At 35.1% G+C, this 234,065-nt stretch overlaps 4 protein-coding genes and 1 pseudogene across 9 annotated transcripts; 3 read left to right on the forward strand and 2 right to left on the reverse strand.

The window, feature by feature from the left end:
- Positions 1–1,854: 1,854 nt before the first annotated feature.
- On the forward strand, positions 1,855–45,970 carry LOC138333490 (kinase suppressor of Ras 1-like). 6 transcript variants are annotated; one of them, XM_069281905.1, is made up of 13 exons: positions 1,855–2,499; positions 6,281–6,365; positions 36,788–36,864; positions 37,366–37,430; positions 39,398–40,111; positions 40,656–40,701; positions 41,747–41,857; positions 42,209–42,376; positions 42,756–42,977; positions 43,170–43,304; positions 43,782–43,911; positions 44,119–44,199; positions 44,564–45,970. In XM_069281905.1, exons 3-13 carry the CDS (start codon positions 36,803–36,805, stop codon positions 44,627–44,629), a joined length of 1,800 nt encoding a protein of 599 aa, XP_069138006.1. In that variant the 5' UTR covers positions 1,855–2,499; positions 6,281–6,365; positions 36,788–36,802; the 3' UTR covers positions 44,630–45,970. The 6 variants fall into 6 exon arrangements, with proteins under 6 accessions (XP_069138006.1, XP_069138005.1, XP_069138003.1 ...); XM_069281904.1 differs by lacking the exon at positions 6,281–6,365; XM_069281902.1 differs by lacking the exons at positions 1,855–2,499; positions 6,281–6,365 and adding an exon at positions 6,371–6,438.
- Positions 45,971–49,230: 3,260 nt separating this feature from the next.
- Positions 49,231–54,035, forward strand: LOC138332777 (uncharacterized). The gene is made up of 2 exons (XM_069280742.1): positions 49,231–49,728; positions 52,693–54,035. Exons 1-2 carry the CDS (start codon positions 49,425–49,427, stop codon positions 53,088–53,090), a joined length of 702 nt encoding a protein of 233 aa, XP_069136843.1. The 5' UTR covers positions 49,231–49,424; the 3' UTR covers positions 53,091–54,035.
- Positions 54,036–55,833: 1,798 nt separating this feature from the next.
- On the reverse strand, positions 55,834–60,366 carry LOC138332624 (microfibril-associated glycoprotein 4-like). Its single transcript, XM_069280626.1, has 5 exons — positions 60,060–60,366; positions 59,138–59,259; positions 58,215–58,311; positions 57,731–57,901; positions 55,834–56,072 (listed from the first exon to the last, which is right to left on the reverse strand). Exons 1-5 carry the CDS (start codon positions 60,364–60,366, stop codon positions 55,834–55,836), a joined length of 936 nt encoding a protein of 311 aa, XP_069136727.1.
- An 8,584-nt stretch (positions 60,367–68,950) lies between these two features.
- On the reverse strand, positions 68,951–157,411 carry LOC138332625 (opioid-binding protein/cell adhesion molecule homolog). Its single transcript, XM_069280627.1, has 6 exons — positions 156,537–157,411; positions 82,751–82,884; positions 73,897–74,101; positions 73,317–73,469; positions 70,232–70,360; positions 68,951–69,279 (listed from the first exon to the last, which is right to left on the reverse strand). Exons 1-6 carry the CDS (start codon positions 156,583–156,585, stop codon positions 68,951–68,953), a joined length of 999 nt encoding a protein of 332 aa, XP_069136728.1. The 5' UTR covers positions 156,586–157,411.
- Positions 157,412–195,807: 38,396 nt separating this feature from the next.
- LOC138332626 (AP-3 complex subunit beta-1-like) lies at positions 195,808–229,257 on the forward strand (annotated as a pseudogene).
- Positions 229,258–234,065: the final 4,808 nt, after the last annotated feature.

A 234,065-nucleotide genomic window follows, 5' to 3' on the forward strand; every position in this document is an offset into this window, starting at 1 on the left:
CAGAACTTGTATAAATTTTGGCTCTGACCCCCCGGGGGCAGGAGGGGCGGGGCCCAATAGGGGTAATAGAGGTAAAACATATAAATCGCTACTTGTCCTAGAGTTCTGCATGGATTGTAACCAAATTTGGCCAGAAACATCCTTGGGGGAAGGGGAACAGAACTTGTATAAATTTTGGCTCTGACCCCCCGGGGGCAGGAGGGGCGGGGCCCAATAGGGGTAATAGAGGTAAATCCTATAAATTGCTACTTGTCCTAGAGTTCTGCATGTATTGTAACCAAATTTGGCCAGAAACATCCTTGGGGAAAGGGGAACAGAACTTGTATAAATTTTGGCTCAGACCCCCCGGGGGCAGGAGGGCGGGGGGGGGGGGGTGATAGAGGTAAATCCTATAAATCGCTACTTGTCCTAGAGTTCTGCATGGATTGTAACCAAATTTGGCCACAAACATCCTTGTGGGAAGGGGAACAGAACTTGTATAAATTTTGGCTCAGACCCCCCAGGGGCAGGAAGGGCGGGGCCCAATAAGGGAAATAGAGGTAAATCCTAAAAATTGCTACTTGTTCTAGAGTTCTGCATGGATTGTAACCAAATTTGGCCAAAAACATCCTTGGGGATAACAGAATTTGTATAAATTTTGGCTTTGACCCCCTGGAGCAGAAAGAGTGGGGCCCAATAGGGGAATTAGAAGTTAATTTCCAAATTCCTTCAGAAAAGAAACAATGAACTTATATTCAGAATATTACTTGGCATTACAAACCAGGTGAGCGATACAGGCCCTCTGGGCCTCTTGTTTCAAACCAAATTACTGAAGAGGAGCTATATTACATGTAGGTCTTTGCATGCTGCAGTGGTGAAGGGCTATCAAATTTATTAAATGAATGACCTGGACACTCAATGTCTTGGGAGTCACATACAATAAATCTTTCTACCTTTGCATTGAAAAGAGACTTAAAATTTAGCTGGTAGCATACTAGGTCAACATTCTTTTAGGTTTCATGAAATGCACGGCCAGGTTAAAGCTGAAAAAAGAAAAAAAAATAGTGGGAATCATCTATGAATTAATTTTCTGGTGTATTGAGAATAAAATTACCTCCTTGTGTATTGAAAATGAATATTTTTGTTCAACTAATAATTACTACATTCGTTTGCCTGGATAATATAGAGAACAACAAAGTTTGTTCAGCTGAATGGCCTTGACACACGGTCATTCAATGTCACGTGTAATTGTGGTCATACATTTTGAGGGATATACACTAACCAAGACGACTAGCTACTGTTGTATCGGAAAAGATACCACCTTCTGACTGACTTGAAAAGTCTGTCAGAAGGTGATATCTTTTCCGCTACAACGTGAAGGTCTTTGATGAACAATGATAAGGATTCACATTCAGTGTCGTAGGAGCTAATCTGCTTTGAATGACTACTAAGTAAATGGTCAAACTGGTTGGCCTGGTGATAGTTAGCTGCGATAACGTAGCTCTGTACGACGGACTAAGGACAGGCATGGTATATTATAATCGTCCTAGTAGATAGTTTAGGACACAACCGTAAAACTAACCAATGAAATGTCTAAGCTTACGTACGACACCAATATTAGAGTATGTGTAATAAGTAGGTGCTTAAGGTTGCTATAGTTTGACGACTTTTATCTTCATTTATGTATAATGTCGGCGATTACAAATTAATAACTCTGAAAATTTGTGAACTTTATGATAAAGCCTACTCATATATTTTCTATATATGGGTTATATAGCTATTATAGTGATTCATAATTACGTCACCTGCTCAAAATTGTTTTTGCGCTCTAAAATTTAACTATGCCAAATTAAGAACGTTTACTGTAGTTAATTGAGATTTACTGAGCGCTGGTTAATTTAATGAGATAATGGCTTTCTTATGGGAGGACGTAACAGAGTCTGGAATGGCTTATACTATAGGTTCTATGCATTATCGATGGAAGCGCTCTTCCCGGGCACGCTGAAACACCACCTTTGCAGACGACAGCTAGCTATAGGATGTATACAACAAATATTTGTCATCTTTGTCGCAAATGTCTCCCGACATGGATGGGTAATGGTTTCTGAAAACTGGAAAATGACAGCGTATTGATTTAAGCTGGAAGCTGTAACTGATAAGTATGGTGTATTTACGGCGATGACAACATTTTTGACAATGCCAATACGTTGTGTGGCATGGATTGACATTTTGACAACAAGCTATCGCTCGACTTCGTGCGAACTAATGAAATAAGGTAAAGCTCACGGAAGGACGTTTGATGATTTTGTCGATTTTGTCAAAGACAGCTCTCCACGTGAGCTCGGTTTGGCTGGTATTCAAAGCGGTAGACAGCACAAAGGATGTGTTAATCATTTTTGTCAGCTGCCATCCAGGATTTTAATCCAAAATTTTATAAATTCTTAGGATCTCTCGTAAAAGTCCTTGGTGAAACTTCCAACTTCATTGCTGGCGGCGACAAAGCGATTGATTAGACACAGGGTAAGTGCCGTACGGTAGGATTATTTCAATAGTCTTGTATCTAATTATATTTCTAGACATATTTAGAGTTACAGATTTTATTTTTATCGTCTTTTGCAGATTGAAAATCTTGAAATGAAAGAACTTCCATTTTGCTATATTTTGCCTATCTACTAGCTCCAGATACTAAAAATGAACTGCAATTTCTTGAAGTATTTTGTTTCATGCGAACTTAAATGTTCTCACTCGTGATAGTCTGAACCGTTTTTTTTAGTAAGGCAATTATGAATGATTTCTGTGTGACATTTATAATAACTATATAAAGATCATGTTTAATCATTTGTTACTTCCACATATGTACAAAGACATTCTTGTGCTTGGTATTCTTTTTATCATTATAACAGCGGTCTCAATATAAATTTGTTTCTTGTCAACTTTCTCTTTTCAAGGAGAATTAATACGTTTGGTAAATTGCGTTTCCAGTAAAGTTTGGTCGCAGTATGTTTCATTAAAGTGAACAGTCGGGCAAGGATGGCTAAAGTAGGTTAAAATGGTGTGAATGTATCCAGTATTATTTCTTATGAAATAGAAAAATAAAATCTCTCGTCAAAATCTGTCTGCGTACGCAGAAATTAATTTAAAGTATAGGAATCCTAAAACGTCCTCCCGGCTGACTATGTCCGTGGTTACATTTCCACGCAGCCTCGCTTTCAATGCTTTCAACTTTTCTTTATTTCAATGGTCAGAACTTGGAAACTAAGCCGAACTTGACCTTCGTATTAATATGTGAGAACTTTTGGAAGGCTAATGAAAGCATTTAGACTGGTTTTCTTTGCCCGACTATTCACTTTAAGGTAATACCGCAGCCTCCCAAAACAGAATTGCATTCACATCGCTCCATTCTGATTTATTATAGTTTCTTCCCATCATTGTTACTCCAGGGGCTACTATGGTAACTTCCTCGTTACTAAGGTTTACTTTCACGATCGAGGATTAGTTTCCTTACGTTAACTACGTCAGTGAAATAAAGGGACGTAACTCAATAACGCCCCATTAACAGCTAGGGTCATTTCAGAACGTGCCGGGTTTAGATGATGGAGAAAACCAAGAGTACCCGGAGAAAAACTACCAACAAGCGGTAAATATCTGGCAGTGCCCTTCATGTGATTCGAACTATCGACCCAGAGGTGGAGGGGTTTTAGAAATATATACCGGGACATCTTAACCACTTGGCCACCGCAGCCCCAGACATCGCTTAAAGATGCTCCACCGCCGACAGAGCATAAATGATATTCATCATTTTAACAATAATTGGTGTTAATGGTGTGTACATATATGTTTATTTAACACAAAAAATAATAATAATAATAAAAATATATATATTTGCCTTTGGTGCATACGCAATCAGTACATCATTCCATATAGAATATAGTGCCACGGAATTTTTTCGGGATGCTATTAATTATTTTTCATATTTATAACTTCAGGTAAAATTAGAAGTTAAAACTTTTCAACGGTGGTAATGGTGTTAAGTAAGTAACTTTTGTAACTGAAGAAAAATACTGAATCGTCTGCTCCGGTTTTTGATAGTGAAAAATACCATTTGTCTGCGGTGGAGCATCTTTAATATACATGTCGTAAGCTAATGTTATGCACACCGCTGTTCTGACTAGTTGAAAGACAATAGCAGCACATTTTAATCGCTGCTTCATCCTGCTTTGATGCTCCAGAGGTGACTAAAGTATCGGTCTTTGTTAGTTTAGAATTTCCTCGCAAGGAATCGTTAAGTCTGTACAAACCTCAGTGTTAAAACTAAATTCAGTAACTAAGGTTTCTTTCAAGTGGGATTTCTTTCTTGGTTTATTGCTTTCGCCATTAGGCACCTTGTTTTCAAAAATGCAACGTAATCGCCGATCATAAAACATGTGAGCATGGATTCATATGATTGGTATGGCCCCTAAAATTTCCCTAAAGGCTATTGCACCAATTTAATGTTTTCCTCTGTCCTAGTAACTGTCAACCGGAGCTACCGAGGGGAGATAAATGTATTATGTGTAATGCCCGATGTCGTTCAGGTTGAGTAACTGTAGGCCTTTATTATGCGGTTCGAAGTATCTTTTCGCGAACCTAAAACAAATCCTTATAAACATACACTTCTTCCTTTCATTTTGCTTTTCAAGGTCTGCTTTGTTTTTATTTATTTGTATTCTTCACTATATTTTAGTCGATAAGTTGTATGAGGTTGCAAGTACTAGTATATGCCATGTATAAGTGTCGAGTCAGATTTCATTGTAAATTTGAGTCCCCTGGTAAAGTTTTTGCTTGTCTCCAAAGTTATCTTTCTAATCTGTATTACATGACCACTGACAAGTGCCGGGTCCTGTTCATACATGCTCATGATGGTCATATTTGTGTAAACGCGATCTTCTGTTTTTAAGATATCCTTCTGTATTTCGAATTTTGAATTTCATATGGCACAGTAGTCAGATTCTGAGCGTAGGTCGGATGGTTTTTCCTAATATTTCGGTTTCTCCTTCCCATAAATATTATCCTGGCACTGTACTATCAACGCCTTTCTTGATAACCTCATATTTTACTTTGAGTTGAGTATTTGTCTCGGTAGAATTGTCTTTAGATTGTTTGTCTCCAATGTGATAAACTTCAGACTAAATTTATCCGAAGTTTCAGAACATGCACCAATAAACGTACGGTAACATATTACAGAACAGACCATTCTTTTCACTTGTTCTGTTTGTGCCTTTATTCCGTAATCATGCGAGCATCTAATGTATTCTAAATTGATGAGTTTTTCATTCGCTTACCTTTTTCCTTACAGATTTTAATACTCGATCTTTGTTATAGACGGATAAAAATCAGCTTAAATGTTCCCGTACAAGAATAAGTACTGTACGAGACATCTATTCCGTAATCCACTCACGTGCTTTGAACTTCTTTTTTCATAAACAGTTGTGTATTAAGGCTTCTCCACAGACGCTATACATTAACGTTATCGGAGCTTATAATCGGGTATACATTTCACACAAAAGTAACCCGCTTTCAAAAAGATACTGCATGCTTATTTTGTCCGAAACATTTATTTTCTAACTCAAGGCAAGTTTAGTGTTCTATACATTTCTTGTGTATTACTTTTAGTTATCTGACGGGTGTTTTTTCGGGCTAATAAATTACTCAAACTGGCATTGATCCGTCGTGAATTGTAAGAACAAGCTGACAGGAAAACAGTTTTGAAGTTCTTATGATCACGTATTATCCGAGTGCCGTTAGGTGAATACTACATATAGCTTTAGTTGTAATGTGTGTAAATATACAGAATAGCTATTTACCTTTTTAAAATTCTGGATAAATATCACAAATAAACGTTCCCCGTGGCTTGCGTCTTTCTTCACATCTAAGTACATACTTTATAGGACCTAGGGAGTATGGTCAGCTTAAGTCGTTCACTCAGAATTCAAGGCGTCCCATTCTTTTTTAATATATCTATAGATACTAAGGTAAATAAGCCCCTACTTTGAAAAAAACAAATGAAACGTGTCTTATGTGGCTTCTCATAGTCCGACATTTTCTAAAAAAAATAATCAATCGTCAAAGGCCTTGAAGACAAAAGAAGGAAAAAGACATATTATGAAAATATATAAAAAATATGGCGAAAATATGTTAACGATAACATTACATTTTACCCAGCTGTTTTTTTCACAACGATTATCAATCTGACATGCAATTGTCTCTTTTTTCATTTCAACGACAACGTATTATGTTATCCTTTATCAATTTGTACCACAAGGAATAGTCGGAAGCCATGATTCCCTAAGCTAACCAGACTTCGAGGTAAACAAGACCCAGCTGTGCTTCAAGAGCTTATCGCTGATGTAAGTTTCTCACGTATATACATATAGGTATTCATTGTTGTGATATCTCCCTGAGAACCGACAGCTAAATAAGGTAGGACACATACTTTTTGTTACATGTTTTAATATTTTTAGGCACATGTACTTTGGGGTCACCTGCTTTGCCACATATTTAAATTGCTTCTGCCGCTTTCTTGACCGTGGTTTTGTTACTATAGAAATCAGAGTTTGACTTTCGGTCTATAGCTGACAGGAATACTTCTACTTTCAAATGTCAAAGTCAAAGTGAACTGGACAGCCATATCTTTCATTTGGGAAAATAATATTATTTAAACTAAGGTTTTAATCTATTTTTGGTTATCACGATTGCTAGTTGTTAACCTAATTTCATAATATGTTCCGTTGACCACACTAATATTCTAGTAACCACAGTAGACCAGGGCTCAATAACGCACTAACGTTCTAGTAACCACAGTGGATCAGGACTCACTAACGTTCTAGTAACCACAGTGGACCAGGACTCACTAACGTTCTAGTAACCACAGTGGATCAGGACTCACTAACGTTCTAGTAACCACAGTGGATCAGGACTCACTAACGCACTAACGTTCTAGTAACCACAGTGGATCAGGACTCACTAACGTTCTAGTAACCACAGTGGATCAGGACTCACTAACGTTCTAGTAACCACAGTGGATCAGGACTCACTAACGTTCTAGTAACCACAGTGGATCAGGACTCACTAACGTTCTAGTAACTACAGTGGATCAGGACTCACTAACGTTCTAGTAACCACAGTGGATCAGGACTCACTAACGTTCTAGTAACCACAGTGGATCAGGGCTCACTAACGTTCTAGTAACCACAGTGGATCAGGACTCACTAACGTTCTAGTAACCACAGTGGATCAGGACTCACTAACGTTCTAGTAACCACAGTGGATCAGATCAGGGCTCACTAACGTTCTAGTAACCACAGTGGATCAGGACTCACTAACGTTCTAGTAACCACAGTGGATCAGGACTCACTAACGTTCTAGTAACCACAGTGGATCAGGACTCACTAACGTTCTAGTAACCACAGTGGATCAGGACTCACTAACGTTCTAGTAACCACAGTGGATCAGGGCTCACTAACGTTCTAGTAACCACAGTGGATCAGGACTCACTAACGTTCTAGTAACCACAGTGGATCATCACGTAGACCTCACTAACGTTCTAGTAACCACAGTGGATCAGGACTCACTAACGTTCTAGTAACCACAGTGGATCAGGGACTCACTAACGTTCTAGTAACCACAGTGGATCAGGGCTCACTAACGTTCTAGTAACCACAGTGGATCAGGACTCACTAACGTTCTAGTAACCACAGTGGATCAGGACTCACTAACGTTCTAGTAACCACAGTGGATCAGGACTCACTAACGTTCTAGTAACCACAGTGGATCAGGACTCACTAACGTTCTAGTAACCACAGTGGATCAGGACTCACTAACGTTCTAGTAACCACAGTGGATCAGGGCTCACTAACGATCTAGTAACAACAGTGGATCAGGACTCACTAACGTTCTAGTAACCACAGTGGATCAGGACTCACTAACGTTCTAGTAACCACAGTGGATCAGGACTCACTAACGTTCTAGTAACCACAGTGGATCAGGGCTCACTAACGTTCTAGTAACCACAGTGGATCAGGACTCACTAACGTTCTAGTAACCACAGTGGATCAGGACTCACTAACGTTCTAGTAACCACAGTGGATCAGGACTCACTAACGTTCTAGTAACCACAGTGGATCAGGGCTCACTAACGTTCTAGTAACCACAGTGGATCAGGACTCACTAACGTTCTAGTAACCACAGTGGATCAGGACTCACTAACGTTCTAGTAACCACAGTGGATCAGGACTCACTAACGTTCTAGTAACCACAGTGGATCAGGACTCACTAACGTTCTAGTAACCACAGTGGATCAGGACTCACTAACGTTCTAGTAACCACAGTGGATCAGGACTCACTAACGTTCTAGTAACCACAGTGGATCAGGACTCACTAACGTTCTAGTAACACAGTGGATCAGGACTCACTAACGTTCTAGTAACACAGTGGATCAGGACTCACTAACGTTCTAGTAACTACAGTGGATCAGGGCTCACTAACGTTCTAGTAACCACAGTGGATCAGGACTCACTAACGTTCTAGTAACCACAGTGGATCAGGACTCACTAACGTTCTAGTAACCACAGTGGATCAGGACTCACTAACGTTCTAGTAACCACAGTGGATCAGGACTCACTAACGTTCTAGTAACCACAGTGGATCAGGACTCACTAACGTTCTAGTAACCACAGTGGATCAGGACTCACTAACGTTCTAGTAACCACAGTGGATCAGGACTCACTAACGTTCTAGTAACCACAGTGGATCAGGACTCACTAACGTTCTAGTAACACAGTGGATCAGGGCTCACTAACGTTCTAGTAACCACAGTGGATCAGGACTCACTAACGTTCTAGTAACACAGTGGATCAGGGCTCACTAACGTTCTAGTAACCACAGTGGATCAGGACTCACTAACGTTCTAGTAACCACAGTAGATCAGGACTCACTAACGTTCTAGTAACCACAGTGGATCAGGACTCACTAACGTTCTAGTAACCACAGTGGATCAGGGCTCACTAACGTTCTAGTAACCACAGTGGATCAGGGCTCACTAACGTTCTAGTAACCACAGTGGATCAGGGCTCACTAACGTTCTAGTAACCACAGTGGATCAGGGCTCACTAACGTTCTAGTAACCACAGTGGATCAGGACTCACTAACGTTCTAGTAACCACAGTGGATCAGGACTCACTAACGTTCTAGTAACCACAGTGGATCAGGACTCACTAACGTTCTAGTAACCACAGTGGATCAGGACTCACTAACGTTCTAGTAACCACAGTGGATCAGGACTCACTAACGTTCTAGTAACCACAGTGGATCAGGACTCACTAACGTTCTAGTAACCACAGTGGATCAGGACTCACTAACGTTCTAGTAACCACAGTGGATCAGGACTCACTAACGTTCTAGTAACCACAGTGGATCAGGACTCACTAACGTTCTAGTAACCACAGTGGATCAGGACTCACTAACGTTCTAGTAACCACAGTGGATCAGGACTCACTATCAGGACTCACTAACGTTCTAGTAACCACAGTGGATCAGGACTCACTAACGTTCTAGTAACCACAGTGGATCAGGACTCACTAACGTTCTAGTAACCACAGTGGATCAGGGACTCACTAACGTCTAGTAACCACAGTGGATCAGGACTCACTAACGTTCTAGTAACCACAGTGGATCAGGGCTCACTAACGTTCTAGTAACCACAGTGGATCAGGGACTCACTAACGTTCTAGTAACCACAGTGGATCAGGGACTCACTAACGTTCTAGTAACCACAGTGGATCAGGCTCACTAACGTCTAGTAACCACAGTGGATCAGGACTCACTAACGTTCTAGTAACCACAGTGGATCAGGACTCACTAACGTTCTAGTAACCACAGTGGATCAGGACTCACTAACGATCTAGTAACCACAGTGGATCAGGACTCACTAACGTTCTAGTAACCACAGTGGATCGACTCACTAACGTTTAGTAACCACAGTGGATCAGGACTCACTAACGTTCTAGTAACCACAGTGGATCAGGACTCACTAACGTCTAGTACACAGTGGATCAGGACTCACTAACGTTCTAGTAACCACAGTGGATCAGGCACTCACTAACGTTCTAGTAACCACAGTGGATCAGGACTCACTAAACGTTCTAGTAACCACAGTGGATCAGGACTCACTAACGTTCTAGTAACCACAGTGGATCAGGACTCACTAACTCTAGTCTACGAGTAACCACAGTGGATCAGGGCTCACTAACGTTCTAGTAACTACAGTAGATCAGGGCTCACTAACGTTCTAGTAACCACAGTGGATCAGGACTCACTAACGTTCTAGTAACCACAGTGGATCAGGGCTCACTAACGTTCTAGTAACCACAGTGGATCAGGACTCACTAACGTTCTAGTAACCACAGTGGATCAGGACTCACTAACGTTCTAGTAACCACAGTGGATCAGGACTCACTAACGTTCTAGTAACCACAGTGGATCAGGACTCACTAACGTTCTAGTAACCACAGTGGATCAGGGCTCACTAACGTTCTAGTAACTAGTAACCACAGTGGATCAGGACTCACTAACGTTCTAGTAACCACAGTGGATCAGGGCTCACTAACGTTCTAGTAACCACAGTGGATCAGGGCTCACTAACGTTCTAGTAACCACAGTGGATCAGGACTCACTAACGTTCTAGTAACCACAGTGGATCAGGACTCACTAACGTTCTAGTAACCACAGTGGATCAGGGCTCACTAACGTTCTAGTAACCACAGTGGATCAGGACTCACTAACGTTCTAGTAACCACAGTGGATCAGGACTCACTAACGTTCTAGTAACCACAGTGGATCAGGACTCACTAACGTTCTAGTAACCACAGTGGATCAGGACTCACTAACGTTCTAGTAACCACAGTGGATCAGGACTCACTAACGTTCTAGTAACCACAGTGGATCAGGACTCACTAACGTTCTAGTAACCACAGTGGATCAGGACTCACTAACGTTCTAGTAACTACAGTAGATCGACTAACGATCTAGTAACCACAGTGGATCAGGACTCACTAACGTTCTAGTAACCACAGTGGATCAGGACTCACTAACGATCTAGTAACCACAGTGGATCAGGACTCACTAACGTTCTAGTAACCACAGTGTAGTCACTAACGTTCTAGTAACCACAGTGGATCAGGACTCACTAACGTTCTAGTAACCACAGTGGACACAGGATCAGGCTCACTAACGTTCTAGTAACACAGTGGATCAGGACTCACTAACGTTCTAGTAACCACAGTGGATCAGGACTCACTAACGTTCTAGTAACCTACAGTGGATCAGGACTCACTAACGTTCTAGTAACACAGTGGATCAGGCTCACTAACGTTCTAGTAACCACAGTGGATCAGGGACTCACTAACGTTCTAGTAACCACAGTGGATCAGGACTCACTAACGTTCTAGTAACCACAGTGGATCAGGACTCACTAACGTTCTAGTAACCACAGTGGATCAGGACTCACTAACGTTCTAGTAACTACAGTGGATCAGGGCTCACTAACGTTCTAGTAACCACAGTGGATCAGGACTCACTAACGTTCTAGTAACCACAGTGGATCAGGACTCACTAACGTTCTAGTAACCACAGTGGATCAGGACTCACTAACGTTCTAGTAACCACAGTGGATCAGGGCTCACTAACGATCCAGTAACCACAGTGGATCAGGACTCACTAACGTTATAGTAACCACAGTGGATCAGGAATCACTAACGATCTAGTAACTTAGTTTAAACATATTTTATTTGAACTAAGTCAAAAGGAATTAGGCACAAGTTATACAACTTGGAATTGCCCTCTCCCATACAAATATATATGATGTTACATAATAAAACATACACTAATAGCATTAATGATTATATATCAAATTGTATGTAAAAGAAAGAAAGAAAAGAGAAACAAACAAACATTAATAATTATTGATGGTCACATTTGGTTTTTTTTAGCCATACCAGCACCCACGTTTTATAACCACATTTTTTTAGCCATACCAGCACCCGCGTTTTATAACTACATGTAAAATTGTTTTAATATTTGACACTCATGACGTGACTAATTCCGTACAATTGAACATTAATTTTGTAAACAATCTAAAATAATATATAATAATAATAATTTTGCAATAAATATCTTACAAATACATTTTGGCATTAATGTTCTTTAAAAAATATATCATGGAACAAGTTTTGACAATGAAATACCAGCAATTAGCAATTATCAACCACTGAATGTTGTTAGATCAAACAAAACGATTAGTAATTTTTATATATTCTTGGATTGTCAGGCGTATGCTTTCATTATCTTTCGGACTGAGTGTATCAGAACCATTAAGTATCAACTTCAAATTAATATTCGTATTAGACACGGTGGTCTTTGAATTGGTCACATTAGAAAAAATAATGATGCGTTTTCTATAGGAAATAAACAACGACAAGATGGTGATAAAACTAAATTAACTTTGAATAAGTCAGCATTTAACGCACTGCAACCATGACGAAATCTTGTATGTATAATACATGTATCAAGTTTTCTATTACCAATTGACCGTCTTGCTACAGTTTTATTCCGTTTGATTCGGATTTTAAATTTCGAAACAGTTTCTGAAGATCTTACTGCCAAATCTAATGAATTCCAAAGTCTCACCGTACTGGGAAGAAACAATTTTTCAAAAAGCACTAGGCGACACCTAGGTGATACATAATCATGATTATTTCTTAAGTTATAAATGGTACTTTCGTTAATCCTTTCAGGTAAAATTGCATGTAAATAAGACGGAGCTATATTATTCTAGTAACTTCAGTAAATTACGCTAATTTGAACGCAAATCCCCTCCCGTTAACTATATAGTGGCATACTTCAGGTATGGTTTCCAAAATATCTCCACGGACTACCATAACGAGATATGCTTTCATTTTCTGAGAAGCTTTGCATACACATATTGTTTAGTACAAAGGGATAAATATGGCACCCATATTGTTTTCCTATTTAAATAGAGGTCATACAAATAAAGTCTCTTACAGACGATAAGAAAGTAGAGTGCAATTTCAAGTATTCTATCTGAATCGACCAAAACCATTATTTTGCGTGCTAGTATGTTTGCATGAAATTCTGAATCATGGGGATAATTAAAAGTCGAGCGAAACAATATCCTTTTGATATGTCTCGCAAGGCTTGCCATAGTGTTTCTAATTGATTTCTCGTAAAGATCTGGGGGAAACCAAGAGAAAACGGAGCAGTGTTTCATTTCCGCTGTTCTTCCCCAGGGACCAATCTTGGACCTTCTCGAACATGTGTGTCAATGTCTGTTCGAGGATTGCCCGGGTCAGCACACCAAATATAGGGCACACCAAGGACATTGGTCAGTCGAGTGAATTATGACCTTCCTTACGAAACCGGTTAGAGATGTTCCAACACAGAGCACAATTGGTGTTTACTCATCTAAATGTATGTCAAATTAACACATAAATGATATGAAAATAACTTGTTTTGCTTTTGTTAGATGCGCAATGAGTACTTCAGTCCATATAGGAAATAGCACCATGGGCTTTTTTTTCGGACGCAATTAATCAGTTTTAATATTTTTAAGTAGAAGTAAAATAAGAAGCTTTTCAATGGTGTTAATGGTGTAAAGTACAAGTAACAAGCTGACACTACACCGTTATCACCATTGAAAAGTTTGAGCTTCTTATTTTACTTGAAGAGAAAAATATTAAAAATAATTAAATGCATCCCGAAATAAACTTCATGTTACTATCTCTTATATGGAATTTGTTAAGTACTGTTTGCGCATGCTCCAAAAGCATAACAAATTCTTTTACATGTACTTTTGTGTTAATTAGACTCGTATATACACGATTATACAACAGTCTTTATTGAAATGATGAGGATCGTTTATGCTCTGTCAGCGATGGAGCATCTTTAAATGACGACCTGTTAGATACTTGTGATAACGCCATCGCTAAAGAAGTTAAAATGTGATCACAATGAAACTTACTCTAAAATACCTATCATGTGTTATAGCTTGTTACTTAGTAACCTGTTGCATGAAATCCCGTCTCCCGCCCATCACCGTCGTTGCTGCCCAACTAAAGTTTGCCCGCCAGTGATTGTAACTGTCGTTTAAATCAAGACAAAAAAATGCAAATGAAGACAAAAGTATTATTGCTGACCAAAGACGTCATAGTTAAGCCGTATTGGCTGGTTTGATTAAGGTCACTGATGACGTGGATTCCTTAATTAAATATTCTATGTGGTCAGTCAGGTTTTGGACGATTGTTTGACGTTCTTCTTAGCTGGAAGAGATAAAGAATAATGACAATATTAAGTTGTTCGTGAAATACTGCCTGGCCTCCTTAGACTTGAATTTCAGTGGGTTACTAAAAGATATGTCGAAGAACACAAATCTATGCGAATTTCTCGCACTTTTAAAACAAATAATAAAATTATATAAGAAGAATATGAATATGGATTAAAGCTCATGTCTAGAACGATATCTGCACCATTACCTTTTCCTTTTCTAATTAAAACTCATCATTTTCCCTAAGCCAGCAGACGTTGGTTTGGCGTTCTGAAAGCTAGGTTTGTATGATGGATGTACTATATCTAGCGTGTCAAACTCCACCCGATATACTGCAACACTGACCACATATATACAGCCAAACTATATCTAAATCTGATTGCAATTTTGAGTTGATGAAATTTTTAAATGTTTATCTACTTGACATTAGACCTTCGGCATTTTCCGTAAACGAGAATTTTCTCGTTGCCGAACGTTTTCCGATTGCTTTGACCTGCTGGTTTCCCGTAAACAGTTTCGCTTTAATGATATTTGAACCCAAGAAAATGTTAAAGAATTGTACAGTGGCTCGGATAGAACGTAACATTGTATGTTACCGCCGACTATACTGTAGAGCTATGGTAGAATTCACAGCTTATCCACAGTTACATAACTCAAGGTGACAATCAACAGTCTGTCAAAAGCAAGCGATTTCAGTTAATGTTTTACTAACAAAGTTTATATCCAGGAAATACTGGACTGGATATTTTCTGTATGTCATTTCGAAAAATAAAAAACACATCATTTTGATAAAATTGACACCATTTCCTGTTCCAGTTCCTCCGGGAAAACGAACATCCGCGTTCCGAAATTAGGTCATGGTCGTTTCTTTTCTAATCTTGGCCATGTGATCAATGGTCGAACCTCATTTGTATGCTTTGTTAAGTGCCATATCGTGTTGCTTTTTATTTTTGCTTCAGGAAAAAAGAAAATATTTAGCTGATGTCGGAGCCTTCTGTTTTAAGCTACAGGTTCCAAACGTGAAATTTATTTGTTTAATGTGTCCTAGCCATAAATATGCATTAAAAGTATTCATTAAGGTATCTAGTGACTGCTGTGGAACCTCGCCATTGTTAGTTATTAAATTGGTAGAAGCTCGGTGCTTTTTTTTCGGGAATTCTGATCCTTGTACTCGTCAATGACTATATACCTAGTTGTCAGAAAATGCGGTAAAGCCAGATTGCAACTAAAATGAAATAGATTGCAGTCATCACGTGGTGGTCACGTGCTATATAACTAGAGAGCACGTGTGTTTTCCGTTTATATTCCAGACACATCTTGACATCCTGTATTAGCGGGAAACGTAGCTCTCGACAGGTAGTCACTGTAGCAATATCCTCGCTCCAATATCCGGGATGTGAGTGGTCCTGTATCGATTAAATTTGAAGGAAGGGTTTCCTATCCCCTGAGTAAGTAAATTATGTAATTCCGCGTAAATGGATGACGGTATTGGTGACACTGATGTGAATATAAAGTTTTAATCGTAGATTAAAAAATAAACCACATAAGTTGACCTTTAAATTGAGAAGTTTGACTGGCTTCTTTATATATGTAATTTTACTATAAAGCATTCAAGGACGTTCTCTTGCACAGGGACCTGGCCCGAAAATTTTAAACAACAGTATACATATATATATATTATACTGTTGTTTAAAATTTTCGTGCCAGGTCCCTGTGTTCTCTTGTAGGATTGTTGGCCGCGGTGGCCGAGTGATTAAAATATCAGGACATATTACCACAAGACACCCCCCACCCCACCTCCCCACCACCCTCCACACCTCTGAGTCGTGAGTTTGAATCCCAGTTGCCAGGAACTGGGCGCTGTTCGGTGGTTTTTCCCTGGGTACTCCGGCTTTCCTCCATCAACAAACCTGGCACTTCCTTACATGACCCTGGCTGTTAATAGGACGTTAAACTAACAAAACCCAAAATCTTTTCTTGTAGGCGACATGCATTCTTGAGCGTACATGCGTTTGCACTGTCTACTGTCAATTATAGTGCTATCTCACTGAAACGCACAGCAAAATATACCAAGCACGCCACACCAATCAGTCACACTACAGTGTTTCATTAAAGTATATTAAAATATACTAAGCTGGAAACACAAACCAATCATGTTGCAGTATGTTAAAAAAGACACTGAGCTCGAAACCCAACAGTCAAATTATTGTGCTAGGTATTTTACTGAAGCACACAGCAAAATATATCGCACGGTCGTATACTTACATTTTGTAAGTTCTTAATTGTTTTGATATATGATGTTTACAAATACAAGCATATGCATATTGTACATATTTGACATTAACTGACGTGACAATGATTTAGATGAGATTTCCCCTTAGATCAATGCCATGAAATGTTTGGTTGATATTAATTTCCAGATTGATTCAATATAACAACACCATGGCCCTCAGGTAAAACCCCCAGAGAGGGTACAAAACACGGTAGTTCTAGTGTTAGTCTTTGTTTATTTTCATTTTTTATTTAATAACGCAAAGTGCTTGCAATACCATTCATAATATCATCATAACAATTATTTTTTCATACGCATATCTCTTCTTAATCTATAGCTATTGTCTAATACACATTGTGCGTAATAAGCTAAATAAAGGTTTATATCCCAAGGACAAACCTTTTAGATGATGATTCCTTCGGACAGACAGTGATCTCAGCCAGAATCTTCCCACGTACCTAGTATATCGATACATATCGTGATATTAGAGAAGGTTATCTTTGAATATTACAGATATAAATAGCAATGGTTATCAACTCTTATTTAAGAGGAATTACAGTGGTGTTAGGGATATGGTCTACCGTCGCCCCCTCTACCGCCCCCTCCCGCCCTCTTCCTTGTCATAACCCTCCCCGGGGAGAGAGAAACATTTCCTATTAAACGATTTGCATTAAAACAAATACACACGATCAATAGTATGGCCATCCGGTCATGCAGTGTATAGGTGAATGTTGCAGTACAGTTTACGTCTACAACTTCCCCCTCCCCTCTCCAGTTCTCATTAGGAGGGTCATGTCTCTATAGTTTTATGTCTATATAAAATACCCCAGTTCTCATTAGAAGGTTATTTCATGTCAAATAGGTACGCAAAACTCCTTAAATGAAATTATTGGAAGGCGACAACGTTTGTAATCTGTCATCCCACATTGTCTATGATTTGTCCAATACATAACCCGAGTATCCTCTGGCCCTAACACCGAATCAGTACACCTGATAGATGAGATGGACATTTGGTGCGGAAACAAGAAACAGCTAGAGCGATCTGTCAACCACAAATTGCTTGGTTTGGAATGATAGCATTTTCGCTGTATAGTTCCCCTGAGCAATCGAAACATCTCCGTTAATGCCGTCAAATCTATGTATTAAACAACATCCGGTTCATGGGTCCAGAAAGTCATTTTTAGACTTCAGTTTTAGAAACTGGACGGAACCCTATGGATATTTGCAGTTGCTTTTTTTTGGGGGGGGGGGGGGGGGGGGGGGGGTCTTTTTCGTCTTCTCGATATTATTGTTTTAGAGAAATGAGTGATACAATTGTGTGACTTTACGCTGATTGCTACTTGTTCCTGGGAGAATTAATATGATAGGAGTATTTCGTTGTGGAATACGTTGGTACAAGTCTATGAACGAGACAAAATAAGATAGGCGACCTAAATTAATTTTTGGCACAATAACTAATTCGGCCCAAAAATATCATTAATAATATAAACTCCATTATGTTATTAGCTCGCCTATTCGAAGAATAGGGGGAGCTTATGTTGTCACCCCGGCGTCGGCGTCGGCGTCAGCGTTGGCGTCCCATTTCACGTTAAAGTTTTTGAGCAAGTTTCTGTTTCGTCAATTGTTTAAGCATAAGTCATTATAAATGTTTATGATTTTATTTTCCTAATTTGTATGGATGCTGAACGTGATAATACAACCAATTCGGGGCCCTTTAGGGTTTTTTTTTTTTTTTTTTTTTGAGTCTGTTAATTTGTCATATTTCCATGTTAAAGTTTTTGAGCAAGTTTCTATTTTGTCTATTGTTTAAGCTTAAGTCATCATAAATGTTTATGATTTTATTTTCCTAATGTGTATGGATGCTGAACGTGATAATACAACCAATTTGGGGCCCTTTAGGGGTTTTTTGAGTCTTTTAATTTGTCATATTTCCATGTTAAAGTTTTTGAGCAAGTTTCTATTTTGTCTATTGTTTAAGCTTAAGTCATCATAAATGTTTATGATTTTATTTTCCTAATGTGTATGGATGCTGAACGTGATAATACAACCAATTTGGGGCCCTTTAGGGGTTTTTTGAGTCTGTTAATTTGTCATATTTCCATGTTTAATTAGTAAATACCTGAACATCAACTTCTTCTGAATAGGCGAGCTTTGCTGTTCTCCAACAGCTCTTGTTTGAATATGAAATTTACGTCAAAGTGCGGTAACTACGCATCATTTTATTTTGTATGAGTGGGGTTTCCTGTTCTGTAGTAATAGGAAATATTTTGTCAATATTAATGATTATAATTATGTTGTTATAAAAAAACTGCGTTACAAATGGTTTTTAAGAAAGGAAATTCATTTTCAAGAATTCCACCTCATAGCAATTACCTCCCCTGGAGCTTCTCATCATTCTCGATACTCCAGAGTTCTATCACAGACGTTATATCCACGACAGTGATAGTAACCCCTGGGCTATCGAAGATACAACTGATACTGGGTATGAGTTTGTCTCTAGACCTACTTCCTGTTCTGAACTTGGAACCATGGGAGATTTGGGGATAAAGGATTAAAAATGTCTGTATTCGAAATAACCAGCAGGTTGACCGAATTCTTCACGACCTTTCGTCTGACCTTTTTGTACTAATCGTATGATGTATTTATAAACGGGTTATGGTTCTTATGCCAATGTAATCCTTTCGATCAACGGATTGTCAAAGGAGGTCAAAGTTCATGAATACCCGTCAATCATTTCATATACAGTGTCGTACATTGACAGATTTTTAGATGAGGATGAAAGTTTAAATGTAGAGGGTATAAAAAGGCAGGTAAAGATTCGTTACTTTTACTTGGGATACTCATATTTCAGAAGATCACGAAGACCAATTGTGATTTTTGTTAAAAAATTGACGACAAGTATGCGTGCTCCTGTAAGTCATTGTACTCATGTGTTTACATATGGCAGTCCTTTAAGGTTGACATGGTCCGAAATATACCATACTAGCCCTTCCTCTCAGGATTTGAACCCACATAGGACAGTTACTCGGTATTGGCCATTGGTCGATGATGTTCTCCGGATACTACGATTTCCTCCATTTTCTAGCGTTTGGGGAGTTAAGCAAAGTAAACTCATTGAACCAGTTTTGGGTCATATGATTGAAGACAAAGTATTTTTTTAGTTTTAAAATAAACGTTTCAAAACATTACCACAGCCATGTAGCAGTTAAAAACGTGACGTGTGTTTTGGTACAATGCACTGAAGCATATAATCATTAATATTTATGCTGATGTGGAAACTATTGATTGTCCGTTGTTAAGTTAGCCGTTCGGTGTGGATCTGTGTACCATAGGCAGTAATTGTCTATTTGTAGAGTTAATCTAATCATTAATCGTCTGCCTAAATTCTTGCATTCATTATCTATTACAGTGATTTACTGAGGATGTGTACAGTAATATAGTGAAAGCCACACGACCATTTTCGGTATATAATATATTTACATTCTAAGTGTTTCTCCACTATTTTCGAATCAACCAACTGACGAAAACAAACATTCACCGAAATATGTTGAGTTACACGTACATAAAAAATTAAAATAGAAAATTAAAAGTTAATAATTGCTCATATCTATTAATCATTTCCCTGGAAAGTGTCTATGGACACTATGACTGTGCCATTGTGTTCAATCATGATGCCTGGTACATTCGAGTTGTGTCAATTTTATATGGATAGTCATGTAGGCATGGCTATGTCAACCATGAGATGAAGAGGTGGGCAGTGTTGTTCTGTTGCAGATCGATCTATAGAAATAGTCTAAAAAGTCGACAGCTGCCGGTCCTATGGAGTGGTGTACAGAGTCGGCAGTGATGTCGGTCCTAAACAGTGGAGTACAGAGACGGTGGTGAAGTCGGTCCTATACAGTGGAGTACAGAGTCGGCAGTGATGTCGGTCCTATGGAGTGGTGTACATAGTCTGCAGTGATGTCGGTCCTATGGAGTGGTGTACAGGGTCAGCAGTGATGTCGGTCCTAAACAGTGGAGTACAGAGACGGTGGTGATATCGGTTCTATACAGTGGAGTAGAGAGTCCGCAGTGATTTTGGTCCTATACGGCGGAGTAGAGAGCCGGTGGTGATGTCGGTCCTATACAGTGGAGTACAGAGTCGGTAGTGATTTTGGTCCTATACACTGTGGAGTATAGAGTCGGCGGTGATGTCGGTCCTATACAGTGGAGTACAGAGTCGGCAGTGATGTCGGTCCTATACAGTGGAGTACAGAGTCGGTGGTGATGTCGGTCCTATACAGTGGAGTACGAGTCGGCAGTGATGTCGGTCCTATACAGTGGAGTACGAGTCGGCAGTGATGTCGGTCCTATACAGTAAAGTACAGAGTCGGCAGTGATGTTGGTCCTATACAGTAAAGTACAGAGTCGGCAGTGATGTCGGTACTATACAGTGGAGTACAGAGTCGGCAGTGATGTCGGTCCTATACAGTAAAGTACAGAGTCGGCAGTGATGTCGGTACTATACAGTGGAGTACAGAGTCGGCAGTGATGTCGGTCCTATACAGTAAAGTACAGAGTCGGCAGTGATGTCGGTCCTATACAGTGGAGTACAGAGTCGGCAGTGATGTCGGTCCTATACAGTGGAGTACAGAGTCGGCAGTGATGTTGGTCCTATACAGTGGAGTACAGAGTCGGCAGTGATGTCGGTCCTATACAGTAAAGTACAGAGTCGGCAGTGATGTCGGTCCTATACAGTGGAGTACAGAGTCGGCAGTGATGTCGGTCCTATACAGTGGAGTACAGAGTCGGCAGTGATGTCGGTCCTATACAGTGGAGTACAGAGTCGGCAGTGATGTCGGTCCTATACAGTGGAGTACAGAGTCGGCAGTGATGTCGGTCCTATACAGTGGAGTACAGAGTCGGCAGTGATGTTGGTCCTATACAGTGGAGTACAGAGTCGGCAGTGATGTGGTCCTATACAGTGGAGTACAGAGTCGGCAGTGATGTCGGTCCTATACAGTGGAGTACAGAGTCGGCAGTGATGTCGGTCCTATACAGGGATTACGAGTCGGCAGTGTTCGGTCCTATACAGTGAGTACAGAGTCGGCAGTGATGTCGGTCCTATACAGTGGAGTGTACAGAGTCGGCAGTGATGTCGGTCCTATACAGTGGAGTACAGAGTCGGCAGTGATGTCGGTCCTATACAGTGGAGTACAGAGTCGGCAGTGATGTCGGTCCTATACAGTGGATACGAGTCGGCAGTGATGTCGGTCCTATACAGTGGAGTACAGAGTCGGCAGTGATGTCGGTCCTATACAGTGGAGTACAGAGTCGGCAGTGATGTCGGTCCTATACAGTGGAGTACAGAGTCGGCAGTGATGTCGGTCCTATACAGTGGAGTACAGAGTCGGCAGTGATGTCGGTCCTATACAGTGGAGTACAGAGTCGGCAGTGATGTCGGTCCTATACAGTGGAGTACAGAGTCGGCAGTGATGTCGGTCCTATACAGTGGAGTACAGAGTCGGCAGTGATGTCGGTCCTATACAGTGGAGTACAGAGTCGGCAGTGATGTCGGTCCTATACAGTGGAGTACAGAGTCGGCAGTGATGTCGGTCCTATACAGTGGAGTACAGAGTCGGCAGTGATGTCGGTCCTATACAGTGGAGTACAGAGTCGGCAGTGATGTCGGTCCTATACAGTGGAGTACAGAGTCGGCAGTGATTTCGGTCCTATACAGTGGAGTACAGAGTCGGCAGTGATGTCGGTCCTATACAGTGGAGTACAGAGTCGGCAGTGATGTCGGTCCTATACAGTGGAGTACAGAGTCGGCAGTGATGTTGGTCCTATACAGTGGAGTACAGAGTCGGCAGTGATGTCGGTCCTATACAGTGGAGTACAGAGTCGGCAGTGATGTCGGTCCTATACAGTGGAGTACAGAGTCGGCAGTGATGTCGGTCCTATACAGTGGAGTACAGAGTCGGCAGTGATGTCGGTCCTATACAGTGGAGTACAGAGTCGGCAGTGATGTCGGTCCTATACAGTGGAGTACAGAGTCGGCAGTGATGTCGGTCCTATACAGTGGAGTACAGAGTCGGCAGTGATGTCGGTCCTATACAGTGGAGTACAGAGTCGGCAGTGATGTCGGTCCTATACAGTGGAGTACAGAGTCGGCAGTGATGTCGGTCCTATACAGTGGAGTACAGAGTCGGCAGTGATGTCGGTCCTATACAGTGGAGTACAGAGAGTCGGCAGTGATGTCGGTCCTATACAGTGGAGTACAGAGTCGGCAGTGATGTCGGTCCTATACAGTGGAGTACAGAGTCGGCAGTGATGTCGGTCCTATACAGTGGAGTACAGAGTCGGCAGTGATGTCGGTCCTATACAGTGGAGTACAGAGTCGGCAGTGATGTCGGTCCTATACAGTGGAGTACAGAGTCGGCAGTGATGTCGGTCCTATACAGTGGAGTACAGAGTCGGCAGTGATGTCGGTCCTATACAGTGGAGTACAGAGTCGGCAATGATTGTCGGTCCTATACAGTGGAGTACAGAGTCGGCAGTGATGTCGGTCCTATACAGTGGAGTACAGAGTCGGCAGTGATGTCGGTCCTATACAGTGGAGTACAGAGTCGGCAGTGATGTCGGTCCTATACAGTGGAGTACAGAGTCGGCAGTGATGTCGGTCCTATACAGTGGAGTACAGAGTCGGCAGTGATGTCGGTCCTATACAGTGGAGTACAGAGTCGGCAGTGATGTCGGTCCTATACAGTGGATTACAGAGTCGGCAATGATGACGGTCCTATACAGTGGATTACAGAGTCGGCAGTGATGTCGGTCCTATACAGTGGAGTACAGAGTCGGCAGTGATGTCGGTCCTATACAGTGGAGTACAGAGTCGGCAGTGATGTCGGTCCTATACAGTGGAGTACAGAGTCGGCAGTGATGTCGGTCCTATACAGTGGAGTACAGAGTCGGCAGTGATGTCGGTCCTATACAGTGGTGTACAGAGTCGGCAGTGATGACGGTCCTATACAGTGGAGTACAGAGTCGGCAGTGATGTCGGTCCTATACAGTGGAGTACAGAGTCGGCAGTGATGTCGGTCCTATACAGTGGAGTACAGAGTCGGCAGTGATGTCGGTCCTATACAGTGGAGTACAGAGTCGGCAGTGATGTCGGTCCTATGGAGTGGTGTACAGAGTCGGCAGTGATGTCGGTCCTATACAGTGGAGTACAGAGTCGGCAGTGATTTCGGTCCTATACAGTGGAGTACAGAGTCGGCAGTGATGTCGGTCCTATACAGTGGTGTAGTAGTCGGCAGTGAGTCGGCCAGTGATACGGTCCTATACAGTGGAGTACGAGTCGGCAGTGATGTCGGTCCTATACAGTGGAGTACAGAGTCGGCATGATGTCGGTCCTTAAGGGTACCTAGTCGCAGTGATGTCGGTCCTAAGTGGTACAGAGTCGGCAGTGATGTCGGTCCTATACAGTGGAGTACAGAGTCGGCAGTGATGTCGGTCCTATACAGTGGAGTACAGAGTCGGCAGTGATGTCGGTCCTATACAGTGGAGTACAGAGTCGGCAGTGATGTCGGTCCTATACAGTGGAGTACAGAGTCGGCAGTGATGTCGGTCCTATACAGTGGAGTACAGAGTCGGCAGTGATGTCGGTCCTATACAGTGGAGTACAGAGTCGGCAGTGATGTCGGTCCTATACAGTGGAGTACAGAGTCGGCAGTGATGTCGGTCCTATACAGTGGAGTACAGAGTCGGCAGTGATGTCGGTCCTATACAGTGGAGTACAGAGTCGGCAGTGATGTCGGTCCTATACAGTGGAGTACAGAGTCGGCAGTGATGTCGGTCCTATACAGTGGAGTACAGAGTCGCAGTGATGTCGGTCCTATACAGTGGAGTACAGAGTCGGCAGTGATGTCGGTCCTATACAGTGGAGTACAGAGTCGGCAGTGATGTCGGTCCTATACAGTGGAGTACAGAGTCGGCATTGATGTCGGTCCTATACAGTGGAGTACAGAGTCGGCAATGATGTCGGTCCTATGGAGTGGTGTACAGAGTCGGCAGTGATGTCGGTCCTATACAGTGGAGTACAGAGTCGGCAGTGATGTCGGTCCTATACAGTGGTGTACAGAGTCGGCAGTGATGTCGGTCCTATACAGTAGTACAGAGTCGGCAGTGATGTCGGTCCTATTGGAGTGGTGTACAGACTCGGCAGTGATGTTGGTCCTATGGAGTGGTGTACAGAGTCGGCAGTGATGTCGGTCCTATGGAGTGGTGTACAGAGTCGGCAGTGATATCGGTCGTAGGGAGAGGTGTACAGAGTCGGCAGTGATGTTGGTCCTATGGAGTGGTGTACAGAGTCGGCGGTGATGTCGGTCCTTTGGAGTGGTGTACAGAGTCGGCAGTGATGTCGGTCCTATGGAGTGGTGTACAGAGTCGCAGAGTCGGCAGTGATGTCGGTCCTATGGAGTGGTGTACAGAGTCGGCAGTGATGTCGGTCCTATGGAGTGGTGTACAGAGTCGGCAGTGATGTTGGTCCTATAGTGTGGCAGTGATGTGTCCAGAGTCGGGAGTACGAGTCGTGATGTCGGTCCTTTGGAGTGGTGTTCAGAGTCGGCAGTGATGTCGGTCCTATGGAGTAAGTACAGAGTCGGCAGTGATGTTGGTCCTATACAGTGGAGTACAGAGTCGGCAGTGATGTCGGTCCTATACAGTGGAGTACAGAGTCGGCAGTGATGTCGGTCCTATACAGTGGAGTACAGAGTCGGCAGTGATGTCGGTCCTTTGGAGTGGTGTTCAGAGTCGGGAGTGATGTCGGTCCTATGGAGTGGTGTACAAAGTCTGCAGTGTTATCGGTCCTATGGAGTGGTGTGCAAAGTCGGTAGTGGTATCGGTCGTAGGGAGAGGTGTACAGAGTCGGCAATATGGTATCGGTCCTATGGAGTGATGGAAAGTGATGATGTCGGTCCTATGGAGTGGGCTGCAGGCTGAACAGCTGTTTGTGGATACAGCTAGAATGGTTGTATACAAAAGTTTATAGTTTGTTCGTCAGCCCTCACCAGAGGATCGAGGAATTATTAATTATACGGATATATTTAACTAGACATGATCCTATTAACTGTGTTATATAACATTAGAGGAATTTTCATATTTACTTACCCTGGGAAGCAATACATTGTTCCATGAACATTATCATCACAAGGTAGGTACACGTATCTAATACACATTCTGTTGGTGTTTTGTATAAGAGCTGTTTCAGCTATTTGTTTATAGCTATCTCGTTATAACCTAAGATATGACTCAGTAAGTTTTAAATGTTTAATTTCTTTTTATGTTAATATTATGATTGGTTTGAAATTGATATAATTTATCAGGCAGCTTTTTCAGGGAGAAGATAACAATTTCAAACTGCAGAGTTCGGTTTGGCGTCCTGATAACAGCTGGGATGGCATCTTCTGAATATACATTGTGATGTGTTTGTGAATGGCTGTAGTTTTGGGAGACTGCAGGTCTCATTTCCTTCTTAAAGTGAGACACTAAACAATAAACTGACAATGGGCGAACCAGTCGTCACCTTTCTACATGCTGAGCTTTAACTCAAAGCAGAAAATGTCACTAAATTATATACTATATAGTGTCTCGGCTAGGGGACAAACTGTCAAGGGAAAGCACTCAGTAAAGCGATGTCAAGGTCAAATGAGGCGGTGTCAAGGCCAAATGTAAGGCGGTGTCAATGACAAATGTGAGGCGGTGTCAAGGTCAAATGCGAGGCGTGTCAGGGCCAAACGTGAGGCGGTGTCCAGGCCAAACTGAGGCGGCGCCAAGGCCAAAATGATGCGGTGTCAAGGCCAAACTGAGGCTGTGTTAAGTCCAAAAGTGAAGTAATGTTAGGCCAAACTGACCTGGTTTCAAGGCCAAACACAACGCGGTGTCAAAGCCAAACTTTACCTGATGTAAACCTTACATCAGGTACAAAAGGCCTGTAGTGACCGATATTTACTATTTAACCAAATACATTTTAAAGGTTGTTTAGTGTGTAGTGTTACAAAGGGGGTTAGATCAATAGAAATTTAAAACGAAATTTACAGGGCCATCGTGGCCGATAATTAATATGCTTAAATCATTTTCAGGGAAATTATATGCCCAGACTTGTTACCTGAGGCCCTTTCGTAATTCAATTTCATGTGGGGCAGTTGCCAGGTGTTGACCAGTGGTCGGTGTTTTTCTTGGATATTCCAGCTTTCTACCATGTATCTTATAAATCTGACTGTTTATAGGACGTTGCAAAACAACACAACTCATTTAATTTTGCGAAAGAGTATGAAGGAGTATAATTTTAGAGTCATAATAATGTTATCCTTGAACTACATTTGAAATGCCCTGCCAGTAATGCAGTATGTGTTAGGCCTAACGGTCACAACCTACTCTCTTGGGTATCGTTTACTTCAAAATGTTCAACGCTTCAGCATCTGATAACATCTTTTAATTCAATTGGCATTGGCGTCATAAAAGTCATGCTGGAAAGTACAGTGCATGTGTGTGTGTGTGTGATTTGTTGTAAAGGCTACGTACACCAAAAATACGTACAAAGTGTCCTTGCAGTTTCCATATCATTATCATGTGTACACACGGTCAACAATGTCAACTTCGTCTGTATGTAAATTTTTACCGTGTCTGATGTATATAATATCCGGTTTGTCGAATGTAATATTTTCCGGAAAAACATCTAACCGGAAACTTTCTGTTGTTAGTATTGTTTTTAAAAAAAAATGTAAAAGCTACGTTTTAATTCATGGAGTTTTTCCGAATCCGAGTGAGGAAATCAGAACTTCCGAACGAGGGAATGGAAACAGAATCTTGAAACTTTAGACTCTTATAGGAAATATGACATGTTTATGCCTTATGCAATAATTCCATTTGTATACAATCAATAGGTGTCTTGCTGAACAAAACCATTTGACAAACGGGGTGTATGAAGCTAGAGAATTGCGCAGTGTGTGATGTTAAAAGTATGGACATTGATCATGTGACTGTGTGATGACAACAGATCTGGTGTCTGGTACCTCGGGGTACAGTTGTGTTAAGTTGGGTAAAACCCAACAGATAATGTCTGACCTCTCTGTACCACCAGATTACACGATTTGTCAGCTTGATGAACCTCGAGAGATGATGGCGGTCAAATGATAGACGAGATACCGACTATAATTCTCTCTTACTGTATAGTGTCTCGGTCAATTTCAGCAGCCCCAATGATTCCATGAACTGTCGCCCACATGAGTCGAGGTCAGCTGCTATTTACAGTTGATTTGTACCGTCAAATACAGCATTCGATCAGCCGATCATTATGTCCATTGTGTTAAGAGGGACAAATTAGTCAGCTAACGAATTCTGTCTCGGTATTGGAATACACCAATCTGAAGGCTGGTTAGTAATCATTGATAAGATAACAAAACCCATCATACATATGGAAACTTGTTATCTCGAAGTCAATGATGTCAGGAAAATTACGCCGATGAAGACAACTTGAGATCTTTGAACATTTGTCTTTGAAGATATCGACACCGTTATATTATGGTGATATATAGATACATATAATTTACATCAACGGATCGCAATTTAGACAGGAAATCAAAATGAAATACATAGTGTTTTAGTATTCAGATACTATCTCAGAAACACAAGTATGTCTTAAATAGATGAAACTTATAAAAGTTTCTCAACAAATCTACTCACGGATGGCTTTCGACACAGGTATTTAGCAATAATGCCCAACCAATGGTCTGTATGTATGGTGAATTGTAGTTTGTGGGGCAGTATCCCGGCACCGTTGTAGGATCGCCAATGCGACAGTGCGACATGACCGATATCGGTCACCATACATGTAGGTTTCAACTTGGTTGGTTAAACGCCCTATTACCAGCTACAAGTCCAATTTAGGGGACAGAAGAAAGTCGGAGTACTTGGAAAAAACCGACCAATATCAAATATCGGTTTGGTTTGGTCTAATTTATTTATTTTTGAGTGATTTACGGACAGCTTTCCGTGTATGTGGTGTCTTGTGTGTATTAAGTGTGAGGTGCGTAATTTTGGAGACTGTGGTATATTCGTGTTGTGTCTTCTTATATAGTGGAACTTTTGCCCAAATTATAGTACTAAATCACTGAAGCATGCCACCGAAGGTACCAGACAACACGCCCACCCGGTCACATTATACTGGTAACGGACAAACCAGTCGTCCCACTACAATGATAATGTTTGTTAGGAAGAAGAGAGTAAGATGAGATCCTAAATTTAGTCGCCTTTTACGGTCATGTAAAAGAGACGGCGGGTACAATTTTAACGCCCTACCTGCAGGGTTACAAAATTATATTGTACAGTTCCTGTTTCACTTTGGAGAAAATGCAAGACCAATTATGTAAACGTATTGCTTCATTGTCAAACTAATATATTCAAACGTCAATGAAAGTTACCTAAACCTTTAAGTGAACTGTTAACACTCCAGTCTAAGTTATGTTAAAACGCCGTCGGGAAAAATGGCAAGTAACGTATATTTGCGTTTCTATATAAAATTTAAATCTCGTCTTCTTTTGGAATCCAAAGTCTTCTGTGTATCAAGTTTCTGAATGCATTCACGATTATTCCAGCTAGTTGAATGAACACTAAAACCAATGTATGATCGAATTTTCTTCGTGAGACGTCTCCACTGGGTCGTCAAAGTAACAATGACGTCATTTCAGAGTTCACAATGTCGGTTAGGTACTCTCGTGAGATTTAAGACTTGATAAGATTCTCTCAAGCTAGTCTTTTTGTAGCCTACTGGGATGAATTTGGTGGATAGTGTTAGTTTTACAGTAGGGATTATCTTGCATAATGGCTTACACTTCCTCTTTTAATTCTGGAATTTGGTAGCTTAATTAAGTGTGGAATTTAGTCTGTATCACTGCTATCGTTACCAGTACTAAAATATTTGGGTCAGTATGTCACGAACAAAATACAAAGTTACTGAGTCTCCTGAGAGACTATCCTGTCTGTAGAAAGATAAAAAAATACATATACTATATATGGTGTCGTGACGTCAGCTCCAGTTTTCAGACGGTTGCCTAGTAACAACAAATTAAACCATTTTATATATGTGATCCTCCATTTTCATTGGGGTTTTTAAAACTTATTTCCTTTACGTATTTCCTTAGTTGATATTGCTTTTACAACTGAACTTAACCAAAGTGCCATGCATATACTTATATGGTACTCAGAAGGGTACATACTCTGTTCAGTAGAAACGTCATTCAGTTACTTTGTAACAAAAAAAGAATTCCATATTATATGTCAAGATTTGCAAACAAATGTTTTTTTTTCTAATACGGATGATATAAAACCACGAGAATGTGACAGATGCTGTATTTAATAGAGGGGTCATAAGGGTTTGTATTTTAATCAGATTTCACTGCTAGTTTCGTCCTCAACGACGATTATGACGATGATCATATGCTGATGTTAAATATGATGTTCATGATGTGGATCCTGATTATGAAGGTGATGAATAAAATGATAAGATTATTTTTCTCTTGTGATGTATTGGTCAGGTCGGTTTAGTAGAGGTAGATATAGCTATTTCATTATAACAGAGTATCCCTATACCACAGTCTCATTCGAAGGAACGGAACAAATCTGGGAATTCAAGACGAAGCTCGGGCGTTTGGTACATTGTAAATCGAGCTAAATGAACTAGTAAATCGCCTAAAAGACCCAAATTATTCATAACATGTTTACAAGCCATAATAGACATAAACAATAGAATAAATCAATAAACTTATCCGTGTTATATCTACATTTTAGTTCACGTAAACAATCTGCACCTCAGGATACAGTCATACAAATACATAACATAGACGGTACTAATGGTGGAATCGATTCTGGTAGTCAATATCTATGGCCATAAACCTCTATCATCCATCATCCTAGATCCGATAGATACAACCCTAATGCAATGTCAGGTCGATCGTATGGGGAAAATGTTCAGAATTAACTATACAACATTTACATAACAGGAAAAGAATCTCGCAAAACGTCTACGGCGAAAACGCTAAAACAGGTGATAATGTGGATCGTGAAGAGGTAAAATGTCGCATACATTTCCGTGAAGCGTTTAACCTTCCGTAAACATAAAAAAACGAGGGAAATCCACCTGCATAATGCTTTGCAGTAACAAGAAAACGTAAATTATAGATTTAAATTCGCACGTTTTCCCTCGTCATATTTGCGCTTTCTCTCCGTCGTGATTTCGTTTCCTCGCTTTAAAGTTTCGATTAAGTTCTTTAGGAATGACCACGTGATATAATTCTTTGTCCGAGCTAAAAGTCACCTATAACATCATAAAACACACAAACCCCAATTAAGGATAAGTTAATAGCCGGGGTCGTCATAAAATATCTTAAATAGCATGTCAGTCACTCTGCCGGATACGAGGCACGCGCTATTAACCGTCGTGGGAGAAAAAATGCCATTCATGGATAGATTTACGGATATGGGAACCTAAAGCTCCAGATATGGGAAACTAAAATTACAGATATGGGAAAATAAAGTTACAGATATGGGAACCTAAAGCTACAGATATGGGAAACTAAAGTTACAGATATGGGAAAATAAAGTTACAGAAATCGGAAACAAAACTGGAAAAAGTTACAGATATGGGAAACTAAAGCTACAGATATGGGAAACTAAAGTTACAGATATGGGAAACTAAAGCTACAGAAATCGGAAACTAAAATTACAGATATGGGAAACTAAAGCTACAGATATGATAAAATATAAAACGTCTAAAATGGTCTATAGACACTATGGTAGGCCAAAATATATAATAAACTTCAACAAGTTCTAAGATCCCTGTGACCCTTTCTACATTGTTTAAGAGAGTTATCCCCCGTCTACCACTGTTCTTACACTCTCCTCATTGTATATTATTTATCATAATTTACTATTCGATATAACTCCTGTCCGATCAATTACAAGTCAAATATCCTTGATAATGATAACATTAATTGGAATTAATGTTATGACAAGGAATCAGAGCGACTCCATCCATATCCTTATCTGTTAATGATAGAACAAATCAACATGTGTGACATGAAAATGGAAACTGGATAGGATACACGTCTAAATCACGGGGACTTGGCACGAATCTGTAAACCAACTATATACATTTATATGTATTATAATATAGTGGACAAAGAAGTAATTCCAACCGTGTGGACAAAAAAATGTCAAATTTTCGAGGCGATCTGCCCCTTTATCAAGACTCACAAAACGAACACGATTAATATGATATGAACAGTAATACGGGAAAATGAAAGTAGACAAATATTAAGCAGCACAATACATATATATACCCTTAAAATTCGTGCCAGGCTCCTGTGATCTAAATCGAGATCATGATACATACAAATGCAATGTATATATATATATATCCGTACAGGTTCAATATAACTTTATTAGGAATACATTAGGTACAAATTAAAGATGCTCTACCGCCGACAAATAGTATTTTTTCACTATCAAAAACAGGAGCAGACGATTTAGTATTTTCTTCAGTTACAAAAATGACTTACTTTACAGCATTACCACCATTGAAAAGTTTGAACTTTTAATTCTACGTCAAGTTAAAAATATACAAAATAATTAATTGCATCCCGAAAAAATTCCGACACACTATATCCTACACTGTATATGGAATGAAGTACTGATTGCGCATGCACCAAAGGCAAAATGAAAATATATCTATTATTTTTGTGTTAATTAGACATACATACATGCGATTGAAGACCAATTATTGTAAAATAATGAATATCATTCATGCTCTGTCGGCGGTGGAGCATCCTTAACAGTACGCATGACTACTCTAAATTATTTAAGTGCTAGTTTTGAGACGTGTCTCTTCAGTGGTAGCAGTGAACGGGTTTTAGGATAATGAAGTTGAAGTCAGATGTCCATTCAAACATCGACATCATTCAATTTGGTATTTGTTGTTCGATGTTTTTTTCTGTTTTTCCAATTAAGTTACAAAAAAACCCAATGCTTAGCAGGGCGAATTTGTTTCATGATTTGACTAGAGTGACTGTTTGATTTCCCTTTAGTGTATATCTTAAACAAATATATGTTCTATATTCCATTCGATTTGTCCTTGATATTTCATTTTGGGTTTTACTTTGATGCTTTTTCTCTCGACTAGTTTAGAAAGAATATACGACTGGAGGCTGGGCATGATTTTTGGAGTGGTGCGATGAAGGTCCGAGTTGATCTGTCTGTGCCCCAATACCAGACATGAATATTTAATTTGTTTAAAAAATGAGGGATAAAAAGAAACAAAAGAAAGAAAGAAGAAGTCGAATTCAGAGTTGCGATATAGGCATAAGGATTACATATGTAATATGTTTTACGTAATCTCATACCATTGAGGACGCCCCAGGTTTAGGGGTTGGGGAAAGCCGGAGTATCCCAAAAAAATAACCGTCCCATTCAGTTAAATTCATTTTTAAAATTCCCATGCGGGCTCTTGACCCAGAGATGTGTCTGGTATCTTAACCACTATATGTAATCTTTCTAACAGAAAAGTTCTAGGTGTTTGTAGGGAAGTATACGATCAGGTAGTATATCATTGTACAGCATTATGTGAATTAGCATTCATAAAGAAGGGGCGTTCTATTTATAGTTCAGTGTTATCTTATAACCTGCTGACGTAAACAAGGAAAATAGAAGCCGGTTTTACCTGTGTTAATACAGGTATAAATAATCCCTATTATTAGATAAAGCAGATACCACAGATATGCGATTGAGAACATTGTACATCGTCCAGGTAAAATGCATATTCCTTTATGTTTCTTCATTCCCTATTTGTTCATAAATGGTAGATTATGGGATGCCACTTATATGTATTTCTATCAGTTATAAAAACTACTGTCTCGACATTTTTAGATATCCATTGTATCTTTTTGTTGCTGGTTCAACTACTTATACATGTATGTACATTTGTATATGCAGTCATTGATATGAGTGTACATGTATATACAGTATAATCCATGTCATCAGCTGTTAGTCAGTTGATGAACAAGAGGAAAGAGTACCAGACTGTATATGTCTGGTGTCAAGGTCAGAGGATACTCGGATTATAATCTACAAAAATAGTGGTAAGTCACTAGCCGTTCATATAGCCTACCGGGGTTGGACATCCCCCACCCCCGAAGACTGACGTGGAAAGGTCAATGGGAACGTGTACCTGACCGATCGCGTGGGTTTTTGTCCAGACACTCCGGTTTCCTTCCAGTCTAAGACCCCTTGCGCGCACATCCGGGCCACCGAAAGTGATTTGTATAAGTTATATATCTTGCTTCACATTCGATGTAAAACCAATAAAGTTTATGTATTATCTAGGGTTGATATTCAGAATGTTTGAGTCTGTTGTCTATATCTGTGTGACTGTCAGATAAAACTACATGTAGCTGTGTTCCATAAATCTGCTTGTTATGGTATCAATGTCGAAGTTTGGCATTAGGGTCGGAGGAGAAACTTAAACTTGGAGAGGGTCAGAGGAAATTCGGATATCCACGGGTTAGAATGTCGAAGTTAACCCCTGTATACATTCTGCTTGAACACTATAATATATTCTTTCATACCTACGGGTGTAATACTGGCTGGTCTAGAGCAATACACTCATGTCGCCTGAGACTGTATACTAGCCTTGCATGGCTACCCATGCGATATTATAAAGCCTCGTGACGTCACGGCGTCAACAAAATCTCTATTTCCTCGGTAAAATTTTAACTTTTTTTTCCACAAATATGACTGGTTATACTATAAAAGATGCAAACAACGGAATTTGTGTTGATATTATCACGAAATTTTTCATATATGGAAAATTGACTTCCAGTCGTGGATTTCTTCTAATTTATTTCAAAATGACGGAATATTATAGCTGTTAAATTGTAATAAAACGTCGAGGTATGAAAGAAAAATACTCTTTCATAAGTGGATATGAAGGATAGGGATATTCTACCCTCGGGATCACAAAATGTTGCAAAACCCTCGGCAAGCCTCGGGTTTTACTACATTTTGTGACCCTCGGGTAGAATATCCCTATCCTTCATATCCACATATGAAAGAGTCTTATAATACTCGTCTGACTGTACATTGTGTGTCCATCTTATCATGTATATTTCTTCATATACCATTATGTCCTCATTTAACACATTTTCATGAATGAATCAATAAAACTCTTGAAATCCTGAAAACTCAAGGATGAGAGAGACAAGTCCTCGTGGCCTCGATAACATTATACAGACACCAAACTATGATGGCTCCATCTCCTAAAATCTTAACAGTTAGGCTACTGACTGCTAAACATACCTTAACCGAAGCGGTTTATATTTCTAAAAAATATAAATGCTGAATATCTCGGATAATTTTGCAGACTCGCAAAATGCCGAAATGAAACTAAATTGTGAACTTATAGATTTAAACATATGATTCGTACATTTTTTGGTGATTTAATATTTGGTCTTATGCTATAAATATAGATATTATGACGATAAATAAATTTATTTCGGAAATGTTGTGACCTGAAGAGTCCAGATTTGGTTATTTTCTTCATCGTTGACCCTCTCAACGTTTATCGTAGGAGTTGACGACAAAGGTAAAAAGCCCGTATGTACATCTTCGGGGAGGTCTTGAAGACATCTTTACATGCTTACTGTATCTCACACTCCCACCTTCCTTTTCTGTGGCTATTCTAGTCTTACTTTTGTGGTATAATACCTGTGAACAAACAAACATTTTCCGGAGAAATCACACCTATCTTGTTTTGTCGGTTCTTGTGTGGTAAATGAAACCTAAACTTTTAGAGTTCAACCACTGACATTTGGCTTTATACACCTCTGTGACAGAGTATTACACATCGTATATTTATAGAGCTTAAAGCCTGTGGTTCAACTAAGGTCTTCTGTTCACTAGGAAGTAAAATCCAGGTACAGATTTTTTTCCGGTGACATAATGGTGTACTATCATCGTGGCTTTATGTTTTTTCTAGTCATATTTGAACTAGTGGATACTATACAAAGTATAAATGAGAGGTCAACATCGTGTTCCTTTTACCAATTTACATAGTTTACATAATGTAGTACATGTAAACATGCCTAAATCGAATCCTTCTGATAACATCCCTTTATAGGTCATGTTCTGGTGACCTTTCGGGTTGTCCAATCTTCTGGTGACCTTTCGGGTTGTCCAATCTATAGAGTCCCTGAAATAAAAAAAAATACTTTCGTGTATATAGCTACATGAATTTAACGTCCTCTTAACAGCCAGTGTGAATTACAATCTAATGAATCTATAATCAAAATAAAGCTGAACGGTAGATGGATAGAGTGGTCCTATAGGCCAATTTGATTTTTCTTTCCGTTTATCGAACCGTAAAAGAGAATGTTGGAAAGATAGGAAAGTAATCTCGTATTGCTTTCCGATAGCCTCCGGCTCAAACGCAACCTCCCCAGCTTGCAACTGATCGACCTCAAAGAATCCTCCTCATCCGTCACGCTACGATCAGGGTTTTTTCCCCATTACCATAAAAATAATACTTTCATTTCTACCTGTCATTCTCCCGTCAAGCTAAAAAAAAATAAGTTATTAGATTTATCAAAGTTGTGGTAAGCAATACGAAAGCAGATAATACAGAATTCCATAGTTAATAAACAGTAGAATCCTTGGATAATTAGACAATGTACTTATTTAATGTGACTCCAAGTTATGGCTTATAATAAAATTGCAAGACAATATTTGTCAATAGAATGGTTGTTATGGAAAAAATGAAAAAGAATGAAAGAAAATTGTTTCATCGTTAAGGTCATACTTCTGCATATGTGCCTTTTAACATATATTCAGATAAAATATTAATCTATATTATTGAAATTATGTGATCTACGGGGATGGTTTATAATACATGTACATTTTCATATAATTGTTTTATTCGGATGCATTTTACTTTTACGGCATATAGAGTTTGAGACGGAAGTAAATAGATAAATATAAAAAGTACACGCATTAGAACAAACAATTAACATGTATTTACTGTTTTATTTCTTACTTCTAACAACACAATGACATGTATACTCTGTTTGTTTTTTCAGGATTAGTGATCCTCAATGAACTACTCCGAAAGTGAGACTGTCACCGACAACGTCGATTGTCCCGCGTGTAAGCGCAGGTAAGTACCACTAATTGGCACCTACAGGTAAGTACTCGTTATAGAGTAGACGGTTATATTAATAAGTTACAGGTAAGTACTCATTAAAGAAAGGTATATTAATGTATGGTTATAACAATTAATATAAAGATAAGAAGCTTTTACAGCAGAGATCAGTAGTCAAGTTTTCCTCATACGGTTACAAAAGTGTGACCAACCACATATAAAAGGCGATAAGTTTAGATCTGAGGACGCTAATTATTAAATCGCAGTTTTCTTTAGTAGCTTGACGACTGACGTTCGCTGAAGTGAAAATTAACTTGTATACATAAATACATAGCCTTATTACCTATACCACTTTGAAGGAGCATTGAAGATGTCGTGACAAACTTTAATACTTACGTAGATATGAGATGTGTTTTGTGGAAGAGGACATCATAGTGAAGGAGACAAAGGATTACAAAATGTCCGGACATGTTGATTAGTATTTAATATCATGATGGGCGTGTTTTTCATATTCAGGGACTCCAAACGATCGGACCATCGACCTTTACGACACCGGAACTCCCTAAAGGGAACCAGAGTTGGTGAGTATTCTCAGAATCACAGTAAATTTCGATTATATAAAAAAAATATGCGAAGTCTATGTACCAGTGTCAGTATAGCCAGTATAGATTTATATCTTTACCAAATGTTGAAATACAAGAAAAGAAAAGGCAAAGTTGTCACTGGTGATTTTCGCCTGGATTTCATGTATATCTTACAGTATAAAATTATTTGATATGGCAAGATTTTAGGAGATTTTTTTATGCACACCATACATTTGTACTTGAACCCATATTTTATGTACACATATATCTCTTTATCAATGTCTGAAACTCCATAATTCTGTTATTTCACACGGATGCGCAAATCATATCATCTTTATAAATTGGTAAAACGGGGCACAAAACAGATTTACTAAGAAACACAATGATTTGGTTTGGTTTATTAAGTCCTATTAACAGCCAGGGTCATTTAAGGACGGCCTCACATGTATGTTGTATCTTGTGTGTGTGTGGAGTGCGAGGTGCGTGTTTTGGGAGAATGCGGTATGTTGGTGTTGTGTTTTTTTTTAACTCTAGTGCTATATCATTGAAGCATGCCACTGGAGATACCAATCAACACACCCCATAAACATTCACATACATTGATTATACAAAAAAAGTGTGTGGATAAGACTTTGTAGTGATATTTCATATGTAGATATATGTATGTGAAACGTTTTTATATAGTGTTCTGAATTATTCTCAGACAATACATTAAACATTAGTTAACATTTGTTGTGTATATCTTCATCTAAGAGGGTATTTTGAATTGTTGAGTTGTTGCTGAACAACACAATGATGCCCTTGGCGTAAAAGGATACAAATATTCAAATGCGGACTTTTCCGTTTGGCGTAAAAGGATACAAATATTCAAATGCGGACTTTTCCGTTTCTCTAATAAAAACTTGATGCATGTCGACCAACACAATGACTTATCTAGTGCTACAATGCTATACTATCAGGAAATTGAGATTATGTTAAATTATCGGTAGTTATTTTATGTTTTGAAACTGAAACATTTCGTCATAGTGCGATGTTAAAGTTATATGTGCCGTAATTTTCATATTCACGAATCAAGAAGGGCTTTAGGTATGTTTTTCACCACTAAAAGTTGCCATCAATATGGGAATTACAATACTTACAAATGTATAGGTTTTGATTTTACAAATACAAATGTGTATAAATAAGAGCTAAAAATGGTTTTGGCAGTACTGCTAAAAAGCATTACATACGGTTGGACCACAAAGCCAAGTTTAGGTCTACATGTTCACTTCACTTTTACCATGTTATTAGTAATTTAAAGGTAAATTCTACAGGTATATTTTCATCTCAACATACATAAAGCATAAAAAGAATTTTATAGTGTATACATAATGTGTTGCAAATAATTTTTGTAAGGCATCATATATGTTTTTCGTCCATTTGAAGGATTTTCACAGCTTAATTCGTATAATGTGTTTCAATAGATTAGTGAAGACAAAATGGCATATGGACTTTTTAACACAGTTATGACACATACACCTTAAAGCTCAAATGTTGGGGGAATAAAACACTATCCTTATTAAACTTGATGCAGATGCTCCACGCCTATATCATTAATTTGCTGTGTGTTTATATCCGCGTCGATTGAGATAATCCGACATCTCATCACAAACATATCAAAAAAAAAAAAAAAAAAAAAAAAAAAACACAAGCATACAACGCATGCATTTTTTTTGTCATCCTGAAATAAGTCTAGCTGTTTAAAGGACTTAATTTTTAATAGACGAAACAAATATTACGATACTTTATCATTAAAAATGATTTTGTGTGCGGTTATCCGTATCGATTACGCTACATTGTACGCCGCCATGATGGAATTTATAGTTTCGCCGCTCTGGCTGATCTTTTGTAGCCTTATCTGTAAGTTTATTGATACCAAAATAATATGGCATACTCTATAAATTATATATGATTTTATTTGACAGTTGAGGAACATTGGACTAAAGTTCTACAAGCTAACGAGTGTGTGTACAGTCGGCAGTGTACCTGTCGCCATGCTGAGAGATGCAGATCTTTCAAACGAAGAGGTTCTCGGAGAAATGTTCAAAATGTCGACACAGCTGTTTCCTCGATATTCCAGAGATTTCGGATATGGTTGAATTCCAAATGGAAAGTACACGAAACATTTGATGGTCCTTTCCGGACGGGGTCTCTAAGGCGATCCAAGCGTTATATTAGTGACGCTACCACGGACTCAGGACTGTCCGAATATGATTCAGACTCGAGTGGTCCGCTCCAGAACAGAATTGGACTGTATCGATCTGGAGGGATTAGTACATATATATCCGATTCGGAGGATCCCAATTATGTTTATATCCGGAATAAATCGGATTTTTCCGATGATTTTAAAGATGTGAGCGAATCAAAATTAAACTGTACCACAAAACAGTCTTTGAATGTGCCTTCTTCAGCAACTTCCGGTAGCCCAAATCAGAATGAGAAAAACAAATTTAAACGCAAGCAGTTTCTCCAGGTGACGGAACCGGAAGACAAGCGGCTGCCATTGACAATCACAACTAGCTGTCCAGGTGGCAAGTCTCATAGCACATCGCGCCACACGGAATCTCAGAACGAGGTTCCGACTGCCGAGTTTTTCGGCACGTGGCCGATGTCACGAAAACGTCAACAGATGACCGAAGGTGAGTTTATTATCTAAAAAATAAATGAAACAATAATAATTGAATTTGACTATAGGTGGATATTTTGTACAATTCTTTGAAATGACATTGCTACTGGTGGATTTGTGAGTCCTCAATGTCATCATCATCTGTTTGTTGCGCCTTCGAGTGTCTGAATATACAGTACAAAATGCCTCAATTAATGTTGAAAATAAAAATAAAATATTGAGCAACTATCAGGAATTATAACAAAAATGTTATTACTAAACAACGAATTCTTCAACACGTCCCTAATATTGAAGTTTTTCTATTTTGGTCGTAAACAAAAAGTCGGGTGGGGGATGGCTTTTAATTCTTTTTTCTATTTTCAATTTTAATGTCACATTCATATGTCATACACAATCATAATTACAATAAAAACAAAGAGCTTTATCTATAAAGAGGGAACTCATTTCCTTCAGCTGTGTCTAACGAAGAAATTTAACTGCTATTGATATCCATTTTTAGAAGCCCGGATGTTACATTGTACCCAATTCTTAAGTGGACTATGTTCTTTTTTTTACAGAGGACCTTGATTCCGTGTTTGAAGATGACGGTCGTTTAGGAACAAGGTAAGGCAATTCTAGCTATGTAAGAGGACCGGGTTTGTTGAAGCATTTGTGGTGGAACCTCATAGAATCATTTAATCCATGGATTGTATTAGAGATACCCTGATCTTCTTCTATTCATATTAAACAATACAAACACCCATAGGTCAATGCTTTCTCTTTCAAATATTACAGTACATCTATTTCCATTGTAACATCGCACGGTCATTAACCGCTATGAAAGTCAAAACCTAGTCAATGACACCAGGTACAACGACCTTGATTCCGACTAGATTCTATTAAAGCGGTAAAATTAATATAATATTATTCTTAATAATCGATGAATGTCTACTTTGAAAAAATACATCCACTTCCTGCATAAATCAGATGCGACGAGAAAGGCAAATGATGACATAAAAAAAATCGACGAACTGCAGGAACTACTACGTTTCCGAAACAAATTAATAAAAGTTTTTCAATAATACTTATTGACGTCAATATTTTTGGTCTAAATGAAGTTGCAAAAAACGCAAGATTTCATGTGTAACTCTATGTTAACAATGACGGCTCCTTTCGCTGTTTGCCACATGGTGCGGTATAATTAGAGTGAGGCAGGGAACGACAGCGTTATGGAAATTAAAATTTATCTTTTTAAAATTGTCCAGGGAGTGATAATAAGCGTAATATAAACGGTAAGTTAATAACGTTTGTGACACCACACAATTATCAAACTAGTTTAGTAGTTACATTTCAAAACATTTTAATAAGATATTTGTAAATGACAATGCAAGGTGGAGGACTGCTTTATTTAATGTTACTCAATCATTTTTCCCAGCACAGGTTCCATGAGGATCCTCTTTAGTGGATTTGAAATTGTTTCATTTGATTTCCTGCTCGTTCCCATAGTTATCCAGTCTGTTATTGAAGGTGTTGAGTGATTTTGCTGTTACGACATGATCTGACAGGTTGTCCCATATTGTTGACATTCTGACGGAGGCTATGATCTCAAACGCTTGCTTGACAACTCTAATTTGGCAGTTACTTTAAATATTTCGTTTGCACATTGCAGGTTGTCCTGTTCGGAGAGTCTCCATGGCAACGCCGGTGAATTTCTAATTCCATATAAGGATTTAGAACACGAAGAGCTCCTCAAAGCTGGACGGTCGTGTTCTATATATAGGTAACTATCACAAAGGACTAAATGTATATCCATTATTACCTTGTTAATACTATTTATAATTAGTCGTGACTTACACTCATAGAATTTCGCATGAGTGATGGATAATTTAAGGTAAAATTGTCGTGTATCAAATAAACAATTAATTGTGTTGGCTAAGACATGTTCTGGTACTGTAGGTCGATTGTTGTACTCTAGGTCCTTTTTCTGTTTATTTCTAATACCACTATCCTTAAATGACATCGGCTATATCTATTAAACAAGTCCTAAATGCAATAACATTTTGTATTCGAGAAATATACAAGTGTAGCATTTTTTCTTTTCATTTTTGAGTGAATTTTATTTCTTTAACAGTGGACGTTGGCATGGAAATGTAAATATACATCATTTTGGCATGCTGAAGAAAGAAGAATCACGTGATTTCTGGAGCATGGTGACCAAGCTCCACAGAGTTCGACATGAAAATATTGCCCTTTTTATGGGTGCATGCGTGGATCCAAATCATTTTGCTGTAGTGCTAAGGTACGATACAACAAAGCAAAAATCAATTCGAGCAGCAAAAACTTGCAACTAGAAAAACACATGTAACCATCTAGACATACACGGGTCTTTACTGGATTTGAGGAGTAACTCTTAATAGATCAGAATGGCACATTGCATGATACACTATTAAATATACAGTCGGTATTTTGGACATATCGTTGTGTTTATAGACGTGGTTTTGGGATCACATATTTGCGTAGACGATCCCCGATTCCCTGTTATCACTAGATGGCCAACCAATGGACATGAAATGATTAGTAAATTCCTTAATATGTCAGAAGCAGAGTTTATAACAATACTTACACTTTCCATACCAACTGGAAATTTCTGTTATCGACCTTCGTTTTTGTGTTTACAGTGTTCAAGATGGAGTGTCGTTGTATGATCAAATACATAGGCGGAAAGAGAAAATAAATTTACAGAATAGGATACAGTGTCTCCGACAGGTGGCGCACGGGGTTGGATATCTTCACGCCAAAGGAATAGTGGTACGATGTTTGAGCACGCGCAACGTCTTCATGTGTCCTAAGGCACGTGTCAGTGTGATGGATTATGGGATAGCTGATAAAAATTCAGAAAGGTAAGATGATTATATTATCCCTCATTTTCACAAGGCAGATAGCTTTTGAAACCAGTTTGGTGAAATCCGAAAGGTGATATGTTCAATATTTCAGCTTAAAGAATGCATGAGTTTTTATCTCTTTTCAAATGGTTTCGAAACTTATTTGAATGGTTTTAAATACAAAACATGTCTTTGTTTCTGATTTTAAAGATCCCAGTACGCTTGCGTGCCACGTGGACAGTTGACCTACATTGCACCGGAAGTATTATCCAGTATGAGAGTGGTCCCTCCTCGACTTATAGCGACAGTTGACTATAGTGTTCATACAGATGTGTACGCTTTCGGGTAAGTCAATACATGATCAGTCGAATATGAAAGATATGCCATTAAATGCAGTGAGAATATAAATATTTCAAACCAGTATATCATTGGTAGGTTAATTTTTTTAAAAATCTATTTACATCTCAAATGAACACTAACAATGTACACCGTAGTCTAACGAAAGAAATTATATACATTTGTTGGCTTTGTTGCTATTCAATCTTTTTAAATGTAACATCTTAATCAAATTTGTTGAAATAAAGAGAAAAAAACCATATAGTCGTGCCAACTAACCGCATGGCATTGTTCCTGACATTAAGTCGACATGTAATAATACCCATGTCCAGTAAGGTGTTCAGTCCGGGGTCCAGCACTTGCGGATGTCATACATTCAGTTTAAGATCACAAACGTCTGTTAAATTGGCATCGACTTCACCAAAATGCAATGTAGTAAAAAGAAACATGTTGTACTATCCTAAACTCGACTCTTTTTGTTGACAGGACATTGATGTATGAGCTGATGACCGGACAGTACCCATATTACGGCTTACAACCGGAAACTATCATATGGAAAACATGTGCCAATCAGAAACAATCGCTGGCCAAGGTCAACGCTACTAGAGTTTTAACGGTAAGATCTAAGTCATATAAAATAAAAGTTCAAGGTCATATGCAAAGTATGGTACGCAATTTGTCGATTGGTTCGAAACTTTTCCGATATCAAAAGAATTTTTTTTCCAGTGGCAATCCTGACAAAACTAATAATACTTAGATAACAAAGATATTTGATTTTAATTCAAATCTTTGAATTTCACAATGGTTAATTTACGTATTTCAGCATTTAATCGATGTTAGTTGGTCACATGATCCCAAGAAGAGGCCGACGTTTGCTGAAATTAGCCGAGAACTTCATCGGAATGTAAGATTTTCCCTATTAGTTCAAATCTCAGTTTGTAATGAAACACTACTGTTAATAAAAACCATACAAATGAAATAACAATTGATCATTTTCTAGAATAAATTAACCAGATTGACTACCTTATTGTAATTTTTCTTTGAAGAAATATTGCCCTATGCTGCACAAATACACAACTGTAATCATATTAACGAACACACTAACGTCCGTCTCTATAGAAACGATGTAAATTCGAAGAGAAATTAAAAATTTCATTGATCTAGCTTTAACTGATAAGGTTTTTAAACATTAGGTGACACATAATTCATATTTCAATGTGAATATTTATCAAATTTATTTCATTGTTTACTTTTGGTTCTTTTTGCAGGTCTCCTTGCATAAACAGCACAGTATATCTCATCCAGAAAACTTGAACAGAGCGTCTTTGTTTTAAAGGTTCAAGTCAAACGCACAAAATATGACTACTGATTGTGCACTACGTGTGTACTTTATGAGTGGACGTCATCGATTTATGTGCATTGATATTGTGCCCGGATTTGTATAGTTATACGCTCCACGTATGTCCATTATGGTGTGTTTTTATGAACGAGACGACGTTCTCTCTGCCAGCATTATAAACAATTGTTTCAAAAAGATCTCTTACAAGTTGAATCCGATCTCGTGTTTATTACATTTATTTGTTTGTGATACTAGTTAAGCTCTTGTGATTTCGACACTTTTTCGATATTGTTACTTTTTTTTTCTTATTAACATTTTGTATTTATCCTTGTTGATCAATGTTAATAATTCTGGTCCTAAAATTATATTGGTAATGTGGGTTTTCTTGACTACAGATACCGGCTATATTTGGTAATCCCAAATGATGGAATATTTCAAAATAACTTTGTTATTCTTTACATATTTGCAAGAAAGATATTTAGGATGGCGTATTTTGAATTAAAAATCTAAAAGGAAGAACTGCTATGCTATAAAGTAAAATAATTTAAGTTTCTGAGTTTGTTACACCCTTTAGTGTTGACGACGCTAAAGACCTGGATCCAAGCGTGATAAATATATTTCTTTTCTATTTTTTTTTCTCGTGAATATATACTTATGAAACAGGCACGTGCCTTTTGAAACATTAAAAATCATAGATTATCGTTTGTTCCAGTTCAGAACGCAAATGTGACCATTTACATGGCTATTTCTTGAAGCGTATATGTAAGAAAAACTAAAATATTTAATATCATTTGAATCAATATTCCACTGTTGCAACCATTTGTAATTTAATGAAAATATTTAATATTTATTTATTTATACAGTACAACAGTTTCTGTTGTGGTCCCCTCTACGAATCCTCTCTTGGTCTTGTTTTGCGATATTTACGGTTATTTAAAAAATTTTGTCATATTTTCACAAGCTTAATTTTATTTAGGCATGTCGCATGTATTCAGGAGTAGGAGAAATAAACAATTTACGAAAATGATGTGTATAAACAAGGAAGGCCAATCAATGTGTGATGAAACAAGAACGAAACCCTAGTTACTTACACGTTAGTCAAGGTTGGAAACGAAAAACAAGGGAGATACATAATATATGTGTTCACGAGAGTATTGGTTCTAGTTACGGAACTAGAAATATTTTGTTAAGATAATGCATGGTGTATCGTGATAGGCAGTAGCCTACATTAGAGACTGTGATATTAGCATGGATTTTCTGATTTTGAAGGTTCACTTTGTTCACAATATTAAATGCAAAACAAACAAAAAAATGATTAAAGATGAACAGAATTCTGCGGCGTTTAGTAATGTTTTCTTTATTATTTTACTTGTATATTTCAGCAATAAACTGTTACCAGATTGGAAATACAGTTTATATGAAGCCCACCCGGAAGAAATATAAATAAATGGCGCCTGTTAGGGCGCCATGAATATTTATCTATATATATTCAGAAATATAAATATTGACGGGCGCCATTCTATTTATCTTTCTTCCAGATGGGCTTCATATCCACTGTATGTCCAATTATTATTTGGTAACAGTTTATTACTTATATTCATTACGATTATTGAAATTCAAAAGTATACGTGTACATTTTTTTTTATTTCCAAATACCAGTCCGCCAGAGGGAGAATATATATATAAATCTCAAACAGTATAAATGTCTTTTTCACAAATTATAGGCCTCTCGGTCATCTTCAGATTCCTAGAAATTCCACAGCTCTACAGCTAGTATATTGGAGAAATAGTTCTAATGTAGTCTTTGAAAAAGGATAATCCAAAAATGAAATTTTCTATATACTAATTTATAATAGTCGGGTGCGGAGCAGAGAAATGTCCAACTCTTCACTTCCAAACCTAGGCCTAAAGTGAATATACAAGTAACACAAAATGATAATATACAAAACATTCAGGAACAAACAAGAAGGATTAGCTAAAAGAAACACCGGTAAATACGTTAAAGTATTAGATCGCTATAAATAAACGGCAATAACATTTAAAACGAAGCTTTGTAATTTACTTCTAAACTTAGAATATTAAGTATGTTCAAGGAGATTAAAACAAATGATAATAATATCACAAATGTCCGAATGCGAACCTGTCATAAACCGCGTAACAGAAACACAAAAAAGCTAGGTGAAATCCATCTTGAACCTTTTGACATGATGCCGTAGCAGCAATATTCGTGTTCAAATGGTTGCAGATGGCACCTGTAAATCGTCAATCATTTCTAAGGAAGTTGTCAGACATTTTTCTTTTAGGGCAACTAGTTCCCGTTGTTGGTTAACTGGATGGCAATAACGCAAAAATGTCGGCCAACTTCAATAGAAACGATTGTTGTTTCAAGTATCAAGTGCCCTATTCAAATCGCCATTGTCCGTTGTCGTCCGTCGTGCATGGTATGTCCGTAAACAATTTACATTTTCGACTTCTTCTCCAAAACTGATGAAGCAATCTCAATGAAATTTTGTACAAACCTCCTTAGGTATAAGGCCAATCAAAATTGTGATTATATTGTCATATATAGTCAAATACTCTTCATAGATAGAAAAGTGCTTTTCGTAAAGTTGTGAATTATATGACTCTGAGGTGTCACGTTTGGGAGGGGGTTACGTTTACAATTAATTTTCCATGACCGACCCCAAGGAGCCTTAGGGGCGGGGCCAAAAGGGGTCAAATAGGCTAAAACGTCAAAAATCTTGTTCTGAAATTCTGGAAATTGTAGAATCAAATACTCTTCATACATGGAAAGGTCTTAAGGTCTTTTACAAAAATTGTGAATTTGATGACCCTGGGGTCTCACGTTTCCCCTTGGGGATGGGGTCAAGTTTATTTTTGTTAGGAAAACACATTGATGCTATTTGCTCAATTTTCATAGGAAGTGAGTCAAACTTGGTTAGAATTATTATCTAGAGATAACATGAAACATCATATCCATATTGGTCCTGGTCGACCTCCAGGGGCGGGACCAAAAGTAGTCAAAATGGCTAAAATTTCAAAAATTCTTCTGAATTCACAGATTTGATGGAACCAGATACTCTTCATAGATTGAAAGGTCATAAGGCCCTTTACAAAGATTGTGAATTTCATTGCCCTGTGATCTCAGATTTTCCCCTGGTCAAATTTACTCAGTTTACATAGAAAAAACACATTTATGAGCATTATTTGCTCAATTTTCATAGGAAATGAGTCAAACTCAAGGTTAGAATTATTAGCCTCAGATATGTCTTTTTTTCTTTTTTTTATTTTAGCACTCAGGACTAAGGTAATTCTCTATGCATATATGGTCCCAATGCGACTATGGTATATAGCGTATGTATATCTTTTATTTATCTTTAACAACAACAAGTCTCATTGGTTCTAAAAGGTAGCATCTGAGAAGGACAGAGATAGAGAGAAAGAGAGAAGCGAGATAGAGATGAGGGGAATGAGAGTAAAGAGCATCATAGAGAGAGAGGGGGGTGGAGAGAAAATACAGAAAGATAGAGAGAAATACAGAGAGAGAATGAGAGAAAATAAAGCGAGAGGGGGAAGGGGAGAAAAAAAAATTAGAATAAGAGAGGGTAAGAGGGAAAAGACAGCGAGAGAGAGAGAGAGAACAGAAGAAAAGAAAAAGAGAGAGGGGGAAGCAGGAAGTAGGAGTTAGAGGAAAGAGAGGAATTGGAGTCAAGCAAGACGGTCGTGGGCGCGTGGCAAATAGGACTACTGTAGATGAGTGTGAAAGGTTAGAGAAAAATAGAATAACCGATAAAGGGAGTGAGAGGAGAGATGAGAGTCAGGCTAGAGCAAGTGCGAAAGCGAAAATAAGCTATGTGAGAGTCATGAAGTCATCATCTTTCTTACAAGGATTCACATTACGCTAATATTCAATTATAATACAATCATTTATATATCGTTTGAGTGATTTTTTAAAATTGTTGTAACAGACTTTTCTTTTTCAATATTCTCCTGTGGGGACCAGAAGGGCGGGGTCAAACAGGGTCGAAATGACAAAAAAATTCAAAAAATCTTCTTCTGAATTGACAGGTTTGACGGAAGCAAATGCTCTTCATAGATTAATAAGTGAAATTTATAAAATCGCTGACTGACTTCAAGTATATAGTGTTTTTGTTTCATTCTGTATCCGAACTCAGGTGACCATTAAGGCCCATGGGCGTCTTGTCTGTCAATGTAACTAATTTCATCCCGATTTGATTCTTAACTGAAATCGTGGTTTAGTGTGTGTATGTCACAGGAAAAAAGAAAACGAATGACAATAATCTATTGCACTATGATCATTATCTAAAACATACAAAAAGGAAAAGAAAGACATAAACAGAAATATAATTTTGACGACAACAGAATTATATAACTTTCTGCGGATCTGACAGTTTTGAAATACGTTTTATTTATCTATCGCAGTTTATAGGCGGAATATACAGGAACCTGTATAGAGAACAAAGCCCCTATCGGACTCACTATCAACAGCTGTTACCGTTACATAGTTCCCACCCTTCTATCTAATCTTATCGCCGGTGTTCATTTTACGCACACTTTAATAGAACTCGACAATGACTAGAGTAGGAACAACATTTTAATAATGATTGCAACAAAAGTTTATTAATATTGAAAGTAACGGTATTAATTCAATTTAATTTTTTTATCGACCATTTCCGGAAATTGCTGATTAAATTGTAATTTCTGTTGACTTTTATCCATTTGCATGATGAAACAGTTGTAAATACAAATAATCAGACATCTTGGAATATATGGATAAACTTGTGGAATATCAATCTAGCAAGGAGGAATCCTCGGAGGGCCTTTGTGAGTCCGATGGCGTCGACAATCCCACCACTTCCGGTATATCAATAAACATTGAATGCCCAGGGGCGAATAACATGGATCTAACTTCCGTTAACGCACCTTCAGAAGTGTTGGAAATAAACTTGCGGAAAGACCATCCCAAAGCTGAAAGTAGTTCTGATACACTTCCGGAGGAAGGAGAAATCGTTACGAAACCAGTTTCTTCTGAGAAAACAACTGAGGCGCGGAAAGGAAAATTAAAACGCCGAGGTAAAGAAATTATATTTATTGTCAAAATTATGTCATGTGCTAATGTCTTTCAGACAATACACAAAATGTACAAAATGTAGTTAGAAAATATCTCTTGAAAACAAACGTGCAGGTGATTATGAGAAAAAGCACTTAAGAATAGAGCTCGACACGAGTTACCAAATTTAGGTAAATGTGAAACAGCATCATAATATCTTATAATAGTAAGGTAGATGAAAAAAACAATATTTAATGTTTCGTGTCTAACTTAGGATTTGAATATGGATTTTCAATAAGAAATCTTTAAATGGTATTAAAAATTAACTTCTACGAAACATCGATAAGAGGATGGAACACAACAAAAAAAAACTTGATTCGTTTTCCTTCTGTCATGAAAACACTAGATATAAAATGCCATAGGTTTTACTAACTATCTATATATACATACTATAATATTTTTTTTTTGTTCTCATACCAAATCTGGCTTTCTGATTGGCCAATATTTTTTTGCATACCACTATGAAAAAAAAATCCGAGAATGGCGCGAAACCCCGACGTTATCGTGACGTCACAATAGAGACATTGATGTTGCGTATTGATTCGGAAAAAAGAATCTCTTAAAAACCCACTATAATGTTACATTTCAACATACTTCATTTTATCAAATAGAGTATAAAATTAATTATAAGTATTGATATCACTATTTTTTTTTTAAATTTTATCGTGGTATGAAAAAAATTTTTTGCAAACAATTTTTTTTCATACCCCGATAAAATTAAAAAAATAGTGACATCAATGCTTAAATAAAAATAAATCAGCAGCAACTTAAAATAATAACTTAACTGATAAGGTACTGTACACACTACATGAACCAACTTCTTATCTTTCATGTCCGAATGTTTACGAGTCAGATGAGAAGCAAAAGCTTATTTCATAGAAGTGACGTAGATAACCTCTTATCTTTCATGTCTAAATAATTCAGTTCATGAAATGTTAATGACCTCCAGAACACGAAGTTGACTTTCATGGACATCATAGTGCCATTTTTAAGTAATACATCCAAACAAAAATTTATAAACAAAAATCCCCATGAGTCAAATAAATAGAATGAGTTAAAACAATGGCAGTTCTTACTTACATCATTTGTTATATTTATCTACAGTGTACTATATAGTATCGGTATTTTCAGGATTAACTTGAATATATGTTTTATTTTATGGCGATAAAACACAAAAAAATATGTACTCTAAATAAACCTCAAAGAGGTTTTAGTGTTATATATGTATAATCATAACATAGAAAATGTATTCAAATTTGATTAGTAACGTTTGAAAAATATTTTGAGATAAACTTCTAATTTCACAATCAATAATTATGTTGGATTGATATTTCATCCACTTTATCTTCATTTACTCCGGTTATAATGTGAATGCCTTCAAGTTTCAAACAAACAACCATCAAGTTTCAATGTCTACTCACCAATGCTCACAGGAACTAAAAAGAAGACTCGTTAAATCAAGTTTGAGATCATATGAATCACCGGTCACTGGAATTAAGGGAGAATTTGAGATCATATGAATCACCGGTCACTGGGATTTAGGGAGAATTTGAGATCATATGAATCACCGGTCACTGGAATTTAGGGAGAATTTGAGATCATATGAATCACCGGTCACTGGGATTTAGGGAGAATTTGAGATCATATGAACCACCGGTTGATTAAATTTAGGGAGAATTTGAGATCGTGGATTTGGAGATTGAAATATAACACGGGATGATTGATCTTAACCACGGTGTGATTAGAGATTGGATCATATGAACCACCTGTCTGAGAATTTTCATATGAACCCCTGTCGCTGAGATTTAGGGATAATTTGTGCGATAATTCCTGTTGATAAAACAATTTTATCAATGTCAATGGTCATTGAACGGCAACAGAGAGGTTACAAAATTATCTTATTATATAAAACAATAATTTAAATATAAGGTATTTTTTTTTGTTTGCTCTTGTAAAAATATGTTATGTATGATGATTGATATTTTTTTTCATGTAGAGTATACGTATGTTTTCATGTAGTGTGATACGTTTTAAGTGAACACGTAAAGGACTAATAAAATCTGTTACCTGTAAATGATCGCGATTAATAGAATCTTACATGGCCTGTCAGGTGGACAGGGATATCTCAACCCGTGTGAAAGATTTTGGCCGGTCAACCAGAGGCTTGCCGAGGATGTTGGTCAATATCTTTCACGACGGTTGAGATATCCCTGTCCACCTTACAGGCCCATGTTTGATTCTTTTTTCTCCCATACATTAACGAAAAATCGCGAAGAACGTCGCTGTCCGAAAAAAACGTCGTCGCGTGTATTGATGACGTCAGTGTCTAGCGCGTGTGAGCTGTCTTTTCCCTGGGTATCATGTAAGATTTTCCTGTCCGAGGTGCGAGAAAAATATGTTTATCCTACATAAAAGAAATAATTATTGTCCTACATGAAACGTTTTACCTTAGCGCGTGAAAGTCTGACATGAACAAAAGTAATTAAAGCCTTTTAATCCTACAAAGTATTTCTCGTCCTACATAACAAAAATATTTCCATGTGAACTCTGTACCACAGTACAGATTTTATTATTTGGAAATTAAAACAGTTGGCATACATACAGTTTAGGAATACTGGTTTGAAGTTGATTCATAACATTGATGACTTTTTGTAAGCATGTCGGTTTCCCATTCTCGCGCGAAACAGAAATAGAATGAAATTGTCCAGTAAAATTCTACTGATTCTCTATTTTCTTTGACAAGATATTAATGACCTAAATACCAACCAGCGGTTCATATAAATAATGTTACCTATATTAAACCGTAAAGGCCTTTTTATGCAAAAAAAAAAAAAAATAAATAAATAAAAATAAAAATAAAATAAAAAATAAAAAACTTGCCAACCTTTGATTGTAAAATCTTAAACATTTTTTTCTTCTTCTTCCAGGTCTTGCCGTGGTTGCATTTTCAGCATACATGCGCGCTTGCAAAGAACCACTAATTGATGACGTCATTTCCTTTGAAAAGGTCACCATGAATTACGGAAGAGGTTACAAACGACATTTTAGTACATTCGTGTGCCCTCGGTCGGGTACATACCTCATAACATGGCGGGTAGTTTTGATAGAAGTAAGAGAAGTAACTCTGAATCTAATGGTGAACGGCGAAGTGCGCAGACGAACCACGTTTGATTGTGTGGACAGTTCAGACAACAAGAGATGTGAACGAGAAGCAATAATCAAGCTTTCTATGAGAGACCGGGTCTGTTTAACACTGTATAATGGCGATAGGAGGATACTGAGGCCAACGAAATGTAAATTTGCTGGGATCAGACTGATGAGATGATATGTACGTGTGTCATCTATTAGGAAAGGATAATACTCCTAAATACATTGAACTTCTCCAGTCCTAAGTTCATCTTTCAGTTAAGTGTAGGTAACAATATTCCTATTGTTCATAGGTCGAACACTCGTGCTGAGTCCTATGCCCCAATAAGTTGATAAACGTTTCTTAAGCTATGGTCACGTTCCACTGCACTTGGAAGCACTTGCTACCTTTTAATCAATAAACAGAATAAAACATTTGACCAATCAGCGCCATCGCTTAATCGGCCACAAAAACATGTCAGCTTTGGTAAAAAGTAAGTGGGCAACATTTAAAGTAAGTTTCTAGAATGTACGGAGCATGACACCTCCGAAGGAGTTGGGGAAAGTACCACAAGCGTAAACTGTGTACCCACTAGAGGCGACACGATATTTAACGCGGACAGGGAAATGCCTACCTAGTTCAGTTTCCTTGTATATCCGAATTCATCAGCACATAACGTGATCAATATTTAGCCAATTTCATTCATAGGAACCCGTTGGAAAGATATATTATTTATCTATAAGGTAAAGTATGCGTGCGAAGATGATACATGTACTTTTAGTGCACGTGGGTGTCATTACCTTCCAAGTATGGGGCCGCGGTGGCCGAGTGGTTAAAATGTCTCGACATATTAGGTACTGACCGCTGGCCGGTGGTTTTTCTCCGGGTACTCCGGCTTTCCTCCACCAACAAACCTGGCACGTCCTTACATGACCCTGGCTGTTAATAGGACGTAAAACTAAACAAACCAAACCAAACCTTCCAAGTTTATCGCAAAGTGCATCTCCGTATATTTACTTTCATCATTTGTTTGTGACGTTACATAAAGTATTTATATGATGTAAACAATCACCTTTATCACTGTTATTAGATCTGATAATAAATTGAAGATTAATGATCATCATGACATTTTTTAATTAAATATAACTGTGATTTGCGTGACTGTGAGTTATTAATATGTATGTGTTCCGATGTCGGCGGGATATGCCTATATTTTGTGCCTATATTCATATTGACATGGGTCGATTTAATAATGAAATGCTTGGCCACATCTCATTGTCATATCTATAACAATACATGAACAGAACTGTTACCAAAAGGTGATCAAATTGAATACACTGAATAATGATGAAGTATACATCCACATACTGATTACCGTGATATGACGTGGCAGATATTATCTTCTATAAATGGGTAAAACATTCCTTATCACCTTATGGTAAGTGATTCCGCATAATACAACAAACGGCATATAAATATGTATTGAGATTCATGTTTCAATTGCTATGAATTAATAAGACAAAGATCCGCACCGACAAACAATATATACCATCAAATAACAATTAACCCGTGACCGACGTAAACACATGCACTCAAATAACATCTTTTTCACTACAAAACAATATACAAGCTAAGTTACGTACTTTTCTATTCCTATAGATTATTCATTGAGCACCATATATTTTATCTCATCGCGTTGTATTCATATCAAATGCTATCATTCTTCAATCAACACAACACAACAAATTGCACCTTAATAACATGGCGTTACTTTCAGACGGTTCACTACAGTATAAACCAACTTATTTTCGCGGTACGATTACATTTTTCGAGTGGGAAGAAACCACAAAGATTGATCTAAACGAAAATGTTTTGAGTACAGGTAAATAGAAAATCATTACTGTTTGAGGGAAATTAAATCGCCGTGAAAAAAGTTAATGTACAGTACCAAAAGATCGGACAATTCCGACAAAGTACATACATTATAGTCATTTTTGTCATCTTACTTATAAAAACCGAAAATGGTTTAAAAATCTACGTTTCCACTTATTAAACGATTATTATTATTTTTTCAATCTAAATCCGACTTTCTGATTGGCCGATTCTTCTTTTTTTCCACTCTATCGGAATTTGAAAAATAAATATTTGCAAACTGTGAATCCGCAAAGCTGATTATCCCAAAAGTTTGCTGATAATTTTTCACAAAACCCGATGAAATTTAAAAGAAATTGTGAGATCAATGCTTATCATGTTTTTTCCTACTGGTATGTATGCGTTATTAACAACATTTATATTGATGATGTGTATTTTTGATATATAGATACGGCATTTCACAAAAAAACTTGAACGCAAATTTAAATAGTTGGAGAATATGTATGTCAGTGGCAGTCCAATTCATGTATTCGTGGAAATATTGAAAATAGCAAAGACACGGTCGAAGTAAAAATGGTTTAAGTCCAGTATGTATTTTCTAGTTGTGACGAGGTTCAAGAATCTATAAAGGTTATTTAACGTAGCATACAGAAAACATTACAAACAAAACACTGTAGCTAATGCTATTCTTACTACAAAACATGGACATATACTATATCAACTTCGCTAGCCAAATATATTCAGTCTGATACTCCCCCAACCTGTAGTAACATTTCGAGAATACTTAAGACTTTGAAAAATGACATTCAACGGGCGTAGAAATCAATATTTTATAATAGATATTGTTTAAGAGTCTTGCAAAAGACAACAGATTGAATAGAACCAAACAAACTTTGTATAACAGTATAACTAATCCACATATTGGCTTTATAAATACCAGTTTTACTTACGTAATGAAACATAACAAGACCTTTCACAAGTATTACAATCCTGATAGACGCTACCCCCCGAATCTCGGGCAAATTTTAGTATAATTCCGAAGTATCTGAAGTTTTAAACATCCGAACATTTATCGGATCATCATCCAGGTTTTCCGAAGAGGAGCATTGGTCCTTCCAGTAGGGAAATACCACCAGAAGACAGCCTGGATATTGTCTCCATTGTCTGGCAGAAGCTGACCGTTCAGGTTGGTTCCGGTACATTGACGATACCACCAGGCGCCGGAGTGTGTCACGGCACAGTTGTAATGGTCATTACCACTGTCAAAGGTGGTGAAAGGTTGTCCATTACTGATGCCAAGTGCGTCACCTTAAAATGTTCAGATGATGTACTGTATTGTCCTCGATACTCCAGGAGTTCCGATCACTTACGATCTCCACACCCCTGGACTATCTCATAGTAAAACTATTCAACATTTTTGGCTGAAACGGAATTCTGGAGTATCTAAGGATGATACTGTATAACGCGGTGTCAAATATTTAACAGTACTGGAAAAGGTGGCGGGTTACTTTATTAAACTTATTCATCAGTATTTATTTTCTCAAATCAGCTTTGTGACATTTGCTACCATCATTCACCTGGTGTAATATGTAAAACCACGAATTTTGAAAACAATTCTGCCGGGTATAGATTTCAATCTCTTTCATGTCTCGTTTCAACATTAATCAAATAGTATTTTTATTGTCTAATTGTCTCTATTTGTAGCAGGTTGCCTTGTAGAGCATATGTCAAAAATTATATTTCTATTTTTTGTAGATTTTCATACACATCAACATTTTACTTAACTTGCTAGTGCAACAACAATTTTAGCTATATCAAATAATTTTTTGCTATTAATCTTCTTAGGTTCACTGTGATGACATTGATAAACATTTAAGTACGGAATTATAACCTATTGCTTTTTATTTTTTACATCTTAGTGAAGAAAAAGTGTTTTGATTTTCAGCAAAAATGCTCAAAATAACGTGACAAGAATCAAGCACACAGAAGCCCTATTCATATGATGGTTTTAGGCACAACATTTTTTTGAGTTGCAAAATTTAAGAAAAAATTTGTCATCGGAACTTTTTCTGTGAAGTGTTGAATCATCAGAATTGCAAAAACAAGGTATTTTTATCTTCAAAATTTGGGGAAGGGGGTAAGGGGTAATAAATTCAGCTATTCGGAGCAAACATCATGGGTTGACTGAATGGTTGAAATATTGCTTTTGTCTATTTTGCGAATATTCATATTATAGTTTTCAGACAACTTGTTTTAAAATTATTGCTTTAGTTTGTCATGCGTTTCCTCAAAACAGCGAAATTCCGGTAAAATAACAATTTACGCCAAATAGCTATCTTTTATTCATAATAGCTAAAAATCAAGCATACCATTTGATTACATTTTTAAGTTCTTTAAGTTATATGTGCCGAATCAAGAAGAGCTTATTTTTAATTTTGCAGAGACATATACATTAAATTATATATTAAAATGAATTTCGGCAGTACTACCAAAAAATCATTATATTTACGTCTATAATGCGGTGTAATGAATTGTATATGGTCAGATCAGGAAACCGAGGTGTGGTCTAGAATTTCATTTACAGTGTTAGCAGTAATTTTAAAGTTATTAAGCAGATATGCTTTCATTTAAACATATAAAGCATAAAAAGAAGGAATTTTTTTTAGTGCAACGATTCTGTTTTGTAACTAATGTTTATAAGGCATAATACAGTTTGTGTCTGTGCCTTTGAATGATTGTTACAGTTCAATTCACACCAAACATTATGGTTAATAATAGATAACTGAAAAATAAAGAGCATGATAATATTCGGACCTATTATGGTAAAATAAAATTTAAATGTATAGAACCGTGGTGATTCCTTGAAATAAGCGAAATTAAAACCATTATGAATTGAATATTAGCATCTATTAAGTAGTCTAGTTATATTTTTGTTTGTGTTTGTTTTAAATGAACAAAAGACTCACCGGTTATATTTTCGTCAAAGCTTGAAGGATGGAAACTGAGTTTGTACATCATTGTTTCGTTTTCTAACCGGAAGTTCCTATAATGGGTGTGTCCTCTTATCCCGTCCCAGGTCTCAAGGTCAATACGTAAAATGTTCAGTGACCGTGTTAGAAGGTGGATCAGGTTGTTACCTGCCTTACACAAATTCAGAAAGTCAGACAAGGAAGCGAATTCTGCTGCGTATCTCTTATCGACAGGTAATGATGAGTCAATTTCTGACATTTCTGAACTTATCGAAAATAGCCCTGTATGTCTAATTGATTTATGTTTGCCCATGCTAAACGAGTTATCGTCAGTAATCGTTCATTCCTTTTTACTAGAAAGCTGTTCCATATTGCAATGAACTTCAACTCGGATTTTACCACACGAAAGATATCAAAATCACTTGAAATAAATCATAAAATGGCAGTGCCTGTTTATTTTGACTTGAATAAGTGTACTTACCAAGCCAGAAATCCCCAGACAAGTCCCCAAATCCTGCACTATAGTCATTCCAGCCACGGTAGAAACTCAAATTTCCATTTGTCCGTCTTTGAATTACCTTTTAAGCATATTATCGCAAAAATACATATTAAATTAACGGTTGACATGTGTAAATCAAGATAACCGGGACTATTCTGCTTATATGAATGGAAACAAAAAATGGTTCTGATGACTATGGAGGCATTGAGGATACCGGTCGGAAAGTATGCGTGAAATGATAATAAGATGATGATGGTAATGATGACGATGATCCTGATGGTGATGATGGTGATGACGATAACAATAACGATGATGATGTTTACCTTAGTGGTTGTAATGATGATGATGGTGATGATGATGGTGATGGTGGTGGCGGTGGTGATGGTTGTGATGACGATGTTGGTAATGATGATGATGGTGATGATGATGGTGATGGTGGTGGCGGTGGTGATGGTTGTGATGACGATAACGATGATGATGACGATGATGATAATAATTGGCGTAGTGTTTGTAGTGATGATGATTTTGCTGTTGATGATGATGATGAAAATGATGATGATGATGAAGAAGAAGAAGAAGAAGAAGAAGAAGAAAATTATGATAGTGTTGATAATGAAGATAGAAAAGAGGAAGATGTATAAGGAGAAGAAGATGATGATGATGTTGATGGCGATAATGATGATGATGAAAATGAATTAGAAGAAGAAAATAATGATGATGATGATGATGATGTCATGATGATGATGATGATGATGTCAAGATGATAATGATCAAGATGATGATGATGATGATGATGATGATGATAATGTCGATGATGATGATGATGATGATGATGATGATGCTGCTGATGATGATGATGATGATGATTAGGAGGAGGAGGATTTTTTATTTGTGTGACAACTTACTGTCCACGGTCCGTCCTTAGTGTCCATATCACAGTACAAGTTTGTTATTGGTAGGTCAGGCATTTTTATCGAGTACACACCCGAGGGGAATATGGCTGGGACACTGGAACAATTGGGGAATCCTGTAGAAAGAACAATATACAGTACAATGAACTTATTCATAAATATCTATTGAACAGTGTACAGTATATATGAATTTATTTTTAAATATCTACTGAACAGTGTACAGTATATATTGAATTTGTATTTAAATATCTACTGAACAGTGTACAGTATAATGAATTTATTTTAAAATATCGATTGATCAGTGTACATTATAATGAAAATGTTTTTAAATATCGATTGATCAATGATTTGAGTGCATTAAAAATCTAATGGAGATATATCTAGAAACAACGTTAAAGATGCTCCACCGCTGACAAATGGTATTTTTTCACTATCAAAAACAGGAGAAGACAATTTAGTATTTTTCTTCAGTTACAAAAGTTACTTACTTTACACCCTTACCACCATTGAAAAGTTTGAGCTTTTAATTTTACTTAAAGTTAAAAAAAAAGGAAAATAATTAATTGCATCCCGAAAAAATTCCGTGGCACTATATCTTATATGGAATGAAGTAATGATTGTGCATGCACCACAGGCGAAATAAATTATTTTATGTTATTTTTGTGTTAATTAGGCATATATATACAAGATTAAACACCAATTATTGTTCAAATGATGAATGTCATTTATGCCCTGTCGGCGGGAGCATCTTTAAGATCGGTATGAACGCAGTTGTATACAGACATATTCAATGTAACACTACATATAGAATATTCAGGTCACCTAGAGTTTCACTTTACTGTATGTCTTAATTGTGAATTGTACTTTAACACAGTTTCTATATGTATCTTTATTAAACTTTGGTAAAACTACATACTCCTGACGTAGACTAGACCAGCTTGTAACTCAAATCCGTCCTCTTCCTGGGCACTAATGGAGAACGTCTCACACGACTGCTTGGTGTTGGAGTACGAAAAAGAGAGGCACATGTCTTCCTCGCAGTGCACGGCACATACTGATATACTTGGTACATCGGTAGTGGAGGTCAAGATAGCTCTATCCAGGTCGAACAGGTTTACACTTTTAACTTCGGTAAATGAGCTCCGTTTTGTCAGTATCACGGCTTCAGATGTTGAGAGAAACAATAGTATAAAATAAGACTTAATTTCCATCGCCCAGTGCATAGCTATTTAATCAAACTTTCTTGTTTTTGATTGTTTCCATGAACATAATGAATGAAGTTGTTGCTTCCAATAGTTTCTATACCCTTAGTTGGAGGCTTTGTCGCTGTCCTATGTCCTCACTGGTGTCTGGGAACACTAATTATTAGTAACAGAGTAAGTATAAAGAAGCAATCATTAATGGCGATATTTGATCAATAAATAGGCGTCAGATGTCAGGCAATAATTGTCACTGGGGGCGGAGTTTGATGTATTGCATATCAACACGTCAGTAAATTTCTTCAAGGATGTGATTTGAAACACAATTAGGGCGCATGTTTTGACAACTCGAAAACATTTTCAGTGACTAGTCCAGCTTCGCGCGAGAAGGAATATCTCTCGATAGAGCAGCGGGCCAGTAAGGCCGGTGTCTCTAGTTAGAGCTGGCTGGTGGCACACTGCTCTCGCCGTTCACCAATGCACACAGGGCAATGCTTATTCGAGATTAAGTCGTTTCCATGTATGCTCAGCATTTTATCTTATTTTGGTTTGTTTTTGTTCATACCAGTAATGTGAAAATTAATGTAACATCGATTGTCTATTCAATGAAGGTTTTTAATAACTATGTACCTTGTTCTTGTTGTATTTTTCATACGCCAAACATAAATTAGAGATGATCAAAGCTGTTTCATTGATAAAGAACTCATTCTGTTTGGGGGACACGTTCCTCACCTTCGTTTTCAAGGCTCGGTATTCTATTCCCGTAAGACGTGCCCTTTGTATTGATTGAAATTGAGGGATTAAAATTGTACTTTTTTTAATTTGAGGTTGTTGTGTTTAACTTTTTTTAATGTATTTTGTTTTTAATTTTTCTTTAATCCCCTATAGGCGTCTGAAACACGGACGCCATGGCATTTGTGGAAAAAATAAAGGAAATGGAACAAGACACATGTAGACAATACAACTGTAGGGATAAGAATGGAAATGCCATTATGTTTTTGCAATTAAATATAAAAAACTTTCATGCTATCGCTAGGACAATCCTTTTAATTTTCATAATATATTTGAGGGTTACGATTTACTCAGAACACAGACGTATAATGTATATATAATTTGTAGTTTTATAATATGATAATACCAATAAGGCATACCTTAAGGTCTTTGAAAGCTTTCGTTAACTACTTTCTTATCGAACACAACCTTTATGACATTTCTGTAATATCAATCCATTCTGACATCAGTCTTTATTGACAAATATGCCGTACAATGACCTTTCATACATACTATATATCACGTGCTATTTTTATTTCAGTACATACATTTTTCAGTGATTTCGCCCGTGTAGTATTTTTGTATATGCCACAAGTGCAATATTCTTTAATGAGATTCTTAGAAAAGAAACGTGCCTTGAATTTGTTCATTTCAAAAATGAAAACTTCTTCGACCCGTTTAATAAAATATCATTTGAAATGACCACTAATTCAAGATCCTGTAGACATGTATATTTAGCGATATTTTAAGAGATAATGCATAAATAACATAATAAGTGTTTTTATTCGCGGGGCCTATATTTGCGTTTTAGTGAATTTCTACGAAATTAAATAACAGCCATTAAAGTAAAACGAATAACAAGATAGATATCTGTAATGTATCTGTTAGAAATTAGCTATCCGTGAACATTTCTCCGCAAATTGATATCAACAAGAAAATTTCCGCGAGGAATTAATCAACGATACAATAAAATGACATCCATGTTAACATATCGTATTGAATTCCCAGGATATATTGTCTCACATGACAGAACTGTTGTCATGATTACGCTAAATGTTGATTATTTTTCCAATTTCTCAACCCATTAAGTTATAAGTTTAATTCAGCATCCCTGATTATTTTGATCTAAAGTTATATCTCTTATGATTTACATGTTGTCTCTTTCGTTAAGTTATCAGTTATGTCTCACTTAATATTTATAAAACGAAAGTAGATATGTATTTCTTTAGTAAAAATACAAAGGAAAGTCGGCCATATCACGGTATGTTTTATTGCAAAATGATTTTATATCATATAATAACATCAAGCATAGATAAATGTACATTTAAATATTTAGATTGGAAGTATCTAAACAACAATTCTGTTGACTCCGGGTAAGACACCACCAATGAAGCTACAGTACTAGTATTGTATCATCGTAGTGACAGCATGATACCATAACGTACTATTCCGGATCAACGTACTTTAGTAGCTAGGCTACCCCTATGGAATTACAGTATAATATAAATATAAAGTTACTATTGTCATCAGGTTATCAAATCTTGCGTACATTAATTTTTCATCTACATTTGTTTACCATAACGTTTTGTTTTACAAATCCTACATGGTATTGATATACATCAATGTCATACTTTTTTATTTGTATACTACAGAGTTACCTGCCTTTACGGGTAGGTATTGATTGTGACGTCATCTGTTTGCAAGCGTAACGGCAAAGTTTTCATTGAAAACGACTTAAGTTTTACAAGACTTAGGATAAGGAGTAAAAATGTAATTCGATATTTCAATGTTCATAATCTTCGCTATGTGGTATTATATATACAAAACAAGGAATAAATAACAATGATTATAATGAATAGTACACAGTGCATTAAATAAATCTCTTTAAACTTGTATAAAGGTTTTTTTTTACTTTACTAATGCTTGTTGTCTTTGAACTCCTGCTAAAAATAAATTTGTGTACAATTATAAGTGTATATGTATCCTCCTGTCTCTGTATTGTTCATATTCTATTTTTACTCTACTTTATTTCTGAGGAAAATAAATCAATTAAATATTAAATACTTGTATATCTATACGTAGTGAGTTTATTTCCTGGTTTTAAGTATGTCGAATATAATGGGACTCATTCACGTACCACGTGATACCCGATAACGTTTGTGCGGGACTATTGTTTCTATTGGTGATGGAATGACGTCAAATGACGTTATCCCGGTTGTCAAAGAAAACTTGATAATTACTCGGATATGAAAAGTAAACTACAACGTAAAGAGAGTTTATTTTATTAACGTTGAATCACATTTAATTATCAAACAATATGCCAACTGTCAACTGTTAGTGTTACGATAGCGAAAGTACACTGATCTTTAACATCAAAATGAAACATTCAATATCAACTATCAACATGTAAACACTTGTTAACACATTCAAGCAATAGAAAACGCTGATTGATAATGAAAACATTATGGATTATTAAAACCTACCTGTTTTGTCAATTTAAATGACAATTTGTAATACCAACCCAAAATATAAATTACTTGCATCTGTTCACGAAATTAATTATTTCACGTTTATTTTCTTTTTTATACACTCCATATGTGGAACTAAAAAAGTAAGCGGGAATTAGGTATTTGCATATTACTGAGTTATCTGTCCTTGCGTGTAGATATTAATTACAACATCATCCGTTTGCAGAGTAAGGTCATACTTTCAGAGAAAACGACGTGAATTTCGCTTACAAGATAATTACGGCATCTCTGTATATACAAAAATGGAATAGTTAACGAGGATAAATATGTATCACGTAGACAGAAATATATGTGCTATTATCAGTAGCCCTTAACTAGACTTAGGATAAGGTGAAAAAATGTAATTCGATATTTCAATGTTCATAATCTTCGACCAAATGGTTATGGTTCTCAGAGTTTCTCACACTTTGAATTGACTTCATTACTGCCGAGGGGAAATACGCATTAAGTTTGTTATCCTATTTTATACGAACGTGAGTAGTTGTCAATAATTTTACGATCGCTATCAAGATTTAAATGAAATTTTAGTGAGCCGAGCAGTTTTTAGTAGTTTCATTGCTGAATTCGTGAATTATTTATATATAGAATATACATATATCCGCTTTCTGTGGTTAAAATATTGGTTTTACTATGAAATAAATATTTCAAAATGCCACCAAAGACCAATGTTTTTCACACCTACACCATTATCACTACAGGATGTGCGTCTCACACAGACGCTTGTTTATCACACTGACCAAACTTAATACTAAATCTAGTCTGTACATATTGCACCTGCAATAATCAAGATTTAAGACCTTTTTTTCAATTTTTTCATTGTTAATTTCATTAAAGATTGAAAATGATCGACAGAAAGACTTACCGTATTTCCTTTGGTTAGAGATTTGCATCAACGATGCCTTTTGCTTATTTTTCGTTTATAAATCAAATCAAAGTAATAAAGTATATCAACAATGATAGAAGAGTGTTCATCTCGGACACAAATGTAGGCACCAGATCTACAATATTCACCATCACCAGAGCCAACTTTTCGCGGTCCAAGTTAGTGTCTTTTGTACTTCCAAGTATGAATTGACATAGTCTTTCTTCTGGTCAGTGGTCAAGACGTCTAATACGTTAACCCTAACAAGACATTTGTAAAGTGACAGACATATGATTTCAATATATTGTTATATTGTCAGATTGCTATACATAGTTTACATATTACATATCATCATACTTTTCTCATCAGAAACTAATGCCTACAAAAGAAACATAAACTCTATTACACAGTACCATGTAACCAGACTCGTTCTCTCTCCACACATTGGGTTCATTGACATTTCACACAACAAAACGAAAAGCCATCATATGATTTTATTTAATTATATGTTACATTATCTACAGTTTATATAAATTCACCTCTTAACCTCGAGACAGCAAACATGATTTATTTATAAAACAATTAACCTTCAATATCAAGCATGGCTATAGAATCAACTCTCATACATACTTACTATTAGGTATCATCGCCTGTAAAATCTAGTGATGTTTTCCATGTCTAAAATCACTTTTCCTGGTGCAGTTGAACAAAACTACGTCGATCAAGTGTTGCTTTTGCTTGTCAAAAATCAAATTCGGTCAAATCTGGCAGTATCTTCATGGTATTACAATTTGGTGACGGAGATCGAATCAGAAAATTGTGGACTTTTTTCTAAAAAATACATTTATAGAATATTTTGCCAAAGTTTATGACCGAGCTGCACAACAATGTACGAAGCAAAAGTAATACCTAATGCAAACCAAATGCGTTTTTCATCACATCGGTTCTCTCTAACTGCACACAAAACGTGATTTACAGATGTGAAACCTATAACTAGTTGAAACAAGGGACCGATACCTTAAGAATACGAAAACATGACATTATAAACACGGCAGAAAGTACTCTTTACATGAATGTCCAATCTACTACTATGACAAATGAATATTTAGATTTTATTGACAATAGCAAAGTACATTGGCGACATGATAAGTGCCTTTACAGAAAACTACAAATTATATACAATGCATGTCGTGATAGAAAAAGTCGATGGAACGCGAGTATACTCATGCTTTAGTTACAAGATACAGCACATAATTTTGATACGTTCACACACTGTCTTTCTTCTTACAAGTTGTGCAGATTATTTCAGATAAATAAATTAGTGTGCAAATGTTTTTTTTTTTAATTTTGGAACAGTTCATAGGATTGTTTTGAAATTTGCTTTTCTTATCGAAAACGTATTCTTCTTTCTCTCAAAACATCAAAACCATCGCCATAGGATTAAGTTTTCTGACATCGAAACACGAAAGTAAATCATGATTCAAACATATTATAGCAAACATAACAAGATATAGCATAATAACCATGCTGTATGTTAGAGTAATGGCACATACCATTTGTACATAAAACTCGTGACTTAAGGATTCACTTCCTCGACAGAGTATGACGGAATGATGATGATTAAAGGATAAATTCTGTCGCATGATTGAATCACAATAATTACAAGCGTTGGTAGCAGATTATTTAACAAATGTTTTGTTCGCTAGTCTTTGTAGTCATGTTTGTCAACCTTGCCAGTGTTTCCGCCATTCACACGTTGTAGTCAAGTCTTCGATCGTCTCCTTAAGCTATAATCTACATATCTCGAGTCTTTTTAACAAAAGCTTTGACACTCTGGTCTGACGTTGATAAACGTTGACTTTTTGGAAGAAGTCGCTTCGAGAGCTTTTATTACACACAATATCACATTTTCTGGTCTATATTGACACTTCAACTGAATAAATTACCTTGTAATTCAGTCAGGCTTAAAAATCCTCCAGACAAAGACCTCGTTCTGTAGAAACGAGCCCCTTCATTAGCACTGCGGAACAATTGAGAAAATAAACGGCAACATTCCTCTTTACCTTTCAGTTGATACAAATATTTGTTTTTATATGATCGTTATTGTTACAATCGTATTCACATTATCATAAGTATATATATGTAGTTAAATATTTACTTGATCTTGGTAATGTATTTTTTTCAGTTTGTGGAAACAACACAGCAAGGTTATTATTTTTTTCTAACACGGAGGCCAGGTTACGAACCAGATTGTTTTCAAATTGATTTATGTGTTATATACTAATATGACATAGTGATTCTTTTATTTTCTGTTCAAGTACCCAGTGTTTATCAGAACTTTTCCGATTGACCACTTTTCCTCATTTAAGCTCATTTTCCTTTTCAATACAATTATGTTCGTCTGCCTTAAGTTAACGGTGAAATGAAAAATGTAATCCCCGTATAAATTCTCCAGTATATTCTACATTTTCCCCACAAGGGTATTACTTTCACACAGTCGTATAATGTCATTTTTTTAAAATGTCGATCAGCTCATGAACTCATTTTCAAACTTTCTATCAAAGATCAATGAAAAGTTAGAACGAGATCATCCTCATTTCTGATTTCCTTGTATATTTGGTCTGTGTCGTACATATTATATAGCTGTTGTAAGCTTCATCACTACTTCTACCTCCTTTTGAGTCTTCAATAATATATTAAAGCACAATTCATTTGTTGTTATTTTCATTTTCTATATTATAGAAAATGAAAGCATTCGAGTTTCGTTCTTCGAGTAATGCTCGAAATGAAGTGTTAAATGGTTGTCTTAACAAAGCGACAACCAATGGCACAAAATGGCATAAAGGAAGATAACTCTCGATGATATCCTGTATTAAAGAGGTGTGGCCAATAGTCTGGTGCTCATCAGTACAATTGTCACTAGTAAGCACGTTATCCACTTGGCTACGGTATACCGTGGTGGCGTTCCGTTTGCTGTTGATATAGGCGCACCTAATAATATAAAAGTTGATTGTAAACAACAAACATGATATATTGATAATGAATATTTCCTACGCAAGAGGTCGATTTAAAATGCTCTGAATGACATCGATAAAGAAATGACGTATCATTAATTTTTGTCTTAACTGTGCCGGAGGAATCTTGTGTAATGATTTTTTATGTGCATTTATTTAATTCAATAACCAACACAAACTTGATGTCTATCATATCTAATAATACGCGTAGCTTAAGTTTTTTTTTCTGAAATATAATTACAATTGCCATGGGAACTTATTTTATATTATAGTAGCCATTGCATTGTGATTGTCATGGAAACTGCTTTATGTATTATAGTAGCTCTTCTGAAGACATCACAATGTAATTACCATGGAAACTCTTTATATATTACAGTAGCCTTACTTAAAAAATTACAATGTACAATACTTTGATTACCACGGAAACTCTTTATATATCATAGAAGCCTTATTGAAAACATTACAATGTAATTACCATGGAAACTCTTTATATATTACAGTAGCCTTACTTAAAAAATTACAATGTACAATACTTTGATTACCACGGAATCCTTTTACATATCATAGTAGCCTTACTGAAAACATTACAATTTGATTGCCATGGAAACTCTTAATATATTATAGTAGCCTTACTGAAAACATCACAATGTCATTACCACGGAAACTCTTTATATATCATAGTAGCCTTACTGAAAACATTACAATTTGATTGCCATGGAAACACTTTATATGTTATGGTAGCCTTACTGAAAACATTACAATGTAATTGCCATGGAAACTCTTAATATATTATAGTAGCCTTACTGAAAACATTACAATGTCATTACCACGGAAACTCTTTATATATCATAGTAGCCTTACTAAAACATTACAATGTGATTGCCATGGAAACTGCTTTATATATTATAGTAGCCTTACTGAAAACATTATTTCCACTGAGGAGCCTACCCCCGGGATCGACTGTATGAGGAGTTCGTGAAGGCGGGAAAATAGATCTCCGGGTAGTCGGGGTGGCGATCTCCCGGGGCCGGGACGGCGGATGGCGAGGGTACTCTGAAAAGTTTTCATAAAAAAATCAATATTGGTTTCAAAAGATTGTGTTCATGATGTTTGAAAAGATGCGCCGTTACAACTATATTAATAAATGGCAACTCTCATTGCAATGCGAAAATAATAAGCACATTTTAAGTGAATAAAAAAGAGTTTTCGGTCGTCATGAATGCATTTGTATGCTTTACCGAGCTCGGCTTATTCAGAGAAAAGAATGCTTGAACTTTGATTTAAAAAAGGAAATCTATTTTAATTCTGTGTCTGTGGCAAGTCTATATTTTTTTTGCACGTTGAAATCGCTGATTACATTTTGTACGTTATATGCAACATATTTATACTTGAATACAAAGTATTTAAGTTATATCAAATACTTTGTTTATAATTTACATCATTTTTCGAAAAAAAGTTGACGTTAACTTGCCATATAGTATCATTTGCTCCACATCCTCCCCGTACGCATTTGAAGCGTAACAGCTATAGATCCCATAGTCTTCCGGTTGTATGTTAATGATATGAAGGTTAAGGGTCACTGTATGAGGACCCTCGCTATAACCTTCCGTTCGGAACTTCCCAGACCTGTTCTTCAATTCTTTACCATTCCGAAGCCATACACTCGTTGTCATTGGCGACGCACTGATGATGCATTCAAGAATTGTTTCCTTTCCCAAAAACTGTCCGATCCGATTAACACGTAACATAACTTCCGGCGGAACTGCAAAAGAAGGGTATACTTGTAGGCCTAGTAATTGTTGACCATTTCTGGTTTATGATATATGAATATATCACATATTATATTGCATGCATATTATCAAAACTTGGTGTTATAGAATGATTTTACTTTAGATACTTCAACGTAGGAAAATGAAGTTGTCAGAAGTTTCTTATTCTGAAACATGCCATTGTTAAACAAGATACTGACATAAACAAAATAAATCAACTTAATATCAGCATTTTACTTTTAATGCATCAGCCTAATCGATGTAGTTACAATATAGTGTACAAAGATAACAAAGATCGCAATGAATAATCACATTAAATGTTACCAACTTAATCGGAGCTTTTCGAGACTGAACTATACCCATCATACGAAGAATGATGTCGAGATTGTGGAATCAACACACGTGGATGAAATTTTAGAAGTAGGTAAAAAGAGGTCCCAAATATATCCTACTTATCTATCAACCCCATCGACACTGACTGAAAAGCTTCATGTCCATGATGGAGGGAGAAACAAATGCCTTTCTTTGATTTTCTCTTTAAACGCAATTTCCTTCCATCGCATGCCTTTACATTATGAATTTCAGATTTACCGGCTCGATTGAGACAATATTAATTGCTACTTTAAAAATCTGGGAGTACATTTTCGTCTTGTCTCTAATGGAATTGAGTTCTCTAATGTTTTCCTAGCAGATAGTGACGTAATATTGAACGGGGTCGGAGATCTTACGGACCCGACGACAGGGAACAATTTACACCTGGCTACATTCAATTTGATTTATTTCAATTTACATGGTACTATGCACAGAAAACACATATTTACAATATGATACAAATTACAGATAGCACGACTTTTTCATTTCTATTAATAATGCAATTTATCACCAATTTGTTGCGATATTGACATTATCTTTCAGAATGCCGACATGACAAACAAGGGTACATACAGACGACCACGACGTTGATCTCCCGGGATACAGAGTGTCCTACTTCATTGAATGCCACGCACTCGAATGTACCGTCACAGAACCGAGACACGTTGTGTATGATGAGGATCTCACCAGGTTCAACAATAGCTGTAACAATACGGGGATATAGTAATAATAATACACTAAAGTGGACAATACGTAAATTCATTATAACTACATTATATAAAATAAATATCAACAAATATTGGCAGAAGCTAGTAAGTCATCCTCAACATTCCAGATGTTACTGTCGTAATATCATCTATCTTAATATGTCATGGTATAATTGCAGGACATTGGAGGAGCAAAAGCTGACCTATTCATACATAGACATCATTTGAAGATTTGCGGAACACGCAAGGATGAAGTTGTGTATAGCGTACAGTCGTAATTCAGGACTTACATAGAACATGGTGACTATGTTATAGCAACAGGGTTAGAGAGATATTTTCTAAATGTAAACTTATTGTCCTGAGCGTACATCAATTACTACATCCTATATGGGATAACGTTTAAGAGTATGACGACATATACAGTTTTCCAGAATAAATTGCCAAGTCAGATATTAGCAAATATAATCATTTTGTTAATATGCATCACCCTACCGGGGTTACTGTACCTGTCCTCATATGCATCCCCGAACTATGTCATAGTAAACTGAAGGGTCAGTGTGTGACAACAGAATGGAACAAAGGTACACTGTATGGTTCTCAAAAGAAGCGTATGTAGATCTGTGATTGGTCATTGCGTTTTTCTTTGCTGATATGCCAACAGCATTACTTTGTCATAACGACAGTGATAGTAACCCCTGGGGTATTGAGGATGGCTTACACGCAGATAATAGCTAATTTATTACGTAAAAATGAAAATATAAAAAATAAGATTTATATAAATCTAAGATTTTAATATAAAATGTAAGATTTATATTAATCCAAGATTTCAATATAAAATATAAATTAATATAACGCCAACATTTAAATATAAAAAATAATATTGATATAACTCCTATTTCTTAATGCAAATACATAAGGAATTATATAACTCCTATCTCCAAATCCAAAAATAAATAAGAGTTCCATAACTCATATTCTAAATATAAACAAAAAAGAAGAGTTATATAACTCTAAGATCTAAATGTAAAGATGAGTTTTGTAATGTTAAGCTCTAGAAATTACTACAATACAATGATGACGACCAAATCATACAAAAACGCCAGCAAAAGTGTTTAGTATTCCAGGTATACATTTTAAAAAGTTAGTTGGAAATAGAACAAGAAAGTAAACAAATATTACATAATTTTTGTGGGTAGCTTTCATGAAATGGTGAAGATGTGTACATATTTTCACAATAATTAAGCTATATCTATATACACAACACACATTTTCGATTATATAGATATATATATACATAGATATATAGGTGTTTGTAATGAATATAGTGTATTGAGTACATCTACAGAAAACTTCCTGTATTTGACGCAGTCAATATCAAAATTACAGCCAATCGCCAGAGTCACGTGAACGTGAAAATAGTATGAATAATGACAAAAGGAACCCAACGTTTTCTCCAATTAAGACAAAAATAATGTACATTCAATAAAAAAAAGATGAAAGGGAATATTTTGGTTACTTGTTAATGTAGCAGGCACCGAGAAAAATACTTATAACGCAGAAAACTGACAAAACAAAACTTTATGACCTATTTTAATACTGCATAAAAGTACAATAGAACCAGATGTGCCAAGATAGTTAGCTATGTACGCCTGTTAAAATTTCTTATGACTCAGCAGATGATGACATTTTTGAGGTAATTGTATCCCAATGTGTTACGCTCCAGACATAACGCACTAAAATGATTTCGCTTATTATAATTCATGTGTGCTGTTTTGTAGCAAGTGTTGATAATGCTCACACACTCACGATGTTTTTTTTTTTAGATTCACACGGAAAAACTGTAACGTGTGGCCACAAAAGTAGCTGAACAAGTGTAACCTACCATTGTCTATAATAATATATATAATATATATTTTTATGTTGTTTCTTGTCAATCAGAAATGATATTTATACTTTGTATCTTTTTTAAAAATCATTTTCAATGTTGTTTTTTTTATCAAATATTGTTTTATTATTGAATTTATAAGTACTTGTATGTTGTTGTCCATTGCACATATGTGTTTTAAAACGGTTATATTGTAAACTTGGCGAAGTCTAAATATGTAACCATGAATAAATAATATAACTTGTTTTATCACATAACTGACCCGGCTAGCCATGTCACAATTATCTTAAGACACATGTGTAATAACACGATTGTGACGTCAGAGGCAGTTTTGACGTCATAATCTATATATGACGTTGCATGATTGTCACAGTAGACGGAAACGTCACATCCGAGCCGGAATTCTACTTTTTATATAGAGAAGAAATTATTTTTTTAACTTAAATTTCTATTATTGAAAATTATGTTATAGAATCTTACACTCGTGACTATGTGATAAGAAATTTATCAAAATCGTTAAATAATCTGATATATCACTCACCTAAAGGCTCGTTGCTATATCAAATTGTTGAACTCGTTTGATGAATTCCATATCACATAGCCACTCATGTAAGATCCTCTATACCATTAGTATCAATAAACATCCAATATCACAAAGGACAACATGACTTTACTGCGTGCTTACCGGTCGGGAATAATTACCATCTAATTACGTCAACATGTTCTCATCTCGTAAAATGTCACACATCAATGTGCTCACTTTATCCACTTAGTATTCATAGAAAGCTTAATGGAGAAACCGGATGTTATGGAAGTGTCAAAACAATTACAATCATGGCTGTGATTAATTACCGTTTATATATCTCTCTGAAATTGATGAAAATTTTAATGATTCTAAGCCTGAAATGAGACTTTCAAATAAAGTAGTTGTAATTTTATAAGCCTTGAATAAACTAGCTCTTCGTTGGCGGTGTAATTGAAGTGCGTCGAATACAGGAAGTCTTCCATGAACCTGTTTGAGGCCTACCGCTGCCTTTAAAGAACTTCCGGTCAGGCGAACAACTACCTTTCTTCTCGGCCGAGTCGTAGTACTGAGTCTGTTTGTACCAAAGTATGGTTGGGGGAGGGACACCTGTAGCGTTACATATCAACTCAACCGTATCGCCCTCACTGACCGTCATATCTCGACTTGACCATTCATCTATTATCTTTGTAGGAACTGGAATGTAGAAGTTATAATCAGCAAAATATATTTTCCATTTAAGCAAATAAACATTGTATTGAATTCTAGGGTTGCAAAACACCATTTGTACGTCCTGCAAGGTCAACAATATTAGAAGAAACATTTCGGCCAGTAATCTTGAACAAGACAAAACTAAAATCCAACCACATTTTTAATTCCAATATTGCATTGTGAAACGATATAATACAGATTATATAGCTAACACTGTGTCAATACTTAAAAATGAAGGTAAACACAAACGGCAATTAAAGGTGTAAAGAAAATGAAGAAATAACTTGGTGACTAATAGTTCCACGGTCAGTTCTTTTTTACTAAACAGATTTATCGAGTTTCATGATCACTTTCAATTGAGTCAACTATGATTGTTATGTTGGAATCCATTTGATTCATTTTAACAACATACCTTGTACCTCGAGAAACACGTGCTTTTCCTGAACAGGCTCTGTATTTATACTGCACGTGTATTCACCTTTATCTTCGTAAGCTACATTCCTTATATGGAGATTCCATTCCCGTACATCTTCTCGTTCTACACTGATGCGTATGTCATCAATGATACGCTGTTCGAGTCTGGACAACACGGTTTTCTCGGGGTTCATCCATACCACCTGAAAAGGAGAATTAGTTTAAGTTATCATCAATTTCCAGGGAAAACACCCAGTATAGCGATGTTATTATCCTGATATTGTCTGACTGTTCTGTCTCTTTATACTCTACCGTTACCCGGACAGCTGAACAATGTGCTTGGCTGAAATGAATGTAATTGCATTCATTTAAGCGGGTTTTATTTTCGTTATCATAACGTTGAACCAAGTAATAACCACGAGCTAGATCAATTGGTCATTAAGTTTCTTTTTAGTCGCGATGGATTATTACGCGGAAATTTTAGTCCAACAAAACGGAAGCTTTACAGTACCACCGCCATGCAAAAGTGGTGTGTAGTGATTACTCGCTTTTTTAATCATAGTCTCTATTTAACATTATCTTTCTGCCATGTTTTCTGCAATAACATAATTATATGCAAACATTTACACAATATTTCATCACTAAATTCATTATTTAAATAAAATGTATGCACAACAGACATTTTGCTAGCTTGAAGAATGAGATTAATAAAATAAAAGAATTATGAAATGATGCATCACATAATATCGCATTATGCTTTTAAGTTTCATTTATTTAAAATATTTTATGGGATTGTACCTCATGTCAAAATCATTACAATCATTCATCCATTCCTATCTTTATCGTAACGCATCAGCAGAACATTTATAGGGATTAAGTGCCATCGCTGGCAGTCGTTTCCTTATATCGCACAAATGACCAATATATGAGATGTGATTGAGCGTGCATTTAGCAGTGCCTCTCCCCAAAAAACATTATATAATTGTCTCGGATACAGTCACGTGGTCTCTAGTCCAGCATTAATGGACGGCGATCGCTAACGCATTAACTAATAATAATAAGACAACGGCTCTCTCAGCTCGAACATATTAGTACCGGATCATCAAGCCATTTCTCCCGGTATCTATTGATGCAATAAGTTATTTTGACAGATACTACATCCGTGATTGGTTGAGGCTATTGGGGTCAGCCTGATCGACGGTACACAAACAAATGTCCATTTGAAAGCTTTTTAACAAGGTCTGCTGGTGTCGGAATACGACAGCTTAAATAGATCACCCATCGGAATACTTCGTAAACGTGCGGACCTGTCCGGCAAGCTAACAAAAACAATAAAAATGGCAACTTCTGTATGATAACAGGAAAGAAACCGTACCCTTTTGATTATTTTAAACAAAATACATTCTTTGCCTTATTGTCAAATAATTGTGAAACACGTTATGTCAAATACATGCGAAAGTAAAATTAAGTATTTTAAAGCAATTCTGGAAGAAGTTATGTTAACGTTTGTAAGTTAATCACTCATGGAGGCCTGGGAAACTTACAACTGGGAATTGGACTAAAACTATTGACGATTGGTCAAGGTTTCGTGTCTGCATGTAAATGCGCATTCGTTGCAAACATTTACAACTGTCATTTCGGCCGCCGCATCAGACTGCCAAGTGCATTATTTACGGCAATATTAAGCCGAATTAGAAATAGTTTATTGATGAAATTCTTTACTGTTGTGGTTGTAAATCGGCCGATAAGAGGAATTCGTTATTAATGAATTGCCAGTAATGGACGCAAGCGTTTTATCATTATAGACAGATACAATGTCCGTTGTTTTTCTCTCCAAGTTTATCCATCTCAACAGAGCGCCAGAGATAATGCCGTTTTGGTAAGTCTTGCGTCTATAATTAAATATAGTCAGCACAGAAAGTTCGGGTGTCTGTTTTAGTGGTGTTCGATTAGGCGTGCGGATACAGGTTGATTTCAGATATCATCAGATACTGATGTGCTCTGCGTTCCAGGTCCATTACAGTAGAGTGATAAAACAATATTCAAAACTTATAAAAGTCAAAACCAAATGTGGTACTATTCGAGCTGACGACCCGACAAAAAGTCTATGTAAATCACTTAAAATGATAAGTATTGCACTGAAATAATGTAAATAAAACCACAAAGCAATCGGAAGTTCCTTTCATATTCATTGAAATTGAACATGACATTAACCAGCCGTCGATTTGCATACAACCAGCAGAGAACGCTCAGTATATCGTGACACCTAGATCTTATGTCAGAAAGCACACCTTGGAAGCAGCGTATAGGTTCTGCATCCATACTATCGGCAGACTGCCATATCTCAAAGGCCTATATAGACCCATCAATAAATTAGTTATGTACCTTGAAAGGAGAAGTTTGATTCCAAGTCGTTACTTATCAAGAACAATATAAAAATCATTTTGTGTGTTTTATTTGCTAGATTTTTTTTTTCAATTTGTTAATGGCACATTTTTTCATATATATGAATACTGGTTTAAGCAGATAACCTCACGAATGTAGATTAAAATATGTCTATACTTCGAAATCAAATTACATCAACTGTTGGCTTTATCAACAGAAATAATATTCAATAGAAAATGTATGAGTTTGGCTTTTAATATTCCACTCATAAAACTTCTATATTGCCGTCAGTCGTGCAGTAGACCAAATGTTTCATTATGTTTTGTAACCATCGTACTTTATGTGCAACATCATAAAAATTACGATTTTTTCAGAATTTTTTTAAAATACCTCCTAACTCCACTTTCTTCTCCCGGGACATAGGTTTGTATATAGCGCTAAATAGGAAAGGAACGCTGAACCTTCCTAAGTACATTGTACGTGGTTATGTCTAAGGGGTTGAATCATAAATCCTTGTTTATATACTCGCTGTTTAGTGGTATTTTCGTATTATGTTTTCAGTTTTATTTCATAAATAAATAATAATAATAAAAAACCACTCACAAGCCAATGTTAATGCAGATTACACTTGCACTTCTAAGTTTTGTATTGACGGATGAAACGCGGTAAATCTTTCAGCGCGGGTTATCTTGAATTTCTTTTACATAGAAAATGCCTAAATTTGCTTCCCGCGGGCTATCCCCCGGTGAGGGCCTTGCGCAGGAAATTATGTATGCTGATACATCACCAATGTCATTGTTAAGTCCATTAATACTACATTGTAAAATAATAACAAAAAAACTTCATAAAATATACAATAAAGGAAACATATCTCAATATGATTATATAAGAATAATGTTTTAAACCATATGTACACCCAAATATTGATTTCTAGCCGTTCCAATATCTCTTTTGAATTCACAACATGACTTGTTGGAACCCATGTCTATTTTACAGATGTAAGGGTTATCTTCCTTCTTACAATATTCGGAGATTTGAGTCAATGTCAAACTGTTAGAATATTGGAAAAATTTATAAATAAAACAAAAAATAAAAAAATTATAATAATAAAAAAAGTACTGTGAAAAAAGAAGAAATTCTCCTTCATTCGGTTATTTGATTTACGAATGAACAGAATCTACCATGTAAATTATATCAGAATATGTGTTTGACAATGTATATGATGTAAGATGCTGAATAAGGCATCATACGAACATCATTTGATCCTTTTGACTATAACATCAATGTCAATAAAATTTGTTGAAATGAAATACGAACAGAGTAGGCACCTAGACATGTAAAATATTAGAAAAATAACACCAAGATGCAATGATGAAAAAATACAGTTTGAATATGTTTATACATAAAGTATTAAAACATTACGTTTGGTTTTTATAGGATGTTTTGAACTTCTTACACCAAGCTCTTACGATGATGATGCATCCGAACAGAATGCTAGTTGTAACGGGATAATATATTGTTTAAAGTAACATTTTTAGCTATTTCAGAAGCAGTATTTTCTATGAAAGCCTACCAAAGTTCGATAGTGTTAAGATGTCTTAATCCATGTTTATACGTATCTGGTGTGTATTTCAGAAGCCGTTTAAACCGGTTTTATTGCCTAAATTTCGTAAGCACCGGTAATTAAGGGAAAGTAATGGAGGTTTTAGTATTAATCTATATATAGGGTTTTCTTGTCACAATATGTGTGACCTGTGACATTTTTCACACAAAAATGGAAATATATGAGTACAGAGAATACGTTACTAAGTCATCGTATGCTCTTAAACTAAGATTGAAGTAAGCATTCGTTAAAGGTCGGTGACGAGAATCACTTAACGACTTCTTCATTCCTAGAAAAAATCGCTTCTTAGTTAGGACTAGTGTTTTAAACGTTATCTATTTACTGCCAAGTGGTAACATAACCAAAATGGTACTACTGATCGATGGCGAGTGCTGCTGAAATCTAGATTTGCATTGTTGATGTCGCTGTGACCTAATTTGCATGACGAGTGATCATGAGCTGTGACCTATATTTGCGTGACGTGTGAGTTGTGACCTATATTTGTATGATAAGCAGGTATTCCTTGTTTTTGTATTAGTTGTTAATGAGTATACGTATTGATAATAGTTGTTATTGCGCCGGCTTTGTTACTTTGCCCCAACATGTTCTCTAAAGAAAGGTTTTTTTTGCATAGTCTGAAGAAATTGAAGAGTATTATAGAAGAATGCCCCTCCGGGTTTTACCTATTACGTTATCTAAGCAAGATAATTGAGACTAATGATGATATATAAGCAAACGACAATCTAAATGGTGCATTGGATAAAGTAATTGGAACACCTTTTGTACAGTGTATATATACATATATATATTTGGCGCCGTGACAACTTCACAAAATAATTTGCAGGTAAATTAACGATGAATGAAAGTGTTACAACTCAGGAATTACTGAGAAATTACGTTGATTTATCCTGTGTTCTAATAACTCAACAGTGTTAATTTTGCTCCCATTTATACGATCGATCTGTGAAACAGACCTCCGAAAGCTGCAGTCGTCGACAGCTAAATCACATCGACAGTGTTATCATTGTCTACCAAACCCACAAATAAAGTCTAGTTAACATTGTCTACCTTGAATACCTAAAACATTAATAAAGTCTAGTTAACTTTGTCTACCTAAAGCATTAATAAAGTTTATTTAACATTGTCTACCTAGAGCATTAATAAAGTCTAGTTAACATTGTATACCTAACTCACTATAATAAAGTTTAGTTAACATTGTTTACCTAAAGCATTAATAAAGTTTATTTAACATTGTCTACCTAGAGCATTAATAAAGTCTAGTTAACATTGTATACCTAACTCACTATAATAAAGTTTAGTTAACATTGTCTACCTAAAACATTAATAAAGTCTCTAGTTGACATTGTCTACCTAAAACATAAATAAAGTCTAGTTAACATTGTATACCTAACATAAAGTCTCACTATAAATAAAGTTTAGTTAACATTGTATACCTAACTCACTAATAAAGTCTAGTTAACATTGTCTACCTTGAATACTAAAACATTAATAAAGTCTAGTTAACATTGTCTACCTAAAACATTAATAAAGTCTAGTTAACATTGTCTACCTAAAACATTAATAAAGTCTAGTTAACATTGTCTACCTAAAACATTAATAAAGTCTAGTTAACATTGTCTACCAATCACAGTAATAAAGTCTAGTTAACATTGTCTACCAATCACACTAATAAAGTCTAGTTAACATTGTCTACCAATCACACTAATAAAGTCTGGTTAACATTGTCTACCTAAAACATTAATAAAGTCTATTACTTACACACTATAATAACATCTTATTAACATTGTCTACCAAAAACATTAATTAAATCTTGTTAACATTGTCTACCTATCACACTAATAGAGTGTAGTTAATATTCTGTACCTAAAACATTCAAAAAGTCTAGTTAACATTGTCTACCAATCACACTAATAAAAGTCTAGTTAACATTGTCTACCTAAAACAATAATTATGTGTACATTTGTAGTTAACATTGTCTACTTAATACACTAATTAAGTCTAGTTAATATAGTTATATTAACAAGTTCAATTCGATTTCATACCCAGGGTTTTGCGCTGTTCTCGACGACATGCGGCGATTCGAAAATGCAGCGACATTAATAGGTTCAGCAGTTTTTGAGTTGCCAACGTTTATATGCATGCATCTTACTGTAGTTCTTCTTCACTATTTTAATTAACGTCCTGTGCACTTTACATGAGCTTTCAGAGATTTGATACTGGTTTTTGATGGGGGTTTCGGTCAGTATTCATTAACATCATGCGAATGTCGAAGTCGTAATAACAAACGTGCTGAATGCTAAAACCCCTTAACAATGGTATGCTGTATCGGGATAGCGCTATGAAAAGGAAAATATCTCACTAATACAATTATACACCACACGAACATACCACAGTCTCCCAAAACATAAAGCCGTTCACACACTACATACACGGATGCCGTCCTCAAATTATCCTGGTCGATAATATGACATTTAACAAAAACGATCTAAGTTATGGTCGTAATCAAAGTCTTGCGTATAATATCATGTATACTATCAATGTTAAAACCCAGTAAACGTGACATTATAATAAAACCAGTATCTAAATTGTCTAAAATATAGTTATAAGGACTATAGATATTAATATAGACAAACAGAAATAACCAAAATATATAAATACGCCATTACCTTCAGCAAAATCAAATGATCTAACATCGTCGATAAGTCTCATCTTCCAGTGAAATTTACGTGATATTTGAAAGTGATTTTTGAGACGTCACAAAAACTGGAAGGAGAGACTAATCGACGGTAAATCGTACTTTTTCCACGTCGATTTAGTATCGCAAAATCGAGTTATTGATAGTGAATGAACTCTTTATATATGCTTTAACTATTCGTGTCTTTTTATAAACATACTGAGAAAGCCTAAAACGCTATCAAACACTCGACATATGTTTGGGCGTCGCAGTGAACAGTTTTGTTGGTAGACTGCGAGAAATTGATTTTACTGTAAATTATCCAGTGTTTCCCAGAATCGTCCTGGGCATTACTTGTTTTTTTGGATGAAACATATCTCACTCTTAAATAACAATAGTATTGTCACATTTTGCATGAATGAATTCACTACTTAATGTTCATCTCCAAACATCAAAGAAAGGTCAAATGTCAAATTAATCGGCGTCGAAACAAGAAATCGACATCCATCGCACGGTGTCATTGAAACACGAACCTGTTTACGATTTATTTGCCAAAAATCGTTCCGCTCTGAAATTACTTACGTTAGTAATCCCAGTACTTGGCGTGTTATCGAATTAGACGCTGTAATGACATAGATGTAACATCAAAGCGAATTTTAAGGCTTATTTCACTAAGTGATTGATATAGGTATATGTTTCATGATTTGTGATAGGAATTAAAACGATGGAGAGCACCATATCTTATCCTTGTTAATGTATAAATATATTATTGCTGGAGTCTTTATGAAGGTGTTTTAAGCATCGGGTCACAACGAACAAATTATGTAGTTAAAGCAAACTCTCATTTTCACCTTCTGTAATATTTCTCTTTTAAATATATCATAATCCAGAGATGACAATTAAAACGAACATATTTCATTAAGCCGTGTAAATACGTGATATTAATATGTGATCTACTTCTTGGAATGAAACTATTATTGCATTAATGAAATTAAATAAAATAGAGAATAATGATGTCATCATCAATAAACATTACCTGATTCAGAAGTCAAGAAAAAATATAGCAGAAACCTAGATTCATTAAGAGGGATTTAATTTTGTACATCTGTGGTGTGTTTAACGATATTGGGTCATTGCAGCAGTAAGCTGTTTCCATTTCACATTTATGTTGCTATGTAATGGTACTACAATTTGATGATGTAACGTTAACGACACTGATGGGACATGCGACAAAGTATCGGTACATTTAACATTAGGTAAAGCATAGAAAGATTCGACCAAACTCGAGCCAGGATCTCCAAATGTCTAGTATCATCAATTATTCTTATATTAAGAAATTTCTTAAAATATGATTTATCAGCGTTACAAAAATTACGAAATACCCACTTTCATGAATATCTGTAGTATTTTCTAGGTAGAAATTAAAATAAAGGTTTTCCCTATTTTATAGTTATATGTGCCGTAACTGGGCGAAAATTTTGACATGCTACTTTTTTTTTGATAAATCATGGCTGTGGAATTCATTCAAATTGGTTCAGATGCCTTATAAACGTTAGTTACACAACACAGAAATTGTGTACTGTAAAATTGTTGGTTTTTATGCCTTATGTATGTTTAAAGGGAAACATACCTACACAAGTCACTTTACAATTACTAATGTAACTGTAAAAATGTGAAATGAACTTGTAGACCACAATCTGGCTTCACGGTATGACCGTATGTACTCATCTCACTTACTATATATAGGTAAATATAATGATTTTTGGCAGTACTGCCAAAAATAATTTTCAGTTCTTATTTGTACTTCTTGTATATTAAAACCTTTGCATTGAAAATACTGTATTTTTTTTAAAATGTAGGTAAATTTTGGTAATGATGACATATTAAAAGCTCTCCTTGATTCGTGAGCATGAAAAATACGGCACAAATAACTTGATGATACTGCTTTACTGAACTTCATTTGGAAAAATGACCCTGATCTAATTACTGTAAACCAAGTCAATTGCGGGAGAGATTTAATTTTGTGTATTTCGCGGGCGATAAATCGCGAAATTAAATTGCCGTTAAAATGTCGTTGAGCAAGAAAATGCGACACAAAGTAGCCGCGAAAATAAGTTGGCTTACAGTATGTTAAGTACATATAAAGACGAAATCAGGTGAAAGCTGTACCTTGTGAGCACCACGGTAGAAGACCTCACAAGGTAGTTTGACAGTCTTCCCGGCTGTCGTGGTAATGTTCACGGGGGAGGTGTCAAATACAGGATACAACGCCGTCTGTGTCGAGTGTTCAATGGCGGACAGAACTGTAAAATACAAAATAAGACATGGGATTAAATATATGGAAATGAGGAAAACTGTCAAAAACAATGTGTAAATAATCAAACACATACGATAACGGTACAGTTCCTACACTATAAGCGTATCTGAAAGATTACAATAACATTTTCATCTTTTATTTTTGTGTTAGTCATACATACAATTAGGTACGTTCCATCTTTCGTCGTATTTGTTCAAATTAATAGAAACACACACAATAAAATTCAGGCCGCCGAAAACAAGATTTTTTTTTTAAATATTTGGCGTTTAGATTATGAACATAATGGCCGTCGCCATGTGAACAATTAACACAAAACTATTCCAACTAACTTTAAATACACGTACATTGTAATGTAATTAATTAACATGTGATTAACTTTATGCATCAACGCTGAAATTACAAAGTAACAAATGCCAACCATGCTAGAAAAAATAAAATATGTATTTTTGTAAATATCTTGCAGCCGTTTTGTAAACGAATGTCGTGTATAAGATTTTCCAATTACATATTTTCGACCCTATTTATTACAAATATATATATATATATCAAACATTTGGTCGAATTCAATATAACTTATACAGAATTATATGTATATATATAATCAACAAGTTAAATTTAAAGTTAATGATTTTGTAAGACGATGTTTTATTCATATTAAATATTTATAAAAAGCATTCAGTGGTGATATTAATAGCAAACCATAACCATTTCGAACACACCAAGACATAGCCCAATGAGTCGAGTCAAGGTTCGGAATAGGTTTTAATCAGGTGGACGAGAGCTTTGCCTTGTGAATATACGTATCGGGCCAAGATACTAATATGTTTTATCACACGAGACGGCTGTTAAAACAAACTAATTGAACTCACTGCCTTAATTGAGATTGATAAGTGTTGGGACTGCTGCCTTTTTGGTGAAGTACATGTTAATACATACCGCCATTGATGTATTAGTACGAAGCTTGAGTTTACCCATTAACACACCCGAACACGACAAACACAATTTGCTGGGTATCAACAGAATGCTCGAATAACGCGTGACACCAACAAATAAAGACTTTGTTAGTATTTATATGGATTGGTAGAACAGCACTTTCAAAATAACTGTAAACAGCTTTGCAGAATACAGAACATCTACATGTACACCTTCATTGAAATCGACTAGTGTGGTACAGTACATAATCTAGGAATAGTAGATAAAGATCTTATCCTCGGTAACCTTATGGGGATAAATGTCAGAAAGAGTAACGGAAATAATAAAAACGCAAATTAAATATTTGAGGATTGTTTTTATTTCGATTAAAACTTAAAACGTAAACGCAGGATGATAATTGAATGTTTTACAACAACTGTGATAACTTGATAAATAAAAATTCTAAAAAATATCACATTTCCTGTTTTATTTTGTAACTGACTTTCCAACATTGAAAGAAATAAAAATATCTTATAACTAACATAATTTATCTAACGTTTAGAACCTTTCCAGCAGGCGTTCAGTTCATACAGTAAAAACCTCTTAACAAACTTGATAAAAGTTTATTGATTTAAATACAATTAATTCTTATTTTGAACGTTGAACCTGAACTTATGTACCCCTAGGTATTAGTACGTGAATATACTTTGTTTGTACGTATCAATTTTGTTGATTATAGACACGTGATGCAGGTTAGGCTAAATGCCTAGTAAATATTTAAAATCCAACATAACATCTGTAATTTTTTTGTCCCAGTTTCTTCAACATCTCTTAACTTAAAGGATTTCCTTAACTTTAACTGATCAAATGGAAAGCATAACGAAGTAAGGGAAAGCTCTAAGTTAACCTTTCCCTTAACTTTTGTAATGCTTTCCTATGGAGAATTTCAAGTTAATTAAGGCATTCCTTAAAATTAGGAAATGTTGAAACTGAATTCTGGTTGTATATTGAACACACTTATAGTTACGGTAGGAATGTAATGATGGATTAGATGAAATTTGTATATTCAAAAGTGGATTTTTTTATCTTGATAATAAACATGTGATCACCACATGAACATTTTATACATTATATACATATCTATGTCAGTCCCTGTAGAGTTTTCTAGAGGTAACGACAGTACTTATTACAGGATGTCATTAAGAGGGCATGGGATATTGTTCAATTGGTCACCGTAAAGAAGAATATTTCTCGGCGACAATATTTGCCACCGGACGTCAACTATATATTTTTTCAGCCCCATCAGAAATGTACATGTATGACCTTCGGGCACTGAGAAGAGTGTGTGCGTACGAAGAAAGCAGCATGATCCTACCACACACATGGATATTTCGTGACCAGTACATCCAAACTGTCAAGGATAAGCAAGCTGTCGCCACATTCTCTATTTGTATAGCCAATACGGAAAATAATGAACAAAGTGTAAAGAAAACAATTCGCCAATGAAGTCAATACGACTGTTTCCCTTTATATAATTGTTGGTATCGGTTTGAAGTTCACTAGAAACAGGTCATAGGACTGTGGATTGTCGCGTGTTCGTCTATAAGATGAGCTTCTTGATGCTCCAGTTTTGACAAAGGCTCAATCTTTTATTCAGGACAGAAGATTTTGCTTTTGTGAGATACAAATGAAACTTCTAATCAAATACGTAAAAAGAGATATATTTGTCTCTTAATTAGACAAGGAACGCAATAAAATCACATTCAATACTACTACATCACATAATGACAAAACTATGATTCATAACTATAACAACCTGACCATTGCTTTTCGTCTTTGAGAACATCCTCCTCGCTAATGGTCATATAAAAACAAAAACAATGAATAACGATTGTGTATTGACAACTCCAGTGTTTAGTATGGTTCAAGATTATTTGGAAAACCCAAAATAATATTTGGTGGGGTATTCACTCAAACAGAAACATGATGCAGAAAATACATGAAATCCAATGACAATAACAGAACGTCAATGTCAATCAATTTTTCAAAATATTTCCATTTATTTCAGGACATATTGAAACTAAACTATTACATTTTGCTGTTTCTTAAAGATGCTCCATTGCTGACAAATGGTATTTTTTTCACTATCAAAAACAGGAGCAGACGATTTAGTATTTTTCTTAAGTTTTAAAAGTTACTTACATAACACCATCACAAAGTTTGAGCTTCTAATTTTACTTCAAGTTAAAAATATGAATAATAAATTAATTGCATCCCGAAAAAAATCTATGGCACTATATCCTAAGCTATATAGAATGAAATACTGATAACGCATGCCCAAAATGAAAAATAAATTATTTTATATAATTTTTTGTGTTAATTAGACATACTTTGTTTAATTATTGTTCAAATGATGACACCGCAGTGTCCCAATACACACACCTCGCACAACATACACGCAACACACCGCATACTTGGGAGGCCGTCCTTACATGACCATAGCTGTTAATAGGACGTTAATTAAACAAACATACAATTTCAAATAATGAATATCATTCATGCTCTGTCGGCAGTGGAGCATATTTAAATCTTTATAAATCTCACATGAACAAACCAGCCATAGGTTAATACCAACATCCAAAACACTAGCTGTTTGTTGTCCCTAAACATCTGCACCGAGTCCCAGAAAGACAGATATAAAGATGAAGTTTTGATGTCCTAGTTTCAATTCCGGCCCTATCGCTTATAGACTCAAGGTCTATATAAATAGACGATAACATGACAGAATAATAAATTTGGTGTCCCTTACATCACTGTCGTGTCTACACAGGACAAACAGCTTTATGGTGACCCTGGTGTATCTTTCACTAGATACGTAAAATACCCCGAGCAACATCTTTTGTGACGTAATGCTGTACTTTGATATAACTGATATGTCTTTCTGTGATTTGTATAATATTGCCACTCAATAAGCCCGGACTGCTCACTACACAGTGTCACGTTGTTACGCGTGCCCACTACTAGTAACGGTCGGCCATAATGAAAACGAAATGAAATCATGAATGGGTTTATGAGACCACCTGCTAAACTTCTAATTAATTAACCAGTTCACTTTAATACAATCTCCGGACACACATCACTGGTTCATCTAGTGCAGAATTTAAATCCCCTTCTTCTCGGTCATAATGCTACCGTATTATCCCATTATAATATACCTTTATAACATCAATTCAAAATAGGTCTGTTGGTGTTTTTGTGAAAGCAGTACTATTGTGTAAATATTATTCTGCATTGTTTGCCACGTCACATGTGTATTTTGGATGGAATGGTGATTATGTTTATTGCTGCAATTCACCGTGTTAATATGGTTTGGATTAGTTTGCAGACAGGTATTTCTATTGAAGTCAGATATTGAATCCAGTCCTTGTTTCGTTGATTACATTATTTCGACAATGTAATAAAGGATCCGGAGTTTTATCATGTTAATTTGTAATCCGGAAATCAAACACTTCACTAGAACTATGGTTTCCGTCACCGAAGACACTGATTTAGAAATTATGAGTTTTGTAATCAGCCATGTTTGAAAATAAATTAATTGAAGAAATGAATAATTCAAATATGATAATTAATACAGAGTTCACTATTTTTTGACCTGGTCTACTTTGTTGTAATGTTCCAGTAACGAGAAGTTGAAGGTCAAGGAAACTTCAAAACGTTATAGAGAAATGGACTCAATGATACAACTTTGTGTCAAAAGTCAAAAATTGATATAGTGTCGGGAGTGAAATTAGGACGATGAAAGTCTTTAAGGGGTAATATAGGAAAGATATCAGTCTTTAATGATCAATAGGAAGAATAATATTTGAAATCTATTTACCTTTTACGATCTTGAGATGGGGTCAGCAGGGAAATTCTACAGTCTACATTTTAAAATAAGTCATTTCGGCGACCCATTAAACATTTTAATTGATTATACATAATATGTCGAAGCTTTGTTTATACTGTGTGTGGCAGCCGCATAGATTTAGCGTTCATTTATTTTGTTTTTTGGCTAATTTTTAAATTGATAACCACTTAGGTAATTTCATTTGAAAAAAATACATTTAATCTTATTTGCCAAAGTTGGGGCGGTGTCAAGGAAAGCAATTTATCCCATACTTGACAGGATTATCCCGCGGTTGCTAGGGAAAAGATAACTCTCTCTTTTACGAGGGTAGGGAAAAGACAGCTCACACGCGCTAGACAATGACGTCATCAATACATGCGGCAACCATTTTTACGCTCATCGACTTTCACATCAACTGAAATTTCATCATGTCTCGTTAAAGTATTGGAGAAAAAGAATCAAACATGGACCTATCAGCTGGACAGGGGTATATCAACCATCGTGGAAGATTTTGACCATCAACCCTCGGCAGCCAAAATCTTTCACTCGGGTTGAGATATTCCTACCCACCTGACAGGCCTATGTAAGATTCTATTAAGCAAAAATAGTAAGATAATAAAAACAATAATGCTAAATTCAGTCGCCTTCTCGATCATTTACAGCAGATACAATTCCAACGCTATAACTGCAGGACAGATGAAAATATAAGGTCCGAAAAGAAGTAGTATTGTGCGACTGTTCCAGGAAGCAATGGACTTTCCGTATGTTTTATTTTAATGGGAAATAATTGTTAGAAATTTAGACATTATATTTTATTTACCATACCCGATGTTTGGGAAATATGATGTTGCTATGATGCTTTTAGCATCTTTGATATTCTTTCACTTCTGGAAGCTAGTTTACAATGTAAAATGGTGCAGTACTATCAGTTTTTTTTAACAAACCGGCATGGAGAGAAATGTAAATATACATGTACATAAGGTGAACACTTATAGACATTTTTTAGATAAATCTTTCTTGTGAATATTACTGACAGAGACATATAACCATTGGTAAATTTTTGACAAATAGATCAACAATAAATCCTAGAAAGTCTACATAATTTTCATATTTCATCCACCATCCTGTTATATGTACACCATTAGCGACATTTGTGGAAATGAGAAAAACAGAAGACGTGCCCATTACAGCCGAAACACACATCTGTTATTAGCGACAAATGGATGGCGGCCATTACAGAGACAAAGCCGGCGACTTATACACATAGACAGATATTCACTGGGAACACAGATTTTCCACATCTGGTTTGCATATGAACGCTGACTGTAATCACCTTTAATGCCTACTTGGACCTTTTAGCGCCAAAGAGGGCGACGCATAAACCTTACTGGAGACGTTGGCACCAGGAAGGTGATACTGCGCATGCGTATTCGACAATATGTTACCGGCATTAGGAAAGGATACCTGGTTAGTGGGAAGCTGAGGACAAAGTGCTTACAGATAAATCTAATTATATTTATAGTCTTCCTTTATACGTAGATATTCATGTCGACTTGCAAAGTATGAATATAGCATTATAAAATATATATGGTTGTGATATCCAAACGTGACGCCAGTTGAATATAGTTAAATATTACAACTCCTAGATTCTGTGCAAAGCTTCATAGTATAGACTAGTATATGATATGAAAATGATGCTGAGGGAAATAAAAAACATTATGTTTAGCTTGACAAAATGACAATTGGAACAAGTTTATATGGAAGAAATGATAGGAGAAAGTAAAGAAGTTTAACTGTAAAATATAAATGAATATTTAAATCTGAAAAATGTAGCGACTCTGCTACAAATAAATATGTTTTGAATACTTAAAGAAAACCTTAAAGAGTTTTTAATCAATGAAAAAAAAATCCAGTTCAACTACAAATGAATATGTTTTGAATAAATAAAGGAAATCCTTCATTAATCTTTGATCCTAATGAAGAGGATTTCAGTGTATAAGAATTAACTGCACGTTAGAAGCAGTATTTCTTTTTATCACAACAAATTAACAGGTACATAGTTACATAACATTGCCACTAAAATGGAGACCATTTCAATTATTACCTGCTTGCTTGACATCATTGAAATACATTCTGTCCTCTTACATTTCCAGGAACATGACATATATATTCAAACAAGGACACACGAATATATGTTTTGATTAAAAGACCACTGTTTTAATTTACTTTATTACTTTCTTTGAACAGTGATAAAAGAACACATCAAGGTCGAAACATTCAAAACTACACATACCAGTTCTTCAGACAGAGTTTTACAACTGTGCAATGTATGTAAGCTTAATGAATGACACGCCTATTACAAAGAGATTCTATTAGAACTCTTTCGTATTGAAGTCATAAAAGCTGTCTAACAAAAAGCTAATGAAGAGCTACACATCATGCGGTTGTTGAGTTATGATTGCGCTGTTCTATGCCGACATGTTTTAACTTGTTTCGGGTATCGTTACATTAGAAGTATGTTTCAGAAAGTAAGAATAACGCCATATTTTATTTAAGAATTAAATTGAATGGAATTTTCTATGTTATGGAGATATAACGCAGAAATCGCAACCTGGTTTATGATTTGAGAACCGTCTGATGTTTGTGCTATATCTCCATAACATAAAAATATATTTAAATTAATCCTTATAATTCAATTTACTAAAAGTTAACCCCTTCAATATTCAAAATTCATTTTGGGACTCTTTTGTCTATGAAATCATTACGGCGTCATCTCAGCTAATCAGAAGCGACGTCACAAGCGACGACACCATTTTTTTTTCTTCATGGGCTGATAAAGTAAAAAATAAGCCAATTTGAATGAAAATCATTTGGCTTTAAAGGTACAAATATCTCACTGTAACATGATTGCTGCGGATACTGAGGAATTTCCAACAGATTATCTTGGTCCCAAATGCCTCGAACTGTCATCATATGATTTTGGTTGATAAAGTGCCCTCTAAAGCTCCTGCTTTTCGATTATTACTTTCCCTCTGGCCTTGGCTGTTTCATTTTTATATTCAAATGTACAAATTTTCAAACATAATAACATTTAAAATCACACATCCCAAACAGTCTTATGTTTTACCCCTATGAATGTAGCAGCGAGTTATTTTCAATCAGAATGTAATACAAAACACATCCGAGGCCTTGGGCGAACCTTTGAATACGTCTACATATTTTGGTACGTGAACTTTTTTCCCTCTTGTATTTGTCAATTCTGTACCAATTATATTTCCTACGGGACATATTGAGGAGGCGATCTACAGACTTATTAGCCACGGTTCCGTACTGACAGCCAGACAGCTGAGAAACGGAATCCAATCCTAGGCGGCGGCGCGAAGATCAGCCCGGGGGTGAATCCCGAACATATAAGGTCTCGCGAGCGCGCGACGTGATGTACGTTGCATTCCAGATTTTGCTATGTGGACCGTTAGGATTCTCATACATCTGTAAATCGACATCGCCGGCTGGAGTGGCTGACAATGTACAAATTCTAATACAATTGAGTGGAAAATGCCTATGTAACAGCTTCCATTGTTAACAGATGTGACAGTAACTGAGAGGATGATTTTGGATGAAACATTTTAGACAGGCAATGCTTACATGTTGTAATAGAGAAATGTGTAAACGTTTGTAAGGACAATTTCCAAAAGAATGATCAGCGATCACCTACATAATTATAGAAAATATAGAATTCCCATATTGTGTAGGTAAAATATGTGTCATAATATATAATCGTCAACAGTTTGCAGCTGTGACACATTAGGCTAGATAATCCAACATTTTATCATCCAATGCCTGATATATAATCCTTTTAGCTTTCCTGATCTTGTACAAGTACATTTTTATTGCCTCTCGGACACGTATTTTCTTAAACGAAAAATGTGATACTGTTATATTTTTTCACCAGATGTGTCAGAATAGCGTTTAAATCAATTTTAACTGAAGGCGTTCTACCCCATGTTCACTTTTATATTATGACATGTACAATTCTACTAAGCTTGAATTGGTGTGGTTATAAATTAGTCCGCTAAACCAGCCTATATTAGGCTTTTTAAATTTTTTTTTGCCTAATATATAGTCTGCTAGCGGTACCTCTTAAAAATGTGAAATCGTAGGCCAGATTTGGCCTACGGTACGTCAGCGGCATATTTCTAATATATCGTCCATGCAATGCCGGGAAAACGTACACATACCTATATATTGCCGTTTGCTCTACTAAATGTGTATACGGCGGCCATTACAAATGTGTGAAATAGAAGGGTCTCGGAAGTATTTCATTGTACACAGTTGTTTAATTTCATAAATGGGATGTAACATGGGGGCAAAGGAGTACATAAGATCCCAATATAAAGGTATGTGTACGTTTTCCCGGCATTGCATGGACGATATATTAGAAATATGCCGCTGACGAAGCGTAGGCCAAATCTGGCCTACGAATTCACATTTTTAAGAGGTACCGCGAGCTTACTATATATTAGGCAAAAAAAAAAATAAAAAAAAAATAAAAAAGCCTAATAATATAGGCAGGTTTAGCGGACTAGTTATGAATTTGTCCAGTTCCAGACACGCCTTTCCTCGGTATTCCATGGGTTAAATTTTCACTGATGTTAAATCTACACCTGGATAATCTCTTAGTAAACGTGAAGGCAGTTCAGGAGAAAAGAACTGACCAATCACAAGCCTGCAGAAAATTAATTTGAAGTCAAAAAGTACACACAACCTACCATTATTCTATTCTTTTCTAATACGGAACCTTTGGTTTTGCTATGACGTAAATCAGAAATGGATATTACTGTAGTGATAGTAACCTCTGGAAGGAGTCTAGAATAGATGGTTGGCTGTGTTGATATCGTCTACCAGATGTCTCGCACTGGCTAATACAATTGACGTTGATTGTTTGTTAGTTTGTTTGATTATTTTAACGTCCTATTAGTAGCAAGGGTCATGTAAGGACGGCCTCCAATGATGTTGATATCCAAATGGAAGGGGTGAAGGGTCACCATTAAAACGTTTCCCGTTTGATCTCAGTCCACGGGAGGGCTGCCTAAGTCAACGATAGGGGAGATTTGTATATAACATGATCAGAGTTTGACTGTGCTGTTACAAATTGTCTCGCTCCCCACCATAATATTCCTGTGACATCCAAATACTTTTCGGGATGACCTTGTGATCCTACCACCACCTACGCCGACCCATTCCACGACTGTTACGTCACAGGATGCTTGTGTCCATGAGTGCGTATGCACTTATGTTGAAATTTGATTTGAATTATTTATTGTATTATGGACAACGCGTTTTATAAGTAAGTTTGAAAACACTTACGTGAGTAAATGGTACCGCATACCGACAGGGCCAACGTTTCTAGTAATAGGCCGTCTGTTTTGAAGATATTTGTGTTTTGTCTTTAATGCGTTGTAGTTAGGAACATTCATTTACTATGGTCCAATGAGGTAGAAAAATAATTTCTACAAAAACCCGTGACAATCAGTATTATGTTTTAAAAAATCATTGAAACGGTCCATTTAAGTTTAATTGAGAATATGTTTATGGGGTTGCTGAAAATTGAGGTGAATTCTAATTGTCTTTTCGAATGCGCTGAAATCAAAGACTATCACAATATTCATTTACAGTTTTATTAGGAAATTATTTTAAATAAATAACTTAAATTTAAATATCTGAACCAGAACATGTATCTTAATAATGAAAATAAACACATTCTAATGATCTTCTGACTATGAGAAAGACTTCTTTTTTTTTTACATTGGATTACTCGATGTATTGTATTGTAAAGTGAGTTTTACAATCTGATTAAAACACATATCCTTATAACCACTCCGTTCAATAGAGGATCTGACAATATCCCATAAGGGGTCACGTCCAGATGACCTTTATACCGCGTGTACTTCAGAGCAAATGCAGTTTCAACACCTTACGACATCAATTGAAAACGTCTTTTCGCCCCAGTATACATATACAATTAGCTTTGTTGTGCACTTCGGGCGAGATGACTACATATACGAAAATAATTTCGACAGCTTTTTCAAACTATTTCGTCCCCAGTCAAGATTCTGGCAGTGCCAATTTGATTGGCCATTTCAAAAGGTCATCTTGACGTGACCCCTAATGGGATGTTCTCAGATCCTCTTATCAAACGTAGTGATACTAAGGATCTGTATTTTAATCAGATTGTGAGTTTTAAAACGTTACACATGAGTTCATTATTTGGTGTTTAATTGTCATTTTACGAGAACAATGATTACAATAATGTATATGTTGTGTATGTGACAAGTCATCTATGCATAGCCTATATAAAATCATTCATTAAACGTAACACAATATCCACAAAGCGGATTTAAAGTATACGATATGTCATCGCCATTTAGTCTAAAATTTTCATAAAAATAACAGGAAATTGTTTCCATTGCGATGAGCAAGATCATATCACAAACTTGGCTTGTTTGAAAAGGCCTATTATGTAACTTATTCATGTTTTATTTGTTTTATTTATGGTGATTTCTCATAACCTTTTTAAACGTTGATTGGTTGATTACATAAACGTCCTATTATCAGCCAGGGTAAGGACGGCCTCTCGTCAGCGTGTTATGTGCAGTATGTTCGATGTTCGTGTTTTGACTTTTTGGAATAGTGAACTTCTTCCCTTTTTATAGTGATATATCATTTAATACAGAACAAACACGCCTTACACGGTCATGTTACACTGACAACGAGACACTAGGAAGAAGAAAGCCATTTAGAAAAAAGATAAAACATAAGATCCTAAGTTTAGTCGCCTTTTACAATACCATGCAACAGGGGCAGCAATTACAATCATAATCCCTATCTAGTAGGTATTGTAAAACTTGTACAAAGGCGTTAGATATCAGACTTCGTTCTGTTGTTCCTTTAATACCCGATTCTAACATTGGATCCTCAAAAGCGAAGTCACTCTTCTTAATCAAGGAAGGTTTCAGGATATCATTATCAAACGCAAGGCCATCTTTACTGCATATGGATATGCTTAATTTATGTCGACACACAGATCGTACAAAAACAAACGAAATATGTGTGCTTGGCCTGAGGATCTGCTTGTGGTATGTAGTGTGCGGTGCGTGTTTTAGGACTGCGGTATATTCGTGTTGTATCTTCTTATATAGTGGAACTCTTACTCTGTGTCTATAGTTAGGCGTAAGAATTGTACCTGCTGTCCCTATTGCATGATCGTAAAAGGCGACCAAATTCAATTTAATTTCTTTTCTTCTTAACTACAAGTTTCTTCTTCCTAACGTCTCCCTTGACACCGCCTCACATTTGGCCTTTAGTTGAGTGCTTGCCCCTGTGAGGTAGGCTCTGGGATCTGTCCTCTGGCCGACACACACCAAAGTCTATAAAAGTGGTAGTTTCTGCTCCTGCTTAGCGTTAAGAATACTGGGAGTGGGACGACTGGTGTACCCGTTGTCAATATAATGTGACCGGGTGGGGTGTGTTGCTTTGTGTCTTCGACTGCATGCTTCAGCGATATAGCACTATAAAAAAGTTAGTTAGGAAGCAGAGAAAAAGTATGATCCTGATTTTAGTCACTTTTTACGATCAATAAGGGCAGTAGGTACAATTCTGACGCCCTACCTATCATATTGAATGTCAGTGACGGGGTGAATAAAAAAACCAAGGAAGTTTCAAAATCTGGATCGGGGACAAAATAAATGGCACCAGAGCCATCATTCTACTTACATTGCAAAAGCAACCCATTATCAATGATAGTCACACAGTATTTCAACATCCAATTCAATAGTGTTACCTGTTTTCAATGATTACTCAAATACGAGATTTCCAGGGCTGTGCATATGTCCTATGAATGGTTGCTATTTATGGTGAACCATTAGACGATTTTTACTGTAGGTCAGCGCCTTGTGTGGGTTTCTCGGCTTTATGTGGTAAATTATCGCCGTTAAACACTTATCGCGAGTGCTATGTAACGATATCTGTTGTAAAACACGTCTGTAGTGTGCTCAAAGCAATAACGTGTCGTCGGTAACAATGGCCTATTTATCAGATATACGACATCATCATCGATCCCCCCACAACATAAAGAGGTCGCTTGATTTCTACTGTCTGTTAAACCAACAAACTTGTGACGAGATCGACAATCAAAATCACGCAGCCCTTCTCCTTCACTGTATTGGAACGCTATATGAATCCTTCAAATGTTCCGGAATTTTTTTGTTGCTTTGCCAACTGGTGACAATTAGTCGTTTCCGAGAAACTGCGTCACAAAAACGCTTACTTGGTCGGTAATCAGATACTGAAGAGTGTTTGTTTGTGTACTACATCCGGCGTAACCTATCGACTGGAAAACAGGAATCTCTATCAAAATTGAATTAAGATCTAATGATGTTACTTGCTAAGCTTGACATGCCATTCATTTCAGTTCAAAACTATAGAAGTTTTTTTACGAAATACCAAACATGAACATAATCTAGGTACAACAAAGTATTTTTAATGTACTTATTTCCGGTTTCCTCCACCAACAAACCTGATACGTCCTTATATGACTGTTATTAGGACGTTAAACTAATAAAACATCAACTAAATCTTGTGAACTGTATTACACCAAAGGTATTCTCCTAAACTATTCATGTAAGAAGATGTCTGTATGTATTCATATATTGACCTAAGTCACTATTTTCACCAAAAAATGTAGACCAAATTCAAGAAATTCTTCAACTTAGCACGTGATCAAGACAAAATGTGAGGCAATAAAAAATCTGAAAATCTTATTTTCATTAGGAACGGTAGAAATTGTCACTGCAGACCATGTAATCAACTAATGAAGCGAGCCGTACAACTGTTTACAGAGCGGAGGACGGTAGCTTCGTACACCAGGCACGATGTTGTGTCTCATTGATTTTCAATCATAGTCACTAAAGCAGTTACACCCTATAACAAACATACAGGCACTTTCCTGTCAGATTGTAATCACAAATCAGAGGGATCACATGGCCACACGAGTGGAGGCTACAAATTTGACTCATCTGAAGTAAACCAATGTAATCCAATATTCACTGCCAAAATATACTCCAGCTATAGGACACTCCGATCAACTCGGTTTTAAATGCAAATCTTAAGTAGCAAGGAAACAGAAAAGTATAAAGTTTTGAACAGTTTAAAGGTTAAACAATCAAATTCACATTTATGTGAAGAAGTTGGCTATTCACACAACGCACACCTATTTGTTCTCCCAAGGTAAAGGACAAATATTACTCTATCTTGTGCCTTGCTTACCAAGGATTGTAGGGGCAGTTAGGAGAATTACGTACGATAAGTAACTCGACAGCTCAATGAATATGGGAGATAACATAAAAATTGTTGGGAAAATGAAACCGGTAAAAACAACCACAAACTAAGATCACAGAAAACGTTGAAGCGAATAGAATGGATTTAGAAATCTAGACAATAGTGTTTCCTGACCAAACTATATCCACATTGTGTGTATGAGCTATATCAGACGAATATAAGACCAGACTAGTCTCACACGTTTACAAATTGGCTTAGTTCTACGTGCGTCTGCTTCCAAACGGAAAACCCTTACACAGCATGGTCTTGTATGATCCCTACCAAGTCTTTCGAAATGTAGCCTGAAATTTTGGATCATATGTGACATTCTTTTACTTTAATTTTATATATATGTTGTGATTCTGTGACTTTTAATGGATTCCTTTAAAAGACAAATTAATAACGTTTATAAGTTTCTTTTAGAGAGGAAGACGTTTTGCTTGTATTTATCTTAGTATAGACAGTTTTGACAATGTGAAAACAAATAACTGTAGTAGATTTAAAACATTTTTGACATTTGATATCGTAAAATATCACACGATTCAACTTTAATATCAACTCGGTAAGACAAAAATTCAAGTACAACGTCAAAATCGATTACATTGTTGTAAATTACAAGTTAATAAAGACAAACTTCAAGTATAGAGACAATAAATAAAGACGAAATTTCAAAGGGTCAGCACACTCGGCTAAATCCAAGCATAGCGTCAGCATCAAATAACAAATCTAAGATCAACCGTCAACGCGAGAATACGAGAATTTGAGTTGATAAATGTCGATATCAACACAAAAAGTCAAAGGCTAAGCTCGGTATATTTATAGGACTTAATGTATGCCGAAAGCGAATAGCAAAATCTAAGCAAAGCGTCTAAAAGGTAAAAAACATGCCTATAATTCTGACTCGAGCTAACGTAAGATCACGAGTACTTTGATATTCTGTGACAGTTTGCACAATATTGACATCAAATTCAAATGCTATTTTGTCTGCGGTTTTGTCGAAACATCAATACTTACTAGACAGTTTAAACGACGTAGCGTATTTATTGATGTATCACGGTACGATTTTAAGTCGAATCCCTCTATATAGGTGACGGTTTTTGTAACCGTTACTATAGTAAAATAGGTCTTAGACGTATCAAAGTTTTTTTCTGTGTCATGCAATCTTCTCTTTTGTGAACGTAAAGAAAAATGTGTGTTTTGAGGTAAAACGATTTTATTACATTCATAATACTCAAAGACGAAAAACAAAAACAAACAAAAAACAAGATTAACATATGTATTTTCTGTTGGTTGATGCATGATGTAATATGTCCATTAACCAACAATCATGAGTGCAATCCAAGCGCGTGAGAAACATGAGCCATCATTATCGGATATAAAATGAAAATTCCCGTGAAAATTATACAAAAACAATTGGTGATATGATTTCAGAAGCATGCTAGATACGTTCATTAAACGAATGATAAAATTTCATAATTGTTCTTGATATTTTATGTTATTTTACTTTCGTATTTCAATTACTTTATAAAGGTATTGATATAAGTCAAAATCGCCAACAGAAATTCATATTTTTAATTACATAAAGATAATCACTGCCGACAGGGCATAGACAATATCAATTATTTGAACAATAAGTGATTTTAATCGTGTAAATCTAGAAAATAACACAAAAATACATATAAAATAATTCATTTTACTTTTGGTACGTGCGCAATCAGTACTTCCTTCCATATAGGAAAATTCTTATTATTATTTTATCTAAAAGTAACATTAGGAGCTCAATCTTTTCAGTGATGGTAATGCTGTAAAGCAAGTTTTGTAACTGATGAAAGATACTTTTGCTTCTGCCCCTTTTTATGATAGAGAAAATAACAATCGTCTGCAGTGGAGCATCTTTAACAATTAGAAACTACAGTATTAGTATGCATGTATTTTTTAAACGAATTGTTATCCAAATAGTGATCCATGTTCTGTAATAACAGATATTGCAGATGTAAAAAATGTTAACAGATAGATTGTCTCCCCTTTTTGTGTTTAACGAAAAAATGTTTATAAACGATTTTAAAACGCTTCATGCTGCTATAGTTCTTATAGAATTACAGACAAAAACTATCAAAGTTTTAAAAGCCAAAGGATTAAATCCCATAGTATCATCTCTGTTTATACTAGCTCTCGGTATCATGAACGACGAGAAACTGTGACCTTGGGTTCTCGCGGATGCCTCAACTCATTAGCCAGAGTGGCGCTCTTTGTTTCAATCGGTTCCTTAAGTCAATTAGGGCTCCGAAGATTGCGGCTGTGACGTGAACCCTACCCCCGGGGAAACACCTGTCTATCCCGATTACAGTAAATCTGGCGATAATCATAGAATTGAACTCTTAGCTTCCTAGCAACATCTAAATAACAGATACATCACATACGAGTTATAGGGTGATTTAGTACGCTAATTTGTACACAAATGGTTTTTATGTTTGATCGAACAATTTAATAAAAAACCCATATTTATCTTCATCACAATCTTATATATTTTACTTTACAGCAGGTCTTGGAGAATAACCCCCCTGTTGGCTTATTGGTTTAATACCTGGTTCTCCATAGCTTAAGGCAATTTGAGATCAACTTGATTTACTGTTTTCCCTTGGTACAAACTCTTACTTATATGAATGAGACATTTTCTATATAGGATACAATAGCTGCATTAGTATGTGATCACATGGGTAGAAAAATGCTGTAGTGAGTCAATGGGGACAACAAATAAATCTCATTCTGACGTTGTCACTAGTAATAGTAAAAGGAATAGGTATCGCGTCATGTATCGTGTACCAGAGGTACTTTCATAGACTGGAATCGGTGGTATGTATCTGATGGTTGTGGTCAAATCAACAGTTCTTGAATGATTTTCGGTGATATGGAAACACTAATATACAATAAAAGAACCAAATAATATTTAGACAAGATGTAAAGTGAAGTTAGCATGGACTAATTAAACTTAGACAGTCAAGTTTTGTTTACACAAAATCTACTCTATACCTTTCTTGACGTCGTAATTTGCTCCCAACAATTATAGCGAATGCAAAAATGGCCTTTACAATTTGTACGTGAGACAATTTCATTGATAAAAGATGCTAGATATTTGTCATGATCTATACATTGTCAATGTCCCTTGAAGATTGTGCGATGAAATCGAGATATGACTATTGATTTATCAAGTTATGATCTGACAAAATAAAACTAAAATAAAAATTGTATCTTAATGCAGTTTAGTCAGAGCTGCAGAGCTCCTTCTTCATCTACGAGGTTTTTAGCATTTCGTTTACAACGGACTTTCAACGTTTGTGATTTGCACATTTTTTATCATCACACGAAATCTGCTAGTTAACCGATGATCACTGTCCTAATGAAGCACAAAATACAATTTTGTAATCGGCAAATTATCCTCATATGGTTGGTAAAGTACAAAACAAATGGTTTCGGTAGCTTGCGAATGCGACCAAAGGGCATAATATCTGCACAGAATCATACAAACGTTTGTCTCTGATGAGATAGCTTAAATGCTTAAGCTAAAAGGAGAAATCGAACCAATTCCGAATGGGACTCTTTCCCTATCATTGGACATGGCACGATGTTCCAATGTGTGTGCTCCCAAAGACTATTGAACATAATTCATCGCGTGAACACCAGTTGTGATAAGATAGGACTGCATCCATGTTTATTTCTCTCCAGCGTCAAATCAACCCATTATAGCGTTTTAACGTAAGGTTTTTATTTTCCCAGTAATGAACGCTGTGGGGGTCTCAGCAGACAATTCCACACCAGCGTTTTCCTTCTATGTGATAGATGTATATGTTTCATTTTCGAGTTCCTGATGCCGTACTGTCACATATCCTTATCGCAAGCAGGTTTATTGAAATGAGTGCTGGTAGACTTCCTCATACATTCACTCTCAGCTGCTATTATGGAAGACTTAGCTAGAGGCTCAGGCCCATTTTCACGAAAAGATAAAAATCTCGCTACCATGGTTTGGTCCTTTCCCTGTATTTATGACACACAACGACACTCCTAACAATCGGGGGTTGTAACAAATTCTAAAAACAAATTGTTCATACCTTATACCGGAGCCAGAAATGCTTTGACATCTTGATTCTATTTGTAGCATGGCAATTGAAACATACGAAAACGGTAAATGACCTTGTCTAGAGAATTATTACATTTAACATATAAATGTTTTAAATAGTTGGTTGAAAAATGAACCAGCTGATCGAGATCCTATTTTTTACAGAAATCTGGAAATCCATACATTGAACGATCAGAAGCCAGGGAGTGACAGCCAGGTTGCTTGACGAATCAAGACATGCACACCTTCTAACTATAATGAATATCTCTGGCAAGTTCCGTGTTATAGCCTTCGGGAAAAGTTTCAGAAAATATTCGGAAAAAACAAAGAAGAAACAAAGAGAAGACGAAGTAGAAGAGAAAGTGGGGGGGGGGGGGGGGGGGACAACAGGAGTCGTTTGATAATTTTTTTATTAGTACTATCCTATATAGACCAATAGACCCACAAGATATTAATTATCGTAAGGCATTATCGATCAGCTATATAAGTCATCTTACTAAAACTGGCCAATGCTGTTTGGTACACTATACAGTTATTTCATCATTCTTGGACTTGTTGTGAACGTGACATCATACAGCTGGTGTATTTCGTCCTGGTAGAGAGCTCAGCAGTTATGCAAGATATATCATACAGTTGCGATGAAAGAAAATGTATCTAAAATAATTCACAAAGGAGAAATTTCACTCTCTTATGCACTAGCTCTCTAAATATCGCTTTCCAGTATCTATAGTTTATTGTCTATCTAAGATATTAAAAACTTTAAATAAAATTATTTCTAAAGTGTGAATTGTTGAAGGGTAAACATATTGACATCCATGCCTGGTTTCTGAAGCGGAAATGCCAGGGATCTCGTCATTTTTCCATATTGGACCATCTATACTCCATCAGATAAGGATTAACGTAAGGGATTGCTAGTTTCACTGTGGTGTTGATTCAAGTGTCTTGGTGCCATAGCCAAAGTATAATCGTTAGTGTGAATTTGGTCCTTTCTCGATTCTACTATAAAGTTGGGTAACGGTGTGTGTATGTACCTCAATAAATGTGACATCTATGCTTTGATTTTAGAAAAAAAAAACACATGGAGAAATCCACCTTCTTGCGTGAAACCGTTGTGATGCAATCGATCTGTATATAGTTACACTTCTTGAAATAAGAGGGATTATATCGAACGCACTGGAGATTCTTCCGGCGGAATAACAAGTGATTAGGCTTTTGGGAGTTAAACTGCGTGCAACAGGAACAAAAGAAATTACAAATTATGTGACTCTGTCCGTATCCAGATCTAGTCTAATGTACCAGAATGTCAATTTCTCAAAACATGGAGAGATAAAGACAAATACTTGCGAGAGATGATGCGTGCGAATTATAGCACCGCATTGTATCCCTCCGCAGAGAGTAATAACATCGCATTGTATGGACACGATAAAACGCATGTTCTTTCATCCATCAACTAAATCGTTATTAGCATCAGTATAAGTACCGATAGTATACCACATTAATATTTGATTGCGAAGATTTTGTGTAAAATGGACGTATTCTCTTTTGTTAAGATAATGTCTGTCTAGACTGAACAAATTTATAGCTTTGTTTAAATGATATTGATACATGTGAAACAAAAAAAAACGACCCGTAAGTTGAATTATTTATGTCAATTGTACAAAAAGTATAAAAAAAAACAATAATCTCTCCTTACAATGTCCAAAACTAAAGCGGGGTTTTTCGATATCCACTACCACAGAAAACGTCCGTTTAAAAAGCCAGATCAATGGCCGACTACTTTACGAGTCTGTGAAACATTCAAATTTAAGGATGATATTTGTATGATACCGGATATTAAACCAGTAAATGCTTATATATTGAGTTTAAAATTTCATAACGCAAGAAATTGAATTTCGACTTTTTCACCATACTGCCCTGAAAATGCATGAATTTGCAGCAAAAATAAACTAAATCGATAAATAAAAGTTAATATTTCAAAACGTTTTATTGCTTGACTCATTTATAGGCAAATATAGAATTTAAAGTTTAACATCCAGTAAACCGTTTAGACAATGTATATAACTTTTCTGTTTGATGAAATATTTTGGGAGTCTGTAGTATACTGTCCCTCGACTCAACATTTTGATCTATCAGTGTTACTTCCCTTCAGTTAAAATAAGGGCAATTACTCGACTTAAATATCACCTACATGTTATGTTTTAGCCACGGATCAGACTTCTTATCTAGGGATATCACTGATAACAAATGAACCGATTATATGCGACGATTTATCATAGTTCTATCACGAGGAGATGGGGTTTAACCTGTTGCAGAATGTTCAATCTGAGTTAAATGCGGATCCTCATTATCACCGAGAATAAGTGCATGTATTTTAAATAGACTGGATAATTCTTAGCAAAATAATAAATGTAAAGATAGAAAGGACAACTTTCCGGATAATCTTATTAATCGGATGTTACATGTTTACAGGTAAATGTTGCCCTGACTTCTTTAATTTAGGTACTTCACAAAAATCTCCAAACATGTATAAATTATCATTTTTTTATCTTTTTATCACAATATATCATAAAATTTAAAGTATTAATCTACTCTTTTTCCTCGAATATCTTGAATATTTCTTAAAGCAGTACAAATTGGATTCGAGATGAATACTATACTTCACTTACATATCAACAGTTAACGTAGAAAATGAATGTAAAGACAATTACAAACTCGAGAGACCTGACCATAATACCAGATATTACCATTCAATGTGGATGAATATATTCGAGATGGAACTATTTCCGGAGTGGATATGACAATTCATATGAAAAACGAGAGTTAGACCCAATAACGAGGGAACTTGTTAGCTTGAACGTCGTAGGAAAAACATTCACACATCGCATAGTATTCATCATGATTCTTAATTGTATAATTTTATAGTAAAACGCATTTAGAGCAAAGGACAAAAATGCAATGAACAACTTCACTTCGGCAAAAATAGAAATATTCTGTATATATTAAATAGGATTGCTATCATACAATGTAGTGCTTAACTACACATGGGTTAGAAGCTGTTAAGAAGCTGAAAGAATTGATGGTCGGTTTAGCAAATAATTAAGTCCCTTTTGGATACTCTTCGATGTGAAAATTACCAACAAGAGTGCGTTCGATACGAATTGCTTCATCAATAGATGAAAAGCTCTGGTATAGAGAGGAGCGTGTTTGGAAATTATATTATTAGGCCACAAATCATAATAAAAACGCCTACTGGGTAATTATTCATAAACCAAGTCAACATTTATTGTTGTATAATTTGGGTCTAATGTTATCTATTTTTTAAACACTTCCCTCAATGAAACGGGCTTCTTGATTTTAAATACGCTTTTTAAGAGATGGCATTCAGAGGTTCTCCAGTAAAAAAAATACTTGTTACTCCAGTCTCTGTTGTTGACATATACATTTTAATTTGGATTGGTTTGTATTTATAAAGGCCATACTTATATATAGATTCTCTAAGACTTACCTAAATGTACTGTAAGGTTGCAATGCTGTAGATATCAGTGGTCGAGGAGTTGGTCATATTCAATCTTGCACTGGTGCTTTTATATGTCAAAGGACATTTTTAAGACATCACATTTAAAGGCCCTCTACCTTTCCGGAGTAAGATTTAAAGATTTCTTGAAAACATATCGATGGCCTGAGATAAGGTAACAACACCAAACAAATGCAAGCTATCGTGCGTAATATGTAGTAATGTCGAGATCCATTTCACTATTTTGCCGTCTGGCGCAGATTATAATAGTCAACTACCACGTCGTATCTAGGACGACGACGGGAAACATAAAACGACCCGCGTTATAAAAATTAACATTTTATTTATTTATATAATTTGTTTTCAGAAGATGATGTTGAGTGTGGTATTAACGGTAAGATAATTACTTTGCGACGCTAACAATAATCGATCTCGTTTTACATTCCCATCTTAAAAAATAAAAACCGTTTCGGAAAGGTAGTGGGCCTTTAACGAACAAACGACATTAAAAATTTGCACTTTTAGAGTATGGCAATAATTTAATGACTTGTTGAAAGCTGAAGTCTGTGTGAGATTTTCGATTTTATATCAATAGAATCATATCTATAAAGATAGCATATCTTCTCACTGTATTTATAAATAATATATAAATATTTTTATCTTTGTTTTACTAAAGTCAGACTCTTTAGACTCTAAAGTGAAAATATATTTGTTTTGAATAATTGCGCGTGTTCTGAAAACTAAAAATATGATTCTTTAATGACAAATCTGGCTGAGGGCATCATATTTTGCAAGATATTTTTTACAATACCACTGGGCCCTGGCTACGTGGTCGAATTGAAGTACATTATACCTTCCAGAAATTTCCACTTTATTTTAATAAAGTTTCTTTTAAAGACAGATGTCCTTTATAGACAGGTGTCCTTTATACCAGGTTTGACTGTTAACAGTTATCAGACATACGCATTGAATGCAGAGCAACAACCGTTTAATTAAATGTCCAACTTCAGTTTTTTAATAAATAAATGATACAAATTAAGCATAAACTTCCTGTTCAGACTCGGGACTTTCTGTATCTAATATTATACATTTTAATCCATTATAACTGGGACTTGAGTAGGACTTTCAGTCTGTCAGCCTATGTTGGGTAACACTGGTTTTGGAGGCTAGATAATATTCATATTGCGTTCCTTTGAAATAGCGGGAACAATTATGACATTATAGCGCTTCCACAATGAATCATACTACTAATGAAACCATCAAGACTTATTCACACTCCTGTTTTTATACTTAGAAACCAATCGTCCCACTACCTGAATAGTCAAGTTGATAGAGATTAAGATTTTAGTAGCGTGACTTCTTGCGGTGTCTTTTCACGGCACACGGTGAAATGGTGATAGGGGAAGCAGTCTTTAAGATGGAGGTAAACATATCATCCTAAATAGAATCACCTTCTACGACCAGCAGGTTTAATGTTATATGCCTTAGAAGCTATATTCACCAACGATACTTTATGTACCATAATGGAAATCAAGAATATGACGATTCCGTAGTGTGATCTTTCGTTATCTATGATTAAATTTTCTCCGAGAAACTCAAATTTGATAGACGTGTTTTGCCATAATGGTTTTAACCTATTTGGAAACAGATTTTACAATATTTTATTATCTAGCCCAAATTAAATTCCAGGAAAAAGATTCCTAGTTTCGAATTTTCATATCCACGGGATTACCACTGTTATTAAGCGTCTTCCAATAGTCTCTGTTGCTTTGTATTCTTTATCAAAGCGCTCTCCCATTATCTGCCGCGATGTCTTCTAATACCTCCTTTGAAACCTTGATTTATTATTAGGAATTAATATCGTTTACAAAAACAATTTTCTCTGTTACATCGAGTTGGAAAACAAAACCAGTTGCAATTTACCGACATAGAACTATTGTTGAGGAAGAACATTAATTACATTCTATACCAGAAGAACGTCCATTGATCTTATGGTAGAAAGACATGACATTTTAAATGGATTTCAAATTGCAAAAGTATATTTGGAAATACGGGATTTACCAAACAACAACACAGGCCACCGACCTAACAATAAGCAATACTCGCAAACGAAATACAATAGGGAATATAAATAAGTACAGCCTCGAGTTGGTTGGTTGGTCGATTAGTCTCAACATCCAATTAACAGCTAGGGTCATTTAAGGAAGGCTGCACTATACTCGTGTTATGAAGCAACTAAAAACAGTTGCAATCGACTAAGACCAGAGACCAGATATAACAGAAAAAAATGGGGTTGTTTGTTTGATGATTGATTAAGCCCTATTGACAGGCAGGGTCTTGTAAGGACGGCCTCCCATATATTCGTGTTGTGTCTTCTTTTGCTACTGACGACACCAAGCAACACATCCCAAACGATCATATTATACTGACAACGGGCGAACCAGTCGTCTCATTTCCTTAATGCAGGGCACTTATAGACTATGGTTTGTCTCAGCAAGGGGAAAGAACCCAAAGCCTACCTCACAGGGGCGAGCGCTCGACAGTAGGACAAAAATGAAGCGGTTTCAAGAGAGGCGTTAGGAAGAATAAAGTCAGTTAGAAAGAAGAGAAAAGATAAGATCTTGAATTTAGTTGCTCTTACGATCATGCATTATGGACAGCAGGTACAATTCTAACGCCCTAGTTGCATGGCAAATACATTAGTTAAAATAATATACTATAATTTTGCATATTTTTTGTTTGTTTTTGTTTTCTCAAAATATGAAAAATAAATAATCGCAATGTAATAATTCTTATAATATGTAGAGGTTTTGCTTTTGTAGATAAGAGCTATTTTTGTTTTAAGAAATTGAATTCTGAAACAGAGCTGGTTATTAACGCATAGTGTATATATTATTGACCTAATTATAAAAGTTATAGCTCTGCTTTAAAGCGATGTCTATTACGCGTTAGTATATTGTCTTGTAGTGTTGTGGCTCCAGCATTTCCATTAACTTCCAAGAAAAGTATCAATTGAAAAGGCAAATACGGTGTCTAAATTGGAATTGTTCAAATAACTTCACACTCAACACAAAACGTTGATATGCTCTCTACTGTCAATTATTTACGTCCCGAGAAATATCTGCAACAGAGCTCATAAATGCAGCAGTTTGTGCGGCTTTTAATCATGGCCATGAAAGCCGGTTCCGCTTCGTTTCAATTTCTTACAAATTTTATTTCTCCCCAAAGAAAAATAAATTTCAACAATTCATTTTAAATGCTTCAAAGTTTCAATTTCAAACGGCTAAAGTAATGTGATGCTATCTCACCAGAAGATTGCCAACACTGTTTTTGGGTTTAGTTTATTAGCATCCGTTAATATGACTACAGCTTAGGCTTGTCAGGTCTCGACAAAACGAATTCATTACTCCTTAAGTAGATGTGCCTATTTTATAGGTCTCTAGCATTCACAACGAGAACACAGCTTAGAAGATACGCTATCAATATTAGTAACACAAATATGTTCTAATGAACGTCTAGGTTTTTCCCATACACTGTCTTATACCGCAATACACTCGTGCCGTCTGAGGCTGTATGACATATTGTGGTTCTTTGTAATGTTTGAAATCTTTTGAATTTTAAAGTGACGTCTCACTGAAAAAGACACTGATATAATTACCTAATACTGAGAAATAAACAGAGGTATAAACCATCCCTGTTATGGACGATGTTGTCTCGGCCAAAAGGCTGAATTCCTAGCATTAAACAGAGGGCGAATTATCAAAATAAGGCAAAAATGCAAGGAAGATAAAAATAAGGTAGGATCACAAATATATAGATCATGCATCGGGACAGCAGGTACATTCAAGTCTGAAGATAATTTTTGATAATTTCTGAGCACCTTACTGATAAGGTAAAATTCTTGTTTTTACCTTTAATGAGTCGTATACCTGGTTTTTCTGTAGTTTTTGCTCCTGCTTAGCGCTCAGCATACAGGGAGTGGAGTGCCTGATTCGCCCGTTGTCAGTATAATGTGACTGGGTGGGGTGTGTTGTTTGGTGTCTTCGGCGGCATGCTTCAGTGAAATAGCACTATAAAAAGGGCAACAGTTCCACTATACAAGAAGACACAACACGAAAATACCACAGTCTCCCAAAATACGCACTTCGCACTTCACACACGCTACACACTGCATACATGGGAGGCCGTCCTTACATGACCCTGGATGTAAATAGGACGTTAAAATAACCAACCAAACAAACCGCAACACATTACACACATGGACTGCCGTCCTTAAATGATCCCCACTGTTAATGGGACGTGAGACCTTATAAACCAAATCAAATCAACACAAAAAAAAAATGTTTTATGTTTTTACTACTCGTATATCTTAAATATAATTTAATGTTAAAAAGACGGAGATGGAAAAATGAACACAGACTTTTTACGTCACTGAACAAAACACGACCCACTCCTTCCTCTGATATTTAGACTACTAGAAAGTAATGGTATACTGTTAAAGCTACCCTACGCGCACTCGTGCCTCTGTTCATTATAAGGCTGTGGTCTATATGGGGGCAATGGGATGGCGTGCTTAGGGGTATTGTTTCAATAGACTTGATCACCATTTTAGATGTCTCGCGGATATTATCAGTTTAAAACTCTTTCTGTAACCCGGATTTACGTGCTGATATGGGTACATTTGATTTAACAGTATGACGTCACGCGAGGTCAATATACGGGGATTAGCCTACGGTTGTCATCAATTTGATGAGGATGAACAGCTCTCTTGGTGCTTGTGAATTCTTTGATTACAAATCAATCGACTTTAACAAGCCAGTGTATACATATTGCGAAAGTTGCAGTTCGCTTAGGTCATTCGGTACAGAGAGCAATATGTTAAAGTGACAGGAGAGAAATCGAGATGTCACCATGCTTAAATTGAGGAATAAAACGGCTACGTTAATGTGTTAAATGGACAAATCGTAAACAATCTTTAAATGTTCAAGTTTTATTATAAACGAATTTTCTAAATTTGACTATCGTTAATTATGTTTTAATCTGATTTGTGACTACTGTTTTTAGTTCTTATTTAGTAAAAAAAATAGTTTCTCTATCGGATTTTTTTAAATGAATGTGTTAAATATATTTAATGTTAAATATTTTCGTCTATCCATAGGACGCTTAAGAAATCAGTATAATGGCAGGTCACTGATCTGTTTTCTAACGTGTTGGTTTATTTCTGTCCCCTTGAATAACACTGTAGACATCTAATCCTTGAATGACACTCCACCAGTACGCATTTCTTATTCCCTGATAGTTCCTGTTTTACTGTTACACGTCCACGTACTTGTTGATATACTTCATTACCTCTCTTTGTGTGGATACCATCGGTCTCAGCAGTCAACTAAAGAGGATATACAAAAACAGTTAGACCGCTTAGCGCTCAGCATACAGGGAGTGGGACGACTGGTTCGCCCGTTGTCGTATACAGACTAAAATAATAAATGATTCAGTAATGAGCAAGTTTTGTAGGATTTTAATTTAAAAACAGTTAATAAATAATTGATAAAACATTAGTGAACAATTGTTGATGTTATTGAACATTTTGTGATTACATTAACATTTTGGATTTGATAAAAACTAACATGTATTATGATTAGGTATGACCATTATCTATACCCTCGTTTATAATTAACACGTGCGATTGTTTATCACGAGATATAATTCATTATTTTAGATATAAAGCATTATACGCATACACAATTCTAATTAACTCAACACTACATCACATTTCAAAATGACTATGTAATCACAAAACAACCCTTTTGAGAAATAATTTGACAACTCCCGGAAACTATTTCCATAGCAATTACCTGTCAGTTGTCAAGGCCATATTTTATTCCTAACCGCCCATCTGTTGGCTAAACGGCCTTTAATATTTCCAAATGCATCCGAAGTATTAAGGATAAATTGAGTTGTATTGCTTTGTAAAAAAAAAGGAAAGCAATTGCTGAGGATCAATGAAGAATTTTACACAGTAATAAAACCCCCGCTAATGAACATTATTGTTTTAAACGAGACATTGGCACTGGTCTCAACGAGGAGCGGTTGATCGTGGCTACGTTTGATAGGTTTGGAATTAACATACAAAAATTAGGTCTTATTCATTATCTGTCAGGAGCAACATCAAATCCGACAGTCTGCGTGTTTCTGTTCCCCACAAATGGCTCCCCTCGCTCTCCTCACGCGGGGAGCTCGTGCGGGTCCAATAATACATGAATAAATATACTTAGTTTTATACAGGCATTTGCTTCTCAAATACTCGCAATCTATTAGGAAAACATCGACTTGAAAATATGTGTATAGAAGGTAAGTAAAAATCAAGTGTTTTCACTTTTGTTTTGTCATATTTTGTTGTGGATTATAAGAATATCCGCTGGTTTTGTTTGGAATCCACGACTTTATCACAAGGAGACGTTGTCCATATTTGAATAAACAATGAGATGTAGTCCGCACATTGATTAACGAGTAGATGTAGTCCTCACATTAATTAACGAGTAGATGTAGTACGCACATTTATAAACAAGGTGATGTAGTCCGCACATTTATAAACAAGTAGATATAGTCCGCACATAATGTACAAAGAGTTGTAGTCCGCACATTAATTAACAAATAGATGTAGTCCGCACATTAATAAACAAGTAGATGTAGTACGCTCATTTATAAACAAGGTGATGTAGTCCGCAAACATTTATAAACAATGTGATGTAGTCCGCAAATGAATAAACAAGGTAATGTAGCCCGCACATTAATAAACAAGGAGGTGTAGTCCGAACAATGTCCAAACTATGAAACACGCGACAGGTTAGATCCCTTCGTTGTTCTTATCGTGGAGTGTCAAATATACTGACCGCAAGCCATTACAGATCTAATGCCAATGACTCAAAGATCTCTTAAAGGATTGTGTTGTAACCAAAAATAAATTTTGTTTATCTAGGGTGTTTTTTTCCTTCCGCAGACTTTGTCCATTGAACATGCTAAAACGTATCTGTGTGTTTGGATGGTAGATAATTGTGCATGAATAGCACCTTTCTGACACGATTGAAGATGGCAGCCATTTAATTTTTTCATCGCCTTTGATTGGGTTAAACTATATTGATAAGGGAAAATATGAGTAGGTAGTAGTTAAGTTATGATTACAACTCTGAGTCCCTTGTTACCATGGAAACTCGTCCCCAAAAGCGTATTAGATTTTTCTGTCGTCCTATGATTATTGTTAAAATACATTTTTATTGCATATAATAGTGTCATTCTTATGACTATAGGTTTCTCTTCATTTTCTGACTTTGTCATGCCCCTGTGAGTTGTGGTTTATGCGGATTGACAGATAACACGCCAAAGAGCCTGTGTACGTGTACATTGTATTACCATGTAAGCTGATCCATCTTCATTATATCAGTCAAACGAATTCGATCGGCGGATACACTGCAGCAGAAACGTTCACCGGGAATTAAAGTGTAATTTCAAAGTAAATGTTTTGACAATGAATATCAGATACACAATGATAGAAATATATATATATGTGTGTGATTATACACACAGTTATGGAAGTCAAGCAGATCCCATGTTGTTTCTACAAATGAAGAAACACACATTAGCATGTTTCTAACAATGCCACTATCAGATAATGACAGCAGAAATGATAGATAACGATATGAACTATCGGTTATATAAGCATGCTTGAAACCAGGAACAAATTTTGATTGTAGTTTTGACATTGATATATATGATTGTAACTGTGTTATTATCAAACTCCAATATCAATCTTGATATTAGCGTGATTGCCATGAATCATTTTATAAAAGGAAAAAAATGTGGTTACACCTTAACAACAAGGAATACGACGCGGTCGTAAAGACTTATTTTGTTTAGTAATCTGAGACAAACACTCAGAAAATTAACTTTGAAGTAAGAATCTAGTCTCAGTTGGAACAAGTTTAACTAGTCCTCGAGGCATCACGTCATAGAAAGAAATGGTAATTAGATCTTCAAACACACTTGTCTGAATCAGAGAAAACATCCCCTCCTGCCTTTGAATGCCTCTTCTAGGTCTTCAGTCCACATATAAGGACCTGAATATTACTATGACTGATGCTAACGTCAGTGTAATTAAAATAGCTAGGTACATCACTGATCAAATCCACATCTCTCTCCGCTAATTGTATTGTGGGCGACGATACAAACATCCGTTGTCAATTTCCACTGAGGATAATTACACCGTTCGATGATGTATTCGTTACGGCGAGTAATGAAATCGATTCGAGGCTAGGATTACGGCGGAGAAAAGTTTAAAATCTTTTCAAGCGAAAGAAATTTCACACCGTTCATCTGCTTTGTTGTTATATTACTGAAATATCAATCAAAACCTTCAAACATTTTTTTCATTGTTCACATATAGGAACAGTGAATGGGAATATGTTCATCGAGGAACAAAGAAAAATAATCAACACCGATTATGAAAAATATTCAAATTTGATATGATATTGATACAACCCAATCGTGATGATTGTTTCAATGACACTTTCGTCAGATTATTGACTTATTGAAATATCACGATCATAATGCTTTACTTGACAAATCTTGAGTTTTATCAAGTGTTAACCAACGCATGTGGTTAAAATTAATTCTGAACTTCAGATTATTACGCGGAAGACGTCTTATTATCAAATACTTTCTTAAAATGGAAATGATCTTCGACCGAAACCTATGACAGAAGACATGAAAAGAATATCAAGATGTGAAAGAACAGTGCCGGTAGAATTGATGCATGATAAAATCGACTGGTGAGATACTTGCACTATTTGAGTGTTCTTTGAAGATTGTTCGATCGATTAATCCTCGTCGATATGAGTTGTGTAGTAGGGAAGTGATATTAGGTGCACTCGGCCTTGACCTATTGTCATCCTCAATGAGCTTTTGTTATGAGAAACCAAGATCCCTTTGTAGTCGGGATTGATATTGGAACAACACAAACTATTTTGAATGCTTAATTTTGATTCTATAGAAGATGCAGTAATAATAGCAATATTACTAAAGTCCAATATGTAGAAATGTATAATAATAGCAATATAACTACGGTCCATTCTATAGAAATGTATAATAATAGAAATATTACTACGATCCATTTTATCGAAATGTATAATAGTAATAACAATATTACTAAGGTCCATTCAATAAAAGATGTATAATAATATATAAATATTACTACGGTCCATACTATAAAAGATGTAGTAATTAACTTACATTATATATAATAATAATAATAAAAATACTGTAAGAGATATCTTCATAATTCCAATTGTTCTGAAACCAGAACGATTTTTTAAGTGTTCCAGCAAAATTAATGTTGTGTAACTTACTTACTTTTGAAGAAAATCGTCTTTTTGTGTCCCTATTTCCCTGATGCAAATTTTCACTCGGAAGGTCTTTATCACTACGGTGTTTATTCACGTTGAAAACAAGCGTTCTGACGCCCTTCGCGGGTTAAGTTCATTTTACGAATTTAAAATCAACAAAAGGAGCGGAATAATATAAAAAAAACAATGCATTTTCAGCTCTAATATCGACATTAGTCGGGCACAAAACCCGATATCGGATAATAAGAATTTCCTGTAATAGTTGCAATAGGAAAATATTACGATGTCAGTAAATAAATGTTTAATTTCTTTCGTTTGATTCAATTTCTAAATTTGTTGACTTGATCACCAACATTCCAGTGACGTCACTTTTACATGTAGTAGGAGTGAATGAAACGGCAGTCAGTCCCGCCAAACAGTGACGTCACAATCACCGGAATGACGTCGCTTACATAATTCCCACGGTAGTAAAAAGGAGTAAACACTCATTCGGTTTAATGAATGCAACTTTTCTTGATCATCAAAGAAGCGTTTCGCTTTGAGCGAAATCGTGTAAATAACAGACAATTTGCTTTCGTTTTGAATACCATCTTCTGTATGTATAATGAAAAAGTTACAGGATAAACAGAATACCAGGTCACTATCTTACAATACAAGTTTTATTTTGGTGTCGACAGGGAAAACAGAGATGACTCTGCAAAACCTCCTCATCTCATCTCATCGCAAAAAACGATAGCAGCATCGATATTAATTATAGCAAAATAAAAATGTCCAACGTTGGAAATATTGCAAGTTCATTCATTATTTACATAAACCAGTAATTAGAATAATTATTTATTTCGTCTAGACTAAATAATTTGCGAATCCCATACACCGCCTGCAAGGAGACGACATTGGCCTATCGCTACCCACGATGCTCTCGATCGTGGTCTTATATTATGTAACTTTTCATGGGATATTAAATCTAGATATATCTGTTTTCGACAGTTAAATATCTATGAACATGTGTAAAACAAGCAATCTCAACTGCTATTCCGAGGCCGTAAAATGCAATCTTGATCACCTCAGCCAAAACACAGGGGCACGCAAATTATGACAGAAACGTTTACTAGTAATTTGATACGTATGTCATTTAAAAGTATTGGAGACCTTTTGATATGCACGTGTATATATCATGACGTTTCAAGTGGCTGCCCGTATTATTTTTTGTGAAAAATGAATTATATATATTATATATATGTTATAAAATTCGGTTAGCTTTTTTATTGTCATTATTGTTATATACACTGTATGTGATATTTAAACGAAAACACATATTTTACCTAAGAAGCCAATTATATATATAATGTAAGTATCGGTTAGCTTGTAATAGAAATATTACTAAGGTCCATGCTATAGAAGATGTAGTAATGATAGAAATATTACTAAGGTCCATTCTATAAAAGATGTAGTAATGATAGAAATATTACTAAGGTCCATTCTATAAAAGATGTAGTAATGATAGAAATATGACTAAGGTCCATTCTATAAAAGATGTAGTAATGATAGAAATATTACTAAGGTCCATTCTATAAAAGATGTAGTAATGATAGAAATATTACTAAGGTCCATTCTATAAAAGATGTAGTAATGATAGAAATATTACTAAGGTCCATTCTATAAAAGATGTAGTAATGATAGAAATATTACTAATGTCCATTCTATAAAAGATGTAGTAATGATAGAAATATTACTAAGGTCCATTCTATAAAAGATGTAGTAATGATAGAAATATTACTAAGGTCCATTATATAAAAGATGTTTAATGATAGAAATATTACTAAGGTCCACGCTATAGAAGATGTAGTAATGATAGCAATATTACTAAGGTTCATTATATAAAAGATGTAGTAATGATAGAAATATTACTAAGGTCCATTCTATAAAAGATGTAGTAATAATATAGAAATATGACTATGGTCCATTCTATAAAAGATGTTTTAATGATAGAAATATTACTAAGGTCCATTCTATAAAAGATGTTTTAATAATAGAAATATTACTAAGGTCCATTCTATAAAAGGATGTAGTAATGATAGAAATATTACTAAGGTCCATTCTATAAAAGATGTAGTAATGATAGAAATATTACTAAGGTCCATGCTATAAAAGATGTAGTAATGATAGAAATATTACTAAGGTCCATTCTATAAAAGATGTTTTAATGATAGAAATATTACCAAGGTTCATTATATAAAAGATGTAGTAATGATAGAAATATTACTAAGGTCCATTCTATAAAAGATGTAGTAATAATAGAAATATTACTAAGGTCCATTCTATAGAACTTTAAGTAATGATTGAAATATTACTAAGGTCCATTCTATAAAAGATGTAGTAATGATAGAAATATGACTATGGTCCATTCTATAAAAGATGTAGTAATGATAGAAATATTACTAATGTTCATTTTATAAAAGATGTAGTAATGATAGAAATATTACTAAGGTCCATTCTATAAAAGATGTAGTAATGATAGAAATATTACTAAGGTCCATTCTATAAAAGATGTAGTAATGATAGAAATATTACTAAGGTCCATTCTATAAAAGATGTTTTAATGCTAGAAATATGACTATGGTCCATTCTATAAAAGATGTAGTAATGATAGAAATATTACTAAGGTCCATTCTATAAAAGATGTAGTAATGATAGAAATATTACTAAGGTCCATTCTATAAAAGATGTAGTAATGATAGAAAAATGACTATGGTCCATTCTATAAAAGATGTAGTAATGATAGAAATATTACTAAGGTCCATTCTATAAAAGATGTAGTAATGATAGAAATATTACTAAGGTCCATTCTATAAAAGATGTAGTAATAATAGAAATATTACTAAGGTCCATTCTATAAAAGATGTAGTAATGATAGAAAATATTACTAAGGTCCATTCTATAAAAGATGTAGTAATGATAGAAATATTACTAAGGTCCATTCTATAAAAGATGTAGTAATGATAGAAATATTACTAAGGTCCATTCTATAAAAGATGTAGTAATGATAGAAATATTACTAAGGTCCATTCTATAAAAGATGTAGTAATGATAGAAATATTACTAAGGTCCATTCTATAAAAGATGTAGTAATGATAGAAATATTACTAAGGTCCATTTTATAAAATTATGTAGTAATGATAGAAATATTACTAAGGTTCATTCTATAAAAGATGTAGTAATATGATAGAAATATTACTAAAGTCCATTCTATAAAAGAGTTAAGAAATATTACTAAGGTCCATTCTATAAAAGATGTAGTAATGATAGAAATATTACTAAGGTCCATTCTATATGTAGTAAGATAGAATATCTAGTCCATCTATAAAAGATGTATAATGATAGAAATATTACTAAGGTCCATTCTATAAAAGATGTAGTAATGATAGAAATATTACTAAGGTCCATTCTATAAAAGATGTAGTAATGATAGAAATATTACTAAGGTCCATTCTATAAAAGATGTAGTAATGATAGAAATATTACTAAGGTCCATTCTATAAAATTATGTAGTAATGATAGAAATATTACTAAGGTCCATTCTATAAAAGATGTGTATATGAAGTAAGGTCCATTCTATAAAGATGTAGTATGTAAATATTACTAAGGTCCATTCTATAAAAGATGTAGTAATGATAGAAATATTACTAAGGTCCATTCTATAAAAGATGTAGTAATAATAGAAATATTACTAAGGTCCATTCTATAAAAGATGTAGTAATGATAGAAATATTACTAAGGTCCATTCTATAAAAGATGTAGTAATGATAGAAATATTACTAAGGTCCATTCTATAAAAGATGTAGTAATGATAGAAATATTACTAAGGTCCATTCTATAAAAGATGTAGTAATGATATAGAAATATTACTAAGGTCCATTCTATAAAAGATGTAGTAATGATAGAAATATTACTAAGGTCCATTCTATAAAAGATGTAGTAATTGATAGAAATATTACTAAGGTCCATTCTATAAAAGATGTAGTAATGATAGAAATATTACTAAGGTCCATTCTATAAAAGATGTAGTAATGATAGAAATATTACTAAGGTCCATTCTATAAAAGATGTAGTAATGATAGAAATATTACTAAGGTCCATTCTATAAAAGATGTAGTAATGATAGAAATATTACTAAGGTCCATTCTATAAAAGATGTAGTAATGATAGAAATATTACTAAGGTCCATTCTATAAAAGATGTAGTAATGATAGAAATATTACTAAGGTCCATTTTATAAAAGATGTTTTAATGATAGAAATATTACTAAGGTTCATTCTATAAAAGATGTAGTAATGATAGAAATATTACTAAGGTCCATTCTATAAAAGATGTAGTAATGATAGAAATATTACTAAGGTCCATTCTATAAAAGATGTAGTAATGATAGAAATATTACTAAGGTCCATTCTATAAAAGATGTTTTAATGATAGAAATATTACCAAGGTTCATTATATAAAAGATGTAGTAATGATAGAAATATTACTAAGGTCCATTCTATAAAAGATGTAGTAATGATAGAAATATTACTAAGGTCCATTCTATAAAAGATGTAGTAATGATAGAAATATTACTAAGGTCCATTCTATAAAAGATGTAGTAATGATAGAAATATTACTAAGGTCCATTCTATAAAAGATGTAGTAATGATAGAAATATTACTAAGGTCCATTCTATAAAAGATGTAGTAATGATAGAAATATTACTAAGGTCCATTCTATAAAAGATGTAGTAATGATAGAAATATTACTAAGGTCCATTCTATAAAAGATGTAGTAATGATAGAAATATTACTAAGGTCCATTCTATAAAAGATGTAGTAATGATAGAAATATTACTAATGGTCCATTCTATAAAAGATGTAGTAATGATAGAAATATTACTAAGGTCCATTCTATAAAAGATGTAGTAATGATAGAAATATGACTAAGGTCCATTCTATAAAAGATGTAGTAATGATAGAAATATTACTAATGTCCATTCTATAAAAGATGTAGTAATGATAGAAATATTACTAAGGTCCATTCTATAAAAGATGTAGTAATGATAGAAATATTACTAAGGTCCATTCTATAAAAGATGTAGTAATGATAGAAATATTACTAAGGTCCATTCTATAAAAGATGTAGTAATGATAGAAATATTACTAAGGTCCATTCTATAAAAGATGTAGTAATGATAGAAATATTACTAAGGTCCATTCTATAAAAGATGTAGTAATGATAGAAATATTACTAAGGTCCATTCTATAAAAGATGTAGTAATGATAGAAATATTACTAAGGTCCATTCTATAAAAGATGTAGTAATGATAGAAATATTACTAAGGTCCATTCTATAAAAGATGTAGTAATGATAGAAATATTACTAAGGTCCATTCTATAAAAGATGTAGTAATGATAGAAATATTACTAAGGTCCATTCTATAAAAGATGTAGTAATGATAGAAATATTACTAAGGTCCATTCTATAAAAGATGTAGTAATAATAGAAATATTACTAAGGTCCATTCTATAAAAGATTAAGTAATGATAGAAATATTACTAAGGTCCATTCTATAAAAGATGTAGTAATGATAGAAATATGACTATGGTCCATTCTATAAAAGATGTAGTAATGATAGAAATATTACTAAGGTCCATTCTATATAAAAGATGTAGTAATGATAGAAATATTACTAAGGTCCATTCTATAAAAGATGTAGTAATGATAGAAATATTACTAAGGTCCATTCTATAAAAGATGTTTTAATGATAGAAATATTACTAAGGTTCATTATATAAAAGATGTAGTAATGATAGAAATATTACTAAGGTCCATTCTATAAAAGATGTAGTAATGATAGAAATATTACTAAGGTCCATTCTATAAAAGATGTTTTAATAATAGAAATATTACTAAGGTTCATTATATAAAAGATGTAGTAATAATAGAAATATTACTAAGGTCCATTCTATAAAAGATGTAGTAATGATAGAAATATTACTAAGGTCCATTCTATAAAAGATGTAGTAATGATAGAAATATTACTAAGGTCCATTCTATAAAAGATGTAGTAATGATAGAAATATTACTAAGGTCCATTCTATAAAAGATGTAGTAATGATAGAAATATTACTAAGGTCCATTCTATAAAAGATGTAGTAATGATAGAAATATTACTAAGGTCCATTCTATAAAAGATGTAGTAATGATAGAAATATTACTAAGGTCCATTCTATAAAAGATGTAGTAATGATAGACTAATTATATTACTAAGGTCCATTCTATAAAAGATGTAGTAATGATAGAAATATTACTAAGGTCCATTCTATAAAAGATGTAGTAATGATAGAAATATTACTAAGGTCCATTCTATAAAAGATGTAGTAATGATAGAAATATTACTAAGGTCCATTCTATAAAAGATGTAGTAATGATAGAAATATTACTAAGGTCCATTCTATAAAAGATGTAGTAATGATAGAAATATTACTAAGGTCCATTCTATAAAAGATGTAGTAATGATAGAAATATTACTAAGGTCCATTCTATAAAAGATGTAGTAATGATAGAAATATTACTAAGGTCCATTCTATAAAAGATGTAGTAATGATAGAAATATTACTAAGGTCCATTCTATAAAAGATGTAGTAATGATAGAAATATTACTAAGGTCCATTCTATAAAAGATGTAGTAATGATAGAAATATTACTAAGGTCCATTCTATAAAAGATGTAGTAATGATAGAAATATTACTAAGGTCCATTCTATAAAAGATGTAGTAATGATAGAAATATTACTAAGGTCCATTCTATAAAAAGATGTAGTAATGATAGAAATATTACTAAGGTCCATTCTATAAAAGATGTAGTAATGATAGAAATATTACTAAGGTCCATCTATAAGATGTTAATGATAGAAATATTACTAAGTCCATTTATAAAGATGTAGTAATGATAGAAATATTACTAAGGTCCATTCTATAAAAGATGTAGTAATGATAATACTAAGGTCCATTCTATAAAAATGTAGTAATATAGAAATATTACTAAGGTCCATTCTATAAAAGATGTAGTAATGATAGAAATATTACTAAGGTCCATTCTATAAAAGATGTAGTAATGATAGAAATATTACTAAGGTCCATTCTATAAAAGATGTAGTAATGATAGAAATATTACTAAGGTCCATTCTATAAAAGATGTAGTAATGATAGAAATATTACTAAGGTCCATTCTATAAAAGATGTAGTAATGATAGAAATATTACTAAGGTCCATTCTATAAAAGATGTAGTAATGATAGAAATATTACTAAGGTCCATTCTATAAAAGATGTAGTAATGATAGAAATATTACTAAGGTCCATTCTATAAAAAAATGTAGTAATGAGTAAAATATGACTAAGGTCCATTCTATAAAAGATGTAGTAATGATAGAAATATTACTAAGGTCCATTCTATAAAAGATGTAGTAATGATAGAAATATTACTAAGGTCCATTCTATAAAAGATGTAGTAATGATAGAAATATTACTAAGGTCCATTCTATAAAAGATGTAGTAATGATAGAAATATTACTAAGGTCCATTCTATAAAATTATGTAGTAATGATAGAAATATTACTAAGGTTCATTCTATAAAAGATGTAGTAATGATAGAAATATTACTAATGGTCCATTCTATAAAAGATGTAGTAATGATAGAAATATTACTAAGGTCCATCCATTCTATAAAAGATGTAGTAATGATAGAAATATTACTAAGGTCCATTCTATAAAAGATGTAGTAATGATAGAAATATTACTAAGGTCCATTCTATAAAAGATGTAGTAATGATAGAAATATTACTAAGGTCCATTGGCCATGATGAATTAGACCGCAGCTGCCAATGATCATGCAATGATTCTGTATACAGTTGATTTTGTTCTAGTTGTTTTTAGCCTACGATTTTTCCCCGTTCTGTCTTTTTCATATTGCGCAGACGAATACTATTGGCTCATGATACCTGTACAGAAAATTACCCAACGGCAGAATGTTTTTGTGTTTTTAGACCTGTACATAAAATATCCCAAACGGCAGAATGTTTTTTGTGTGTTTTTAGACCTGTACATAAAATATCAACAAACGGCAGAATGTTTTTTGTGTGTTTTTAGACCTGTACATAAAATATCACCAAACGGCAGAATGATATTTGTTTTTTTTTTTCAGTAGTTGTAACAAACCTCGTGTATCACCGTGTTTTCACGGTTATCTAACTGCAGAGATAGTGTGGTATAATAGTTTCACTGTTGATATTCTTTAATATTTTAACACTTCAACGGTCGTTAAATTCATTAAGGCAAATGATGTGATCATTTTGTTTTGTAATCGACATAATTTCTTGAATCTATCAAGATTAGTAAACTATTGGTGATAGAGGCTGTACAAAGTATATGGGAACATATCACATCTAAAACAAAATATTCGAAAAACCCCGAAGGAATTTATCTAAACTATGCATGCCTACGTTTAGAACCCAGCAAGTTTGGTCAAATTAATTGGGCTTTAATGGATACTAATTAACTTTTCAGTAATTATAGTGCATTGGATATGCTGGTTTGTATTTTAAGGATTTTTTCCGATACACAAACCGCACTGCTTCCTAATCAGAGTTTCACTGTCAGTGACGGCCTTATCGCGACAACCCATTACGTCCCACTGTAGTCTCGCATGCTATAACTGATCTTGTCAAGCATAGGTAAATTTAAAGTGAACAGTCGGGCAAGGATGGCTAAAGTCGGTAAAAATGGTGTGAATGTATCCAGTATAATTTCTTATGAAATGGAAAAATAAAATCTCTCGTCAAATTCTAAAACGTCCTCCCGGCTCACTTTGTCCGTGGTTTCATTTCCACGCAGCCTCGCTTTCAATACTCTCAACATTTCTTTACTTTAATAGTCAGAACGGGGAACTAAGCATAACTTGGCCGTCGTATTAATATGTGAGAACTTTTGGAAGGCCAATGAACGCATTTAGACTGGTTTTCTTTGCCCGACTATTCACTTTAATGGTAGGTAAAATCTGGTAACTTACAAACAAAATAACAAATAAATCATCCGTCTATTTAATTACATACTTTAAATTTTTCTGTCGTTTTTCTTCTATGAATGGAAGCAAAGTTTACGGATTCAAGTAAAGTACAGCTTTTAGAATTATATATATATACAGGGCGTCCCAAGAACTTGTCCCGAGTGTAACGCTTTATCAAAAATGTTTTAATAGACGGAGGAATTTGATCTATATACCATCAGAAAAGTAACTGTCTGCTCAGGACAACGATATATTACAACCCGGGAAATATTTTTTTGTAAATATTTATATTGAAATTCGAGAGAAAGTCATATTTCGCTAATTTTTGCGATTTGTTCAGAAAATTGATTTTCAGTCAAAGGATGTACGCGAGGTGATCGCCCTTCTTTTCGATGGCATGCTTAATTCTACCCCTGAAATTCGTCACCAACTCAAAGTTCTGTAAATCTGCTTCCTGGAGATGGGCTGCATACCTGGGTGACCAATCTAATTAAAATTAGACTTGTAATTCCGCTCCCACTACGATACTCTAAGTTACGTTTCAATACAAGTATTGAAGCATAACGTAGAGTATCGTAGTTGGAGCGGAATTACAAGTCTAGTTTTAATTAGATTACCTGGGTGATATTTTCATAACATTTCACTCACTAAAGTAGGGAACATTTCACTCACTAAAGTAGAGGAGTATATACTTTCCCAATATTTCGTATAAAATTCAGGCAAAATTAATTATATGATTTTTTATGAAGCACAATAAATATATTCTGTATAACGAAAGAAAATAAAGAACTAGATAACGAACATAAAATTCATGGCATATTACGTTTTGAAGTTTTGGTATCCAATTTCTAATGCAAAAAAGTTATTCGAGTTCTTTCTAAAATGCTTTGATTCGGTCAAAAAAAGTGACCCAGTACTGCTACAGTTACAAGTCTACATAGTATTGTATGAACTTGTGCAGTAGCATACGACAATCAAACAGAAACTACTAAATATATATTAAAGGGTCTATAACAATTCATTTTTGTTGCCCTTTTCATTGGCGATGTTCTCTTGGCGGCAATAAAGCCCGTTTATCTGGTAGTTTATTGTATCATTGCTGGATTATCAAGTCAAGACTAGATCGCAAGAACGCTTTATTGGTCGTGACATCGCTGTGACGCTTTGCAGAAATAAGCTACCGATTTATAGCCCATAGGATTTCCGCTTTTGTCAGGCGCTCACACAAACTACGAGAAATCTTCGTCATAATTAAATCAGGATCGAGGACTTGATATAGCTTTTTGAAAAGTAGCATAAAATATTGACGGAAAAGAGGAGTTCGTGGATACCTCAACACCTCGGCGAAGACAAGCGCCTGCCCAACAGGGATTGCGTAACAAACAGGTGTCAAACGTCTTAACGACTTTGTATCACGGAGTCGACAAAAATGATGGCTGGTTGAATTAGCTGATACAATAAAATGGTTGAACCTGGTATGTCTGACTAACAAAGAACTTTTTATTTGTACATGACAGAGAGTATGGCGTTGGATGACTATTTGATTGATTTCCAGTTAAATTCTTTTGACTTAATTGCAGTGATTTTTACTTAATATTAACAATTATTTTTGAAACTGAAACCCAAGGTAAAGCACTTACAGTTAGCGTAGATTTCTTACAATCTTATTTAAATATAAACCACATGTCTTTGTTTTCTTTAAAAAGGTTAAGTTGTGTTTTTTCCCTAAAATATCCCACATATTATTTAATAGAATTAACAAAAGGTATCTCGCGCGCGCCATTTTCATGTGTTTTAATTTTGAACACATTCTTACATCATTTATCTTGACATAAAACGGAATCGAGTATTTGTGAGCTAGTGAGTGCATCAACTATGAGTTGTAAACTCAGATTATCATTTCCGATGATTTAAGAGATTGCCTTTTCAAACAAATCTGCACATTTATTGTGACGTGGATAGCATGACCTCATTTTATTTGGATGGCGTTTATTTTACTGTGCGCGTATTCTTTATTTTTCTGATGGAAACATTTTGAAACTGGTTGATTAAGACAAAAACCCAAACTGAAATATTTTGAAGAAATGTCATGTCATCCTGTAAGATGATAGTCACGTCGTATAATATGGTCTATTTTTCTATTGTATATGTTCACATGTGGAATGTTGCTATCATTTTTGTTCTGGATATTAGGTCAATTTCAATGATAATGAAAAGTATTTGATAACAGAAAACTAATTTATAGTTCCAGAGCCTAAAGTTATAATGAGGCTGCCATAATGTTCTAGATAAAACTATTGTATCAAAGACCGGAGGTTCAGATCAGTTGCTGCAAAACTGTAAATCTTGTAAGTAAATAAAGAATATATAATGATGAAGGGAAATATTTACCTCGTGCAAATCACTTTTGAAATAATTCATACGTATTAAGTACTTAAGTACGTATTCGTCGTCTCCATGTAGCGTATGTCTGCCAATTCAAAGGTAACACACAGAGGCTCAGCAAGCACACCTTATATAAAACACACAGCATAATAAGTGAAAGCATTAAATTCCTAAAGATAATAAGATGGTGAAAAATATACAGGGACTTGATTACAATTCTGAATTACATTGAATCCCAGTCGGTTCCATGTTTGTATTGCTTCCTTGTTTTCTTCACTGATGTATAGAATATTCCTTTACAAAAAACCGTGATTTTTTTAATATCCACTTTCTCAATAGCAGCATACCTAATTTCACTACATTATTCTCAGATGTCCAATGTGCCTTATCAATGCTACTATGATAATGTTTGTTTACCGGCTTCTAACGATAATGGTTACGGAACAAGTGTTGCTATTATAATACTTATCGCTATCGTTACCCATTTAACATTTCAATATGAGGTGAGATATGTTCGATATGCCACTTTAAATCATCCGTGACTCAACTTACTGGTCATTTAATATTGTAAATGCACCCGAATGTAGCTTTTTGTCCATAGGAAGACGACAACGAACCAGCAAAATGCTGAATGTTCAGGAGACATATTTATTTTAAGAACCCTTTTGTAATCAAATCTTCATATATGCCTTTATATCATTCATATTTGCTACATTTTTAAAGGGTTTGGCGAGATATTTATCATACATATAGTTTTGCAAGTTATACTTGACTGTCTAAAGAAGAAACTCATACTACATTCTTATATAATACTTTCTCAGATAATATTTGACAAATAAGAACCTCAGTTGAAGATGAAACCTAAACAGTAAGAAAAGGCTAAATATGGTTCAGGTGAAAAATAGTTTGATTGAATATAACAAATATAATGTCAACATTGCTTTAAAATACGAGAGCCTTGATGTGTTCAGATTGTTTTTACAAGATTGCTTTCTCCATAAAATCGATTTGCCCACAAAGGTTCAACAGGAACGATTAAATGGACACTTTAAGATTTTGAATAATTGAAGACATGCTGTTACACAACATAGCGCGGCCATTTTATTGTCCTTTGTGAACTGTACTTTTACACGACTAGTTTCAATAGATTCTAAAAACAACACTGTACTTTCTCTATATTAGGGGTCGGCTGATTTAACGCAGCGCAACATTTTGTGGTTTTAAAAAAATGGAAATAAAAAGACAGTATGCGCATGCGTATCCTCACATTGTATGGTGCATTATGGGTCGATTGCCGTGAACGTGTTTACAGATTGTTGATGTTTATAGCTTCAAACTCAGTGACGTGTTTAACCTTTTTATACTTAAATTGAAAAAAAAAACAATTCATATCGAAATCATCAAATGGATTTTGAAAAGGATGCTTTTACTCGGTGTTTAAACAGTTATAAAACAGCAGGAAAGTATGAATCTAGGTTTGGAAAAAACAGTTGAAATAAAAGGAAGATATCATTTTGAAATTCTGCTAATTTTGCAAAACATTTCCCCGATAGTTTTTTCCCTGTCTAAGCATGACAAGGCTATTTTTATGACTCGGTAACAACAAGGATCATATATCTACGTACACAACCGAAAGATCGCCATGTAGCGTAATACGTACATACAATATACTGATTGTTTATCGTGCTTAATCAAACAGCACACCTTCGGTGGATTCCTTTATACATTTTTTTAAGTTAGAATAGTAGAAGAACCATTTGATGGAACGTGAAATGTTCACAGTAGTACAGGTGAGCGAAAAATGCTTGCTAATTTCTGAAGTTGTAATTTGAGTAATTCTTGCGCGGTATCGACAATTACACCATGCTTATGTTTCCTGCACCGTCTGTGTGTGCAGTAAAAGTATCTCCAGAACACCGACAATTTCCATACACAAATGCTAATTAACGACTTCCCAGCGACATTTTATCTACATTTCCTCACACACGTCAGGAGGTGTGTGAGAGTTAACTCCTCTTTATTGCTAGACATTTCCGTTACGCAGAGGGACTCTGGTGACAACCGACAGACGGCGGAATGACTTCCGGATGTAGGCCTGATGTGGGAATTTTGGTTATGGCGATATAGATGGCAGTCGGTCAGTAAGAATTAACACCCATTCAACTCAGTTACAGCCAATTGTCTTCATAGAATGAGTCCACGTCTGTCCAGTGCATTATGTTTTACGCAAACGACCCTTGCACGCGGCCGGTTAAAATATGTGTCTGAAATCTTGGTGTTGAATTGGTACTCTGCATTCCTTCCAAGTCGCTGTGTGCTACTGACAGGGAAATTATAGGTATCAGTGTTGTTCGTCCTGCTACTGTCATTTCCTTGCCCCTGTCAACGACAGACACCATGCGGTCAGCTAACTCTGGTATATATTTGAATACAAGGTTGTGTTATGGTGATAGAGCAACATTTACGATGGAGATTTCGTAATAGATTGATATTTCAGGATTTTAGGAAATATAGTTAAAACAAACCAATGTGATATATCTCATTCTAAATCAATAAGAATATATTTAATCTAAAAATATGTATTGTGTATATACGTACATAAGAGCAGTTCAATTTCAGCACTTAACTGGAAGTGTCTTATATCGAGTATCAACCATAAAAGCATTGCAGCCAAATGTATTACAGGCTGCCACTGGGTAAACGCTTCAGATTATAGGGCTGAAAATATGTGTGTTTTTGTTACCTTGTATATTGGTATCAAGGGAATAACTGTTTAGTATTATAAAAATAATCATTTAGAATTGAAGTTTTAGAATTATTTCTATCAGAATATGCAATCAAAAAACATAACTGCTAAATGATTCAGCGATATATAGTTTTGTTCAGGTTTTCTATGATGTATTTATCTATTCATTATTTCATTCAGTTTTTTGCGCATTTGAATTATCAGAAAAGTGGAAAGTAACACTTATGCGGTTTGCTATTAGTTAGCACATGCCATCTTTCTTTTTTAATAATTTGATAGGTCTAAATGTCAACGTATCATCATGATAGGTCGCTGACACAACTGAACCGGTTTATCTTGTGTCATATATCTAAAAATATAAGGGTGGTATAATTGAACTACAACTTAATTCAACGTGTGTCATTTTTATGTGAAACTGGCAGCAACATAAATATCTAACCTACTAGCACTTGCTGTGGTCTAGCAGTAAGAATATATTTACAAAGAGAGATATCAGTGTAAAACGATGTTTATGACCAATGGCTAATTCAATAATACATATGTTTCCAATTTGAGATGTCATTCATTCAGTCACATCTCTCCTTTTAACAGATATCAGTGTCGATAACCTCTTCAATGAAATAGATTCCTGCAAACGACCATCCCTGCCAATCAAGTTACAGTTGGTTGTGATTCATATTCTGCACCACGCTCTTATTACCCAATTAGGAGAGACCGTCGTTGTCATTCCTTCAGATTTACGACGTTTCGGACCAGGGGATGCTGATTTCAAGAGCCGCTAGTTCCGTTTCATGGCAATTGCCTTTGTTTATTTCGACACATCCAGGTTTTTAAATAAAGACTGATTTAAAGAAAATTACGCTAACTCTGTAGAAAGGTTGAAGCAAGTCACCATATAAATATTTGTGCATGTGCTGTTTATAACAAATAAACAACTACACATTTTGGCGTGGTAACAGTTTGATTATAACAAGCATTATTTTCCAGAGTTAGGAATGATAGTTAAATGCAGAAACTTGTAGTGAGATAATATTGCGCTAAAAGCGCATTGTTTCTTCTTGGGTCAATATGCACAATCACTGGAAATTAATATTAGTCAATTTAAAGTACACTAAAACACCCTTAAAGATAAACTATGATGAGATATGAGCCCTTCTGAAAATATACCTGCTGGTCCCACTGCATGATCGCGAAAGGAAAGGCGACTAAATATGGGATCTTTTCTTTCCTTTTCAACTGACTTACTGCTTCCTAACGTCGCCCTGCGTCATGTTTGCATTGCGTTTGACGTTTACCCTGTGACGAAGGGTCTAGGTTCTACTCTCTTGTCGAGACAAAACATAGCTACATGTATGCTCGACATTACGAATTTGGACGACTGGTTTGTCTGTTGACAGTATGATGGGACCGTGTGGAGTGTGTTGTTTAGCGTTATGCTTCAGTGAGATAGAACCATGAAAAGGCAAGGGTCAAACTATTAAAATAATAAAGAACACGAGTATACTTCAGCCTCCTAAAACATACACACCCACACACAGTATTATGTGTCGCATTATATGTCTTTTCAATATTTAAAATAGTTTCGGGATAATCTTTCTGAGATTCATGAAGTGAGTACTTCAGTCTGTAGATATGCGCAACATCTCCCAATTTGCTTTCTTCCTGCTGGTAACTAGTAATTGTACGGGGGACAAGAATGCGATCACTGAAGTAACATCATTAGACCTTAAGCACGTCGCAGCTTAGGAGAGATTATTATTTCAAGAAACAAATATATCTTACTGAGCTTTGTCAAATTACCCCTGGTATAAAATAATATCAATTTTATTCTTTTATGTTGATTTCTCCTCAATGGATTTACAAAACATTGATGGTATTTTCTGACGCATATCAATAGCCAATATAAATAATTCAAATATGAATATGAAGTTAACATGTGAAGCGTTGTATGGAATTTTGGTTTAAAAAGGGTCGTGTTTTTCTTAAGCGTGAATCGCCCACAGACAGAGAATAAACATTTCTTTAAATAATGTGTCTGAGCTATCGTATGTCACTGTAGAAGGAGAGACGGGTATGAAGAAAGATTTGACAGTGTGCAGACTGTCGTGAAAGGAGAATCTGTTCTTAAAACAAGATTGAACTAGAATGCCACGTGGAAGGGTGAATGGTAGCTATTCTGTCAATTATCGTCCCCTCTATTACATTACTTGGACGAGAAGCTGAAGTTGTTCTTTCTTTCGCGTCACTTCCCGGCGGTAATGTGCCAGATTGTGTCTTCTGAATACCTTAAACAACATGAATGGCCTGAAATGATGAACAGAAAACGGATTATCCTGAAGGCTTCCGCTGTCATCAAACATTTGCACCTCGTAATACAGACAAGTGGAATTAATGTTCGGATTGATATCAAGAATGCCTTCATACATATCGACTTCTTATCTCCTTGTTAAGCAACGATACACCACTTTCTAAGCATTCAGGAGGAAGCCAAATGTATTAGGTATGTTGTTGTAAGAATAGCTATCGCCTTGTTCATCAAGGGAAAGTAATTTCCCAAAGAAAATCCGAGTCCTATTGACTTCCTTGGTCAATGTAGAACCATTGCTGTCCAACACAGTTTGTGGTTTTTTGACATTGCGTGTTGAATTTCACTGATTAAATTCAATTTAAACGTGACGAGAAGTTTACCGCGCCAACTCGCATGGCACGCGATTGGTAAAGATGGTGTATTGTTCGCTGATTGCCTTGGAAATCAGTGTCAAACTTCTCCTTTTATAGTAAGGAATGACTTCTAAATCACTAATGATAAATCTTGGTGCACATTTCTTGAAACGTAGCTTCGTACAAAACATATATAAATTCAACAATTAACTGCAATCAGTGTTCGAAAACCTGATTTTATACTTGGAACAGTTTATTGCAGTTTAAAGCTTTCTGTACTTTTGAACAAAGTGCAGAGACGCGGCTCGGCATCTGTTTAGAATGGCAATTGATCATAAAACCAGAGGAACCGGTCTCTATTCGAAGGGTTTCTATTTTAACTCGTGAGAAATGGATGGACTTCTACTAGGTATTATATAGGGTGTTCGGTCCAGACTGGTCCGTTGGGATAACTATATAGTCACTATACCGATGAACCACCATTATGCATCGCAAGTTATGATTATACTTTGTTATTTTGACCGCAATCAGTTTTCTAATACTAAAGATAACGAATCGGACTAGGTATTATTATATAGTCAAACTGGTTATTATTGTGTATCCTGTCAAAAAGTTCGGTTCGTTTCTGGATGGATTAACATATTGACATCAATCGTATAAAAATGAAAATGATTTTTTTTGTCGCAAATAAAAAGCATATTGACAATGTCATATGTTAATCCTATATGCCAAGAGAACAAGATAATAGAACCAGGTATTCCGCAGGAGAAAACGTAAATTTCATCGACGACACACAGTGAAATCTATGAAGCTGGTGCTTCACTTCTGGTCTGCATCACATTTTCTGTCAATTTCATGTAAGAAAAAGAGACCAACCAAAAGGTGATCATTTTCAAACATTCGTCTGCACTTTGGTTCATTCTTTGAATTTAGGTGACCACTGCAAGTCGCCTTCTACGTGTAAACAGCAAAGCACTTTATGACAATGCCCATTGTTCTAGATCTCCGCCACACATATTGTTTCGTTATTTAATTCTAGTTAATTTTGACACGACACGTCAACAGTCCGTAACTGCATCAAAAATGAAAATTTGTTTGAGTTTATGAATATATATGGACATGGAATGTGAAATAAAAATTATAATGTCACTGAAGTGAAATGAAAATCGACATTGAAAAATGCATAGGCAATAAATCTTAATAAAATGGTTTCCCTCAATAATTTTGAAACAAAACGTGTGAGAAAATATGAAAGAACCAATTATATAGACATTAACTTTAGTTCGCATTGCAGATTGGCATTTGATATTATTTTTATTTCTTTCAAACGTGATTTTGAATTATTAACTACATTTTGAAATGTGAACAAGTACAAATGATCCGTTCTACGGAGCATGTACAGCAGACGAGTTCTTATCGATGGTAAATAATTTGTACCCTGTCAAGCTTGCCCAGAATAAATATCAATCAACATTAATCAAATATCATTTTAACATCATTTCCTATTCTTGCGGGCCTCTCTCCTCCCCTAACTCCGAAATCGCTTTGCAACGTTAACACATAGAGCACCGATCAATCTATTCAAAAGCGACCGTCATTATTTCCGGAGATTTTTTTAACTGTATTGAGAAATGCATTGTCCGGAATTGTTGGAATTTGGCGTCAGGCTTCGCGGCATCCGTAAGTGTTTTTAGAGAACATGTACAACAACTCATTTATTATAAAAGTATGATTCAACTTGGACTTGGCGGAAGAATTGGTCCCTGTAGTCCCTCACCCTATTAACAATAAGTAGTTCCATATATCACTTCGCGGTAATTCTTTTAACATGAGAGAATACCAAGTACGAAACACAGGCGATAAATATGTATTTGACACCACTTCATCTGACCACTAGGTGGCGCCCTTGTACGGAATCCATAGCACCTAGATGAATTATAGACTACGTTTTCAGCTTTTCACTTATTTCACTTAAAGATAATAATTATTAAATTCAAATTAGCCGCAAAATTACTTATAACTTTTGAAAACGAAGATGATGAATTCCTGACTGAAATGAAAAGCATGATGTCGTAAGACAATACTGAGCTCACTCCTAATTAAACGCAGTCCGCTACAAACGACGCCGGAGCAATACTGTGTTAGGCAATAAAATACGTACGTGTTAATATATGAATTAAAAACTACTGTTCTGAGACATAAGCTCGGGCTGGTGAGCGATAATTGTCGAAGAATATTTTACCATCAAAGAAAGCGCATTTATATTTGACGGAGTCATATATCACCATGTACTAGTGACAACATGTCGCTAGAATTATACGGAAGCAATTAACATGTGTGACTTAAGATAAGTTTATTACTGTGAATGTAAAGTGTGTGTGGATGTCTGTACTTCGGAGTCTGCGGTATATTTGTGCTATGTCGCCTTACAATAGTGTAACTTTTTCCGAATTTATAGTGCTATCTCACTTAAGCATGTCGTCACACACGCCGAATATCACGACCTACCTGGTCACATTATTATGACAATATCGTTGCATCCCTTTATTCTGAGCGTCGAGCAGGAGTAGAAACTACCGCTGTAATAGACTACGGTATGTCTCGGCCAAGGGATAGAACCTAGAGCCTACATCACAGGGAACAAACATTTTTTCGCCATTCAAGCGTCTTGCTATATAAGACACTATTAAACAAGCACGAAACATTGTAACATTGACTGTCAATTAAACAATGGTCACTTTTGTATCTTTCTAAAACTCAAACGAGAAAACAATGATAAGGACGAACTTGCCATCATATGATATTAGTCTATTCCTCGAGCATTTAAAAATCCCCAAATCCAGATAAGTGGAAAATTTATATCACTTTTGTAAATGTTCGCGCGCGGATCATGACGAGCTCGGCAATGTGTGAAGTTTATCTAGACTCACGCGTCCAGATGTGTAAATCAGGGGCATTTAATTGGCTCTTATTGACGTTTGGCGCGACAAGAGCACTTTGCAAGCAAGACTGAGAGGAAGTTGGTCGGGCATAGAGCAGAAAGGCAATTAACAGGTGGCGATTGATTGCGGTGTGGCGTGTGTGGAATGCCCAGTGGTACATGGTATGGTCAGGACAAATTTATTTGAGGCGACCGGGTGTTGAGCAAGGGAGATGAATTCAGGGTATTTAACACTAAATCCTAATTATGAATTATTTTCCTTCAAGTCTATGTACTATAGACATAGCCGAATTACTTAGCACCATACCAAGCGGCGAATCAGAAAACGTCATTAAACTATATTCCAGATACTGCAGCTCATAGATACGATTTCTGCTAAAACATATACGACTATCTGTAATTAACTGCTGGTATGTCGACTTTATGTCATTCTTGAATCTCTTAATATTTAATTGTTAATATGTAGTTTATGAATCATTAACGCATGGTGCCGTGTAACCGTGCGCCTATACATCATTTAAAGAACAACAATAATGACAATGGTAAGAAAGTGTATTGTTGATATTATGAATATTTAATTAGCACTTATGATTTGAAGTCCAACGACGTTTTGTCCCTCCTCAGTTAAACATGTTATCGCCTGCTTTTCTAAATCCTTCATTATCCCAATGTTTGATAACTCTTCACTACACGTTACACACTGGTCACACCATAGACAGAGAGTAAGGGGGCAGCGCTGACCGATTGATTATGGAGTTTTTAAGTATTATAATTCTCCATCCATCTCTGGGTTGAGAGTAGGCAGTTACTTTCAAGGTGTTGATCGCTTCTCAGTATTTCAGTCCTGCTAACGCGCTTCATGGAATTTTGCTGTCGAGTTGGCATTTATATTGGCTATAAACGCCAACTGAAAGACGTTCAATGCTTAAATGACGTCACAATTGATACCTACCCGCATGCAAGGGAGCTAACTCTGTAATATGCAAGACGGAATTCCATAGCTTCACAGTATTAAACATGAAAGAGTTGCTGCGTTTTTATGTTGTCTAGTGCTGTGGGAAGATTTTGTATAACCTTAGCTGATAATGTATGTGTAGTTGTGGTATCTTTCCATGATTTAGGAAATCACATTTATCATAAAACGTCATTCGTTATTTTGACAAATTATCCTTCGATACGACAGCATTGGTGTCTTAAACCAAGCTGTTATGAGAAGCACTACAAGGTATTCATCTCGTACAACATCCAGGAGACACAACCGGAATGTGCCACAGTCTGCATAAAGGACACATGTACACACAGACAACAGAGAAGTCATGAAGTAAAAGAACAAGTGTATTGATGAATGTCGAGATGCCAAAAGGCGCCATTGTCACCAAACAAAATCTGAACTACTGTTGACTCACCGGACCGTTAGGTATATGAAGTTGATTCGAAACTAATGGAGTTATGTGCCTGTGAAAGGCGCATAAGGCCCTGTTTAATGTTTTATTCCTCACGTTCAACATAATTTTATTTCTACTTTCACTTTCATGTCTACTTCTGTCTTCACAGTTCAGGTATACCAAGGAGTGTGTGTACGATAACTACAAGTGGAGACCCTTCATACTTACCCACGTAAATAGCACCTTCTTAGTGGGATCGATGTTGTAAAATGAAAATTGATAGAGACCCTGAGCATACTCAAACTTGTATCAGATGGAATCGATATCAGTGGAGGGACATAGTTTACCTATCATTGCACGGAATGCACCGCGTTATTTTGACGAATGTATACCAACGTGTTCATCACATTGTACGTGTTTTACACAACATGCCTGTAAAACGAACTTAGCATGATTGTAAGGGAATAGTTTACTATCATCAATACCAAACTATTACAACAGCTTACGGTGGCAGTAAGGAAATTGATTGTAGTTCACAAATACAAGATTCTTTAAATACTCCATCTAGCTACAAATTTCCGTTTCCAAAAAATCAAAATTATAATAAAACAGTAAAAAATTGGTATGAATGGATCTCCTCTTGTGAGAGGTCACATTTGTTTATGTCGTGTTTTTTTTTTTTTTTTTTTTTTTTTTTTTGTAATAATGAAATATCTTTTAACCTGAAAACCCAAATGTTTTGGTTGTCCATTTTCAGTTGGCATCGCTTCCTTTGTAGAGTTGTCTAGTCTCTATACACGCGAATGTAAAGATAATATCAACAGAACATTGACCTTGGCGTTATACATTCCTTTGTGTGGGGATTACGTTCCCCTGTCTACGGAAGCATCATAAAGTCAACATAATTTTGATTAATAGAATTCAAATTCTCATTAGCACATTGATCTGATTATAATATAGATGTGGGTATTGTGGCACTAACCTTAAAAATTATCCCTAATTATCACCAACAAACATTTCTTATGACTGTATCACACCCCAATGTGTGTATACAGATAACATAATGGAAGAACGTTTAGAAATTAATTCACAATAAATCGGACAGTAATATCCGGTATTAACTACCTAAGCCTGTTGTAAGCGCCTGAAGTGCGGCCATGAATAGATTTTCGCGATGCATTGACAACACCCAAATATGAATCAAAATAATGCCATCGTCCCATTACCGGTAATTTTAAGAAATTTTAATTTAACAAAAATTTCTCCGGTTATTTTAATTGCGTTTGTTGTCGTACAAGTGTTTAAATGGAACAGAACAGCTAAACATACTTAAATAAAAGATTCGGTCAAAAATACGAAACTAACCAACCAATCAGTAAAATATTAGCGTTGTAATGATTGTATCTCGTCGTTTTGTATTGTTTTATAAACTCTAACGTTATCCATATTGACTGTGCTTAAAAGGCACTTAGATGTATGGAGATGTATTTAGCACCTAAGCCCTATCCCGAGCCTGAGTAATGACTTAGAATTAATGCCGTGGCCTTGACAACCGGCGCCATCTACGACCTGCCTTATATAGACAAATACGGTCCGACATGTAACACCTGTGGAGCCAGGAGATTGAAGTCTAGATACCGCCAAGGCTTGTATTAATATACCACATTTTTCTTGTAGATTTTGTAGTTTACTACTTGCATATAACATCAGACTAGTTACCTACTAAACGTTTTTACAACTTCACTTTGTTCTCTTCACGAACTTGAATGTACTAAATTCAAAATGAAAGTATTTAAAAACAAATCGCGTAATATTTCCAAAAGAAGGGTCTGTGGTGGCCATTACAGAAGTGTTATCTCTGTTCAAACATAAAATGAAATTAGCGGTCATTTATGTAAAAAAATTCAGACCAGTTCGGAGAATAGTGTGGGTTATGAGAAGGCATTGAATATGGATGAATTACAACTGCAAATCATAAAACATATTGAAGATATTCCTTGATGACTAACAGTTTCATTTCATCGAAGAGGAGATTTTCAGTGCTTTAGGTATTCAATTGAACTGCGCTTTATCGTGAATTTGTTTGAAGTTAACCCTCCTTTATATTCCTATAAAATATTATTAGTTATAATTATTCTGTAATAAAGAAAGCGCCTCACACTTCAATATTTTCTTGTTTTCTTCCATTATTATCATCCTTAAAGACATAAACCTGTTGAAGCAATGACTTAGTTTTTGGCAAGCACAGACACTGCCAGAACTTCAAAATGAAAACAAAATAAGCCTTTCGGGTTTACAACATCAGACCTTTCCAATAAAGCTGAGAACAATTTGTCATAATAAAAGCAGCCTTTTCCTGTGTATGTTAACAACATGTCTGTATGTATCTAGACTCTCTGCCTAGATTAGTAGCGACAGGTAAATGCTGAGGTTAATATCGATACCTTCTATCCGACCAGGGATTTATACTAATTGGTCAAAAGATAAACACTTATTTCACCGTCTACACCCAACTCTTTTATTTACGTAAACGTACATTTCTATACCCCAAATGTAGTAAAAAGTGACGGACTTACAAATATATGACCGATCCTTAAAACCCAACTATCACGTCCCGATCGTTCGCAATAAGGCTCGTCAGCTTTCGAATAAAGTAAAAAAAAACTAAAAATGTTTTGTGATAAAAATACTCTCCTTATGAAATTATAGGATACATCCCAAAGTGAAGAGTTTTGTTTTGTTATTATACAAATGTAATCAATGCAATGTGTAATGGGAGAGACTTCATTGAATTTAAAGGATTTAAAGTTGGAAGGGTTCGATACCGTAAGACCGACTCCTCACTACAATGTACGAGTCTCTACTATAGACTGTCAGTTTGGATATTTCATGCCAACTCCTTTGAGACAGTTTCCTGAAATATGCATCTCACTTTTTATGCTCAGCACACGTTTTTGATTTTCCGCATGACAAAATGGAGATTTAAATAAATGTAAATGAATTTACTACTCCTAACCTACAGAGTATATAGTGCTAACTCGAAAAATGGGCATCATGGAGTGCGCATGTATAAATTTGACTTTACCTTTTTCATATAAAGTATAGACTTTTAAAAAATTATGGATTCTGCAATTCATACAACAGTCGTTCTATCGTTTGATACATACTTTGACTTGCCTACTCCATCAAGTTTAGTCTCAAAACATTCATCATGGGAGCCGCAAAACTTTCACGCGGAGGCAGGTTATGACAAAGTAGATTTGACATTTCATGTAAATCCTGCTGTGTAGCAATTTAAACAACTGCTATAGACTATATATATCTATCGTGGAGCAAGGTTATGTCGGCTTTGTTTCCTGTCTTTGTCCTTCTTTATACATAATGTGTTTTGTTCCAGGGACAAGCAGATGTACGTTTGATTTTGCGATTCGTATACGGTGTTACCAAGACCCACGAATAAAAACCCAACGTGAGTGTCAACGAACTGAACTTTATATTATGTAAAAGGAAGCAAATCATTTCAGTATTGCTTGATGGTGAAGAACATATTCAGATGGTTTGCTGTTTTTATGTTAACCATGCTTGTATGGAGCAATTCCTCTAAGAATATATTCTATGGGGCGCGTTAGCGCCCCATATTGAATATATTCTTAGAGGAATTGCTCCATACAAGCATGGTTAACATAAAAATGAAATCCAATCCCTATATTTACACTCACACGACTTTTTATTTATATTTTATGCAATAAAATCGTCATTTAAAAGTGACGTAATTATTCAATAAAAGTCGGTCAAAAGTGGGAGGAGCTTACTCAATTGAACAGCGAATGATGACGCTTCACGTAAGGTAGAATTATTCATCCGCGACGACAAAAAAGTTCAATATTTTAGTGTAAAATAAACATGACAAACAAAGTAAATTTCAGATATAATTTTATTTAATCAGATCAGAACTTTAAATATATATTCAATTTTGCTAAAAGTTAATATATAGCGTAATACCATAAAGAATTTGTACACGGCCACATGTGTGAACTCGGTGACCGTTATTGTGCAGCGAGGCGAAGCTGATTCACGCTTACACACTTAAGTTTGCCGAAGTTGTCAAAACACAGATTTTCAAGTAGCTCAATGTGTTTGAGATGTCGTCTGACTTGACGATATTACATCCTTGGGAGCCATGTGATTATATAATCTACGCTTAGATCCATATCGCCATCGATAGATGAAACAAATTCACTTGTGTTCGATGGATACAATGTATTTGTGGTGACGCGGAACTGTCAACACGTGGATTAATAGCGGTGCATGTTTTATAATACACATGATTAAATACTCAAAGAACAAAGACAAGAGGATATGTTTATAACTGTCCTCTATCAGAGGGTCTCACACCCGTCCACCCCAAAGGCTCGATCGTAGGACGAACATAGGCACAGAGGTAATGTTTACATTTGACACCCATCATTTTTATCCCGGTCGGGATATTTTTCCGTTTCTTTATACAATTGTTAATTTAAAAATTGTTTGAATCATATATAAATATAAAACATGTATATATTGTTTACATTTTTCCAAAATTCTATGAAAAACAACAATATACACGTAATGTTGCGTCAAAATGTAAACAAAGCCATGTGTTTCTTTTTAAAAAAAGTAGTCCTTTTACGTTGCACAGAACATTTCCTTACGCAAGTTCAAAGTTCAATGTTACCATGCAGTTATGGTAAACAAAATCGGCTAGTATTAGCGTATAGTGACCAAGCCTAGCAAGTGTAAATATACATATTCAGATGGTTTGCTGTTTTAGACATGTTAATATTATTCTCCTCTGGGTTTGAAGTCCATGTTTAGCAGGTACTGAGCGCAACCGGGCATTGTCTCCGAGGGCTCCGTCTTTCTTATGCATCGTCCTTTAACCATCCTGGTTGTTAATAGGTCATTAAAACAAACAAAACAAATCTAATAGAAAAAAATCAAGCAGGTATCAAATATCAGTTACAAAAACGCTTTGGATGATAAACCTAGATAGCATAATCACCATATAGCGGTGATGTAAGACATGATTATCGGTCAACATCAGCTTCATAGAATTTGAATTGACGATACTCATCTGACAAAATCTTTCACTCAAGAATTTCAAATGACGCGTTCTTTCTGTTCCGACTATCTGAAAAAATACCTATGAACTATTGTTAGGGTAAGTTAGTAACTCGGTAACTCGGTGGTCGTTAGCTAGTGATATATCCCATGTTAAGCGCATTTTCGAAACTGCGCATGCCCAGACAGCTTATTTCTCGAGTATCTGATTTCTTCTGTTAATAGCAGTAAAGATGATATTACAAAACGCCTCTTGCACCTGAGTCCATAATGGCATTTGTCGTCGATAACTCACGGACGCCTTACGCCAACAACCGTTGATTTGTCCATAGTTTTTAAAATATTTATCTGAATGTCTATACTTATCTTTTAATATAAGTTTATTTTTTCTTGTAATTCAAATAATGTATGAATGCCTTTTAGGTCGGTGTGTTTGTTGGTTATTTCGATTAACGTCCCATCAACAGCCAGGGTTATTTAAGGACGGCCTCCCATGTATGCGATATGTGTTCTGTGTGTAACGTCCTATTAACAGCCAGGGTTATTTAAGGACGGCCTCCCCTGTATGTGATGTGTTGTGTGTGAAACGTCCTATTAACAGCCAGTGTCATTTAAGGACGGCCTCCCATGTATGTGATGTATTGTATGTGTAACGTCCTATTAACAGTCATGGTCATTTAAGGACGGCCTCCCATGCATGTGATGTGTTGTGTGTGTAATGTCCTAGTAACAGCCAGGGTCATTTACGGACGGCCTTCCGTGTATGTTAGGTGTTGTGTGTGTAACGTCTTATTAAAAGCCATGGTCATTTAAGGACGGCCTCCCCTGTATGTGATGTGTTGTGTATGTAATGTCCTATTAACAGCCATGATAATTTAAGGACGGCCTCCCATGTATGTGATGTATTGTGTGTGTAACGTCCTATTAACAGCCAGGGTCATTTAAGGACGGCCTCCCCCCTGTATGTGATGTGCTGTGTGTATAACGTCGTATTAACAGCCAGGGTCATTTAATGGCGGCCTCCCATGTATGTGATGTGTTGTGCGCGTAACGTCCTATAAACAGCCATGGTCATTTACGGACGGCCTCCCCCCTGTATGTGATGTGATGTGTGTATAACGTCGTATTAACATTCAGGGTCATTTAAGGACGGCCTCCCATGTATGTGATGTATTGTGAGAGTAACGTCCTATTAACAGCCAGGGTCATTTAAGGACGGCCTCCCCCCTGTATGTGATGTGCTGTGTGTATAACGTCGTATTAACATTCAGGGTCATTTAAGGACGGCCTCCCATGTATGTGATGTGTTGTGTGTGTAACGTCCTATAAACAGCTATGATAATTTAAGGACGGCCTTCCATGTATGGGATGTATTGTGTGAGTAACGTCATATTAACAGCCAGAGTCATTTAAGGGCGGCCTCCCATGTATGGGATGTGTTGTGTGAGTAACGTCCTATTTACAGCCAGGGTCATTTAAGGGCGGCCTCCCATGTATGGGATGTGTTGTGTGTGTAACGTCTTATTAACAGCCTTGATCATTTAAGGACGGCCTCGCATGTATGGGATGTGTTGTGTGCGTAACGTCCTATTAACAGCCTTGGTCATTTAAGGACGGTCTCCCATGTATGGGATGTGTTGTGTGCGTAACGCCCTTAAATAGCCAGGGTCATTTAGGAAGGCCTCCCATGTATGTGATGTTTGTGTGTGTAACGTCTAATTAACAGCCAGGGTCATTTAAGGACGGCCCCTTTATATGTGGTGTGTTGTGTGTGTAACGTCCTATTGACAGCCAGGGTCAGTTAAGGACGGCCTCCCATGTATGAGATGTGTTGTGTGTGAAACGTCTTATCAACAGCCAGGGTCATTTTAGGACGGCCTCCCATGTATGTGATGTGTTGTGTCTGTAACGTCCTATAAACAGCCAGGGTCATTTAATGATGGCCTCCCATGTATGTGGTGTATTTCATGTGTGAAGTGCTTGCTTGTTTTGGAAAACTGTAGTATGTGTGTGCCTCTTTAAAATTGGCAAACATTCCAGTGATAGAAAATACTGGATTGTTGGTCAATTTTATAATGATATCTCACTGTAACATGCCAATAGAGAACAGGCACACTACATTACACTGATAGCGGGTAAACCAGTCGTCCCACTCCCTTTATGCTGAACGCTAAGACGGGACAGAAAATACCATTAAAAACGGAAATTTAGAACAGATTGCTAGTTTTCTTCATCAATACTATTACGACACATTTCACACTCATAGTTTCGTGAAAAATCATATTTACAGAAAACATACTACCACTGAGAGATTTATATGAAACGTAGTGATGCATACTGCAATATTTCACCCTAACTAACATCATGGAAACATTCTAGCAATCCCTTTCAAGTCACCATTTTCCATACTTACATTCTTCCGCAATAAAGAGGATGTGGATACCGAGAGAAAACGGATATTCACTAAACCGTAACTGTTGAGCACATACGAAAATGCTAATAAATCTAGAAGATACGATCTCCTGTATGTGACCAAACCACCTCTTGGGTTCTGTAAAGGCCATTCGGTCCATTGTCGGGGCCAGACAAGGGCCCACATTGCCTATATTGTATAATCTTATCTCAAAGACCATTCTTCTGTTTACGGTCAGTGCATGTTTAATACACTGGTACGCCAAGTATTTCAAGCGTTGACCAGACCCAGACGTTTAGTATTTCTGATTGTCTGTGATATCCGGAAGCTTGTCACATATGAAAGGTGAGATGTGATGGCTTTGTTACCAAAGCAAACATAGTTACCATTTTCTCTATCGTTTTCTAGTTAAATCATCATGCACAAATCTATGCAAAGCTTGACTAATATTGATAGTTTCGATGCAAAGGTAAAATCGGACATAAGCAAATGTTAATAAAGCATGGGAAGCATTTGCAGTTATTTTTGGCATCCAATGTATTTTCATTTCAAAGTGCTGGCTTTAAAAGCGACAATGCGTTAGTTCCTGTCGTATTTCCGTGGTAAATGTCATGACACGACGATTAAGAACTCCAGGTTTGGATACTTATAGACCCAACGTCTAGAGCCACGCAAATAATGATACATACCAGCGGGAGGCCAAAGATCTTTCACCTTAATCGCTACCAAGACTACGGACATATTTGTCTCAAGTAACGTTATACTGGTCAGCTTGACCCTCACATCATTTCGTCAAACAAAAAAAAATCAAAATAGTCCTTGTCTGTCTTCCATGTCTGTATCAATGTGACGCTTACACATTGAATTTAAGCAATTCAAGAAATCGGTCTCTTGTGTATCCTCCATTTAGAATGGATAGAATAATTTTCACTTGAGTAAAAACAAAGTAAACGTCCGCTGTACCAAGTCTATCCCTATATACTTATTATGTGTATGGGATGACATATGTATCATATTGGATACCAGAATTCTGTTGTTCATTATGATGTATTATATTTACTTGTTATATAAGGGTCCTTTGAAGCGTTTTCGCCCCAGGAATCCAACAGTTCTACTGTAATCTGTATAGCTACTATAAACGAGTTCCACCTAACCCGTGTGGAAATTATGAATAATTTTTATTTCATTGATTTTTCAGCATAGACATAACATAGCAAGACATGCATGACTGATTGGATGTAAGTATACAGTATATTGGTATAAAAGGTAAACTAATAATTTGTGTACTCCAATAAGATGTGTACTGTATTGTGCTGTATATAAAGATGGGAAATAAAGACAAATATAAAAGAAAGATGCTAATAGAAGACATTTTCTCTGTACAAAGAAGGAGAAGTACTATTGTAAATTGACCAATAGTAGACATTGAATATCAAATACTTGTGTACAAAAGACACACGAAATGTTTACACATTGATATAAGATAATGAAATACCAATGAATTATAGAACTTAAAATAAGAATTACGCCAAAACAACTTCATTCCATGACCCAAAACAATGCAGGTGTGAACATGTAAGAACTATTTAGCGGTCCTTAAAAACAATTCAGAGTTAATGGTTTCATAAAAATAGACCTCGAAATAGTTCAAGCGCACGGTCACCTTCTGGCCAGAAAGTTATTAAATGAATGTTATATTTTTCAATCGATTTTTATATAGGAATAATAAGTATCTCAACAGTAATGGAGTTCAAACTCCATATAACACTTCATAAAGTAAGACAAAAAGTAAAATACAAAGTTAGCATCCTAGAACATGAGCTGTCGAGATCGACGGAATAAAAAACAGGTTCACCGATTTCGTTTTTCTTTACCATTTATCTACTGATATATCAAGGCAAAGACTATATTTTAAGTACTTTATTTTGGTGATACTTTTTATCAAATTCATCTCTTCCGGTTCATGTGTGGTTTGATGGTTTAGTGACGTTCGATTTGAACAACCATTAATCCTATATTTGAGCATTTAATTGATGTTTACGTACGAACTATGGTACACATTCGATGGTTTTATTACGGGAGGTATGGTTTTACTAGATACGTCGATATACCGGTCGACATATAACTGTAAAACTAACATATCACTGATATGAACTCGTTCGGAGACTTCATAGCAAGTTTGTGTTAATGAAAATGAAAAAAAGACTGCTACAGAGGGTAATGGTATATATTTATGTAAGATTGATACTTTAACCATTTCGTTTTCATTGACGTTTTTAATCAATATTTGGCGTACATTACATACTCACGAGCGAATATGTTGTGTTATTTAGTCGAACGCTCACACACGAAGGCCCCATCCATTTCAACCGGTTACATCAATCTATTGCATACAATACATTTATCACATTAATGCCTGTAACATGTAGACTTGTACAAAACATGCAGCTTCTAACGACTTTAATTTAGAATGAGTAGAAATTGTTGTGCCGGTATCGATTATAATTAAATATCGTATTAATTTGGTGTTAAGACAGACATTACGACTCAGGTATTTTGAGAGTTAATACAAATAAGAAAAAAATGTATTTTTTATATTTTGATTTCCATTTAAACTGACAAGGCTTTGTGTTGGTAAGTTTTATTTAGATACAGAGCACATTTTACTGTACTTACTGATAATGCTTTTCATCTGTAAACAAATATAATTTAGCAAAAATTAAATCCGATCCGTCGTCCTCTCGACGAATTCTCAACATAGATGAACGTTGTTATATACAGACGCGTTGGATTCCATTGTATTATATTTAGATTTGGTTAGGCTACAAACATCAATTATAACGTTAACTAGAATGAGTTGTTTTGTGCCCATCCTGATTATTTGTTGTATCGGTGATCGTAAGATAAAATTACATTTTATAAAAACACAACCTACTAATTCTTATAATATCTAAACAATATATATAAAAAACAGAGACTTTTCTTTGTTTCCTTGCAAAACCCACAATGCCAAAACATCTCATTTATTTGCGATATTAAAAAACAAAGCGTTTTATAAAATTCGTATACAGTAATAGGTTCCCATTAATGTAATGTTTTAAAATTGTAAAATTATATGATATAATAACGACTTCAAAGAAATATGAGAAGCTTCACCTTCCATTAAATATATTGGCGTTTTGTTTTTATCTTTTTAAGTTATAGTAGTAATAAACGTTATGAAAAGCCTTCGTTTCATTTATTCATTTCATCACATTTGTTTGTAAAAATATGTCATAAAAAGTATATTTTAAACATTTGAGGGATTGCTTTTGTTGCATATTTTTACATATTTTTTCAATCTATAATGATTAACATGTGACTCCTTTCGTACGGATGGGGCGTGTTGCTTTGTGTCTTCGGCGATCAGTGATATAGCACTATAAAAAGAGCTATAGTTCCACTATACAAGAAGACACAACACGAACATACCAGTCTCCCAATACACGCATGTCCTGCAAGTAGGGCGTTAGAATTGTACCTGCTGCCCCTATTGCATGATCGTAAAAGGCGACTAAATTGAGGATCTTATTTTTTCTTATCTTCCTAACTGACTTAATCCTTCCACATGCCTCCCTTGGCATCGCCTCATTTTTATCATTGAGTTGAACGTTCGCCCCTGTGAGGAAGGCTCTGGGTGCTGTCCCCTGGCCGAGACACACCAAAGTCTATATAAGTGTCAGTTTCTGCTCCTGCTTAGCGCTCACCATACAGGGAGTGGGACAACTGGTTCGCCCGCCGTTCTTACATCACCATGGCTGTTAATAGGACGTTAATTATAAGTACGCACCACAGTTATTTGTAGGAGCCTTAGGATATAGTAAGTTTAAAACTTTTCAGTCTGTTTTCTATTATTTCAATCTCGCATGTTATTGAATTTAAAGCCAATGGTATCCTGTGTGTTATATTAAAGTCAGAATCACTGCAGGATAAAAAACAAGCAAAGTCTAAAACGTAATCATAGATGAAGACAAGATAATTACCACAAAACAGGATATCCATTAAATGGATATTTTCAATTTGATAGACATTCGCTAGTATGCTGCACCGGCAAGGGGAGTGTGGCTTTAAAATCACGATATCTGCTCCGCGTTGTGACACAAATTATACAGAGAAGAGTTCTAATTCCGGTGATGGACTTCCTGTATGAGGGGGAGCGATGACAATAACGGGTTTGGGGTATTCATACAATCAACCCTATTGTTACCAATGGAAAAGACCTTCGTTCTCCATTCGACGTAAAGTCTCTTGTCGATCTACATTTTAATCTTATTAAATCTATATTTACAAAAAAACAAAGTTACATTAAACTAATTAAGTCATTAAAACTTAATGTGTTAATCAAAATGGGACTGTTATTGGCATTGTGGTTATATCGTTCATATCATCGTCCAACTTATGACAAAGATGTTCCTCCAGAATTCAGCTGTAAGATATAAATCAAATTACTTTGACATTCTCAGTTACAAAACTGTCAGGAGTAATGTGAAATGTTTAGGTCTGTAGCAAATGGGTCAGGAACCTCTGTGGTTATGTAATGTTGGTTACAACTGGCCCATTCAGCCCATAGATGTATCAAGAGACATCAGTAATAATAGTTACATTACAGATTGTTATGACATCATAATTAATCAACGACTTAGCGTGATCGCCTCGGTTGACGTAAACATCACATCCGAGCCGGATTTGTTTTCTTATATAGAAACAAAACAAAAAATATTTATGTTAACGTTAATAAACGTCATGTGATTAATAGAATATTACTTTCGTAACTATGTAATACAAAATATACCAAAGTTGTTTATGTTTTCTTTGATATTATGAAGGCTTGTTGCATATTGTATTGTTTATCTGATTAATTCCATTTCACAATGACACTCATGTAAGATTCTTATTTCTACAACTTAGCATGTTATTGTTTATGAAGTTTTTAAGTAAACCAAATGTGTTTAAACGAACAAAATCTAAATCAGATAACGACAGTTTCTTATTTCAAGATCTATAGTTCAATATATGGAATAACATGACTCTACCATAGGGATGATCAAGGATAACAAAATATCAGATAGAATACACTAGTGAATTCTGCCAGAAGTTTTGAAATTTTACATTATTTCTTCCCACAATTACGGTAATCCAAACTTCAGAACGCATATTTTTTGTTGTTTCTATATTTTACGGAAAACGAAAACAAATAGCTGAACATTATGGGTTTATTTTCCCAAAATACAATTAAATATTGTTACAAGTATCACCAGGGAAGAATCCTGTGTATGGTAAAAGCACGAAGTCCACATTTGTGTATACGTTAAAACGCTTAAATTCTAAACTAAAAATTAATGAAAGCATATTCAGAGAATTTTACATCATGACTTAATTTGGAAAGTATCTATTATTGGTTTGTCAGAAAAGTGTATGTTTTATAACTAATGAATAATCTGTTATTTTTGTATAAGAAAAATGCACAAATTAAAATTTATTTAATGAACATGTTTGGTTTGAATTTCATTTAGTCTCTTACTAAATGCTTTGATCACCTGTCAATGACACCAAAAGCAAATAGTGTTTGTCTATAAAGACTACTGTTACAACTAGAGAATACAACATATAATAAAACACACGTTTAGTAATGACAGCCAGGAAAAACAATCACGACCAACAAGATTATTTAATTGTTTGGTTTTCTTAGTGATGACCTATTTACGAAAGCAGTGTCTAATAATTGAATACAAATTAACATAGTCTTTGCGTGTGATCATTGGAACCAATGTTTTGATATAAGATATTGCTTCTCCTTTAATGTAAGCTAAAATAAATGCATCAACTACGAATAGGTATGTGAAAATGACTAATTTGAAACAAATCAGGAACTCCGTTAATCCACTTTTAAATGGAGTAACGCTACTTGCTTGTACAGAGAAATTAACACACCAAAATTATTATAAAAACCTGTTTGTGTATTTACTATCATCACCTTCCAGCAATCAAACATTAAATAAAGGTGTGAAATTAATATAACTGACACAACTTGAGAACTGACTGAGAACATACCAGGGTCAAGCCCATGGCGGGCTGGCGGAAATGTGGCGATAATAAATGAATGAGTAATTTGTAAATCGGATCCGTCTCTGGGGGAATTGTTGGAGGATATTGGTATTTCCTCTATTAGAACACTGAATTAACTTAGAATTCAACACCAAAACGAAAATTATTTTGTTAACAATTACTTGTTCGCCGAGGGCTTTCCGCAATCAATACAACCCTGGTATAGAGAGTATCATAGCAATGTATTGTTCTTAAAATAAAGTGAAATACAAGAAAGATCTTTGGCAGAACTTAAGAGAGTTATGTATTAAGAGAGTTAAAATTACATGTTAGTTGTATGATTCACATCTTCAAGGTGATGATCCCCCAAAGGGTATTCTGTTTCGGTAACGCTATGTTAGAGCATATTGATATTGTCATTCTTCATATCGAAATATAGATAAACAGGCCAGATAAAATGTAAATATTGTCGGTGATGATGACAAAATAGTTCGTTGTATTAACAATTGCGAGTATATGAGAGACAGATTAAATAATAAACACGTAATTCAAAATGAAATTATCAAAAGTCAATAAAAACGTTAATAAGGTTTCATTCGGATACAAATGCTTACCAATGTACTGTACGCGCACATGTTTTAGCGGTGTTCGCGCATGACAAAGCGCTAGGCATCTTGCCCAAAAATAGGAATACAATATTGTATAATCCGTATAATTAAAGTATTACAATATTTATAACGCATGTGTGAATTTCACACTGCCTAATGTGTTCAATATCAATTTTGTGGTAAGATAAGATTGTCCCAAAATACATATATTTACAGTAACCAGAAGGGAACCGAAACAAAAGAATAACCATTGAATAGACAGGGACATCTCTAGACGATTTTGTGAGACCACGGCGAAAATTTGATGTAAGTATAAAAAATGGATTTGAGAATAGTTTTTTCGGCTGCTGTGAAATACATTTGCCGGTGATACCAGAAAAAGAATCGATTCAAATCAGGGTGTTTGTTATGGACATGGCAGACGTTAACTTAGTTGTATGTGCGGGTGTTCGCACGTGTACATATATAACCATCAAAATTTCGGGTTAAAATGTATTTATAAAAAATGTACAAATTTAGCGACTTTTAGAGCATAGAGTTTAGACTCCACTGGTAAATAGATATAGATACCTGCACCACCAGTACACGTATAAAGTAATCACTGCATCTAGACCTAGAAACTTAAGATATTTAACAAACTACATGCTTGTCTCTTAAATAGAACTCTATCTGTAAGTCGGAATGTCAATTTTTACGATTTCCATTTTGCATGTTCTCGGTAAGATGAGTAAGTTTCTTATGTGACATATGATTCTAAATTAAGATGAAGAAAACGCTACGAAATATGATATCATAATGCGTCTAATTGCTTCATTGGTCATATGACGACATAACCATGAAGATAATGGTTAAGAAAGAGGACACCCTTGACGGTGCTATTAAAATAGGTTTAAAATGTTATTTGGGGATATTTAACATTGAGATGTTTTACACATGGATACATACAGATTGTGAGTAACAACGTGGATCGTCGTAAGGTTACCAACAATGAACTTTTGCTAATTCAGTTTTATCGAAATACAAGGCCTTTTATTCTAGCAAATGTTTGGTTCAGTATGGTTTAATGTGCTATTAACAGCCAAGTTTAGCAGATATAAACCACTAACTAGTGATCAGTACCTGGCATCTGTCCTATTTGGTGCTTGTGGTAAGATGTCGGAGTATTTTTCCAAAGATAAAAATATTTATTATTTGTTACCTCAAAAGTATCTAATTTTGGTTGTCCTTCTTCCCAATCATCTGGGGACCGCGGTGGCCGAGTGGTTAAGATGTCCCTAGATATTACCACAAGCCCTCCACCTCTGGATCATGAGTTCGAATCCCATTTGAGGCAGTTGCCAGGTACTGACTGCTGGACAGTGTTTTTTCTCCGGTTACTCAGGTTTTTCTTCACCATCAAACCTGGCAGTCCTTCCATAGCCTTGGCTGTTAATAGGACGTGAAACTAAACAAATCAAATATCCAGTCACCACTAATCTGGTATCAAACTACATGTATCTACTCACTACTAACCTGGCAATACTTTTTAAACCATTACTAATCTGGCTGCCCCACTAATTTGATTGGCCATTATCCAGTCACCGCTAATCTGGTCGGCCATTATCCAGTCACCACTAATCTGATTGTTCCACTTCCCGTCACAACTAATCTGGCTGCCCACTATCCAATCACCACTAACTGGTTGTTCCATTATCCAGTCACAAATAATCTGGCTGCACCACTATCCAGTCACCACTAAGCTAGTTGTTCCATTATCCACTCACACTAATCTGGCTGCCCCACTATTCATTACCACTAATCTGGTTGTTCCATTATCCAGTCACAACTAATCTGGCTGCCCCACTATCCAGTTACCACTAATCTGGTTGTCCCACTATCCAGTCACCACTAATCTGGTTGTTCCATTATCCAGTCACAACTAATCTGGCTGCCCAACTATCCAGTCACAACTAATCTGGTTGTTCTACTATCCAGTCACCACTAATCTGGTTGTGCTACTATCCAGTCACCACTTATCTGGTTGTGCTACTATCCAGTCACCACTAATCTGGTTGTCCCACTATCCAGTCACCACTAATCTGGTTGTCCCACTATCCAGTCACAACTAATCTGGTTGTCCCACTATCCAGTCACAACTAATATGGTTGTCCCACTATCCAGTCACAACTAATATGGTTGTGCTACTATCCAGTCACCACTAATCTGGTTGTGCTACTATCCATTTACCACTAATCTGGTTGTCCCACTATCCAGTCACCACTAATCTGGTTGTTCCATTATCCAGTCACAACTAATCTGGCTGCCAAACTATCCAGTTACCACTAATCTGGTTGTCCCACTATCCAGTCACCACTAATCTGGTTGTTCCATTATCCAGTCACAACTAATCTGGCTGCCCAACTATCCAGTCACAACTAATCTGGTTGTGCCACTATCCAGTTACCACTAATCTGGTTGTCCCACTATCCAGTCACCACTAATCTGGTTGTTCCATTATCCAGTCACAACTAATCTGGCTGCCCAACTATCCAGTCACAACTAATCTGGTTGTTCTACTATCCAGTCACCACTAATCTGGTTGTGCTACTATCCAGTCACCACTTATCTGGTTACTTCTACTATCCAGTCACCACTAATCTGGTTATCTACTATCGTCACCACTTTACTACCAGTCACCACTTATCTGTTGTTCTACTATCCAGTCACCACTTATCTGGTTGTGCTACTATCCAGTCACCACTTATCTGGTTGTGCTACTATCCAGTCACCACTTATCTGGTTGTGCTACTATCCAGTCACCACTAATCTGGTTGTGCCACTACCTAAGCAACACTAATCTAGTAAATTGACCTACTAACCAGTCACCACTAATCTTATTTTGCAATACTATTTTTCAGTCACTATTAATCTGGTTGTCCGACTATCCAGTAACCACTATTCTGGGAAATAGTCCGACTACCCAGTCACCACTTGTAATACTTCGAGTGAACAATTTAGTAGTTTTACCGCGAGTTAGGCACCACTAATCTGGGCGATCCATTATCCCGTCACCACAAATCATGTTGTACCACCATCAAACGCAAATAATGACATCACCCAACTCACTAGACACCAGTCTGACACACTGTTACCTGTGTTTGCACTACCACGCCTTTCTGTATGTTGTCCCCATCTTATATTGTTCTATATTTAAGTGGCCATTTAACCTTCGCTTATGCTACCAAGTCATAGTTCCTTATATTTTGCTCCATGTGTTAACAAATACCACTGTTAAGACTTCCATGATCAAATTTGATATATGTAATTATTTATATCAACGTAAATCTAAAATATTTTATTTCTGACTTAAAAATATCATGCTCTGTGACGAAACATTGTTAATGCAGAGGAAAATATTAAGTCTCAAAATGTCATTAAAAATTATAGAATTAATTTTATATTTGTAAATTCTTGACTGATCATTAATTCCAAAAATTTTATTCTCAAAGACCTTTCTTTTTTAATGTATAACAGTCTATTATAATTTATATTATCTTTAAAAAAGAACTTCAAATTTATTTGACTCATAGTATCAGCATATTTGGGACATATCAACTATTCATGCCATTATGCTTACTTTTAGTTCTAACATTTTTACATTTCAATGTCAACCAAACCTGCATTAATAGAGCGATATTCGGTCAAAGAAGTAGTAGGAGTACCTGCTTTATATATTCAAGTGGTCAAAATACCATGGCTATTTGGTCTAAACAGAATAAGCGTTCCGCTCATGTTCTTTTTATTTTATGCTTTTGTTTTGTTTATATCTCGCCCCTTGCCCCTTTTCTGAAATTTATATTTCTCCACATACTCTGCCAATATTCAAATACGTCATAAGGAATAAGAAATCACTACCTGTCAACCGCGAGACATACAGTTAACGTCAATGATTATAATTGATCAAGATACTACTGTTAAACTGCACAAGAACAGTGATTTATATGCCTCCAAAATACCAATAGGTCTACCCTATGCACGATCCTTGTATGTAACAACTGTTGGGAATTCACGAATTCGATACTGATTTAATTTTATAAATCTCAGTTTAGCACTAAAGTTTGAGTCAAAATAGATATAAATTACTTAATGTATAGCATTAATTGAGTGTATACGTAGGCTTTAACTAATAGATCATTTAATAGTTATAATTTTGAGGAGTATTGTTTTCTTTAAGTGGATAAACATCAGAACATTAATCAATAGATTCACAAATGTTTATATATTTCTATACTACAAAGTTTCTGCATACGTCGGTACAAAGTGTCGTTTTCTCAATAATTTCAATTTGATGTTAATTCTTATCTCTTAGCTGGAGCTTAGATTGTCATAGTATAACGAAGCAGTTCAAAAACTCAATTTAACACGAACGAATTATTCGATCGGAAGTTATGTCAAATCTTTAATATTATAGCATCATGTCAACTGTTAAATTTTATCACTGAATTTTGACGCTGACAAATTTAAAGATTATCACAATTGTTCGTGGATTATTAAGCACTTGACATCGCCACATTTCCACTTTTGTTTTGCATGTACGCAAATAAAATGAAATGCAATGGTGGTAATCAACTTTTCATTGTAAGTTACTACCTAGAAAAAATTGACTTAAAACCATAAAAGTATCAAACTGCTTGGAATTTGAACAAGGACATCATTATACGGGTTGAAATTGATGTTTTGATGGTATGTTTACCTGTACTAATGCGAACCAGCATGCCGTTTTGATTTTGAAATAGTTTCAAAAGTACGATGCACAAATATGCCACCATGCAGAGGAAAATATCATAATTTTCAGTTTTAAATGATAAAAATGACTGTGTAGTCATTGTTTAATGAATGGGTCTAATGTCAATTGTTGAAGCAATGAAATAAATTTGCGTTGTTTATGCAAGAAGCTGTAATATGATTAGTTAGATTTCTCGTAAATTAATGTCAAAATATCCAATTTTAACCAGCTATTAAAGGACATCAAAAAATGAAATATGGAGCCGCCTATATAATTTCACTACTGTAATGTGCAATAGATATAATTGCTTCCAATGTGTGTTTTAAACTTTGGCCTCGCCATTTTCGAATAAATCCTCTTGTGTATAAGAAACGTATACGTTCAAAAGCTTCCATATCTAACATTATAAATCTATTCATGCGTAACAATGTTGGCTATCAATCTAAATCCACTAGACTTTCCCTTGGATATTTCGAATATACATTTGAACGAATTCAATATACAACAGTTTTCAAATCAGGAAAATATCCCCGAGGACTGGTAGTCCACACAAATACGTAGCATTAATATAATTATACTTCATATGTGCTAAGTAATACTAGAGCACGTCGTAGAGGCTAGCTGGCAGTAATGTATATCTAAACATGTCGTAATGTGGTAATGTAAGTAATATAGTTTGTGATTGTGTTAAATTTGAAAGCTAATCTCCCTAGACTCCACTTGTTAGACATATACACGGTCCTTTATAAGTGTATCCAATCTTTTTTTTCCTGTACAGTAACTATACATTACAACATCTCATAAATAAAACGAATATAACTATGTTCAAACATGATTAATAACGTAGTTTTATCAAAGTATACCGAATACTGATGTTGATTTAAGCCAAATTTTGATCGTTGTATAATGCATGTTTCTATAGATAGTCTAACGATATTTTTTTAAACCAACAGCATATCCATATACAAGGTTATACAAGTTAGTTTTTCATGAAAATAATCCTTCGTTTTGATTTTCTCGATTACACTCCACTCCATTTTCACTTCACGAATAAAAAAAACCTTAAGACTTATTGTATTGTGAAAACCTGTAATGATGTGTTTTCTTTCAATATGATATATGTTGTGAATTTTACGCAATGTCTGTTTGTCTTTGTAGTTACTTTACTACACAGCAAATGTATCAACAATACTAGTATTTCATATATTCTCCAGACATTTCAAAATCACAAAAAACTTGTTTCCTTTCCATAAACCAATGAAAATAAGCAGGCATCGGTATGTGAATATTACATCGGACCAAGCAGATAGTTCTTAAGGTACTTCAGATAACTATAGATGTTGTAAAATTCTTAGATTATTTTATAAATTTTAAATTACAAATATTTGTTTTGGCAAATGTCAAATGGATCAGTGTTTTAGGAAAAGATCATTTTTTTGCTGTTGTTTGTTTTCTTCTCTTCGATACTGTTATTTACGAATAAAAGTAGGTCCCTTTACCCTTGGATAACATTGTCAATACCGATTATATGCTTTGCAGTTCAATCTACATTCGGATATGGTGATAATGTGAGCAGTGGAGTGCAAAATTAGAAAATATATAAAGCAAAGAAACATGTCTTAACTCCCGAAGAGATAATTATTTATCAACGAAATAAAACTCGATGTTTATATCAAGATTAAATAAGATTGTTTTTGTAAATAACATAACGACCGCTAATTTACATATTGTTTCAAAATGATTCTTTAGTTAAGGAGACTTTAAACAGGATGTTGATATTTCAGGTTTGGTAACTATGGTGTTAGATATACAGATATACGGAGGACTAAGTGAAAAATTAGATGGGAATAACAAAAATGATACCTGGTTATTTTGTGTTATATATTTCCAGAGAATAATTTAAATACGTATGTAGCATATATTTTGAGTCATTGGAAACAGTACAGCGTGCTTATTACCTTTGAAATGAAAAATGAAATTTCTATTACAATTCTAATAGGAAAATACATTAATTATAAACTAGCAATAATGTCATTATTATTAAAGTGCAGTGTATTCTATAGATTTTTTATAACGTTAAATGTGTATAAAACAAAAACAGAAATCTTGAATTTAGGTATTATTACGCGAAAACACACCTGTGTCTTTACCTCGGCCAGGTATGTCTATACTACGGAGTCACGTGCCCCATTGACTGGAACAAACAAAGGGGTAGACAGGTAAAACAATGCACTATTGTGTCTGGTATTGTAGAGACACCTACCTGTGAGAATGGCCTGAACACATACAGCAGCAAACTGTGGGTGTCCCATCTCTGTGATGATCACTGTAGTTACACAATCCTTTCACTGTTCCATTAAAACATTTCCTCTAGAAACGAGAACATAGATTCCTTGTCATCGACGAAGATGAAATTTAAGATGTTCTCCTTTTCGTTGGGACGACATGTCGATGACCTGTGGTAGGTGATGTAGCTGGTTGTTCGTTTGGTGTCTTAAAGAACCCGGCTTAGTGTCTAGGAGTGATGACAACTAAATCCTACATGTATCCTCTTCCTCCTGCTGCATTAATATGCTGTTGAGCCCTAAATGACAAGATTGTCCCACTCGTTAGCAACCAGCTATCAAAATATTATATCATTAAGACTTAATCGCTAGCAAGGCTTGCTAGGCCACCAAGCGCATCCAAGCATGAATCGGTGATGGGATTTAACCCAAGTTATTTCCAATCTGTTCTACGACACTTGACAGGTTAAGATGGCTTGCCCATGTAAACATTTCACACGTCTGTAACAAATAAGCACTTATTTCTGTCCGTGAAATACCATGCTAGTCAATCGACCACCTGTCATAACTAATTCTGCTTATTTCTTTAATAATAAAAAAATATTCAAGAATAGACTTTTGAACACTTCAAAGTTTTCGTAGGATAGAGATATCAGAAATACGTATCATCGACCGTTTGTGTAAGATATATCCATTTCAGCGATAATTACTCCACTTAGCTCACACTATAGGCCTTTCCATGAAACACAGCCTTTTGTAATGTCTTTATCATTACTGAGACAATTCGCGATATATCATTAAGCGTAATTGCTTATATTAAAAGTGTATTTTAATTCAACATTGTTAAGAGCACTCCAACTGTTACATTGAGATCAATGAAATAGATTGGATTGATAACTGGATGTATATATATATATATATCTACCGCGCACGTGCTTTCAGCTGAACAAGCGCTGCCACACTGGTTGTTTGTCGGCCCCGGTAGTACGGTAAACTCAGTGACGTCACTACAGGCAGAACCGTTTAAATAATACTACGATTAAAATCACATCCCAGAACACCATTGTCTGCTCGCATAGCAGGGATGATATATGGTCTATCTGCCGCAGCGCAATGATATACTTGTAACAACCGCATCACTTGTCATTAACACTTAATCACTTCAAAATGTATACATATTAATGCGCCAGAAAGGTTTCTCTGCAAATGTTTCTCTAGATCAAATGTAAGTCACAAGGCAAATATATGTTTTGACGCCTCTCAGCCGATCGGCAGGCTATGTAGCTGCTATTATACGGCGACGTGCCACACAATAAGCCTACTTCGTATCGGGCAAATTAACAGAACCCACACTTCTCAGCTAGACGATTAGGGGCATGTAATGTCCATTATTTTGAATAAAACCTATCTTGGACTTCTAACTATGACGATTTTTTACCAACTTTGGTAAGAAATAAGTTTCTTTTTTATTTACCTTTTTAGAAATTAATGTTTGCCATATATTACCTGAACAGATAACAATTTATACCAGATGAAACTAAACAAGTATCTCAACAAAAAGATGTATTCACGGGTAAATTTCGACAACCACCTGGTTGCTTTCCTCAGCCCTAACCTTGTTCATCTAGTGAAGAGTTACAGATAACAATTAATTTTAACAATACCAGGTATGTGGACGTCTATGCGAGTCCTACAAAAGCATCAGCGGAAATTTGTTTTGAACACTGGCTTGTTGTTATTAGTAATCTGCGACTACAAAGTCCTGTTCTGGGCATTTCCTATTTATACAAGTGGTTCATTTGTATTGCAATAAACTTCGTGCTAAACGATTTGGAGAGTTTATATCAATGAAATGTGGAATGATATTCTTAATATTATAAGCCCTATCACCGACAATTACATCGTAGTTCCATTTAAAAGAACATGATGTTTAACGAATCTATAAAATGCTCTTTTGATTCCAAAATATAACACATACTATTCTTCAAAGGCGTTGTTGTCGCCATGTTATAGAATCACAACTTTCTGTCACTGGCTATTTGTCAAGCAGCGCCAAATACAATTATGGTAGAATACATCAAAATTCTGCGCGCGTCGCTCTAATTGATAATCAAATTGTCCAGTATGATAGTCCCTCCTTTATTGATCACATCTGATCTCATATACTGCTATACTACACGTCTCAAAAAAGACACTTTTATGTTTTTTCTCTTCATCGCAGCTTGACGCAATTTAAAAAGATTTTTGGAGCAAGAAATGACGCGATTTGGTTTGTGACTACAAACAAGGCCATATTTTACAGACACGAATTCAAAGCTTTTAGGTCTGAAACATGTATATCTATTGGTTTTTGAATTGACAATGATTGTCTGTCAGAAAGCCATCAGGGTGCTAGTGGATTATAAACATTCTTACACCAACCAAAAATGTATTTATGGCATAGAAATATTACATTGAATCTAAAAGACATTTTCTCTGAAGGCTGTCAACCTCTCCGAGCAATAGTGGAGTCACATTCATGAATTAAATATTCATGCAATGTTTCATAACTGTGAAAACATAGCAGTCGTCGACAAGAGTACAAGGATATTTGTGCCATTTGTCCATCTCTCATAATTTTCTGTAATGATAATGCATATGTCAAGCATGGCCCTCATGTACTTAGGAAATAATAGTGCGGCAAAATGCTTTCGGCTAAATGTTCGTAATTTTGAAGATAAATTAGATGCCAAATAAAGCAAAATGGCAAGCGAAGGCCTTAGTGAAGTAAATACCGTTTGTAACCAAAAAAAAAAAAAAAAAAACCCGTGATTGAAATATGAAATACAGCCGAAATGGTATTTGTTTTGTTTTGATATAAGACGCTTTCCAACATACGTACTTAGCTGGTGTTGTGCGAGTTGCTTATTTTTTGAAAATAAAATGCTAAGATATGTTAATCATGATGTCATTAAAAAACACTTCGCATTGATTAACCTTCCCTAGTAGTAAATTGCAATACGATCTGCAATCCTAAGTTTTTCATTTGTTCAGAGTAAACAAAATAAACGTAAGCTTATATTCATTCATGTCCCTATTATAATACGCATGTATTTGCGTTTACCAAATCAATTGCTTGTTGAACTGAAACGGAATGTCGTTTGCATTACCTGTTTATTTACAAGTTATAAGTTATCATACGTTTTTTAATTGGCATAATGCTATTTTGCACAGAAAATTTAAAGTAATTCACTTGAAGTTCATTGTATTAGTAAGCATTTTTCATTCTTCACAGCTATTACAAGGATATTTTTTACGAATTCTAACAAATTGAATACCTAATAATTCCATTCTAATAAAGACCAAATCAATGACTTGTTTTTATCTTCAGATATTAAATACTCTTTCAAATACATTTAATATTCATCTACAGGTTCTTAACTGACGTTCATTAGCTGTTAATAGGTTATTTAGCCAATTGACTTACCAACAACAATTCCACCATTTAAAGCTAAAGAAGGTAAAATAGGATGTTAGAATTGTATGAACTGCCCCAAATGCTTGATTGTAAAAAAGCTTTAGATTCTTTTTGTTCTCCTGAAATAATTTCTTTTCTGTCTTGCGTTTCCTTAAACATTTGCCTTATATATGGCGTTATAGTTTTGCCTGTTGCTCCTATTGTGTCTCGTAAAAGGCGACTATATACAGGATCGTATATTTTCTCCCCAAAGACTAACTTTCTTCTTCTTAATGTATCCCTTGACACCACCTTAAGACCCGGAGGTGAACGCTTGGCCCTGCAAGGAAGGTTATGTGTTCTGTTCCCTGGTAAGAAATGAGCTTCTATTGCTACACCTATATAATACCATCCTCGATATCCCAGGAGTTACTTTCACTGACGTTATATCCACCCCTGGACTATCACATAGTAAAACTGGAGACAGTGCAAGCGATAAACACTAACTAATCACAGACCTGCAGAGACTTCATTTGAAGATTACAGAAAAAAGCGACATAGTTTCAAAACAACAAAGTCAACCATAGTGAATCGTTATACAATTCATTTAATGTTCATCAAAGGATCAAATTACCTGTGTCGACTCTTTAGCCTCAATTTTACTACGAGATAGTCCAGGGGTGGATATAACGTCAGTGATAGTAACCCCTTAATTGGTCGTTAAGAATGATATAAAACACCAATCCATTATATTATAGACGTATTTCAAGATATATTTTCATTATAAATCTATTACAGATTATAGATAGACTATATCATATATTATACTACAGTGAAATCGGGAGGGATCTTTATCGATAGAGCACGATCGTAAATTTGGAAATTTTGGAGTTGGGATTTGGGAAAAATTTCTACTAAAATGGGGTGGTTAAAATTTGGTGTGTTTAATTTTTGTGATTGCATATGCTTGCTGTTCCTATATACAAGTTTACACACATTTCATGGAATACAAAAACACAAACGGATGTTATTGTTTATATCTGTTTGACTGAACCTACACTGTACCTTCTACTGTATGCTTAGGCAATGTGATTGATAAACTAAACTAAGTGTTCACACTAGTAAATAATATCGAGTAGAGTAATCGGTTAATATTATACCCAAAGAAATACAAATATAAGTTTCTTTTTTTTATTCAAATACGAACAAGAATGTACTCCTATATTCACTTTTAATTTTCTACCCACCAAATAAGATAGAGATAGATTGCCTAGATGTAGAGTAAGGAAAAGGAAATTCAGCTTTTGCGTCCGACGTTTTTGGTGCTTTTATGTCAAATGCTAAATAAGCCAAAAATATGACCACATCTAAAGTGTCCCAATTTACGGTACTTGTATTCAGTACCACAATTAGTCTAACAATGTGGTCAATTACTACTTTAACTTGTACTCTAAACTATACTTAATCTTAAAGTTTTATCTAATTAAATTATAAAGACATTTCAGTTTAGATTTTATAACTTTGAAATGCCATCAAATGAGAAACCATTATTGATCGTGTTAGCTGAAGTGTTAAAAACAATTCTGTATTGTTTCCGATATCTGGGTTATCTGGTACAACTAAATTCGATTAGATAATTATATATCGTACACATGCTTTCCAGCGAAATACAACCTCCAATAAACAGGTTTAATGAGTTGATTAATCACGTTTTCAACATTTCCAGTGAATTTAATTAAAGAGATGCCTCTGCTCAAACGCCAAAAGCCGCTCTAATCGGTTTTGTTTGCAGATAAAAGATTACAAAACGTGAACATGCATTTATCTCCCTTGCTTTTCAAACAGTATAGTGAAACGAATTTAAATGCGGAAAAACTCAGATTAGCTAAACAGCGTACGAATTTTATATCAGAATATGATTTCTTAAATATTTTGCAGTATGAATAATTTTAATGAAGCTTTAAATTGTATATTCATGGTTAAATGTGAATGATGTAAATGTGAATGATGTATTGCAGATGCGTGTTGTTTACAATGCTGCGTGTAAATAAGGCTCCAAGTGTAGTATGACACGACCAAGATAACAAGATTGAACGGAGCATATCATTTATGTATTAGATATGGCGTTAAATAGGTTGTTTAGCTGTTTGTATCTTTTAGCTGAATATTGTGGGATTTTCCTGTGTAAGATATGTAAAGCAGGTAGTATGAAATTAATTTTGATCCAACAAGTTTCCTGAAAACAAACATTGATTTTCATCAAAAAATCTTTTTTGTTCTGTGTAAATATTATCCATTTCTCAGTTTTTTTCAATGCAGAAGAAACCTTTTTAATAAGTTTATTTTTTCTTTATGAACCACAGTGATAAAATACAAACGAATGGTCATTTTTTACATATTAACTTTTATAAGAATAAGATAATAAATCAAAGAATCTTTGAACTAGGTGTTGTTTAAAGGTGAATAAGGTGCAAAGACGTACCTACATTGAATGGATTTTTTTTCGAATAAGAATGTTTAAGAATAAGAATGGAGTTTTTGTAGAATCGCAAAGTCATTAGCTTGCTGTTAACACTACATTCAGCATCACCTTAACAATTTCGTTTATATGAATTAAATATCAATTTCATAACGCGGGTCGTTTTATATTTTCCGCCGCGCGTTAGGTGACTATCATTTCATTACACAGCGAAACTTCACTGTATATTAGCGTAGATTACAGAGGGAATTTGTATTGTAATTGCATCTTTGGTCATCGGTATACATTTTTCTACCTCATTATTGTTTTTAATAAACTTTTAATATATTTGTTTCGTAAACTCAATTGACTTTTAAAAGTTATTGATCAGCACTAATTACATAATTAATATGCAATTGATCTTTGTAAAACAAACCAAATATTATTTTCCATGAAGCGCATCAAACAATAGGTATGCTTCCTATCATATAGCTCGAAAACATCATTTTTGTTGGTTGGTTGTTGGGTTTGATGTCCTAGTAATGTAAAGACAGTTTCCTCTGTGTGCAATGTATTGCGAGTATGAATGTCTTATGTTTTGGGAGACTGTGGTATATTTGCGTTGTGTCTCCATGTGATATTTGAACTCTTTTAAGTGTTGTCTCACTGAAGTATGCTGTCATGGAAAATAATAGTCACATCCCACCTATAAGAGTACAACGGACAATTTCCCCACTGTCAGTATAAAATTGTCGAACGTCTTTAGTGAAGTTTTACAGTAGAATGAATAAAACTATGAAGAGAAAACCAGTTCCTAGCTATCACAAGCACACACAAACATCACCTGACTGCAGTTTACACTCACAAATCCCGCACGTGTTGTAAGGAAATAGCAAACCTTGGAATCAATGCATATTATTATTGACAGGTATGTCATGACGACAGCAGAGTATAGTAAACAAATAGAGTAGATAGGCTAATTTGGTATTTATAGAAACAGGCGGATGAAATGAAATCCCTTACGCACAGTTTGAAGTTGGTAAATTGTATGTTTGTTGACAGAGACATCAGCGATATTTATCATTTATAATCATAAATATGATCATAAATATGCTAATAATAACAGGTTACAGAGACATGTTGACGGTACATGTATCATCCATTGCAGTTTATGTGAAAAGTAATGCGTTGAGAGCTGTTTGTCAACGTTTTTTCAGAAGCTATTTCATTTTTTATGAGAATTTGTTTTTGTTATTGATTTTTTTTCTGATATTTTCCATAAAATGTTTGTTATATGTATGTTCTAATAGATAAATATTTCAATACTGAGAATCCATGAACTAGATAATATATCTTGAGACACTAGTTATATGATAATCCCAATAAGTGTTTTCATTCATTCGCATTTAGTCTATAAGCATCATTTTTTGTTTATGTGTCAAAGGTCCATTATTCTCCATCCAATTTACCTTACAACGACATTTGCATTCAGATGTGATAAACATGAACACATTTTTTTTCATGTAGTGTTTAATATGAATACGTTGCTGATAATCAAATGTTGAAATGTCAACGAATCTAAAAAATTAATCTAACAAGGAATAGTCATTCAGATCCGCCGCCAATGAGATATCAAAGCTGAAGTAAGTTTGATTGTGGAGACTTACCTGTATGAAAAAAAACAGGAAAAAAGGAAGTTGAGCTAAAGAAAGATGGAGTATAATTCAAGTAGAGCGAGGCTGCAATTGTTGAATCAGGTATACAGCCTTGACATTTATATTTAGACTATATACATACACAAATATGGGTGGAGTTTTGCAAAGTAACATTTACCATTTACCATGATATTTTCAGCAATGTTTCAATGGTAACGGAAAAAGTGCAAAAAATGAAACTTAAAAATAGCAAAAGGTACTACTAGACCATAAAAAGAATGTGTCTATGAAGTTTCGTGGAAATATCTCTGCTGGTTTTAGAGTTATGCTCCGGAAATGAACCTGCTACAAAAATATGATATTTTCAGCAATGTTTCTATGGTTACAGAAAAAAGCACAAAAAGTGAAAACCTAAAAATAGCAAAAGGCACTACTAGACCATAAGAACAATGTGTCTATGAAGTTTCATGGAAATATCTCTGTTGGTTTTAGAGTTGTGTTCCGGAAACGATTCTTACACAAAAATCTGCCAATTTCAGCAATGTTTCCATGGTTACAGGAAAAAGTTCAAAAAGTGAAAACCTTAAAATAGCAAAAGACACTACTAGACCATAAGACTAATGTGCCTATGGAGTTCCGTGCATATATCTCAACCGGTTTTCCAGTTATGCTGCGGAAACGAACCTGGTACAAAAATATGATATTTTCAGCAATGTTTCCATGGTTACGGAAAAAGTGCAAAAAATGAAAACCTATAAATAGCAAAAGGCACTACTAGACCATAAGAACAATGTGTCTATAAAGTTTCATGGAAATATCTCTGCTGGTTTTAGAGTTGTGTTCCGGAAACGATTCTTACACAAAAATCTGCCATTTTCAGCAATATTTCCATGGTTACAGAAAAAAGCGCAAAAAGTGAAAACCTTAAAATAGCAAAAGGCACTTCTAGACCATAAGACCAATGTGTCTATGAAGTTTCGTGGAAATATCTCTTCTGGTTTTAGAGTTATGCTCCGGAAACGAACCTGGTACAAAAATATGATATTTTCAGCAATGTTTCCATGGTTACGGGAAAAATGCAAAAAATGAAAACCTAAAAATAGCAAAAGGCACTACTAGACCATAAGACCAATGTGTGTATGAAGTTTCGTGGAAATATCTCTACTGGTTTTAGAGTTATGCTCCGGAAACCATTCGTACGGACGGACGGACGGAACCCATTTGTATAAAAATGCACGAGGGGCGCCCTAAAATAATGCCATCTAGCCTTTAATTCATGAAAATAGTTTTGGACAAAAAAAGCAAGTCACATTATTTTATTAACTCCCCTCGTATACTCATCTTTCAACGCTTTCTTTTCCAAAAATGTCACTTATTTTAGACCTCACATGTTGAAGTAGAAGGTGAAGCCCATCATGATAAACGTGACACAGACACGGCCTTTGATACTAGGAATTGCAGTGAAATCATGCAGCAAATATTTCTGGTTCAATACACCTTTTATTATTTAAAAATATCAATTTGTGCTTTAGGGAGTATAACGTAAAACTAAGCAAGAGAGGTGTGATCCGCCATGTACTTAATCTTATATAATAGTCAATACAAGATAATCTTATCAGTCTAGCATATTCATTGTCCTTCCCATAGCCGTTATTACATTGTGTCTAGCTAGTCCTAACCTCAAGCATACCGTCCAGGGAAACATAACCAAGATGGCATGGCGACATTTTTTAATTCTGTTGATCGATTTTTTTTCTTCTTCTTAGAATACCATGTCGTAGCTGTTGTGATATATATATACGGAGCTTTGAAATTTTCAGATGTCGTTAATATAGATGCCTGTACTGATGTCGTAGTCCGGCATGGGCAATGTGACTTGATTCTGGTTGGGGACAATACTTTTGATAGAAGATATCATCGATTCAACAAAAGACGAGAACTACTTTGGTGTTCTTGGTCTTCAACCAAACACGTGATTTTTTCCTCTTTTTTTTCTTCTTTTCTTTTTAGTCGATATTTACGTTCAATTTTAGTTGTATTGAGAATTATATCAGAATAATTGGTTCAAAGATTGAGCATAAATTGTTTCACCAATGATATTGACAGACATAAAGAACAATATTTAAGGATATTTGTGCATAGTTTTCTAAAATGAGATATAATTCCTTACATACTGTAACATATAAATGCTTTAAAACAGTACATATGACTTACAAGAAATCGCGTCATATTCAAGAATGAGAATATGTGAATAAATGTGCATGTGTCATACAATTGCTCAGCCCAACAAAGATCCAGCATCTAAGCGTACTAAATAACGTGTTTACATGAAGCGGTCAACAAGAAACCTGTATCACATGAATACCAATACCATCAAACCTGTAGATAAAGACCGCCAAAGGGACAAAGGAAAACAGCGGTATAGTTGGATGGTCTTTATATACAGGTTTAATTGTGTTGAAATTTATCTTTTTGAACCTTTAAAATTTGGAATTGATATAGAGATTACCGTGTATACAGATTTGATTGTACATTGATTTAAGGATTCCTAATGCAAAATACAGCGGATCTGACCTGATTAGAACTGACTTTTTACACACGTATTATCATCTGCCTGATTTGAAATTAAAAGTAAAATTCCCATGCTCACGCTTTCACTGTGTTTCCCCTGGTCATAGTCGTTTTTAGAAAATATGAAGTATTTTATGTATCCCCAGATGATTTCATCATCGCCAGTTTCAGTTGTGGAAAGAGGGAAGTTTCAGTAAATGAAAGGTCTTTTAAGTAGCATATTATAGATGTTAAATCAGCTTAAAAAAGTCCCTTACGTAGCACACAGAACAAACAGATTGTCTAGATAGCTTAAGTAATGTATACATGTATGACCTTGTACAACCGATGGGGAAGCCATAAAGTGGTCTGATCACTGTGCCGACACCTTTCCCAGCAGTTTATACCCAATGTGCTGTGTACCATATTATTTCCTTGATGTAATAACACAAAATTTACTTCCTCCTTCAATGGTTTTGCGAATTTTACGAAATATAAGATAATAACATTTTTAACAAAAAAAAATCACAATCACGTTTTGACATCAAGCTTTCACATTTGTGTGACATGAAATTAAAACCTTTGTGAGTACTTGCTGTAAATGTAAAACAAAAAATGTTTATAAACAATCTACTTAATTGTCATGTATGAAATAGCAGCTTATTGTTTCCAAAAACAACTGCACTTTTGGTTAAGGAAACTATGGGTAATGTGGAACTGGTTGTGTACAGACTGTGGATCGCGTCATAAATCCGCGCGTGGTTAATATCCCCGGGGGTAATGGTAGTCACACCCTGGGACAGTCCCGCTATGCATTATTAAATACATGCCATGAGTGAGCCCGTAGTCATTGACACCACAGGTGATAGATGTGTTCTGCTTACACGGTATTATGACTCGCTTAGCGGCCTACCAACGTAACGTTCATCCCATAATTACCATAATTAATTCTGGAATATCGGCAACGACCCGGGGATTTGGACTTTCCAGGTACCGTTTATGGTAACCGTACAGAGTAGGGTACTATGTAAGTACTATAAGAACATGGGTTTCTAGTTTTTCTCTTTCGTCCCTACGTCATTAAATGTATTGGCGTTTCCTGTTTCGACGCCATTAGCTGCTGGAAGTGTAAAATGCCGGTTCAATAAAACACCAATAAAACGACAGACACTAAAATTTGTCTGTCACAAACCTCAGTTAAGGCATTAAAAAGTTCCTACCTCTGTCTTCTGCGACGTACAATGTACACCACTATTTAATCCCTATCAACGCCACCGCCCGCCGCCATCGCCGTCGATGACGACGCCGCACTGGTTCAATTCGTCACTTCTAGGGACGATCCATCTTATTTGCTTCCGCTGTGGACTGCTGTCTTTGTTACTGTGGAGGCATCATATCTACCGACCGATTGCAGGGTTACATGATGTCTAAATCAGGTATCCTTTTCTGGTATCGATACAACGTAAACTTAAAAAACTACAATCTAGAGGATAGAGCATAAAGATAATGGGACAACTTAATTAAGAGACAAAGTGTGGTATCCTGTTCGTTGTCTTGATTCAGTATAAGTCAGTCATTGGGAACCCTGATATAACGATATACACTGTACCACAATAAAATACAATAATGCACTTACATAGATGAACATTTAACAATGCACACATATAATAACCTTGGAGCCGTTAAGAAAAGCAACACCCAATGTTTCCACGATCCAAAAAATAGCGTAATACCTTGGACCAACACATTCTATCCTAATTACATAAGATGGTGCTTTCGCATCTTGGTTCCTTAAACCCCTAAATATATTTATCAATGAGGATAAAAATCCCCTTGATATAGTGACTACATACATATATCGTAATATTGGTGATCTGTATTTATTGATTGTTAAATAAGAGCTAGTGATGAAATGTAGTTTTTTAATCAGATGTCGGTTTCAGGAGCAATAAACTCTGTAGCACACTTTAAATTTGACCACAAGTTTAATTTATCAACATAAAATATATAGACGAGGTAGCTGGGATATGGAACTTGTGGCCACTAAGCAGGAGTGCTACGGGACTCGTTACTGATGCAACCAATACCTGATTTTAACGATAGTTAACATCTATTAGTGAGTTATGTAGCCCCCTCCTCTCGTCACCCTTCTGTTATAAAACTACTCATCCTCACTGTTTAATGTTTTACACATTATAACGATGGTTAAAAAGCTGCCCTTTATTAAAGCTGTGTCGATATATTTGATATTATTGCTCAGCTATATACAGACATAACGAGTCACCGACACGAACTAATGATACCTTAATACGTCGCCCATCATACCGAATATCACGGTAGTTTTCAAACGATCACTGGATCTGAAATGTATCTCGTGTGTTATGTGTTACTAGTTAAACCAAAACAACGACGACGACGATGATGATGATGATGATGATGTCCTCATGCTTCGTATTCTTATCAGCATCATCATATCGACGACAGAAACGGAAGTTGTAATGACCATATGCTGAGATAATTAACTGTTATAAACTGAATAAATGAGCGACAAAAATATTTGCCATAATATGTGTTCTATATGCCTTAATATATAATTATAGACATCAATATTAGTTGACATTCAAATAAATCTATTTCAAATTAAAATGCTACGTTGGGAGGAAATTCAGTGGTAAGTATTACTTCATTATAAATAACCATATGAACGATGGAAAGGTGAAAGAGTGTAGGTATGATAGATATCAGACCAAGTTCCTTATACGGACGTTACTGTGGGTATACATTATATATGCGATACTGTCATAAATAGAATAAAGAGTCGAGTCACTTCACCATAGACTGTCGGTCCTCCTTAACCCCTCCCCCTGTAGACATCTTTATCATCGTCACGTGCCGACATAGTACCTATAGCTGGTACATGTATGACGGAGTCATTAGAACAATAAAACATTGAATAGGATGGAGGAAACAATTCGCCAGCTGTACCTTATTACAGAGGCAACTTAAACTACTCAGAAACGTATGTTATATTTTACAGACCGGGACATACATATCCCAAAATTAAATCATCACATTCCTAAACTACAATACAGTAATGTTGTATTGGATTAATTTTTCTGCCATGATAATGGTTATAATGAAAACATCGAATATTTTGATACCATGGCAGCGACATTTGATAAAATTCCTTCTTAAATCTATCCCCCGCTTTATTACATCATACAATTAAAATTGTTTTCAATGTTATAATTGTAAAGAATAAACACAATTATTTACCTTTCTTTTCTATATCCGATATTTAAAATAAAAATAGCTTAGGGAATAAAATTTATCTTCTTGATTTATGTTTTATTCTTATCTTTGAAGGCCTAATACCACCTGATATATAGCTTATAGTTACTCGATAGACTGAATCTGCGTCATCACCAACACCTACACGACACCATCACGTCTCCCCTAGGGTTCAGTTAGGATACAAAAAGAAATCCAGATTTATATTTGGCTAATTGACTAGATCAACGTCCTATTTATAGTCCTTAGTTATTTAAGGACGTCCTTTCTCGTATATGCAGTGTGTTGCTTGTGTGAAGTTCGTGCTTGTTTTGGGAGACTGCAGTATGTTCAGGTTGTGACTCTATGTAATAGTGGAACTCTTGTCCTTGACATAGTGCTGCCCCATTGAAACATGCTGCCAGAAAGCACGTCCGACCCGGTCACATTATCTGACAACGGGCAAACCAATCGTCTTACTCCATTTGCCGGGGCCCAGAAAATTCCTCATATGGTCGAGCGGTCAATTATGGCCAAATGTGTCAATGGTGAGTTAGGAAGGCAGAAAGTCAGTAAGAAAAGAAAAGATAAAATCTGAACTTTAGTCGCCATTTACAACCATGCAATAGGGACAGCAGGTAACAATTATCACCCTACCTGAACGGCAGGTGGGCTTTGTGGTTTATACTATCACAGACACTAGCATGACAATCAAGTTGAAGATAATGTTTTTGAACCAGAATAGACGTGAATGTGTAACTAAAGTGAGTCAGTTTAAATATGAGTCGGTATCAAAAGAGAACAAAAATCATATGACATATTGTTATATAAAACATCTTTTAAAGCTTTTATAATAACACATCACGACCAGAGAGGACGTTCACATTAATTACTACATAATAATAAGCCTAAGTACAAGTCTTAGGATAACCAAATACAAGATACACCAAAGAACCGTTTTGTACTAACAAGGAATACGCTTGTCTTTTTTCGACCGAGATCCGCTCACTTTATTACCTAACACGTTATTGCTATGAGGAACTTTCCCCCTTATCATATCGATTTTAATAATACTTTACAAAATGGCGTACTCTGTGGTTACATATTGGTCTTGACAAGGTATATGTGACATGTTACAAGTCAATAAAAGAGTTCCCAGACTTTCGTCATTAGCATTTTATCTTCCTGGTCGGAACGATATGGTGTTTATATAGAATAAGCAGTGTATGATGTCCGGGTATGCATTGCATATATAATTCCAAATATTTACAAAAGTTTTTTTATAACATGACATTTTATTTAAATATTGAATTAGAATTTCATGTAACCTTAATGACGTGTGTTTGTGGTCGATTTACGACACATCGATATTACTTTTGTTTGTTTGATTCAATTAATGTCCTATTCACAGCCAGGGTCATGTAAGGACGGACTCCCACGTATGTTGTGTGCTGTGTGTATGAAGTTCATGCATGGTGCGTGTTTTGGGAAACTGCAGTATATTCGTGGTGTGTCTTCTTGTATAGTAACACACACCACCCGGTCACATTATACAACGGGCGTTCCACTCCCGGTATGCTGAGCGCTAAACGGGAGCAGAAACCACAACTTTTAAAGAGGTTGGTGTGTCTTGGTCAGGGGACAGAACGCAGACTCTACCTCACAGGGACGATCACTCAACAAAAGGCCAAGAAAGGCAGTGTCAAGGTTAGGAAGAAGAAAGTTAATAGGTAGAAGAGATAAGAAAAGTCCTATATTTAGTAGTCTTTTACGGTCATGCAATAAATAGGGGCAACGGGTGCAATTGTATCGCCCTACCTGCCTGAAGGGCAGATTGATAATACTCAATAAGACAAGAGAATAGAAAAAACCAATAAATAAAACGTGTATTCAAACAAAACATACTTTTCAGGATGGTGGTATGGTATTGTTGTCAACGGAAACCTTCGACATGCGAATATATTCAAAATACCCTAGAGCATTTGGGACTGACATACCTTCCTTCTAAACTTGATGAAGAGTTATTTCTGTTTCAATCATATTATCTAGAATCTTTTGATACAATTTTAAGATCAGTTTTATGAATGCTGTTTTCGCCCTATTACTATCTGGGGGATGACAGGTGTACTATGTTCCTTTATATAGATTTAGTAAATGTATTATCATTTTAAACAAACAATGAGGATTCTAGAGACATACAAAATGTAGAACTGGCGTAAATGTACTCTTTCAATTCTCTACCCTTTATTAAAACTGAAATTTTATTTATGTACGCGTGAAAGCGCAATGGCATTCCAAGTATGAGCAATTGAAATTGTTTAATTGGAAAGCATTGAAATGCATAGAAAACCGACGTTCGTGTGAATTTAAACCACCCAGCTTATAATAAACAGGAGGGCCATTAGCGACGAAGTCATAAACTAAAATCAACAGCGACCATGTCAGTATGCCAGCTGAAGAACTTGTAAAAACGATTCCAAGATCAATAGCCTGCAATTAAATGTATAAGGAGGACGAAAAGGGAGAGAGGAAGGGAGAGAATTAATGTATTTTTCGGTCAAGTGATTAAGTGTGATAAATATGAACAAGTTTGTCTTTTTTAATGCCGTTCATTTTTCGATGTCATTAAGGCTGGAATTATTACAATTTAATGTTGCCGGTCTGTAAGTCAGCATTGCTTGTCTTGTAGAAGTATTGTGTAACAATATCGATAAAAGGTCCGGTTTAACCGCCAGTTTCGATTTTTGGAGAACACTTGGAATGATTTCGTATTCATCAAAGTAAATTTTTGTTCCTTGGCTCGTTTAATGAATAAAATGTCGTAATTCATGTGTGTGTTTAGCCCGAAACACATCTATATCAGTCTGTAAATACCCACTTGTGAACGCCTGGTACAAACACGATTTGTAAATGCTTCATTATGTGGTGTATTGTGAAAGCTTAAAATAGTCCCTGGTCACCTCATTGAGGTCTCATCAGCCGCCACACGTATACGCTTAACCATAGCTGTTAACAGGACGTTAATTAATCAAACAAACAAACAAACGCTTAATAAGGATATTTGGGTGTGGCAGATATTGCTTATAAAATTGTTGACAAAAACTAAAAGAATACGAAAATTTTGACTGAAAAGATAAACATACCTTTCTGGTAAAACATCGGTTACATTAGGGTTTGTATCAAACACCTCTCGCGTTCTATATCACATTTAAAATAGGGAAGTTTAGATGAGTAAGACCTGAAATGACTTTAAATGTTTTAACAAGTAACTTTAATACTAACATACATAGACAAAATGTCCTCATATAGATTTAGGTAAAGTGAGGTGAAATTCAAGTGAAAATTTTCAAGTCAAATTGACCTGAAAATAACAAAATAGATAAATTACTTCAGCTGAAATGTAATACTTTTTTCATGTCAATTGTACCTTAAGTTTTCTTAATAAAGGACTAAGTAACTTGAAATGGATTTTTTGATGTTATTGATATGTAACAAAAATCTGAGTGTACTCTAAAAAAACAGCGAAGCGGGTTTATGATGAAAATACATTCGTATTTTTGTGTTATATCGCCATTACATAAACAATTTATTCATGTTAATTATTATAAATCAATTTACTCTTCCGAATTCATTTCAGAACCCTTTTTCTTCTATGAAATCAGTAGTCCGTTATCTCAGCCAATCAGAAGCGACGTTACAAACGGCGATGGCATTTTTTTCCTTTATGGGCAAATAAAGTAATTTTTAAGCCAACGAAAATGCTTATATAAGAAATTAACATATGTTTTCAGGTGAAATGCAGGTCAAGCTCTTCTCAGGTAAAATTGGCATTGGGATATTTTGCCTATGTGTACGTCAGTAAAGACCACTGGTTTCAAATGAAAGCAAATAATTTTACACGGTGCGTTACGGCCCAGAAAATAGCGTATTTGTGTTTCTTGAAATGATAAACATTTGAGTGACACATCTGATTACGTTAACAAAAATTATTTTCACTTTTCTTCAAAACTGATGAAAAATCTTCCCACCGAAATGTTCATTTTTTCACTCTCAATATATGTCGTGTGGCAGGAAAACGAATTTGGAATTAAAAAAAAACACCATGCATCCTCTTTTTTTACTTTATAATAACAATCGAGCAAATGGAAGAGATGATATCACGGAAATGCTTCACTTTGAGGGAAAGAAGTCATGAAGGTAATTAGTACTCAAACGTCTCTTCAAAAATCTCTGCACAAATTTCAAACTAGAAGAATTGAATTACGGAGAAAATCGTCAGAAAAGTTCATTGAGCTCACGTTTTTGCCGGAAAAGAATGGCATTCTCTATCAAGTGTGTGTTGGAGTGATTTACAGACGGAATGTTCAAAGTAACAGATGCGTCCCGACACTGCATTCCAAGCTGGTGTCAAATCGACGTCCGGATTACTAATTAGTTGTGTGGTGGTTCCTTCAATGATGGGGTAATAAAGCAGGATAATGTTTGGCTATCTAATTAAGCTCCATTTTCAGTTCTGTCTTTACTATTAAAATACAAGTCGTTTGAGAAAAAATATCCTTCATATCAAATTGGCCAGAAAATACATTGTTGACATGTGACCTCACATTAAGACAGTGCAGGAAATGTGCTGTTTAAGATGTTGTTTTATAATCACTTCGATGATTAATGGATCATGGTCTGATCAGTAAATGTTATCTCCCTCTGCGATAAGTTTAGACAGAATTTTATATATCAGAGTTACCTGCTCTTTGTGACAGATATCGATTGTTACACCACGTGTTTCCTGACGTTATTTTGAATTTGCAAGAGAAAACGACGTAAAATGTTCACGCACACTAGAGTTGTTATCTCAAGACTTACTCATTAGAGCTAATAATCTATCACATCTATCACATATTAAGACAACATAAAAGTCAAATTGGTCGGTAACTGTTGATATATGGTAATTTATTATGTTGATTCGATTTCGACTCTTCGAATAATAGAATTGTATAATGTGCCTTGTGCCAGATTTGGCTGTCAATACTAAGCAAACCGTGTGATGGCCAAAACTCTGTTCAACTGACAGACCCATGTTTGATTTTATTCTAAATTTCATATGCTAATTAGAAATGGAGAATATTTCACTTTTGAAAAGAATTTTCATAGCACCGTCATCACAGAGGAGTCATTTGACACTGACACCGCATGTGTTGACGACGCCTATGATGTTGATGACAATGACTGTCGAGCACGAGCTTTCTTAATACAAAAGTCGGGGTTGAAAATAAATAAGCTTACGTCTCCAAAACACTTCGTTTTGATGTCTTTGCTAATTTTGTTCAATTGTTCCTTCGTATAAATAACGATTTTTGTTAAACTCAGTATGACATATTCTTTACTATTTTTTCGCTGATTGTAATCAGCCTTCTAAAATGAAAACGTTAGTATAAAACCTAGTACTTTAAACAACACCATTCATCTTGTGTCGGAGATCTTCGACGAGTGGCACATCTATTTCTTTATTCTTATATTACATTACATAAGATATGGCGATTGTCAGCAAAAATAGTTATTGTTTAATGAGAGTCGAGGAAACTTGGAACCATAGGGAGTAAGAAAAGACCTCTACGGATGTCCATTTTCTTTTGAATGAGAGTTTGCCACTGAAGAGGCACAGTCACAGAGCATTACATAATTATATATATGGTGTTAAATGGGGCAAATATGTCCACACCAATGACGTCAATGAAATAAGCACCGTACTTTAACACTGTATATTAACCACGCAGCATATGTTACAGACACTTGTCGTCAACGTTTTTCAATTGTATCCGGGTTCAATCCTAGTGGGGACACTTTGATTCCAAATCAACATATGCTGTTTGCACCTTTTGGTGCATATCTGTTAACGGTATGCAGAGATGTGTACATATCTAGGATATAAAATGGGGAAAGTTTTCTCACTCGAACAGATGGGATGGAGTAGGCATGAGACAGAACGCGACGTATCTAAACGGTTGTTCTGTTGTCGATAGTGTTTTATTCCCAACAATGGAAATTTTGTGTGATAACATGATATCAGAATGAAATTCCATTGATTTTTTTTGTTCATTACGCATGTGTTTTTCAATGTAATTTTTGTCCGTATCAAAGTCTATTCAAGAAAAGTGTTGTGGCTATTTATTATTTTCATTAATATCAAGATAACTGTCGACCAGAGAACTGTCGTATTTTCATAAGTAAAAACTTGTTAAGTATGGCCCAATATTTCGTAAGTATACAATGACGGTACGACCTATTACTTTAACCATTTTCAGGGCAATTCTTGTTGGGTTTTTTTCCAAAAAGGACTTTAATATCTAATTGAATCTAATCTTTTGAATGGTGACTTTTAGGCATTTCCTTGATACATGGGAAAGCCCTGCTTAATAAGACTCCAAAGGACACATTAAAACATTAGATTGTTTATTTGTCATGGCATTGAAGTCCAAATTTTATCTTTTATGTACGTTTTAGTTGAATCTGATAATTTCGTGATTTTTGGGCTTTGCTCAAAGCTTCAATAACCGCATTTGAACACGAAATATCGTCAACAAGATAACCAAAAAGTTCTTAAATCTTTTAAATCGAGTTTTATTTAACTTTACTTTCACCATAATTTCTTCGTGATGTAGATCTACTGCCTATATATCCTTACTGCTTTCATGTTTGAAAATAGAATTTTCTGTTTCCCCGGTACCAATCTTTTTTGAAACCAATAATAAAAAATGTGATTTTATTCTTTTCTCTTTCTCTCTCCGTGGCTTTCAGATCAAGATGGCGAACATGTTTTCAACTCATCATGACCTGTGTGTAATCCCTTTGAAAAGAAAAACATGCTAACTCAAATATTGATTATAACATCGTCTGGAAACCTAATTTCGGGAAATCAATCCACGTTCTCAAAAGAAGAAATGTTATAAGCCGTATCAATGTCACACTTATTCAAAGATTGAAACTTGACCTCCTAATAATCAATAATACGAAGTTTCTGATTGGCTGAAATTAAAAGAGCAGTGCTCTTCTGATAAACCAATGATATTCCCTTTGGGACATATTTGATAATTGAATAAGCCCTTAAAAGGACATCTCGTGTGATTCACGTGGTGATGACGTAGTCGAGTGTAATGAAATGCTTACATGTTAAAGAAGCGATAAAAATATCATAAAAGTAGAAACAAGAATCTCTGAACGTTTGCGATCAATGCTAGAGACTGAAGGTGTCGATCAGCGCGACTTTACACTTTGTCACGGACGGCATTCCTAATGTAAGATAGCGGATTTATCAAATATGCATTAAATCATCACCAAATCGCCATGGAAGTTTCCAATAGCTCAAACATACTGAATTACAGATAGAACGGTACAGAAGATGATATATTTCTCTTGATACATCACATCCGAGGGTCAATCCGGATCTCCAAACAATCACTAGTAATTATACAACAATAATTGTATATCAGTCAATGCATGATATTCCTATTCGAAAACAAATTTCCTATCTGGAGATACATGTACTGTGAACATTTGCTACTTTTGAGTTAACAATGTCATAGAATTAATTTTTCATGTGTACATATGGAAAGTGCTTACATCATTTGAATATATATATATTAAAAACAGTTATTGAAAAAACCATCAAGATAAATTTTTTTAATGAGATTGTGCATTTACCCAAAATATTCATGACATTCATGAAATAATTCATACATATTATTACATCAAATCAAGTGAGAATCCAAAATAACGTACTGTTAATATAATGGTATAATAATAATAATAGACTCTATTTAAACTTGATTACATGTTGAGCTAAGCAGCTCGTTTTTACACATGGTCAAGATAAATATAAAATATACAAAATATATAATGTGAAAATATCTTTATTCATTTAAAGATGCTCCACCGCTGACAAATGACATTTTTTCACTATCAAAAACACGAGCAGACGATTCAGTATTTTTCTTCAGTTACAAAAGTTACTTACTTTACACCATTACCACCATTGAAAAGTTTGAGCTTCTAATTTCACTTCAAGTTAAAGTTACAAAAAATAATTAATTGCATCCCGAAAAAATTCCGTGGCACTATATCCTATATGGAATTAAGTACTGATTGCTCACGCACCAAAGGCAAAACAAATTATTTTATACTATTGTTTGTGTTTATTAGACATATATATACACGATTAAACACCAAATATTGTTCAAGTGATTAATACCATTTATGCTCTGTTGGCGGTGGAGCATCTTTAAGATAAAATCCATCTACATGTCGAATAAAGTTATTCCATAAAAAATCCTTTGCAGCTTAATTAAAAAATAATTTAAGAGAGGTGCTATTTCTTTTGTGGTCTGGTAAAATCTTCCAAACATAAACTCCTTTATATTTAAAAGAACGTTTAAATGTATTTTATAAACATATTTATATTTTTATGTTTATATTTAAAAATTGAAAATATTTTGGACTAACTTCATAGAATAGCTTCTTTTAATTACCAAAAGGAATGACCCCATAACTTCTATTGCCAAACTAGTATTGTGGACTACTGTTAACCAACATATTTTCATGTATATATGTGATACATGTACCCAAGGACGTTTGTCTTAAGTAATTAATGTCGTGTTGTATAGATGTACCCAAGGACGTTTGTCGTAAGCAATAAATGTCGTGTTGTATAGATGTACCCAAGGACGTTTGTCGTAAGCAATAAATGTCGTGTTGTATAGATGTACCAAGGACGTTTGTCGTAAACAATAAATGTCGTGTTGTATAGATGTACCCAAGGACGTTTGTCGTAAGCAATAAATGTCGTGTTGTATAGATGTACCCAAGGACGTTTGTCGTAAACAATAAATGTCGTGTTGTATAGATGTACCCGAGGACGTTTTTCGTAAGCAATTAATGTCGTGTTGTATAGATGTGCCCAAGGACGTTTTTCGTAAGCAATTTATGTCGTGTTGTATAGATGTATCCATGGACGTTTGGGCAATAAATGTTATGTTTGACACATGTACTCAAGGACGTTTTTTGTGGAGAATTGAATATCGCGTTGAATACATGTACCCGAGGACGTTTTTCGTGGGCAATAAATGTCGTGTTTGACACATGTACCCAAGGACGTTTTTTGTGGAGAATTAATGTCGTGTTGTATACATGTACCCGAGGACGTTTTTCGTGGGAAATTAATGTCGCGTTTAATATATTTACCCAAGGACGCTTTTCGTGGGCAATAAATGTCGTGTTTGACACATGTACCTAAGGACGTTTTTGTCAAGAATTAATGTCGCGTTTAATACATGTACTCAAGGACGTTTCTTCGTGGAGAATTATCGTCACATTTAATTCATGTACCCAAGGACGTGATTCGTGGGGAGTTATTGTCGCGTTAATACGTGTACCCAAGGACATTTTTCGTGTGGATTCGATGTCGCATTTAATACATATACCCATGGACGTTTTTCGGGGGCAACTAATATCGCGTTTAATATATGTACCCAATGACGTTTTTCGTAGGCAATTAATGTCGCGTTAAATACATGTACCAATGGACGCTTTTCGTGGGCAATCAATGTCGCGTTTAATGCATGTATCCATGGACGGTTTTCGTGGGCAATTAATGTCGCGTTTAATACATGTACCCAAGGACGTTTTTGTGGGTAACTGATGTCTTGTTTAATACATGTAACCCAGGCATTTTTCGTGGAGAATTTATGTCGCGTTTTATAAATGTGCCCAAGGATTTTTTTGTGAGCAATTCATGTCGCGTTTAATAGATGTACCCAAGAACGTTTTTCGTGTAGAATAAATGTCGTGTTTAATAAATATACCCAAGGTTTTTTTTGTGGGTATTTAATCTCGCGTTTCATACATGTACTCAAAGTGTCGCGATCGAGACTTCTGTGGTTTCACTTTACTAGTATTTTAAAAATAGCTTCGTGTTGATGTATTTTCGATTTCTTATTGCCTGCGAAATTTAGTCGATTTACAGCATTTCACCTCCTATAAACCTCGACGAATTAGTATGAAAGATTTATTAAAACGTGTAAATATTACACTTAAATAATGTCATTACAAATGTATAGCGCGAAAAATTGTCACAACGCACGAAAGCTGATAGAACGAAAAAAGCATCCACGCGTAAAAATATTCAATTTGCAATCATTTTAGCCCAAAATAGTGTCGGATTAAATTTGCTTTCAATTTTCTTTAGAAATATGATACATGTTAACATAACATAATCCTGCTTGTTTTCGAGAACTTTATCGCTCAAAATTATTAATAGGTTTTGGTCGCCGAAAAATAGCATCAATACAAGAAAAAGATTTTAATTTATCACAACAATGTAATATTTACAGTCACAGATTTCATCGATCTAATCCGAGAATTAATGTCATCCGCCAGTCGATTCAACAGAATCCATATAACTACAGAAATGCTCAATTATTTTGTGCAACCTAATTTTTCAAAATTATGTCTACGGAACTATTGAAATTTAACGGTGTAGCTCTTGAGTGGTTATTAATACTTTATTTATTATGTGCACGTCTAATCAGATTGTACTGTTATCAAATAACGAATGATCTGAAAAACTAAATCGGAGATGAGATTTATGTTTCATTTCACAAACAGAGCATGAGTCTGAAATGAACTTTATTTGAAACCTGATAATCTCCATTATTCAAATTTGTATTCATGCTACACAAAATACAATGAAAGCCTCGGTGACGGAAGGGCTAAGATGTTCGATATTTATCACTAAATCTTCACCTTTATGCAAAAAATGAATATCTGCAATCGACGCGTAACCAAAAGACGATGGATTTTCTGCGGGCACTACGGTTTTCTCTTCAATTACATCATATGGTCTTTATAAAGAAATCATAGCGCAGACACTGATGGTACATAAAATTAAAAAGCTGGATCATATCAGAGGAAATAAAACAATGGCTGGCTGAATCTATCGAGCATTCTTTTGTTTGTTTGATTGATTAACGTCCTATCAACAGCCAGGGTCATGTAAGTACGGCCTCCCATGTATGCGTTGTGTAGTGTGTATGAAGTGCGCGATGCTTATACAAATGAATACTTATCAATTACATGTAATCATATAATATACCACCTCTCCCCAATTGTGCAGGCTAAGAATCAATTACATGCATTTTGTTCTAAGTGTTGTGGTGTACCTGGGAACCTTGACATGCTCTACATGTATATATACACATACCATGTAATTGCGTGGTTTTATATCCTTAACAAACTTTGCTAACATACATTTGCATAGTTACCTTATGCAGTAGTTTCCTCACAAAATATAACTAAATCTTGTTATGTACAATCATCATTAAATTTAAAACTAGAAATGGTATTTTGTGGCCAAAAAGAGGCATCCCACTCAACTCTTTAAAGTTGAAGGTTTGTTATTATCTTCTTGGCTCGCATCTCTAAAGATGCTGTTCATAAATGTGCACTGCTAAACATCCTAACAAGAACCTTCATTATTTTTTAATTATTTTTGCATGTTTGTAGATATATCTGTACCTGCTGTCTAATGTCAGTGTCGTAATAAATGGTTGTGAGGCTGTGGGTTCAGCGGTCGCCCTTGAGTATAGGTGTAATCAGTATTCATTTTAATCCAAATGTGTAACAAAATGATGCTAAAAGCCTTTGAATAACAAAATTAGTTTCCAAATGACATTTGAAAACCTATAGGACGACTGGTTTGCCGATATGTGTACTATCATCACTGTTTTTGTCAATATGAAAGTGGTCAAGGGTGTTTCTCGGTGTTCGTTGGTTAGTTGGTTGTTTTATTTACGCCATTGCCATTTCAGAACGACCTCCCTTGTATCCCGTTCGTATGTGTGAACGGCTTCATGTTTTAGGAGGCTGTGGTGTGTTCGTGTTTCATGGAAACTCTTGTCCATTTGATATTGCTATACTGCAGAATACCAGAGACACCGGATAGCACACTTCACCCGGTCACATTATACTGACAACGGGCAAAGCTTCCCGCTATCTTTAGAGGGATGTGCCAATGATGAAGCAATAGAAGGCTCGGAAGACATTTGGTATGTGTTTATGTGTGTTGCAACGATCGGCATGCAATGAAATATTTCAATGGAGACCCTTTGTGATCTGTACATCCGCCATGTTGCTATTATTAACGTTAAACAAAGTGTAAAAATGGTAAAAACGACATCGGGTGTCATTGAGTAGGCTACTCAATCATTGGTAATATTTACATGGTTGATAAAGATGTAGATTGTACATAAATTATACGTATGATCCACATTCGATACAGCTGGAACCAGCTCTTCAAATAAAGGATATACATTAAATGTTTTGATGTGTTGGTAGATCCGGCCTTCGGCTGCCACTTGCTGAAGGGTAAATTGCGCTCCATTGTGCTGTATAGTTAAGTATTTGTCTACTTTGTCCCGCATTACTGTTCGTATCCTATTATGTAATCGTGTTCGTTTTGTATGTCTTGATAAAGGGAGGGGCAGATCGCCTCGAAAATTTGACATTTTTTTGTCCACACGGTTGAAATTACTTCCTTGACCCGAACGTAAAGATAGGAAATACTGCGTTCTGCAAGGGGCTGTTTTCGATCCTTGTTTATTCGTGAACAATAATATGATACATAGTTGTATTTTGTTTGCATTTGGTTCAGTTAATTTATTTACGTCCTATTCAACGGGCATTGTCATTTAAGGACGGCCTCCCGTACATGTGATGTCTTACGTGTATGAAGTGATAGGTGACTGTTGTGTTTTCATGTATAGTGGAACTTTTGTCCTTTTTATAATGCTATATCACTGAAGTATGCCGCCCAAGACACCAAGCAACACACCCCACCCAGTCACACCATACCAATCGTCCCGCCCTCTTAATGTTGAGCGTTACGCAGGAGCAGAAACTAACACTTTTATAGACTATGGTGTGTCTTGGCCAGGCGACAGAACCAAGAGCCTACCTCACAATGGCAAACGCTCAACCGAAGGCAAAAAGTGAGGTGGTGTCAATGGACATATTTAAAAGAATAAAGGAAGTTAGGAAGAAGAGAAAAGATAAGATCCTAAATTAGTCGTCTTCTTCGATCATGCGATGATATAAGAGCAACAGGTAAAATGTCAACGCCCTACCTGTAAGTCATGTTTGTTGACTCTAACATATTAAAAAAATCGACAATGTCAAAATTTAACATTGTCGTCTATGGGAAATCATTTCGTTCTAATCTCTCTAAGGAAGAAGTACTGCTGACAGACAGACGGAAGGACAGACATACATGATAACACAGACGGACACGATGATCATCTTATCAATGTTAATAATTCCTGTCCTGTTTACATGCATCTCCATGTCCTCGCCAATAAATGCTTGGAAACTATTAAACGATGTGACCCTGGACCAGAAAATCACATAATATGTTTATAACCAGATTCGTATTAGCTCTGTGATAGATCCGTGTACGATTGACGAAGCAATAAGTTAATATGTAACCATGCTTAATGCGGATGTAATTTGGACGAATATTGGATTCTTAGCCGAGTAATATGTTTCATCAACTCGTCAGATGTTGAGAAATTATACAATAAGATATCCCACTGCATCTGCCTGATTTGAAAATCAAGGCTGTGTAATCGAAATATGACACGACTTCTCGGATATACAGCGTTCCTAAAGAGGGTCCAACCACGATATGCATCGGTGAAAGCTCATGAAACACAGGTTTATTATCAGTCTCAGAGAAACAAACACTAGATCTAAACTGGTCTCGGGAAATGAAGGCTATGTGTTGTTTGTAACTCGACAACATTGTGGCAAGCTCCTGATATTATGATGTATTGATACTTCCTGATAAATTAATAAGATAGCAATGTACTTTTAACGTCGTATATAAAAAACAAAACACGTAGTAAGTTGTCTAAATTGTTGTAACATGCACTGTACGAACTTTTTGGGGGTTTATCTTTTTTCTAGAAATTATTTTACTTCATATTGTCGTCTTAACATCGTCTCATCTTTCGACGTGTTGGGTTTGTTTCAATAAGGTAGAAGCAAACACGTATAGGCTGTTCACTTCACTGGGATAGTTCTATCTAGTAAAATTTCCGTTATCATAAGGCAACAAGCAGCTGTATAACGTAGTTTAATAGAAGTTCCCTCGATAACTTACGTAGATATTAACGTAGGTAACTGTTTCCGAAATATTAACTGAAATGGAGGAAATTAACTTTTAGGGGTCTGAAGTGGTGGGCGAATAATTGAGATGTGCCGAAATATTAACAGAAACCCTCCACCTCTTGGTCGGACAGTTGCCAGGTACTGATTGCTGGTAGGCGGTTTTTCTCCGAGTACTCTGGCTTCCTTCTTCTATCTAAAACCTGACTTGCTTATCCTAAAATGAACTTAGCTGTTGATATGACCTATTAGGAATAACTGAAAAATATTGGCTGCACTACACGGTCTGGTAAAAGAGAAACATAATCCCGATTAAAGTGGAACTCATTAACATGAAATCATTAAAACATAATGAATTTCTTGATCCATTGCATCTCATTTCAGCATCAAAGATTTAATCGACGAGCGGCTATTATAATAGTTTTATAAGAGCTTGATCAACGATATCATTTTCTCTCTAAACATTGTTTGTGCCCTAGCCAAGTTAAGGTTACCGAAGATGAAATTGATCTAGGTTACTAGTGATCTAGTACACGAACAATTTTATTCTCTCCTTTCCCATTGCCTGGATGACTAACAAAATAACGTAAAAAAATATTTTTCAATAACCTCTGGTTTTCAGAGGTTGAGGCAGAATATTCACTCCAGCACACTAACTCTTGCCCTAAAGAATCTTCCTCGTCCGTTACTAAAAATAGAATGAGGGGTTTAAATAGTTTGAACATGGAAACATATCAAACTAATGATACATTTTCTTTGTATCAAAAGACAATTTACTTAAAATAGGAACGTGATCACTATTTATCCACAGTTTAGTTAAATATGACATTATAATTGAGGATAATCTATGTATGATGCTATATAGCTATTTAAACCCAAATATGTTTTTTAATAAATCATACTAACCGTGTTCCAAATAACAGGCTCATACATAAGACTCTTAAAGATGTTCCAACATCGTACTGACGAATTAGTATTTTCCTTCAGTTACAAAAGTTACTTTCTTTACACCATTACCACATTGAAAAGTTTAAGCTTCTCTTTTTACTTCAATATAAAAATACTGAAAATAATTAATTGCATCTTGAAAAAAAAATCTGTGGTAATATGTCCTATATTGAATGAAGAACTGATTGAACATACATCAAAAGCAAAATGAATTATCATATGTTATTTTTTGTTTTAACTAGACATATATATATATACAAGATTTAACACCATTTATTGTTAAATTGGTGAGTATCGTTTTTGCTCTGTTGGCGGTGGAGCATCTTTAAACAATACACTGTATTTTTAGTAGCTTAGTCTTTTTTAAATTCTAGAATGCGCTTCTTAACAATTACGCTGACGATACCTCTTAAAAGTTTTGCAGGTAAGTAATTGTCCTATTCCATAATTGCATTAACGTTTACTAAAACAGTACTCCAAAATAGGTTGTGTTTACCATAAAATATTTCGGACATTTCTGGATGACATATAAGTTTGGTGCTCATTCTTTGTGCGGTTGTTTACAAAATGTTAACCATATATGAATGTAGTTTTGACCTTCTTTTATAAAAAGAATTATATTATAAAAAAAATCCATAACTCCGAATTTGTCATTTCTCTTTGAAATATGCTTATGTTCCACAAAGCCAGAAAATTAACTAAAAAGTGAGGTGTTAGCGTTGGCTATGAAATTAGAATATATATCCTTAATATCTTTCTCTACATGAACGAAGGCGTACTCAGCAAGCAATTACATCCTTGTAAATATCAATACTTGTACATTTCAATGAATATTTCTCGTTTCCAATTTACTAACTGGCCAGTATTGAAAATTACATCGCAATATACTTCTTATCCAAAGTATTGGTGATAACGATTATATATATAAAGTTTGTATCGCTTCCGTGCGTATGAGTGTATTGGAATTTTATCTTTCGGAAACGTTCAATTTCCAACAACTCATCGTGGAACATGGTCCCTAGCTCCTTATAAATGGGTTTATAGCAATGTATATCAAATTTGTACATCTCGACAAAATCACTTACACACTGTCCAAAATGCATATGAAACGCCATAATTATATTATCAGAATGGAACGGAGACCGAGACGTAAATTTCGGCCCTTAATAAGGCTGGTATTAGCTTTGATTCGCTCGGTCGATACCGGCACCGTGATCGATAATTGACTGGATTGCAACACTCCAGTTCTCAATATTTTCCGCGCCTGGCACGGCGGTGTGATAGCTAGTGTTCCAATGGACGGTACTCCTATGATATTAGCCACAAATCCACTCCAGGGCGTGTGGATTAGGACGGGAAAGCTTTTAATTGGTCTAAAATAGGACGCGTAATTTGTTCCATGTGATATGATTTTCCTGTCCGAACCTCTTCAGAGTGAAGTAGAAAGAGGAGAATTGTCATATCCTTACTCATTGTAGTGAAAAACCAACTAGATAAAATAGATCCTCGAACTGGCCCCTATGAATATTAGAAGATTGAGCCTGGACTATAAGATTGCCACTGGTTTGAATATAATTTCCCAAAGTAAAGATACTTTTGGCAGGTAATTATCTTTAGGTAACAATGATATAAATTTTGGAAAGCCAGGTTCAAAATATCAATAAAGATAATGAATAGGGAAAAAAGATTTCAAAATATATCAGTGAAATAAATGCAGTTTATTTCAGAATGGCTACCGTGCTGGTAGTTAGGGATAAGTGAACATTGAATCTTGACTTCAGTTATAGAACAGAATTTGATTATACAGTTTAAATACTGTGGTATACAGAACTAATTTAGTTGGATGGTCTCTAATGTCTTGTATTTGTAATGCAGACAAAGAAACAGAAGATGGGAGTTGTTGCTACCAGTCGTAAAAATACTCTTGTCATTGACATGTAGCTGGAACAGCCTTTCAGTCAACCATTTCACTGCAATACATTCTTAGACGAAGGAATGTTGAGGACAATATTATATCTCAATATATCGTTGTTATGGATTTGTCGACGCTGATGATGGTCATCTTGCTCAATCATAATGTTGCATACAGCAAGCTAAGACAAGTTAATTAACTTACTATTGAATGAAGAAATATGACATAATACGTAGGCATCCTTTCAAAGGGCGATCTTGCTGTAGGTCCTTTAGCGAACAACCAACTAAATAGTTTTATATAGACCTCAGTGTTGAAGTTTGTTAAAGTTTCGTAATGTATTATCAAAACAAAGAAAAATAAGTAAGCTATTGTGTTCTATAATTAAAGTCTAGGTTCTCATATAACACTAGATAGAAAAAAGTTTAGGTCCTTCTGCTCGAACTCCAACCAGGGTAGCTATATTGAAATCAGGCGTATTTTGCACTAAAATATCCTGAAACACTTGTGTTTTTACCTTTCCGTTATCAAAATTGATATTTTGAACCTAACTCTCAATCTGAATTTCCAAATTCATATCATGGTTAATTAGGAATAATTACCTGTCAGAAAACATTTTTACTTTTGAAATTCATAATTAGCCATCCAATCAGCGGCCATGTTAAAATTCTAGCCTGGGCTCAATCTTGTATCCACAGGGGCCATTTCGAAGGTCTTTTTTTCATTTAGATGGTTGTTCCCTATAGTCAAACGTCTTTTTGGTTGTGCTGGCTGAATACAAGCCTAACAATTAGCTCAGCGTGTTCAGAATGTTTGTAATGAAGGAAGATTGGTATGTATAGCTTCAAACTCTAACAACAAAACCAAAGTACTAGGAAATAATAGAACATCTAATTGATAATCAAAAGAAGTTCATAAGGAAACAAATACCCTAAGAGATAAGATATAAAAAGGGATGTAATTACTTCGTCCGTATAAGTCTACCAACTGAAAGATAAAGAATACTGCAGAATCGTCCGCACCAAAATTTACATAATACTTGACCTTCTTTTTCAATGTGGAATTTATTGATGTTCGATTTGGTTTGTTTTATTATTTTTACGTCATATTTACAGTCATGGTCATATATCCTGCATTTAAATCAAACGATATTTGCTTTGCTTATGAAAGAGTTGGCCATTGTAAGTACAATTCGTTGGTTAAGATATTATCCATTCCCGAGAGAACATATTTCAATGTTCTTCGTGGTTTGTAAAGTCCTTGAAAGGGGGACAGGTAGTAGATATCTTTCCTGTTCTTTCTTAACATTTTCGTCTTACAAACAGTACATCTGACACGTTTGGCTTCGATATTAAGCAACTGTGGGACTACATTATATATTTTCCCCAGACAACAGTCTACCTGGCCGATGTTCAGTATTCGGCTAGTGGGATAACTGGTTTACAGTAAAGCATAGGTGTTTAGCACGCTGGTAAGTCAAAGACCCACTATAGACTAATAAATAGATAAAGGTAAGGAACTCCTCGTTGATGCAAAATTGGGTAATTTAGTTCAAAGTGCTGTGAAAACAATCAAGACCAGATATCCCAAAATCTTCAGCCTTAATGAAAAGTTAAGATGTTAAACTTCAATATGTTAACAAGAAGTCATTCTGAACTTGTCTACTTTTTTCTCGAAACTTGAGTAAAGTAATATAGTAAGGAAGGTTCCATGCTCTGTACTCAGGTCGAGAACGTCATTCAAAACATCCAAATGATAGTGGGGTCGGAATCGGAATATGCTGTACGGTTCAGTAACATAGCTCTACATAAAATCCCACTCTTACTTCTCATACACAACCATAACACACAAACTGTTAATGGATGTAATACTGAATCGCCCGTTGTGAGTATAATGTGACCGGGTGCGGTGTGTTGCTTTGTGTCTTCGGCGGCATGCTTCAGTGATATAGCACTATAAAAGGGCAACAGTTCCACTATACAAGAAGAAACAACACGAACATACCGCAGTCTCTCAGGACACGTACCTCTCACTTCACACATGCTGCACACTGCATACATGGGAGGCCTTCCTTACATTACCCTGGCTGTTAAAAGGACGTTAAAATATTGATACAAACAAACAATACCAAACCAAATCAAGTCCCAATTTCGGAGCCACTTTCTGATCAGCTGTTTTCCGTTGAAAGGGCAAGATTCTTTTGTGGTGTATTTTGAATTATTTCTAATAAAATTAATGATAACTATGATCCAATCGTTGTTGTTGTTTTAAACCAACGACAGTGTGTCATATTTCTATCTGTCCTACCCACCACTGCCGCCAGTGACACGCCGGATGTCATTTTTACATTCCTTGGGCTGATTGATCTGTCTGACATGTCTGCCATGTTAACTTTGTTGGTCGGATCCATCAGTGGTCTCAGCTGTTCCTCTCGATTTTTTAAAACCACAAAATGCATACATACTCAGGGATCGCGTTACATAATTAAATAAAGCGGTGCCCATACACACCAGAACAAGACCGGAACTAGAACAGACATTCAAGTATGATCGAAAGGTATCGGTCAATTCTGTTTGACATTGAAATCCGCCTTTGTCAAGACCAGTCCAAGTTATCTTCTAATAGTCCCTTAATTCGAATTTGCACGACGAAGGAATTTTTGAAACTACAAAGAAAACGAAAAAAATGTTGTTAGGAGTTAAGTGAAAGCATAGGTAAGGGATATCAGTCCCAATTGCCCCAATCACCTTTTGAATAACCAGTCTTTCGGTTGGAATGTCTCAATAATAGTTTGTAATCGTGGCTAATGATAAAGATACAGCTGACATTTCTCTATTGGAAAAATTTAAAGTCCGCGAAATTACCAGGTAAAATTTGATTCTCCCACTTAACAGTCACTTCACATCTATAACCTTGTATGTAAGCTGTGCTATCATAGCTTGATTCCAACACTTTGTAATGTCCGCAGACAGAGAATTTCGTAATATTACTTCACGGTCGTTATATTAAAAGTTGTTTATAATTTCAGCAACATTAATGGCCAAGACGGTGTTTAAAGAATATCTAGAATGCCTAGTATTTACGTATGTTCCATATCAATATGTCTATAATGGCTGCCAGTCTGAATACTTAATGGGACATTGTTATTCTTCTTACATGTGACAACTTACAACAACATCACCAGTCTATGACCCCCATCACACGATTCTGATTCGGTTCCATCATGTTATGGATATGTGTCCAATCACCATGGCCAAGATCCAGCACCCACCAGCGACAAATTAGATGGTGAACATTTTGTCTATTTGGGTCAATGTCAGTTTTTTTGTCTCTTTTGAAGAATGCTTTTGCAAATCATTCATGTACAACTTGCAATTGATAGTGGTTGTGAAATACGTGCATGGATGTTTACTAATATGTAAATATATATCCACATGCATATGATTTCTTTTCCATAAAAATAAATTTATTTGATCACAAAAACTTTATAAACCTGTCCATTGTATACCGAATGATGCATTGTTTTATCCTATATTTATACATTCTTAAAAATAAAACGGTGCGGCTACATTAGTAAGTATAATACGATTAAATAAATATGATTTAGTTTCATATTGCAAAGAGGGCGTTATAATTGCCCCATTGTGTTATTTTAACATAAAAGAGACTACATTTGGATATTTTCTATTACTTACTTACGTCTCCATTGATACCGGCTCGCTTTTGTTCAGGGGTTGAGCGTCTGTGAGGAAAACTTGTGCTATATCCCCAGGAACGAGACTCCATAGTCTTCCTTTGCGCAACACGCATACACCGTCCTTATGACACTAGCCGAAATTGCACGTTAATCCATTTAAACAACCGACATAAATTTTGTCGAAAATAAGCATCATTGTTGAAATGTGCAACATATAATTTGAATATCAAAAACGATCATTTACACGAAAACATTTACTACATAGCACAAAATGTCAACGAATTCTACAATTATATGATGTTATCTTGTATCACATCATTCAATTTTGAAAATTTTCTCAATTTTATGAAATTTCTTATGATATATTTAAATAGCCAAGAGATTAAAAACATATTTCTTTATGAATTTACAATGCTTTCAGAAAATAGTAGATTTAGTTTGATGATTCTACCGGTATTTTGAAAATCAAGCATTAAAAACACCTGTCTGTGTTGACCTAGATGAATATTGCGTTTCCTTTTCAGTTATGGTAAATTATGGTAAATAGATCTTGTTTTCAATTTCTTTCCAATAAAGATATTAAATTTCATGACTGTTTAACTACATATTGTAAAGTGATGATTATAGAGAAACCACTATTTGGTTTGTACCAGTCAGTGTAATTTAAGGACGACATCCCATATGTGTAATATCTTGGTGTGAGAATGTTTGCATGTTTTTGGGGGGCTGTGTTATATTGGTGTTGTCTCCTTGCAATAGTGGATCTCAACATGGAATTCGAACTCGCAACCCAGAGGTAGGAGCTTGTAGTAATATGTTGAGACATCTTAACCACTCGTTCACCGCGGTCTCCAGTTGCAACGGAAATGTTAGAAGCAAGTGCGTTATGAAAAAGAGAAAAGATAATATCCTAAAGTTACGTCATGTAATAGGGACAACTTTTACAATCTTACGCTCTACCTACAGGGAAACTTCTCAGAGAACGATAGTTCATGTTCATGTACAGTGGACATATCAAAATTAAGTAAGAACTGTTTTCTAAGGTTGATTCTCAACATCAAAAAAAATCTAATATGACCAATTAGATAGCAAAAACATAATAGATATTAAAAAAACTGTTCAAGTCCATTTATTTGACTTTTCATAAGAATAGTTGTAAAGGAAAAATGTAAGTAATTCAATATCGACTTCAAAATTAGCATTTGGAAAATAATAGCGCCGTTCGTTATATGTTAACTTTTCGGAGGTGAATGTGTCATCAGAAAAGATATGAAACATGCATCCGCCGTCCTATTGACAAACTTTACATTAAAGAGGTTGAAATGTTTTTATTACCAAATTGTTGATGCTATTTGGACATTTTGGTAGTTCAATCAAGAACATCGTCTCTTTACACCTTTGGTACATCTCCATTATTTATGGACTTAATTCACTGTTTTAGAAATAAAATCCAGTTGGCAATTTGTTGTTGTCCCAGTGTGCTCGTAAAAGGCGCCTAGATTTGGAGTCTTATTTTTTTCTGCTGGTTATGCGTAAATCGCTCGCCCCGTTGAGTAAGGCGCTGGGGTATGTCCCCTGGCCGACCGCAACCATAGTCTTCGGACAAAATTAAGTGATGCTTTCTGTTCCTACTTAGTTCTAAGCATGCAAGGAGTGGGACGACTGGTTCGCCCGTTGTCAGTAGTTGTGACTGTGTGGTGTGATTGTTTCTGGCGACATGGTTCAGTGAGATAGCACTATAAAAAAGAGCAATCGCACAACACAATAAAACGTTAATCTGAAAAATCAGAAAATTGCATTGTTGGTTAGATGATTATAATTAATATTTTATTACTAGATAAAGTCGTTTTACGACTAGACATCGATCAGAGATGCGTTTGTTTTTCGAGGTTGCGATAAAAGGAAACTTAAATATTTAGTGTTATCTCACTAATTCCAGTTGACATCGGCTATATCATTCGTTCCACTCACGTTGAATGCTAAGTAGGAACAGAAATTAAAGGCTATGGTGATGTGTGTTTCGGCCAGGGGACAAAACCAAAAGCCTTCCTTACAGGCGTGAACGATCAATTCAAAGTCAAAAGTGAAGTGGTGTTAAGGGAGAAAAGTCAGTTTAAAAGTCCGTTAGGGCTACATGAAAAAAGCATAAGATTCCAAATTTAGTCGCCTTTTATGATCATGCAATAGGGAAAGCAGGTCTATTTCTGGCGCCCTACAATCAACACACAGTCAAGACACAGTTTATATTGGGTGGATACTTTATATGAAACGTTATAAAGCATATTATAAAAAACATTTTTTCAGAACAAATATCGCAAAATCTGATTGAAATGATGAAAATAATGGAGATATACATATGATACGTATACGCATTTGTCCATATAATTTTCATATCATAATTGTAGGCCTTATGAAATATTTTTCGGCTAAATCCAAAAAAAAAACAAAAACTGCTAAATGCATATTCACAAAAAATACCTATCTAGATGCTTCTAAAATAAAGCAATTGTATCTCCCGATTAAGATGTGAAATGCGAAATTGATTTTATAAATAAGCTGCATTGACGAAAGTAGACCGTTATTTTGTCAACCATCTTGTTCGCCATTTGGAATATTTTTACAAATTTCACCACGGATGTCGTGATGGCATCATCCAGTTCCTGATGAGGGATATGTTAAAGAACATTTTGTGTAAACATAATGTTTCACGGATGTCTGCAGCCAACAATAATCGAAGAAAGACAACTCGTGTTCCATAAAACACTACTCATCTCTCATTGATCGTGAAAACTGAAGAGACACATAATTGAGTACAAGTCGAATTAATAAAAAAAAACTTCATTGCCAAATACTTTGAGGTTAAGCGTCCATATGTTACAACTGAACTATTTTTGAAATTTAAGCATTTTCTAAAATCACATACATATTATATATGTGACGATTAGAGATCCAAAAGGGATCTTGGCGCCCACCGTTGATAGATCTTCATAACGGAGTTTTACATTTTTCCCAATCAAATTTTTGATAACATAGTGACCCTGCACATAAAATATGTAAATTTTGAAGAATTTTGTCAAAACTCAGCAATATTTTAGTCTACGTACATGTTCATCTAATTGAAATTGGAAATTTCTGCGTCATATGCAGTTCCACTGCCATACACATGTATATGAAACCACATTGAAAGTAGCTCAGCAGAAAACAGATGAACCAATCACTGGAGTGCAAATATTTCCTTTCAAGACTTCAGAAAAAGCGACGCCAAACATCAAAGCTACACAACCAACCACAGTGTTTTGATGTACACTAAACGACTAAATTACATGTTTTGTTATGTTGCCTAAAATATGCCTGGACTATGAGATAGTCCAGGGGTGTAGATATCGTAACTCGGATCAGAACCCCTGGAGTATCAAGGATGCAACCTGCTCTTTGTTAAAGTTGCTTAGGGATAATTAAGAATATTAGTTAAAACCTGCCAGACATAGTGATTGTTTAGACATGTCAATAACTTGTCCAGCTCTTTGAGTAAACGGTACAGGGTTAACTACTCCCACTTAATTGGTTGTTTGGCCAATGGAAATAGTTTTATGCTGTATGAATAAGAATGTTTTAGAAAATTATGTCATATTTCGGATCACAGTAGTGACCGTCTCACGTAAAATACTGTAGTTAATGTGGACAACGTATCGTTACCATAATGAATGATTAGTTCAACCCATACTGTACTTGAGAACTTTTGTGTGTAATGTACATGTATATTCTTGGACTTTTTTTCTGTTTTGTTTTGAAGAAGAGCATACATGATTTATTTTGATGCTTTGTTTTTGTTATTACAGTGCTTATTTTTACTGTTAAAACGATTAATAGCATGTGTCGAAATTTCTTGTTTTGTCCCCAAATTGATACGCAACAAGAAAAAATGTATAAAAGTAAGACAAATCAATATTTATGGATTTTTGTGATTTTACTATATAAAGGGTGTAGTTGCGCTTATTACACTGAGTTATACTGAATACAGTTATACATTTTACTGTAAAAATTGTATAAGTGTTTTTACAACAGTACCTGCGCTAATTCAGTACTCCCGTAAAACCATGTACATATATGCCTTATGTGATATTTCAATGATTCAAATTCAGTTTTCTGCGGCATTCACCTAAACCTAAAGTGTTCCAATATGGTGTATATGTCATAAGAACACTATCAATTATTTTTAATAATTGTAAAAAATTTCAATGTAAAAATACTACAAATATAATTATGGATCAATCAAGTTACAAGATACTAGAAGCTAGTAACAATTCTAGTAGAGATCAAGATGGAAAAATAACGCTATACAAAGAGCAATTTGCACTTGATTAAATAAAAAAATAATGTAAGGCAACTATATTTTTTTCTATTTCTGTTGAGTGTTTATATCTTATATTTCATTATTTAATAAGATTTTCTTTGGGAAGGCCTTACGCTTTGAGAAAAAAAACCCATTAAAGTACAAATAGTAATTGTCGCACGACTACATCTCTAGGATTAACACGTTTCAGACCAAGTTAAAAAACCCATTAAAGTACAAATAGCAATTGTCGCACGACTACATTTCTAGGATTAACACATTTCAGACCAAGTTATCAAAGTTATGTTTCAGAGAAAATAACAGAATTAGTTGCATAAAACGAAGCGTCATTATAAATAAATGATGTATCTTTGGTATCACCACTGAGAAATGAGGTAAACTTTATCAAAACAAATGTTTCAGTTATTTTCTCAATTTGGGTACAGTATCAATTTGGGTACAATGACGTTATATCGGTGTCGTCTCCTCATTGTCATTCGCCCTGTGACAGTAGGTACCGTTATGACCAAAAGAGAAATTGTATTGTTAATTTGATGTTAAATTATCAAATTATCAAATAAATTGAACTACTTAGATACAAATATTACATTAATAACTTCAAGTCGACCAGTTCTCAAAATGATGCATTAGCACGCTGAGCAGAGATTTGGATAGTATATGCCTACACATGCTTAAATCACAGTAGAGCAATAAATAGTAGCTTGAAACCTATAAAATATTGATAGTGTTGCGCATGCGCCGGTAAAATCTAGGCGGAAGTGACCAGTGGCAGCTGAGGAGGCAACATCCGCCTGAAAACAGACAGCCGGTGAAGAAGAAAACAAACAATAATGGCTGCTAACAGCAGCTTCCAACTGTCAGGCGGTTACAATGACAAACCGCCATCATCAACTGGAAGTGGTGATGCCGACCTGGCTAGTGATCCCGCCAGTAGTGGCTTTTTCAGTAACGACTTCAAGAGGTGTGTGATACATCATCTTCGACTTCGGTCGTTTCGGCCCATCGTCCCTTAACATTGTTTACTGAATTTATTTATAAAATTGAACATTCCTCTTATTGTGATGAAGCCTTTTATTTTGAAATATCTACCTTATGAAATACGTCCAATAACGTGATTGATATTTTATTTGGTATTTATTGGTAAAGTGTGTCCATTTTGAGGAAATTAAAATTTTGTCATATGATCTCATCTGCTTGGTTTATTGATACTCAGATAAGTTCAAGTTGTACTAAAATTACGGGTGATTGAAGTTCTTCTTCTTCGGTTTCCCGTCAATAGTGACGATTATAGGTGAGGTGATACGGCTCAGTGGCGTGCACGTGGGGGAGGGGTTATATAGAGTGCATTCTGACTTTGAACATGTGAATAGTACAACTATTTCTTGTTATGGAAAGTAAATATTGCTGTCAGAAGCTAAAGAATTTGTGATGGAAATCATAAAAATAAAAACATGTAAAAATTACTAAAAAGAATGGTTAGTTTTTATGATGTGAAACTGTATACATTTATTCTCACTATATAATATATTTATGTTAGGGAGATTACACATTCCTGTCGAGTGCCCCGACCAGGAATCGAACCCGGGTCTCCGGCGTGGAAATCTACGGCTCTACCGACTGAGCCAAAGAAGCATGCTCCGTCAGCTGAGTGACAGAGACCGTATTTAACACTATGTACAAGTCACACCGACCCGCTCCTTTTACACTACTCCCCCTGTTTTTCTTGAGATTTCCTAAATCTCAACCCGAGACTCTTTAACCACCTACCATGGGTTATTTAGTTGGGCGCCAATGTAGAAGAACAGGGAAAATACACATTCCTGTCGAGTGCCCCGACCAGGAATCGAACCCGGGTCTCCGGCGTGGAAATCTACGGCTCTACCGACTGAGCCAAAGAAGCATGCTCCGTCAGCTGAGTGACAGAGACCGTATTTAACACTATGTACAAGTCACACCGACCGCTCCCTTCTCACTATATAATATATTTATGTTAGGGAGATATTGTTTGTTTGATAATTTCATTGTAGAAAATGTGTGACCTAGAGTTCTGCTTAAAATCAGAGCATTAAGGCTATTCTATTGTGTGTTTTGGGTTGATATATCCATTTTTACATGTTCAGGTATAGTAAATGTGTTGCAATGATTTCATTTGACTTTATTGTCTGACATATATTTATGTCCTATAAGTTGAAATGACCATGCATATTCATATTTCATTTCTGTACTGTTTCAGACATGATGATCTCAAGACCATGTTGGATGGGAACAGAGATACACACAAACTAGAGGCCATGAAGAGGATCATTGGGGTATGTAATATGAAGTCAGACATTTTGTTAGCTCACTCAGGGTGAATGTATGAAAATTGATTACCGTATTTGACCGCAAATAAGACCCCCTCCAAGAGAAGAAATAAAGGTCAAAAGTGGTAGGGGGTCTTATTTGCAGACAATTAACCAGTGATTTTTCTCCTTATATAACCGAGGTCGGTAACAATCCTATTTTCAATGCCAAACCCACCTATATATTTTTCCCAAATACAATGAAAAATTCCCAAATCGAATTGCTGAGAAAAAAGCTGTCCTAGCTGATAAAAAATGTTTTGTTGATGCAATATTAATATACCTCTACTTTATTTACACTATATAAAAGATACTTTGTTAAATTTACTAGCTCCCTGCTTTTTCCAAAAATCTCTCTCAGCTGTGTGTTAGTCATCGAACTAGCACACCCTTGCACTCGGGTATTTCCGTTTAACCAATCAGATTTGAGGTGGTCGGGACTTGTTTCCAGTCACACCATCAGTTGCTAGGTGACGTAACAATTGGACAGAGCTAGTTTCCGATCACGCCATCTCCGTTGACGTACTCAGACGACGTTAGTATCGATCGGAAACTGTTACCGAACACGTCGTCATGTTTATCTTGTAAGTGAGAGGCTTGTGAAAAAATGTAATGGGGTCAGAGGTTATGGATTTTTAACACACTACAGTAAAACCTCTCTATTAAGACCACTTGAGGGTCTGAGTGAAAGTGGTCTTAATAGCGGGGTGGTCTTAATACCGAGGTGCATCGGATTGACTTCTAATCAGTAAGAACCGTAACTCTGTACATTATAATTAAAAATAGTATATATACTTGTACTGTACATGTATATACAATGTATATCTTATATGTATACAGTTACATAATAGACTTGTATATTTTTATTTAGTTGAATATTTTGTTTTTAATTAAATAATCTAATTAATAAATTCTAATTCACATAACATACACACATAGATTTCCGCCTTTCTCTTCAATATCGACTGCACTTGTGTTTTACCGATACCAATCTTGTTCGGCGAATTGACTACGGCCTTTGCTACAGTTATGTAAGGAGTTCAACTTTCTTATTCGTTTACGTGGTGTACCCTTCTTGATTTAAATTGCATATGAATTTAAAAGAGGTGGAAATATTACATACAAACGTTTGAAAGTTATCGTGTTTGTATGGAAATTTAATTTAAGTTTTGTCAAAACAAAAATACGGCGACATTCTTACCGGATTAATTTCACAATCATAACGAAACGCCTTAGATCCACGATGTTCATTTTACTCACCCGTGAAGATAGGGGTTTAAATACTGCTACTGTAAAATCATTAGAGCCCAGGTTAATGTTTTGATTAGTAAACTAAAGATCGATTACTACACGCGCTCTTTCAAGTGATCCGATAATTGGTCTAGTTTCACTTTCAAAGCGCCACCTAGCTACTAGGTCAACATGCATGACAAGGGCGACGACCCGTATCGGTAAACAAAAGATCGAAACCTCACGTAGACACGTGGTCATCTTGGCTAAATAATGGGGACCATCAAAAGCCCTATGGTCACAGTTATTATGCGTATGTATCGGGTAATTAATTGGATTATAATTGACCTCGATTCCGTCACTCCAATACCCCGCTTAGTAAACAACCGACCGTACAGGTAACGGTCTGTCACTTGACAAGCGATTGACGGACACGGAAGAATGGTCGTAATGAAGCGGGCAATTAGCGTTGGCTAGTGGTCAACATGACACAGGTGAATGGTCGTAATTATGGGGTCAATTACCGTTGATCAGTGGTCATTGGGACTGCCTGGACTGGTCGTAATACGGAATAGCGGGGTGGTCGTAATACTGAGACGACCAGTACAAAGATATAGAGGGGAAAATAACGGGACTGAAAAGAAGTGCCCGTAATAGCGGGGTGGTCTTAATTCTGAGGTGGTCGTAAGGCGAGGTTTCACTGTACGTACAGTTGTTATTTACATATTTCGGCTACCTGTAAGTGGTTAACGTCACAGAATTTCAACAATATTTATATACAAATTTAGTATGATGCCTAGTTTTATAAATGTTGAAATATCGAGAAATCATAGCGGAATCAAATTTTAACCTGCGATTTGAATAGAAGCAAAACAAAACGGACATAGAATCACAGTTATCATCTCAGAATAATTTGTATGTTTGAAGATAAGATTACGTAGATCGGTTACAATGTAAAATTATCTCAATCTCCAATGGCCATTGCCGTACGCGACAGGAATAGAGAGAACGTTAGCGTATGAAAGAAATATATTTTTAGTCTAATCATAGCTTTTGTATGTATCGGTATATTAAAACAGTTAAAGTATGGGATTGAGTGATATATCAAGTTTCCGGTTTCCCTTGAACTTGCTTATTTATTTATCATAAACAGAAGAATTTACATACATCATCTCGCCCAAATGAGCAAACAATCGTGATAAAACTTCAATGTGCTGACATGCAGTTTGTTGTAACACATGTGTAGGAGAATGGCGTCGGTTTGAAGCCATGCTTTCGCACTTTCACACTGGGTTGTGTTTGAGAATTTGATTGGTATTGTAATTGATGCGATGAAAGTTTGATATTTCAGAGGTTAATTTAAGTACTATCTGCATTAAAATATCGTAGCAAGGGCTTTTTGTATCCACAGTAAAATACAAAATATGCAGCTTGTCACTTTATACTAACTGCGTAAACAAACGTCATTGCGGCTGAAATGTAAAGCACTTTTTATGTTATTTATATTTCCAGATGGTTGCCAAGGGGAAAGATGCCTCAGAGTTATTCCCTGCTGTTGTGAAAAATGTTGTTTCTAAAAATCTTGAGGTGAGAATTTATTTCATTTGAACCAGAAGGAATCTGTAGGTCTAAAGATTCTATTTTTTATATAAAACTTTGAAATGCACAGTGTGCAACTAATTAAGGTTCTTTTTCACTGACCCATTTTTAAAAGTACCTATTTTTTACTTGAAGGTGAAGAAGCTGGTGTATGTCTACTTAACGAGGTACGCTGAGGAACAGCAGGACGTGGCTTTATTATCAATCAGTACATTCCAACGGGCACTAAAGGTATGTAGCTTTACAGTAGGAAAAGGGGTGTATTGTTCGTTGAAAGATCTAGGGCAAACTGTTACGAAGCAAATCAGGATTTGTGCTAAGCAATTTAAAAGTTGTGAAAGATATTGTGTAGAAGAGAAAGTTATTTCATTTAGGACTTAATTCCCAGATCAAACATAAAAATACATACCAACCATTCAGGTTTTCTCCTTGGGTTACCTCCCTTTATATTTTAACTCCCACTAAAAGGCCCTTTGTGCTCGTTTGTTTGAGCCATCTTGAGAAATGTGTAAAAGAACTTGTTTAATATTTTAATCACAAATTATATCTGTGTGTGTTTAGGATCCTAATCAGCTGATTCGAGCCAGTGCCCTGCGTGTGCTGTCCAGTATCCGAGTACCGATGATCTCGCCTATCATGATGTTGGCTATCAAAGAAGCGGTGGTGGACATGTCGCCCTACGTTCGTAAAACAGCAGCACATGCCATTCCTAAACTCTACAGGTATATTATAATTAAAAAAAGCAACAGAAGGGAGATTGAAAACAGCTTGTTATAGAAATTAACTGATGGAGGACGAACATAAGCTATTTTCCAATTATTAATATTGCAATTTTGATAATGAATAATTGATTTGAAAAAAAAATATAGATTTTCCAGTTTTTCCACTTTTGTTGACTTTGTGATTTTGACTTAGTGATAAATACTAATCTCTACAGTATATGTCAGAATTTACAACTGGTTCATATTTTCTTTGATATAGCCTTGATCCAGAGAATAAAGATCAACTAATAGAAGTTATAGAGAAACTGCTGGCTGATAAAACTACTGTGAGTAAACAATTGCAGATTTCAGTTACTTTTAATAAATTGAAAAAAAGAAGACTTTTTGTCACCCCGATTGTACTTCTCCTTGTATTGTTGTAATTGCTTATGATATCTAACCTTTGCAATCGCATCAAGCATTGTCAATGTCGGAAGCTAAATCCATGTTAATCAGTGATTTATGAGACTTGCCTAGATAAGTCCTGAGCTCATGATTTTCCTGTGGCGCTCACCAAAATTTTTATAACCACTATTTCTCTTAACCTGGACAGGGATATCTGCAATATTACAAGTGTGAGATTTTTCTATCTCACCCTAGGGTAAAGACAAGTACGAAATCTTTGCACATAGTCATGTAGGGTAAGAGAAAAAGAATCATTCACCCTCTTTGGGGTGTGACAGGGGATCTTAACCCTCAGGATAAGATTCTTAAGCTGTCAAACACTTGGCCTCGTGTTTGACTACTTAAGAATCTTACATACCCTTCGGGTTGAGATTCTATTAATCCCTTCTGTACTGGGCTTATCAAAATTGGTAAATTAGTGTTCTGGACTTTAAAAAAAATCCTACATAATTGTTGCTATTTGTTTGTTACAGTTGGTAGTTGGGAGTGCCATTCAGGGGTTCGAGGAAGTGTGTCCCGAGAGAATTGACCTCATACACAAAAACTTCCGTAAACTGTGTAATCTGTTAGTGGATGTGGAGGAGTGGGGACAGGTCGTGATCGTCAACATGCTTACCCGATACGTCAGGACCCAGTTTGTCTCTCCCAACCAAGGGGTAATGGGCATCTTTATTACTTAAACTTAATTTGATGCATATACTCATAACCTGTAACAAATTGTATCTACAGACACTGGATATTTACAGTTATGTTCTCTAATTATTTTTTCCCTTTGCTTCGGGATGAAAAATGACGTTTTTAAAGTGTTTTGTTCAATTCACTTATATTTCAATATGAATTCTTAATAAGATTGACCTGTAAAATAATCTACATTTCTTACTGGAGAAGCATACATTGTTTAATATAAAGTTGTTTGTTTTGTTTTAATAGGATGGTGTGGAAGAGGAGAAGGAATTTTATGAGGACTCCGAGAAAGAGGATGAAGAGGAAGAGAAGGAAAATGAAGGAGGATCGAAGGCTAAACCCTATGTGATGGACTCTGACCACCGACTACTGCTGAGACAGGCCAAACCTCTACTTAACAGCAGAAATGCTTCGGTATAGCAAATAAGTAGATCAAAATAAGCAGCTCATAATCCTAAGTTGTCTGCATTTTATTTCATTCTCTATAATATTAACTCTATCACATCATCACAAACAATTTTCTTATCAAATCATTATCTAGCCAGACAGGTGATGATCCAGTTTAACTCATTTTGTATGTATTTGACTACCTTATTTATTCCATTAGAAGCCCTAGGGGCGTGAGATTTTTCAAAGAGGGGGCTTCTAATATAACACGATCGTGTCAATTTCTGGCTAGAAATTTTAATTGGGTTATGACTGAGTTCTCCATATCACTTTCATTTTGCCAGAAAATGTTAAATAAAATCAAGCATAGTCATTTTAATTCCTTATACATCACTACCATGTAATCAACGTGTTAGAGGCCATGTCCATAACAGAGCTGCCATGATGTGATTGTTTTCATTCGAGATCGATGCAGTGCATCATGGGAGCACATGTTTGAAGAGAGTGTCGGAGTGCATTCATATAGCAGATGCAAGAAATACTTCATATAAAATGTTTTAATGCAGTTCATACTTGCATTTATAGTTGAAACATTATCAAGGTAGGTAACCACATTGATAACAATACAAGAAGAATTCTCATGACAAGTACTTTTTGGCCCAGTGAATACATGGCTTTGTCACCCAATACCCTAATTGCAGTAGGCATGTAAGTCAGCCCTTTGAAGTTTAATCATGATTGTAAGCTCATATTGCTAAAGACAAATGTGTTGTTAAGATTTTGAAAATGATTCTCTATTGATTTATTACCTTTACAGTGTGAAATTTGGAAGTTTTGATGGGAAGTTTGATGACTTACGTTTGGAAAATTGGACTTTTTTATGGGAAGTTTTGTGACTTAGGTTGAAAAAAACTAAGGAAATAGGTAGAGGCATTTATCATAGACGGGTCTTCTAATTGAATAAATACGGTATGTGTTTACAGGTTGTGGTGATATTACTTATTTTTTGTGTATCTTTTTACAGGTTGTGATGGTCCTAACCTATTTTGTTTGTATCTGTTTACAGGTTGTGATGGTGATACCTATTTTTGTGTGCATCTGTTTACAGGTTGTGTTGGTGTTACCAATTTTGTGTGTATCTGTTTGCAGGTTGTGATGTCAGTGGCCCAACTGTACCATCACTGTGCCCCTAAGGCTGAAGTAGGAGCCGTAGCTAAGGCCCTGATCAGGCTTCTCAGGAGCCACAAGTAAGTTGTGTAAGGATTTGATGTAACAGGTTTAGGGTTGATGAATTGTAACTTTAATATTTGGAGTTGTTTCAGAATTTGTACATTTCTAAGTGATTTTTTTTTTTTTTTTTTTTTAAATTGTTATCTTCTCTTGTCAATAGTATTATGGTAGTTGATGTTCCATTGCTCCCATAACATGAGAGTCAACTGGTCAGTCGTTTTTCATTTCCGAAGGGTTATATTTCTTTGATGCAGCTTCCGACGTCAGATGAAGGCGGAATGAAAAGTGCAATAACATCAATATTTCTTGCTCTAACAGTGGCCTCAAGTTATGGTTTTCCTAGATAAATGGGATAATTAATACCTAAACTGGTAAGTACACATCAATGTTATATTGATGTGTACTTACAGTTTAGGTAATAATTATCCCATTTATCTAGGAAAACCATAACTTGAGGCCATGAGGCCACATAAAATAGTATTTTAGCGGATTAGATATGATGAATTTAAATATGGTGGCTGGTTACTACAAAAAACAGAAGTGAGTTCAAGCGGGCAGAATGCAAGTAAAAGTAAAGGCAGATCAAGCGTTTTTGGGGACTTTGCAATTCATTTTTTCTATTTACCGGCCGGATCGCTTTCATCATGAAGTTTTGTCTGGATCATGAAAGTTTACGTTAGAAGATGTAAATATTTGTTTTAGATGAAATTTACGGCTGGTTTTGTCAAAATACTTGTTGATTTATGAAAAAGAGGTAGGTATTTGACATTGATGACGATTTAAATATGATTTAAAAGTTTTATATTGTCACAATCCAAACTTTAAAAATGTCAGCATCAGGTAAATGGCCTATTGGAAGTTAAAGGTTAGACACGACGTAATGTTCCAAAATGTCTTATCATGCTATACCTCTAACATTGTTGGAGTACTGTTCCATAGGACATTCTCGATTTAGTGACCATTTCTTTGAAAATAAATTTCTACACAAGCAATATTTCTTAATGTGAATAGAAATATTGCCTAGTATGTAGAAATTCGCATGAATGTTTTCTTCACTTGAAATTTATGTGAAAACTTTCACATGAAATTCACTTTTTTGCCCTGATTCACTTGAAATTCACATGAAGAAATATTGTCTGTGTAACTTACAAAAAATGTTATAACTGTACTATAGTGATTGTCATTTTAGCATCATATTTTGTTAGGTAACAATCATTGAAAGGTGGGCCTAAGATCAATGGAAAATAGTGCTTTACCCACATTGTTTTGGTATCTCAAAACCTCAGCATTGTTTTAATTAAAGGAAAGGTAAATGTAGAAAGTGTAGCTATATTATCTTTTAATTTGTCTTCCAGAGAAGTACAGAACATCGTACTCAATAACATTGCTACATTGTATATGTAACAGGGTGCAGGATTTACAATAAATTTAATACTTGCCTAAGCCAGGGATAGAAATCGGGACCTCAGGATTACTAGTCTGACGCTCAACCGATCGAGCTAAAGAGAAGTTCTCTCTAGCTGAGCTACATATTGCGGCTAGTATTGACCAGGCTTACATACAAATGTATGTCTTTTATCTTCCAGAGAAGTACAGTACATTGTCCTCAGTAACATTGCTACATTGTATATGTCTTTTATCTTCCAGAGAAGTACAGTACATTGTCCTCAGTAACATTGCTACAATGACCATCAATAGGAAGGTGAGAGTCACTATTTATGCTTCTCGACAAATTCAGAGTATTATATCTGATCTAAAATTGGAAAAAGTTCAAAGATATCGTGTACAGATTGAAAAATGTGACACGTACATTGTATATAATAATCGTTTTTGGAATTTCATTTAAATCAATTTTGCATTGATTACACATCTGTTCAACATAATTATAAATACTTTATTTTGTACTTATCTTTAGCTATATTATACTAGTGATGATTCTATTTACTAGGGCATGTTTGAGCCGTTCCTGAAGAGTTTTTACATCCGGTCAAGTGACCCTACCCACATTAAACTACACAAGGTAAAGTATACACACACTGCTGTCAAACCTTACAGTAAAAGGGCCGTATAACCACAGCCAAGAGTAACATTTTTTCTTGCACCTTTGGACAATAATTATTATATCGTTACATTGTTACTGCATTTCAGGGTATATTTTTGATAAATGTCTTTGCAATAACTGTAAAGTAATGTTGATTAAAAGGATGAAAGTGTGGAAAACATCTTTATAAATTATAAAAGATATTTCACTCATGATTTACTGTTTGATTAATAATAAACAATGATGAGAATATACATGTTCGTAGTGAAACACATTTGTCACTTCCATGTAGGAGAGCTTTATTTAATAATATTTTGTGAACTTGTTTCAGTTGGAAATCTTGACTAATTTGGCCACAGAGACTAACATCTCAACCATACTGAGGGAACTTCAGGTTTGATATTTATTGATATTCTGATGTTCATCAATTTAAAAAAAAGGTTGACAAAAGATATCCCCGATACCAGTAAATACAATTGAGTTTTTATTTCACTGAGAGATTGTTCTAGCTTTTTCTAAAGCAATACAAAGTAACTTAACTGTACTAGGGTACATTGTGTAAAATATACATGTTTGAGTATTACTTTGGTAACATAAGAAATAGGAATATTTTTACATGGTCTTTAGTCTTAGAATTGAAGTTAAAGAGTTCTGATTTGACTTGCTCTTGTAATAATGTTTGAGTAATCTCACTTTGGTGTTTGTATTGTACAAGTTATCTATCTTCACTCTACCTACACTACAAATTGCCTGTTTATAATTTACATTGAACTGAGGGTTTTTAAATTTGAAACAATTCTGTTGAAATAGATATGTTGATAATACTGTCAAACTTTGTTAACTTAATCAGTAATTTCCGTCCTAATAATATGTCACTTTTGTGTTAAAGATGCTCCTCCGCTGACAAATGGTATTTTTTCTCTTTTTAAACCAGGAGCAGACAAAAAACTATTTTCTTCTGTTACAAAAGTTACTTACTTATACCACCATTGAAAAGTTTGAGCTTCTAATTTTGCTTCAAGATAAAGATATTAAAGATAATTAATTGCATCCCGAAAATATTCCATGGCACTTTGTCCTATAAGGAATGAACTACTCATTGCACATGCACCAGAGGCAAATTAAATTATTTTTTGTGTTAATTAATGAGACACATATATACACAATTAAACACCAATTATTGCTCAAATGATGGGTATCGTTTATGCTCTGTCGGCAGTGGAGCATCTTTAAGCATTATAGTTACAATGATGTTGATATTTTCAGACCTATGTGATATTTTCACACCTATGGGATATTTTCAGACCGATGTGATATTTTCAGACCTATGTGATATTTTCAGACCTAGTATTCAGATCGATGTGATATTTTCAGACCTTTATGATATTTTCAGACCTTTATGATATTTTCAGACCTTTATGATATTTTCAGACCTATGTGATATTTTCAGACCTGTGTGATATTTTCTGACCTATGTGATATTTTCAGACCTTTATGATATTTTCAGACCTTTATGATATTTTCAGACCTTTATGATATTTTCAGACCTATGTGATATTTTCAGACCTGTGTGATATTTTCTGACCTATGTGATATTTTCAGACCTATGTCACCAGTAATGATAAAGACTTTGCTGCTGCTACTATACAAGCTATTGGACGCTGTGCCAGTAACATCTCCGAGATTACAGATACCTGCCTCAATGGACTAGTCCATCTCATGTCTAACAGAGACGGTGAGTTCAAGTCATGTTTGGGGGGTATTAGTTAGTCATTGGCTTATAGTTCTATTTCAATTAATATTTCATTAGTCTAATAGGGCGTTTAGTTTTAAATCATGTCTCATAAAATGAAAGGCAGATTTGTATGAAATTAATTTGATAACTTTATGCTAGGTTCATGACAAATATAGAAATTACTGGTAGGAATTAAATGATTATTCCTGGACTGAGTGAATGATACTTGAAGCGAGACTTTAATAGATTAGTGTGAAATTATCTGAACAATGCTCAACTTATATAATAATTTTAAAGAAAATTTTCATTTAAAATGATTACCAGTATTTTGTGTATTATGTGTCATTTAATAGTTTTTTTTCTTACATTGGGTGTTCATTTTATTTTTCAATTTTATGAATTTCAGAAAGTGTTGTGGCTGAAAGTGTTGTTGTGATTAAGAAGCTGTTACAAATGCAGGTAAGATTTGACAGGTATCATTTTACCTGTAATTCTGTTTTGTACTGTGCACACTTTGATGTGTCTGGTACGCACAGCATGGTAATAGCTTTGTATTCATAACTCTACACCTTCATTGAGGTGCTGTTGATAGAATACTACGTATGTTTGTGTGTGCCATACTATATGTGACCCTCCTGATTTTCACATACTCCAGATCATACACTATTATAGTAATTGTACATACTGTATTTGACCTAATAAGTGTTCCTGTCCCAATAAGCGCCCTCCCTGTTTTTGAGGCATAATTTTATTTACATTGACCGAAAGGCCCACCACCTTTGCAAAACAAAAATTAAATGTTTCTTTAAAACAACAATGATATACGAAAATGTATATTAATGGCCTAAGATGATGCTATAATACCAATCAAATGCAAGATTCCTTGCGTAAATGATGTCAACAGTGAAGACTTGCCGTCTGGCACAGTGATACGCAACCAATGGGCAGTAATTAGGACGACGGCGGGAAACATAAAACGATCCGCGATATGAAAAGAAGCAATTTTTTTATTTTAATCAAATTGTTAAGAAGGTGATGGTAGGTGTGATATAAACAGTAAGTTCATAACTTTGTGTGATTCTATAAAATTATCAATTTCGTTTTATAATCCCATTTTTTAAAAAAATCAAAAGCTGTTTCGGAAAGGTAGTAGGCCTTTAAAAATGGCTTACTCTGTGTAATAATTTTGTGAAATGTTAGCCCAAATTTTGACCTATTGAGCATCTATACATTTTTTAATTTTTTAACAGCCGTTGGCGCTTGTTGGGTCGAACACAATATTACACCTTAAGCCAAATAATCGCCAGAGAAACTAATTAATCCATACCTATATTACATTTTTATTACATATTTAAAACTAAATGTGATTAAATATTTTTTTATTTCAAAACATATACTGAGCAAGTAAACAAACATGAAAAATTTGATTACATGTATACTAACATACTCTTGCTTGTTTGATTTATTTTTTGTATTAATTAACCACTCTGCTTTTGTTGATTTTTATCTATATTCACACGACACAGAATGGCTCACGGAAAGTGGTATGGGCTTTTGGTCAAACAATTTGAAAATTTGAACGTTGATGGGGTAGTGGGAGCCATTTTGAATAGATTTTTATTATCCCACCATAATCACATGGTGAGCTATCCAAATCGCATTGAGTCTGTCGTCTTTGTTTATTTTCTGTTTGTTGGTCCACATAAATTTCCATTATTGATGGACACAAAAATACAATTATAATAGAATACAGATCTGTTATTAGTAAGTGCAAAATTAAAACAATAGACCTCTCTTAAATTTTCTTTAAGTTCTAACAAAATAAAGATCTCTCCTTGAATGATGGGCATAGAAATAAGCAAAATCACAATTTGTTTATGAGTGGGCGCCAAGATTCCCTTAGAATCTTATTTTTCTGATATCAGAATTATTTGCCTTCTTTTAGTGAATGAACTCTGCAGTACTCCAGAAATATTTCATTACTGCTAATCAGTTGCAAATCAATTTTATACATTTCAAGACAACTTGTAGTAGTTTCATAAATGTATTTGTGGAAAAGAATAAAAACAAATATTGTTTATTAAACTGTTTCAATGTGGTTTTATCAAGTGGCAAACTTATGAATCCAAATGAAAATAGTTTTGATACATCATTATGAAAATAAGCTAATAATTTAAAAAGTGATACAAATATAAGTATTAGAGTATTGATGAATTGAATATTATCTTAAGATTTTTATCAAAACGTTAAACCCAATGCATGTTTTCCCACTCTGGTGTTTATGGTTTGGCTGAGGCTATTTCTGACAAGAAGGATGCATGATATGGAATGATGGGAATGGTCCATTGTTTATTTTTGGCTAAGCATAAAAAACCAGATGGTCGTCTTTTCAAATTGCCTTTTGTCTGTCTGTTGTTCTATACTTCAGAATCTGTTCTTTCACCTGTAAAACAATTCTTGTTATTTATGTATATATTTTACAGGATCACGAAGTAACCAATCTCAACTTTCTTTTATATAATCGGCCGCTAAACTGCTAGTTATGCAGTTCTATTTTTCGACCATTGACACCGTGCATCTTCTTGGTTTAGGGTTAATGTTTGGTATATCTCAGAGAATACTGCGAGAAAGAATCTTTCTTCAATCTCATGTTAAGCAGGTTTCTCTTGGACCATATTCTATTTTGGGACCAATCCATTTGTGACAGCATGGCCGGCTGGCAACCATCTTGTATTTTTACAATATACGTCGACCGTAGACTATTGCAATATCTCAGAACGTACTGAAAAATAATTTTCTCACAAATTTAAATGTTCTGTTCCCTTTGATTGCTTGTTGTACATATTTTATTTTTGAATGAATTAAAAAGCAAAATAGGAGAAATATGGCTATACACCACACATGTATCTTGAATTGTGACAATTTATATTATTTTGATTTCATACTTTATGTTTTACATAGTTTCAAACATGCAGTAGAGGGAAAAAAGTTTTCAATTGAAGAAAATCTTCTTTTATGATTATACAACTGATATTATATAGATCCTTAGTTAAATAATGGGCGCCAAGGTCCCTCTTGGAATCCTTAGTTTGATTGGGTAATCTGATCCCGTCATTTTGACACATACCCTGTACATGCTTTATCAATTTTTACCTCTAGTTTGGTTCAAGTTTCCTTGTTTAAAAAGTCTCATAAACTGTTTCTATGATACCACGCCGTAAAATAATTTGAAATATTCATGTTATCTACAGATTCAAATATATATGCATGACCATTCTGATTTCTCGTATTATTTTTAAGAAGTTTCAAATAAATTCCTTTGTTTGGCTTTGATAGATGCATAATATTGTAGATTAGATTTTTTTCTCTCTCTTTTTCATCATTTAATAGAAACTTCAGGTTAATATAAATTTTGGAAAGACATTTTGTAAAAACATTTTCAGGATGATACGATTGTAAAATTTTCATTGGTAAGTCATATATACATGTATATATTTTATATAAATCATCTTCATGCACCTCTGAATGAGTGTTTATTTGAAATTGAATTAACCACATACATGAATTGTAGAATACTTCTTTCAGTATTAATTTATTGAAATAGTTCCTTGTACTGTTTTAGCTTCCTATGACAATCTATTGCCACAATCAAATAATACTTTACCTGTAAAGTTTGAGAGTGGTGAAATGATCTATGACATTGATGTTCCAGCCAACCGAACACAAGGACATCATCATACACATGGCTAAGATGGTGGACGCCATCACGGTTCCCATGGCGAGGGCAAGTATCCTGTGGTTGATTGGAGAGTACAGTGAGCGTGTCCCAAAGATTGCCCCGGACGTTCTTAGGAAGATGGCCAAGTCATTCATCGAAGAGGTATAAACACTGGAACATGTCACATAACATTATTGTTGTAGTCTATGCTACTATTACAGTAATAGATACAAAAGACTTGTCGTTATGAATTTACAAATGTTTGGCATTTAACAGGCTAACACGAAAGGTTTTTCCTTTTGTATGATTGAATCGCAAAAGAATACATACTTAATAGGTTAGACAATAAGATAGTATTGTATCTTTTCAGCAGTTATATATATACTAGGTATATGTAACCATCCAAGAGTAGAATGTAGATTCAAAAATTTGGTTTATATCCTGTAAACTTTCTTATTTTAATGCTTATTGGTCATAGATTAAGGTAAAAATGAATTTATGATAATATATATCACTTAAAGAAAGTAAGCAAATATGTAAATTATCTGAACATATCTACATTAATTTGTATGTTTACATGGTATTACTTTTCCTATTCTGCTATGTAGGAGGACATTGTGAAGTTACAGATACTCAACCTTTCTGCAAAGCTTTGTATAACCAATGCCAAGCAGACAAAACTCTTGTGTCAGTACGTCTTCAATCTGGCCAAGTATGACCAAAACTACGACATCCGAGACCGATCACGATTCCTACGACAGCTTATCCTGCCAGGAGAGAAAGGTGGTGCATTGGCAAAGTACGCCAAGAAAATATTTCTCCACACCAAGCCAGCACCAGTGCTTGAGGTCAAAGTTCAAAGGTAAGGTCAAAGTTCAAACATAAGGTCAGACAATTTCTTACTGTATTGTGTGTGAATTATTAAGGAAATGTCGACTGTTTACTGAATTTCTTGGTAATTGGATTACAATAGCCCTGACTTTGAATATTAGAGAGTTATCTGCCCTTGTGTGCATACTTATGTGAGGTAATCTGGTTTGCCAGGGTAACATCCTACTTTTCAGAGAAAATGGTTTGATCACAAAACAGTTATGTCACAATTGATAGCTTCCTGCAAGAGAGATAACTCTGTAATATGCTAAGATGGAATTTCGTTCAAGTCTCTGATCGCAAAGGTGTTTCAAGGTATAAGTTTCAATAGAGGACATGATATTTATATTGCTTTTCCTTTAAGATATAGGTAATGATTAGTGTATAAACTGTTGAATGTTTCAGACCGTGACCAGTTCCAGCTAGGGACACTATCACACATCCTCAACACCCGAGCTACAGGTTACCAGGAGCTACCCGAGTGGCCTGAGGTCGCCCCTGATCCAAGTGTACGCAACATAGAGGTCCCCACTGTCTGGGAGACCAAGTTCACGTCAAAGAAAAAGAAACCAGAGAAGGAGAAGAAATCCTTCTACTCAGATACAGAGGAATCAAGTTCTGAAGGTAAATTATTACATGTTGGTTACCATTCTTTCATGTTGTTTGTAAAACACCTTTCAGTTACATAATACTAACAGTAACAGTTGTTTATTAACAGACTATGAGTTTTGGACTATATACATAAAAAATATGCATAATTATTGATATATCAATAAATACTATAAAATTCTCTTGTTTTACAGATGACTTTTATTTCTTCACCAAAACTATTTCTAATTGATTTCATGGGAAATATGAATAGAGAGACATTTTTGAATCAAGTAAATGTTTATTTTCTGATATTCTCACTGCATGTATATATGTGTTTTGTTGTTATTTCTCAGGATTGTCTAAAAATAAGTTAGTGATGTTATCATTTATTTGACTTGATCTCGTTCAATTAGACAAATGAACACATTAAATGCATTCATTAACAAAGACTTCATGTTTAATATTTTCATTGACAATTTGGATTGATATATATGTATAGCTATTGTAAACACGTGTACCTATGTTTGGACAATAATTTATTACTGTTACACTCTCAGACGATGACAGTGATGAGGACGATAGTTCTGATGAGGATGAAGATGATGATGAAGATATTGAAGAGGACAGCTCTGATGAAGATGAAGAGGACAGTTCTGATGAAGAGGAGGAGGACAGTTCAGATGAAGAGGTTGTTACACCTGTAAAGAAAGTGAGTAAAGTTCAAAAGAAACCTCCATCAGAAAACTCGGATGATGATGACAGTGAGGACTCATCGGGAAGAGGACAGTTCAGACGAGGATAGCGATGATAGTGACAAGAAACCCCCTCCTAAATCTAAAAAGGTACATATCATCAATGTGCATTTCATATGAAAAAGGCACTTTCAAAAGCGACAGATTTTAGTTCAAAACAAAAACAGACCTTTGCCTAACATCATACATTAAAATGTCATGATAATTGTTCAGTTACACTTAAATCGCAGTAAATTTGAATAAAAAAAAATGTGTTAGATAGTGTCAACTTCCTACATCTGAAAAAAATTACCGGTAACCTTTTCCAATTCATTATGTCTTCAACATCATTATTTAAATGTACAATTTGTGCCTTTATGTGATATTTTTAACGGCTGAAATTTTTTGTTTTCCCAGAGCCAAGTAAAATCCGCTCCTGTGAAGAAACCTAAGACTGAGCCTACCAAGCCATCACATGACCTGTTACTGGATCTGGATGACTGTAAGTTGTCAGTAAAACATTAGCTTGTTACCCTGCTGCTCCATCAGCTTGTAGCTGTTAGTATTAGCATACTCTTTGTGTTGGTGTATCGTTGTGTTACTAATAGTTTCATGTTGAGGAACTTTTTCCTGTTTATTTTTTTTTCCATCCTGATTATCTCCCCTTTATCTACAGTTGGACCACAAGGGGGCCGGTTTTGCTAGCTCCACTGGAACCCCTGCTGGTGACCTTTTGACCCCGAGTTTAGCTGGAAGCATGTCTAACATGTCATTAGGCAGTGCAAGCATGTCGACCAGTAACAGCATGAATGTAAGTACAAAGTGTGCTTACCATGAATGTAAGTACAAAGTGTGCTTACCATGAATGTAAGTACAGTGTGCTTACTGTGAATGTAAGAACAAAGTGTGCTTATATATTAATTACCATGAATGTAAGTACAAAGTGTGCTTACCATGAATGTAAGTACAAAGTGTGCTTACCATGAATGTAAGTACAAAGTGTGCTTACCATGAATGTAAGTACAAAGTGTGCTTACTGTGAATGTAAGAACAAAGTGTGCTTATATATGATTACCATTAATGAAAATACAAAGTGTGCTTACTGTGTAAATACCATGAATATAAGTACAAAGTGGGCTTACTGTGTAAATACCATTAATAAAAGTACAAAGTGTGCTTACTGTGAATGTAAATACAAAATGTGCTTACCATGAATGTAAGTACAAAGCATGCTTACCATGAATATATCAACGGTACTGTGCTTGCCATGAATGTAAGTATAAAATGTGCTCACTGTGAATGTAAGAACAAAAGTGTGCTTACCATGAATGTAAGTATAAAAATGTGCTCACTGTGAATGTAAGAACAAAGTGTGCTTACAATTAATGTGTGTACAAAGTGTCCTTACAATGGATGTAAGTACAAAGTGTGCTTACCATGAATGTAAGCACAAAGTGTGCTTACCATTAATGTAAAGTATGAAGTGTGCTTATCATGAACGAAAGTACAAAGTGTGCTTACTATGAATGTAATTACAAAATGTGCTTACCATGAATGTAAGTACAAAGCATGCTTACCATGAATATATCAACGGTACTGTGCTTGCCATGAATGTAAGTACAAAGTGTGCTTACGATGAATGTAAGTACAAAGTGTGCTTATATGTAATTACCATGAATGAAAATACAAAGTGTGCTTACTGTGTAAATACTATGAATATAAGTACAAAGTGTGCTCACTGTGAATGTAAGTATATTACTGAGAAGAGAATTTATAACTTTCTCCAAACCTTTTTTTAGCCAATTTGAATCCTGCTTTTGCATATAAAATAGTAATGGTTTTTTACCAGGTTCATAAAGTAAGTTAACGCCAATTAATCCATTCACTTTTATTTTTTCAGTTAATTAATCCAGCTTCAATCCCAGCCAAAGTATATGAACTTGTCAACAAGATAACAGGAAAAGGCTTAACAATTACGTACAAGTTTACTAGGACAGTGTCAATATTTTCTCCCAAAATGGTTTCTATTGAGATGACTTTTGTGAATACTAGTGATAACAACAATTTCTGGGATTCATATAGATGATAAGGTGAGTGTTTCATAAATTATTGTCTGGAGTCTGTTATTATAGCATCTTTTGTTGATATGTTAATGTTCCTGTAGTTTTATGACTAATAATGAGAAGTAAGGCAGAGTTAACTGTTCTTGATAACAGATATTGATTTTTATGTCATTTGTTTTTTGAGAGTAATGGCGTAAAGTTGTTTGGTTTTGAAAGTGACCTCACTATTTGTGAGAAAAATGGCATTTTATTAAAAAAAAAAATACAAATCATTGAATTATTTAAAAAAAAAATACAAATCATTGAATTATTTTTAATAACTGATATCTACTCCTATTAAAGATTAAATAATCAAATAATTCTGCAAAATGAAAGCTCCATTGATATTTCTGCTTTAATATTGGTTATAAAACTTATTTAATGAAATTGAAATGTGAAGAGCCAGTTCATGATATAAACTATTAATTCATAATTGATTTTTGCATGTACTGCATGATGAAAGAGTTTTAACTGGAAAATGTTGCATTTACTAGAGAAATTGACATTGTATTTCTTTAGGTGAATTATGCTGATTCTAGAAATTTTGAATTGATGTAATGTTATATAAGCCATTGATTTGACAATGTTTCTTTTAGTATTAAAAGCATACTGTATCTATCTCTTTATTTGCAACAGAATTTCAATTTTGGTTTGGGTTTTATTTAATTGGGTTTATTTTTCACCTAAAAAACCCTTCTGTTCAATAAGTACAGATATCACTTTTTATAGGAGAACTTTATTATGATATTATAAATGTTATATTTTTTTTCATTTGTAGAAATTACAACCAGGAATGGAAATACATGATTTCCCAGAAATTGGTGAGTATTTTACGTTATTTATTTACATTTTTGATTTATTAGAATGCGATTTCTGTAGGGAGCTGCCATGGCTGTGTGATTTTAAGGTGTTCAGATATATTACGCATTATTATATCTAGGTTGAGAGTTCGAAACCTATGTGGGGGCAGTTGCCAGGCAGTTGCCAGGCACTGACTGTGACATATCATGCATATATTACAGATTATTTGATAATATGATTTTTATGTACTATATTAAAAGATGGTAATGAAATACTATATATTGGTAATAGGGAGAATTATTTTGTTTACTTCAGGGGAGGTAACTCTTACGCTGTTATGTTTTAAAGCACTCCTTTACAAACCCGACTACTATACTACTCTCAAAATAGTAAAAAAAAAACAAAACACAAAAACAAATATGGAAATTATCAGCTCATACAATAATGTGGGTTAAGGAGATACAATAAGCCATTTAAAATACCATTTTTAGGTTTGGATTAGTTACTAATTGACCGTGATTGGGAAAAACTATTAGGGTATTATATCATTAGAGTTATGTGAATTATTTTCTACTTTGTGTGGCGTTTTCTTCTTCTATTTTTTGGTTTGTGTTCATTTTGTTAATTAGTTGAATATAACAATCATTTGATCTTTTCGTATATGTATACGTACTAAAGTAGTTGTTGTTAATAATTTAGTATTTTGGGCCCGTTTGCCAATGCAATTGCTAAAACCAAGTTAGATTATAGAGACGTATTCCAAACCACCTCTGAAATCCCTTCACTAAACTAAACGAAAAATTTGATAGTAATTAGAGTTCTATAAAGAAAATTTTGTGCAGTTAGCTCTCTTTCCCTTCTCCCCCATACCTTCTGTACTTACACTGTTTATTTCCCATTAAGCAAGTAAGATTTTTGGAGGAAGAATAGAATATTACCCAGCTCTCATTCTAGGATTAAAAAAATTTTTTAAGAGTTTGCCAATCATTGCATCCTCACACTTCTATGATTAAATTACAACTAATGACTGTATATATGTATCTAGCTGGGATTTTATTTACGGTATTTTACCACAATGTGCAATAGTTTTGTCATGTTTCCTATTACCTGGTACCTTTATATATTTTTTAACCATACTTTTTTAATGGACATTTTGTAAATAAAGATTTGGGCAATAACCTTTGAACCAATTGTCGCTACCAGTAGAGGGACTTAAGGATACTTGGATTTATGGTGTAACTTAAATTGAAATTAATAAAAATTAGGATATTGTAAAAGCCTCATACTCCCTTATGACCATGAATTCGCCTCTATGAGAAGGCTCTCAGGGTTCGGTCTCCTGGCCAAGACCACACTACAATGAACCTGCACATTGCTTGTGTACAATGTAAAAAAAGTGTTAGTTCCTGCTCCTGCTTGTGTAATGCAGAATAATAGGAATTGCTTTACATATACGTCATAAAAAAACTCCTTTAGATAGATAGATGAAATAAACTCAATGGTAATTATCTCAAAAAATGTGGGTTAAGAGTGTCATACCATATTGACCCATTTAGTTTGATTAGTTAATAAGTAGTGACATTTTACAAAAATAGTGGTAACAAAGTTAATTGTTCCATTTTTCTATTTGTTGGTTAAACTTTTTATTTTTGTTTTGTTCATTTTGTTAACATTGAATATATCATCATTTGATCTTATATTTGTTACTAGAAGTAGTTTGTAATATTTAGATTTTTGGCCAAGTTGCAATGCGATTAATAGTTAGATTTGGAAGTATCGGAAATCCCTACTATAATAAAAATAATGATTGTATTAGAGTCTATATTGATTTTGGAGTTAGCTCCCTTCCCCCATACCTTCTGTACTTACACTGTTAAAATCCATTAACAACACCAGAATTTTGAGAAGATAGAAACAGCATCTAGATTAAAAAAATTTTTTAAGAGTTTGCAATCATTGCATCTCAACTTCAATGTAAATTAACTAATGACTGTATATATGTAGCTAGCTGGATTATTTACAGTATTTTACACAATGTAAAAAAGTTTTGTTGTTCTATTACTGGTACCTTTATATATTTTTAACACTTTTTAATGACATTTTGTAAAGATTTGCATACTTTGACCAATTGTGCTACCAGTAAGGACTAAGGATACTGAATTATGGTGTACTTAATTGAAATTATAAAAATTAGATATTGTAACAGCATACTACTCCCTTATGACCATGAATTCGCCTCTATGAGGAAGGCTCTCAGGGTTGGTCTCCTGGCCAAGACACACATACTGTGCCAAAGTAAAAAAGTGTTTTCCTGACTCCTGCTTGTGTATGCATTTTAATACCACAATTGCTTTAATTATGTCCAACTTCTTTAATAGATAGATGTCAAATACTCTGACTCTTTACCATCAAAGAAAGGTCAAAATATAGAAAATCATGTGAAAACATACATTGTTACAAAGTTAGACTTTCTTGAGGTCAATGCTTTTTAAACAGAAATGAACTTTAACTGGGACATTGCAAAAAGTTGGCAAGTTCACACACTACAATGTAAAAAAATCTGTTAGTTCCTGATCCTGCTCCTGTATGCAAAATAATGGAATTGCTTTACATATACGTAAAACTCCTTTAACATTAATAGATGAAATTAATTATTTAACAAGTCCTAATAATGGAGTGGGATGACTGGTTTGACATTGCCATTACACTACCGGTTGAATTCACCGCAATTAGGACCCCTCCCCCTTTCCAATCTCAAAGTTGAACCATATCAAATTTTGAGTTATGTAAACTGAACCCCCCCCTCTCTGGGTTTTACTAGAAATGTTATTAAAATTATTGTTAGGTTTTTTTTTTTTGACAACGTTTGCACTTTTGACTTTGGTCTTTTTTTCAACCGAAAGTTGACAGTTACACACATGGTAACAAAGTTAATTGTTCCATTTTTTACATAGCAACTATATAACTAGGTAAGAGTCCAGGATATACAGGGAAATTACATTGACATATACCACAGGCAAAACTACAGGCATTCACACACCACAACATAACATATACCACAGCCTCCTTAAACATACAGGCATTCACACACCACAACACAAATATACATCAGCCTCCCAAAACATACAGACATTCACACACCACAACACAAATATACCACAGCCTCCCAAAACATACAGACATTCACACACCACAAACAAATATACCACAGCCTCCCCAAAACATACAGGCATTCACACACCACAACACAAATATACCACAGCCGGTAAACAAAGTTATTTGTTCCAATTTTTACATAGACACTATAACTACCATATCCCAAAACATACTAAGGCATTCACACACACACACACAAAATGTACAGGCACACACCACAATATACCACAGCCTCCTAAAACATACAGGCATTCACACACCATTCAGGCATTAACACAATATACCACAGCCTCCCAAAAATGTACAGGCTTTCACACACACAAAACATCCAAATATACCACACCTCCTAAAACATACAGGCATTCACACACCACAACACAAATATACCACAGCAATACCTAAAAAAAACATACAGGCATTCACACACCACAACACAAATATATACACTCACCTAAAACATAAGGCATTCACACACCACAACACAAATATACCACAGCCTCCCAAAACATAAGGCATTCACACATTTACACCACAGCCACCAAAACATACAGGGATTCATACCACGTCCACAAATAGATGCCTCCCAAAACAGCCTCCCAAAAGGCATTCACACACGTGACTAATTGCATACATGTACAGGAATACCACACTTAGATGACCTTAGCTTAACAGGATGTTAAGCCTTATAAACACACTTGTACTGGCACATGTCATGTTCCAATATAATACTACAATATCTTCATAGATGTATAAAGAAAAAAAAATTTATTCATGGTTAATGGTATCATTATTAACATGTGTACAATCTTTGAATAACTACAACAACTTTAATGATATAGACTGCAGTAACAGATCTTTATCATTAAATTAATGATATAGATCTGTATGTGAAAATGTTAGATTGTATAGACCAGCCTTGTTTCAATGCTTTATTAAGAAACAGAAACAAACTGACATGTAGTCTCCAGGATCACCCGATGGCATCTCATTGTTCTTATAGATAATTTATGAACACAACATGGAAATGGTTAAAAAAGGAACATCACTAATTAATTATTTAACAGAAACAATACTTCTACTGTTATAATTGGACATGAGATTATCACTACCATATTCACCGCATTAGGACCCCTCACCTTTAAAGCGCCAGCCTCTCCTCTTATCCTCCAACCTCAAGAAGTTGAAGTTATGTAAACTGACCCCCCCTCCCTCTTATGGATTTAACAATGTTATAGAACTATATGATGCTTATAACATTGACATTGTATCCCATATAAGATGAACTTGTGGGTCTTTCAAATGTAAATCATGACGTAATAATGCATCTAAAAGGAAAGAAGGCGCCAGGATATACATGTTTACTGTGACAAATTGATGTGCTATGAGTTCAGATATAGTTAAAATATGGCTGATATTATCTAGAGGTTTTTCATCCACAATTCACATTTTGGTTCCGTAATGAATGCCCCCACTTTGTTATAATATTTAAGCGCCCTCGGTGCTAATTGTGGTGAATATGGTACATGTATTTGGAAGTGGCTAGACAAAAGCTTATTATTTTCTTTATCTGATCATACATTACCACGTTAAACATTAAAACTGCATTATGTTTAACAATTTAGATTTATCTAATTAGTTTACCTGTCTAAATTGTCTCATTGTGCCTCTCAGTCTGTAAACATTTCATGTAAATAGCTACTAGTCATGAACAACTGATTTAGTGCATTTATTACCAAATATACCTGAAGCATCCTTGGATAATTTGCGCACCATGTAAGTGAACCCTAAGGATTGAAGGGTACTTTTTAGGGTAAATTCTTTAAAAATGCTGAAAAAAGGTCAATTTAGTTCTGATTTACTATGCAGTTATTTAGTTAGATTTGCGCATAAGTAATTTTTTGGAAAAAACGATGTCCAGGGAGTCCAAAATCGATGTATGAAGGTGACAATTTCAATGCAAAATATTCCCCTGAAAATGCTTGACAACTTGCACATAGAAGTGTTGTATTAAGAAAAATAACATATTCAAAAACAAGCATCGTGTTTGATTTTCTTTTATTGGCCACCTTAACCTGAAACTAAAATATCTTGCAGATGTCTAAAACATCGGATCTCCGGTCCGCCGTACTCCGTGCACATGTCAATGCTTTTGAGATATTACACATGAATAGTAATCAGGAACATATTAAAAAGATTTGAATATATTTCTAAACAATTTAAAATTGTCACAATAAGTAATTAGTGTGTTTGAGATCATTAACAATCAACAGCAATCAGCTAGCGGATACGTATGTTAGCTTGCAACAATCACATTGCGAGTAAACTCACTACCTGTACGGTACCAGATCCAAGCTGATGGCTAATAATATTTATAAAATACGGTTGAATATGTCACTAACCTTGTAGCTTGTTAATTCAGCATTAATAAAATTGCAAACCACTTATTAAAGTCCTAAATGTAGGTCAGTTTAGGCATCTTATAAATCCCACATGTTTTTGACTTTTTGCACACGGCCTTCAGCTGGGCCCTACGTATCAGGTTTCATGTGCAAAGCTTTAATGTGCTAATTATATTTATTTACAATACGGTTGAATATGTATACTAACCTTGTAGCTTGTTAATTCTGCAGTAATAAAATTGCAAACCACTTATTAAACCTAAATATAGGTTTTAGGCATCTTATTTAAATCCCACGTGTTACTTTTTGACTTAATGTGCACAGCCTTCAGCTGTACGTAAGTTTCATGTGCAAAGCTAAGGCTAATACACATATTTATCATTTTGAATATGTCACTAACCTTGTAGCTTGTTAATTCTGCAGTAATAAAATTGCAAACCACTTATTAAAAGTCCTAAATATAGGTCAGTTTAGGCATCTTATAAATCCACGTGTGTTTTGACTTTTTGCACACGGCCTGCAGCTGGGGTATACGTATGTTTGTGTATACACACACATTCTCTACAGACTTTCTCTACAGCCTCTCTCCCCTAAAAAAATACAGGTAAACTAGATTGACCCGGCCAAAGTCACTGATTGTGGCTGTCCCATTATACTACGAGGTGCACAGGGTATACATCGCTTGCTGTCAGTAGAAGCCATGCTCTCAGTCAGTCGCCATTGAATTCTCAGGGCAAATGGAAACAAGACAATGTGATCATAACTTAACACTTTAATTAGCCTTAGATAATCCACTTTAATAGGTGAGGCATTGTTTTTTACAATGCAATCTTTAATACCTTTTATCATATAAAATGGCTACCATACACACAGCGTTTACCTAACATTCATAGATCGTCAGTTCAGAATGGACAGATTTTTTTTCCCTGTAAAATTTTTAAATCTCCATCAATATATATAATTTGCGCACCCCCAACTTCAAATTTTTTTTCATTGCACAGAAAAAGTGCGCAAATTACACAAAACATTAAGTGAAGGAGTTGGCCTAAGCATCCTTGGGAGAAGCCAAGGGAAGTAATTTGTATAAACCCAATAAGTTGAACCCTAAGGACTAAAGGACGGGGTCGACCCACAATAGGGTCAAAAATTTTTTTGAAATCCTGTTATCACTGTAAAATGAAAGGTCAATTTAGTTCTGATTTAGTCTGCAGTGTTTTTAGTTAGATTTAAGTGCTATACGGTAGCATAATTGTTGAGTTTGAGGGGATAAATTCTGAACCAAGGATATTTACTCCAATAGAGCAATTGCTAGGTTTGCCTTAACAAATGTCAGGCAAATGTCAGGGTCATTTTCTATCAATTTGCCATTTAGACTAGCTGTTAGAGTGTTGCTATGTGTTAATATCAAATTATGATAAGGTTAAGAGTCGGTAAATGATGTCAAGATTCAACCCTTGTGTCCATATAAAGTGCTGAATTCCTTTATTAATTGGACTGGAACATTATATGGGATTCTGAGTCTACCAATTCTGTATTCTCTCTGTAATGAAAGCTTTGTGATATGTGTAAATGGATATGAAACTAAAACTATATATATAATATAAAGATGACTTATATGGTCTAAACAATGTAGATATTGTGTTTAAATCATTAATTAAATAAAGTTACCTCTGAGTACTGTGTATCATTTATCCATATATATATTGACAGAGTGCACGTGAAGGTCAGTCATGCACAAAACATTCCACTAGAAACTTGATGCGATGATAAAAGGGGATTGAATTCAGACTGGAGCCAGGGTTGGTATGGTAGCTGTTGATCTATAAATGTATGCTATATATTGGATCCTGTGTAGCTTGTCTTGTCTCCATGCTGGCTCCTAACATGATCAGTCAACCATTTTAAAGTGTAATGGCACACAGATATCATATTGAAATGTGTATAACAAATGAACACAGTTTTTCAGAAACCCAAAATGATTTGTGATGTTGAGGTATTTTTAATAATTAAATCATGGTTAGTTTCTTTCTGTCTGCTTTGAATGTGATAATTCATGAGGAGGATTTACTAAATAGATGTATACATTGGACATAATACACCTAGCTGCCAAGTGAAAGTCTCCATTTTCTTCACAATACCAAATAATTATATTTTTTTGAAGAATTTTTTATTTCACATGGCCCTTACTGGTAGACCCCCCTTACTCCAACATTAATTTGTTCCCTTTCTACAGTCAACAAGACAGGTCCATTAATCATTGGGCCTATCACATGCCCATATACCCCACCCAATAAGTTTGAAAGCTGCCCATTTATATATTGACAAGTCCAGTCTCAATCTTTTTACTAATAACATTTGAAACATATTTTGTAAATAAGTCTTGTGACCTTGTCACCAGCTTATAAGTGAAACCTGCCAAATTAAGTATTCTACAGTGACCAACATTTTGAGTTCTCTACAGCAACAAAATAGGTCAAGGTCATTTTGACTATCACATGCCCTGTTATACCCCCACCCAATAAGTGAAACCGAGTTTCCTACAGCAACAAGGTAAGGTCGAGGTCATTTTGACTATCACATGCCCTGTTATACCACCCACCCAATAAGTGAAACCATTCCCTGTTTCTACAGCAACAAAATAGGTCAAGGTCATTTTGACTATCACATGCCCTGTTATACCCCCACCCAATAAGTGAAAACCAAGTTTCTACAGCAACAAGGTAGGTCAAGGTCATTTTGACTATCACATGCCCTGTTATACCCCCACCCAATAAGTGAAACCGAGTTTCTACAGCAACAAAATAGGTCAAGGTCATTTTGACTATCACATGCCCTGTTATACCCCCACCCAATAAGTGAAACCGAGTTTCCTACAGCAAACAAAATAGTCAAGGTCATTTTGACTATCACATGCCCTGTTATACCCCACCCAATAAGTGAAACCGAGTTTCTACAGCAACAAAATAGGTCAAGGTCATTTTGACTATCACATGCCCTGTTATACCCCACCCAATAAGTGAAACGGAGTTTCTACAGCAACAAAATAGCGTCAAGGTCATTTTGACTATCACATGCCCTGTTATACCCCACCCAATAAGTGAAACCAAGTTTCCAGCAACAAAGTAGGTCAAGGTCATTTTGTCTATCACATGCCCTGTTATACCCCCACCCATATAGTGAAACAAGTTTCCACAGCAACAAGGTCAAGCCGAAGTCATTTTGACTATCACATGCCCTGTATACACCACCACCCAATAAGTGAAACCGAGTTTCTACAGCAAACAAAATAGGTCAAGGTCATTTTGACTATCACATGCCCTGTTATACCCCCACCCATTAAGTGAAAACGTGTTTCTACAGCAACAAAATAGGTCAAGGTCATTTTGACTATCACATGCCCTGTTATACCCCCACACCCAATAAGTGAAACCGAGTTTCCACAGCAACAAGGTAAGCCCGAAGTCATTTTGACTATCACATGCCCTGTTATACCACCACCCAATAAGTGAAACCGAGTTTCTACAGCAACAAAATAGGTCAAGGTCATTTTGACTATCACATGCCCTGTTATACCCCCACCCAATAGTGAAACCAAGTTTCTACAGCAACAAAGTAGGTCAAGGTCATTTTGTCTATCACATGCCCTGTTATACCCCACCAATAAGTGAAACCAAGTTTCCACAGCAACAAGGTAAGCCGAAGTCATTTTGACTATCACATGCCCTGTTATACCACCACCCAATAAGTGAAACCGAGTTTTCTACAGCAACAAAATAGGTCAAGGTCATTTTGACTATCACATGCCCTGTTATACCCCCACCCAATAAGTGAAACCGAGTTTCTACAGCAACAAAATAGGTCAAGGTCAATTTTGACTATCACATGCCCTGTTATACCCCCACACCTAAGTGAACCAGTGTTTCTACAGCAACTAAATATAAGTCAAGGTCATTTTGACTATCATCCCACATGCCCTGTTATACCCCCACCCAATAAGTGAAAACGAGTTTCTACAGCAACAAGCTTAAGGCAGGTCAAGGTCGCAGTGCACGTGACCTCCATAACCTCCGTAGGGACACAATTATACCCCTCAGAATGAGTAAAGCTGAGTTTCAACTTCACCAAATTTAAAGTATCTCAAGTTCATTTTGACTATCACATGCCATGTTGGGGAATGTTATACCCCCATCCAATAAGTGAAACTGGTGTCTACATCAACAAATTAGGTCAAGGTCAAACTATTTACACCCCTGTACAATGAGTAGATATTGTTTTATCAGGGTCTCTGGCTTTCTACTTGTATAATCAGCCATTATAAGTACCAGTATTGATCCCTGCCACTGTCAGTGAATATATACAAGTGAAGCCAGTTGATCTGCAACAATCAATAATCATATAGAGCACAAACAAAATATTGTGTGTGAAAAATCATTAATTAAAAACAAATCATCATTTGCTTAAAAACTACACCCATCAATGTTAATAGCTGTTGAATTCAGAGTAAAATGCTTTTGAAATGTTTTATCAGGGTCGAAATATTAAAAGGGGATTGAAATTCAACTATTACAATGTTGTGGTATTAATTGTTTGCTTTATTAGTATAGGTAGAAATTTAACTGTTAACACAGTAAGTGAGGGATCAATATTGTCCCGTAGCTTTATCATGTATAGGTTAGCCATTCCTGTCAGACATCAATACGACCAAATCAATTATTGGTGAGTGGTGTTTGTCAAACACTTGCCATCACAGGTTTGACATCCAACACCCACCTTATCTTGTTCTTTTTTCTTTTTTCTTTTTTTTAAACTTGTGTCATTAACTCCATTTCAGTCAAGCTGATTGATTGATCACATTATGAGTTGGAGAACTATCACAGATTGTCTTGGAGTTTTTCAGTTTCATGGCATCTCATTCCAAGTGAATGTCTTTTTACCTGTAGATCTTGATAATTGAATACTTTTATTTAATCATTGAAGTCACTATTTTTTAATTTCATCGAGTTATGAAAGTAATTTTGTTTGCAAATTGTGTGAATTCGCATAGCTAAAATCTTTTAAAACGACTTCTTTTCAAGAACTAGAAAGCCAAGGATACTCATATTGGGCCTGTGACATGCTGGGATGAAGAGCTACCAAGTTTGTTCAAATGAATGACCTTGACCTTCATTCAGGATCACAGGGGTCAAAATAGCTAAAATCTTTAAATGACTTCTTGTAATTAACTTAAAGGCCTAGAGACCTGATATTGGGCCTGTTACATGCTGGGATGAAGGGCTACCAAGTTTGTTCAAATGAATGACCTTGACCTTCATTCAGGATCACAGGGGTCAAAATAGCTAAAATCTTTAAATGACTTCTTGTAATTAACTTAAAGGCCTAGAGACCTGATATTGGGCCTGTTACATGCTGGGATGAATAACCTTGGTCTTCAATCAAGGTTACAGGGGTCAAATACGCTACTGTAAAATCTTTGAACGACTATGTTGTATTGTGCTAATATTCAGATGACCGTTAAGGCAGATGGACCTCTTGTTTTGTTTCATTGTAGAATGCAAAAAATGAATAGGCCAATAGAAAGCAAGAAACAAAAGAAAAATTAATTATTTGTCCTTCAACCTTTTCAAAAACTCTCCACCATATGTTTATCCCGTCAAAATTAATATATTTTATACAGTTTATTGACTATAATGAGATTGTAATCTTAATAATTTAGTAAAAGGCATTCATTAAAAATAAAATATATTAAGTAATGATCATTGTCAAAATATGTACATTTAAATGTGATTAACTAAAGATAAATGTCAAAATATGCATTTTGAATATTCCATGGGAGACATTTCATCACTTTCTCGATGCCAATTAAGCCTTGAAGGTAAAAAGATTCTGGCAAAAAGTCTGGTTTTCAAGTACAGGCTATTTTACATTTTGCTTCATGTATACATACATAATACATGTATCCAATATCCCTATTTTGATACCAAAATGTTCATGTATGTTTTAGTGATATTGATTATAGATCCAGATGCCATGGGACTTTTTTATGTCGCCAGTGTTATATGTGTGTATATAATGTCAATATTGAATTCAATATTCTTCAGTGTTTAAATTTTGCCAGGCAGCAATCAGACAAAGTTTAGAAAAAAAAAGAAGAAAAAAAACAAACAAATGAAAAAAACATAGTGTTAGTAGAGTATAGCTTATGTTAACCAGTACTGTGACTGTCCTTAACATGTAATTTTATTTGTTCTTCTTGTTGCAGATTGCCTTTAAAAATTCAATAATCTTTTGTCCACACTGTTAGAATTACTTCTTTGCCCTATATTTACTACTTTAAAGGGCCACTACCTTTCCGAAATTTTAAAATAGGAATGTGAAACGAGATCAAGAATTTTGTAGAGTCGTAGAAGTTATTAACTATACGATTTTACAAGCACTCTTATCATCACCTTCAGAGCTGTTTAATTAGAATAAATAAAATGTTAATTTTCATAACGCGGGTCGTTTTATGTTTCCCGCCGTCGTCCTAAATGCCGCGCGGGGTAGTTGACTATCACTGCGCCAGACGGCAAAACAGCGAAATGAATCTCCACTGTTATCGTACATTAGACAGGAAATCTTGCATATGTTTGGTGTTGTAACCTCATCTTAAGCCATTGATATATATTTTCTTTTGTTATTAATGTTTTTAAGAAACCTTTAAATTTTCCTCCGGAAAGGTAGTGGGCCTTTAAGTAATTCGCATCCTACAGGCATATGTCTACAAGGATCCAGTGTTATATGGAAAATAACTGCTGATATTACTTCCTTGACCCGTATGTTAACCAGTAGTCATATACAATGCCATATTTTATTAATTTCAGACAAGTCTTGATTAACTTATATGACATTTTCCCCGTATTATTATGTGACCATGCTAATTTGTGTCATTGATAGTTTATATTATTGTGTTTTTCAATACTCTACAAATATAAGATTTAGATTTGACTCAATTCCAATTCACTTATACTATCCACAGTGGAGGACATTTATATAAAATACTATTGACATGAACTGTTGTTTTAGCATAAACATGTATATATTTTTTCTCTCTCTCCTCACAGGAAAACTGGGTGGCATGCATGAAAATTCCGGGACTGTGAAGTTAACACCGTCCAAGTCCGATCCCAAGTCTATTTTGTACATGTGTTCACACGGTCGCCAATGTATTACAAGTACCTTCTGCCAGCAATGAAAACCAATTCATATTCGCAGCCCGTACGATGGCGACAGGAACTTTGACTTTAGTATCGGTCCGAATGAAGGACGAATCGGCCAAGTTAACCGTTAATTGTGGAGAAAATGGTCATCGGCACAATGCTGCAGAAAGAAATCAAGAATCTTCTGAGCAAAAGTTAGCCTCATATTATATCCCCTGTTTTAATTATATCTTTCTCTCTTCTCCTTTACAATCAGTAAATCAGTGCTTGATAAACAGACATTTTCTTTCAATAATGAAAATTTATAATTAAGTTATTACTTAATTGAAATATTAATTTCAGATCAACTTTGGCTGTTTATTATTTCGGCGGTGAGTCGATTCCATGATTTAGAGTCAGTTATTCCTATGCTTCTTTTTTATCAGATAATTTTAATGGCGCTTAATTTTCCAAATATTGATAAGCTCCCGAAATAGCTGAAATTCAATTGCACATACAAATAAGTTGGTTTTTTTAAAGCAATAAAATGAGGTACAAGTATTTACGTTAGATACAATAATATGTTGTAGTAAACTGCCATCAAATAGGTATAGGATATATGAACAAATTCAGGTGCAATACTATTTATAGAAGCTGGAGATATATTGGGGTATATATGATAGTGTCTATTGTCATATTTCAATGTTATTGCTTTATATTTGATGATTTCTTTAAGGTACGAATGTTAGTTGTCCTTACTATTTATTGTATGGTAAACCCATTGCTAAGTTACACGAACTTGTGATCTTACTCCACCTATTTATATTTTAATTAAGAAATGATATAAAATTATCTGGTACCCAGCTGCTGTATTACACATCGCATTACATATTGGACCTCAAGGTTTATAATTATACTGTATACCACAGGGTTCCAAGTTCTGTTTAACCAGCAACTGTTTCCATTTATTCATTCACTTGAAGTGAAAATCATTTATCATTTCAGTATTACTCACACAATATTTTACACCTGTCAGAAGTTGTGCGTAAATATCTTGCTTAGATTTGTTGTGAAGGTTTCCGCTTCTTTTTTTTTTTTTTTTTTTTCCTATCTTATAACTTAAGCAAAGAAAGTTAGTCACTCTATATTATATAAAACCAGAGAAAATGAATTGTTGGGGGAAGCTCTGAATTCATCTTGTCCATAATACAAGGTTAGATGTAAGACATTTACATCTATGGTAGATATATTGTTAATTGCTGAAGTTGTTGACATAAAATGCAAAACACCTACATCAATGATTGAGTTCTGTGTGTGTGCATTGGCCCGAGACCGTTGTAGTTTACATGAACTTCTACCAGATCTGTCAGACTATTGATCCTGGCTCTTGTTTCCAAGGAACACCTGATATATGTAAAAATAAAACTCCAATAACGTGATATAATTTACAAACTTGTAATGAAGCTTTTTATTTCTCATGACATTCTTAACTTTTGTCTTTTGAATGTCTCCCCCATGATCATTGTTGTGCCGTACGAATAGTTTTTTTTTAAATTTTCTTCATAAAAGATTATTGATTTAATGATATCTCAGCATATCCGTAACAAACGTTTGATGTAACTGAAATTGATCTTTATACATGTATCGAAAACAAAATTGTTGCTACAAATCAATTTTACTACCTAAATAAAGCCCTAGTTGATGCTAAAAAAACCTTTCTTTTTTCCTGTATAGTAATAAACTTACAATGTTATTATGGATAAACTAGATTATAGTTGTAAGTGGATGAAAGTCTAGTATTACCTACGTCACTGATTCAAACACTTTTAGTGATTATCAGCTGTTTGATGAAACCAAAACATAAACAGGCCTAAAATACAATACTGTGGGTTTATTATTATAGCTTTCTGAAATTCTGCATCCCTATATGGTATATCATAGGGGTGGTGTACATTGTACAGGGTTTACATGTAAGTGTTAGTGCTTTGTATTGATTTTATTTAATGTTGACTGCCATGTTCATGATTTTTTTTGTATGCTTATTTTTATTTAATGTCATATCTATCAAATTAAATTCATGTATGTATTTTTTGTTTATTTCAGTCAGATTAAAGTATGGAATGTGAAAAATGTTGAAAATTTAAAGAAGGGATGTAATTGTCAAATATTTGAAATGAAAAAAAGTATTTTTGCAATTTGTGCATTATAAAGTAAAACCCAATTATTTGTTTTGAAATGGATTAGATGTGTGTAGACTCATTAGAGCAACTACACTTGGAGAATCATACAGATGCTGCAATGTAAGAATAAACATAATAAAATGTGCTGCTGTTAGCAGGAAAGTGCTGAGATATCTTTTACTCCTGTTTGGTTATTTGTTGATTTTATTGTTTATTGATCTATAGACTGTCAATGTGGAGTAATTTGTTTATTAATTTTACTATGTACCAGTACTGTAGTTTGGTTAAAGTGAAATTTCTCCATAGAAAACAGAACTTGTGAGTAAATAATACATAAAATGGACCTGTAGGAATGGAGGAAGAGTTACAGTCAAGTTAGAGATGCTTTTTTTTATTGCTGATAAGAATATTGTTGTGATTGTCAAAATCGTCTTTTGAACAACTGGGCCCAAAATCAGATTGGAGTTTTAAAAATGTGGATTGACTTTTACTTTCAATCTTTCATTAATTGTCCTAATACAGTGCATGTTTACCTGGTATTTATACATTATAGACAGTCATTTGGGAATTATATAACAAATTTTTTTTCATGCATAACTTTATTGAAGTTTTTTGAGTTTATTGAAATTGTATTTTTGAAGTCCTTGTCTTTACAATTGCTTCTGAACTATTCCTTGTGAAAATGACTAGAATGTGAATTATGATGGAAATTGAGTTTGTATTAAGATGTAAGGTTCAATTAAGTTCTAAAAATATATTTTCAAACATTCAATGGGGTACAATAAAGTAAATATTTAATGATATTTAATGACAGATTTCTGGTACAGGATAATATATTCTGTACACCAGACTCAAATTCTAAAAAAAGTAAAGAGGATAGAAAATTAACAATCTGTCTAAGACTTACCTGTGAAGTGAAGTCCCATGTCTCCACAGATGTTGTTGAATTTAATTACTAACGTGCACATGTAAACATGGTAAATGGTGATTTTCTTGGTAATCATGGAGAATTTGATTAAATGTGAAAATGCTTGCTATATGAAATTTATTGTTGAATAAATACAAAATGGATATATTTGTGTTTGAATCTTTATTGTTCTCCAGTCTATTATTCACACTTCCCAAAAGAAACTGTGCCATTAGCTATATTTATTATTCAAAATCGCCTTTCATCCGTGGTCTGTTCTGTCCAGCTGCCCTTAGCCGTCCATTAACAATTCTTGTTACCCGCTATATTTCTCAGAGAGTACTGCAGGATCTGTCTCAAATTTCACACACTGAGATTCCCTATGGTCTTGGTCTTCAAAAAAATGCAATAGTTGTGTATATTGCATTTTCAGACCGATTAGTGAACAAGATGTCAGACAGGACCCCATCTTAGATTTTAATAATTGAAGTTTGTTGCTGCTATTTCTCGGAAAGTACTGAAGGGATCTGTCTCAATTTTCTTGTGCATGATTCCCTAGGTCCCTTGTTGCGCATATAGCAATTTGGGACCTATCGGTGAACAAGAGGCCGACAGGTAGCTATCTTGGATTTTGACAACTGCAGTTTGTTACCGCTATTTCTCAGAAAGTACTGAATGGGGATCCGTGAACAAGATGAGAGGACAGGACGCCATCTTGGATTTTGAAAATTGAAGTTTGTCACCACTATTTCTCTGAAAGTTACTGGAGAGATCTGTCATAAATTTCCATATATGCATGTTCCTCTAGGACCTTAATTGTGCATGTTATATTTGGGACCAATTGGAGAACAAGATGTCCGACAGGTAGCCACTTGGATTTTGATAATTGAAGTTTGTTATTGCTATAGATTTCAGAAAGTACTGAAAAGATCTTTCTCAAAATTATATGTAGTAGTAGTATAAGTTTGAAAAGCAGAGAAAAGATCCCTATTTACATTGTCAGGCGTAGATCATTCTTTTGTCGGGTCCAAGATCTTTTGAGATCTCTTGTAGTTCGTGTATTCATTTAGAAATATATATTTGGTTGTAAACTCCAGATACACATCTAAGAAAAAAAAATTAATTTAACTTGTTTTAGAGTGATTAACTTTAACATAAAGGTTGACATTTGATTAAGACCCTAGTGAACTGGTGACATGAGGCAATGTTAGTCTTTCTGCCAAATTTTTCTATTTAATAAACTTCTTCTCAAAACTCAAGAAACCAAGGCATGTGATTTGCACCTGTAGCATGCTGGGATGGCGGAATTTTTAAGGTTGTTCAAATGAATGACGACTTTCAGTCAAGGTCACAGAATTCAAATAGGCTAAACTCTGTGAACGACTTGAATCAAGAAACAAAGATGTGCCATACTGGGATGAAGAACTTCCTAGATACGTTAAAATTAAATGACATTGACCTTAATTCAAGGTCACAATAGTGAAATAGGTTTAAGTCTTTGAATGACTTCTTAGGCCTAAAGACATTTGAAATTGAATCTATGGGCCGAAAGCTACCAAATTTGTTCAAACAGATGATGTTTGAAATTCATTCATGGTCACAGGGGGACAAAACATCTTTAAATAACTTGTTATTAACTACAATGCCTAAAAACCCCGATATTGGGCTCGTAACATGCAGCAAAGAGCTGCCAACTTTGTTCATATAAATGACATTGTTTCTGTACTCAGAGTCACTATGACAAAAAAGGTGAAACAATTTTTAAACGACTTTCTATTAACTAAGAGGCCTAGAAAACCTGATATTGTACACGTATTTCATATTAAGTTTGTCAAAAAGGACAAAAAAAAAGAAAAAAGATGAAACTGACTGTCGGCCCTATAAACCACTATGGGCGCCAGGTAGCATGTGAGCGATTCTGGACAACTGGGTCCATATTCAAGAATTACGCCATTATCTTTGCGGAAGAAGTAAT

Source organism: Argopecten irradians, chromosome 10 (assembly GCF_041381155.1).
Source record: "Argopecten irradians isolate NY chromosome 10, Ai_NY, whole genome shotgun sequence".
NCBI lineage: Eukaryota > Metazoa > Mollusca > Bivalvia > Pectinida > Pectinidae > Argopecten > Argopecten irradians.

What these genes read in the sequence shown, in the direction of transcription:
- LOC138333490 (XM_069281905.1), top strand. Translation starts at nt 36,803, where the DNA reads ATGAACTACTCCGAAAGTGAGACTGTCACCGACAACGTCGATTGTCCC. An exon ending in TGTCCCGCGTGTAAGCGCAG is followed by an intron (nt 36,865 to 37,365) that starts GTAAGTACCACT and finishes TTTCATATTCAG; the next exon opens with GGACTCCAAACGATCGGACC. An exon ending in CCTAAAGGGAACCAGAGTTG is followed by an intron (nt 37,431 to 39,397) that starts GTGAGTATTCTC and finishes TTTATTTGACAG; the next exon opens with TTGAGGAACATTGGACTAAA.
- LOC138332777 (XM_069280742.1), top strand. Translation starts at nt 49,425, where the DNA reads ATGGATAAACTTGTGGAATATCAATCTAGCAAGGAGGAATCCTCGGAG. An exon ending in AGGAAAATTAAAACGCCGAG is followed by an intron (nt 49,729 to 52,692) that starts GTAAAGAAATTA and finishes TTCTTCTTCCAG; the next exon opens with GTCTTGCCGTGGTTGCATTT.
- LOC138332624 (XM_069280626.1), bottom strand. Translation starts at nt 60,366, where the DNA reads ATGCACTGGGCGATGGAAATTAAGTCTTATTTTATACTATTGTTTCTC. An exon ending in GTCTGGGGATTTCTGGCTTG is followed by an intron (nt 57,902 to 58,214) that starts GTAAGTACACTT and finishes TGTGTAAGGCAG; the next exon opens with GTAACAACCTGATCCACCTT. An exon ending in CTTTGACGAAAATATAACCG is followed by an intron (nt 56,073 to 57,730) that starts GTGAGTCTTTTG and finishes GAACATTTTAAG; the next exon opens with GTGACGCACTTGGCATCAGT.
- LOC138332625 (XM_069280627.1), bottom strand. Translation starts at nt 156,585, where the DNA reads ATGGGACACCCACAGTTTGCTGCTGTATGTGTTCAGGCCATTCTCACA. An exon ending in TCTACCGTGGTGCTCACAAG is followed by an intron (nt 74,102 to 82,750) that starts GTACAGCTTTCA and finishes TCTCCTTTTCAG; the next exon opens with GTGGTATGGATGAACCCCGA. An exon ending in CGTGTTTCTCGAGGTACAAG is followed by an intron (nt 73,470 to 73,896) that starts GTATGTTGTTAA and finishes TCTACATTCCAG; the next exon opens with TTCCTACAAAGATAATAGAT.